At 33.2% G+C, this 278,576-nt stretch overlaps 7 protein-coding genes across 8 annotated transcripts; 2 read left to right on the top strand and 5 right to left on the bottom strand.

The window, feature by feature from the left end:
- Window positions 1-37,559: 37,559 nt before the first annotated feature.
- LOC148603511 (uncharacterized) lies at window positions 37,560-114,441 on the bottom strand. Its single transcript, XM_088551442.1, has 63 exons — window positions 114,205-114,441; window positions 113,747-113,885; window positions 112,707-113,026; window positions 112,248-112,386; window positions 111,208-111,527; window positions 110,750-110,888; window positions 109,711-110,030; window positions 109,250-109,388; window positions 108,208-108,527; window positions 107,750-107,888; window positions 107,265-107,363; window positions 106,735-107,103; window positions 102,913-103,011; window positions 102,379-102,747; window positions 99,708-99,806; window positions 99,175-99,543; window positions 96,508-96,606; window positions 95,973-96,341; window positions 93,227-93,325; window positions 92,692-93,060; window positions 89,947-90,045; window positions 89,412-89,780; window positions 86,676-86,774; window positions 86,142-86,510; window positions 85,153-85,623; window positions 82,358-82,456; window positions 81,823-82,191; window positions 81,070-81,168; window positions 80,543-80,911; window positions 76,393-76,503; window positions 62,657-62,976; window positions 62,195-62,333; window positions 61,030-61,349; window positions 60,566-60,704; window positions 59,404-59,723; window positions 58,941-59,079; window positions 57,910-58,229; window positions 57,445-57,583; window positions 56,414-56,733; window positions 55,951-56,089; window positions 54,920-55,239; window positions 54,456-54,594; window positions 53,294-53,613; window positions 52,825-52,963; window positions 50,601-50,708; window positions 50,003-50,131; window positions 49,559-49,733; window positions 48,360-48,409; window positions 47,896-48,060; window positions 46,673-46,843; window positions 46,004-46,253; window positions 45,181-45,227; window positions 44,322-44,397; window positions 43,084-43,242; window positions 42,557-42,606; window positions 41,921-42,088; window positions 41,492-41,650; window positions 40,894-41,055; window positions 40,425-40,627; window positions 39,568-39,675; window positions 39,089-39,149; window positions 38,225-38,542; window positions 37,560-37,676 (listed from the first exon to the last, which is right to left on the bottom strand). Exons 1-63 carry the CDS (start codon window positions 114,439-114,441, stop codon window positions 37,663-37,665), a joined length of 12,792 nt encoding a protein of 4,263 aa, XP_088407568.1. The 3' UTR covers window positions 37,560-37,662.
- Window positions 63,803-70,208, bottom strand: LOC148603514 (uncharacterized). Its single transcript, XM_088553250.1, has 10 exons — window positions 70,200-70,208; window positions 69,947-70,085; window positions 68,916-69,235; window positions 68,452-68,590; window positions 67,419-67,738; window positions 66,956-67,094; window positions 65,925-66,244; window positions 65,456-65,594; window positions 64,289-64,608; window positions 63,803-63,958 (listed from the first exon to the last, which is right to left on the bottom strand). The coding sequence occupies exons 1-10, from the start codon at window positions 70,206-70,208 to the stop codon at window positions 63,803-63,805; spliced, it is 2,001 nt and encodes a 666-aa protein (XP_088409376.1).
- On the bottom strand, window positions 70,285-71,574 carry LOC148603513 (uncharacterized). The gene is made up of 2 exons (XM_088553134.1): window positions 71,442-71,574; window positions 70,285-70,730 (listed from the first exon to the last, which is right to left on the bottom strand). The coding sequence occupies exons 1-2, from the start codon at window positions 71,482-71,484 to the stop codon at window positions 70,300-70,302; spliced, it is 474 nt and encodes a 157-aa protein (XP_088409260.1). The 5' UTR covers window positions 71,485-71,574; the 3' UTR covers window positions 70,285-70,299.
- On the bottom strand, window positions 71,795-74,579 carry LOC148603512 (uncharacterized). Its single transcript, XM_088553249.1, has 4 exons — window positions 74,564-74,579; window positions 73,402-73,721; window positions 72,937-73,075; window positions 71,795-72,225 (listed from the first exon to the last, which is right to left on the bottom strand). Exons 1-4 carry the CDS (start codon window positions 74,577-74,579, stop codon window positions 71,795-71,797), a joined length of 906 nt encoding a protein of 301 aa, XP_088409375.1.
- A 937-nt stretch (window positions 114,442-115,378) lies between the features above and the next one.
- Window positions 115,379-212,082, bottom strand: LOC148603510 (uncharacterized). Its single transcript, XM_088551441.1, has 90 exons — window positions 212,078-212,082; window positions 210,109-210,167; window positions 207,786-208,063; window positions 205,674-205,821; window positions 204,519-204,554; window positions 203,308-203,406; window positions 202,486-202,748; window positions 202,117-202,255; window positions 201,688-201,831; window positions 200,901-200,999; window positions 168,446-168,708; window positions 168,077-168,215; window positions 167,649-167,747; window positions 167,095-167,193; window positions 166,119-166,381; window positions 165,751-165,889; window positions 165,319-165,417; window positions 164,647-164,909; window positions 164,278-164,416; window positions 163,850-163,948; window positions 163,296-163,394; window positions 162,321-162,583; window positions 161,953-162,091; window positions 161,522-161,620; window positions 160,850-161,112; window positions 160,481-160,619; window positions 160,052-160,150; window positions 159,265-159,527; window positions 158,896-159,034; window positions 158,467-158,565; window positions 157,680-157,942; window positions 157,312-157,450; window positions 156,883-156,981; window positions 156,096-156,358; window positions 155,728-155,866; window positions 155,299-155,397; window positions 154,512-154,774; window positions 154,144-154,282; window positions 153,715-153,813; window positions 152,931-153,193; window positions 152,562-152,700; window positions 152,133-152,231; window positions 151,346-151,608; window positions 150,978-151,116; window positions 150,549-150,647; window positions 149,762-150,024; window positions 149,394-149,532; window positions 148,965-149,063; window positions 148,178-148,440; window positions 147,810-147,948; window positions 147,382-147,480; window positions 146,598-146,860; window positions 146,229-146,367; window positions 145,800-145,898; window positions 145,211-145,309; window positions 144,525-144,829; window positions 143,382-143,517; window positions 140,782-140,883; window positions 139,152-139,486; window positions 138,641-138,776; window positions 137,055-137,392; window positions 136,545-136,680; window positions 134,952-135,289; window positions 134,166-134,301; window positions 133,539-133,891; window positions 133,124-133,259; window positions 132,396-132,485; window positions 131,838-132,190; window positions 131,081-131,216; window positions 130,285-130,643; window positions 129,404-129,542; window positions 128,932-129,009; window positions 127,695-128,014; window positions 127,236-127,374; window positions 126,196-126,515; window positions 125,738-125,876; window positions 124,697-125,016; window positions 124,239-124,377; window positions 123,197-123,516; window positions 122,739-122,877; window positions 121,697-122,016; window positions 121,239-121,377; window positions 120,199-120,518; window positions 119,741-119,879; window positions 118,701-119,020; window positions 118,243-118,381; window positions 117,202-117,521; window positions 116,744-116,882; window positions 115,699-116,022; window positions 115,379-115,383 (listed from the first exon to the last, which is right to left on the bottom strand). The coding sequence occupies exons 1-90, from the start codon at window positions 212,080-212,082 to the stop codon at window positions 115,379-115,381; spliced, it is 16,188 nt and encodes a 5,395-aa protein (XP_088407567.1).
- Window positions 212,083-219,694: 7,612 nt separating this feature from the next.
- Window positions 219,695-252,737, top strand: LOC148603509 (ubiquitin carboxyl-terminal hydrolase 40-like). Of its 2 annotated transcripts, XM_088553910.1 has the most exons (31): window positions 219,695-219,967; window positions 222,126-222,193; window positions 222,598-222,711; window positions 223,753-223,878; window positions 226,573-226,611; window positions 227,420-227,566; window positions 228,930-229,016; window positions 231,278-231,334; window positions 233,052-233,171; window positions 233,478-233,612; window positions 234,798-234,866; window positions 235,143-235,282; window positions 235,772-235,932; window positions 236,242-236,323; window positions 237,244-237,412; window positions 237,753-237,837; window positions 238,212-238,285; window positions 238,469-238,658; window positions 239,244-239,349; window positions 240,571-240,646; window positions 240,996-241,046; window positions 242,902-243,010; window positions 243,201-243,413; window positions 243,974-244,113; window positions 245,857-245,968; window positions 246,339-246,576; window positions 247,516-247,581; window positions 248,099-248,318; window positions 249,115-249,201; window positions 249,923-250,023; window positions 251,238-252,737. In XM_088553910.1, the coding sequence occupies exons 1-31, from the start codon at window positions 219,781-219,783 to the stop codon at window positions 251,332-251,334; spliced, it is 3,666 nt and encodes a 1,221-aa protein (XP_088410036.1). In that variant the 5' UTR covers window positions 219,695-219,780; the 3' UTR covers window positions 251,335-252,737. The 2 variants fall into 2 exon arrangements, with proteins under 2 accessions (XP_088410036.1, XP_088410038.1); XM_088553912.1 differs by lacking the exons at window positions 219,695-219,967; window positions 222,126-222,193 and adding an exon at window positions 223,270-223,356 and having other exon boundaries at window positions 222,604-222,711; window positions 251,238-251,475.
- Window positions 252,738-258,860: 6,123 nt separating this feature from the next.
- On the top strand, window positions 258,861-272,572 carry LOC148603508 (ras-related protein M-Ras-like). Its single transcript, XM_088553913.1, has 5 exons — window positions 258,861-259,361; window positions 267,634-267,787; window positions 269,644-269,743; window positions 270,821-270,897; window positions 271,656-272,572. The coding sequence occupies exons 1-5, from the start codon at window positions 259,184-259,186 to the stop codon at window positions 271,726-271,728; spliced, it is 582 nt and encodes a 193-aa protein (XP_088410039.1). The 5' UTR covers window positions 258,861-259,183; the 3' UTR covers window positions 271,729-272,572.
- Window positions 272,573-278,576: the final 6,004 nt, after the last annotated feature.

Below are 278,576 nucleotides of genomic sequence, written 5' to 3'. Positions count from 1 at the left end.
AATGAGGAAAAACTCACTTTCATTACTGCGGTTAAGGACATATAAGCATTTCTCTATGGCAACATGGAAAATGCATTTTTGAGTACTTTTTTTGCTTTAGGTGCCCTTAACTTGCCATGTTTTATTGTGAAAACACTGTATTTACAAATTTAAAGCCAAAGATATCACCTTTTGCGAAAATTTAAAGATTTAGGGTTTTTGACATGTGATCAAGAAAAAGGGGGAGGCATGTCAGACATAAATTTTTAAAAATAGACCAATTTTTCGGAAAATGACTATTTTTAAAGGCTATCTCTTTATAAATATTGTTAAAAAACAAGTTGTGATTGATTTTTTTTATTTGAAAAGTCAGAAAAAGTTCTTTGCAAATATTTAATGCATTTAAGTATGGTAGAATATTGTCACTTTTTTGCTCGCGCAACTTGGTTACCCTATATTTAAAAATCAAATATTTAAAAAAGTGCTTGTCACATTTCACTGAAACTTTGCAAATGCATTCAGTATGTGTATAAGAAGATACTTGTATAGTTATATATTTTTTCTAAGACAGAAAATGACTCTTTAGGTTACAGACCACTAATTCAAACAATGAGCATTTGGAACGTACGCAAAAATAGTCCTACGCAGAAATTACCCCTGTTCCTCATAGTGCTGTGAAAAAAGTTCTCATCTCATTTAAAAATTTTCAACAGTTTCTGAAAGGAAAAACATTTCTGTACATTTCATAGGTGCATTTTGCTTCTTGTGATGTGAAGCCTAATCTCCATAATGATTTCTAAATATACCCCTATCTTGTGAAAACACTGGGATTTCCCATGCTATTTATAGACACTTCACTTCCGGTGACCAGTACTGCACTGCAAGTCTGCTAACCCCACATGCCATTCTGAGGATTGTGAGCTGACATATGTAGAATCATGCTGATATATAGTCCTCTGCAGGTTAAAGTTAAGGTAAAGTCCAGAGAAGCCATTGAATATTGTGAAATTAGCATAGAAGCCTATGGGAAGTGGAATTAGTGGTTTTTAGCCTTAAGCTGAGGCCATGGAAAAATGATAAGTTTCTTGGAATAGCTTTAAACTACTTGAAGATCTTGTAAACTTTGCTATGAGAGGAAAACACTACAAAAATCCTTCAAAATATGCAATTTTTTAAGTTATAGGTCCAAATTATGGGAAATTGGTCTTTTTGGCTGAATTTTATGTCCTATCTTGTGAAAAGTGTAGAAAACTTAGTAAAAATACCAAATATTTAACTTTGAGGGCTATATTTACTTAAATATGGTGGTAATCAGCACTTGAAATCAAGTTTTGTGTAAATTTGAGCAAAAATTTGATTAGAAATGAGGAAAAACTCACTTTCATTACTGCGGTTAAGGACATATAAGCATTTCCCTATGGCAACATGGAAAATGCATTTTTGAGTACTTTTTTTGCTTTAGGTGCCCTTAACTTGCCATGTTTTATTGTGAAAACACTGTATTTACAAATTTAAAGCCAAAGATATCACCTTTTGCGAAAATTTAAAGATTTAGGGTTTTTGACATGTGATCAAGAAAAAGGGGGAGGCATGTCAGACATAAATTTTTAAAAATAGACCAATTTTTCAGAAAATGACTATTTTTAAAGGCTATCTCTTTATAAATATTGTTAAAAAACAAGTTGTGATTGATTTTTTTTATTTGAAAAGTCAGAAAAAGTTCTTTGCAAATATTTAATGCATTTAAGTATGGTAGAATATTGTCACTTTTTTGCTCGCGCAGCTTGGTTACCCTATATTTAAAAATCAAATATTTAAAAAAGTGCTTGTCACATTTCACTGAAACTTTGCAAATGCATTCAGTATGTGTATAAGAAGATACTTGTATAGTTATATATTTTTTCTAAGACAGAAAATGACTCTTTAGGTTACAGACCACCAATTCAAACAATGAGCATTTGGAACGTACGCAAAAATAGTCCTACGCAGAAATTACCCCTGTTCCTCATAGTGCTGTGAAAAAAGTTCTCATCTCATTTAAAAAATTTCAACAGTTTCTGAAAGGAAAAACATTTCTGTACATTTCATAGGTGCATTTTGCTTCTTGTGATGTGAAGCCTAATCTCCATAATGATTTCTAAATATACCCCTATCTTGTGAAAACACTGGGATTTCCCATGCTATTTATAGACACTTCACTTCCGGTGACCAGTACTGCACTGCAAGTCTGCTAACCCCACATGCCATTCTGAGGATTGTGAGCTGACATATGTAGAATCATGCTGATATATAGTCCTCTGCAGGTTAAAGTTAAGGTAAAGTCCAGAGAAGCCATTGAATATTGTGAAATTAGCATAGAAGCCTATGGGAAGTGGAATTAGTGGTTTTTAGCCTTAATATGCTAATGTCTGAACCATACTTAACTAATAATAGTTCGTATTACAACCGTGGAATGCACTTTTTGAGTTCTTCAGCAAAGTGTATGTCCGAACTACACGATTTTTAGATGGGAGATAAAAAATGCGGGGAGTGAAACGGAAATTTTTTAGTGTACTGTCTGCCACTACTTTCTAAAAGATAAATTGGTATCAAGTTGTTCCTAAAATTAGAAGAGGATGTTACACACGAGGTAGAGGGAGGTGATCCAGGATTTGTCCAACGATATACTATACATATAAGATATTTGCAAGAAATCAACCAGGATATCGATCGACTCGATCTCTACATGGGTACGTCACATTATTTTTCAAAAATTGACAAGCGATCTTAATTACTCGATTGTGCAGGGAGTCAAAGCAGTACTAACCGTTAGATCGTGAAATAGGCCTTTCTAAACAGGTTCAGAATAGGCGGATTCAATGGGAGAGGAGACGACTGTGGGCTCCAATAAACTAAAAAAAAGTTAGGCGTCTTAGGCCAGTTGGAATTTCTGGATCCGCCACTGCTCAGTAGGTACCTCGATTCTAGCCCTCATCAGAATAAAGCTTTTATTTCAAGTCATCACACTGTTTTTTTTTCTAGTCTAGTAACTGGATTTGTTTATTGGGTAAATAACACGAAATTCACGTTTATATTTTAGAATTACCTGTACAAGGGACTTAATTAATCATAGTTGCATCTGAACATTATGGTCTCAGTATCGTATTAATTTTCCCATAGACTTCTATAGTGAAGTGCATATTTTTAGGATTTTTTAAAAAATATGTAAATTGATTCAATAAAACTTTCACGTAGCATTTCTAAGGACATGTGAAAAAATAATTTCCCGCAAAGAAAATAGGGTGAGTCCACGAAGATTGGACAGAAAAGTAGTCTTGAACTATAAATAGCCATTTTCCCTACTTTCACTTTCGTTTTGCACTCACCAAACCAACCTTTTCAGTGGAACATTTTTATGATATTATGTTAGATTTTCTTTTAAAAAAGTTCTTCATCTTACAGTGTGATGTTTGCTCTATTTTTTAAGTCATTGTTCATGTCTTTTGACAAAACATTAGTTTGTAGAGAGGCAAAAAGAAAATGCACTATATTTTTATGGCATCCATGTTTTGCCGTACACCCGCTCAGGGATATGCAATACGATACTGGTACCTTATCGGGGCATGTCAGTGGAACTATATTCCCGCGGCGGAGTGAAATATATTTGCAAGTGCTCACAGATTTTACAACTATATAGGCTATGGCGACTTCTAGATCCATCTATCTAGATCAATTCCGATCTTCGATCTAATTAATAAAATTCAAAAGAAAAAAAAACTATTTTTACCCCAGAAATTTTGATTATAATGCCTTTATTTGCTTCCCACCCGCTCCTTGAATGTTATGACTATGTAAAACATTGGCCAATTGAACATACAATTTGTCATCTTAAAAATATACTTCTATATAAATACGTAAGTAATAATAATAATAAAAATATATAACTGAAAGATAAATATATAGATCTATAAATGAGAAATAAAGAATAGTTGAAAAAAAAAACAAATTAAAGGGTATTCTTAAATTATCGATATTCTCTTAGAATTATAAATGACAAATGAGTACCAGTCGTGACAACCGTGGTAACACCAGTAGGTCCAGTGGTTACACCAGTAGGTCCGATAGTTACACCAGTAGGTCCAGTGGTTACACCAGTAGGTCCAGTGGTAACACCAGTGGGTCCGGTAGTTACACCAGTAGGTCCAGTTGTTACACCAGTAGGTCCGGTAGTTACACCAGTAGGTCCAGTGGTTACACCAGTAGGTCCGGTAGTTACACCAGTAGGTCCAGTGGTTACACCAGTAGGTCCGGTAGTTACACCAGTAGGTCCAGTGGTTACACCAGTAGGTCCAGTTGTAACACCAGTGGGTCTAGTGGTAACACCAGTACGTCCAGTGGTAACACCAGTGGGTCCGGTAGTTACACCAGTAGGTCCAGTGGTTACACCAGTAGGTCCGGTAGTTACACCAGTAGGTCCAGTGGTTACACCTGTAGGTCCGGTAGTTACACCAGTAGATCCAGTAGTTACACCTGTAGGTCCGGTAGTTCCACCAGTAGGTCCAGTGGTTACACCAGTAGGTCCAGTGGTAACACCAGTGGGTCTGGTAGTTACACCAGTAGGTCCCGTGGTTACACCAGTAGGTCCGGTAGTTACACCAGTTGGTCCGGTGGTTACACCAGTTGGTCCGGTAGTCACACCAGTAGGTGCAGTGGTTACACCAGTAGGTCCAGTGGTAACACCAGTACGTCCAGTGGTAACACCAGTAGGTCCGGTAGTTACACCAGTAGGTCCAGTGGTAACACCAGTGGGTCCGGTAGTTACACCAGTAGGTCCAGTGGTTACACCAGTAGGTCCGGTAGTTACACCAGTTGGTCCGGTGGTTACACCAGTTGGTCCGGTAGTCACACCAGTAGGTGCAGTGGTTACACCAGTAGGTCCAGTGGTAACACCAGTACGTCCAGTGGTAACACCAGTAGGTCCGGTAGTTACACCAGTAGGTCCAGTGGTAATACCAGTGGGTCCGGTAGTTACACCAGTAGGTCCAGTGGTTACACCAGTAGGTCCGGTAGTTACACCAGTTGGTCCGGTTGTAACACCAGAAGGTCCAGTGGTTACACTAGTAGGTCCGGTAGTTACACCAGTTGGTCCAGTGGTTACACTAGTAGGTCCGGTAGTTACACCAGTTGGTCCGGTTGTTACACCAGTAGGTCCGGTAGTTACACCAGTTCGACCAGTGGTCATACCTGTTGATGTAGTAGCCACACTTGTAGGTACAGTGGTCGCACCTGTTACTTCAGTTGTTACACCTGTCATCTGAGTGCTAACTCCTGTTATTTCAGTGGTAACACTAGTTGGTACTGTAGTTACACCAGTAACCGAAGTTACGACACTCGTTGGACCTATGCGAAGAAAAATTATTTTTCAATAACCTTTTTTTTCGTTTTTCGTTGTTGTTGAAAGTTCGTTCCTGTTTCTAGAACAAGTGAAAAAAATGTGCTTTAAAGACTTTTTTCATTTCATGTAGTCACTACAACGTGAAGGACGTCGAGACAATGATTAATGGAAAACATGTATGATTAATATAAACGAATATATGTTCGTGTATGTATACATAATGGCCGTTCATTTTATAATGAAAGTGGATACACATGCAAGTCAAGATTTGACAACTGAAGAGGTTCAAAATAGACACAAAGTACACGCAAATAGAGACAAGAACAACGAGTGATATACAGGAACGGAATGTAAACCCTAATTAAACTATAAAATGATAATGCTAGGATAATTAATTGGAAGAAGTCAATAACCAAAGTGTCTATGACAAGTGCGGCAAGTAGTGTACGATCGAGTTAAATCATCAGGTGCTATTGGCACGAGTTATTTTCTTTTTTGTTATTCACAATTAGCGATTGATTATCTTATTTATACGTTAGATTTTCTCAATGATATATTGTTATTTCAAGATAAAGTTTAAATTTTGAGATCGACCGAAGCCACAAACATACCAGCGAAACATGCGTGTAGTTCTAGCTCTACAAAGTATGGCGAATTCGGATCATTCTTTGTAAGAAGAGTGATGATGACCCTGTCTGCAAATGTGTCGGATGGAAAGGTCACTGTATCATCTCCATTGTATACCTATTCACAAATTAATAATCAATCTTTTGAAGTTGAATGAATATGTTTGACCAGTTAAAATTACTTTGACTCAAAACAATTTATGAGAAATAATCATATTATAGTTATCATGTACACGTGTTTCAGTGAGTAATCTTTCAACAGCAGCATTAGAATCAAGTACGTTCTAAGTCAAAAAATTAATTTTATACGAGAAGAAAAGTTGATATTAGAATACACACCGGAAAAAAGTTATAGTGTATCCAAGACCGCGTAACCAGCTATAGGATCCCAACTTGCTAGCAAGGTAATTAAAGGGCTCATGAAGAAATTCCCAAGATACACACGAAAATTAATACATGTATGTCTTGTCTTTGATTGTGATTGTATCAAGATTATGTAGAATGTATAATAAATAAAGGAGTAATTAATCAATCCAACGGGTTTTAGATTATCTTTATGGAGCTTCATATACCTGACATCGTAATAATAATATTGAAGTATGAACTGAACAAACAATCTACGATTGTAACAGTTTGATATGCACGCTGCTTTAACTTTTACTATTTTTTAAAAATGAACTTACACCCCCAATCTGTGTTGGACTGACGTCACCAATATCTTCTACACTTATAACAAATGTATCCACATTACTGGTATCAGAGTTTGGAGCAATTTTTAGTGAGCCAAGTTCCGGTCTAGAATCTAACGTTATAGTTATGATTGGGTTAGAGTTGTCAGTATCGGGTATAACAAGAGTCTCACCACCTGGTCGAATGTTTTCGACGTCGGTATTGGTCGGTTGATTGACTTCGACACTCCCTGTTGGAATCAGTGCTGGGTCCGACATACCTTCTTCAGATTCACATGGCTGTATGGTAGTTACTGTCAAGTATAAAAAGATAATGAAAGGCAATTATTTGTTGAAAGCATGCAGAACTGGACACATCAGAATCATACATGTCTAAAATCCCTGTGACATCAATGACAGAGCTTCAAATCTCTTTTAAAGTATTTAAATTGAAAGCTGTTTCAAAAACAATCTTATAAAAAACTCCACGACAAACAGGAAGTTGATGGGCGACTGTGCCGGAAAGCATTCAAACGATGCAATCATTATATATATATATATATAAAACGGTCTGAAAAATTCCCAACGATGGTCGCTCCCTCCGCGGTACTCGAACTCATACCGCTGTGACATCTATGGCAACACCGCCTGCACAAAGTCCAGTGCCCTAGATCACCCGGCCAGCTAACACAAACAAACAAACAAAAACAAAAAAAACTGAAAAAAAGACGACACATTCTACTTTCTGTTACTGCAGTACCTGCGGTGGCTGATGTTGAAAGTGACACACTGCTGGTTTGGGTTAGTCCAGTCGTCACGATGGTAGAACCTATTGTCCCTGTACTTCCTTGAGGTGTAAGTAAAGTTACCGAAGGAGGCTGTGTTACTCCAGCTTGAGTGATTTCACTGGGAGGAACGGGAGTTGATCCAGTAGTAAACCCAGTTGCAGTTGTTGTACTAGGTCCAGTTACTTCAATAGTAGGACCAGATCCCGTCGTAGGGGTTCCAGTTGCTGCAGTAGAGGTTCCTGTTCCTTCTGTTGTACTTGGCCCAGTTCCTGCTGTAGGAGTTCCAGTTCCTACCGATGTCTGTCCACTTCCTCTTGTAATTTCGATAGTTCCTGTAATGGTAGCACCTGTACCTGTTGGAGTAGGACCAGTACCAGTTGTTGTAGCTCCAGTTGCTGCTGTTATGACACCTGTCCCATGAGTTGAAGCTGAAGTTGGCCCTGTCGTTGCGGATGTAAGTGATGGACCAGGAGGTGTAGGTGGTAGTGATGGCGTTGTTTGTCCACTTACTGTTGTTGATGCTTATAGAAATGTATGCAATGAGAGTATAAAAACTGAATACAACCATAAATAACCATGTGAATCTATTGTAGATTTTGTCATTAGAAAAAAATAAATAAGTTTTCAAAACTGATATCAAATATTTGTTTCTATGTGTTCTTTTTATTTAAATGGAATGGAATGAAAATAAATATTCAATTCAATGTTAAACAAAACAAATATTCTTAACTACATTTGTACAGAATAAACTAAGACAGAACACACGTTCTCATAAATTATTGCAACTGTACAGTTCAATAGAAAATATCTCACCGGCTGTTTGGGTAACTATTGAAGAAGTTGTGCCAGTAGGTGTTGCCCCAACTTCAGGTGTTGTTGACGGGATCGATACAGTTGTTTCAGTACCAGATATTCCAGTTGTTCCTGCTGACACAGTGGATACTCCAGTAGAAACGACCGTCGATATTGTGGATACACCTGTGATGCCTGTAGTCCCAGATGTAACTCCAGTGCTTGCAGTTGCAGTGGTGAATGTAATTTTTGGTGGAGGTGTACCACCAGCACCTCCTTTCGTTGTTGTGGATCCCGTTTGGACTGTAGAAATTCCAGTAGCTACTGTTGTAAGCCCCGTCCCCTCTGTAGTAGCGCCAGTTCCTGTTGTTGTGACACTAGGTCCTACTGATGTAGTAGGTCCAGTTACTACGGTAGAGGAACCCACAGAAGGGGTAGCTGTTCCGATTGTTGTACTTGGTCCAGTTGCTGCAGTAGTAGGACCAGTCCCAGCTGTAGATGTTCCAGTTCCTAACGTAGTACTTGGTCCAGTAGGTGCAGTAGTTTGTCCAGTTCCGGCTGTGGGTGTTCCAGTTCCTACTGTTGTACTTGGTCCAGTAGCCGCAGTAGTAGGACCAGTTACTGCTGTGGGTGTTCCAGTTCCTACCGTTGTACTTGGTCCAGTAGTTGCTGTAGCAGTTGGCCCAGTTGCGGCTGTAGGTGTTCCAGTTCCTACTGTTGTACTTGGTCCAGTAGCTGTAGTAGTTGGTCCAGTTCCGGCTGTGGGTGTTCCAGTTCCTGCTGTAGTACTTGGTCCAGTTGCTGCTGTAGTCGGTCCAGTTCCTGCTGTAGGAGTTCCAGTTCCTACTGATGTCTGTACAGTTCCGGTTGTAGTTTCGATAGTTCCTGCAGTGGTAGCACCTGTACCTGTTGGAGTAGGACCAGTACCAGTTGTTGTAGCTCCAGTTGCTGCTGTTGTGACACCTATCCCAGTAGTTGAAGCTGAAGTTGGCCCTGTCGTTGCGGATGTAAGAGATGGACCAGGAGGTGTAGGTGGAAGTGATGGTGTTGTTTGTCCACTTACTGTAGGTGATGCTTAAATTAAGAAATGTATGAAATGAGAGTATGAAAACTGAGTAGAAACATAAATAGCCATATGAATATATTGTAGATTTTGTTATTAGAAAAAAATAAATAGGTTTCCAAAACTGATATCAAATATTTGTTTCTATGTGTTCTTTTTATTTAAATGGAATGGAATGAAAATAAATATTCAATTCAATGTTAAACAAAACAAATATTCTTAACTACATTTGTACAGAATAAACTAAGACAGAACACACGTTCTCATAAATTATTGCAACTGTACAGTTCAATAGAAAATATCTCACCGGCTGTTTGGGTAACTATTGAAGCTGTTGTGCCAGTAGGTGTTGCTCCAACTTCAGGTGTTGTTGACGGGATCGATACAGTTGTTTCAGTACCAGATATTCCAGTTGTTCCTGCTGACACAGTGGATACTCCAGTAGAAACGACCGTCGATATTGTGGATACACCTGTGATGCCTGTAGTCCCAGATGTAACTCCAGTGCTTGCAGTTACAGTGGTGAATGTAATTTTTGGTGGAGGTGTACCACCAGCACCTCCTTTCGTTGTTGTGGATCTCGTTTGGACGGTAGTAATTCCAGTAGCTACTGTTGTAAGCCCCGTCCCCTCTGTAGTAGCGCCAGTTCCTGTTGTTGTGACACTAGGTCCTACTGATGTAGTAGGTCCAGTTACTACGGTAGAGGAACCCACAGAAGGGGTAGCTGTTCCGATTGTTGTACTTGGTCCAGTTGCTGCAGTAGTAGGACCAGTTACTGCTGTGGGTGTTCCAGTTCCTACTGTTGAACTTGGTCCAGTAGGTGCAGTAGTTTGTCCAGTTCCGGCTGTGGGTGTTCCAGTTCCTACTGTTGTACTTGGTCCAGTAGCTGTAGTAGTTGGTCCAGTTCCGGCTGTGGGTGTTCCAGTTCCTACTGTTGTGCTTGGTCCAGTTCCAGCTGTAGATGTTCCAGTTCCTACGGTTGTACTTGGTCCAGTTGCCGGAGTCCCTAATGTAGGTGTTCCAGTCTCTACTGTTGTGCTTGGTCCAGTCCCAGCTGTAGATGTTCCAGTTTCTAACGTAGTACTTGGTCCAGTAGGTGCAGTAGTTGGTCCAGTTCCGGCTGTGGGTGTTCCAGTTCCTAATGTTGTGCTTGGTCCAGTTCCAGCTGTAGATGTTCCAGTTCCTACTGCTGTAGTACTTGGTCCAGTTGCTGCAGTAGTAGGACCAGTTACTGCTGTGGGTGTTCCAGTTCCTACTGTTGAACTTGGTCCTGTAGCTGCAGTAGTTTGTCCAGTTCCGGCTGTGGGTGTTCCAGTCCCTAATGTTGTGCCTGGTCCAGTTCCAGCTGTAGATGTTCCAGTTCCTACCGTGGTACTCGGTCTAGTTGCTGCGGTTGTTGGGCCAGTCCCAGTTGTAGGTGTTCCAGTTACTACTGTTGTACTTGGTCCAGTAGCTGCAGTAGTAGGACCAGTTACTGCTGTGGGTGTTCCAGTTCCTACCGTTGTACTTGGTCCAGTTGCTGTAGCAGTTGGCCCAGTTCCGGCTGTAAGTGTTCCAGTTCCGACTGTTGTACTTGGTCCAGTAGCTGTAGTAGTTGGTCCAGTTCCGGCTGTGGGTGTTCCAGTTCCTGCTGTAGTACTTGGTCCAGTTGCTGCAGTAGTAGGACCAGTTACTGCTGTGGGTGTTCCAGTTCCTACTGTTGAAATTGGTCCAGATGCTGCAGTAGTAGGACCAGTTACTGCTGTGGGTGTTCCAGTTCCTACTGTTGAACTTGGTCCAGTCCCAGCTGTAGGTGTTCCAGTTCCTACTGTTGTACCTGGTCCAGTCCCAGCTGTAGTAGTTGGTCCAGTTCCGGCTGTGGGTGTTCCAGTTCCTGCTGTAGTACTTGGTCCAGTTGCTGCTGTAGTCGGTCCAGTTCCTGCTGTAGGAGTTCCAGTTCCTACTGATGTCTGTACAGTTCCGGTTGTAGTTTCGATAGTTCCTGCAGTGGTAGCACCTGTACCTGTTGGAGTAGGACCAGTACCAACAGTTGTAGCTCCAGTTGCTGCTGTTGTGACACCTATCCCAGTAGTTGAAGCTGAAGTTGGCCCTGTCGTTGCGGATGTAAGAGATGGACCAGGAGGTGTAGGTGGAAGTGATGGTGTTGTTTGTCCACTTACTGTAGGTGATGCTTAAATTAAGAAATGTATGAAATGAGAGTATGAAAACTGAGTAAAAACATAAATAGCCATATGAATATATTGTAGATTTTGTTATTAGAAAAAATAAATAGGTTTCCAAAACTGATATCAAATATTTGTTTCTATGTGTTCTTTTTATTTAAATGGAATGGAATGAAAATAAATATTCAATTCAATGTTAAACAAAACAAATATTCTTAACTACATTTGTACAGAATAAACTAAGACAGAACACACGTTCTCATAAATTATTGCAACTGTACAGTTCAATAGAAAATATCTCACCGGCTGTTTGGGTAACTATTGAAGCTGTTGTGCCAGTAGGTGTTGCTCCAACTTCAGGTGTTGTTGACGGGATCGATACAGTTGTTTCAGTACCAGATATTCCAGTTGTTCCTGCTGACACAGTGGATACTCCAGTAGAAACGACCGTCGATATTGTGGATACACCTGTGATGCCTGTAGTCCCAGATGTAACTCCAGTGCTTGCAGTTGCAGTGGTGAATGTAATTTTTGGTGGAGGTGTACCACCAGCACCTCCTTTCGTTGTTGTGGATCCCGTTTGGACGGTAGTAATTCCAGTAGCTACTGTTGTAAGCCCCGTCCCCTCTGTAGTAGCGCCAGTTCCTGTTGTTGTGACACTAGGTCCTACTGATGTAGTAGGTCCAGTTACTACGGTAGAGGAACCCACAGAAGGGGTAGCTGTTCCGATTGTTGTACTTGGTCCAGTTGCTGCAGTGATAGGACCAGTTACTGCTGTGGGTGTTCCAGTTCCTACTGTTGAACTTGGTCCAGTAGGTGCAGTAGTTTGTCCAGTTCCGGCTGTGGGTGTTCCAGTTCCTACTGTTGTACTTGGTCCAGTAGCTGTAGTAGTTGGTCCAGTTCCGGCTGTGGGTGTTCCAGTTCCTACTGTTGTGCTTGGTCCAGTTCCAGCTGTAGATGTTCCAGTTCCTACGGTTGTACTTGGTCCAGTTGCCGCAGTCCCTGCTGTAGGTGTTCCAGTCTCTACTGTTGTACTTGGTCCAGTCCCAGCTGTAGATGTTCCAGTTTCTAACGTAGTACTTGGTCCAGTAGGTGCAGTAGTTGGTCCAGTTCCGGCTGTGGGTGTTCCAGTTCCTAATGTTGTGCTTGGTCCAGTTCCAGCTGTAGATGTTCCAGTTCCTACTGCTGTAGTACTTGGTCCAGTTGCTGCGGTAGTAGGACCAGTTACTGTTGTGGGTGTTCCAGTTCCTACTGTTGAACTTGGTCCTGTAGCTGCAGTACTTTGTCCAGTTCCAGCTGTGGGTGTTCCAGTCCCTAATGTTGTGCTTGGTCCAGTTCCAGCTGTAGATGTTCCCGTTCCTACCGTGGTACTCGGTCTAGTTGCTGCGGTTGTTGGGCCAGTCCCAGTTGTAGGTGTTCCAGTTACTACTGTTGTACTTGGTCCAGTAGCTGCAGTAGTAGGACCAGTTACTGCTGTGGGTGTTCCAGTTCCTACCGTTGTACTTGGTCCAGTTGCTGTAGTAGTTGGCCCAGTTCCGGCTGTAGGTGTTCCAGTTCCTACTGTTGTACTTGGTCCAGTAGCTGTAGTAGTTGGTCCAGTTCCGGCTGTGGGTGTTCCAGTTCCTGCTGTAGTACTTGGTCCAGTTGCTGCAGTAGTAGGGCCAGTTACTGATGTAGGTGTTCCAGTTCCTACTGTTGAACTTGGTCCAGTAGCTGCAGTAGCCGCGGTTGTTGGACCAGTCCCAGTTGTAGGTGTTCCAGTTACTACTGTTGTACTTGGTCCAGTAGCTGCAGTAGTAGGACCAGTTACTGCTGTGGGTGTTCCAGTTCCTACCGTTGTACTTGGTCCAGTTGTTGTAGCAGTTGGCCCAGTTCCGGCTGTAGGTGTTCCAGTACCTGCTGTAGTAATTGGTCCAGTTGCAGCAGTAGTAGGACCAGTTATTGCCGTGGGTGTTCCAGTTCCTACTGTTGTACTTGGTCCAGTTGCCGCAGTAGTAGGACCAGTTACTGCTGTAGGTGTTCCAGTTCCTACCGTTGTACTTGGTCCAGTTGCTGTAGCAGTTCCAGCTGTAGATGTTCCAGTTGCGACTGCTGTAGTACTTGGTCCAGTTGCTGCAGTAGTAGGACCAGTTCCAGCTGTAGATGTTCCAGTTCCTACCGTGGGACTTGATCCTGTTGCCGTGGTTGTTGGGCCAGTCCCAGTTGTAGGTGTTCCAGTTACAACTGTTGTACTTTGTCCAGTAGGTGCAGTAGTTGGTCCAGTTCCGGCTGTGGGTGTTCCAATTCCTACCGTTGTACTTGATCCAGTTGCCGTAGCAGTTGGCCCAGTTCCGGCTGTAGGTGTCCCAGTTCCTACTGTTGTACTTGGTCCAGTCCCAGCTGTAGGTGTTCCAGTTACTACTGTTGTACTTGGTCCAGTAACTGCAGTAGTAGGACCAGTTACTGCTGTGGGTGTTCCAGTTCCTACCGTTGTACTTTGTCCAGTTGCTGTAGCAGTTGGCCCAGTTGCGGCTGTAGGTGTTCCAGTTCCTACTGTTGTACTTGGTCCAGTAGCTGTAGTAGTTGGTCCAGTTCCGGCTGTGGGTGTTCCAGTTCCTACCGTTGTACTTGGTCCAGTTGCTGTAGTAGTTGGCCCAGTTCCGGCTGTAGGTGTTCCAGTTCCTACTGTTGTACTTGGCCCAGTAGCTGTAGTAGTTGGTCCAGTTCCGGCTGTGGGTGTTCCAGTTCCTGCTGTAGTACTTGGTCCAGTTGCTGCAGTAGTAGGGCCAGTTACTGCTGTAGGTGTTCCAGTTCCTACTGTTGAAATTGGTCCAGTTGCTGCAGTAGTAGGACCAGTTATTGCTGTGGGTGTTCCAGTTCCTACTGTTGAACTTGGTCCAGTCCCAGCTGTAGGTGTTCCAGTTCCTACTGTTGTACTTGGTCCAGTCCCAGCTGTAGATGCTCCAGTTCCTAACGTAGTACTTTGTCCAGTTGCCGCAGTAGTAGGACCAGTTACTGCTGTGGGCGTTCCAGTTCCTACTGTTGAACTGTGTCCTGTAGCTGCAGTAGTTTGTCCAGTTCCGGCTGTGGGTGTTCCAGTTCCTACTGTTGTGCTTGGTCCAGTTCCAGCTGTAGATGTTCCAGCTCCTATCGTGGTACTTGGTCTAGTTGCCGCGGTTGTTGGGCCAGTCCCAGTTGTAGGTGTTCCAGTTACTACTGTTGTACTTGGTCCAGTAGCTGCAGTAGTAGGACCAGTTACTGCTGTGGGTGTTCCAGTTCCTACCGTTGTACTTGGTCCAGTTGCTGTTGCAGTTGGCCCAGTTCCGGCTGTAGGTGTTCCAGTTCCTGCTGTAGTACTTAGTCCAGTTGCTGCAGTAGTAGGACCAGTTACTGCTGTAGGTGTTCCAGTTCCTACTGTTGAACTTGGTCCAGTCCCAGCTGTAGGTGTTCCAGTTCCTACTGTTGTACTTGGTCCAGTCGCAGCTGTAGGAGTTCCAGTTCCTACTGTTGTACTTGGTCCAGTAGGTGCAGTAGTTGGTCCAGTTCCGGCTGTGGGTGTTCCAGTTCCTAATGTTGTGCTTGGTCCAGTTCCAGCTGTAGAAGTTCCAGTTCCGACTGCTGTAGTACTTTGTCCAGTTGCTGCAGTAGTAGGACCAGTTACTTCTGTGGGTGTTCCAGTTCCTACTGTTGAACTTGGTCCTGTAGCTGCAGTAGTTTGTCCAGTTCCGGCTGTGGGTGTTCCAGTCCCTAATGTTGTGCTTGGTCCAGTTCCAGCTGTAGATGTTCCAGTTCCTACCGTGGTACTTGGTCCAGTTGCTGCGGTTGTTGGGCCAGTCCCAGTTGTAGGTGTTCCAGTTACTACTGTTGTACTTGGTCCAGTAGCTGCAGTACTTTGTCCAGTTCCGACTGTGGGTGTTCCAGTCCCTACTGTTGTACCTGGTCCAGTAGCCGCAGTAGTAGGACCAGTTACTGTTGTGGGTGTTCCAGTTCCTACCGTTGTACTTGGTCCAGTTGCTGTAGCAGTTGGCCCAGTTGCGGCTGTAGGTGTTCCAGTTCCTACTGTTGTACTTGGTCCAGTAGCTGTAGTAGTTGGTCCAGTTCCGGCTGTGGGTGTTCCAGTTCCTACTGTTGTACTTGGTCCAGTAGCTGTAGCAGTTGGTCCAGTTCTGACTGTGGGTGTTCCAGTTCCTGCTGTTGTACTTGGCCCAGTTCCGCCTGTAGGTGTTCCAGTTCCTACTGTTGTACTTGGTCCAGTCCCAGCTGTAGGTGTTCCAGTTCCTACTGTTGTACTTGGTCCAGTAGCTGTAGTAGTTGGTCCAGTTCCGGCTGTGGGTGTTCCAGTTCCTGCTGTAGTACTTGGTCCAGTTGCTGCAGTAGTAGGGCCAGTTACTGCTGTAGGTGTTCCAGTTCCTACTGTTGAACTTGGTCCAATCCCAGCTGTAGGTGTTCCAGTCCCTACTGTTGAACTTGGTCCAGTAGCTGCAGTAGCCGCGGTTGTTGGACCAGTCCCAGTTGTAGGTTGTTCAGTTACTACTGTTGTACTTGGTCCAGTAGCTGCGGTAGTAGGACCAGTTACTGCTGTGGGTGTTCCAGTTCCTACCGTTGTACTTGGTCCAGTTGCTGTAGCAGTTGGCCCAGTTCCGGCTGTAGGTGTTCCAGTACCTGCTGTAGTAATTGGTCCAGTTGCTGCAGTAGTAGGACCAGTTATTGCCGTGGGTGTTCCAGTTCCTACTGTTGTACTTGGTCCAGTTGCCGCAGTAGTAGGACCAGTTACTGCTGTGGGTGTTCCAGTTCCTACCGTTGTACTTGGTCCAGTTGCTGTAGCAGTTGGCCCAGTTGCGGCTGTAGGTGTTCCAGTTCCTACTGTTGTACTTGGTCCAGTAGCTGTAGTAGTTGGTCCAGTTCCGGCTGTGGGTGTTCCAGTTCCTACCGTTGTACTTGGTCCAGTTGCTGTAGTAGTTGGCCCAGTTCCGGCTGTAGGTGTTCCAGTTCCTACTGTTGTACTTGGCCCAGTAGCTGTAGTAGTTGGTCCAGTTCCGGCTGTGGGTGTTCCAGTTCCTGCTGTAGTACTTGGTCCAGTTGCTGCAGTAGTAGGGCCAGTTACTGCTGTAGGTGTTCCAGTTCCTACTGTTGAAATTGGTCCAGTTGCTGCAGTAGTAGGACCAGTTATTGCCGTGGGTGTTCCAGTTCCTACTGTTGTACTTGGTCCAGTTGCCGCAGTAGTAGGACCAGTTACTGCTGTGGGTGTTCCAGTTCCTACCGTTGTACTTGGTCCAGTTGCTGTAGCAGTTGGCCCAGTTCCGGCTGTAGGCGTTCCAGTACCTGCTGTAGTAATTGGTCCAGTTGCTGCAGTAGTAGGACCAGTTATTGCCGTGGGTGTTCCAGTTCCTACTGTTGTACTTGGTCCAGTTGCTGCAGTAGTAGGACCAGTTACTGCTGTGGGTGTTCCAGTTCCTACTGTTGGACTTGGTCCAGTAGCTGTAGTAGTTTGTCCAGTTCTGGCTGTGGGTGTTCCAGTTCCTAATGTTGTGCTTGGTCCAGTTCCAGCTGTAGATGTTCCAGTTGCGACTGCTGTAGTACTTGGTCCAGTTGCTGCAGTAGTAGGACCAGTTCTGGCTGTGGGTGTTCCAGTTCCTAATGTTGTGCTTGGTCCAGTTCCAGCTGTAGATGTTCCAGTTCCTACCGTGGTACTTGATCCTGTTGCCGTGGTTGTTGGGCCAGTCCCAGTTGTAGGTGTTCCAGTTACAACTGTTGTACTTGGTCCAGTAGGTGCAGTAGTTGGTCCAGTTCCGGCTGTGGGTGTTCCAGTTCCTACCGTTGTACTTGGCCCAGTTGCCGTAGCAGTTGGCCCAGTTGCGGCTGTAGGTGTCCCAGTTCCTACTGTTGTACTTGGTCCAGTCCCAGCTGTAGGTGTTCCAGTTACTACTGTTGAACTTGGTCCAGTAACTGCAGTAGTAGGACCAGTTACTGCTGTGGGTGTTCCAGTTCCTACCGTTGTACTTGGTCCAGTTGCTGTAGCAGTTGGCCCAGTTCCGGCTGTAGGTGTTCCAGTTCCTACTGTTGTACTTGGTCCAGTAGCTGTAGTAGTTGGTCCAGTTCCGGCTGTGGGTGTTCCAGTTCCTGCTGTAGTACTTGGTCCAGTTGCCGCAGTAGTAGGACCAGTTACTGCTGTAGGTGTTCCAGTTCCTACCGTTGTACTTGGTCCAGTTGCTGTAGCAGTTGGCCCAGTTCCGGCTGTAGGTGTTCCAGTTCCTACTGTTGTACTTGGTCCAGTAGCTGTAGTAGTTGGTCCAGTTCCGGCTGTGGGTGTTCCAGTTCCTGCTGTAGTACTTGGTCCAGTTGCTGCAGTAGTAGGGCCAGTTACTGCTGTAGGTGTTCCAGTTCCTACTGTTGAAATTGGTCCAGTTGCTGCAGTAGTAGGACCAGTTATTGCTGTGGGTGTTCCAGTTCCTACTGTTGAACTTGGTCCAGTCCCAGCTGTAGGTGTTCCAGTTCCTAATGTTGTACTTGGTCCAGTCCCAGCTGTAGATGCTCCAGTTCCTAACGTAGTACTTGGTCCAGTTGCCGTAGTAGTAGGACCAGTCACTGCTGTGGGCGTTCCAGTTCCTACTGTTGAACTTGGTCCTGTAGCTGCAGTACTTTGTCCAGTTCCGGCTGTGGGTGTTCCAGTTCCTACTGTTGTGCTTAGTCCAGTTCCAGTTGTAGATGTTCCAGCTCCTATCGTGGTACTTGGTCCAGTTGCCGCGGTTGTTGGGCCAGTCCCAGTTGTAGGTGTTCCAGTTACTACTGTTGTACTTGTTCCAGTAGCTGCAGTAGTAGGACCAGTTACTGCTGTGGGTGTTCCAGTTCCTACTGTTGTACTTGGTCCAGTAGCTGTAGTAGTTGGTCCAGTTCCGGCTGTGGGTGTTCCAGTTCCTGCTGTAGTACTTGGTCCAGTTGCTGCAGTAGTAGGACCAGTTACTGCTGTGGGTGTTCCAGTTCCTACTGTTGTACTTGGTCCAGTAGCTGTAGTAGTTGGTCCAGTTCCGGCTGTGGGTGTTCCAGTTCCTAATGTTGTGCTTGGTCCAGTTCCAGCTGTAGATGTTCCAGTTGCGACTGCTGTAGTACTTGGTCCAGTTGCTGCAGTAGTAGGACCAGTTCTGGCTGTGGGTGTTCCAGTTCCTAATGTTGTGCTTGGTCCAGTTCCAGCTGTAGATGTTCCAGTTCCTACCGTGGTACTTGATCCTGTTGCCGTGGTTGTTGGGCCAGTCCCAGTTGTAGGTGTTCCAGTTACAACTGTTGTACTTGGTCCAGTAGGTGCAGTAGTTGGTCCAGTTCCGGCTGTGGGTGTTCCAGTTCCTACCGTTGTACTTGGCCCAGTTGCCGTAGCAGTTGGCCCAGTTGCGGCTGTAGGTGTCCCAGTTCCTACTGTTGTACTTGGTCCAGTCCCAGCTGTAGGTGTTCCAGTTACTACTGTTGAACTTGGTCCAGTAACTGCAGTAGTAGGACCAGTTACTGCTGTGGGTGTTCCAGTTCCTACCGTTGTACTTGGTCCAGTTGCTGTAGCAGTTGGCCCAGTTCCGGCTGTAGGTGTTCCAGTTCCTACTGTTGTACTTGGTCCAGTAGCTGTAGTAGTTGGTCCAGTTCCGGCTGTGGGTGTTCCAGTTCCTGCTGTAGTACTTGGTCCAGTTGCCGCAGTAGTAGGACCAGTTACTGCTGTAGGTGTTCCAGTTCCTACCGTTGTACTTGGTCCAGTTGCTGTAGCAGTTGGCCCAGTTCCGGCTGTAGGTGTTCCAGTTCCTACTGTTGTACTTGGTCCAGTAGCTGTAGTAGTTGGTCCAGTTCCGGCTGTGGGTGTTCCAGTTCCTGCTGTAGTACTTGGTCCAGTTGCTGCAGTAGTAGGGCCAGTTACTGCTGTAGGTGTTCCAGTTCCTACTGTTGAAATTGGTCCAGTTGCTGCAGTAGTAGGACCAGTTATTGCTGTGGGTGTTCCAGTTCCTACTGTTGAACTTGGTCCAGTCCCAGCTGTAGGTGTTCCAGTTCCTACTGTTGTACTTGGTCCAGTCCCAGCTGTAGATGCTCCAGTTCCTAACGTAGTACTTGGTCCAGTTGCCGCAGTAGTAGGACCAGTTACTGCTGTGGGCGTTCCAGTTCCTACTGTTGAACTTGGTCCTGTAGCTGCAGTACTTTGTCCAGTTCCGGCTGTGGGTGTTCCAGTTCCTACTGTTGTGCTTGGTCCAGTTCCAGCTGTAGATGTTCCAGCTCCTATCGTGGTACTTTGTCCAGTTGCCGCGGTTGTTGGGCCAGTCCCAGTTGTAGGTGTTCCAGTTACTACTGTTGTACTTGTTCCAGTAGCTGCAGTAGTAGGACCAGTTACTGCTGTGGGTGTTCCAGTTCCTACTGTTGTACTTGGTCCAGTAGCTGTAGTAGTTGGTCCAGTTCCGGCTGTGGGTGTTCCAGTTCCTGCTGTAGTACTTGGTCCAGTTGCTGCAGTAGTAGGACCAGTTACTACTGTAGGTGTTCCAGTTCCTACTGTTGAAATTGGTCCAGTTGCTGCAGTAGTAGGACCAGTTACTGCTGTGGGTGTTCCAGTTACTACTGTTGAACTTGGTCCAGTCGCTGCTGAAGGTGTTCCAGTTCCTACCGTGGTACTCGGTCCAGTTGCCGCGGTTATTGGGCCAGTCCCAGTTGTAGGTGTTCCAGTTACTACTGTTGTACTTGGTCCAGTAGCTGCAGTACTTTGTCCAGTTCCGGGTGTTGGTGTTCCAGTTCCTAATGTTGTACTTGGTCCAGTTGCCGCAGTGGTAGGACCAGTCCCTGCTGTAGGCGTTCCAGTTCCTACGGTTGTACTTGGTCCAGTTGCCGCAGTCCCAGCTGTAGATGTTCCAGTTCCTAACGTAGTACTTGGTCTAGTTACCGCGGTTGTTGGACCAGTCCCAGCTGTAGGTGTTCCAGTTCCTACTGTTGTACTTTGTCCAGTCCCAGCTGTAGGTGTTCCAGTTCCTACTGTTATACTTGGTCCAGTAGCTGCAGTAGTAGGACCAGTTACTGCTGTGGGTGTTCCAGTTCCTACGGTTGTAGTTGGTCCAGTTGCCGCAGTCCCTGCTGTAGGAGTTCCAGTTCCTACTGATGTCTGTACAGTTTCGGTTGTACTTTCGATAGTTCCTGCAGTGGTAGCACCTGTACCTGTGGGGGCAGGACCAGTACCAGCAGTTGTAGCTCCAGTTGCTGCTGTTGTGACACCTATCCCAGTAGTTGAAGCTGAAGTTGGCCCTGTCGTTGCGGATGTAAGAGATGGACCAGGAGATGTGGGTGGAAGTGATGGCGTTGTTTGTCCACTTACTGTAGTTGATGCTTAAATTTAGAAATGTATGAAATGAGAGTATGAAAACTGAATAAAAACATAAATAGCCATATAAATATATGGTAGATTTTGTCATCAGAAAAAAACTAAATAGGTTTCCAAAACTGATATCAAATATTTGTTTCTATGTGTTCTTTTTTTTTAAATGGAATGTAATGAAAATAAATATTCAATTCAATGTTAAACAAATCAAATATTCTTAACTACATTTGTACAGAATAAACTAAGACAGAACACACATTCTCATAAATTATTGTAACTGTACAGTTCAATAGAAAATATCTCACCGGCTATTGAAGCTGTTGTGCCAGTAGGTGTTGCCCCAACTTCAGGTGTTGTTGACGGGATCGATACAGTTGTTTCAGTACCAGATATTCCAGTTGTTCCTGCTGACACAGTGGATACTCCAGTAGAAACGACCGTCGATATTGTGGATACACCTGTGATGCCTGTAGTCCCAGATGTAACTCCAGTGCTTGCAGTTGCAGTGGTGAATGTAATTTTTGGTGGAGGTGTACCACCAGCACCTCCTTTCGTTGTTGTAGATCCCGTTTGAACTGTAGTAATTCCAGTAGCTACTGTTGTAAGCCCCGTCCGTCCTGTAGTAGCACCAGTTCCTGTTGTTGTGAGACTAGGTCCTACTGATGTGGTAGGTCCAGTTACTACGGTAGAGGAACCAGTTCCCACTGAAGGGGTAGCTGTTCCGATTGTTGAACTTGGTCCAGTAGCTGCAGTAGTTGGTCCAGTTCCGGCTGTGGATGTTCCAATTCCTACTGTTGTACTTGGTCCAGTTGCTGCAGTAGTAGGACCAGTTACTGCTGTAGGAGTTCCAGTTCCTACTGTTGTCCTTTGTCCAGTTGTAGTTTTGATAGTTCCTGCAGTGGTAGCACCTGTACCTGTTGGAGTAGGACCAGTACCAGCAGTTGTAGCTCCAGTTGCTGCTGTTGTGACACCTATCCCAGTAGTTGAAGCTGAAGTTGGCCCTGTCGTTGCTGATGTAAGAGATGGACCAGGAGGTGTAGGTGGAAGTGATGGTGTTGTTTGACCACTTACTGTAGTTGATGCTTAAATTTAGAAATGTACGCAACTAGAGTATAAAAATTGAATAAAACCATAAATAACTATATGAATCTCTGGTAGGTTTTGTCATCAGAAAACAATAAATAGGTTTTTAAAACTGATATCAAATTAATGAAATGGAATGAAAATAAAATTTCAATTCAATGTTAAACGAAATTTTATTCTTTTCTACATTTGTACAAAATAAACTAAGACAGAACACACATTCTCATAAATTATTGTAACTGCACTGTTTAAGAGAACATATCTCACCGGCTGTTTGGGTAACTATTGAAGCTGATGTGCCAGTAGGTGTTGCCCCAACTTCAGGTGTTGTTGACGGGATCGATACAGTTGTTTCAGTACCAGATATTCCAGTTGTTCCTGTTGATACAGTCGATACTGCGGATACAACAGAAAACATGGGAGAAAAATGATCATTTTAGTTTTTCGTATCAGTCATCACCATAATAACAGCTTTGTTAGGAATGTCGTTGTTTTTCTTTTAATTTAACCCGGATATGGTATAATATTAACCCTGTTGATACGGTCGATACTGTGGACACACCAAAAAACATTGGCAAAATATTTGTTTTTCGTATCAGTTATCACCATGATATTAGCTTAGTTTGGAATGTCGTTTAACCCGGATATTGTATATTATTATATAGATAGCAGTGATTTACAAAATGTTCCCAGTATAATTTTGTTTTCGATAATTCACACTGAATTAAATTCGGTAATTTCACTCTAGCGATTTCTCCCGCCAAAACGTCACAGAGGGAACAGATCAATCCGCCGTTCACAAAATTTTAAATTAATGTTGAAAATAACAATGAATAATACAAGAAATCTATATAATAAATAAGGATCATCAATTGGTTATCGTGAATAACCAAAATATGCCCACTCGCGTGCCAAGAACGCATTAAGATTTAACTCGTGCGCGGTTCCGCTCACTCGTTAAATCTAGGCGTTCTTCCGCACTCGTGATCATATTTTGGTTATTCACTCTTTCCAATTAATTATCCTATTAATATTTACTCAGTGGTTGTTTCTAGAACAACATAACAATATAGGACCCTAATCCTACCGGAGCACCTGATCCATGACGGAGGTTTTAGTTAGTTAGTTAGTTTTCTTTATCGTGGTGTCTACTTTGCTCATTTCTTTAGTTTTTCTCTATATTCTTTTAAATAATGACATTTGCATGATTTCTTAATCTCATATTTGTTCCCGGATTTTGAATATTTAAACAATGGTCTTGTTTCGTTAAGGAACATTAATTTCTTGTTTTCTTTCTATGAATTTAAATCGGAAGCGACATTTTTAAAATTCAAAATGATCCCATTGCTTTATAATATGTGCTTTTCACTGTAAAATAAAATTAGATAGATGATATGATGAATAGTCGAACTTACACTTTGAAACATTACTTTGAAATGTAAGACAAGTCATTGAAATATTTCTTTACCAAGGATCAATTGATTTTGAGAAAGAAGTCTGAATGTCTAGTAAATTTATACATAGAACACCTGACGTACAATATCTCTGGAAAACCAGAACACGTACGACGTGATAGTATAAGTGACATGTATTTGAAATGTATATGATATGAGATCTGTACATGGTGCATGTATGCACAGGAGCGTGGCACCTGGTACAACAGGTAGGATGGTGGGGTTCCAATAATTTCCGTTTTTACGGCAAAATTTAAAAAAATGTGGTATTTAGCGACTGCCCCCTGAACCCACTAGCAAGGCGTCATTCTCGCCGTACCAAATCAGATTGGAAAGCAATTATTTTAATTATTTTAAATCATTTTTATGCATATATTGTAAATTTGCAAGTTTTGATAGTTAATATGTCAGTAATTATTGTTTTTTTATGAAAAGTTAAATAAAATTATATATCAATAAGCCTTCATTGTCATTGTTCGTCTTGTTTATTGTTCGTCTTGTTTATTGTTTGTTGAGCTTTATTTTTTTGTCTATTATATTTTAGACGAAAACTTTCTAGTCGCATCTCTTTTTTCCCTTGTATATTAACGAGAAAATATGTTAGCAAGTTAAAAAAAAAGGATTATCCCCCTGGCTTTACCTGAACTTGAAATCTTCAATAAAATAAATTTAGCGGTTTATAAACAGTGGCACGTACAGGAAATTTTTGGACCGATGAACGGCTGGATTAAAAAAATACTTTGTGTTTCCTGTTTTGTCTTCTTTTTTTTATTTTCAGGGGTAAAAAAAAGATGATTTTTATTTCAAATATACACATTTATATACACCTCTTTACCTAGGTAGCAGTAATAATTAAATTAACCCACCTGGTTTCTCACAAATCACTAGATCAATATCATCAACTGTCATTGGAGTTCCTGGAAGAAGTGATTCGAATCGAATCTTCACCTTACTTGCATCAACATTATCTAGGTCGATTGTTGTATCAGGATTTAGCGTATGCTAATATGAAATATTAAAAAAAGGAAATGTATTGATGTATTATTTGGCACATATTTCAGCATACTTCAACGATTGTAAGAATTAATACACAGCAAAAATGTGCCTTGTTAAAACACTTGTTGTATAATAGTTCGAACAATAACTACCATATAAATAATTTACTTTTACAAACCTTTTGAAACTTCTTATCTATAAAACTTTCGTTACCTATTGGATAGTGGTAATGGAATATATAACGATGATTCAATTTTTCCTATACACCAAAGTATGTTTGAAATCAACTCACGGTTGATGGGTTTCCATCTTCATCGTAAACGGTGACGATTATAGTTTTAATGTTATCTCCCTTAACAGTGATGCTATCAACTTCCGCTGGTGAGTCAGGTATAAACTCTAAAGTATCGTCAGGATTTACGGGCAAGGATTTACCATCGTTGGGTGTCTTGATTCTATCTTCATCAATAGGTGATCCATTCTTTTTCACATCAACCACTACTTGAATTGAGTCCATTATGTCAACTTCCTCACAAACAACTGCAGTTGTAACTGTAGGCGGTGTTTGTGCCCCGGTTGTTTGAGTAGTTGAAGGTTGCGCAACTGACGTTTTAACTGATGAGGTTTGTGTAGCGACAGTTGTGGCTGAAAAAAAGTATATTAATGAGTTAGTACTTTTTTCACGAGATTAGTATAAACAATGACATATTAGGAATACAGTGCAGTTGTAACTGTAGGCGGTGTTCGTGTGGCGCTTGTTTGAATTGATGTGGGTTGAGTAACTGACGTCGTTACCGGTGGCAGTTGTATTGCGGTTGTTTTGACTGTAAAATAATGTGCTTAGATAATAATTTGATCTTTAATGTTTTAAAAATATCACGGCTTAATAAAATTATTAAGAAATAAATGCAATAATGCAACAACGCGTGCTTGATCTGATGTTGACCAAATAATGCCAAACCATTAAAACTATTAAAAATATTGCAATGTAAGATGAAGTATTTTATTTCTGTAAGAGTAGCACACATGTAAGGCATTTCATTTCATTCACATTTGCAGATTAAGAACTGTTCAGTAGCATATGGAAAGTTCATATTTATTAGATACTCAATTCTTATCATCAAAGTTCAACCATAGGGACTTGAGGTCATGGGTTAGATCCATAAAATGCGAAAAAAATTACTAAAATGTTATTTAAACTAGTTTTATATTTTACTTTCCATGACCATACATTAAAAAACTACAAAAGAAACAGACCGCCATCTTGAATTTTACCACCTACTTCTATTTGAATACTAAATATTAGAGTCGAACCCTTCGCTATATGCCCTTTTTTATCTTAAAAGGCACAGGAATGTTCACAATTACTGTCTCTGGTCTCTTCACAGCGGTATTTTTATAATTCTTGTACGAAATGGAAAGTTTTCGTCAATTGCGTCGAAAGCAAAGTAAGGGTTGGCGTCGTTGCTTTTGAAGAAAAGTCACGAGATATTTGGAATTTATCACCAAAAGTAACAGAAGACACTGAAACTATTTCCTAAATTAAAATATGCCTCGGCGATTGTCATAAATATCTGAACTTAAACTTGGGGAGCAGGTCAATATAACATGTTCCCCTACAACCTGTAATATATCTATGTCGTTTGTCTTATCTGCTAAGATTTTCTTGCACATCCTTGGCCTATATTCAGTATGTTATTGTTATCAAACAACGTGCAAGGTTCATTCTTGAAGGGTAAATAAAACTTGAATCTCTCGCGACTTATATCCAAATGCAACGAAGCTGTCCCTTGCACGATGCAGGAAAACGACGGAATCGTCAGTTACATTCCTTTCGACGAAACTGATGAAAACTTTCCACTTCGTACAAGAACTATAGAAAATACCGCTGTGAGAAGATCAAAGACAGTAATTGTGAACGAGACAGAATTCATTCCTGTATTGTTATAGATTAAAATAAGCCATGTACCGAGAGTTTTAGTATTCAAAGAGAAGTGAGTAGTGAAATCCAAGATGGCGGCCTGTTTCCTTTGTTGTTTTTTAGTGTATGGTCATGGATAGTAAAATGTAAAAAATTGAAGTAAAATTTTTGCCCTATTAATGTATCTAACCAACGACCTCAAGTCCCTGTGAGTTCAACTTATTGATAGTCTTCGTTCTTAAATTGAGTATGTGATATCAACAAAAATACAGGAAAGACATACCAAAATATAAAAAAGTTTGTTAAAAAAATGGAAAACGACAAGCGATCAAACATGGTGATTATGAAAGCTGCCTGGTAGAAATGATTTGGTTCTATATATTTAACATCATATAACTAACCAACGACGCAACCAAGGACATCAAATCTTAAAGCAATTGGTATATCTTGGTCAAGTGGAATGATCTGTATACTGTTGATTTGATTTGGTGATGGTAGACTGACACTTTTTATCGAGTTTTCGTCTGTGCTTCCTGTGAAAATCTGTAAAACAAAACAGTATCAAACAGTAGATAAAATATTGGTAGCTACAGGAGCCCAAACATAATGAAATATAGTTCATTAAATCTTCGAAAAAAAGTCTTATAAAATCATTTTTCGAAATATTGCATTTTTTTTTATCTGTGTTTGGTTTTCTGTAGTGCATACGAACTCTGAGAAATATTTTCAGAATTGTATCAAGACAGACAGAAGAAATTTTCATTAGGCTGAATGCAACTATGATTTTAAATATCTAAATATAATTTGCCTATTTGAATGTTTAAACAGCTGTTCGAATATTGTGCTCAGGCTACATAATAAAGCTAGGTCACTTCAAGCAATTTGAATATCTATAGGTGTCATTACAGCATTATAGAGGTTGTTTTCTGATGTTCAATCAACATCTTTAGATAGTTAAATGAGTTGATGTTACATGACTTAGTAAATTACTTGAATATTCAAATAGCTCTTACAATACTAGGGTATACAAAAATGATAGCAATATATAAAAGTGAAATTACATAAAGCCTAATTGGAAAGTTCTTTTATTTATGGAGATAAAATTATGAAATTTTCCCCACAGTTTATATGTACTGTAGAAATGGATCTGCAGTAGAAAAGTTAAAATATTTTGAAAATCTTTTTTTAAGAATTTTTTTTCGAAGATTTATAAAACTCAAACGTACTATACTGCTGATGAATTATTGTGCAATGTTACTTAATACTCCATATTATTGATTATATAGGTGATTAAGCGATGCGTGAAAACATCGTTCATAATTGTTTTGCTTTTGTAAATAACAAGTGATTCACCTTCAGTTGTAAATTTCACAAAAAAAGTTTTAAGTGTAAATTAATTGTAATTAATGACGACATTATAGATGACAGCATTGTGATGTCATTATTGTCGATCATTTGTGTACTTAGTAATACCTTTTTTTTTGTGAAATTGACTCCATGGATAGCTTCCTTATGATGTTACGGAGATGTTTTTAGCAAATAGTTATGTTTTTCTATTTTTTGTTTTTCAAGTAACAATAATAATAAAAAAATTAAATAAATAAAATAATAACAGACGTGCTTTGTTTTTTTTTTTTTTGTCAATTTTTGTTTTGTTGGTGTTGTTTGTTTGTTGTTTTTGTTTTTTTTTGTTATGGATTATTTAAAATTCTTAAAATAACTTTTAGTTATTAACTACAAAAATCGAATTCCTTTAAGAAAAAGCTATCGTAAATTGGTGTGTTATGGGTTATGGTAACAGTCTTAATGAAAACATTTATACAATGATATAATAGCATGCTATTCGCAAATCAATTTCTTGTACTAAATATATATCTTTTATCAATTCATATTGAGAAATAACATTATATTCTCACTAGATAAAGCTTTAAATGATCATTTGACTGATCATAAAGTCAACTTGAATTTAAGATGCGGATGTAAACAGAAGTCTTTATAATTTAATCTTTTGTACAAATTTATGTTGAATTATTTTGGAGCAAATTAGCGTTCTCTTCGTTTGTCGATTTAAATCGTTTATTACATGTCAGTACTTTGGTAGAATTATAAAAAGAACATTAACGGGCACTGCTAGTCGTATTGTGATTTTGCGGATATATTGCAATTTCTCACCGGAAACAAGCTAATCATAAGGTGTAAAAGAACAAATATCGACCAAAATAAATTCAAATTAACATTAACATAATTTACCATTGCATTTCCTTCCCCATCCGCAATCGTTTCCCATGTATTATGAATATTTTGTACTCGGACTTTGAACTGCTTCATGAAGCTTCCACTTCCACCCTGGATCAAAATGGCACTGACAATTGCAGTATCGGGAAAAACAACAGTTACGAACGGGTATGGATCTATTGTGTTGGGTGTCCAGGCATTCCCATTTATCATTGAATCGCCAGATGTCGGACCAGCACTGCTAAACAACACTTGATCGTCGGTGACATATCCTCCACTTCGAAGCTCGTTCCTACAGAACTCTGTAAAACAAAATGGTTTGTAGTTGTATATAGTGTATAAAATGAATTTTATAAATAATAGGCCAACGAGAATTTCCTGAGAATAGTACGATAGTGCCTTTTGCACATTTTTTTCTCTTCTAAGATATATTCCAAAACAGAAAAAAATAATTATGTTTATTTTTTGTCTTTTTTTAATTTTAAGTAAAAAATCAAATGGGGATTCTATTTGCATTAAATGGAATATGAATGATTTATCACAGAATTACGTATAAATGACGTGTGAAGCAATATGAATGTTTTATAAAACACAATAACAAATATCATAGTCACAGAATTAGTATCTGATTAAACTAACCTGTCGTAGTGGTCTCGATTGCAGTTGTCGTTAAACCTGTTTAATGAAAAAACCTGATTTAGACAAAAGTACAATCCAAGAAATACCATGAGAATATTGAGTGAAACACTGTATTTTATTTATGAGTGTTGAAAACAAATGATGCGATGCCATGATGCCATGATGCTCTGTGTAATGTTTAATTAATGTGAGGCTCTGGAAGCATCATAATACCGCAAACATCTGTTCCAATAACCCATGATACCATAAGTGAGATCCTGGAATTTTAATTAAGTTAAAAAACAAACAACACTTGATAAGTAGTTAAACTCCCTAAATAAGGAACATTCATACTTACGCTATCCTTTGTTGCATGAAAATAGTCTAAAACAAAGTCTAATAAAATACTTACTACATTCCGGAGATTGGGCGACGGACCCCGTTATCGAGTTATCCAAAAAAGGTCTTGCAAACATGTTTTTAGTTACACTCGTCTTGAGTACTCCTTTGTGAGCTGCAAGATTTTACACTGACTATATGAAAACATTCTGAAAAATCGTATGCACATTAGAAAGAATATTATTACCTGATCAACTTACTGATAGTGTTGTATCCCGCTTGTTGTTAATCTGAAAAGCTGCAAACATGAATATATATTACAAAACTTACCCTCCTTGCAGCAGAAAAAAGGCAAAAAATAAGTTAAAAGAATTGTTAATCTATTTGTTGTAAGAGATGTATATTAATGAAAATTCTGCATACTCAGAAATCACTTACCTAAATACTTACCTTATCGAATAAAGATATGCATTTCCCCCGTTTTTTCTGTTTGACATACATTCTTTATTAGATGACATTCTTCTTCTATATCTCTGGTCTCTTTTTCATCCTTCTTTTCATTTGCTTTTTCCTCTAACAAACATAACAAACTTGATGAAACATTCTAACTGTATATTCTTCATTGCAAACTCAAGATTTTACACGTGTTACACTGTCAAATTTGTTTACATTTGTCACACTGTGTTGAATTTAAAATAAGGAGAAACGAGTCAAATGCACTTAATTGTTGGCTAAAACAATAGAAAAACAAACACTTTGTTTCATCAAACCATTTTTTTCAAGAAATATACCAAAGTAATTTAAGATTATTCTACCAAAGAATAATACTGTATTAATGGCTGAAAAAAAAAAAAAAAAAAAAAAACGTTTGTTCTTGTTATTTGCCACGTTGAAATAATACAGGTGATCTTAGGTATTTTAGGTAAAATATTTCTTGAACTGTTAAACACAATGATAAGTAGTATATTTGGTTGAACATATTGCATTTGATTTGTAAATGTAATAACAAAGTACAAAGACATTTTAAGTAGGACGATCGTTTTCATGCGTTATATAAAAAAATCTCTCAATATCGAAACTTAGGTACATGTATTTAAAGAATACTTTTTTGATAATTTTTTCTGCGCTGGCGGCATAAGGCGTAAATTACTATCTTTGATAGTCGGGGTTTTAGGCAGCTCAATACTAAAGGAAATTTGCGACAAAATGTAAATTTGAAGTTGACAAATGTTGCAGGCGAAATCGCTTAAAATAACTGACTCAATTATTCGAAACTCTTTAATTTATTAAATCATCTAATGACGTTACAGTGAGTATTATATGCTAATTTGGAACGACTGGACGCTTTGGTATAATATTCATTAAATCAATGTTTCAACAGGCACGAGTGATATAAAACTACAACCGATAGCTTCAAATGTTTTCTTACATCTAAAACTCGTTCATTGGAAGTTGTATGTATTTAACCAAATTTATGAATAAGGTAATAATTAATGAATAGTCTGAATACATTTGTGCAATAAATTATCTATTTTACTTACTTTTAAGTTTATATGATTTCAATAGAATATGTTCCTTAATTTTAGGACAAACAAAAGCCCATACCAGAACATAGATAAATTCTAATAATTTTTTCGGAGTAGTAAACACTATTTTATTATTATTTTTCTATAAATTTTAATATTATTATTATGCTTTGACCATTTCAACGCTATAGGTGTATAAATTGATCTTTTCCAATGAAAAAAGTGAATATTAAACGAACATACCTTTCTCGTAAGCTTTCTAACATTTTGGCTATCTATGATTTTTCATACTTGCATAAATGTTATATACTAAATAGGCATATTGATTCAGAGACCGTCCTTGAAAGAAAGTGACAAAACGATTGGATACGAAGTCAGATATCGAAAGATATGCTGAAGTTTTCCATCCAGCTGTTGTCACGTCTCGAGAGAAGGGAGGATGCTGATACTGTCTTTTAAACAAACAAAATGCAAATCATTTATGGTTATGCGTGCTTAAGACAATACACAGATAACGCAATGTACTGTCAAGATGTTTACGAAATAATCTAGTCGGTAATTTTATATGAAAATATATCACTTGTATGATTTCAACTTTGTATTGTTCTGACTGATGAAGTATATCGAACAATTTATGTTTGAACGACAAAATTAAACAAACAAAAGCACACGTTTTACTCATCACCTTCAAATTTCTATTGAGAGTCTTATGCTGAAGTCTCGAATTTGGTTAATTTCCATAACCACAACAGTTTTACATATGAACACGAACATTAAATTACAGAATTAAAACACTAGCAGCACAAACACTTTAGTCCTGCATATACGAGCCTATCATGCTAATTGCATGACACCAGTCTTATTGCTTATTCAAGAGACTTCTCAGATATTATATCGTTTTTTTATGTTGGTGGAAATATAAAATAGCGGTTGATCAGAAACATCAGTACACATATAGTTTTTTTTTTTTATCTATTGTAGTTTTTGAAAATGATAAACCTGATATAAATGTATTATCGGTACATCCGGTCCATGATCCAAATTCTTAGTAGAGTCCTGGTAACTCATTTATTTTTGTTTCGCTATACATATTATTGGTACGACATGTTCTTTGTTTTGTGTGTGTGTTTTCTCTTTTCTCTGTCTAGACTTTAAACTTTGAATGTATTTTTTTAAATTACCGCTCGGACCTGGTTCCCTTGATTACTCTTGTTTATGATAGTGATTTTGGGTACCAGCATTTCTCCTTCTTTTCACAGTAAATCAATACATTTTAGTGACATTGATGCTGGGGTAAAACAAAGTAAGTTCAACTTGGTTTGCTTTTAGTTTGTTTTATATTTTAGCTTGTTTGTAGTTTTGTCTTTAATTGTAACTCTTTTTTATGTTCCTTGTACTTTTATATTTTGGCGTAGACTCGCATAGTGTATATTCTGTACCTTTTGTTTGAATGCTTTTCTATACGTATTTCATTCTTTTATTCTTTGTACCTTTAAAGTTTTTTTTATATACATTTGGTGATTTTGAGTTTATATTTTTCCATGGTCTCTATTTATTATGAATAAGTTTGTAACATTATTTTTAGATAAAGCAAAACAAATCATGTTTGGTAACTTTAATCACTATCTGAATTGGAATTGTACCTTATTACACATGTTGCATAATTTATATGATTCGGTTCAAAATATGAAATCATACATTTTAAAATCGTGACTTACAAGGTCGTGATTTCGTTTGCTATTGACATTGTCATTGTAAAAACCAGAGGTAATTTATATAAATGTTTTTTTATTTTTTTTTATTTTAATTTTTTCTTCCTCGATGTACACATATAAATCAAGCAGGGAAGCTGTTTTTTATTTAGATGAAATTTAATTTGATGTGTATTCTAATTCAAATCTTTCAAATATTTTGAGCCACTATTGCAGGATGTGTTTATAAATATTTCACATTTTCTTTCAAAAATATTTGAATCAAAAGTAGATTATATTTTCTCGTGTGTAATGTAAGAGACATTGAAGAAATTGGTATAGATCACAAAACCAGTCTTAGTTTTTCATTTGGGGTTGCACTTTTGAGATAAAATCTATGTGGATTGTACATGAAATGAGCACTTTGCAAGAGTTATCGTTCTTCATTTGCTTTGATTTTAGTAGGAGTTTATAGTGTAGTTTTCTCAAAAGTAGAGTTCTGAATACAGAAAGGACTATTGTCACTTAAAAATATAGCATATGCAGACCAAAAAAGAGTATCGTCTGATACATGGGTTTTTCTACACCATGAATCACCTTACCATAGACGGTGTCTGAATTTTATATGGACTGGTACTTAATATCTGTGTAATTGGTAAGTATATTGTGACATTATCTGATACTTTTATTCTTATTTCAGGATATTTAAGCATAACGATAAATAAATATTACAAAAACATTCACAAATGTTATGCAGTGAATGATATTTTGTATTGAGCAATTACCCGTTAAAACAACCTTTCACAAGACAAAATTATGTGACGCTACGGATATGATAAATTGTATATATATTGGCAAAGCATCGAATTAGAAATACAATGCATATACAAGATACTAGATCAAAATCTAGATACATGGCCAAAACAGGACAATTTAACGACCTGCATTTACACTGTATTTAACGAAATAAAATACAAATTTATATAAATGAAAGACTGCCTTGCTCTGCTAACTGCACGTGTCACATTGCAAGTGAATAAAATCAGAATAGAATCTTAACTACAGCAATGCAGATCACCCGACATTTTGTTTTAGGTGGGGGCAACAAATATATCACGCCGAAAGCTACGGAGCAACCCCAGATGCGATTCTCACCTTGGAAATATCAGTTAAGTAAACAATTATCTATGATGTAAACAATTTTGAAATGGCAAAATATCCACCAAAATCGAAAAATTCAATGTCGAATATAAAAAAGTCACTTAGAAAATAAATATTTTGGTCAATTTGATCATTTCATATTCCTAATTTTGCGTCCGCTAGTACTAGCCCCTCCAAAAAGGGGTAAGAATGTCGTCCTCTGTTGGCGGCCTCCGTCATATTTCCAGTGAGCTCCCCGAAACAAGTCACATAGTGGTCCTACGAAAAACAATTCACACATAGCTGATATCATTCAATTCAACACAGTGTCATAATTTAAATAGGGTGAATAATTCATAAATGACGGAGAATTATCTAAATTAGACTAATAAGCAAAGAAATTAAGAAAATAGATAACTTTCATAAATACCAATTAAATATATTTAAACGGCAGAACATTTGATCTTAAACTTAATATAATATAACATGGCAATAAATCATGTCAAGAATGTATTTGAAATTTTCAAATGATATGAAAAATGCCTCTTTGTATTTTTAACACTCTCATATAAAGGCACTGTGATTAAAACTGTAATTAAGAAAATTACGATTTGACTCATATGACCTAGCTCCTTTGACTGGACTTGTTCCAATGTAGTATATAAAAGGAGCTCCACCACTCCAGGTGTGAAAAACAACTCGGCCCTTGTAAAACCGGACCATCAAAAATGACAACTCTGTCAATCAATACAAAAAGGCATCTGGAAGGGGAAAAATGTGCTTCAAGTGCAGAATACAAAAAGCTTAGATTTTAAAAGAACATCTTGGACCAAAAATAATGTAATGTTATGCGACTAATGACGACGGACCACTTCGAACCATGTCAATTTAGTTTATATTATGTTTTCTGTATTTTTATGTTTTAATGCTAGTGTTTCAGTGTAAACTCGTAGCTTACAATGTAAATAATGAGTAACGCCCAAATTTGGTTGCTGCGGCTAGTAAAAGTTTGGTAGGTTGTCAATCAGGAAAGACGTGGAATCTTGGTGAATATATCTTGCTCATTTATGAGATAGCATCTCCATATCGGTTGAACAAATTATGGTAATTGCTTCGACCACAGTTACTGTAAATGTATACTCCATAGGTTTGATATGTTGTTATATTGCCATTCCAGGGGAAGTTAACTATTAAGAAGTCAAAATCATCACGAATGTAATATAGTTTCGATAACAAACGTCCAGTACCATCTATGTACAAGTCAAGGTCTAGGTATGAGGCAGAAGGGGTATATTAGTGTTAAGTCCACTTGGGTATAACCCTTGAAATTAGCATTATTCAGATATAATATATCATCTATATAACGACAACTGAAATTAATTGACTGGCCTATCCCCTACTCTTTTTTCTATGGTAGTCCATGTAAAGATTTGGCTTAATACGAATGTAGAAACAGAGTGGCACATTATTGTTTCCATATTTATTCCACTTGGCAACTTGAACACATGTCCCAAAATTGGACAAAAATGTTATTGCAGAATAACGGTAATTTTTTTTACAAATCACTAGTGAGCAGTTTCTCTATCTTATACTATATAAGCATATCTTCTAGTTTCCTGGCATCAATTTCACAAAAAGTTGTAAGTGTAAAGTTGATCGTAAGTAACGACGTCATAAAGTAATTCAGCATTGTGACGTCATGATTTACGATCAATTTCACACTTACGACTTTTTGCCGCCTGGTTTGTGTTTAGTGAATTAAATTACGTATAACTCACATTTATTTGTGAAGTGGTCGTGTGTTGTACAAGGTAGAAATATAAAAAAAGTGTATACTGTTACAAAAGGTAAGGCTTCAGGAAGAAAGACACTGCTGTATGCTGTTGAATCCACATCTGATTAATGCCACTTATAGAGTAGATCAAATGAAAGTATGTAAATTTGGGATACATCATCTATATTACGGAAACTAAAATTGGTGAACTGAGCTACTCGTGCCTTTTTTTAGCAGTAGGCCATGTATAAATCTGGCTTCTCCGGTGGTGTAAAATCTCTTTCGTCTGATTTGTTTTGGACTTGACTTGATTATGTATCGGATTAGTGTTAGGTAATTTTGTTTTAACCTTTATCCATATGAACGAAGGAACTGATCGGCCGAGGGTATTTACATGTGTTTTCTTGTATATCTGTCATATCTCTAGATAAATTATTTAGATAATACTTTTTAGTATCACCATAACATGTACAAGTCCACTGATTTAGAGCATTAAAATTAACCATGACGACAAACTAATTCAATTTTTCTCGAATAATATTGGGACATTTCTTTAAAACGTCATGTAAGTACCACTCCACATAAAAGTCAGACACTGCCAATGGTAAAGAGAATCAAGGTGTAGAAAAACCAACCAAACAAACTATGCTTCTTCAGTATACATGTGCTATACTATCACATAACGATTATCATCTTTGCATTTAGATCTGCACTTTTTTTCAAAAGAAAATCATACATTCATCTCACACTAAAACCTAATCAAACCAAATCAAGAACGATAACTCTTGCAAAGTGCCAATTTTTTGTACAATTTATATATATATTATCTCAAAAGCGTAACAACCAAATGAAAAACTAAGACTGGTTATTTGAACTTACTGAACAAGAGATAAAAATTAAATTCGGTGGGTTTTTGACATGCAAGAATCACGTTTTGTCTGATATTTAGAAAGAGTACTTCTTAAATAAGATTAAAGATATTATTTAGATATCATACCTTAGTATGATGCAGCCCCGTTTTTGTTCTTAATTTTCCGTGTTTGATTATTTGAGCGACTGAATATAATTCAAGAATCCACGTAATATTCATGAATACAAAAGATCGTCAAATACTTTTAATTGCTACGATCGCAGAAGTTCTTGTAGTGACCTACTTCATTTTTTCCCTAGTAAATGGCATCAAGGTTTCATATTTTAAGATCGAACGCTTATTTTTTATAAGTTTTGTTTTGTAAAAAGAGGATGAATAAATGTCTGTCATCTTGTTTTTAGATACATCATTGCATCGATTATATAAAAAAAGTATGCTCTGAACATGTCGGGACCACTACAATGTCACGTCTAACGCAAAGATGATATTTTTCAAGCATTCAAACAATTTAGATATATGCAGGTTAAATAACACTGCTTCCTGCTTCTTATGTTTTTCTATGAGATAAATATCGTATTGTGCAATGTTTGTTTTCTAAAAAAATTAAAGGTAAAAAACATATACATGTTTAATATACCCGTTGCCATCTGCGTGACAAAAGGAAGGAAGTACGGACGGAAGGAAAGGGCAGACATGGTTTTTTGGAAGACTAGAATTTCCTTTCAATCTTTCAAAGAGTTTTTTTATGAAAGCAGAAATACGTGTAATTATGTGTATGTGGATATCTTCATGTTTCTGGAGTTTTTATCTATCTTCTGCAAGTACAACCATTTCAATTTGTTTTAGTTATACAACTGTTTACTAAATGTGATACTGAAAAAACCAATTACGACTGCTTTTGCTTTTAAAGTTATTCTTGCAATGAATTTCCATATCTTGTTTAAATTTTTGATTCCTCATTACTTGCCATTGATCTATATCGTTTAATTAAAGCTTTCATTGTTATTTTCTCTTTACAGTTTATTATTTGTGATTTTATTTATGTGTTTTTAATTGACAAAGTTTTCCGGTGGTCCTTTAGTTACGTTAACTAGCCATATACTAATCTTTTACAAAAAAAAAGAATCGGAAGGTTAATATAAAGTAACACAGATATGAATGAATCTAATTTACTATTTTTTAAAATCAAAATATAACAGAATACTAAATATTCGGTAAGTCCATTTCTCTATCATTATGGTGCTCCCATTATTGTTTCTTAAGGTTGGCTACCTAAAAAAAAAGTTTTAATTAGAAAATAAGAATGGCAACAGACAAGTATAGATAATAATTTACTCTACTAGTAAAGGTACCTACAGCTAATAGTAAGATTCAATTATAAAACTTTAAGAAAAATGTAACAAACAGTAATGATAGTACAATATCATCCATACAGTCTTAAAATATTTGATGTGTTGCAATGGTTTTGGATTTTCTTTACTACATTGTTATTTATCAATCTCTAAAGACTTTTTTCAAAAGAAAAACAATGATATAAATCCAGTTGTGGACCATTTTAAGTATTTATTACAACCGTGAGACCGTTCTTAATGTCATTATTTAGGAATTTCGAATTCAACCAAAATCCATAGACGGTTTCATTTTTATTTATAGTTTTACTGGAATATATCCTGTAGATATTTAAATAAGTGTCAATTTTTCATCGTGAATTGGGTACTTAACATCGTACATATACAATACATTCAAACATCTTGGATTTGAATTTACGCTCGCTCGACCTATTCACAAAAAATGCAGAATATAAAGTTCTTTGTATGTACCTGTTTTAATGCAAGCATCACATTTGCAAGAGTTTGCTTTGAGAACTGGTAACATGGCTGTATTTCCAAGGGAGTTTTTGTTAGGACCAATGCACTCTATTTCAACTGGTTGGTAACTGCCAATTTCACCAGCGCAACACTTGCAATCTTTTTTCACTCCATCACTATTACCACCAGACAACATCAATGTTGGCATGTTAGAACTGGTACCACAACCACCAGCACAGAAGGTTATCAGATATGGCACTTTAGATTTACAGATGGTATCTCCTGAACGCATTTCAAGAACTTTAGTGGTGTTGTGTTCCTTGCAAGTTGCTGAAACGATATAATTCAACAATTCAGCTACACATTAATATAAACGATTAATATAAAATAAATTTATTAAGAAAATTGAGTTAATCAACCCATTTTAGGACATAACAGTATATTAGTTTCATATTTCGATAAAAGTTTCATACTATTTTTACTACAACCAATGTAAGAAATATAAAAATATAATCATTAACGATATATAGTGACAAAACAAAGCGTATTTACCTACCTTTGCATGAACTACCTTTTTTTTTAATTTAGTGTCTTAATCAGAGGCCCTCAACAGGGTGGAAACATATGTTATTTTTATACTGTTTTTGTGTATATGATTTTATAGATTTCCGTTCACCGAATCAAGAGAGTCTTGTTGTTCTTTTATTTTTCTAAATTTCTATACTTATTATCTACTCTGGTTGTTTAGTGTTTTTTTTTAATTACTTTCACTCGCATTGTTATTGTTTTCACTTCACTATTACCTATAGAATTAAATAACTCAATTATTTTTACAGCATGAAAAAAGTAAACAAAAAAAATATTAACATAACTTACTTTCCTCTGGGAGACATTTTCTGCAGCAAGAGTCACTTCCATCAAATTTCAGTACTTCACCCTACAAAGAAGTTTTATAATGTCAGTGTTTAGGCCTTCAGAAAAATGTCAGGTTAAGCAGTGGAAATTAAAAAAAAAAGGAAGAAAAAAGAACAGTATAAAATCAAGCCACTTCTATTATAGTAATAACAATTAAGCCAAACATTGACGGATTACCAGTTTAATTTGTATATTTCTGTATAAATGTAACCCTCTTTTAAAAATAAAATACGTATAGGTTATGGAAATGCATTCAAAAGGGTTCACTAAGAAATCAATAACTTGATAGATGAATGGTGGGCATGACAGGTGGTATACCTAAACATCTAGACAAGGTCTAGTACTAGAAATTAACTAGTGCTATGCTAATATTCAGTACTATGTATTATCTTATATATGATTCAGTTTTCGGTTAAAACATGCATATTAATATAACTTACTGGCATACATTCAGCTGGTTCTGTACATTGCAAGGTACATATTACTTTACCATTTACACACTCACATTTCTCACATTTGTTATCTGGGTTGTCAAAGATTTGTCCAGGCTGAAATATATTTATTTATTGCATTAAACTTCATGCATCATATTTGCAGTTGAACTGCCAATTTTTTCATTTGTTTAATATCTTGCTCCTTGAATTATGACTTATTTCTTTGTTATTAATACATTAATACAAATATTTCAATCTAGAATTATGTAACATACATAAAACATAGATATAGAAGAGAACATGTGATGTTCAACCAAATCTCAAATTGAAATGTGTAATATATTTTCATTAAAACGTTACACCCAAAGGAAATTCATGAGTTTAAAAATCATGGAACTTATGCAGTTTGACAGACCAGCCATGAATAAAAATACCTTCACAGTTACCAAATGTAAAAAAAAACTATTTTTATATTTTAAAGCAAGGGATTGCTGTCTTCGGTAAAGTAAAACAATCCTGAGACCCAGTACCCTTAAATATAAGGGCATCATCAAACATAAACACAGAGCTCTTGTTGTCCTATTATAAAGGGACATAAAATTACAAAATAATGTGAGGACAGGTAACTACGGGGCAACTTGAAAACAGGGTACAAAAGTATTTAACACAAAGACTATACGTGTTACATGATTTTCGATCATTTCACTGTTTCCTCACATATCTAATAGTAAAACATATGCAACGATGAGTAGGGATTCAACGATAAAACCATAAATCAAGTACATATTTTAACTTTCAAAGGCAAACTATATTCACCATAACAAATCATTCCAAGAATATAACAAATAATTAATAGGGCATACCATGTACTCAACACCCAAATATTCACATATGGCACATGTTTCGAATGATACACATTTCATGTCATCGTTTCTGAAGAAACCCTTGGAGCATATACAACCCTCATGTTTGCAGTCTGTTTGAACGTCAACACCACCAGTGAGAGCAGCACAAGTCGTTTCTTGGCAAACTGAGTTAACCCATTCTTCATGTTCACCAGTACATACTGAAATTGGAAATACAGTTATAACGTTATATAGGTGTAATAGCACATGATATGAAATGAAGGAGTCCCATGTTGTACTACTATAAGACCATTTGCTACAATACTAACATTTAATGGGAAAAGTGATTCAGTGAAAACGTTTGAGAGAATGATAGTAGTACTAGGCAGCAATTTAGCAGAACAGAAAATAACGATTAATACAGAAAAAGACTTTGAAATTAAAGATGTATCTTGCCTGGGCAAAGCAAAATAAATTAAATATTCACCACATGGGCCTAGCTGACATTCTTCAATTCTAGTTCTTGTTTTTTCACATTCTTCACCACCACTCATCAGTGTACCAATGACAACTCTTTCGCCCACACCACAGTTACTGGCTGTCTTGTTTTGACAAACAGTGTTCTCTGGGTATTTGTAAACACATTCACCTAAAACATAGTTTTTTGAAATAGTCATCACATTCTACAGCTTGTGGATACAATAATTGCCGTTGAAATTTACCTCTCTTTCATGTAATACATTCAAAATGGAATGCAAACTAATATTAACTGAAAGATTTATAACTATTTATATCTAATAAATGCAAGATTTATTGAGATAACGTTTAACATTGACTATAGATTAATACTATAGTCAACAATTTACTTCAGTTGGAGTTTTCCAGGTGTGCTATTTTACTAACTATTGTCAATATGTTACCATACAATTAACGGTCAAACCGCTTTTTATTGCTTTACTCCTATTGAAAACTTGTATATTATAAAAGTTTTTTTTGAAAAAAATCATTTCTGTATTATGACAAACCACTTACGCATACATTTATCTTATAAAAAGTAGCTAAATAAACCAAATCACTGAACTCACAAGTCTCATTTTTACACGGTTCTTTCTCTACTAATGGTATTCCTGGACAGGTTGATATGTTGTATGGAGTAACAAAATCTCTTGTTCTGATTTTTTCATCACCCTGTGTACAACTGGTAGGACATTCAGACCAGTCAGTCCATTCTGTTGTTGTACAACCTGCAATATGAAAATGGTACATAGGTTTTACGGTTCACAATGTTTAAAAAAAACAACATACTTGTTGATGTAAAGATACAATCCTTAACATTATACCTGTTCTATGCCATAATTTTTGATATAAAATTCTCACCGGTCTAAATTAGTGTTTGACAGTCAGAAAAAGAAGTATCATATAGTAAAAACATTGTACGAAGTAAGGAAACTACAATCAACTGTAAAAGGGTTCTAAAACTTAGACGCAAAAGATCAGAAAACCTTAAAACTTACAAAGTACATCCATATTACAAGGTTCATATTCCTGGTTATCTCCTTTACAAGTCAGACCGTCACACATCGGTAATGGATCTTTACATTGCCTTGTTCTTGTTCTCTGACCTCCTTGACAAGACGATGTACATGTTGACCACTCTTCCCAATCTGTCCAGCCACCATCAACTAAAAAACAAATTTGTTTTAGCAGTTGGTTTCAATTAACTGGTTTGTGCTATTTATTTCTGGATGAAAAAAATATGCACAATCCTATTAAATAAGATGTCTTCATATTTATTGGGTGCAAATATACACTATTTCAGCATCTACCAAATGACAGTGGTAGACAACTTTAAAATTGACAAAGGAAAGGTATGAGATTACATAGCAAATTACCCTATTATAAGCTGGACAAGGAGATTGTATGACCAGGTAGACTTCTTGAATATTCATAATCAAATTTGACTTTTCATGCTAACTTGGCCATCGTAAGCAATTCAACTTTATTTAATACTTTTCCAATATAGTGCCTATTTATTATTTGATTTTTTTTCCGAATCTGATCTCATCTGCAATATTTATCAAATAAAAATAAATAAAAAAACCTTCCCAATCTTATTGAGAATTTGAAGCTCTAATTTTTAAAAGGCTTACCATTTGCCTCAGTGTCCTTAGTACAGAATGGCCCTGATTCATAACAGATGCTGAAAAAGAAAGTTTTTAATAAATCAAATTATAAAATACTTTCTTTTCAAAGCTAAATGAAGAATTGTGTTTATCATTGTCTGAATTGTTTTTTCATTCACAGCGACCCAATTCATTTGAGTTTAATTCACGTTTACTTTTCATTTATTAACACCCTTAATTTAAAAAAAATACCTCCAGATTAAGTAACAAAATGAATAGCAATTAAGATGTTAAGAATGTGTTAACATAGATTTTTCTAGAAATGTAGCCTTAGTCAAGGCGCATCTGTTGCTCATTTCGAAGACATTTTATACTTTGATCAAAACTTTATAAGATCAATTAAAAGAAAAATATCAGAAATCCTCCATTTTATGATATTTTAGATATGCTACCAGATGTTCAATGTGTTGTTTTGAGGCCGACTTGCTCTTATAGGTTTTTCCCCTGTTGATTTTAAAAGAGATGAAGGAAAATTAGAATAAGGATATACTCACCATTTTACACAGCCTTCTTCTTTGATAGAAATGATCGCACCAACATCATAAGTTTTACCGTCTACTTTACATACTTTGCAGTTAGAAGTATCTTTTGGTTCACATGGTTGAGTTTCTTTTCCTTCACCACAGAAAGTAGGATCACCTGTCTCCAATGACCTTTAAAAAGTAAAAGAAATAAGTACATGTATACAGGACAATGCTCACTTCTCTCTCTACAATAAATTGATTTTTTTATTATATTGCAACTTTCGTTGTAACGTGGAAGTCCATAAGAAATATTAGGATGTCATTTCCATTATTGACTGTCTCGAATTTGTACGCATGGACAGTCTATTTTATTATTGACCTTGAATTGTGTTTGTATTGTATACAGAAGTTATTGACAGTTGCACGATAACCGCCTTGTTTTGGAACAGTTGCATAATAACAGAGATAACCGTATTGTATTTTGAATATTTTTGTCGTTGATCTAGATTGACGGTGGCAAATATATGTTTATCCTTGATTGAGGTCCCCAAATTTTCAACTTTCAATACAGCTATCGTTTGAGTATACAATAAGATAAACTTCCTGACAGTGTTTTCTACATCTGAATTAAAAACCTATACATAAATTATCATCATGTAATGCCTTAAGAATCAGATGTGTGTATATGTGTGCAATTGACGAAGTAACATATGGAAAATCAAAATTAATTGAAGCATACTGTTTATATGCGACAATCATGATTTTGAATAATTTTGATTAGCCTGAACTATAACTATAACATTATCAACATCTCAACTAAGTCTTTTGTCTACTAGCTAATACATAATTGTTAAAAGATTAAAATTACATACAAATTTCTGGAAAAAAGTAAATTTCGAAAATTAATTATCCATTTATATCAAATAATTATAAGATCTAAAAGATCTAAAAAAAAAGAACTTGGTTGGACATACACTGCAAAAAATAAAAACCAGTAAAACATCACCAAGCAAGTTCTGGAATGGAACCCACAGGGACACCAAAAAGGCAGAGCCTACAAATATATGACTGAAAGGACTCACGAATGAGCTTAATTAAATTGATAAGACCTGAAAAAAACGCAATGGACAGGGAAGGATGGAATAAACTGTAGTCTCCATGTCCCCTATGCGTTAAAGTTGAATAAACGTGTCATCATATCAAGTATTACAAATAAGGAACTATAAAATTATTATCACAATGATAATTTACAAAAAAAATGAACAAACCTGTATCTATTCTGTACTCCAGTTTCACATTCCTCACTACATTCTCCCCAGTTAGACCATTCTTTCCATTCACAACCTGTAATGATAAAATATGTAATAACTTAGTGTTTTAAGTACCACTCTGTGTAGTAATCAGGCAATGGGTGGCACATCATATTTCTCAATTTAATGTTTTTTGCCTGAAATATATTCAGTACATCTAGAAAACAACTGAAAAGCTTTTTAAATTGATCCTGAAGCATCTCTGACGTAGATATTTTTTGACTGCTTATATAAGGAAAGAAATTTTACAAACACTTTGATGGTTATTTCTGGTGGTTATCAGGTATAATTAATTGGTTAATGCAATAAAACCTCTGCATTTTTTCTTTGATGTGCCATACCTTATATACATTTTGAACAATTCTGAGATGGAATAGTACTTAATAGCTGACAAAGAGCAGTCTGTTATTATATGTTTGTTTTAAAGAACAATAACAACGCAGTGCTTTACATTTATATGACAAAATCTGAATCGAAAACTCATTGACTGCTCCAAAATGGCTACTTAATGGGAAACTAGGAAAATGTATTTTCTCCGTTTTAGCTATCTGAATACTTAATGACACTAATAAATACAAATATTTTATGTCAAGTTACAGGTTACATGAATGATTTCCACAGAAGACTGATTTAGTTTTTTTTTCCAAAGTACCCATTTAAATAAAAGAAAAAAAATTCTTTTGGAAGGTTAAGAATACAATGATACAGTATCAAATGTTCTCTTAATAAACAAAACGGGTCTATAAATTAAAAAATAACATTTTTGCCATCCATACAATAAAGAACTAAAGCTGTCTGTCTTGACATGAACACTTACACTCTGGGTTTATCTTGCACTCAACTTGGCCTCTTGGTCCGCAAGTACTGAAATAAAGAAATAGTAGAATGGTTAAATACAAGAAAACAGGAAAACTTCAAACCAAAATTAGAGCATCCTTAAGGAGGTTGACCTAGGGTAAGCGACATAAGTCATGAATCAGTGATATGTTTGTATTATATTCAATTTTACCAAAGCCTCTCAAGCTTTTGTTTAAAGCAGAATAAAATGAATCCAAGTTAATTAGATGCTTACATAAGATTGATGTAAAATGCTGAATACAAATGTTCTGATGATTTTTAAGAGTTGTGTCCCTTCACCTAGTTCTACCTCCTTAAACTCCCAACAATTGCATTCGATCCATTAAAAAACTCTTTCAGCACTAAAATGTATTACATTTACGACTTTTGACAGATAAAACTTCAAGTGATAATGCGTTTCCAATACGAATTATTATGTTTTTTTTTACCATTCACGACCAACAAAATAAATAATTGCTTTAAGGATATACAAATTATGGGTTAGCGAGATCTTATAGGCAACTGCATAAGGTTATAATAATCCTGGAGTTAAGAACTGTATTCATAATGCATAAATGCATTATTCTTCCCAGTATCTAGAGTTTCACTAGTAAACATTTGTGTACATAAACAGACAACCAACTCTTTATCAGGAATCTACCTAAATGCAAGTATAGTTGACAGTGTGTATTCTAGAAGATCACAGCCGCAAAGTTGACACAAAAACTCCTGAATAATAAATTTCCTTGACCGGCATAATTATATTATAATTAATATAATGCAAAAGATAAAATTTGAATTACCATTCCTCACAAGCAGTTTTGCCAGGAAAGGTCATGCCAACATTGACTGGTTTATTCTGGAAATTGAAACAGGTACATGTGTTGGGATCGACACACTCATTTGTTGTTTCATCTAAAACCATTCCTTCTTTACATCCACATCTAGGTTTGAAATCTTCTTCCTCTATACAACGGTCAGGATATTGTAACAGATAGCAGGTCAGGTTACATCTAGGCTCAACAATCAGGATCCTTTCTGGATCATTGCAAACTGAAAAAAAATCAGACATTGATATAAATTAAATCTAAATTTGCTTTTTATCAAAAAAAGATGTCTTACGATTTAGCGACTGAATCTAAATTATGTCGTCATATTAAAGATTTATTTTATACTTCTTTGTGTGATATGAAAAACCTAACATTCCTGCCATTGGAAACTGGGGAAATCTTACACACTAAAAAGCAATATTTTCAATTTATCAAAGAAGACGATGCTGACTTTTGTGAACACTAAAATGTTACGTAAGGGTTTTTAAGATGTCCTATCCCTGCATTTTCTGTTCGTGTTTGATTATTTTTCTCTTTCAAAATCAATAGTACACCCACTTATATCAACCTGCTCACAGCAACGTTGTCGTAATAATATATTCAAGAATATTTTGTATTCTGAACAAAAATTAAATAACATACTATCACATGTAAAAGTTTCATTTCTGTTTGAACATGGTTCTTCTTCTCGATCAATTACTGATCCTGGGCAAGTTCTTTCGCGGAATTTGACACCTTCTACACACTGTGGTCCCATATTCATTGAGCTACATTCTGACCAATCATCCCAAGGTCCACAGACTCCAATAGTTGCTATCAAAGAAATATGATGCCATAAATGAATAAGTCGTATTGAAAAATCAGGCATTATTGTGAATGTTTTGTAAATTAAATGCTATTGATGTTAAGAGAAAAAAACTATTTTAAGCAAAAATAATCTACTTTTGAGTTTTATTCTTATCTGGTACCCTACTGGGTAAATAAAGATATCAAACATTCCGTAATTTTGATAAGGTTATTGAATATGATTTCAACTTTTAAAATTACTGAGAATAATAACACGTTAAAATTTCATCATGTCAGTTAGCAATTGCTTTTTGTTCCAACAATTATACATGTATTACAACTAAGTTTACAGTTAGTAAAATGTCCTTTTATCATGTCTTAAATGCATCACTTGCAAATTAAAAGTTACAATCAATATCATTCAAGTACAGTGCAACTCATCTATGGCAAAAATATATGTGATGGAATTTCCCAGGGTATCTACGAGAGAGTAATCAAGGGAACCAATGTTATAACGGTAATCAAGAGAATGTAATCCAGATACAATGACCAGACATATACATCAAAAAACACAAAGTAATTAAAGTCATACATACAAAGTAACAAAAGCAAACGAGCAACTCGGACTCCACTAAAAACTGGAAGCATGGACCAGGTGCACCGGTAGGGTAAGCGTCTTCTGCTTTTCTAGAAACACCCACCGAGTTGCACATAAAAAGTGTTTGAACTTACATTGCAACCTTTCAATTGGGGTTGACCCACCAAATGTCATACAATAAAAGGGATTATATGGCTTGAGTAAATGTTTATTAAGTGCTGAATTATGTCTGTCAGCATTTGAAGGTTATGAAGAATAATTTAAAATATGCCTGGTCAGGTTCTGAATAATTTTTGGAGCACCTTTCATGACTTCTTATTTCGTTTTGACTCATATGAGACACTATCAGGTTTACTAGTTATTAGGGTTTAACTATACTTAGCGTGCATCATTCCAAAAGTTTAGAAAATATCTTCAAGTGTAACAATTGCAAGCTTTTTACAATTAAGTGCTCTCATATTCATTAAAATAAAAATCTTACTTGGAGTAGGACATGGTTCGATATTACAATCCTCCTTTTCCTGTAATTTATCTTGGCATTTGTCTGGGGGTTTGAATGAAATCTCGGATCTTGATCTTGTTCTAGATCCAACGTCACACTCTTTTGAGCATGGGGTCCACTCAGTCCATGGAGTATATATGCATTCTAATTGAAAATAGGGTCACATAAAATTAGAAAAAAAACAGTGACAGCAATTGAATGAATTTTCATTTAAATTAAAAATAACACAAAATTCTTTAGAGATTGTGTTTCACAAAAGATATTACTAAAATTGAAATGTTCAATGATTTTGTTGTTAGTATGATGAGCTTGAAATATATGTATATAAATTATATATGACGCTTTAAAAATGACATGTTAAAAGATCGAAAATAAATTTGCGTTTCAATTCAAAACTTTAGTACATTACTCTTTCTTAATTAAATTTTAGAAAAAATGTTTACCAGCACACTCTCCTACTTCACAATTCATTATACCAGTAGCTTCACAAGTGCTAAAAATAAAATAAAACGCAAGTTACTACAGAAAATCAAAGAAAAAATGCTCAGGATATAAATGTTATACAAAATAGCAAAATCTTTCAAAGATCACGAAAAGGTCTTCGACAAGTGGAAAACAAACAAGCTTGAAAAAAAAACCGAAAACAAAAGTAATAAAGTCTACATTAACAGACCGACGACAGTATTCTTATTTTTATGACTATTAAGTGCAAAAAAAAAGATAAAACAGAAACGGAGAGCACAACACTAAGAATAAAAGTAAAAAAAAAACATAAAAGAACTTAAAGTGAAAAAGTAGTTCATGTTGATGAATACATTTGAATATCGAAGTTTCCTTTTAAGGTAAACCACTTTGACTTTTTTCTTATTTCGTGTCGGTTTCTTAATCATTCTGCAAAATTATTACTTAATGTCATAATTTATTAATAATAATGTTCATAATCTAATTTATTTGAACAAAGAAGTAAGAGCAAATATATTCAGAATTATGACTTTATCAGATATGTCATAGAAATTACCATTGCAAGAATGACTTCCTTCAAATAAACAAATCATTCCGAGAAAACTCACAGTAAAAACATAGAAAATACTCAACCGATCAATTTTATTTTTTTTAATAAATGCGTTTTGTTTTCAGTGAGATGAATTAGAAATATATTGGTTGACAGCAAATTATGTTTTGACTTTAATATTATTTTGAGAAACAAAGGTCGCCAAACATTGATTAGGAATAGATGTGGCTAATTCCGGTGAACTCTAAAAACAATTAAAAGAACGTTATAAACAATTTAAAGAATTTTCATGAAATTATGAAAAAAAATTATGACATCGTTTTCATATTAGTTGTGAATAAAAAGGAGTCACTACCTTCATTTACCATTATTCACAGAATACTGTAATGTTACGGAATGAAGTTAAAAAAATGAATCAGTAGTCAGATTTAAGTTAAGCTGATAACTATCAAGTTATTCAAACATTCCAAACTCACAAAAATCACAAAAGATTACATGTGAATTTGTTCATTTCACAAAATCTGCCAAAATTAGCAACTGAAATTTATATGCGTTTTAAAATATCTCTTTCATTTCAATATAAAGTTTATAGGTCAATGACCTTTATTTGAAAATTATCATTTTACTTACCAATTACTACATCCGACAATAACAATCTTATCTCTAGGAATCATATCCCCAAGGAAAACCTTTTCATCTTCACTTGTTAAACCATCTTTGCCATCCTTTTCTATATATCCAATGAAGTTGAATTGCTCAAAACCAAAGTTATTTTTGAACTGTTCTTGGTTGAAAGTACAGAATGCTGTAAAATATTAAAACAAACAAACGTATTAAACGATTACTTATGTCGCTTTCTGAAAATATTTTCCTTTAAAGGTGTATATCAAAAGAGATGACAATATAAATAATTTTAACATAAAAATAAAAAGATACAAAAAAGCACTTCCTCGAAATTAGTTTAAAAGACTAGTTTCTATAGAAAAACATACAAATTGAAGATAATGAAAAAAAAAGTAATCACAACACAATCCTAGTGACTGAAGAAAGAAGAAATTTGCCATATAACTTCACCTGCTGTTGTTGCTTCAGTGGTTGGTGAAGTTTGAACTGGAGTTGTTCCAGGAGTTGTTGTAGTTTCAATTGGAGCTGTTGCTTTAGTGGTTGTTTGTTTTAGGGTTGGCTCTGTTACAGGTGTTTCCCCTTAAAACAAAGAATATCAATATTAAGCTTTTTTTAGTACTGGACTGAGTATCTCTGTTTTAAGAATACAATTACAAACTATTGTTGAAATGTAATCTTGTTATAGTCTTACTTATTAAACAGCATTGTGCTTTAAACTCTATTGTATTTGTGTTGTGATTAGACCTCTCGGTTAAAAACTAACAATTGCATGAAATATCTTTTTAAGATTTAGCATTTGAAGTTTATTACGTGATTTTTATACTTAAGAAGATCATGTGCACAATCAAATTATTTCGATTCGATCCAAAAAATTAAAAGTAGGTCTAATTGACATGGATATCATAACTAAAAATAAACCCAGTTGTCACAACTGCAGTTAAAATAATCAAAAACAGTTCTTTGTTCTTCAAAATGCAAAGTTAAAATCGTCCCATCAATAAACGACTAGTTTAAAAGCTTATTTTAAAGATATTAATTCAATACATACTACTAGTGGATGTTTTTTCAGGTGATGGCGTTGTCAATTTAGGACCTGCTTCAGTAGTTACAGCAGCCTGCGAAGTTTCAGTGGGCAAGGTTGTTGTGCCTGTTGTACCTAATAAATTATAAAATAAGATTGCTTTGAAGCTAAGAACAAAATTTCAACTAAAACAGCTTTTTGTTAATGGTGCAATCCTGTGACAAAGACAAGGTAGGGAAAACATATACAAACAATAAAGCACATGAAATAACCATACAATGTACAAAACGAAGAAGTAAATGAGCAACTTGGCCTTCACTAAAAACTGAGACCATGGACCAGGTGCACAGGTAGGGTAGTCATTAATAAGTCATCAATACCATAGCGAGATTAAAATTTTCCAGTACAGAAAAATGTGCAAGAAATATATTTTTTGTTTGGGGTCAATTATAAAAGTACTAAATTCAAAGACATTAATATATTGCATTTTATAGTCATTGAAAAAAAAAGAATAACTTTAAGACTCAACAGTTTGTTTCGAGTAATCAATGGAACCAAGATTCTAGCGGTAATCAAAAGAATGTAATCCAGGGACAAAGACCACAGATGGTAAACAGACTTACACAACAAAGAACATAAAGTAACTAAAATCATACATACAAAGTAACAAAAGCAAACGTGCAACTCGTACTCCACTTAAAAAATGGGAGCATGGACCAGGTGCACCGGTAGGGAAAGCGTTCTCTTCTTTTATAGAAACACCCGTCGAGTTGCTCATGAAAAGTCCAGTCAGGGGTAGACGAAATCAGTTTTCATTGCGCAGATGGATACACCGTAACGATCAACGAGTTCATGATGACGACCATAAAACCTCTGTAACATAACCTTGTTTCAGAAGCCTATTTGTTAGAATTCTAGTGCTATACAAAAAGTCTGCGTAGTTTCGACAAGCTCTGGCATAAAGTATGAGTTGTGATATGAACACTCCATACGCAGGTACAGAAGGGATGTTGCCACAGATGAAAGGAAAGTAAACAATTCTGAATAAAATGTCATCATGTTTGTCGTAAAGTGTGGTCAATAGTTTTCCTATTACCACCGATTTCTAATTGTAGGCCAGGATTTGAGGCCGACTTTATAGTGTCTGTAGTATCCTTTATTACAAGTTCTTTGGGGTTAGATGCGATGTATCAAATCTCCGAAATTAAGATTGTTTAAAGATAATACGTCATCTTTCTAGATACACCCGCCAAGTTGCTCGAAAAATTTAGTTTATACAGTTGCTGTATTGACAAAGGGTTCAAAATGCAAACACCAACTGAAAATGAAGAGAGACAAATGAAAATCTGATATATAAAAAATGATGCATTACCAAACGAACTTCGCAGAAATAGTGATGTTAATTTAAATTTCTAAGTATATCTTATTAATGAAAGACAAATTGTTCCGGAAAACCACTGTCACCTCACTTACCTACACGTAAATCTCTCAAGACAAAATATCAATGTAGTAAACTGAAACTTAGCGAAATTTTCAAAAAACGTAGGGGTAATTTCTAAGCCATATGAGCCAATAACAATGTCAATAAAATAATACGTCATCTTTAAATGTTTCAACATAGAATAATTTTGCAATACCATTTGCAACATATCTATTATATAAATGACAAGGAAAACATATGTTAACAATACATTAATACACTCTGAATTAGCAAACAAATGATTAACAATACTTTTTAACAGTATTATTATAACAGTAAGCAAAACGGAGTATCCAATTTTCTTTTGTAAGAGGAGGATGTTGCGTATACAAAATCATCTCCCTCTGCCTTTAAGTCGCAAAACATGATAGACAGATCGACTCATGATACCAAATTGAAATAGCGAGAACAAAAGACATCTCTTGGAACAAATTTCTAGAACAATTTAGTAACAAGTTTAAAAAAAATTTAAAAAAAACTCAGACAAAAAGATACAAAAAAATATAAGCTATACAAAAGAAACAAAATATGGAAAAAAAACTATATCTAATCACAAACATTACCAGATCCTAATTTCCCATAAGAAATGTCTAGTCCTAACCCAAACATTTCTCTCAATATACCACAGATCCAAATGTTTATCCATTAGAGGATATTTCACATACAAATTACTCAATTATCATGTTTGCATCACAATTATATCACACAAGAACCAGAATTAAAGATCTGACATGTTCTAAATATATCTTAAAATCTAATCACAACACTTACCAGGTTTAACACAAACTTCAGCAGAAATGGATCCTACTTCCATATCTTCATTTGGATCTGTTGGTACAAATGTGAAAGTGATACTTCCAGCTACCTTATTTGGAACATTTACAATTTCCTCTGGTGAAATGGTCTCATCCTACAAATCAAAAACATTTAATATTTTAAATTCAATTATTAAGAATGAAAGTTCTTGTTTATTTTGAAAATCGCCAATCCTGCTTCGGACAGTTGATGCATGTAAAATCTAAACACTTTCCATTGGAAATGTGAATCTTTTTTCGATGGCAAAAAATAAAAAGTCCAACACTGTAACAAAACAAAGAAACTAATCTTATAAATGTATGTGCATTTTAAGTTATACCGAAGATTGGTTATAATGCATGAAATAAAGAAATGAAAAAAAAAATGAAATTAAAAAGATAATTAATTTCGAGAGTATTAATACATTTATTGATATTTTACTTACAAGAACTGTTGTTCCATCTTCGTCCTTCAGGACAACGTTTACTTCCTTTACATTGGTTGTTTCCAGTACTTCAATTTTATCAACTTCTTCTTGTGTTTCCATAACAATGGACAAAGTGTCAGTCTTAGATACAGTTAACTTCTTATCATCACCAGGCTGTAATTTGTTCTTATCATCTTCAGTCAATGGATTACCATTCTTTGTCACCTCTTTAATGTTTTCTGATAATGGTCCCATGTTGTCAACCTCCTCACATGTTTCAGGGGTTGAAACTGGTGGAGTCGATGTAGTTGGTGGAACAGTTGTAGAGGCAGTTGTAACTGTTAGGGAAAAATGAGTAAAGCAATCTGATCTTTTTCGATTTAAAATAAAAACTCAAAATAATATACAAAACATATTCAGCTTATATACAGTATCAGTTAAAATAAAAACGAAATTTACAAGTCATCTGCTCAAATTATTGTTTTACTTCTCTTTTTTGAATGTGTGTGTGTTTATTTCCATATGAAACAATTAAATACAATTAGGTTGTTTTGTAGTCCGATATTTCAGGAGATACTGATTTGGGAAAAAAGACATCTGTGAAATTGTATAAATTTTCCGTTTCAACAATACCCATACGGTTTGTCCCCTTTCAAAATTAAAATTAACAAATAGATTTTCTCAACTCCGAATACAAGTAAAATTTAGATTATAATATAATATCAACCAATACGCTTCATTACTGAATCCAAAACTTTACACTTCTCGTTTTGATTAAGTTAGATATAAATTAGAATTTACACGAATCTTTACAAAATCAATTTACAAATTCAAATCTTTCCTGATCCTCATTTCCATTATGAAATGCCTAGTCCTAATCCAAACATTTCTCTCAATATACCACCATCCAAATGTTTATCCATTAGAGGACATTTCACATATAAATTACTCAATTATCATGTTTGCATCACAATTATATCACACAAGAACCAGAATTATTGAGTCCTAATCTAACAATTTCTTTCAATATACCACAGATCCATATGTTTATCCATTAGAGGACATTTCATATACAAATTACTCAATTATCATGCTTGCGTCACAATTATATCACACAAGAACCAGAATTAAAGATCTGACATGTTCTAAATATATCTTAAAATCTAATCACAACACTTACCAGGTTTAACACAAACTTCAGCAGAAATGGATCCTACTTCCATATCTTCATTTGGATCTGTTGGTACAAATGTGAAAGTGATACTTCCAGCTACCTTATTTGGAACATTTACAATTTCCTCTGGTGAAATGGTCTCATCCTACAAATCAAAAAACATTTAATATTTTAAATTCAATTATTAAGAATGAAAGTTCTTATTTATTTTGAAAATCGCCAATCCTGCTTCGGACAGTTAATGCATGTAAAATCTAAACACTTTCCATTGGAAATGTGAATCTTTTTTCGATGAGAAAAAATAAAAAGTCCAACACTGTAACAAAACAAAGAAACTAATCTTATAAATGTATGTGCATTTTAAGTTGTACCGAAGATTGGTTGTAATGCATGAAATAAAGAAATGAAAAAAAAATGAAATTAAAAAGATAATTAATTTCGAGAGTATTAATACATTTATTGATACTTACAAGAACTGTTGTTCCATCTTCGTCCTTCAGGACAACGTTTACTTCCTTTACATTGGTTGTTTCTAGTACTTCAATTTTATCAACTTCTTCTTGTGTTTCCATAACAATGGACAAAGTGTCAGTCTTAGATACAGTTAACTTCTTATCATCACCAGGCTGTAATTTGTTCTTATCATCTTCAGTCAATGGATTACCATTCTTTGTCACCTCTTTAATGTTTTCTGATAATGGTCCCATGTTGTCAACCTCCTCACAAGTTTCAGGGGTTGAAACTGGTGGAGTCGATGTAGTTGGTGGAACAGTTGTAGAGGCAGTTGTAACTGTTAGGGAAAAATGAGTAAAGCAATCTGATCTTTTTCGATTTAAAATAAAAACTCAAAATAATATACAAAACATATTCAGCTTATATATAATATCAGTTAAAATAAAAACGAAATTTACAAGTCATCTGCTCAAATTATTGTTTTACTTCTCTTGTTTGAATGTGTGTGTGTGTGTTTCCGTATGAAACAATTAAATACAATTAGGTTGTTTTGTAGTCCGATATTTCAGGAGAAACTGATTTGGGAAAAAAGACATCTGTGAAATGGTATAAATTTTCCGTTTCAACAATACCCATACGGCTTGTCCCCTTTCAAAATTAAAATTCACAAATAGATTTTCTCAACTCCGAATACAAGTAAAATTTAGATTATAATATAATATCAACCAATACGCTTCATTACTGAATCCAAAACTTTACACTTCTCGTTTTGATTAAGTTAGATATAAATTAGAATTTACACGAATCTTTAAAAAATCAATTTACAAATTCAAATCTTTCCTGATCCTAATTTCCATTATGAAATGCCTAGTCCTAATCCAAACATTTCTCTCAATATACCACAGATCCAAATGTTTATCCATTAGAGGACATTTCATATACAAATTACTCAATTATCATGCTTTTATCACAATTATATCACACAAGAACCAGAATTAAAGATCTGACATGTTCTAAATATATCTTAAAATCTAATCACAACACTTACCAGGTTTAACACAAACTTCAGCAGAAATGGATCCTACTTCCATATCTTCATTTGGATCTGTTGGTACAAATGTGAAAGTGATACTTCCAGCTACCTTATTTGGAACATTTACAATTTCCTCTGGTGAAATGGTCTCATCCTACAAATCAAAAACATTTAATATTTTAAATTCAATTATTAAGAATGAAAGTTCTTGTTTATTTTGAAAATCGCCAATCCTGCTTCGGACAGTTGATGCATGTAAAATCTAAACACTTTCCATTGGAAATGTGAATCTTTTTTCGATGGCAAAAAATAAAAAGTCCAACACTGTAACAAAACAAAGAAACTAATCTTATAAATGTATGTGCATTTTAAGTTGTACCGAAGATTGGTTGTAATGCATGAAATAAAGAAATGAAAAAAAAATGAAATTAAAAAGATAATTAATTTCGAGAGTATTAATACATTTATTGATACTTACAAGAACTGTTGTTCCATCTTCGTCCTTCAGGACAACGTTTACTTCCTTTACATTGGTTGTTTCTAGTACTTCAATTTTATCAACTTCTTCTTGTGTTTCCATAACAATGGACAAAGTGTCAGTCTTAGATACAGTTAACTTCTTATCATCACCAGGCTGTAATTTGTTCTTATCATCTTCAGTCAATGGATTACCATTCTTTGTCACCTCTTTAATGTTTTCTGATAATGGTCCCATGTTGTCAACCTCCTCACAAGTTTCAGGGGTTGAAACTGGTGGAGTCGATGTAGTTGGTGGAACAGTTGTAGAGGCAGTTGTAACTGTTAGGGAAAAATGAGTAAAGCAATCTGATCTTTTTCGATTTAAAATAAAAACTCAAAATAATATACAAAACATATTCAGCTTATATATAATATCAGTTAAAATAAAAACGAAATTTACAAGTCATCTGCTCAAATTATTGTTTTACTTCTCTTTTTTGAATGTGTGTGTGTGTGTTTCCGTATGAAACAATTAAATACAATTAGGTTGTTTTGTAGTCCGATATTTCAGGAGAAACTGATTTGGGAAAAAAGACATCTGTGAAATGGTATAAATTTTCCGTTTCAACAATACCCATACGGCTTGTCCCCTTTCAAAATTAAAATTCACAAATAGATTTTCTCAACTCCGAATACAAGTAAAATTTAGATTATAATATAATATCAACCAATACGCTTCATTACTGAATCCAAAACTTTACACTTCTCGTTTTGATTAAGTTAGATATAAATTAGAATTTACACGAATCTTTACAAAATCAATTTACAAATTCAAATCTTTCCTGATCCTCATTTCCATTATGAAATGCCTAGTCCTAATCCAAACATTTCTCTCAATATACCACAGATCCAAATGTTTATCCATTAGAGGACATTTCATATACAAATTACTCAATTATCATGCTTTTATCACAATTATATCACACAAGAACCAGAATTAAAGATCTGACATGTTCTAAATATATCTTAAAATCTAATCACAACACTTACCAGGTTTAACACAAACTTCAGCAGAAATGGATCCTACTTCCATATCTTCATTTGGATCTGTTGGTACAAATGTGAAAGTGATACTTCCAGCTACCTTATTTGGAACATTTACAATTTCCTCTGGTGAAATGGTCTCATCCTACAAATCAAAAACATTTAATATTTTAAATTCAATTATAACGAATGAAAGTTCTTATTTATTTTGAAAATCGCCAATCCTGCTTCGGACAGTTGATGCATGTAAAATCTAAACACTTTCCATTGGAAATGTGAATCTTTTTTCGATGAGAAAAAATAAAAAGTCCAACACTGTAACAAAACAAAGAAACTAATCTTATAAATGTATGTGCATTTTAAGTTATACCGAAGATTGGTTGTAATGCATGAAATAAAGAAATGAAAAAAAAAAATGAAATTAAAAAGATAATTAATTTCGAGAGTATTAATACATTTATTGATACTTACAAGAACTGTTGTTCCATCTTCGTCCTTCAGGACAACGTTTACTTCCTTTACATTGGTTGTTTCTAGTACTTCAATTTTATCAACTTCTTCTTGTGTTTCCATAACAATGGACAAAGTGTCAGTCTTAGATACAGTTAACTTCTTATCATCACCAGGCTGTAATTTGTTCTTATCATCTTCAGTCAATGGATTACCATTCTTTGTCACCTCTTTAATGTTTTCTGATAATGGTCCCATGTTGTCAACCTCCTCACAAGTTTCAGGGGTTGAAACTGGTGGAGTCGATGTAGTTGGTGGAACAGTTGTAGAGGCAGTTGTAACTGTTAGGGAAAAATGAGTAAAGCAATCTGATCTTTTTCGATTTAAAATAAAAACTCAAAATAATATACAAAACATATTCAGCTTATATATAATATCAGTTAAAATAAAAACGAAATTTACAAGTCATCTGCTCAAATTATTGTTTTACTTCTCTTTTTTGAATGTGTGTGTGTGTGTTTCCATATAAAACAATTAAATACAATTAGGTTGTTTTGTAGTCCGATATTTCAGGAGATACTGATTTGGGAAAAAAGACATCTGTGAAATGGTATAAATTTTCCGTTTCAACAATACCCATACGGCTTGTCCCCTTTCAAAATTAAAATTCACAAATAGATTTTCTCAACTCCGAATACAAGTAAAATTTAGATTATAATATAATATCAACCAATACGCTTCATTACTGAATCCAAAACTTTACACTTCTCGTTTTGATTAAGTTAGATATAAATTAGAATTTACACGAATCTTTACAAAATCAATTTACAAATTCAAATCTTTCCTGATCCTCATTTCCATTATGAAATGCCTAGTCCTAATCCAAACATTTCTCTCAATATACCACAGATCCAAATGTTTATCCATTAGAGGACATTTCATATACAAATTACTCAATTATCATGCTTTTATCACAATTATATCACACAAGAACCAGAATTAAAGATCTGACATGTTCTAAATATATCTTAAAATCTAATCACAACACTTACCAGGTTTAACACAAACTTCAGCAGAAATGGATCCTACTTCCATATCTTCATTTGGATCTGTTGGTACAAATGTGAAAGTGATACTTCCAGCAACCTTATTTGGAACATTTACAATTTCCTCTGGTGAAATGGTCTCATCCTACAAATCAAAAACATTTAATATTTTAAATTCAATTATTAAGAATGAAAGTTCTTATTTATTTTGAAAATCGCCAATCCGGCTTCGGACAGTTAATGCATGTAAAATCTAAACACTTTCCATTGGAAATGTGAATCTTTTTTCGATGAGAAAAAATAAAAAGTCCAACACTGTAACAAAACAAAGAAACTAATCTTATAAATGTATGTGCATTTTAAGTTATACCGAAGATTGGTTGTAATGCATGAAATAAAGAAATGAAAAAAAAATGAAATTAAAAAGATAATTAATTTCGAGAGTATTAATACATTTATTGATACTTACAAGAACTGTTGTTCCATCTTCGTCCTTCAGGACAACGTTTACTTCCTTTACATTGGTTGTTTCTAGTACTTCAATTTTATCAACTTCTTCTTGTGTTTCCATAACAATGGACAAAGTGTCAGTCTTAGATACAGTTAACTTCTTATCATCACCAGGCTGTAATTTGTTCTTATCATCTTCAGTCAATGGATTACCATTCTTTGTCACCTCTTTAATGTTTTCTGATAATGGTCCCATGTTGTCAACCTCCTCACAAGTTTCAGGGGTTGAAACTGGTGGAGTCGATGTAGTTGGTGGAACAGTTGTAGAGGCAGTTGTAACTGTTAGGGAAAAATGAGTAAAGCAATCTGATCTTTTTCGATTTAAAATAAAAACTCAAAATAATATACAAAACATATTCAGCTTATATATAATATCAGTTAAAATAAAAACGAAATTTACAAGTCATCTGCTCAAATTATTGTTTTACTTCTCTTTTTTGAATGTGTGTGTGTGTGTTTCCGTATGAAACAATTAAATACAATTAGGTTGTTTTGTAGTCTGATATTTCAGGAGAAACTGATTTGGGAAAAAAGACATCTGTGAAATTGTATAAATTTTCCGTTTCAACAATACCCATACGGCTTGTCCCCTTTCAAAATTAAAATTAACAAATAGATTTTCTCAACTCCGAATACAAGTAAAATTTAGATTATAATATAATATCAACCAATACGCTTCATTACTGAATCCAAAACTTTACACTTCTCGTTTTGATTAAGTTAGATATAAATTAGAATTTACACGAATCTTTACAAAATCAATTTACAAATTCAAATCTTTCCTGATCCTCATTTCCATTATGAAATGCCTAGTCCTAATCCAAACATTTCTCTCAATATACCACCATCCAAATGTTTATCCATTAGAGGACATTTCACATATACATTACTCAATTATCATGTTTGCATCACAATTATATCACACAAGAACCAGAATTATTGAGTCCTAATCTAACAATTTCTTTCAATATACCACAGATCCATATGTTTATCCATTAGAGGACATTTCATATACAAATTACTCAATTAGTATGCTTGCGTCACAATTATATCACACAAGAACCAGAATTAAAGATCTGACATGTTCTAAATATATCTTAAAATCTAATCACAACACTTACCAGGTTTAACACAAACTTCAGCAGAAATGGATCCTACTTCCATATCTTCATTTGGATCTGTTGGTACAAATGTGAAAGTGATACTTCCAGCTACCTTATTTGGAACATTTACAATTTCCTCTGGTGAAATGGTCTCATCCTACAAATCAAAAACATTTAATATTTTAAATTCAATTATTAAGAATGAAAGTTCTTGATTATTTTGAAAATCGCCAATCCTGCTTCGGACAGTTGATGCATGTAAAATCTAAACACTTTCCATTGGAAATGTGAACCTTTTTTCGTTTACAAAGATAAAAAGTCCAACACTGTAACAAAACAAAGAAACTAATCTTATAAATGTATGTGCATTTTAAGTTATACCGAAGATTGGTTATAATGCATGAAATAAAGAAATGAAAAAAAAAATTGAAATTAAAAAGATAATTAATTTTGAGAGTATTAATACATTTATTGATACTTACAAGAACTGTTGTTCCATCTTCGTCCTTCAGGACAACGTTTACTTCCTTTACATTGGTTGTTTCTAGTACTTCAATTTTATCAACTTCTTCTTGTGTTTCCATAACAATGGACAAAGTGTCAGTCTTAGATACAGTTAACTTCTTATCATCACCAGGCTGTAATTTGTTCTTATCATTTTCAGTCAATGGATTACCATTCTTTGTCACCTCTTTAATGTTTTCTGATAATGGTCCCATGTTGTCAACCTCCTCACAAGTTTCAGGGGTTGAAACTGGTGGAGTCGATGTAGTTGGTGGAACAGTTGTAGAGGCAGTTGTAACTGTTAGGGAAAAATGAGTAAAGCAATCTGATCTTTTTCGATTTAAAATAAAAACTCAAAATAATATACAAAACATATTCAGCTTATATATAATATCAGTTAAAATAAAAACGAAATTTACAAGTCATCTGCTCAAATTATTGTTTTACTTCTCTTTTTTAAATGTGTGTGTGTGTGTGTTTCCATATGAAACAATTAAATACAATTAGGTTGTTTTGTAGTCCGATATTTCAGGAGAAACTGATTTGGGAAAAAAGACATCTGTGAAATGATATAAATTTTCCGTTTCAACAATACCCATACGGCTTGTCCCCTTTCAAAATTAAAATTCACAAATAGATTTTCTCAACTCCGAATACAAGTAAAATTTAGATTATAATATAATATCAACCAATACGCTTCATTACTGAATCCAAAACTTTACACTTCTCGTTTTGATTAAGTTAGATATAAACTAGAATTTACACGAATCTTAAAAAAATCAATTTACAAATCCAAATCTTTCCTGATCCTCATTTCCATTATGAAATGCCTAGTCCTAATCCAAACATTTCTCTCAATATACCACAGATCCAAATGTGTATCCATTAGAGGACATTTCACATACAAATTACTCAATTATCATGTTTGCATCACAATTGTATCACACAAAAACCAGAATTATTGAGTCCTAATCTAACAATTTCTTTCAATATACCACAGATCCAAATGTTTATCCATTAGAGGACATTTCATATACAAATTACTCAATTATCATGCTTGTATCACAATTATATCACACAAGAACCAGAATTAAAGATCTGACATGTTCTAAATATATCTTAAAATCTAATCACAACACTTACCAGGTTTAACACAAACTTCAGTAGAAATGGATCCTACTTCCATATCTTCATTTGGATCTGTTGGTACAAATGTGAAAGTGATACTTCCAGCTACCTTATTTGGAACATTTACAATTTCCTCTGGTGAAATGGTCTCATCCTACAAATCAAAAACATTTAATATTTTAAATTCAATTATTAAGAATGAAAGTTCTTGATTATTTTGAAAATCGCCAATCCTGCTTTGGACAGTTGTTGCATGTAAAATCTAAACACTTTCTATTGGAAATGTGAATCTTTTTTCGATGAGAAAAAATAAAAAGTCCAACACTGTAACAAAACAAAGAAACTAATCTTATAAATGTATGTGCATTTTAAGTTATACCGAAGATTGGTTATAATGCATGAAATAAAGAAATGAAAAAAAATGAAATTAAAAAGATAATTAATTTCGAGAGTATTAATACATTTATTGACACTTACAAGAACTGTTGTTCCATCTTCGTCCTTCAGGACAACGTTTACTTCCTTTACATTGGTTGTTTCTAGTACTTCAATTTTATCAACTTCTTCTTGTGTTTCCATAACAATGGACAAAGTGTCAGTCTTAGATACAGTTAACTTCTTATCATCACCAGGCTGTAATTTGTTCTTATCATCTTCAGTCAATGGATTACCATTCTTTGTCACCTCTTTAATGTTTTCTGATAATGGTCCCATGTTGTCAACCTCCTCACAAGTTTCAGGGGTTGAAACTGGTGGAGTCGATGTAGTTGGTGGAACAGTTGTAGAGGCAGTTGTAACTGTTAGGGAAAAATGAGTAAAGCAATCTGATCTTTTTCGATTTAAAATAAAAACTCAAAATAATATACAAAACATATTCAGCTTATATATAATATCAGTTAAAATAAAAACGAAATTTACAAGTCATCTGCTCAAATTATTGTTTTACTTCTCTTTTTTGAATGTGTGTGTGTTTGTTTCCATATGAAACAATTAAATACAATTAGGTTGTTTTGTAGTCCGATATTTCAGGAGATACTGATTTGGGAAAAAAGACATCTGTGAAATGGTATAAATTTTCCGTTTCAACAATACCCATACGGTTTGTCCCCTTTGAAAATTAAAATTCACAAATAGATTTTCTCAACTCCGAATACAAGTAAAATTTAGATTATAATATAATATCAACCAATACGCTTCATTACTGAATCCAAAACGTTACACTTCTCGTTTTGATTAAGTTAGATATAAATTAGAATTTACACGAATCTTTAAAAAATCAATTTACAAATTCAAATCTTTCCTGATCCTCATTTCCATTATGAAATGCCTAGTCCTAATCCAAACATTTCTCTCAATATACCACAGATCCAAATGTTTATCCATTAGAGGACATTTCACATATAAATTACTCAATTATCATGTTTGCATCACAATTATATCACACAAGAACCAGAATTATTGAGTCCTAATCTAACAATTTCTCTCAATATACCACAGATCCATATGTGTATCCATTAGAGGATATTTCATATACAAATTACTCAATTATCATGCTTGCGTCACAATTATATCACACAAGAACCAGAATTAAAGATCTGACATGTTCTAAATATATCTTAAAATCTAATCACAACACTTACCAGGTTTAACACAAACTTCAGCAGAAATGGATCCTACTTCCATATCTTCATTTGGATCTGTTGGTACAAATGTGAAAGTGATACTTCCAGCTACCTTATTTGGAACATTTACAATTTCCTCTGGTGAAATGGTCTCATCCTACAAATCAAAAACATTTAATATTTTAAATTCAATTATTAAGAATGAAAGTTCTTGTTTATTTTGAAAATCGCCAATCCTGCTTCGGACAGTTGATGCATGTAAAATCTAAACACTTTCCATTGGAAATGTGAATCTTTTTTCGATGGCAAAAAATAAAAAGTCCAACACTGTAACAAAACAAAGAAACTAATCTTATAAATGTATGTGCATTTTAAGTTATACCGAAGATTGGTTATAATGCATGAAATAAAGAAATGAAAAAAAAAATGAAATTAAAAAGATAATTAATTTCGAGAGTATTAATACATTTATTGATATTTTACTTACAAGAACTGTTGTTCCATCTTCGTCCTTCAGGACAACGTTTACTTCCTTTACATTGGTTGTTTCTAGTACTTCAATTTTATCAACTTCTTCTTGTGTTTCCATAACAATGGACAAAGTGTCAGTCTTAGATACAGTTAACTTCTTATCATCACCAGGCTGTAATTTGTTCTTATCATCTTCAGTCAATGGATTACCATTCTTTGTCACCTCTTTAATGTTTTCTGATAATGGTCCCATGTTGTCAACCTCCTCACAAGTTTCAGGGGTTGAAATTGGTGGAGTCGATGTAGTTGGTGGAACACTTGTAGAGGCAGTTGTAACTTTTAGGGAAAAATGAGTAAAGCAATCTGATCTTTTTCGATTTAAAATAAAAACTCAAAATAATATACAAAACATATTCAGCTTATATATAGTATCAGTTAAAATAAAAACAAAATTTACAAGTCATCTGCTCAAATTATTGTTTTACTTCTCTTTTTTGAATGTGTGTGTATGTGTGTGTTTCCATATGAAACAATTAAATACAATTAGGTTGTTTTGTAGTCCGATATTTCAGAAGATACCGATTTGGGAAAAAAGACATCTGTGAAATGGTATAAATTTTCCGTTTCAACAATACCCATACGGTTTGTCCCCTTTGAAAATTAAAATTTACAAATAGATTTTCTCAACTCCGAATACAAGTAAAATTTAGATTATAATATAATATCAACCAATACGCTTCATTACTGAATCCAAAACTTTACACTTCTCGTTTTGATTAAGTTAGATATAAATCAGAATTTACACGAATCTTTAAAAAATCAATTTACAAATTCAAATCTTTCCTGATCCTCATTTCCATTATGAAATGCCTAGTCCTAATCCAAACATTTCTCTCAATATACCACAGATCCAAACGTTTATCCATTAGAGGACATTTCACATATAAATTACTCAATTATCATGTTTGCATCACAATTATATCACACAAGAACCAGAATTATTGAGTCCTAATCTAACAATTTCTCTCAATATACCACAGATCCATATGTTTATCCATTAGAGGATATTTCATATACAAATTACTCAATTATCATGCTTTCGTCACAATTATATCACACAAGAACCAGAATTAAAGATCTGACATGTTCTAAATATATCTTAAAATCTAATCACAACACTTACCAGGTTTAACACAAACTTCAGCAGAAATGGATCCTACTTCCATATCTTCATTTGGATCTGTTGGTACAAATGTGAAAGTGATACTTCCAGCTACCTTATTTGGAACATTTACAATTTCCTCTGGTGAAATGGTCTCATCCTACAAATCAAAAACATTTAATATTTTAAATTCAATTATTAAGAATGAAAGTTCTTGTTTATTTTGAAAATCGCCAATCCTGCTTCGGACAGTTGATGCATGTAAAATCTAAACACTTTCCATTGGAAATGTGAATCTTTTTTCGATGGCAAAAAATAAAAAGTCCAACACTGTCACAAAACAAAGAAACTAATCTTATAAATGTATGTGCATTTTAAGTTATACCGAAGATTGGTTATAATGCATGAAATAAAGAAATGAAAAAAAAAATGAAATTAAAAAGATAATTAATTTCGAGAGTATTAATACATTTATTGATATTTTACTTACAAGAACTGTTGTTCCATCTTCGTCCTTCAGGACAACGTTTACTTCCTTTACATTGGTTGTTTCTAGTACTTCAATTTTATCAACTTCTTCTTGTGTTTCCATAACAATGGACAAAGTGTCAGTCTTAGATACAGTTAACTTCTTATCATCACCAGGCTGTAATTTGTTCTTATCATCTTCAGTCAATGGATTACCATTCTTTGTCACCTCTTTAATGTTTTCTGATAATGGTCCCATGTTGTCAACCTCCTCACAAGTTTCAGGGGTTGAAACTGGTGGAGTCGATGTAGTTGGTGGAACACTTGTAGAGGCAGTTGTAACTTTTAGGGAAAAATGAGTAAAGCAATCTGATCTTTTTCGATTTAAAATAAAAACTCAAAATAATATACAAAACATATTCAGCTTATATATAGTATCAGTTAAAATAAAAACAAAATTTACAAGTCATCTGCTCAAATTATTGTTTTACTTCTCTTTTTTGAATGTGTGTGTGTTTGTTTCCATATGAAACAATTAAATACAATTAGGTTGTTTTGTAGTCCGATATTTCAGAAGATACCGATTTGGGAAAAAAGACATCTGTGAAATGGTATAAATTTTCCGTTTCAACAATACCCATACGGTTTGTCCCCTTTGAAAATTAAAATTCACAAATAGATTTTCTCAACTCCGAATACAAGTAAAATTTAGATTATAATATAATATCAACCAATACGCTTCATTACTGAATCCAAAACTTTACACTTCTCGTTTTGATTAAGTTAGATATAAACTAGAATTTACACGAATCTTTACAAAATCAATTTACAAATTCAAATCTTTCCTGATCCTCATTTCCATTATGAAATGCCTAGTCCTAATCCAAACATTTCTCTCAATATACCACAGATCCAAATGTTTATCCATTAGAGGACATTTCATATACAAATTACTCAATTATCATGCTTGCATCACAATTATATCATACAAGAACCAGAATTGAAGATCTGACATGTTCTAAATATATCTTAAAATCTAATCACAACACTTACCAGGTTTAACACAAACTTCAGCAGAAATGGATCCTACTTCCATATCTTCATTTGGATCTGTTGGTACAAATGTGAAAGTGATACTTCCAGCAACCTTATTTGGAACATTTACAATTTCCTCTGGTGAAATGGTCTCATCCTACAAATCAAAAACATTTAATATTTTAAATTCAATTATTAAGAATGAAAGTTCTTGATTATTTTGAAAATCGCCAATCCTGCTTTGGACAGTTGATGAATGTAAAATCTAAACACTTTCCATTGGAAATGTGAATCTTTTTTCGATGAGAAAAAATAAAAAGTCCAACACTGTAACAAAACAAAGAAACTAATCTTATAAATGTATGTGCATTTTAAGTTATACCGAAGATTGGTTATAATGCATGAAATAAAGAAATGAAAAAAAAATGAAATTAAAAAGATAATTAATTTCGAGAGTATTAATACATTTATTGATACTTACAAGAACTGTTGTTCCATCTTCGTCCTTCAGGACAACGTTTACTTCCTTTACATTGGTTGTTTCTAGTACTTCAATTTTATCAACTTCTTCTTGTGTTTCCATAACAATGGACAAAGTGTCAGTCTTAGATACAGTTAACTTCTTATCATCACCAGGCTGTAATTTGTTCTTATCATCTTCAGTCAGTGGATTACCATTCTTCGTCACCTCTTTAATGTTTTCTGATAATGGTCCCATGTTGTCAACCTCCTCACAAGTTTCAGGGGTTGAAACTGATGGAGTCGATGTAGTTGGTGGAACACTTGTAGAGGCAGTTGTAACTGTTAGGGAAAAATGAGTAAAGCAATCTGATCTTTTTCGATTTAAAATAAAAACTCAAAATAATATACAAAACATATTCAGCTTATATATAGTATCAGTTAAAATAAAAACGAAATTTACAAGTCATCTGCTCAAATTATTGTTTTACTTCTCTTTTTTGAATGTGTGTGTGGGTGTGTTTCCATATGAAACAATTAAATACAATTAGGTTGTTTTGTAGTCCGATATTTCAGGAGATATTGATTTGGGAAAAAAGACATCTGTGAAATGGTATAAATTTTCCGTTTCAACAATACCCATACGGCTTGTCCCCTTTCAAAATTAAAATTCACAAATAGATTTTCTCAACTCCGAATACAAGTAAAATTTAGATTATAATATAATATCAACCAATACGCTTCATTACTGAATCCAAAACTTTACACTTCTCGTTTTGATTAAGTTAGATATAAACTAGAATTTACACGAATCTTTAAAAAATCAATTTACAAATTCAAATCTTTCCTGATCCTCATTTCCATTATGAAATGCCTAGTCCTAATCCAAACATTTCTCTCAATATACCACAGATCCAAATGTTTATCCATTAGAGGACATTTCATATACAAATTACTCAATTATCATGCTTGCATCACAATTATATCATACAAGAACCAGAATTGAAGATCTGACATGTTCTAAATATATCTTAAAATCTAATCACAACACTTACCAGGTTTAACACAAACTTCAGCAGAAATGGATCCTACTTCCATATCTTCATTTGGATCTGTTGGTACAAATGTGAAAGTGATACTTCCAGCAACCTTATTTGGAACATTTACAATTTCCTCTGGTGAAATGGTCTCATCCTACAAATCAAAAACATTTAATATTTTAAATTCAATTATTAAGAATGAAAGTTCTTGATTATTTTGAAAATCGCCAATCCTGCTTTGGACAGTTGATGAATGTAAAATCTAAACACTTTCCATTGGAAATGTGAATCTTTTTTCGATGAGAAAAAATAAAAAGTCCAACACTGTAACAAAACAAAGAAACTAATCTTATAAATGTATGTGCATTTTAAGTTATACCGAAGATTGGTTATAATGCATGAAATAAAGAAATGAAAAAAAAAATGAAATTAAAAAGATAATTAATTTCGAGAGTATTAATACATTTATTGATACTTACAAGAACTGTTGTTCCATCTTCGTCCTTCAGGACAACGTTTACTTCCTTTACATTGGTTGTTTCTAGTACTTCAATTTTATCAACTTCTTCTTGTGTTTCCATAACAATGGACAAAGTGTCAGTCTTAGATACAGTTAACTTCTTATCATCACCAGGCTGTAATTTGTTCTTATCATCTTCAGTCAGTGGATTACCATTCTTCGTCACCTCTTTAATGTTTTCTGATAATGGTCCCATGTTGTCAACCTCCTCACAAGTTTCAGGGGTTGAAACTGGTGGAGTCGATGTAGTTGGTGGAACACTTGTAGAGGCAGTTGTAACTGTTAGGGAAAAATGAGTAAAGCAATCTGATCTTTTTCGATTTAAAATAAAAACTCAAAATAATATACAAAACATATTCAGCTTATATATAGTATCAGTTAAAATAAAAACGAAATTTACAAGTCATCTGCTCAAATTATTGTTTTACTTCTCTTTTTTGAATGTGTGTGTGTTTGTTTCCATATGAAACAATTAAATACAATTAGGTTGTTTTGTAGTCCGATATTTCAGGAGATACTGATTTGGGAAAAAAGACATCTGTGAAATGGTATAAATTTTCCGTTTCAACAATACCCATACGGCTTGTCCCCTTTCAAAATTAAAATTCACAAATAGATTTTCTCAACTCCGAATACAAGTAAAATTTAGATTATAATATAATATCAACCAATACGCTTCATTACTGAATCCAAAACTTTACACTTCTCGTTTTGATTAAGTTAGATATAAACTAGAATTTACACGAATCTTTAAAAAATCAATTTACAAATTCAAATCTTTCCTGATCCTCATTTCCATTATGAAATGCCTAGTCCTAATCCAAACATTTCTCTCAATATACCACAGATCCAAATGTTTATCCATTAGAGGACATTTCATATACAAATTACTCAATTATCATGCTTGCATCACAATTATATCACACAAGAACCAGAATTAAAGATCTGACATGTTCTAAATATATCTTAAAATCTAATCACAACACTTACCAGGTTTAACACAAACTTCAGCAGAAATGGATCCTACTTCCATATCTTCATTTGGATCTGTTGGTACAAATGTGAAAGTGATACTTCCAGCTACCTTATTTGGAACATTTACAATTTCCTCTGGTGAAATGGTCTCATCCTACAAATCAAAAACATTTAATATTTTAAATTCAATTATTAAAAATGAAAGTTCTTGTTTATTTCGAAAATCGCCAATCCTGCTTCGGACAGTTGATGCATGTAAAATCTAAACACTTTCCATTGCAAATGTGAATCTTTTTTCGATGACAAAAAATAAAAAGTCCAACACTGTAACAAAACAAAGAAACTAATCTTATAAATGTATGTGCATTTTAAGTTATACCGAAGATTGGTTGTAATGCATCAAATAAAGAAATGAAAAAAAAAATGAAATTAAAAAGATAATTAATTTCGAGAGTATTAATACATTTATTGATACTTACAAGAACTGTTGTTCCATCTTCGTCCTTCAGGACAACGTTTACTTCCTTTACATTGGTTGTTTCTAGTACTTCAATTTTATCAACTTCTTCTTGTGTTTCCATAACAATGGACAAAGTGTCAGTCTTAGATACAGTTAACTTCTTATCATCACCAGGCTGTAATTTGTTCTTATCATCTTCAGTCAATGGATTACCATTCTTTGTCACCTCTTTAATGTTTTCTGATAATGGTCCCATGTTGTCAACCTCCTCACAAGTTTCAGGGGTTGAAACTGGTGGAGTCGATGTAGTTGGTGGAACACTTGTAGAGGCAGTTGTAACTGTTAGGGAAAAATGAGTAAAGCAATCTGATCTTTTTCGATTTAAAATAAAAACTCAAAATAATATACAAAACATATTCAGCTTATATATAGTATCAGTTAAAATAAAAACGAAATTTACAAGTCATCTGCTCAAATTATTGTTTTACTTCTCTTTTTTGAATGTGTGTGTGTTTGTTTCCATATGAAACAATTAAATACAATTAGGTTGTTTTGTAGTCCGATATTTCAGGAGATACTGATTTGGGAAAAAAGACATATGTGAAATGGTATAAATTTTCCGTTTCAACAATACCCATACGGCTTGTCCCCTTTCAAAATTAAAATTCACAAATAGATTTTCTCAACTCCGAATACAAGTAAAATTTAGATTATAATATAATATCAACCAATACGCTTCATTACTGAATCCAAAACTTTACACTTCTCGTTTTGATTAAGTTAGATATAAACTAGAATTTACACGAATCTTTAAAAAATCAATTTACAAATTCAAATCTTTCCTGATCCTCATTTCCATTATGAAATGCCTAGTCCTAATCCAAACATTTCTCTCAATATACCACAGATCCAAATGTTTATCCATTAGAGGACATTTCATATACAAATTACTCAATTATCATGCTTGCATCACAATTATATCACACAAGAACCAGAATTAAAGATCTGACATGTTCTAAATATATCTTAAAATCTAATCACAACACTTACCAGGTTTAACACAAACTTCAGCAGAAATGGATCCTACTTCCATATCTTCATTTGGATCTGTTGGTACAAATGTGAAAGTGATACTTCCAGCTACCTTATTTGGAACATTTACAATTTCCTCTGGTGAAATGGTCTCATCCTACAAATCAAAAACATTTAATATTTTAAATTCAATTATTAAGAATGAAAGTTCTTGTTTATTTCGAAAATCGCCAATCCTGCTTCGAACAGTTGATGCACGTAAAATCTAAACACTTTCCATTGGAAATGTGAATCTTTTTTCGATGACAAAAAATAAAAAGTCCAACACTGTAACAAAACAAAGAAACTAATCTTATAAATGTATGTGCATTTTAAGTTATACCGAAGATTGGTTGTAATGCATCAAATAAAGAAATGAAAAAAAAAATGAAATTAAAAAGATAATTAATTTCGAGAGTATTAATACATTTATTGATACTTACAAGAACTGTTGTTCCATCTTCGTCCTTCAGGACAACGTTTACTTCCTTTACATTGGTTGTTTCTAGTACTTCAATTTTATCAACTTCTTCTTGTGTTTCCATAACAATGGACAAAGTGTCAGTCTTAGATACAGTTAACTTCTTATCATCACCAGGCTGTAATTTGTTCTTATCATCTTCAGTCAATGGATTACCATTCTTTGTCACCTCTTTAATGTTTTCTGATAATGGTCCCATGTTGTCAACCTCCTCACATGTTTCAGGGGTTGAAACTGGTGGAGTCGATGTAGTTGGTGGAACAGTTGTAGAGGCAGTTGTAACTGTTAGGGAAAAATGAGTAAAGCAATCTGATCTTTTTCGATTTAAAATAAAAACTCAAAATAATATACAAAACATATTCAGCTTATATATAGTATCAGTTAAAATAAAAACGAAATTTACAAGTCATCTGCTCAAATTATTGTTTTACTTCTCTTTTTTGAATGTGTGTGTGTTTGTTTCCATATGAAACAATTAAATACAATTAGGTTGTTTTGTAGTCCGATATTTCAGGAGATACTGATTTGGGAAAAAAGACATCTGTGAAATGGTATAAATTTTCCGTTTCAACAATACCCATACGGCTTGTCCCCTTTCAAAATTAAAATTCACAAATAGATTTTCTCAACTCCGAATACAAGTAAAATTTAGATTATAATATAATATCAACCAATACGCTTCATTACTGAATCCAAAACTTTACACTTCTCGTTTTGATTAAGTTAGATATAAACTAGAATTTACACGAATCTTTAAAAAATCAATTTACAAATTCAAATCTTTCCTGATCCTCATTTCCATTATGAAATGCCTAGTCCTAATCCAAACATTTCTCTCAATATACCACAAATCCAAATGTTTATCCATTAGAGGACATTTCATATACAAATTACTCAATTATCATGCTTGCATCACAATTATATCACACAAGAACCAGAATTGAAGATCTGACATGTTCTAAATATATCTTAAAATCTAATCACAACACTTACCAGGTTTAACACAAACTTCAGCAGAAATGGATCCTACTTCCATATCTTCATTTGGATCTGTTGGTACAAATGTGAAAGTGATACTTCCAGCTACCTTATTTGGAACATTTACAATTTCCTCTGGTGAAATGGTCTCATCCTACAAATCAAAAACATTTAATATTTTAAATTCAATTATTAAGAATGAAAGTTCTTGTTTATTTCGAAAATCGCCAATCCTGCGTCGGACAGTTGATGCACGTAAAATCTAAACATTTTCCATTGCAAATGTGAATCTTTTTTCGATGAGAAAAAATTAAAAGTCCAACACTGTAACAAAACAAAGAAACTAATCTTATAAATGTATGTGCATTTTAAGTTATACCGAAGATTGGTTGTAATGCATCAAATAAAGAAATGAAAAAAAAAAATGAAATTAAAAAGATAATTAATTTCGAGAGTATTAACACATTTATTGATACTTACAAGAACTGTTGTTCCATCTTCGTCCTTCAGGACAACGTTTACTTCCTTTACATTGGTTGTTTCTAGTACTTCAATTTTATCAACTTCTTCTTGTGTTTCCATAACAATGGACAAAGTGTCAGTCTTAGATACAGTTAACTTCTTATCATCACCAGGCTGTAATTTGTTCTTATCATCTTCAGTCAGTGGATTACCATTCTTCGTCACTTCTTTAATGTTTTCTGATAATGGTCCCATGTTGTCAACCTCCTCACAAGTTTCAGGGGTTGAAACTGGTGGAGTCGATGTAGTTGGTGGAACAGTTGTAGAGGCAGTTGTAACTGTTAGGGAAAAATGAGTAAAGCAATCTGATCTTTTTCGATTTAAAATAAAAACTCAAAATAATATACAAAACATATTCAGCTTATATATAATATCAGCTCAAAATAGAAAATATACAAGTCATCTGTGTGTATTTCCATATGAAAGATTTAAATACAATAAGGTTGTTTTGTAGTCCGATACTTCGGGAGATACTGAATTTGGAAAAATAGATTATAATATATCATCAACCAAAACGATTCATTATTGAATCCAAAACTTTACACTTCTCACTTTGATTCAGTTAAATATAAGTTAAAATGTAAACGAATCTGAAAAAAAAAAAAATCAATTGAGAAATTTAAATTGTCCCGTATTGTCAACCTCCTCACAAACTTTGGGAAGTAGAACTGTCATAGAAAATAATATAGTTGAAACAATTGATAAAAACATTTTCTATATTTTTAGAAAATAATTAATATTATTTTATTGGTGTGGAAACATTCGGAAGCTAACAGGCAACTTCTGATTGTCATCTGGTTCCCTGGTCAATATAATAAGCGACCCTAGAATCGCTAAAAATATAGACTCAGGTCACCAGCGACGGATATGCATAACATATCAGTAAATTGCCGCTTCTGAAATAAAGTAAAAACCAAAATGGAATTATTATATCTACTTATTTGAAAGAAATATTTAAACTTTGTTTACTTTAAAAAAAAAAAGTAAAAAAAATAAATAAAATAACGTCATATACATTCCTCAGCCAATCAAAAGAGAGAAGATGTCACTAGTGACCCGGGGTTATATTTGAGAGAAACTTGTGGGACAAAAATATTACTCAGGCTGCCAGGTTACTTACTGTTTGTGTTTAACATACTATAAGGGAAACAGTGCCTATGTGAAGTGTTGACATTTTTGTATTCATTGACTGAATTTTCATTTTCTACACGAAAGCAAAGACGAACAAGAGAAAAGGTAATAGGACCAAACTTTGGAATTTTCTGGGTCATCAATTAATTATTCATGTATGTTTGGACTTCCTGCACAGATGCAATAATATGGTTATGTTTGTTGTTTAAATTTTTTGGCACTGAAACAACATAGGCCGTGAGGACGCTTACCTTACCGGTGCACCTGGCCCATGCTCCCAGTTTTAGTCGAGTCCGAGTTGCTCATTTAAGTATGTTACTTTGTATGTATGATTTTAGTTACTTGATGTTCTTTGTTGAGTATGTCTGTTTTCCATGTCTAGTCTTTGTGACTGGATTACATTCATTTGATTTCTGCTAGAATCTTGGTTCCCTTGATTACTTTTTCCATATGTTTGTAACAGTTGTTTAACACAACATTAAACCGGCGTCGGAAAAACTTTGAGAATTTTACCAATACATATAAACTAAACAGTCGACATCTTTTTCCACGGATCAAAAATCTCAACATCAATCCCATGCAAAATACCTTAAGGAACATTCATACCAAATGTGGTTCCAATAGGTCGTGTAACTCAAATTTGATGATTAGATTAAAATGAAATTTGACCACAGATATATCTCACCATGTTGAACACTTTATCCATGTCAGTACTTGGCAAAACATAACTGTTTTTAAGATATAAGCGAAAAACTACTGTCTGACCCTTATGTTCTATTTTAGTAATAGCGGCAAAAATTTATATTCGACGGATCAAAAATCACTACATCAGTTCTATGCAGAATACCCCAAAGGAACAAGTTTGGTTCTGTTTGGTTAAGTGGTGTCAGAGAAGGAAAATTTTGAAAAACTGTACACAACAATGATGACATGACGGACGCCAATTGATGGCAATATCTCACATGGCCTTTGATCAGGCGAGCTTAAAGTAAAACAAAAATTAAAACTTAAAAACTTGTTGAATTATCATTTTTTCTGATTATATAAATAACAGATTTTGTTTTATCTTTAAACTTTGAAAAATAAAACTGTTTAACACATCTTGAAAGTAATATAAAACGAGCGTTGGAAACAAAACACTTTGTGAATATGAAAATTTCTTGTTCATTCAAAGACGTTAAAATGTTTAACCGCAACGCATTGAATTTTTGTTTATCTTATAGATAGTAAAAATGTAGTGAATTACTGATGTTAATTCTACTTCAATTATTGTTTTACCTGAATCATCAGTAAATTAATGCCTCACAAGTCAACGATTTCCATGTGACTAGCAGATTCTTCCAATGATTGTGAATTACAAGTGCAAATTAATGTTCCAGCAAGTCATTGAATATGTTTCACCTTACTAGAATGAAGTTAATAACTCACTAAGTGTTTTTCGTTTCAAGAAAATAACAACAAATCAGTCTAAATTTTCATGCGCAATTTGTTTTTTTAGAATACCTGGTAAAATGAATTTAAATATTTTGGTAGACAAAAGTTTATGCCTTTAATTTCTCATTTTAAATGAAATATGATGTAAGGATGTAGACCTGGGATAAGGGACACAACTCTTCAAATCAGTGTTATGTTTTGTATCATATACAATTTCATCAAAGCCTTTCAAGCTTTCCTTTGAAACAGAATGAAATCAGTCCAGGTTACTTTGATGCTTACATGAGATTGGTATAAAATAGTGAATACAAACGTTCCACTGATTTGTAAGAGTTGTATCCTTTACCATAGGTCTACTACCTTAACTGCACATATCAAACTGACCAGTAGTTGTTTCAGTAGATTGGACTTGTGATGTTGTCAATTGAGGTCCTTGGTTAGTGGTTGGTGCTGCTTGAGATGTTTCAGATGGACCTGTTGTAGTACCAGATGTTGCTATGGAATGAAGATTAATACTGTATATTTTCATGTACTAAATATCATTTCCCTTATCCATGTCTTTTGCATAAATTCGTAAATGATTGCCTAGGTTTGAAGTACACAAGTCAAAATGCAGCACACGTTACATTGTCTTAAAATTGGTCATATAAAATCTAGAAAATGAGGTTTTTGTAAAACGTGTGATAAAACCACTGAACACTTATTTTATGACTGCATAAACTGAGAAATTACACATCGATTTGTATGATACCTTACAGAATAAGACTTGACAAAAAAGAATGTATTAATTATTACTATGCAATTTTATAAATTGATCAGAAATATTATACCTATTATAGCAAAAATATGTCAAAAATATAAATTATAAATGTACACAACATAACTGGCTTGAAAGAAAAAAAATAAATACCATAGAAGTATACATAGGCTCTGACTTCTCAGTTTTACATTATTGAGAAAGTTCTGATACATTTCTTTTCATGTTTTTAGATAATAGTGAAAGAGAAAACTGTGTTTTTCTTTGTATATATATTTATACAAATAGGAAATTGCTGAATGAAAGAGGGGAGATTTGTTTAATCTATTTTAGTTATATCATATTGCTTTTGAATAAATCGGTGAGTGCATGATTATGATATATATACTGTATCTGTATTGATTTTGGTCATATACTAACTTGACACATACATAGTCAAGATGTGTTCTTCAATCCTATCCTACAATAAAACCCCAGCACATCCTGGTTAGGTGATGATGTAAGGAGTTTGTAAAATTCTAACTTTTCATAAACAAAAAATACATAAATAAATAAATAAAAAGGTTGGATATAAAACAAATGTATGGTCTTTAGTTTACTTCAACTAAATATCCTATTTAAAGACTGAAACACGGAATGATAAACTGATTCAGGAACTTTGTTATCCAAATTCTTAGAATCCCCTTTCTCTATCAATATATTTAAAACAGCTGTTGGTTTGTTCCTTTTTTTACCATGAAAGATATTGTTTTTGAAAGGAATGAAACACTGTGGATGGCATATCATTTTTTCAACAGAACAATCAGAATTTCAAGAGCAAGGGTATTGCTGTAAATATTCTATTGAATAAGATTTTCATTTATGCAGTACAACCTCAGTTCATTGGAGCAGTGATACCTGATTTAGTTTGACTGGAATCGTTGTGAATGGTCTAATATCAAATCTTTTGATAAAGTGTCATAATTTAATTACATACCTGATAAAGTATTAGTGGGACTGGAAGAGGGTCAAGAATGGATTAGTTAACTGATAAAGTATCTTGTAAGTATGGAAAGAATAATCAAGGGAACTAAGGTTCTAGCAGAAATCAAAAAAGTGTAACCCATGGACAAAGACTAAACATGGAAAACAGACATACGCAACAAAGAAACTAAAATTATATTGATGGCGACCATACAACTTTTGTAGAGATGACTAACTGTAAGGGTCCTAGCGCGATACAAAAAAGTCTGCGTAGTTTCGGCAAGCTCTGGCATAACGTATGAGTTGTGATATGAAAGAGGATTGTGAACCTGATAAAGTACCTTGTTGGGCTTTAACATACCCGATAAAGTAAATTGTGTGGCATTAATATACCCGATAAAGTAAATTGTGTGGCATTAATATACCCGATAAAGTAAATTGTGAGGCTGGACGAGTGTTATGAATGGATTATATACCTGAAAAAGTACTTTGTGGGAAGGAAAGATGGTTTTGAAGCAGGTAAAGTACATTGTGGGGCCTAAAGAGGATTGTGAATTGATTACAGATAAAAATCTTTTGGGACAGGAAGGGTGTTGTGAATGGATTATATACCCGATAAAGTACCCTGTGGTGATAGAAGAGGGTCATGAATGGATAATACACCTGATAAAGTACATTTGGGGATGAAAGAGGGTCAACAATTGATTATAAACCTGATAAAGGACTTTGCGGGTATGGAAGAGTGTTATGAATGGATTTTGTACATGAAGAGGGCTGTGAACCTGATAAAATACCTAGTAGGGCTAGAAGAGGTTTGGGAATTGATTATATACCAGATAAAGTACATTGTGGGGATGGAAGAGTGTTATGAATGGATTATATAACTGATAAAGTACTTTGCAGGTATGGAAAAGGGTTGTGACCTGATAAAATACCTAGTAGGGCCAGAAGAGGGTTGTGAATTTATTATATACCAGATAAAGTACCTTGTGGGGCTGAATGAATGGATTATATACCTAATAAAAGTACTCTGTGGGGATGGGAAAGGGATGTGAACCTGATAAAGTACATTGTGAGTCTGGAAGAGGTTTATGAATCTGCTAAAGTACATTGTGAGGCTTAAAAAGTGTCATGGATAGATTCCATACCTGATAGGCATTTTGCGGATATGGAAAAGGGTTGTTAACCTGATAAAGTACCTTGTTTGGCTCGAAGAGTGTTGTGAATCGCTTATATACCAAATAAAGTTCATTGTGAGGCAAAAAGAGAATTGTGAATCTGGTAAAGAAAAGGGTTATGTACCTGATAAAATACCTTGTTTTGAACACTAACCTTTTGAACGTAGATGTTTAAAAGGTCGAGTTGAAAATAATAATCGAAATCATACCAAGCCATATTTTCCTCTATCTTTTCCAGACAATTATTTTGTTGATGAAAATTCATGTTCAACAATAAAACATCTTATTACTAAGAATTCAGTCAATAAAATATTGAAATCAATACAAATCGAGTACACATATTTCATGCATTATTTTTGATGAATGTACTTCCGCATTGTATGTACAAACAGGTCTAAATTGGTGTTGTTTTACTGGTTTTATACCCAATGTATATTGGTGTGTGGTTAGTTGAACAATGGTTCCTATTACTGCCTGATAACATGTTCTGCCAGATGTATTTCTTGAAAAGTTGTGCTTGTACAGTCTGGCTGATATCTGTTCAAGAGGAGGAACCCTTCGTAGTGTGTGTGCAACCATGGTTACTGATGTGACCTCACAGTCTATTGTTGAAGATTTTGAACCTGATATGGCATCACTGGTTGTTGTACCATATGTGGAGCCATATATACATGTAGTTGATGCAGCAGGGTTTCTAGATGCAGCCGCTTGAATGCCTTGTGAGGCTTGATAAAGAAGTAGTTACATTGAATGTGGAATGCAATTTTACATTAAAATCGGTTTAAGAAATCCAACAGGTTCCCACGGTTGCATCTTTGCTTCCTGTTCTAGAATTTGTGTTACAAAAGTCGTTACTGTGCCTGTTGTTCAAGACGTGGTACTTGATCTTGTAACTGCGCATGTTTTTTTCTAGAAGTAGTGCTTGATTTTGCACATATAGTTGTTGTCCCAGAACGTTCTAACTGATGTGGTCTGACCGGCTGTTGTTCAAGTAGTGGAGCCTGATGTTGTACTTGTGCTTTTTGTTCCAGAATTTTTACATGATATAGCTTATTCCAAAAAGTCTACCAATGAGGCCTGACTGGCTGTCGAATATGATGCAGTTTTTTTAAACAAAGAAATGATTTTATTGTCTATCTGCTTGAATTCCTTGTGGGGCGTGTCGAATGGTTAGATATATTGAATGTGGAATGCAATTTTACTGTCGTCAGTTTAAGGATTCATACAAGTACTCATAAAGTGATACCAAATGGCTAAATATTAATGCATCTTATAATTCCGGTATGGTGTAGATATATATATGAATAGAACACCGAATTGCAAAAAATAATATTTTAACGCTCAAAATGCAAGGAATGACAGTTTATCAAAATTGCCATCACTATATGAATAGTTCCATCTCATCATTGTGGTTAAAAAACATGCAAATTAATTTCACAACACTTTATGGTCATTTGTTACCATCCATAAAATACAATTATGAGCAATTATCATTTCCTTGAAACCCCATGTTGATTGCATGCACATTTTGATCTCAACTCAGCCAGTGGTGTAGAAGAGGTAACAGATAAGAGTGAATATTTTCTAGAACTCACTTATAAAAAATCCACATATTTCATTAACTGAAATGACTAACCTGTTGTAGACTGACTGGCTGTTGTACCCACTGTAGAACCCTTGGTAGTTGGTGGAGCAGTAGTTCCGGATGTAGCCTTACTACCTGTAGTGCCAGATGTAGTGCCTTGTGTAGTTGATGGAGCAGTTGTGCTTGAAGTCGTCTGACTGGGTGTTGTTCCAGAAGTAGTACCCTTACTGGTTTGTGCACCCGTGGTACCTGATGTTGTACCTGTGCTTGTTGTTCCAGAAGTAATGCCTGAGGTTGTCTGTTCAACTGTTGTCCTAGATGTGGAACTTGCAGAGGTTTGTGCAGCAGTAGTGCCTGAAGTTGAACCTGCTGTTGTCGTACTGGCTGTTTTACCTCCTGTAGTTGTTAAAGCAGTTGTGCCTAATATGGAATAATTGAAAAGAAACAGAAATGTAAAATAGAACAAAAAATGGAATATATGAAGATATTCAATACATTTTCCCCTTTCTATTCTTATGCCTTATCCCGAGCCTTCTACAAAGATGCATCGTTATTTTCAAATGAAATCTAAAACTTACCAGTAGTTGTTTTTTCTTCTGTTGTAAGTTGAGGTCCTTGTTCCGTAGTTGGTGCTGCCTGAGATGTTTCAGATGGACCAGTTGTAGTTCCAGTTGTGCCTAAGGAATACAATGAACAAAACACAAATTAAATGTATAACAGGAAACTTCAATTTACTTTCGTTTTGCTTTCACATGAGATAATGCATATGCTGGAAATGTCCGAAATGATTTCTTAGGAGGATTAAGAAGCTTCCTTTTCAAAACTTATTATCTAATGACAAGGTGGTTCATTTGATGATTTGCAAAATATTTTTAATTTCTCACTTGGGTTTAACATATAGCGAAGATAGGTGTGGTAATTATATCAAAGAGACAATAACCTCATCGGGATGAAATTGTCAATTGTCAATAAAATTGTACCTACACAACAAAGAATATAAAGTAACTAAACTCATACATATGAACTATCAAAATCAAATGAGCAAAAATGCAAATTTGTATAAACAATATAATTATATACCCAAAATGCAAGACATGAAAGTTCTTATGAAAAGTTACCTAACTATCACACAACGTAACAATTGTCCTCTCTTATGTCAAGTAAAAATACAATAATTGTGGTTTTAAAATCATCCAACGTAATTAAATATTGTTACATCATCACAAGTAACAGCCAATTGCCACACCTTTGTGATCAAAAAATAAATAAGCTACAAATATTTCTTAAAATTCTATTTTATTACTTGTTTGACTTATACTGAAATAACTAACCTGTTGTCGACTGACTGGCTGTTGTACCCACTGTAGATCCTTTGGAAGTTGGTGGAGAAGTAGTTCCGGATGTAGCCTTACTGCCTGTTGTGCCAGATGTAGTTCCTTGTGTACTTGGTGGAGCAGTTGTGCCTGAAGTCGTCTGACTGAGTGTTGTTCCAGAAGTGGTACCCTTACTGGTTTGTGCACCCGTGGTACCCGATGTTGCACCTGTGCTCATTGTTCCAGAAGTAATGCCTGAGGTTGTCTGTTCAACTGTTGTCCTAGATGTGGAACCTGCAGTGGTTTGTGTAGCAGTAGTGCCTGAAGTTGTACCTGCTGTTGTCGTACTGGCTGTTTTACCTCCTGTAGTTGTCAAAGCAGTTGTGCCTAATATGGTATAATTAAAAGGATACAGAAATGTAAAAGAGAATTAAAAAAAGGATAATATGAAGATGTTCAATACAGTTTCCCCTTTCTACTCTCATGCCTTATCCCGGATGTTCTACAGAGATGAACAAGATATTTTTATTTTTAAATGAAAGCTAGAACTTACCAGTTGTTGTTTTTTCTTCTGTTGTAAGTTGAGGTCCTTGTTCCGTAGTTGGTGCTGCCTGAGATGTTTCAGATGGACCAGTTGTTGTTCCAGTTGTGCCTAAGGAATACAATGAATCAAAAACAAATCAAATGTATAAAAGGAAACTTCAATTTACTTTCGTTTTGTTTTCACATGAGATAATGCATATGATGGAAATATCCGAAATGATTTCTGGGGAGAATTAGGAAGGTTCCCTTTCAAAACTTAATATCTAATGATAAGATGGTGGATTTGATGGTTTACAAAACATATTTAATTGACCACTTGATTTTAACATATAACGTGAATAGATATAGGTATCGTGTAAATATCAAAGAGACAACAACACCATTGGGATAAAATTGTCATCAGTGTGCTAAAATATAAGAAAAAATTGTAACTAAAAAAGGATTTAAAACGTAAATATTTAGACTGGGCCCTTGCTGAGGTTATTCGTTGAATAATCAATACATTACCGCATATTTTAAAATGAAACAAGTCCACTGCCAAAATGATTCAATCAAAAAACAGCAGCTTTATATTTGTCTTCCATTAATGTGGTTGAAATCAATAAAGGGACAATGAAGATTGTATCCGGTCCTAATATACTTTTTTTTTAATTCTCAAAACATTCTTATAATTCCTTTCAAGAGGCCCTAAAGACCCTGCATTTTTATGACAATATCATGTGATTAAGCAGAACAAAAATCAAATCATTAAATAGACCACCTTCTATCATCTTTGTCTAACCCAATAAAAATGTTCTCTCTGTCTTATTGTTTTAAACGATATTAAGCTAAACGTTGTGAATGTTTAAATCTTTTTATCTTTTAAAACTCAATAACTCATACAACTGCAACCTAGAAAAAATTGTGCAGGCCTCCTATTCAAAATAATTTCATCAACTGAATATAAAGCTTACTTCTATCAATGCGCTATGGATATAAACTTGATCAACTTAAATTCTACACTGTCCCTTTAAAGCCTTAAATTGCAATAAATCTATCAGGGTTTGTCATTTAATTCAACTTTCAAACAATCAATTCCCTGATAAGATTGATTTAAAAGATCACACAGCAGAAGTGTTTTGTTCTGACTGTAGTATCCAATGTAGAAACTTTAGTGGTTGATGGAGAGAGGGTTCAGATGAAGCTTTGGAAGTTGGTGGAGCAGTAGTTCCAGATGTAGCTTTAGTGCCTCCTCTGCCAGATGTAGTGGCTTGTGTATTTGGTGGATCAGTTGTGCCTATGTAGTCTGACTGACTGTCGTTCCAGAAGTAGGTACCTTAGTTTTTGCACCCGTGGTACCTGATGTGGTACCAGTGCTTTCTGTTCCAAGAGTTGTACCTTTGCTTACTGTTCCAGAGGTTATACTTGTGCTCGTTGTTCCAGATGTTAAACGTGTGCTTGTTATTCCAATAGTGGTACCTTAAGTAGCAGTCTTTGTAAGAATCATGCAAAAGCTGATAAATGAGTTACACCCCAACAATAACTACATATTTTTATTTTGTAATCAAGTTGTTTTATGGGTCTATACTATGAAATGTGTAATTATTCATTCAAATATACCTCCTTTCAACAGATAATCAACATTTAAAATCAAATAGATCCTATAGTATCTGAGTGTCATTTACAGAGTTATCTCTCTTAATTTTGACATCAGCAGTGCATTCAATATAATTTTTAGCTCCTAAGAACATCGGGTACATGAAAAACTGAATGTTAATTTGTTTTTACTACGGCATTGCAAACAAAATATCAAAAATGAAAATGTGTATCACATTTTGCATGATTCTTAGCTGGAGTGTTACTTAAGTTGTTGAAGTGCAGGTTAATCCGTAGTGGTACCAAATAATCTTACTGTGCTTGTTATTCCGTTAGCGGCACCTAATGTTGTTACTGTGCTTCTTATTCCGGTAGTGGGACCTGATGTTGTTACTGTGCTTGTTATTCCATTAGTGGCACCTGATCTTGTTATTGTACTTGTTATTCCGGTAGTGGCACCTGATGTTGTCACTGTGCTTGTTGTTAGAGTAGTGGCACATGATGTTGTTCTTGTGCTTGTTATACCAGTGGTAGCACCTAATGTTGCTCCTGTGCTAGTTATTCAAGAAGTGACACCTGATGTTGTCCCCGCATATTATTCCAGTTGTGATACCTGATGTTGTTACTGTGCATGTTTTTTTAGTTGTGGCACCTCAAATTATTACTTTGCTTGTTATTCCAGAAGTTTCTTTGAATGTGGTATGACTGGCTGTTTTACCCTATGCAGTTTTTACAATAAAAGTATTTCTTAATGTAGTTAATTTAATGTCATGTGAGGCTTTATGAAAGGGAATTATATTGAATATGGAGTACATATTTACTTTCAAATTTGAAATAGAATTCATAGTTGTATCAAGAAAGTGATTTAAAACAATTACTTCATTAAATCCAATTCGGCAACTGTGTTACTGCCGTACTGAAGAGAAAGTTAAATCGCACATGCCAATTGAAAATAAATTATCTCACACTCTAAAAGCAAGTATTGGAAGCAGTTTTCTAAAGGAATTGCCATGACTATCACATCACATGACAAGAATCCCCCTTCATCTCGAATGAAATATAATCAATGTGGTTTTTAAAACATTCAACACAATAAAACACTGTCATATCTTCACAATTAACAGTCGATTGGTACATTTTTGTATTCTAAAAATAAATATGCTTCAAAACATATATTAGAATTCTACTATTAAATAAACTGCATTTCTTATAGTGAAAAAAAAAACAAACCTGTCGTCGACTGACTGGATGTTGTACTTGATGTAGATCCTTGGGAAGTGGGTGGAGCAGTAGTTCCAGACGTAGCCTTACTGCCTGTAGTGCCTTGTGTAGTTGGTGGAGCAGTTGTGCCTGGAGTAGTCTGACTAACTGTCGTTCCAGTAGTGGTAGGCTTACTTGTTAATGCACCTGTGGTACTTGATGTTGTACCTGTGCTTGCTGTTCTAGAAGTGGTACCTTGGCTAGCTGTTCCAGAAGTTGAGCCAGCGCTTGTTATTCTAGTGGTGGTACCCGATGTTGTACCTGTGTTTGTAATTCCAGTAGTGGAAGCTGTGAAAGCTGATGTCGTTCCACGGCTTGTTATTCTAGTAGTGGTACCTGATGTTGTCCCTGTGCTTGTTATTCCAGATGTTGTACCTGTAGTGGTTTGACTGGCTGATGTTCCAGATGTTCTACCTGATGTGGTCTGAATGGTTGTTGTACCTGATGCAGGTTTTACAATACAATGATAGTATTATGTAACTTCTTTGGTGCCTTGTTTGGCTTGATAAATGAGTAAAATGATGAATGTGGTGTGCAATTTTACTGATAAATCAATTAAAAAATGCGTACAAGCGCTTCCAGCGTGATATTAGAGAGCAAACTATTTTTCAAACTGATAATGTCTTAAAGTGTTTCATAAGCGTTTTGTAGACAAAAATGACAAAAAGCAAATTTGAATGAAACAATATAATCATATATTCCAAATGCAAGATATGACAGTTTTTCTGAAAAGTTACCTACCCATCACATCACATACCGGTAACAATTGTCCTCTCTTATGTAAAGGGAAAATAAAACCATTGTGGCTTTAAAATCATCCAACGGACAAAATATTGTTATAACATCACAAGTAACAGCCAATTGCTACAGTTTTGTATTCTAAGAAATAAATAAGATAGACATATTTCTTAAAATTCTACTATTTTATTACGTTTTTGACTTATACTGAAATAACTAACCTGTTGTCGACTGACTGACTGTTGTACCCACGGTAGATCCCTTGGAAGTTGGTGGAGCAGTAGTTCCAGATGTAGCCTTACTGCCTGTTGTGCCAGATGTAGTGCCTTGTGTACTTGGTGGAGCAGTTGTGCCTGAAGTCGTCTGACTGGGTGTTGTTCCAGAAGTGGTACCCTTACTGGTTTGTGCACCGGTGGTACCCGATGTTGCACCTGTGCTCGTTGTTCCAGAAGTAATGCCTGAGGTTGTCTGTTCAACTGTTGTCCTAGATGTGGAACCTGCAGTGGTTGGTGTAGCAGTAGTGCCTGAAGTTGTACCTGCTGTTGTCGTACTGGTTGTTTTACCTCCTGTAGTTGTCAAAGCAGTTGTCCCTAATATGGTATAATTAAAAGGATACAGAAATGTAAAAGAGAATTAAAAAAGGATAATATGAAGATGTTCAATACAGTTTCCCCTTTCTACTCTCATGCCTTATCCCGGATGTTCTACAGAGATGAACAAGACATTTTTATTTTTAAATGAAAGCTAGAACTTACCAGTTGTTGTTTTTTCTTCTGTTGTAAGTTGAGGTCCTTGTTCCGTAGTTGGTGCTGCCTGAGATGTTTCAGATGGACCCGTTGTAGTTCCAGTTGTGCCTAAGGAGTAAAATGAATCAAAAACAAATTAAATGTATAGAAGGAAACTTCAATTTACTTTCGTTTGTTTTCACATGAGATAATGCATATGATGGAAATGTCCGAAATGATTTCTGAGGAGGATTAAGAAGGTTCCTTATCAAAACTTAATGTATAATGACAAGATGGTGGATTTGATGGTTTACAAAACATATTTAATTGATCACTTGAGTTTAACATATAACGTGAATAGATACAGGTATCGTGTAAATATCAAAGAGACAACAACACCATTGGGATGAAATTGTCATCAGTGTGCTAAAATATAAGAAAAAATTGTAATTAAAAAAGGATTTAAAACGTAAATACTTTGATTGGGCCCTTGATGAGGTTATTCGTTGAATAATCAATACATTACCGCATATTTTAAAATGAAACAAGTCCACTGCCAAAATGATTCACTCAAAAAAAGCAGCTTTATATTTGTCTTCCATTAATGTGGTTGAAATCAATAAAGGGACAATGAAGATTGTACCGGTGCTAATATAGTTGTTTTAATTGTCAAAACATTCTTTTAAGAGGACCTTAAGTCCTTGCATTTTTTATGACAATATCATGTGATTAAGCAGAACAAAAATCAAATAATTAAATAGACCCCCTTCCATCATCTTTGTCTAACCCAATAAAAATGTGCTCTCTGTCTTATTGTTTTAAACGATATTAAGCTAAACGTTGTGAATGTTTAAATCTTTTTATCTTTTAAAACTCAATAACTCATACAACTGCAACCTAAAAAAATATGTGTAGGCCTCCTATTCAGAATAATTTCATTAACTGAATATAAAGCTTACTTCTATCAATGCACTATGGATATAAATTGATCAACTTAAATTCTACACTGTCCCTTTAAAGCCTTAAATTGCAATAAATCTATCAGGGTTTGTCATTTAATTCAACTTTCAAACAATCAATTCTCTGATAAGATTGATTTAAAAGATCACACAGCAGAAGTGTTTTGTTCTGACTGTTGTATCCAATGTAGAAACTTTAGTGGTTGATGGAGAGAGGGTTCAGATGAAGCTTTGGAAGTTGGTGGAGCAGTAGTTCCAGATGTAGCGTTAGTGCCTCCTATGCCAGATGTAGTGGCTTGTGCATTTGGTGGATCAGTTTTGCCTATGTAGCCTGACTGACTGTCGTTCCAGAAGTAGGTACCTTAGTAGTTTTTGCACCCGTGGTACCTGATGTGGTACCAGTGCTTTCTGTTCCAAAAGTTGTACCTTTGCTTACTGTTCCAGAGGTTAAACTTGTGCTCGTTGTTCCAGATGTTAAACGTGTGCTTGTTATTCCAATAGTGGTACCTTAAGTAGCAGTCTTTGTAAGAATCATGCAAAATCTGATAAATGAGTTACACCCCAACAATAACTACATATTTTTATTTTGTAATCAAGTTGTTTTATGGGTCTATACTATGAAATGTGTAATTATTCATTCAAATATACCTCCTTTCAACAGATAATCAACATTTAAAATCAAATAGATCCTATAGTATCTGAGTGTCATTTACAGAGTTATCTCCCTTAATTTTGACATCAACAGTGCATTCAATATAATTTTTTGCTCCTAAGAACATCGGGTACATGAAAAACTGATTGTTAATTTTTGTTTACTACGGCAATGCAAACAAAATATCAAAAATGAAAATGTGTATCACATCTTGCATGATTCTTAGCTGGAGTGTTACTTAAGTTGTTGAAGTGCAGGTTAATCCAGTAGTGGTACCAAATAATCTTACTGTGCTTGTTATTCCGTTAGCGGCACCTAATGTTGTTACTGTGCTTCTTATTCCGGTAGTGGGACCTGTTGTTGTGACTGTGCTTGTTATTCCGGTAGTGGGACCTGATGTTGTTACTGTGCTTGTTATTCCATTAGTGGCACCTGATCTTGTTATTGTACTTGTTATTCCGGTAGTGGCACTTGATGTTGTCACTGTGCTTGTTGTTAGAGTAGTGGCACATGATGTTGTTCTTGTGCTTGTTATACCAGTGGTGGCACCTAATGTTGCTCCTGTGCTAGTTATTCAAGAAGTAACACCTGATGTTGTCCCCGCATATTATTCCAGTTGTGATACCTGATGTTGTTACTGTGCATGTTTTTCCAGTTGCGGCACCTCAAATTATTACTTTGCTTGTTATTCCAGAAGTTTCTTTGAATGTGGTATGACTGGCTGTTTTACCCTATGCAGTTTTTACAATAAAAGTATTTCTTAATGTCGTTACTTTAATGTCATGTGAGGCATTATGAAAGGGAATTATATTGAATATGGAGTACATTTTTACTTTCAAATTTAAAATAGAATTCATAGATGTATCAAGAAAGTGATTTAAAACAATTATTTCATTAAATCCAATTCGGCAACCTTGTTACTGCGGTACTGAAGAAAAAATTAAATCGCATACCGGTAACAATTGTCCTCTCTTATGTAAAGGGAAAATAAAACCATTGTGGCTTTAAAATCATCCAACGGACAAAATATTGTTATAACATCACAAGTAACAGCCAATTGATACAGTTTTGTATTCTAAGAAATAAATAAGATACAAATATTTCTTAAAATTCTACTATTTTATTACGTTTTTGACTTATACTGAAATAACTAACCTGTTGTCGACTGACTGACTGTTGTACCCACGGTAGATCCCTTGGAAGTTGGTGGAGCAGTAGTTCCAGATGTAGCCTTACTGCCTGTTGTGCCAGATGTAGTGCCTTGTGTACTTGGTGGAGCAGTTGTGCCTGAAGTCGTCTGTTTGAGTGTTGTTCCAGAAGTGGTACCCTTACTGGTTTGTGCACCAGTGGTACCCGATGTTGCACCTGTGCTCGTTGTTCCAGAAGTAATGCCTGAGGTTGTCTGTTCAACTGTTGTCCTAGATGTGGAACCTGCAGTGGTTGGTGTAGCAGTAGTGCCTGAAGTTGTACCTGCTGTTGTCGTACTGGCTGTTTTACCTCCTGTAGTTGTCAAAGCAGTTGTGCCTAATATGGTATAATTGAAAAGAAACAGAAATGTAAAAGAGAATTAAAAAATGGATAATATGAAGATGTTCAATACAGTTTCCCCTTTCTACTCTCATGCCTTATCCCGGATGTTCTACAGAGATGAACAAGACATTTTTATTTTTAAATGAAAGCTAGGACTTACCAGTTGTTGTTTTTTCTTCTGTTGTAAGTTGAGGTCCTTGTTCCGTAGTTGGTGCTGCCTGAGATGTTTCAGATGGACCCGTTGTAGTTCCAGTTGTGCCTAAGGAGTAAAATGAATCAAAAACAAATTAAATGTATAGAAGGAAACTTCAATTTACTTTCGTTTGTTTTCACATGAGATAATGCATATGATGGAAATGTCCGAAATGATTTCTGAGGAGGATTAAGAAGGTTCCTTATCAAAACTTAATATCTAATGACCAGATGGTGGATTTGGTGGTTTACAAAACATATTTAATTGATCACTTGAGTTTAACATATAACGTGAATAGATACAGGTATCGTGTAAATATCAAAGAGACAACAACACCATCGGGATGAAATTGTCATCAGTGTGCTAAAATATAAGAAAAAATTGTAATTAAAAAAGGATTTAAAATGTAAATATTTTGATTGGGCCCTTGATGAGGTTATTCGTTGAATAATCAATACATTACCGCATATTTTAAAATGAAACAAGTCCACTGCCAAAATGATTCACTCAAAAAAAGCAGCTTTATATTTGTCTTCCATTAATGTGGTTGAAATCAATAAAGGGACAATGAAGATTGTACCGGTGCTAATATAGTTGTTTTAATTGTCAAAACATTCTTATAATTCCTTTTAAGAGGCCCTTAAGTCCCTGCATTTTTTATGACAATATCATGTGATTAAGCAGAACAAAAATCAAATAATTAAATATACCCCCTTCTATCATCTTTGTCTAACCCAATAAAAATGTGCTCTCTGTCTTATTGTTTTAAACGATATTAAGCTAAACGTTGTGAATGTTTAAATCTTTTTATCTTTTAAAACTCAATAACTCATACAACTGCAACCTAAAAAAATATGTGTAGGCCTCCTATTCAGAATAATTTCATTAACTGAATATAAAGCTTACTTCTATCAATGTACTATGGATATAAATTGATCAACTTAAATTCTACACTGTCCCTTTAAAGCCTTAAATTGCAATAAATCTATCAGGGTTTGTCATTTAATTCAACTTTCAAACAATCAATTCTCTGATAAGATTGATTTAAAAGATCACACAGCAGAAGTGTTTTGTTCTGACTGTTGTATCCAATGTAGAAACTTTAGTGGTTGATGGAGAGAGGGTTCAGATGAAGCTTTGGAAGTTGGTGGAGCAGTAGTTCCAGATGTAGCTTTAGTGCCTCCTATGCCAGATGTAGTGGCTTGTGCATTTGGTGGATCAGTTTTGCCTATGTAGCCTGACTGACTGTCGTTCCAGAAGTAGGTACCTTAGTAGTTTTTGCACCCGTGGTACCTGATGTGGTACCAGTGCTTTCTGTTCCAAAAGTTGTACCTTTGCTTACTGTTCCAGAGGTTAAACTTGTGCTCGTTGTTCCAGATGTTAAACGTGTGCTTGTTATTCCAATAGTGGTACTTTAAGTAGCAGTCTTTGTAAGAATCATGCAAAATCTGATAAATGAGTTACACCCCAACAATAACTACATATTTTTATTTTGTAATCAAGTTGTTTTATGGGTCTATACTATGAAATGTGTAATTATTCATTCAAATATACCTCCTTTCAGGAGATAATCAACATTTAAAATCAAATAGATCCTATAGTATCTGAGTGTCATTTACAGAGTTATCTCCCTTAATTTTGACATCAACAGTGCATTCAATAGAATTTTTTGCTCCTAAGAACATCGGGTACATGAAAAACTGATTGTTAATTTTTGTTTACTACGGCAATGCAAACAAAATATCAAAAATGAAAATGTGTATCACATCTTGCATGATTCTTAGCTGGAGTGTTACTTAAGTTGTTGAAGTGCAGGTTAATCCAGTAGTGGTACCAAATAATCTTACTGTGCTTCTTATTCCGTTAGCGGCACCTAATGTTGTTACTGTGCTTCTTATTCCGGTAGTGGGACCTGTTGTTGTGACTGTGCTTGTTATTCCGGTAGTGGGACCTGATGTTGTTACTGTGCTTGTTATTCCATTAGTGGCACCTGATCTTGTTATTGTACTTGTTATTCCGGTAGTGGCACTTGATGTTGTCACTGTGCTTGTTGTTAGAGTAGTGGCACATGATGTTGTTCCTGTGCTTGTTATACCAGTGGTGGCACCTAATGTTGCTCCTGTGCTAGTTATTCAAGAAGTAACACCTGATGTTGTCCCCGCATATTATTCCAGTTGTGATACCTGATGTTGTTACTGTGCATGTTTTTCCAGTTGCGGCACCTCAAATTATTACTTTGCTTGTTATTCCAGAAGTTTCTTTGAATGTGGTATGACTGGCTGTTTTACCTTATGCAGTTTTTACAATAAAAGTATTTCTTAATGTCGTTACTTTAATGTCATGTGAGGCTTTATGAAAGGGAATTATATTGAATATGGAGTACATTTTTACTTTCAAATTTAAAATAGAATTCATAGATTATCAAGAAAGTGATTTAAAACAATTATTTCATTAAATCCAATTCGGCAACCTTGTTACTGCGGTACTGAAGAAAAAATTAAATCGCATACCGGTAACAATTGTCCCCTCTTATGTAAAGGGAAAATAAAACCATTGTGGCTTTAAAATCATCCAACGGACAAAATATTGTTATAACATCACAAGTAACAGCCAATTGATACAGTTTTGTATTCTAAGAAATAAATAAGATACAAATATTTCTTAAAATTCTACTATTTTATTACGTTTTTGACTTATACTGAAATAACTAACCTGTTGTCGACTGACTGACTGTTGTACCCACGGTAGATCCCTTGGAAGTTGGTGGAGCAGTAGTTCCAGATGTAGCCTTACTGCCTGTTGTGCCAGATGTAGTGCCTTGTGTACTTGGTGGAGCAGTTGTGCCTGAAGTCGTCTGTTTGAGTGTTGTTCCAGAAGTGGTACCCTTACTGGTTTGTGCACCAGTGGTACCCGATGTTGCACCTGTGCTCGTTGTTCCAGAAGTAATGCCTGAGGTTGTCTGTTCAACTGTTGTCCTAGATGTGGAACCTGCAGTGGTTGGTGTAGCAGTAGTGCCTGAAGTTGTACCTGCTGTTGTCGTACTGGCTGTTTTACCTGCTGTAGTTGTCAAAGCAGTTGTCCCTAATATGGTATAATTGAAAAGAAACAGAAATGTAAAAGAGAATTAAAAAATGGATAATATGAAGATGTTCAATACAGTTTCCCCTTTCTACTCTCATGCCTTATCCCGGATGTTCTACAGAGATGAACAAGACATTTTTATTTTTAAATGAAAGCTAGGACTTACCAGTTGTTGTTTTTTCTTCTGTTGTAAGTTGAGGTCCTTGTTCCGTAGTTGGTGCTGCCTGAGATGTTTCAGATGGACCCGTTGTAGTTCCAGTTGTGCCTAAGGAGTAAAATGAATCAAAAACAAATTAAATGTATAGAAGGAAACTTCAATTTACTTTCGTTTGTTTTCACATGAGATAATGCATATGATGGAAATGTCCGAAATGATTTCTGAGGAGGATTAAGAAGGTTCCTGATCAAAACTTAATATCTAATGACCAGATGGTGGATTTGATGGTTTACAAAACATATTTAATTGATCACTTGAGTTTAACATATAACGTGAATAGATACAGGTATCGTGTAAATATCAAAGAGACAACAACACCATCGGGATGAAATTGTCATCAGTGTGCTAAAATATAAGAAAAAAATGTAATTAAAAAAGGATTTAAAACGTAAATATTTTGATTGGGCCCTTGATGAGGTTATTCGTTGAATAATCAATACATTACCGCATATTTTAAAATGAAACAAGTCCACTGCCAAAATGATTCACTCAAAAAAAAGCAGCTTTATATTTGTCTTCCATTAATGTGGTTGAAATCAATAAAGGGACAATGAAGATTGTACCGGTGCTAATATAGTTGTTTTAATTGTCAAAACATTCTTATAATTCCTTTTAAGAGGCCCTTAAGTACCTGCATTTTTATGACAATATCATGTGATTAAGCAGAACAAAAATCAAATAATTAAATATACCCCCTTCTAGCATCTTTGTCTAACCCAATAAAAATGTGCTCTCTGTCTTATTGTTTTAAACGATATTAAGCTAAACGTTGTGAATGTTTAAATCTTTTTATCTTTTAAAACTCAATAACTCATACAACTGCAACCTAAAAAAATATGTGTAGGCCTCCTATTCAGAATAATTTCATTAACTGAATATAAAGCTTACTTCTATCAATGTACTATGGATATAAATTGATCAACTTAAATTCTACACTGTCCCTTTAAAGCCTTAAATTGCAATAAATCTATCAGGGTTTGTCATTTAATTCAACTTTCAAACAATCAATTCTCTGATAAGATTGATTTAAAAGATCACACAGCAGAAGTGTTTTGTTCTGACTGTTGTATCCAATGTAGAAACTTTAGTGGTTGATGGAGAGAGGGTTCAGATGAAGCTTTGGAAGTTGGTGGAGCAGTAGTTCCAGATGTAGCTTTAGTGCCTCCTATGCCAGATGTAGTGGCTTGTGCATTTGGTGGATCAGTTTTGCCTATGTAGCCTGACTGACTGTCGTTCCAGAAGTAGGTACCTTAGTAGTTTTTGCACCCGTGGTACCTGATGTGGTACCAGTGCTTTCTGTTCCAAAAGTTGTACCTTTGCTTACTGTTCCAGAGGTTAAACTTGTGCTCGTTGTTCCAGATGTTAAACGTGTGCTTGTTATTCCAATAGTGGTACTTTAAGTAGCAGTCTTTGTAAGAATCATGCAAAATCTGATAAATGAGTTACACCCCAACAATAACTACATATTTTTATTTTGTAATCAAGTTGTTTTATGGGTCTATACTATGAAATGTGTAATTATTCATTCAAATATACCTCCTTTCAGGAGATAATCAACATTTAAAATCAAATAGATCCTATAGTATCTGAGTGTCATTTACAGAGTTATCTCCCTTAATTTTGACATCAACAGTGCATTCAATATAATTTTTTGCTCCTAAGAACATCGGGTACATGAAAAACTGAATGTCAATTTTTGTTTACTACGGCAATGCAAACAAAATATCAAAAATGAAAATGTGTATCACATCTTGCATGATTCTTAGCTGGAGTGTTACTTAAGTTGTTGAAGTGCAGGTTAATCCAGTAGTGGTACCAAATAATCTTACTGTGCTTGTTATTCCGTTAGCGGCACCTAATGTTGTTACTGTGCTTCTTATTCCGGTAGTGGGACCTGTTGTTGTGACTGTGCTTGTTATTCCGGTAGTGGGACCTGATGTTGTTACTGTGCTTGTTATTCCATTAGTGGCACCTGATCTTGTTATTGTACTTGTTATTCCGGTAGTGGCACTTGATGTTGTCACTGTGCTTGTTGTTAGAGTAGTGGCACATGATGTTGTTCCTGTGCTTGTTATACCAGTGGTGGCACCTAATGTTGCTCCTGTGCTAGTTATTCAAGAAGTAACACCTGATGTTGTCCCCGCATATTATTCCAGTTGTGATACCTGATGTTGTTACTGTGCATGTTTTTCCAGTTGCGGCACCTCAAATTATTACTTTGCTTGTTATTCCAGAAGTTTCTTTGAATGTGGTATGACTGGCTGTTTTACCTTATGCAGTTTTTACAATAAAAGTATTTCTTAATGTCGTTACTTTAATGTCATGTGAGGCAATATGAAAGGGAATTATATTGAATATGGAGTACATTTTTACTTTCAAATTTAAAATAGAATTCATAGATGTATCAAGAAAGTGATTTAAAACAATTATTTCATTAAATCCAATTCGGCAACCTTGTTACTGCGGTACTGAAGAAAAAATTAAATCGCATACCGGTAACAATTGTCCTCTCTTATGTAAAGGGAAAATAAAACCATTGTGGCTTTAAAATCATCCAACGGACAAAATATTGTTATAACATCACAAGTAACAGCCAATTGATACAGTTTTGTATTCTAAGAAATAAATAAGATACAAATATTTCTTAAAATTCTACTATTTTATTACGTTTTTGACTTATACTGAAATAACTAACCTGTTGTCGACTGACTGACTGTTGTACCCACGGTAGATCCCTTGGAAGTTGGTGGAGCAGTAGTTCCAGATGTAGCCTTACTGCCTGTTGTGCCAGATGTAGTGCCTTGTGTACTTGGTGGAGCAGTTGTGCCTGAAGTCGTCTGTTTGAGTGTTGTTCCAGAAGTGGTACCCTTACTGGTTTGTGCACCAGTGGTACCCGATGTTGCACCTGTGCTCGTTGTTCCAGAAGTAATGCCTGAGGTTGTCTGTTCAACTGTTGTCCTAGATGTGGAACCTGCAGTGGTTGGTGTAGCAGTAGTGCCTGAAGTTGTACCTGCTGTTGTCGTACTGGCTGTTTTACCTGCTGTAGTTGTCAAAGCAGTTGTCCCTAATATGGTATAATTGAAAAGAAACAGAAATGTAAAAGAGAATTAAAAAATGGATAATATGAAGATGTTCAATACAGTTTCCCCTTTCTACTCTCATGCCTTATCCCGGATGTTCTACAGAGATGAACAAGACATTTTTATTTTTAAATGAAAGCTAGGACTTACCAGTTGTTGTTTTTTCTTCTGTTGTAAGTTGAGGTCCTTGTTCCGTAGTTGGTGCTGCCTGAGATGTTTCAGATGGACCCGTTGTAGTTCCAGTTGTGCCTAAGGAGTAAAATGAATCAAAAACAAATTAAATGTATAGAAGGAAACTTCAATTTACTTTCGTTTGTTTTCACATGAGATAATGCATATGATGGAAATGTCCGAAATGATTTCTGAGGAGGATTAAGAAGGTTCCTGATCAAAACTTAATATCTAATGACCAGATGGTGGATTTGATGGTTTACAAAACATATTTAATTGATCACTTGAGTTTAACATATAACGTGAATAGATACAGGTATCGTGTAAATATCAAAGAGACAACAACACCATCGGGATGAAATTGTCATCAGTGTGCTAAAATATAAGAAAAAATTGTAATTAAAAAAGGATTTAAAATGTAAATATTTTGATTGGGCCCTTGATGAGGTTATTCGTTGAATAATCAATACATTACCGCATATTTTAAAATGAAACAAGTCCACTGCCAAAATGATTCACTCAAAAAAAGCAGCTTTATATTTGTCTTCCATTAATGTGGTTGAAATCAATAAAGGGACAATGAATATTGTACCGGTGCTAATATAGTTGTTTTAATTGTCAAAACATTCTTATAATTCTTTTTAAGAGGCCCTTAAGTACCTGCATTTTTATGACAATATCATGTGATTAAGCAGAACAAAAATCAAATAATTAAATATACCCCCTTCTAGCATCTTTGTCTAACCCAATAAAAATGTGCTCTCTGTCTTATTGTTTTAAACGATATTAAGCTAAACGTTGTGAATGTTTAAATCTTTTTATCTTTTAAAACTCAATAACTCATACAACTGCAACCTAAAAAAATATGTGTAGGCCTCCTATTCAGAATAATTTCATTAACTGAATATAAAGCTTACTTCTATCAATGTACTATGGATATAAATTGATCAACTTAAATTCTACACTGTCCCTTTAAAGCCTTAAATTGCAATAAATCTATCAGGGTTTGTCATTTAATTCAACTTTCAAACAATCAATTCTCTGATAAGATTGATTTAAAAGATCACACAGCAGAAGTGTTTTGTTCTGACTGTTGTATCCAATGTAGAAACTTTAGTGGTTGATGGAGAGAGGGTTCAGATGAAGCTTTGGAAGTTGGTGGAGCAGTAGTTCCAGATGTAGCTTTAGTGCCTCCTATGCCAGATGTAGTGGCTTGTGCATTTGGTGGATCAGTTTTGCCTATGTAGCCTGACTGACTGTCGTTCCAGAAGTAGGTACCTTAGTAGTTTTTGCACCCGTGGTACCTGATGTGGTACCAGTGCTTTCTGTTCCAAAAGTTGTACCTTTGCTTACTGTTCCAGAGGTTAAACTTGTGCTCGTTGTTCCAGATGTTAAACGTGTGCTTGTTATTCCAATAGTGGTACTTTAAGTAGCAGTCTTTGTAAGAATCATGCAAAATCTGATAAATGAGTTACACCCCAACAATAACTACATATTTTTATTTTGTAATCAAGTTGTTTTATGGGTCTATACTATGAAATGTGTAATTATTCATTCAAATATACCTCCTTTCAGGAGATAATCAACATTTAAAATCAAATAGATCCTATAGTATCTGAGTGTCATTTACAGAGTTATCTCCCTTAATTTTGACATCAACAGTGCATTCAATATAATTTTTAGCTCCTAAGAACATCGGGTACATGAAAAACTGAATGTTAATTTTTGTTTACTACGGCAATGCAAACAAAATATCAAAAATGAAAATGTGTATCACATTTTGCATGATTCTTAGCTGGAGTGTTACTTAAGTTGTTGAAGTGCAGGTTAATCCAGTATTGGTACCAAATAATCTTACTGTGCTTCTTATTCCGGTAGTGGGACCTGATGTTGTTACTGTGCTTGTTATTCCATTAGTGGCACCTGATCTTGTTATTGTACTTGTTATTCCATTAGTGGCACCTGATTTTGTCACTGTGCTTGTTGTTAGAGTAGTGGCACATGATGTTGCTCCTGTGCTTGTTATACCAGTGGTGGCACCTAATGTTGCTCCTGTGCTAGTTATTCAAGAAGTGACACCTGATGTTGTCCCCGCATATTATTCCAGTTGTGATACCTGATGTTGTTACTGTGCATGTTTTTCCAGTTGCGGCACCTCAAATTATTACTTTGCTTGTTATTCCAGAAGTTTCTTTGAATGTGGTATGACTGGCTGTTTTACCTTATGCAGTTTTTACAATAAAAGTATTTCTTAATGTAGTTACTTTAATGTCATGTGAGGCTTTATGAAAGGGAATTATATTGAATATGGAGTACATTTTTACTTTCAAATTTGAAATAGAATTCATAGATGTATCAAGAAAGTGATTTAAAACAATTATTTCATTAAATTAAATTCGGCAACCTTGTTACTGCGGTACTGAAGAAAAAATTAAATCGCACACCGGTAACAATTGTCCTCTCTTATGTAAAGGGAGAATAAAACCATTGTGGCTTTAAAATCATCCAAAGGACTAAATATTGTTAAAACATCACAAGTAACAGCCAATTGCTACAGTTTTGTATTCTAAGAAATAAATAAGATACAAATATTTCTTAAAATTCTACTATTTTATTACGTTTTTGACTTATACTGAAATAACTAACCTGTTGTCGACTGACTGACTGTTGTACCCACGGTAGATCCCTTGGAAGTTGGTGGAGCAGTAGTTCCAGATGTAGCCTTACTGCCTGTTGTGCCAGATGTAGTGCCTTGTGTACTTGGTGGAGCAGTTGTGCCTGAAGTCGTCTGTTTGAGTGTTGTTCCAGAAGTGGTACCCTTACTGGTTTGTGCACCAGTGGTACCCGATGTTGCACCTGTGCTCGTTGTTCCAGAAGTAATGCCTGAGGTTGTCTGTTCAACTGTTGTCCTAGATGTGGAACCTGCAGTGGTTGGTGTAGCAGTAGTGCCTGAAGTTGTACCTGCTGTTGTCGTACTGGCTGTTTTACCTGCTGTAGTTGTCAAAGCAGTTGTGCCTAATATGGTATAATTAAAAAGAAACAGAAATGTAAAAGAGAATAAAAATATGGATAATATGAAGACGTTTAATACAGTTTCCACTTTCTACTCTCATGCCTTATCCCGGATGTTCTACAGAGATGAACAAGATATTTTTTTTTAAATGAAAGCTAGAACTTACCAGTTGTTGTTTTTTCTTCTGTTGTAAGTTGAGGTCCTTGTTCCGTAGTTGGTGCTGCCTGAGATGTTTCAGATGGACCCGTTGTAGTTCCAGTTGTGCCTAAGGAGTAAAATGAATCAAAAACAAATTAAATGTATAAAAGGAAACTTCAATTTACTTTTGTTTTGTTTTCACATGAGATAATGCATATGATGGAAATGTCCGAAATGATTTCTTAGGAGGATTAAGAAGCTTCCTTTTCAAAACTTCATATCTAATGACAAGATGGTGCATTTGATGGTTTACAAAACATATTTAATTGATCATTTGATTTTAACATATAACGTGAATAGATATAGGTATCGTGTAAATATCAAAGAGATAACAACACCGTTGGGATAAAATTGTCATCAGTGTGCTAAAATATAAACAAAAAAATGTAATTAAAAAAGGATTTAAAACGTAAATATTTAGATTGGGCCCTTGATGAGTTTATTCGTTGAATAATCAATACATTACCGCATATTTTGAAATGAAACAAGTCCACTGCCAAAATGATTTACTCAAAAAAAGCAGCTTTATATTTGTCTTCCATTAATGTGGTTGAAATCAATAAAGGGACAATGAAGATTGTACCGGTCCTAATATAGTTTTTTTAATTGTCAAAACATTCTTATAATTCCTTTTAAGAGGCCCTTAAGTCCCTGCATTTTTTATGACAATATCATGTGATTAAGCAGAACAAAAATCAAATCATTAAATAGACCCCCTTCTAGCATCTTTGTCTAACCCAATAAAAATGTGCTCTCTGTCTTATTGTTTTAAACGATATTAAGCTAAACGTTGTGAATGTTTAAATCTTTTTATCTTTTAAAACTCAATAACTCATACAACTGCAACCTAAAAAAATATGTGTAGGCCTCCTATTCAGAATAATTTCATTAACTGAATATAAAGCTTACTTCTATCAATGTACTATGGATATAAATTGATCAACTTAAATTCTACACTGTCCCTTTAAAGCCTTAAATTGCAATAAATCTATCAGGGTTTGTCATTTAATTCAACTTTCAAACAATCAATTCTCTGATAAGATTGATTTAAAAGATCACACAGCAGAAGTGTTTTGTTCTGACTGTTGTATCCAATGTAGAAACTTTAGTGGTTGATGGAGAGAGGGTTCAGATGAAGCTTTGGAAGTTGGTGGAGCAGTAGTTCCAGATGTAGCTTTAGTGCCTCCTATGCCAGATGTAGTGGCTTGTGCATTTGGTGGATCAGTTTTGCCTATGTAGCCTGACTGACTGTCGTTCCAGAAGTAGGTACCTTAGTAGTTTTTGCACCCGTGGTACCTGATGTGGTACCAGTGCTTTCTGTTCCAAAAGTTGTACCTTTGCTTACTGTTCCAGAGGTTAAACTTGTGCTCGTTGTTCCAGATGTTAAACGTGTGCTTGTTATTCCAATAGTGGTACTTTAAGTAGCAGTCTTTGTAAGAATCATGCAAAATCTGATAAATGAGTTACACCCCAACAATAACTACATATTTTTATTTTGTAATCAAGTTGTTTTATGGGTCTATACTATGAAATGTGTAATTATTCATTCAAATATACCTCCTTTTCAGGAGATAATCAACATTTAAAATCAAATAGATCCTATAGTATCTGAGTGTCATTTACAGAGTTATCTCCCTTAATTTTGACATCAACAGTGCATTCAATATAATTTTTAGCTCCTAAGAACATCGGGTACATGAAAAACTGAATGTTAATTTTTGTTTACTACGGCAATGCAAACAAAATATCAAAAATGAAAATGTGTATCACATTTTGCATGATTCTTAGCTGGAGTGTTACTTAAGTTGTTGAAGTGCAGGTTAATCCAGTAGTGCCACCAAATAATCTTACTGTACTTCTTATTCCGGTAGTGGGACCTGATGTTGTTACAGTGCTTGTTATTCCATTAGTGGCACCTGATCTTGTTATTGTACTTGTTATTCCATTAGTGGCACCTGATTTTGTCACTGTGCTTGTTGTTAGAATAGTGGCACATGATGTTGTTCCTGTACTTGTTATACCAGTGGTGGCACCTAATGTTGCTCCTGTGCTAGTTATTCAAGAAGTGACACCTGATGTTGTCCCCGCATATTATTCCAGTTGTGATACCTGATGTTGTTACTGTGCATGTTTTTCCAGTTGCGGCACCTCAAATTATTACTTTGCTTGTTATTCCAAAAGTTTCTTTGAATGTGGTATGACTGGCTGTTTTACCTTATGCAGTTTTTACAATAAAAGTATTTCTTAATGTAGTTACTTTAATGTCATGTGAGGCTTTATGAAAGGGAATTATATTGAATATGGAGTACATTTTTACTTTCAAATTTGAAATAGAATTCATAGATGTATCAAGAAAGTGATTTAAAACAATTATTTCATTAAATCAAATTCGGCAACCTTGTTACTGCCGTACTGAAGAAAAAATTAAATCGCACACCGGTAACAATTGTCCTCTCTTATGTAAAGGGAGAATAAAACCATTGTGGCTTTAAAATCATCCAACGGACAAAATATTGTTATAACATCACAAGTAACAGCCAATTGCTACAGTTTTGTATTCTAAGAAATAAATAAGATACACATATTTCTTAAAATTCTACTATTTTATTACGTTTTTGACTTATACTGAAATAACTAACCTGTTGTCGACTGACTGACTGTTGTACCCACGGTAGATCCCTTGGAAGTTGGTGGAGCAGTAGTTCCAGATGTAGCCTTACTGCCTGTTGTGCCAGATGTAGTGCCTTGTGTACTTGGTGGAGCAGTTGTGCCTGAAGTCGTCTGTTTGAGTGTTGTTCCAGAAGTGGTACCCTTACTGGTTTGTGCACCAGTGGTACCCGATGTTGCACCTGTGCTCGTTGTTCCAGAAGTAATGCCTGAGGTTGTCTGTTCAACTGTTGTCCTAGATGTGGAACCTGCAGTGGTTGGTGTAGCAGTAGTGCCTGAAGTTGTACCTGCTGTTGTCGTACTGGCTGTTTTACCTCCTGTAGTTGTCAAAGCAGTTGTGCCTAATATGGTATAATTAAAAAGAAACAGAAATGTAAAAGAGAATAAAAATATGGATAATATGAAGACGTTTAATACAGTTTCCCCTTTCTACTCTCATGCCTTATCCCGGATGTTCTACAGAGATGAACAAGATATTTTTTTTTTAAATGAAAGCTAGAACTTACCAGTTGTTGTTTTTTCTTCTGTTGTAAGTTGAGGTCCTTGTTCCGTAGTTGGTGCTGCCTGAGATGTTTCAGATGGACCCGTTGTAGTTCCAGTTGTGCCTAAGGAGTAAAATGAATCAAAAACAAATTAAATGTATAAAAGGAAACTTCAATTTACTTTTGTTTTGTTTTCACATGAGATAATGCATATGATGGAAATGTCCGAAATGATTTCTTAGGAGGATTAAGAAGCTTCCTTTTCAAAACTTAATATCTAATGACAAGATGGTGCATTTGATGGTTTACAAAACATATTTAATTGATCATTTGATTTTAACATATAACGTGAATAGATACAGGTATCGTGTAAATATCAAAGAGACAACAACACCGTTGGGATAAAATTGTCATCAGTGTGCTAAAATATAAACAAAAAAATGTAATTAAAAAAGGATTTAAAACGTAAATATTTAGATTGGGCCCTTGATGAGTTTATTCGTTGAATAATCAATACATTACCGCATATTTTGAAATGAAACAAGTCCACTGCCAAAATGATTTACTCAAAAAAAGCAGCTTTATATTTGTCTTCCATTAATGTGGTTGAAATCAATAAAGGGACAATGAAGATTGTACCGGTCCTAATATAGTTTTTTTAATTGTCAAAACATTCTTATAATTCCTTTTAAGAGGCCCTTAAGTCCCTGCATTTTTTATGACAATATCATGTGATTAAGCAGAACAAAAATCAAATCATTAAATAGACCCCCTTCTAGCATCTTTGTCTAACCCAATAAAAATGTGCTCTCTGTCTTATTGTTTTAAACGATATTAAGCTAAACGTTGTGAATGTTTAAATCTTTTTATCTTTTAAAACTCAATAACTCATACAAATGCAACCTAAACAATATGTGTAGGCCTCCTATTCAGAATAATTTCATCAATTGAATATAAAGCTTACTTCTATCAATGCACTGTGGATATAAATTGATCAACTTAAATTCTACACTGTCCCTTTAAAGCCTTAAATTGCAATAAATCTATCAGGGTTTGTCATTTAATTCAACTTTCAAACAATCAATTCTCTGATAAGATTGATTTAAAAGATCACACAGCGGGAGTGTTTTGTTCTGACTGTAGTATCCAATGTAGAAACTTTAGTGGTTGATGGAGAGAGGGTTCAGATGAAGCTTTGGAAGTTGGTGGAGCAGTAGTTCCAGATGTAGCTTTAGTGCCTCCTATGCCAGATGTAGTGGCTTGTGCATTTGGTGGATCAGTTTTGCCTATGTAGCCTGACTGACTGTCGTTCCAGAAGTAGGTACCTTAGTAGTTTTTGCACCCGTGGTACCTGATGTGGTACCAGTGCTTTCTGTTCCAAAAGTTGTACCTTTGCTTACTGTTCCAGAGGTTAAACTTGTGCTCGTTGTTCCAGATGTTAAACGTGTGCTTGTTATTCCAATAGTGGTACCTTAAGTAGCAGTCTTTGTAAGAATCATGCAAAATCTGATAAATGAGTTACACCCCAATAATAACTACATATTTTTATTTTGTAATCAAGTTGTTTTATGGGTCTATACTATGAAATGTGTAATTATTTATTCAAATATACCTCCTTTCAGGAGATAATCAACATTTAAAATCAAATAGATCCTATAGTATCTGAGTGTCATTTACAGAGTTATCTCCCTTAATTTTGACATCAACAGTGCATTCAATATAATTTTTAGCTCCTAAGAACATCGGGTACATGAAAAACTGAATGTTAATTTGTGTTTACTACGGCAATGCAAACAAAATATCAAAAATGAAAATGTGTATCACATTTTGCATGATTCTTAGCTGGAGTGTTACTTAAGTTGTTGAAGTGCAGGTTAATCCAGTAGTGGTACCAAATAATCTTACTGTGCTTGTTATTCCGTTAGCGGCACCTAATGTTGTTACTGTGCTTCTTATTCCGGTAGTGAGACCTGTTGTTGTGACTGTGCTTGTTATTCCGGTAGTGGGACCTGATGTTGTTACTGTGCTTGTTATTCCATTAGTGGCACCTGATCTTGTTATTGTACTTGTTATTCCGGTAGTGGCACTTGATGTTGTCACTGTGCTTGCTGTTAGAGTAGTGGCACATGATGTTGTTTCTGTGCTTGTTATACCAGTGGTGGCACCTAATGTTGCTCCTGTGCTAGTTATTCAAGAAGTAACACCTGATGTTGTCCCCGCATATTATTCCAGTTGTGATACCTGATGTTGTTACTGTGCATGTTTTTCCAGTTGCGGCACCTCAAATTATTACTTTGCTTGTTATTCCAGAAGTTTCTTTGAATGTGGTATGACTGGCTGTTTTACCTTATGCAGTTTTTACAATAAAAGTATTTCTTAATGTAGTTACTTTAATGTCATGTGAGGCTTTATGAAAGGGAATTATATTGAATATGGAGTACATTTTTACTTTCAAATTTGAAATAGAATTCATAGTTGTATCAAGAAAGTGATTTAAAACAATTATTTCATTAAATCCAATTCGGCAACTGTGTTACTGCCGTACTGAAGAGAAAATTAAATCGCACATGCCAATTGAAAATAAATTATCTCACACTCTAAAAGCAAGTATTGGAAGCAGTTTTCTAAAGGAATTGCCATGACTATCACATCACATGACAAGAATCCCCCTTCATCTCGAATGAAATATAATCAATGTGGTTTTTAAAACATTCAACACAATAAAACACTGTCATATCTTCACAATTAACAGTCGATTGGTACATTTTTGTATTATAAAAATAAATATGCTTCAAAACATATATTAGAATTCTACTATTAAATAAACTGCATTTCATATAGTGAAAAAAAAACAAAGCTGTCGTCGACTGACTGGATGTTGTACTTGATGTAGATCCTTGAGAAGTAGGTGGAGCAGTAGTTCCAGACCTGGCCTTACTGCCTGTAGTGCCTTGTGTAGTTGGTGGAGCAGTTGTGCCTGGAGTAGTCTGACTAACTGTCGTTCCAGTAGTGGTAGGTTTACTTGTTAATGCACCTGTGGTACTTGATGTTGTACCTGTGCTTGCTGTTCTAGAAGTGGTACCTTGGCTTGCTGTTCCAGAAGTTGAGCCAGCGCTTGTTATTCTAGTGGTGGTACCCGATGTTGTACCTGTGTTTGTAATTCCAGTAGTGGAAGCTGTGGAAGCTGATGTCGTTCCACGGCTTGTTATTCCAGTAGTGGTACCTGATGTTGTGTCTGTGCTTGTTATTCCAGATGTTGTACCTGTTGTGGTTTGACTGGCTAATGTTCCAGAAGTTCTACCTGATGTGGTCTGACTGGTTGTTGTACCTGATGCAGGTTTTACAATACAATGATAGTATTATGTAGCTTCTTTGATGCCTTGTTTGGCTTGATAAATGAGTAAAATGATGAATGTGGTGTGCAATTTTACTGATAAATCAATTAAAAAATGCGTACAAGCACTTCCAGCGTGATATTAGAGAGCAAAATATTTTTCAAACTGACAATGTCTTAAAGTGTTTCATAAGCGTTTTGTAGACAAAAATGACAAAAAGCAAATTTGAATGAAACAATATAATCATATATTCCAAATGCAAGATATGACAGTTTTTCTGAAAAGTTACCTACCCATCACATCACATACCGGTAACAATTGTCCTCTCTTATGTAAAGGGAAAATAAAACCATTGTGGCTTTAAAATCATCCAACGGACAAAATATTGTTCTAACATCACAAGTAACAGCCAATTGCTACAGTTTTGTATTCTAAGAAATAAATAAGATACAAATATTTCTTAAAATTCTACTATTTTATTACGTTTTTGACTTATACTGAAATAACTAACCTGTTGTCGACTGACTGACTGTTGTACCCACGGTAGATCCCTTGGAAGTTGGTGGAGCAGTAGTTCCAGATGTAGCCTTACTGCCTGTTGTGCCAGATGTAGTGCCTTGTGTACTTGGTGGGGTAGTTGTGCCTGAAGTCGTCTGACTGAGTGTTGTTCTAGAAGTGGTACCCTTACTGGTTTGTGCACCGGTGGTACCCGATGTTGTACTTTTGCTCGTTGTTCCAGAAGTACTGCCTGAGGTTGTCTGTTCGACAGTTGTCCTAGATGTGGAACCTGCAGTGGTTGGTGTAGCAGTAGTGCCTGAAGTTGTACCTGCTGTTGTCGTACTGACTGTTTTACCTCCAGTAGTTGTTGAAGCAGTTGAGCCTAATATAGTATAATTGAAAAGAAACAGGAATGTAAAAGAGAATAAAAAAATTGAATACATTTCAATATTGAATGCATTTTCCCCTTTCTACTCTCATGCCTTATCCCGGACGTTCTATACAGATGAACATCTTTATTTTTAAATGGAAGCTAGAACTCACCAGTAGTTGTTTTTCCTTCTGTTGTAAGTTGAGGTCCTTGTTCCGTAGTTGGTGCTGCCTGAGATGTTTCAGATGGACCAGTTGTAGTTCCAGTTGTTACTAAGTAATTGATTAGATACAATATATATAGCAAAACACAAGTATAGTTAACGTTTACACATGTATGTATTCATTTCTTAATCCAAAACTTTATACAACTCTTTTAAGTAAGTTAAAAAAATAAATGTAAGACGAAATTAAGCACATCCTTATCTGAATCATCTTACCAGTTCAACCCTTCCTTGATTCTCATTTCCGAAAAGAAATGCTCAGTCCTAATCTAAAATCCCTCCAAACATACCACAAATCCTAATATTTGTCCATTCTCAAGGTTATTTTACAAACTACTCAATTATCGTGCTTGCATCACATTTTTATTACACAAGAATAAAATTAAAGAGGTTGAATATATTAAATATATATTTAATTCTGATCACAAAACTTACCTGGTTTAACACAAACTTCAGCAGAAATGGATCCTACTTCCATATCTTCATTTGGGTCTGTGGGTACAAATGTGAAAGTGATACTTCCGGCTACCTTATTTGGAACATTTACAATTTCCTCTGGTGAAATCGTCTCATCCTACAAGGCAAAAACAATTAATATCTTAAATTCAATTATTAAGGATGAAAGCTCTTGTTTATTTTGAAAATCGCCAATGCTGCTTGGGACAGTTAATGCATGTTACATCTAAACATTTTCCATTGGAAATGTGAACCTTTGTCTCCCACAAAAGATAAAAAGTCCAACACGGTAACAAAGAAACTAATATTATAAAAGTGTGTGCATTTTGCAATTATACTGAAGATTGGTTATAATGCATGAAATAAAGAAATGAAAAAAAAATGAAATTAAAAACATAATTAATTTCGAGAGTATTAATACATTTATTGATACTTACAAGAACTGTTGTTCCATCTTCGTCCTTCAGGATAACGTTTACTTCCTTTACATTGGTTGTTTCTAGTACTTCAATTTTATCAATTTCTTCTTGTGTTTCCATAACAATCGACAAAGTGTCACTCTCAGATACTGTTAATTTCTTATCATCACCAGGCTGTAATTTGTTCTTATCATCTTCACTCAATGGATTACCATTCTTTGTCACCTCTTTAATGTTTTCTGATAATGGTCCCATGTTGTCAACCTCCTCACAAGTTTCAGGGGTTGAAACTGGTGGAGTCGATGTAGTTGGTGGAACAGTTGTAGTGGCAGTTGTAACTGTTAGGGAAAAATGACTTAATCAATCTGATCTATTTCGATTTAAAATTAATAAAGATTCCAATTAACAAACAAAACATAACCTACTGATATATAATATCAGCTAAAAACAAAAAAATATACAAGTCATCTGCTCAACTAATGTGTTTAATTCTCTTTTTTGACGTTGTGTGTGTTTCTGTGTTTCCATATGAAACAATTAAATACAATAAGGTTGTTCGTAGTCCAATATTTCGGGAGATACTGAATTAAGGGAAGGAAAGCATCAGTGAAATGGTGTAAATTTTCCGTTTCAACAATAGTCATATGGCTGATTCCCTTTGAAAATTAAAATTTCACAAATAGTTTTTTTCTCAACTCCAAATATAAGTAAGATTTAGATGATAATATAATATCATTATCAACCAAAACATTTCATCACTTATAACAAAACTTTACACTTCTTGTTTTGATTAAGTTAAATATAAGTTAGAATTTAAACGAATCTTAAAAAATCAATTTACAAATTCAAATCTTTCTTGATCCTCATTTCCCATAAAAATGCCTAGTCCTAATCTAACATTTCTCTCAATATACCACAGATCCAAATGTTTATCAATTCAAGGACATTTCACACAAATTACTCTATTATCATGTTTGCTCGACAATCATATCACACAAGAACTAGAATTAAAGATCTTACGTGTTCTAAATATATCTTTAAATCTAATCACAACATTTACCTGGTTTAACACAAACTTCAGCAGAAATGGATCCTACTTCCATATCTTCATTTGGGTCTGTTGGTACAAATGTGAAAGTGATACTTCCAGCTACCTTATTTGGAACATTTACAATTTCCTCTGGTGAAATGGTCTCATCCTACAAGGCAAAAAGATTTAATATTTTAAATTCGATTACTAAGAATGAAAGCTCTTGTTTATTTTGAAAATCGTCATTGCTGCTTGGGACAGTTAATGCATGTTACATCTTAACATTTTCCATTGGAAATGTGAACCTTTTTTTACGACAAAAGATAAAATGTCCAACACGGTAACATAGAAACTAATATTATAAAAGTGTGTGCATTTTGCAATTATACTGAAGATTGGTTATAATGCATGAAATAAAGAAATGAAAAAAAAAAAATGAAATTAAAAACATAATTAATTTCGAGAGTATGAATACATTTATTGATACTTACAAGAACTGTTGTTCCATCTTCGTCCTTCAGGATAACGTTTACTTCCTTTACATTGGTTGTTTCTAGTACTTCAATTTTATCAACTTCTTCTTGTGTTTCCATAACAATCGACAAAATGTCAGTCTTAGATACAGTTAACTTCTTATCATCACCAGGCTGTAATTTGTTCTTATCATCTTCACTCAATGGATTACCATTCTTTGTCACCTCTTTAATGTTTTCTGATAATGGTCCCATGTTGTCAACCTCCTCACAAGTTTCAGGGGTTGAAACTGGTGGAGTCGATGTAGTTGGTGGAACAGCTGTAGTGGCAGTTGTAACTGTTAGGGAAAAATGACTTAATCAATCTGATCTATTTCGATTTAAAATTAATAAAGATTCCAATTAACAAACAAAACATAACCTACTGATATATAATATCAGCTAAAAACAAAAAAATATACAAGTCATCTGCTCAACTAATGTGTTTAATTCTCTTTTGTGACGTTGTGTGTGTTTCTGTGTTTCCATATGAAACAATTAAATACAATAAGGTTGTTCGTAGTCCAATATTTCGGGAGATACTGAATTAAGGGAAGGAAAGCATCAGTGAAATTGTGTAAATTTTCCGTTTCAACAATAGTCATATGGCTGATTCCCTTTGAAAATTAAAATTTCACAAATAGTTTTTTTCTCAACTCCAAAAATAAGTAAGATTTAGATGATAATATAATATTATCAACCAAAACATTTCATCACTTATAACAAAACTTTACACTTCTTGTTTTGATTAAGTTAAATATAAGTTAGAATTTAAACGAATCTTAAAAAATCAATTTACAAATTCAAATCTTTCTTGATCCTCATTTCCCATAAAAATGCCTAGTCCTAATCTAACATTTCTCTCAATATACCACAGATCCAAATGTTTATCAATTCAAGGACATTTCACACAAATTACTCTATTATCATGTTTGCTCGATAATTATATCACACAAGAACCAGAATTAAAGATCTTACGTGTTCTAAATATATCTTTAAATCTAATCACAACATTTACCTGGTTTAACACAAACTTCAGCAGAAATGGATCCTACTTCCATATCTTCATTTGGGTCTGTTGGTACAAATGTGAAAGTGATACTTCCAGCTACCTTATTTGGAACATTTACAATTTCCTCTGGTGAAATGGTCTCATCCTACAAGGCAAAAAGATTTAATATTTTAAATTCCATTATTAAGAATGAAAGCTCTTGTTTATTTTGAAAATCGCCAATGCTGCTTGGGACAGTTAATGCATGTTACATCTAAACATTTTCCATTGGAAATGTGAACCTTTTTTTACGACAAAAGATAAAAAGTCCAACACGGTAACATAGAAACTAATATCATAAAAGTGTGTGCATTTTGCAATTATACTGAAGATTGGTTATAATGCATGAAATAAAGAAATGAAAAAAAAATGAAATTAAAAACATAATTAATTTCGAGAGTATGAATACATTTATTGATACTTACAAGAACTGTTGTTCCATCTTCGTCCTTCAGGATAACGTTTACTTCCTTTACATTGGTTGTTTCTAGTACTTCAATTTTATCAACTTCTTCTTGTGTTTCCATAACAATCGACAAAGTGTCAGTCTTAGATACAGTTAACTTCTTATCATCACCAGGCTGTAATTTGTTCTTATCATCTTCACTCAATGGATTACCATTCTTTGTCACCTCTTTAATGTTTTCTGATAATGGTCCCATGTTGTCAACCTCCTCACAAGTTTCAGGGGTTGAAGCTGGTGGAGTCGATGTAGTTGGTGGAACAGTTGTAGTGGCAGTTGTAACTGTTAGGGAAAAATGACTTAATCAATCTGATCTATTTCGATTTAAAATTAATAAAGATTCCAATTAACAAACAAAACATAACCTACTGATATATAATATCAGCTAAAAACAAAAAAATATACAAGTCATCTGCTCAACTAATGTGTTTAATTCTCTTTTTTTGACGTTGTGTGTGTTTCTGTGTTTCCATATGAAACAATTAAATACAATAAGGTTGTTCGTAGTCCAATATTTCGGGAGATACTGAATTAAGGGAAGGAAAGCATCAGTGAAATTGTGTAAATTTTCCGTTTCAACAATAGTCATATGGCTGATTCCCTTTGAAAATTAAAATTTCACAAATAGTTTTTTTCTCAACTCCAAAAATAAGTAAGATTTAGATGATAATATAATATTATCAACCAAAACATTTCATCACTTATAACAAAACTTTACACTTCTTGTTTTGATTAAGTTAAATATAAGTTAGAATTTAAACGAATCTTAAAAAATCAATTTACAAATTCAAATCTTTCTTGATCCTCATTTCCCATAAAAATGCCTAGTCCTAATCTAACATTTCTCTCAATATACCACAGATCCAAATGTTTATCAATTCAAGGACATTTCACACAAATTACTCTATTATTATGTTTGCTCGATAATTATATCACACAAGAACCAGAATTAAAGATCTTACGTGTTCTAAATATATCTTTAAATCTAATCACAACATTTACCTGGTTTAACACAAACTTCAGCAGAAATGGATCCTACTTCCATATCTTCATTTGGGTCTGTTGGTACAAATGTGAAAGTGATACTTCCAGCTACCTTATTTGGAACATTTACAATTTCCTCTGGTGAAATGGTCTCATCCTACAAGGCAAAAAGATTTAATATTTTAAATTCCATTATTAAGAATGAAAGCTCTTGTTTATTTTGAAAATCGCCAATGCTGCTTGGGACAGTTAATGCATGTTACATCTAAACATTTTCCATTGGAAATGTGAACCTTTTTTTACGACAAAAGATAAAAAGTCCAACACGGTAACATAGAAACTAATATCATAAAAGTGTGTGCATTTTGCAATTATACTGAAGATTGGTTATAATGCATGAAATAAAGAAATGAAAAAAAAAATGAAATTAAAAACATAATTAATTTCGAGAGTATGAATACATTTATTGATACTTACAAGAACTGTTGTTCCATCTTCGTCCTTCAGGATAACGTTTACTTCCTTTACATTGGTTGTTTCTAGTACTTCAATTTTATCAACTTCTTCTTGTGTTTCCATAACAATCGACAAAGTGTCAGTCTTAGATACAGTTAACTTCTTATCATCACCAGGCTGTAATTTGTTCTTATCATCTTCACTCAATGGATTACCATTCTTTGTCACCTCTTTAATGTTTTCTGATAATGGTCCCATGTTGTCAACCTCCTCACAAGTTTCAGGGGTTGAAGCTGGTGGAGTCGATGTAGTTGGTGGAACAGTTGTAGTGGCAGTTGTAACTGTTAGGGAAAAATGACTTAATCAATCTGATCTATTTCGATTTAAAATTAATAAAGATTCCAATTAACAAACAAAACATAACCTACTGATATATAATATCAGCTAAAAACAAAAAAATATACAAGTCATCTGCTCAACTAATGTGTTTAATTCTCTTTTTTTGACGTTGTGTGTGTTTCTGTGTTTCCATATGAAACAATTAAATACAATAAGGTTGTTCGTAGTCCAATATTTCGGGAGATACTGAATTAAGGGAAGGAAAGCATCAGTGAAATTGTGTAAATTTTCCGTTTCAACAATAGTCATATGGCTGATTCCCTTTGAAAATTAAAATTTCACAAATAGTTTTTTCCTCAACTCCAAAAATAAGTAAGATTTAGATGATAATATAATATTATCAACCAAAACATTTCATCACTTATAACAAAACTTTACACTTCTTGTTTTGATTAAGTTAAATATAAGTTAGAATTTAAACGAATCTTAAAAAAACAATTTACAAATTCAAATCTTTCTTGATCCTCATTTCCCATAAAAATGCCTAGTCCTAATCTAACATTTCTCTCAATATACCACAGATCCAAATGTTTATCAATTCAAGGACATTTCACACAAATTACTCTATTATCATGTTTGCTCGATAATTATATCACACAAGAACCAGAATTAAAGATCTTACGTGTTCTAAATATATCTTTAAATCTAATCACAACATTTACCTGGTTTAACACAAACTTCAGCAGAAATGGATCCTACTTCCATATCTTCATTTGGGTCTGTTGGTACAAATGTGAAAGTGATACTTCCAGCTACCTTATTTGGAACATTTACAATTTCCTCTGGTGAAATGGTCTCATCCTACAAGGCAAAAAGATTTAATATTTTAAATTCGATTATTAAGAATGAAAGCTCTTGTTTATTTTGAAAATCGCCAATGCTGCTTGGGACAGTTAATGCATGTTACATCTAAACATTTTCCATTGGAAATGTGAACCTTTTTTTACGACAAAAGATAAAAAGTCCAACACGGTAACATAGAAACTAATATCATAAAAGTGTGTGCATTTTGCAATTATACTGAAGATTGGTTATAATGCATGAAATAAAGAAATGAAAAAAAAATGAAATTAAAAACATAATTAATTTCGAGAGTATGAATACATTTATTGATACTTACAAGAACTGTTGTTCCATCTTCGTCCTTCAGAATAACGTTTACTTCCTTTACATTGGTTGTTTCTAGTACTTCAATTTTATCAACTTCTTCTTGTGTTTCCATAACAATCGACAAAGTGTCAGTCTTAGATACAGTTAACTTCTTATCATCACCAGGCTGTAATTTGTTCTTATCATCTTCACTCAATGGATTACCATTCTTTGTCACCTCTTTAATGTTTTCTGATAATGGTCCCATGTTGTCAACCTCCTCACAAGTTTCAGGGGTTGAAGCAGGTGGAGTCGATGTAGTTGGTGGAACAGTTGTAGTGGCAGTTGTAACTGTTAGGGAAAAATGACTTAATCAATCTGATCTATTTCGATTTAAAATTAATAAAGATTCCAATTAACAAACAAAACATAACCTACTGATATATAATATCAGCTAAAAACAAAAAAATATACAAGTCATCTGCTCAACTAATGTGTTTAATTCTCTTTTTTTGACGTTGTGTGTGTTTCTGTGTTTCCATATGAAACAATTAAATACAATAAGGTTGTTCGTAGTCCAATATTTCGGGAGATACTGAATTAAGGGAAGGAAAGCATCAGTGAAATTGTGTAAATTTTCCGTTTCAACAATAGTCATATGGCTGATTCCCTTTGAAAATTAAAATTTCACAAATAGTTTTTTTCTCAACTCCAAAAATAAGTAAGATTTAGATGATAATATAATATTATCAACCAAAACATTTCATCACTTATAACAAAACTTTACACTTCTTGTTTTGATTAAGTTAAATATAAGTTAGAATTTAAACGAATCTTAAAAAATCAATTTACAAATTCAAATCTTTCTTGATCCTCATTTCCCATAAAAATGCCTAGTCCTAATCTAACATTTCTCTCAATATACCACAGATCCAAATGTTTATCAATTCAAGGACATTTCACACAAATTACTCTATTATCATGTTTGCTCGACAATTATATCACACAAGAACCAGAATTAAAGATCTTACGTGTTCTAAATATATCTTTAAATCTAATCACAACATTTACCTGGTTTAACACAAACTTCAGCAGAAATGGATCCTACTTCCATATCTTCATTTGGGTCTGTTGGTACAAATGTGAAAGTGATACTTCCAGCTACCTTATTTGGAACATTTACAATTTCCTCTGGTGAAATGGTCTCATCCTACAAGGCAAAAAGATTTAATATTTTAAATTCGATTATTAAGAATGAAAGCTCTTGTTTATTTTGAAAATCGCCAATGCTGCTTGGGACAGTTAATGCATGTTACATCTAAACATTTTCCATTGGAAATGTGAACCTTTTTTTACGACAAAAGATAAAAAGTCCAACACGGTAACATAGAAACTAATATCATAAAAGTGTGTGCATTTTGCAATTATACTGAAGATTGGTTATAATGCATGAAATAAAGAAATGAAAAAAAAATGAAATTAAAAACATAATTAATTTCGAGAGTATGAATACATTTATTGATACTTACAAGAACTGTTGTTCCATCTTCGTCCTTCAGGATAACGTTTACTTCCTTTACATTGGTTGTTTCTAGTACTTCAATTTTATCAACTTCTTCTTGTGTTTCCATAACAATCGACAAAGTGTCAGTCTTAGATACAGTTAACTTCTTATCATCACCAGGCTGTAATTTGTTCTTATCATCTTCACTCAATGGATTACCATTCTTTGTCACCTCTTTAATGTTTTCTGATAATGGTCCCATGTTGTCAACCTCCTCACAAGTTTCAGGGGTTGAAGCTGGTGGAGTCGATGTAGTTGGTGGAACAGTTGTAGTGGCAGTTGTAACTGTTAGGGAAAAATGACTTAATCAATCTGATCTATTTCGATTTAAAATTAATAAAGATTCCAATTAACAAACAAAACATAACCTACTGATATATAATATCAGCTAAAAACAAAAAAATATACAAGTCATCTGCTCAACTAATGTGTTTAATTCTCTTTTTTTGACGTTGTGTGTGTTTCTGTGTTTCCATATGAAACAATTAAATACAATAAGGTTGTTCGTAGTCCAATATTTCGGGAGATACTGAATTAAGGGAAGGAAAGCATCAGTGAAATTGTGTAAATTTTCCGTTTCAACAATAGTCATATGGCTGATTCCCTTTGAAAATTAAAATTTCACAAATAGTTTTTTTCTCAACTCCAAAAATAAGTAAGATTTAGATGATGATATAATATTATCAACCAAAACATTTCATCACTTATAACAAAACTTTACACTTCTTGTTTTGATTAAGTTAAATATAAGTTAGAATTTAAACGAATCTTAAAAAAATCAATTTACAAATTCAAATCTTTCTTGATCCTCATTTCCCATAAAAATGCCTAGTCCTAATCTAACATTTCTCTCAATATACCACAGATCCAAATGTTTATCAATTCAAGGACATTTCACACAAATTACTCTATTATCATGTTTGCTCGACTATTACATCACACAAGAACCAGAATTAAAGATCTTACGTGTTCTAAATATATCTTTAAATCTAATCACAACATTTACCTGGTTTAACACAAACTTCAGCAGAAATGGATCCTACTTCCATATCTTCATTTGGGTCTGTTGGTACAAATGTGAAAGTGATACTTCCAGCTACCTTATTTGGAACATTTACAATTTCCTCTGGTGAAATGGTCTCATCCTACAAGGCAAAAAGATTTAATATTTTAAATTCGATTATTAAGAATGAAAGCTCTTGTTTATTTTGAAAATCGCCAATGCTGCTTGGGACAGTTAATGCATGTTACATCTAAACATTTTCCATTGGAAATGTGAACCTTTTTTTACGACAAAAGATAAAAAGTCCAACACGGTAACATAGAAACTAATATCATAAAAGTGTGTGCATTTTGCAATTATACTGAAGATTGGTTATAATGCATGAAATAAAGAAATGAAAAAAAAATGAAATTAAAAACATAATTAATTTCGAGAGTATGAATACATTTATTGATACTTACAAGAACTGTTGTTCCATCTTCGTCCTTCAGGATAACGTTTACTTCCTTTACATTGGTTGTTTCTAGTACTTCAATTTTATCAACTTCTTCTTGTGTTTCCATAACAATCGACAAAGTGTCAGTCTTAGATACAGTTAACTTCTTATCATCACCAGGCTGTAATTTGTTCTTATCATCTTCACTCAATGGATTACCATTCTTTGTCACCTCTTTAATGTTTTCTGATAATGGTCCCATGTTGTCAACCTCCTCACAAGTTTCAGGGGTTGAAGCTGGTGGAGTCGATGTAGTTGGTGGAACAGTTGTAGTGGCAGTTGTAACTGTTAGGGAAAAATGACTTAATCAATCTGATCTATTTCGATTTAAAATTAATAAAGATTCCAATTAACAAACAAAACATAACCTACTGATATATAATATCAGCTAAAAACAAAAAAATATACAAGTCATCTGCTCAACTAATGTGTTTAATTCTCTTTTTTTGACGTTGTGTGTGTTTCTGTGTTTCCATATGAAACAATTAAATACAATAAGGTTGTTTGTAGTCCAATATTTCGGGAGATACTGAATTAAGGGAAGGAAAGCATCAGTGAAATTGTGTAAATTTTCCGTTTCAACAATAGTCATATGGCTGATTCCCTTTGAAAATTAAAATTTCACAAATAGTTTTTTTCTCAACTCCAAAAATAAGTAAGATTTAGATGATGATATAATATTATCAACCAAAACATTTCATCACTTATAACAAAACTTTACACTTCTTGTTTTGATTAAGTTAAATATAAGTTAGAATTTAAACGAATCTTAAAAAAATCAATTTACAAATTCAAATCTTTCTTGATCCTCATTTCCCATAAAAATGCCTAGTCCTAATCTAACATTTCTCTCAATATACCACAGATCCAAATGTTTATCAATTCAAGGACATTTCACACAAATTACTCTATTATCATGTTTGCTCGACTATTACATCACACAAGAACCAGAATTAAAGATCTTACGTGTTCTAAATATATCTTTAAATCTAATCACAACATTTACCTGGTTTAACACAAACTTCAGCAGAAATGGATCCTACTTCCATATCTTCATTTGGGTCTGTTGGTACAAATGTGAAAGTGATACTTCCAGCTACCTTATTTGGAACATTTACAATTTCCTCTGGTGAAATGGTCTCATCCTACAAGGCAAAAAGATTTAATATTTTAAATTCGATTATTAAGAATGAAAGCTCTTGTTTATTTTGAAAATCGCCAATGCTGCTTGGGACAGTTAATGCATGTTACATCTAAACATTTTCCATTGGAAATGTGAACCTTTTTTTACGACAAAAGATAAAAAGTCCAACACGGTAACATAGAAACTAATATCATAAAAGTGTGTGCATTTTGCAATTATACTGAAGATTGGTTATAATGCATGAAATAAAGAAATGAAAAAAAAATGAAATTAAAAACATAATTAATTTCGAGAGTATGAATACATTTATTGATACTTACAAGAACTGTTGTTCCATCATCGTCCTTCAGGATAACGTTTACTTCCTTTACATTGGTTGTTTCTAGTACTTCAATTTTATCAACTTCTTCTTGTGTTTCCATAACAATCGACAAAGTGTCAGTCTTAGATACAGTTAACTTCTTATCATCACCAGGCTGTAATTTGTTCTTATCATCTTCACTCAATGGATTACCATTCTTTGTCACCTCTTTAATGTTTTCTGATAATGGTCCCATGTTGTCAACCTCCTCACAAGTTTCAGGGGTTGAAACTGGTGGAGTCGATGTAGTTGGTGGAACAGTTGTAGTGGCAGTTGTAACTGTTAGGGAAAAATGACTTAATCAATCTGATCTATTTCGATTTAAAATTAATAAAGATTCCAATTAACAAACAAAACATAACCTACTGATATATAATATCAGCTAAAAACAAAAAAATATACAAGTCATCTGCTCAACTAATGTGTTTAATTCTCTTTTTTTGACGTTGTGTGTGTTTCTGTGTTTCCATATGAAACAATTAAATACAATAAGGTTGTTTGTAGTCCAATATTTCGGGAGATACTGAATTAAGGGAAGGAAAGCATCAGTGAAATTGTGTAAATTTTCCGTTTCAACAATAGTCATATGGCTGATTCCCTTTGAAAATTAAAATTTCACAAATAGTTTTTTTCTCAACTCCAAAAATAAGTAAGATTTAGATGATAATATAATATTATCAACCAAAACATTTCATCACTTATAACAAAACTTTACACTTCTTGTTTTGATTAAGTTAAATATAAGTTAGAATTTAAACGAATCTTAAAAAATCAATTTACAAATTCAAATCTTTCTTGATCCTCATTTCCCATAAAAATGCCTAGTCCTAATCTAACATTTCTCTCAATATACCACAGATCCAAATGTTTATCAATTCAAGGACATTTCACACAAATTACTCTATTATCATGTTTGCTCGACAATTATATCACACAAGAACCAGAATTAAAGATCTTACGTGTTCTAAATATATCTTTAAATCTAATCACAACATTTACCTGGTTTAACACAAACTTCAGCAGAAATGGATCCTACTTCCATATCTTCATTTGGGTCTGTTGGTACAAATGTGAAAGTGATACTTCCAGCTACCTTATTTGGAACATTTACAATTTCCTCTGGTGAAATGGTCTCATCCTACAAGGCAAAAAGATTTAATATTTTAAATTCGATTATTAAGAATGAAAGCTCTTGTTTATTTTGAAAATCGCCAATGCTGCTTGGGACAGTTAATGCATGTTACATCTAAACATTTTCCATTGGAAATGTGAACCTTTTTTTACGACAAAAGATAAAAAGTCCAACACGGTAACATAGAAACTAATATCATAAAAGTGTGTGCATTTTGCAATTATACTGAAGATTGGTTATAATGCATGAAATAAAGAAATGAAAAAAAAATGAAATTAAAAACATAATTAATTTCGAGAGTATGAATACATTTATTGATACTTACAAGAACTGTTGTTCCATCTTCGTCCTTCAGGATAACGTTTACTTCCTTTACATTGGTTGTTTCTAGTACTTCAATTTTATCAACTTCTTCTTGTGTTTCCATAACAATCGACAAAGTGTCAGTCTTAGATACAGTTAACTTCTTATCATCACCAGGCTGTAATTTGTTCTTATCATCTTCACTCAATGGATTACCATTCTTTGTCACCTCTTTAATGTTTTCTGATAATGGTCCCATGTTGTCAACCTCCTCACAAGTTTCAGGGGTTGAAGCTGGTGGAGTCGATGTAGTTGGTGGAACAGTTGTAGTGGCAGTTGTAACTGTTAGGGAAAAATGACTTAATCAATCTGATCTATTTCGATTTAAAATTAATAAAGATTCCAATTAACAAACAAAACATAACCTACTGATATATAATATCAGCTAAAAACAAAAAAATATACAAGTCATCTGCTCAACTAATGTGTTTAATTCTCTTTTTTTGACGTTGTGTGTGTTTCTGTGTTTCCATATGAAACAATTAAATACAATAAGGTTGTTCGTAGTCCAATATTTCGGGAGATACTGAATTAAGGGAAGGAAAGCATCAGTGAAATTGTGTAAATTTTCCGTTTCAACAATAGTCATATGGCTGATTCCCTTTGAAAATTAAAATTTCACAAATAGTTTTTTTCTCAACTCCAAAAATAAGTAAGATTTAGATGATAATATAATATTATCAACCAAAACATTTCATCACTTATAACAAAACTTTACATTTCTTGTTTTGATTAAGTTAAATATAAGTTAGAATTTAAACGAATCTTAAAAAATCAATTTACAAATTCAAATCTTTCTTGATCCTCATTTCCCATAAAAATGCCTAGTCCTAATCTAACATTTCTCTCAATATACCACAGATCCAAATGTTTATCAATTCAAGGACATTTCACACAAATTACTCTATTATCATGTTTGCTCGATAATTATATCACACAAGAACCAGAATTAAAGATCTTACGTGTTCTAAATATATCTTTAAATCTAATCACAACATTTACCTGGTTTAACACAAACTTCAGCAGAAATGGATCCTACTTCCATATCTTCATTTGGGTCTGTTGGTACAAATGTGAAAGTGATACTTCCAGCTACCTTATTTGGAACATTTACAATTTCCTCTGGTGAAATGGTCTCATCCTACAAGGCAAAAAGATTTAATATTTTAAATTCCATTATTAAGAATGAAAGCTCTTGTTTATTTTGAAAATCGCCAATGCTGCTTGGGACAGTTAATGCATGTTACATCTAAACATTTTCCATTGGAAATGTGAACCTTTTTTTACGACAAAAGATAAAAAGTCCAACACGGTAACATAGAAACTAATATCATAAAAGTGTGTGCATTTTGCAATTATACTGAAGATTGGTTATAATGCATGAAATAAAGAAATGAAAAAAAAATGAAATTAAAAACATAATTAATTTCGAGAGTATGAATACATTTATTGATACTTACAAGAACTGTTGTTCCATCTTCGTCCTTCAGGATAACGTTTACTTCCTTTACATTGGTTGTTTCTAGTACTTCAATTTTATCAACTTCTTCTTGTGTTTCCATAACAATCGACAAAGTGTCAGTCTTAGATACAGTTAACTTCTTATCATCACCAGGCTGTAATTTGTTCTTATCATCTTCACTCAATGGATTACCATTCTTTGTCACCTCTTTAATGTTTTCTGATAATGGTCCCATGTTGTCAACCTCCTCACAAGTTTCAGGGGTTGAAGCTGGTGGAGTCGATGTAGTTGGTGGAACAGTTGTAGTGGCAGTTGTAACTGTTAGGGAAAAATGACTTAATCAATCTGATCTATTTCGATTTAAAATTAATAAAGATTCCAATTAACAAACAAAACATAACCTACTGATATATAATATCAGCTAAAAACAAAAAAATATACAAGTCATCTGCTCAACTAATGTGTTTAATTCTCTTTTTTTGACGTTGTGTGTGTTTCTGTGTTTCCATATGAAACAATTAAATACAATAAGGTTGTTTGTAGTCCAATATTTCGGGAGATACTGAATTAAGGGAAGGAAAGCATCAGTGAAATTGTGTAAATTTTCCGTTTCAACAATAGTCATATGGCTGATTCCCTTTGAAAATTAAAATTTCACAAATAGTTTTTTTTCTCAACTCCAAAAATAAGTAAGATTTAGATGATAATATAATATTATCAACCAAAACATTTCATCACTTATAACAAAACTTTACACTTCTTGTTTTGATTAAGTTAAATATAAATTAGAATTTAAACGAATCTTAAAAAAATCAATTTACAAATTCAAATCTTTCTTGATCCTCATTTCCCATAAAAATGCCTAGTCCTAATCTAACATTTCTCTCAATATACCACAGATCCAAATGTTTATCAATTCAAGGACATTTCACACAAATTACTCTATTATCATGTTTGCTCGACTATTACATCACACAAGAACCAGAATTAAAGATCTTACGTGTTCTAAATATATCTTTAAATCTAATCACAACATTTACCTGGTTTAACACAAACTTCAGCAGAAATGGATCCTACTTCCATATCTTCATTTGGGTCTGTTGGTACAAATGTGAAAGTGATACTTCCAGCTACCTTATTTGGAACATTTACAATTTCCTCTGGTGAAATGGTCTCATCCTACAAGGCAAAAAGATTTAATATTTTAAATTCCATTATTAAGAATGAAAGCTCTTGTTTATTTTGAAAATCGCCAATGCTGCTTGGGACAGTTAATGCATGTTACATCTAAACATTTTCCATTGGAAATGTGAACCTTTTTTTACGACAAAAGATAAAAAGTCCAACACGGTAACATAGAAACTAATATCATAAAAGTGTGTGCATTTTGCAATTATACTGAAGATTGGTTATAATGCATGAAATAAAGAAATGAAAAAAAAATGAAATTAAAAACATAATTAATTTCGAGAGTATGAATACATTTATTGATACTTACAAGAACTGTTGTTCCATCTTCGTCCTTCAGGATAACGTTTACTTCCTTTACATTGGTTGTTTCTAGTACTTCAATTTTATCAACTTCTTCTTGTGTTTCCATAACAATCGACAAAGTGTCAGTCTTAGATACAGTTAACTTCTTATCATCACCAGGCTGTAATTTGTTCTTATCATCTTCACTCAATGGATTACCATTCTTTGTCACCTCTTTAATGTTTTCTGATAATGGTCCCATGTTGTCAACCTCCTCACAAGTTTCAGGGGTTGAAGCTGGTGGAGTCGATGTAGTTGGTGGAACAGTTGTAGTGGCAGTTGTAACTGTTAGGGAAAAATGACTTAATCAATCTGATCTATTTCGATTTAAAATTAATAAAGATTCCAATTAACAAACAAAACATAACCTACTGATATATAATATCAGCTAAAAACAAAAAAATATACAAGTCATCTGCTCAACTAATGTGTTTAATTCTCTTTTTTTGACGTTGTGTGTGTTTCTGTGTTTCCATATGAAACAATTAAATACAATAAGGTTGTTTGTAGTCCAATATTTCGGGAGATACTGAATTAAGGGAAGGAAAGCATCAGTGAAATTGTGTAAATTTTCCGTTTCAACAATAGTCATATGGCTGATTCCCTTTGAAAATTAAAATTTCACAAATAGTTTTTTTTCTCAACTCCAAAAATAAGTAAGATTTAGATGATAATATAATATTATCAACCAAAACATTTCATCACTTATAACAAAACTTTACACTTCTTGTTTTGATTAAGTTAAATATAAGTTAGAATTTAAACGAATCTTAAAAAAATCAATTTACAAATTCAAATCTTTCTTGATCCTCATTTCCCATAAAAATGCCTAGTCCTAATCTAACATTTCTCTCAATATACCACAGATCCAAATGTTTATCAATTCAAGGACATTTCACACAAATTACTCTATTATCATGTTTGCTCGACTATTACATCACACAAGAACCAGAATTAAAGATCTTACGTGTTCTAAATATATCTTTAAATCTAATCACAACATTTACCTGGTTTAACACAAACTTCAGCAGAAATGGATCCTACTTCCATATCTTCATTTGGGTCTGTTGGTACAAATGTGAAAGTGATACTTCCAGCTACCTTATTTGGAACATTTACAATTTCCTCTGGTGAAATGGTCTCATCCTACAAGGCAAAAAGATTTAATATTTTAAATTCCATTATTAAGAATGAAAGCTCTTGTTTATTTTGAAAATCGCCAATGCTGCTTGGGACAGTTAATGCATGTTACATCTAAACATTTTCCATTGGAAATGTGAACCTTTTTTTACGACAAAAGATAAAAAGTCCAACACGGTAACATAGAAACTAATATCATAAAAGTGTGTGCATTTTGCAATTATACTGAAGATTGGTTATAATGCATGAAATAAAGAAATGAAAAAAAAATGAAATTAAAAACATAATTAATTTCGAGAGTATGAATACATTTATTGATACTTACAAGAACTGTTGTTCCATCTTCGTCCTTCAGGATAACGTTTACTTCCTTTACATTGGTTGTTTCTAGTACTTCAATTTTATCAACTTCTTCTTGTGTTTCCATAACAATCGACAAAGTGTCAGTCTTAGATACAGTTAACTTCTTATCATCACCAGGCTGTAATTTGTTCTTATCATCTTCACTCAATGGATTACCATTCTTTGTCACCTCTTTAATGTTTTCTGATAATGGTCCCATGTTGTCAACCTCCTCACAAGTTTCAGGGGTTGAAACTGGTGGAGTCGATGTAGTTGGTGGAACAGTTGTAGTGGCAGTTGTAACTGTTAGGGAAAAATGACTTAATCAATCTGATCTATTTCGATTTAAAATTAATAAAGATTCCAATTAACAAACAAAACATAACCTACTGATATATAATATCAGCTAAAAACAAAAAAATATACAAGTCATCTGCTCAACTAATGTGTTTAATTCTCTTTTTTTGACGTTGTGTGTGTTTCTGTGCTTCCATATGAAACAATTAAATACAATAAGGTTGTTTGTAGTCCAATATTTCGGGAGATACTGAATTAAGGGAAGGAAAGCATCAGTGAAATTGTGTAAATTTTCCGTTTCAACAATAGTCATATGGCTGATTCCCTTTGAAAATTAAAATTTCACAAATAGTTTTTTTTCTCAACTCCAAAAATAAGTAAGATTTAGATGATAATATAATATTATCAACCAAAACATTTCATCACTTATAACAAAACTTTACACTTCTTGTTTTGATTAAGTTAAATATAAGTTAGAATTTAAACGAATCTTAAAAAATCAATTTACAAATTCAAATCTTTCTTGATCCTCATTTCCCATAAAAATGCCTAGTCCTAATCTAACATTTCTCTCAATATACCACAGATCCAAATGTTTATCAATTCAAGGACATTTCACACAAATTACTCTATTATCATGTTTGCTCGACAATTATATCACACAAGAACCAGAATTAAAGATCTTACGTGTTCTAAATATATCTTTAAATCTAATCACAACATTTACCTGGTTTAACACAAACTTCAGCAGAAATGGATCCTACTTCCATATCTTCATTTGGGTCTGTTGGTACAAATGTGAAAGTGATACTTCCAGCTACCTTATTTGGAACATTTACAATTTCCTCTGGTGAAATGGTCTCATCCTACAAGGCAAAAAGATTTAATATTTTAAATTCCATTATTAAGAATGAAAGCTCTTGTTTATTTTGAAAATCGCCAATGCTGCTTGGGACAGTTAATGCATGTTACATCTAAACATTTTCCATTGGAAATGTGAACCTTTTTTTACGACAAAAGATAAAAAGTCCAACACGGTAACATAGAAACTAATATCATAAAAGTGTGTGCATTTTGCAATTATACTGAAGATTGGTTATAATGCATGAAATAAAGAAATGAAAAAAAAATGAAATTAAAAACATAATTAATTTCGAGAGTATGAATACATTTATTGATACTTACAAGAACTGTTGTTCCATCTTCGTCCTTCAGGATAACGTTTACTTCCTTTACATTGGTTGTTTCTAGTACTTCAATTTTATCAACTTCTTCTTGTGTTTCCATAACAATCGACAAAGTGTCAGTCTTAGATACAGTTAACTTCTTATCATCACCAGGCTGTAATTTGTTCTTATCATCTTCACTCAATGGATTACCATTCTTTGTCACCTCTTTAATGTTTTCTGATAATGGTCCCATGTTGTCAACCTCCTCACAAGTTTCAGGGGTTGAAGCTGGTGGAGTCGATGTAGTTGGTGGAACAGTTGTAGTGGCAGTTGTAACTGTTAGGGAAAAATGACTTAATCAATCTGATCTATTTCGATTTAAAATTAATAAAGATTCCAATTAACAAACAAAACATAACCTACTGATATATAATATCAGCTAAAAACAAAAAAATATACAAGTCATCTGCTCAACTAATGTGTTTAATTCTCTTTTTTTGACGTTGTGTGTGTTTCTGTGTTTCCATATGAAACAATTAAATACAATAAGGTTGTTTGTAGTCCAATATTTCGGGAGATACTGAATTAAGGGAAGGAAAGCATCAGTGAAATGGTGTAAATTTTCCGTTTCAACAATAGTCATATGGCTGATTCCCTTTGAAAATTAAAATTTCACAAATAGTTTTTTTCTCAACTCCAAAAATAAGTAAGATTTAGATGATAATATAATATTATCAACCAAAACATTTCATCACTTATAACAAAACTTTACACTTCTTGTTTTGATTAAGTTAAATATAAGTTAGAATTTAAACGAATCTTAAAAAATCAATTTACAAATTCAAATCTTTCTTGATCCTCATTTCCCATAAAAATGCCTAGTCCTAATCTAACATTTCTCTCAATATACCACAGATCCAAATGTTTATCAATTCAAGGACATTTCACACAAATTACTCTATTATCATGTTTGCTCGACAATTATATCACACAAGAACCAGAATTAAAGATCTTACGTGTTCTAAATATATCTTTAAATCTAATCACAACATTTACCTGGTTTAACACAAACTTCAGCAGAAACGGATCCTACTTCCATATCTTCATTTGGGTCTGTTGGTACAAATGTGAAAGTGATACTTCCAGCTACCTTATTTGGAACATTTACAATTTCCTCTGGTGAAATGGTCTCATCCTACAAGGCAAAAAGATTTAATATTTTAAATTCGATTATTAAGAATGAAAGCTCTTGTTTATTTTGAAAATCGCCAATGCTGCTTGGGACAGTTAATGCATGTTACATCTAAACATTTTCCATTGGACATGTGAACCTTTTTTTACGACAAAAGATAAAAAGTCCAACACGGTAACATAGAAACTAATATCATAAAAGTGTGTGCATTTTGCAATTATACTGAAGATTGGTTATAATGCATGAAATAAAGAAATGAAAAAAAAAATGAAATTAAAAACATAATTAATTTCGAGAGTATGAATACATTTATTGATACTTACAAGAACTGTTGTTCCATCTTCGTCCTTCAGGATAACGTTTACTTCCTTTACATTGGTTGTTTCTAGTACTTCAATTTTATCAATTTCTTCTTGTGTTTCCATAACAATCGACAAAGTGTCAGTCTTAGATACAGTTAACTTCTTATCATCACCAGGCTGTAATTTGTTCTTATCATCTTCACTCAATGGATTACCATTCTTTGTCACCTCTTTAATGTTTTCTGATAATGGTCCCATGTTGTCAACCTCCTCACAAGTTTCAGGGGTTGAAACTGGTGGAGTCGATGTAGTTGGCGGAACAGTTGTAGTGGCAGTTGAAACTAAGCAAAAATTTGTAAAACAATTTGATAATTTGGATTAACAGAGAAAACAAGTATTCATTTACTTCTGTTTCTTTTCTGAATTGGTTGAACAGTTGTAGAAGAAGTTGAAACTCTTAGGAAAAATAAAAATTAAATACAAATACAAAATATATTCAATCCTTAATACGCAATCATTGATCTCTTGTTTAAACCATGTACTGTGTAAATAAAATGCAAAAAGCATTCCTGTCAAATTAGAATTGTTTTGGTGAAGATTTTGCAAGCGGCAAAATAATGTTATACGATCATATTCAAACAGCTGTGCAAAAGTTCATTGTCATCTTCTATCAATGATTTTAATCCTATATATTTGAAATTATTATATTTTATATTATATTTTATGATAAAGACTATTTTGCATAAACATATTTTCGTAGGCTTCTCATTTGACTGCATATGAAAACCTAAAATAGTGCAGGGTTGTAATATCAGCATTGGAAGCACACCTGATAATGCTAGTTAATCAATTTTGAAACCCTTGGAACTTTCATGTTTAACTATTCACCGGAATTATCTGTGAGATATCAATGTAATTTCAAGAACTGCATACATGTACTACATGCTATCTTTTTAGCACTCAGCAATGCATTGAATTTTATCATCAGTCAGGATAGTGGTAACTTAATGGACAATGAAGATTTTGTTGTTTTTTTCATCTTATCACTTTAATATTGTTGCTGCATGCATTTATTATATAACGACTGTAAGTGTGTTTTCTTTATGATATACATTTTTGATCTTCAGTTTGGATAAGGCTTACCAGGATAGTGTTTTGGTCATGTGAATTGGAAACCCTGAAATGACAATTTTAAGATCAAAGTAATGTAAAGAAAATATAGTTTCTGACTATGCATTGTATCAGGAAGCTTACATACCACTAGTTGATGTAAATGCAGGTCCTGATTCAGTTGTTGGGGCTGCTTGAGAAGTTTCAGGTTGGGCTGTCGTTGTAACTAAAATATACATTTATAAATTGCACACATTCTAAAAATGTTCAAAAGCATTTTTGATATATTTCAAATCTGATCAACTTGAAGTATATAAATTTAAAATCTTACCAGATAAACTAGATATTAACAGGAAGTGATACGTAAAAAAAACCTTTAGTCCTTGAAAATGAAGAACAATTACAGTATCATGTTGTAGATATCATTAAAGCAAAAAATAATATGAAAAAGCAAGGAACAAGGGGAAAATTGGCATTGACTTAATTCAGACAGAAATCACCTCTAACAAATTGTATCCTTTTGGGAAAAAAATTCATTTTTCTTATATCTATGAAGAATGTCATTAGCACAATTGAATTGGGGCACATTCATATACCATACACAGTATCTTGTTACTTACTAGGTTTAACACATGCAGAAACTGATAGCTTGTTCACTAATATGTCTTTTGATTTGTCTACAGCAATAAAAGTAATGGTCAGCTCTTCAACTTTTACCCCATTAAGATTAACAGGTTTTGAAGGTTCATTTACTTTGATCTGTAAAATGCATAAACAAATCGAGTATAACTCCCCAATCATAAAATTTGCACAGTGAAATCTGCCTACTCAAAACCTGAATGAACAATACACCAGTGTAAACAAGACAGACAACATCTTAATTCCTTGATGTATGTTTCTATCATTTTTGAAAGAGTAATCAAGGGAACTAATGTTATAGCGGTAATCAACAAAATGTAATCCGGTGACAAAGACCAGACATGGAAAACAGACATACACAACAAAGAACATAAAGTAACTAAAATCATACATACAAAGTATCAAAAGCAAATGAGCAACTCGGACTCCACTAAAAACTAGGAGCATAGACCAGGTGCACCGGTAGGGTAAGCGTCCTCTGCTTTTCTAGAAACACCGGCCGAGTTGCTCATAAAAAGTCAAGAAAATGCACAAAGCATACAGTCTTAACTGAACAAACCTGTCAGACACAAAGTGATATGGTTCATTGTCTTTGGTAAACCTAGCAAGCATGTTTCAAAAAAGAAACACAAAAAGTACAAACTATAATATGGTACACACATAACGCTGAATGGTTGATTAAATGTAAAGTTACACAAATTAGTTAACATTTCATGCATTTAAAGAATATATCATACCCTCTGCTTTGTACAACAGGACAACTGCTTTAAATAAATCATTCAGCAGATGTAATTTGGGAAATTTTCATTTTTTAAACACAAACATTTATTACAATAAGTAAAAAGAATATATGTCAACATACTGTTTTAACTTCTGGTGTATTTTCCTCTTTGTAGCTAATTGTCATTCGGGCAAGATTGTCTGCCAATACTTCCATTAGGAAGACTTCAGTTGGTTTATTAGGTTTAAATACAATATTCATAAAATCGAGTATATGGGCTTCTTTCTCATCGTCATCCTTTAATGCATCCTTTACAACATCAGGCAATACAGAGGTTGCTCCTAAGAAAAGAGGAACTTTGCCATATTCATCTTCATTCATTATATTAGCCTGTGCACAAGGCTCTGTAGTTGTTCCTTGAGTTGTTGACGTAGATGATGTTGTCCCACTAGTAGTTTCACTTGTTATACTACTGGTTGTCGTCTTTACCGTTGTGGTTGCTGGAAGATGTTGTTAACAAGTGTAAAAATAATGTTTTGAATACATCAAAGGACATGAACAATCACAGTGGCAAAAAAGGAAAACTAGACAAACATATAAAAAATCATCTAAGTCCCTTGAAGCTTTCTTGAATAATCAAACAACATGTTGACCGAAAAACGACAACGCAATGCAAAACCATCAAGATAAAAAAGACATGTTATTTAGTTAATCATAAGTGTAAAAGTATTTTTTCAGAATTATTTCAACATAATTTCACTTTATAAATTCACATTTATTTATTTTGGCACTTTCAATTTTTCTAAAAAAAAAAAAAAAAAAGGAATATTATACTTTTGTGCATTTAATTTAGGTTTAATGAACAAGTGGAAATAATGTTTCACTTGACATCATGAAAACAAGGAATATGTAAAGATTTTGAAAAATGTTGCTTTACCTGGTTTCACACATACTATAACTGAAACCTTGTCTACTGATACTTCTACTTCAGCGCTGACAGGAACAAGAGATATTTTCAGGGACTGAACACTGACAAAGTTCAAATCAATTTTTTCAGATGGTTTGCCAGAAACCTAAAAAACAACATTTAAACATCAAAACAAAGTACCAAACTGAAAAGATCTCGGCAACAGACAAAAGGAATAGTCAAAGACTAAATGTGAACCAAGATTCTAGCAGAAATTTAGTCAAGGCACAACCGGAAAGTTAGAAAAAACCACAATGACTGACTTTGTATAGGAGTTTCAGATGAAAATGGTGGGTTTTCCTAGGATGTTTACATTCCCACTTCCATTACGAATAATTGAGTATGGTATATTGTACTACAAACAGATAGCAGAAAATTGCCAGCAAATGAATTTGCTTATATTAGTTATCTAAAGAGAATATCATAAGTTATGGTGTTATTATGAAATCCATAAATTATATTTTATTTGTCAGAAACAGAATATTTCTCATTAAATCGGGATATCAGATATAACCCTTTGTTAGGCAGTGTATGAGACATATTTGTTTTACTTAGTCAAAAAGCCTTTCGCTCAGGCAAAAATGGTTCATTAAGACGTCTGAATAAAGGCCACTAACTCTGGCCTACTTTATATACAACAGTTTAGGGAAAGTAAACATTACAAATATGGACAAAAGGACATTTTTTACACTTTGTATGCAGGGAAGGAAAACAGTAAATAACTTACAGTAATTTCTTTACCACTGTCATCTGTGTAAATAACATTTATAGCTGAAACATTTGCTGCAACAATCAAAACATTATCTACTTCTGTTGCCGAGTCTGGAACAAATGTTAAGTCCAGTATGCCTTTTGGAAGAGTTAGACTGCTAAAATCTTCCTGTCTCAACACATTCAAATATTTTTCATCTAGTTTAAGAGGTCCCATATGCAGGTTAACCTCACCAAACTTTTGCGAATCCATAATATCAACCTTGGAACATTTTTCTGTTGTTGTACTACCAGGTGTTGCTGTAGCGGATACAGTGGTAACTTGTGTAGTTTGACTAGCAGTTGTTTTGGTAATTCCAACAGTTGTTGCTACAAGATAAGGTAGAAAAAAGATTGCTCTAAATACCTTGACATCACATTTCATTTCCTTGAAATACTTTTAAGATATCACTATAATGGACTATTTTTTCTGCCAATCAAGGACAAAAGAGACATTTAAGTAAATATAAAATTTCAGGAAAAAGATACACTCAATCGTTTATACTTCCAATCAGTAAAACAAATATCGTCTTACATTTTTCTGTAGTAATAACAGGTGTCCCTGTGGTAGGAACAGTTGTAGCTGATACTCCAGTAGTTGTAGTAGTTGCTATACTACTGGTTGCTACAATGACCAAACATAAGTTTAATCAAACATTTTGGTTTAATAATATGTTTTTATTAAATACTTGGTTTTCTTTTTTTAATACTTTTTTTCCTAAGTAAAACAGAGAAATAACGTGAAAGGCTTGTCAGATTCGACTCTGATATGTTTGTTTTGACAAATGTTTAGTATTTTAGTAGCTGAATATTGATTTTGTTTTACGAGGGATTTTAATCATATAGGGATTGTTTCATATTTCTAGGGTTAAACTTAATTGCTATTAAAAAAACAAAAGGTAAATATTTAAGTCCTGAAGTGATTAATGTATAAAGTGTGTTTTGAAAACAAAAACAGGTTTGGAAAATTTACCGTTTTAAGGAGGTAGACCTAGGTAAGGGACATAACTCTTGGAATCAGTGATTTGTTTATAGTATATTCAATTTCACCAAAACCTATCAAGCTTTCATTTGAAACAGAATAAATAAATCCAACTTACGTTGATGCTTAAGCGTGATTGGTGTTAAATGCTGAATACAAAGGTTCCAATGATTTTGAAGAGTTGTGTCCCTTACCCTAGGTCTACCTCTTTAATCAATAGAAAAGAACTTCTGAAAATTTTCTAATACCAACACAAGATTGTTGACCTTTTTAATCCATACCTGGTTTTTTACAGACTACCACAGACACCTGATTTAAAGACACTTTTTCCTCTGGATTTTCACGTACAATAAATATTGTCAATGACTTCACTGTAACAAAATTCATATCTATTCTTTCAGAAACCTCTCCTGAAATCTAGAAAATACAAAGCTATAAAATTTCATTTCAAATTACACTCGTTGTATAATTCAAGTAAAAAGATCATGTAAACATCATTTAAGGTTTCCGTTTTAACATTTCATTGGATAAGGGAAAAAAATCTTGTTTTGGCAAAATGTAATAAGAAAGATAGTGTTACTTCTTTCAACGTTTTTGTTTGTTTTTAATTAATAGTCTATGACAAATCAAACTGTTAGAGGACAAAAATCTTGGACATAAAAATGAAGTACTTCAATGCACAGTTACATATCTTACTTTCTTCTCATTTCCAGTTTCATCTGTATAAATCACATTCAAATCTGCAATGTTTGTGCCTTCAACTAATACAGTATCCACTTCTGTCAATGATTGTGGCTCAAATGTTATTTCATTTTGACCTGGCTGAAGGGTAAATAATTTTGTGTCTTTGTCCTTCAAGTATGCTAAAATGTTATCACCAAGAGGAGAAGTTCCAAGCTTCAAATTCACATTACCATATTCTTCAGGGTCCATGATTTCTACCTTGGCACATCTCTCTGTGGTAGAATAACCAGGAGAAACTGTAGTTGATAGAGATGTTGCAACAGACGTTTGAGCAGTGCTTACTACTGTAGTTAGTGCAGTCGTTGCTGTAATGAAGCATACATTCAAATCTTATGGAAAGTTTGTATCAGTTTTCTTCACTAAATTTAGTTTTATATATTTTTTTGTTAGTTAATCATTGAGTAAATTGGGCATCCTAACACAATGAGATTGTACTTCCAAATATCTGAGAAAAATAGATTTCCTTTTTAAGAGCATATGTAGTTTATCACACCTGTTCTTCTACAACCAAATAATTCAACTTCGACCATATGAAAAACTTAAAGATTAAAATCTATATTGTAAACACACAGTTCTTACTTGGTTTTTCGCAAACAACAACTGATATCTGGTCTAGTTTCACATTTAGGTTTGGATCTTTACGATCAAGTGATACTGTTAGTGACTTCACACTAACAAAGTTCAATTCAATTGGCTTAAATGGTTCTCCTGATACCTGAAATCAAAGGGAGAGTTCTACCACAAAATGTCAATCATCAATAAATTAATTTGAGATAAATACTGTAATCAGATTGGTTAAAATAATTTTGTTATGTCTCAATGGATAACAAAATATTGACATGTCCCTATTCAGTTAAATTTAGAGCTACTTTTCCCATGTTTAAAAATAAAAATATGTTTTCAAATTAATTTATAAGAATTGGCAATGATAAAAATTTTGCCTTTTGAAAAATAACAAATTTTCCGTATGCATATTTTGTTTAATTCACTTCGCGCAATGAACAATATGCACATGGAAAATTTATATTATTTTTCAATAGACAAAATTTTTATCATTGCCAATTTCTAAATATTGCAGAAATCGTACCACAGATATATTATAAAAGTAAATATTTGGTAAAAAAAAAGTTGCTCCACTGGGTTTAACTAGCTTACATGTAAAATAAATAATATTAAACAAATTGGATCTAGCCGAAATAAATACAGAAAAAATAGTACTAGACTAAACAAGGACAACCCCTATGATGAAAGCGGTCTAAATGACTTGTTGTGAAACATTTGTACTGCTTTATTTAAAATTATTAAAATTTCAATAAGAAGAGGTTAAAGTCAATCATAAAAGCTAAATTTATGGAAAAGTCTTACTGTGTTCTGTTTTCCATTTTCATCTGTGTACACTACTTTAACAGATTCAACATTTGTCGCATCAACAGCGACACTATACACTTCCGTTAACGACTCAGGAGTAAAAGTAAAGTCATCCTGTCCAGGTTGAAGTTCTAAGACGCGCAAGTCCTTGTCCTTCAGTGTTGATAAGAAATTATCTTGAAGCTGTATATTTCCAAGTTTTAGATTAACATTTCCATATTCTGCAGGATCCATGACCTCTACTTTGGTACATTTCTCTGTTGTAGATCCAGTTGGAGAAACCGTTGTAGGTTTGGTTAATGGTGTAGTTGCTGTAGTAGTTTGAGCACTTGTTGCTGTAATAAATATAGTGTAAGCTTAGAGACCTGTCTATGAAACACTTTAGGTGTAAAAATTATCTATCGCGTGACATATGGAATGTCTTTCAAAATTTATATAACACATACATTATAAAATATCTTAGAATAGAGGACTCAACAGATACTCTGAAGTCAGCCTCATTTCTTGACATAGTCTAAGATATCAATGGAAAATGAAAAAAACTATAAGTATACGACAAACTCGATGACTTCTCATTTCGTATCGTCGACTTTCTTTTTATCTGTGGCAACATTCCTTTAGCACCTGAGTAAGAAATTTCTATATCATAACTCATACATTATTCTCGAGCTTGACAAATCTGCGTGGACTTCTTAACCACACTAGATTTATTACAATAATGCTACTTGAATAGAGTTCTTTTCATATTAACCTTTAAATTGTTGCTCCATTGATTTCCAGAAATATATTCAGAGATATATAACAATGAAAATTAAAAAATGAATATTGCCCAACGAAACAAAAATGACTTTGCAACGTTGAAAATAAAGTTCTCAATATTGTTTTTTTTAATCTTGCGCATATTCGGTTGACTTAATAAACTGTTAGCACAGGGATATGTCTCGCCTTCAAATGTTGATAATTATCTCGGAGGCACATGCAATAAACATATATGAAAGTGTTAAGTAGTCATGCAAATGTACCTATACGTTAAATACCATATTGACCTAACACAAATTATTCAAGTTAAACTAGTGTACTTAGAAAACTTAACATTACATCCTTAAAAAGAAAGTATGTGACAAAACACTGTAATTGCGGCGCATAAACATGACATAGATATATGGAACAGCATTGTAAGGATGGTGATGCAACAGTATACCTTATATGATCGACCTAGCATCGATTGTTTATGTTAAACTCACTTTATCAGTTTTAATCAGATAAAAATGTTAACAAAATTTTAAGTCGATAAAATGCACCATGACAAATGGGATATGCATAAAATTTTAATTAATTTAATGATGTTGTGATGCTTATTCAACTGTTAACCAGTGGTTCAAAATAAAAATGACCTCATCAGAAAATGTTAAATCAATATTATACGTCCGTGCTGACGCCAAGCCGACGCGGAAAATCAAAACTTAGGTTCAATTTCGTGACTTTTGTCGCAGGCATCCAATTGAACTTGCGGCATTTAAAAGGTCCTACAGGTAAAGTATATTGTAATCAGAAAGTATTAAAGTATTGTCAAAGCTACAAATGTCTTACTTGTTTTTTTACAAACAACAACTGATATCTGATCTAGTTTCACATTTAGGTTTGGATCTTTACGATCAAGTGATACTGTTAGTGACTTCACACTAACAAAGTTCAATTCAATTTGCTCAAATGGTTCTCCTGATACCTGAAATCAAAAGAAGTGTACAAGCATTTTTCAACAAATATTTATTTCAAAATAACAATCATCAATACTGTAGAAATCGCACCTCAGACATATCACAAAAATAAATATATTTGACCAAACAAAAAGTTGCACAACAGGATGTAGCTAGCTTACACGTAAAATGAAAAATATCGAAAAAAATGGACCTAGTCGAATTATCACTGAAAAATAGTATGACTAAACGAGGACAACCTCTACGATGAAAGCAGTCTAAATAACTTGTCATAGTGAAACTAATATTTTTACTCCTTTATTTAAAAAATTCTAATCCTTTTAATTTCAATAAGGAGAGATTAAAGTCAATCATAAAAGCTAAATTTATGGAATGGTCTTACTGTGTTCTGTTTTCCATTTTCATCTGTGTACACCACTTTAACAGATTCAACATTTGTCGCATCAACAGCGACACTATACACTTCCGTTAACGACTCAGGAGTAAACGTAAAGTCATCCTGTCCAGGTTGAAGTTCTAAGACGCGCAAGTCCTTGTCCTTCAGTGTTGATAAGAAATTATCTTGAAGCTGTATATTTCCAAGTTTTAGATTAACATTTCCATATTCTGCAGGATCCATGACCTCTACTTTGGTACATTTCTCTGTTGTAGATCCAGTTGGAGAAACCGTTGTAGGGTTGGTTAATGGTGTAGTTGCTGTAGTAGTTTGAGCACTTGTTGCTGTAATAAATATATTGTAAGCTTAGAGATCTGTTAATGAAACACTTTAGGTGTAAAAATTATCTATCGCGTGACATACGGAATGTCTTTCAAAATTTATATAACACATACATTCTAAAATACCTTGGAATAGAGGACTCAACAGATACTCTGAAGTCAGCCTCATTTCTTGACATACTCTAAGATATCAATGGAAAATGAAAAAAATATAAGTATACGACAAACTCGATGACTTCTCATTTCGTATCGTCGACTTTCTTTTTATCTGTGGCAACATTCCTTTATCACCTGAGTAAGAAATTTCAACATCATAACTCGTACATTATTCTCGAGCTTGACAAATCTGCGTGGAATTTTTAACCACATTAGATTGCTTACAATGCTACTTGAATAGAGTTCTTTTCATATTAACCTTTAAATTGTTGCTCCATTGATTTCCAGAAATATATTCAGAGATATATAACAATGAAAATTAAAAAATGAATGTTGCCCAACGAAACAAAAATGACTTTGCGATGTTGAATATAAAGTTCTCAATATTGTTTTTTTTTTAATCTTGCGCATATTCGGTTGACTTAATAAACTGTTAGCACAGGGATATGTCTCGCCTTCAAATGTTGATAATGACCTCGGAGGTACATGCAATAAACATATATGAAAGTGTTAAGTAGTCATGCAAATGTACCTATACGTTAAATACCATATTGACCTAACACAAATTATTCAAGTTAATCTAGTGTACTTAGAAAACCTAACATTACATCCTTAAAAAGAAAGTATGTGACAAAACACTGTAATTGCGGCGCATAAACATGACATAGATATATGGAACTGCATTGTAGGGATGGTGATGCAACAGTATACCTTATATGATCGACCTAGCATCGATTGTTTATGTTAAACTCACCTTATCAGTTTTAATCAGATAAAAATGTTAACAAAATTTTAAGTCGATAAAATGCACCATGACAAAGGGGGTATGCATAAAATTTTAATTAATTTAATGATGTTGTGATGCTTATTCAACTGTTAACCAGTGGTTCAAAATAAAAATGACCTCATCAGAAAATGTTAAATCAATATTGTACATCAGTGCTGACGCCAAGCCGACGCGGAAAATCAAAACCTTATGTTCAATTTCGTGACTTTTGTCGCAGGCATCCTATTGAACTTGCAGTAATTAAAAAGGTCCTACAGGTAAAGTATATTGTAATCAGAAAAGTATTGTCAAAGCTACAAATGTCTTACTTGGTTTTTTACAAACAACAACTGATATCTGATCTAGTTTCACATTTAGGTTTGGATCTTTACGATCTAGTGATACTGTTAGTGACTTCACACTAACAAAGTTCAATTCAATTTGCTCAAATGGTTCTCCTGATACCTGAAATCAAAGAAGTGTACAAGCATTTTTCAACAAATATTTACTTCAAAATAACAATCATCAATACTGTAGAAATCGTACCTTAGACATATCACAAAAATAAATATATTTGACCAAACAAAAAGTTGCTCAACTGGATGTAGCTAGCTTACACGTAAAATATAAAATATCGAAAAAATTGGACCTAGTCGAATTATCACTGAAAAATAGTATGACTAAACGAGGACAACCTCTATGATGAAAGCAGTCTAAATAACTTGTCATCGTGAAACTAATATTTTTACTCCATTATTTAAAAAAAATTCTAATCCTTTTAATTTCAATAAGGAGAGATTAAGGTCAATCATAAAAGCTAAATTTATGGAATGGTCTTACTGTGTTCTGTTTTCCATTTTCATCTGTGTACACCACTTTAACAGATTCAACATTTGTCGCATCAACAGCGACACTATACACTTCCGTTAACGACTCAGGAGTAAACGTAAAGTCATCCTGTCCAGGTTGAAGTTCTAAGACGCGCAAGTCCTTGTCCTTCAGCGTTGATAAGAAATTATCTTGAAGCTGTATATTTCCAAGTTTTAGATTAACATTTCCATATTCTGCAGGATCCATGACCTCTACTTTGGCACATTTCTCTGTTGTAGATCCAGTTGGAGGAACGGTAATAGGGTTGGTTGACGATGTAATTTCTGTAATTTCAACAGTGGTTGCTGCAATGAAAATAATGTAAGTGCATGCATTAATAGAAAAATTAAAGATTAAAATAATTTTTTCAATATCCCTCTTTTTCGGAGCACATAGTGGTAAACCAATTAAGTGGTTTGTCATTCGGAAACAATTTTTTTTAAATATAATTATCGAAATAATTTGGTTTAAGAAAATAGGGATCCTAGAAGTCGGGATCGCTCAGCAGGTTCCATTTTCGCCTTTCAAAGGCAAATACTCTGACGAGGAGTCATCTGACCACCTGGATCCCGGAAAGTTTTGTAAGTAAACGGGATGGTCACATTTATGTTTTCGAATGTCCCTTATAATCTTTAGATATAAGTAGAAATAGGCGAATTTCCCTATGCGGTTTCAAAATTGGAAAAGCAGCCATGTACTCTTGACTTTATAGTCGACACAATTTTTAAAGTATAATTAAGAACTTTGGTAATAATCCACAGAATGGTTTAAAAGTGGAAGAATTTTAAAAAAAAGTTAACACGACCAACGAAGACAGACGCTAAGTGATGACAACAGCTCACAAGAGCTAAAAAGAACAGGTAGGATGATTAATTTTTTTTTTTCAATTTTTTTTGTAATGACGTTGTCTTTTTTTTGTAGGCAAAACAATTAAACACCCACAACAAACCTGCAATGAAATGTTTTGACTTGTTTTGACTAATACTTTTGTTGTTATGGACATAACAAACGTTCGGATTTTTAAACGTTTAATTGTAAAGTTGATAAAAATTTAAAGACTGACCTCCGGTAAAAATGATTAAGGAATATAGAAAGGTCTGAAAAATTCCCAACGATGTTAGAACTGTCAAATTTGCAATACAAATTTGTGGTCGTTCCCTCCGCGGGACTCGAACTCGTACCGCTGTGACATCTATGGCAACACCGCCTGCATAAAGTCCAGCGCCCTTGACCACTCGGCCAGCTAGGCTATATACATATATAGCTTTCTCTGGCCGGGTCATTCCTCCTCGTAGGTAGGATTAATCTAGGGCTGTAACTTAGTACACGATGTATGGTAGTACGGGACAGTTCATTTAGATGTTATTATGTAGGATAGAGGATCAAATTAATGATGCATATCGCAACAAATCAATATTATACAAACGTCTCAGAATGTGACCACTCTATTCGCTACACTGTTCCATCGAATCAAATTGATACAGATATGTAAACGTATAGAAAGGTCTGAAAAATTCAACATCAACAAAGAGAAAAACATTAACAGAATTAATTTAAAACATTAGAGTCACATAGCATGGTCATCAAATCTAATACACACTTGGTATCTGTGTAGTTGTTTCTACGGTTGTTACTTCTTCAGTTGATGTAGAACCTGGTTGAGTGGTTGAAATTGGTTTGGTTGTTTCAGTTAGACTTGTAACTGTGAAATAAAAAACGGCTTTTAGAGTTTTTGACTTATTTGGAGATATTTCTTTTTGAATAAAGTTTTAAAAAAAGTTTTTTTTTCATAACATAAATTACTCCCTATTTTAATACAAACCTTCTACAAAAAATGTTGGTTATTTTCTGGCTTTAGGCTTAATGATACTTTACTCATGCTTAAGCTAATGTGCAAATAAGTGCCTAAAATGGCTAAGTACAAGTAAAAACTACTCATACAATCTCGCATTTCTCGTTTCCTTTCTTACTAACCGCTGCACACAGGCCTTTCGAAATTCTCGTACATAATACAAATCAAACGTGGTTTTACCATCGGATAACGTCGCGTAAAATCATTTGCATTTCCCCGACTTTGCATGATTCTTGCATTTCTGAGAGAGCTGGCAGCAGCTTGCAGCTTCTAGGGTGACCGGAACGTCAGAATCTGTTCGGAGCATGACAAAGCAAAAGCACCGTAAATGTCAGCTATGTGGGATTTTGCCATTTGCTCCCTTCATCTCATTTGCAAAAAAAAACTTTTTAATAATCGTCTACAAGTTTTCTTCCAAAAAAGATATTTTTTTTTATTAAATTCCATATTCGACATTCTGAAATGTTTACTTATACACGTGCAACTTCTGTGGGATTTTTCAATGTTTTTAGGTATATTTATATGTAAATTTCATTCAACTAATCACCGTATGACTTGTATTCAATTTTTTATCGACAGTGAAACATTGTGTAATAAAAACATAAACTTTGGGATAATCTTAAATTTTGTTTAACAATATTACTAAAAACATAAACGAATATGTATGACACAAAGTCCCTTTTTTCCAAAGCCCCACCCTCTGTGGATCTTGTGTTCTATACACTGATCAGGATTTACATTGGGTTAAAATCCTTGAGACAGTGGTTAGATAATCTGAAATGCTGACTTCCAGAAAGTAAAGGGCTTTTATTCGCTCCTGTGTCTGTTCTAACGAATGTGAAAAAGTTGTTTGCATTTACTAACGTAGTGCTGGTTTAAGACAAGACTGACAAGCAAATATATCAATCTTGCGGTGCATGCTATAAACATTTTTTTGTTTTGTTTTGTTTTTATTTTTATGTTTGTTTTGTTTTTGGTTTTGGTTTTCTGTTTGGTTTTCGTTATTAATCGGCAATCCAATATCTATTCAGTTGATAGATACCTTTATACTTTATAAACACACAGAGTATATACACTATATGTTACCAAAATGCACCTAACATAAAAACTAATCGTTATGGAGAGTTTCTGGTAAAACTGTCAAAAACGTGAAAAACATACAGACTACCCCCTTCGTTTAGGGGTTTAATTAAGACAGAGTTTTATATAAAACAATATCTTCATGACACTGAATAGTTAATGTAGTTTAATTATCCATAATTTAAATGAACCCACTTCTTTAGCCTTCATAACAACGGATAGTTCAGATGGTTGAAAATGACGCTACTACGGGGGAGGACAAAACTTTTATTACAGCATAAATGCAAATTTAACCTTATGAGTTATGAAAATCATTATAAAGCCAAAGCAACTGCTACGTCTTTTGATGGTTACAATTTTTCAAGCTTATTCATGACTTAAATTAAATTTAATGAGACATACGGGTCATCAGATATTCATAAATAATACTGTTAAAAACGGTCTTAATAGCATTCAATTCAAAAACATTCGGTGTACGACTTCTAAAATTAAGACTCCGGAAGAGGCCAAGTTTAAACGGATTTGATTTTTCAGTTTTTTTTATAATTTAGTTTGCGCAATTTTCATTGTACATTGCACCCACATTATTTAATGTTACTAAAAATTCACCAAAGCCCGAAGGAAATCTTCCAAATATTGTGATGCAACCAAGGTAACAAGCTAAAATGAATTACATTTAACTATGTTCCCTACTCAAAAAGTAATCCTCTTTGATCGATTTCTGAGAAAATCAATCCAATCCAAGCTTTTACTCAGCAATCATCAAAAGTTTGAAGTGAATTGTTAAAATAAATGCGGGTGGTACAGGTAAATACTAGTGTTAAAGTAAGTCCCCTCTCATAAACAGTTTGATCCCTTGATAATTGCTGTGAAGATCAATTTTCTACATCTACAGCCTTTCGAAATTTGTAATATCTATATAAGGAACATTTGTTTCTACAGCAACTAACTATTCACTAAAGAAAAGAAGAAAAAAAATTTACGTGCTTTTCAAGGCATGAAAGCGGATAAATAGGTGAGTCATTAACATTATAGCCCTGAAATTTGTTTCGAGGTGAATAATATAGATAATGCACAAAGACAGTTGTATTTCAGAAAGCTATTAGAGTATTTTCCTTGCTTGTATCTGGCTCTTATATCTTCAGAAAACTTTTCGAGTAACGTTCCTTACTTAAGACAGGCTCTTAAATCTTCAGAAAGCCTTAAGAGTAAAGTACCTTACTGGAAGCAGGATCTTAAATCTTCAGAAAATTTTAAGAAAAAAGTACCTTGCTTGAAGCACGCTCTCAAATCAACATCTAGCTGGTAGTTACTGTCAGGATTTTCTTTGCTTAGAATTTGAACGACTAACTTTTTGGCAAAGGTATTTTCATCAAATACCAGAGCTTCCTTTCCGCTAAACACCTGTAAAAATCATGAAATTACTTAATAACATACTTTTTCCTGCAATCAATATGCCAGAGTTTAACCAGTTGTTCTAATATTGTTCACCATGAAGATCATAATTTATTTTAGGCAAACAGGCAAAACATTTATTTGTTATTCATGTCAAAAAGTATGTTGTTAATTTACATTGATAATAAAGTTTGCAAGTAGCTGGTATATACTTAATTAACAAACAATATTTGAATGATAAAAAATAAAAAAAATATTAATTTAGAAAAAAAAAATGACTGAATTTTAAGTTATACTCAAATAACTGTACTTTTCATTGAATGACTATATCATGCAGAGGTTACTGATGATGTATAACTGAATTTTAAGTTATACTCAAATAACTGTACTTTTCATTGAATGACTATATCATGCAGAGGTTACTGATGAATACATCAAAGTATCTACATTCATCATTCAGTGATGTTGTAATCTGTTTAAATAACTGCACACTGCAGAAATCAGTAATAAATCAATGATCATAAGAACAGAAAATACAAATTTTTACAAACTGCTGTTACTATTTGACTGTTTAAGTAATACTCCAGAGTAAAACATGCAAAATGGAATATATGATCGGACAGCTAATATATATGCTTTTTTTTAAAGTTTTGTTTAAAAAGTTAACAGAAATTAAGACGTAGCTTATCATATAACCTGCGTTCTTAGGAGATAGAGTTTATATAAAATGTAATTTCGAATTCAAAATTAAGGGAGATCATTCTGTAAATGACACTAAAGTACAAGAGAAACTGTTGGCTTTTCAATGTGGATTATATACTCAGAGCAGACTGATCGGAATGAATAATTATACATTTCATCATATGGACCTATAAAGCAACTTGATAACAAAAATAAAAATATGTAGCCTTTTTAGGGTATGTCACATATTACAGTATTTGCATGATTCGTACAAAGACTACTACTTAATCAGTTTAAGCGACGATCAATACTGAATTGGAAATATTAATACAAACCTTTCCATTCTCATATTCTTCAACGTTCCCATTCTCCTTCACCAAGCTAATTTTAAAAGTTCCAACATTGTTACTATCTTGATTACGAAATCCAATTGAACCAAGTTGGATTACTCCTCCAAGACCTATTTTTATTTCCACAGTGTCATCTTTTACCACAAGTGGCTCATTACTAGGTCTTAAAGCATCAGCACTTGTAATGCCTGTTACTTCAATTTCTGGTGTCAGAGCTGGATTCTGCATACCTTCTTCAGATAGACATGGATTAGACACAGTAGTTTCTGGTACACTACTGGTAGTTTGAACTAAAATTGAAAACAAACGATATTAACTGAAATGCAAATAATATTTTTTACGTCTCGTTTTAAAGCTTTTTGTATTGGTCAAAATAATCATTAACTGCCCAAGATACAAAAGCACAAGCTTCAAGCATGCTTCCTTCATGTTAAACTAGATTGTGTTAAACAAATAATGTTCAATATCAACAATCTCTTTTTAATTGTAGGAACAATGCTTTCCTTCCAAAGCACGTAATGAATTCTTCGACCTGATCTTCCAAAAAATGATGTATATCCTTATGCTTTCTAAAAACTTGTAAAATTCTACTTGTTGCATTTACAGTTATCAGTAACAATTTAGGCACTTTCCTAAAATGGTATTCAAAATACCCATTTTATCAAACACACCTGTAGTTGTTCCTCCCGGAGTTGTGATTTCAGGTCCTGGTTTCGAAGTAGGTGCTGCCTGAGAGGTTTCAGTTGGCACAGTAGTAACACCAGCAGTCACTAGTGAAAGAAGTAAAATACAAGACAAATGAGAAAATGTATAAAATTGTTAAGCATACGTGATAAAAAGGTGATAATAGTGAATTTGTATTATAAATGCCATGTCCAATCTTAAAGGAAACCCAATCCCAGAACTCCATATTTAATTTTCATATTAACCAAAGTGAATTGATGGCATCATCTTTGACAGTCCTCTAACGTGATAAAAATTTGTGAACCATCATGCTAGTATTTCTTAGGTGTCTTTGTTATAATCAAAAGACAGAACCTAGAGAAAATAAACAAATCTCACCAGGTTTTTTTCCTTCTTTCTCATACATGTGTAGCTCTTCAAAACATTAATTCTTAGGCCCCATCCTTCATAAAATGATGTAGCTCCTAATGTTGTTCTTGAAATTGAATAATTCTAGTTATTGAACTAACGGTAATCAGTAACACTTCAGGCACCCTCTAGAAATGATATTCATAATACCCATTTTATCAAACATACCTGTAGTTGTTCCTCCCGTAGTTGTAATTTCGGGAGTTGGTTTCGTAGTTGGTACTGGCTGAGAGGTTTCAGTTGGCACAGTAGTAACACCAGTTGTCACTAATGAAAAAAGCGAATATACAAGACAAGTAAGAAAATGTTGGAACTCTGTAAAATTGTTAGGCATACATGATTAAAAGGTGACAGCAGTGTTATTCTATTAACGCTAAGTGGAATCTTAAAGCAGCCCAGTTCTTTCATCCCCATTCCTTTTTGACATTACACAAAATGAATTGATGGCATCTTTAAGGATGCTTCAAGTAAACAAATATCAGTGAATCATCGTGCCAGTATGTCTTCGGTGTTGTAATTATAATCAAACTCATATGTTTCAACAAAGAAATTTAATAACCAAACGACAGAACCTAGAGTAAATGAGACAAAACTTACCAGGTTTTTCGCAAATTTCTAAAGTTATTTTGTCTACATCAGCTGGTTTTCCGGGTTCTTTTGGTTTGACTTGAACTGTCACCTTGCTGGCAACAATGTTCTTCAAGTCAAGGGTCTCACCAGGTTTAACAGGTGTGTCCTAAAATGAAAATAATAAACATATTTATATCATCATATTACCATGTTTATCAAATCATCATAAAACAGTCATTGCCTCATCATTTATGGAAAACTATAGAAGGTTAAACAGATTTTGTTAACATTTATCAACTGGACCAAACAACTCTTTCTGTAGACAATATTCTGTAACCATATTAAGTACAATTGTTCCTTAAATATCCTGTTAAAAGTAATCTGTGATATCACTACCTCAATGTCTGTGGGATTTCCATCCTCATCATAAACAGTGACAAGAACTTCATCAATGTTATCTCCATTTACGTTGATGCTGTCAACTTCTGAAGGACTGCTTGGTTCCAATGTCAAAACATCGTTTTCATCAAGTGGTAAGTTCTTGTCATCGTCTTCCTTGATGTCATCAGTACCAACATCTTCGTCATTCTTTTTCACACTTAAATCAACACTTATTGAATCCATAATGTCAACCTTTTCACATTCTTCCGTAGTTGTACCTTAAGGTAAATTAAAGATTCTCTTAATATTTTTGGAGGGCATGGTCAAATCTATGTTCTTGTATTCATCAGTCATTGTTAATTACAATGATAACCGTTCGAAAAAATATACAATGAGATCCAGTTATAAAATGTGATTAAAAATAATTTACATATACAAATAATGTGGAAAGCTGAGAAGTTAATTTCTCTGCATATGTAAACTGTACAAATCTTTTTTTATTATTCTTTTAACAAATAATAAGAAATTCCACCAATTTTCATCAAGCTATGTTCAGTGTAAGCAAACGTTTCTCATCAATGTATGCTGCAGATACATGTAACAATTCCTTCTTTCTCATACATGTGTAGCTCAAGCTCTTCAAAACATTAATTCTTAGGCCCCATCCTTCATAAAATGATAAAGCTCCTAATGTTGTTCTTGAAATTGAATAATTCTAGTTATTGAACTAACGGTAATCAGTAACACTTCAGGCACCCTCTAGAAATGATATTCATAATACCCATTTTATCAAACATACCTGTAGTTGTTCCTCCCGTAGTTGTAATTTCGGGAGTTGGTTTCGTAGTTGGTACTGGCTGAGAGGTTTCAGTTGGCACAGTAGTAACACCAGTTGTCACTAGTGAAAAAAGCGAATATACAAGACAAGTAAGAAAATGTTGGAACTCTGTAAAATTGTTAGGCATGCATGATTAAAAGGTGACAGCAGTGTTATTCTATTAACGCTAAGTGGAATCTTAAAGCAGCCCAGTTCTTTCATCCCCATTCCTTTTTGACATTACACAAAATGAATTGATGGCATCTTTAAGGATGCTTCAAGTAAAAAATATCAGTGAATCATCGTGCCAGTATGTCTTCGGTGTCGTAATTATAATCAAACTCATATGTTTCAACAAAGAAATTTAATAACCAAACGACAGAACCTAGAGTAAATGAGACAAAACTTACCAGGTTTTTCGCAAATTTCTAAAGTTATTTTGTCCACATCAGCTGGTTTTCCGGGTTCTTTTGGTTTGACTTGAACTGTCACCTTGCTGGCAACAATGTTCTTCAAGTCAAGGGTCTCACCAGGTTTAACAGGTGTGTCCTAAAATGAAACAAATAAACATATTTATATCAGCATATTACCATGTTTATCAAATCATCATAAAACAGTCATTGCCCCATCATTTATGGAAAACTATAGAAGGTTAAAAAGATTTTGTTAACATTTATCAACTGGACCAAACAACTCTTTCTGTAGACAATATTCTGTAACCATATTAAGTACAATTGTTCCTTAAATATCCTGTAAAAGTAATATGTGATATCACTACCTCAATGTCTGTGGGATTTCCATCCTCATCATAAACAGTGACAAGAACTTCATCAATGTTATCTCCATTTACGTTGATGCTGTCAACTTCTGAAGGACTGCTTGGTTCCAATGTCAAAACATCGTTTTCATCAAGAGGTAAGTTCTTGTCATCGTCTTCCTTGATGTCATCAGGACCAACATCTTCGTCATTCTTTTTCACACTTAAATCAACACTTATTGAATCCATAATGTCAACCTTTTCACATTCTGCCGTAGTTGTACCTTAAGGTAAATTAAAGATTCTCTTAATGTTTTTCGGGGGCATGGTCAAATCTATGTTCTTGTATTCATCAGTAATTGTTCATTACAATGATAACCGTTCGAAAAAATATACAATGAGATCCAGTTATAACAGGTGATTAAAAATAATTTACATATACAAATAATGTGGAAAGCTGAGAAGTTAATTTCTCTGCATATGTAAACTGTACAAATCTTTTTTGTATTATTATTCTTTCAACAAATATAAGAAATTCCACCAATTTTCATCAAATTATGTTCAGTTTAAGCAAACGTTTCTCATCAATGTATGCTGCAGATACATGTAACAATTCCTTCTTTCTCATACATGTGTAGCTCAAGCTCTTCAAAACATTAATTCTTAGGCCCCATCCTTCATAAAATGATAAAGCTCTTAATGTTGTTCTTGAAATTGAATAATTCTAGTTATTGAACTAACGGTAATCAGTAACACTTCATGCACCCTCTAGAAATGATATTCACAATACCCATTTTATCAAACATACCTGTAGTTGTTCCTCCCGTAGTTGTAATTTCGGGAGTTGGTTTCGTAGTTGGTACTGGCTGAGAGGTTTCAGTTGGCACAGTAGTAACACCAGTTGTCACTAGTGAAAAAAGCGAATATACAAGACAAGTAAGAAAATGTTGGAACTCTGTAAAATTGTAAGGCATGCATGATTAAAAGGTGACAGCAGTGTTATTCTATTAACGCTAAGTGGAATCTTAAAGCAGCCCAGTTCTTTCATCCCCATTCCTTTTTGACATTACACAAAATGAATTGATGGCATCTTTAAGGATGCTTCAAGTAAAAAAATATCAGTGAATCATCGTGCCAGTATGTCTTCGGTGTCGTAATTATAATCAAACTCATATGTTTCAACAAAGAAATTTAATAACCAAACGACAGAACCTAGAGTAAATGAGACAAAACTTACCAGGTTTTTCGCAAATTTCTAAAGTTATTTTGTCCACATCAGCTGGTTTTCCGGGTTCTTTTGGTTTGACTTGAACTGTCACCTTGCTGGCAACAATGTTCTTCAAGTCAAGGGTCTCACCAGGTTTAACAGGTGTGTCCTAAAATGAAACAAATAAACATATTTATATCATCATATTACCATGTTTATCAAATCATCATAAAACAGTCATTGCCCCATCATTTATGGAAAACTATAGAAGGTTAAAAAGATTTTGTTAACATTTATCAACTGGACCAAACAACTCTTTCTGTAGACAATATTCTGTAACCATATTAAGTACAATTGTTCCTTAAATATCCTGTAAAAGTAATATGTGATATCACTACCTCAATGTCTGTGGGATTTCCATCCTCATCATAAACAGTGACAAGAACTTCATCAATGTTATCTCCATTTACGTTGATGCTGTCAACTTCTGAAGGACTGCTTGGTTCCAATGTCAAAACATCGTTTTCATCAAGAGGTAAGTTCTTGTCATCGTCTTCCTTGATGTCATCAGGACCAACATCTTCGTCATTCTTTTTCACACTTAAATCAACACTTATTGAATCCATAATGTCAACCTTTTCACATTCTGCCGTAGTTGTACCTTAAGGTAAATTAAAGATTCTCTTAATGTTTTTTGGGGGCATGGTCAAATCTATGTTCTTGTATTCATCAGTAATTGTTCATTACAATGATAACCGTTCGAAAAAATATACAATGAGATCCAGTTATAACAGGTGATTAAAAATAATTTACATATACAAATAATGTGGAAAGCTGAGAAGTTAATTTCTCTGCATATGTAAACTGTACAAATCTTTTTTGTATTATTATTCTTTCAACAAATATAAGAAATTCCACCAATTTTCATCAAATTATGTTCAGTTTAAGCAAACGTTTCTCATCAATGTATGCTGCAGATACATGTAACAATTCCTTCTTTCTCATACATGTGTAGCTCAAGCTCTTCAAAACATTAATTCTTAGGCCCCATCCTTCATAAAATGATAAAGCTCTTAATGTTGTTCTTGAAATTGAATAATTCTAGTTATTGAACTAACGGTAATCAGTAACACTTCAGGCACCCTCTAGAAATGATATTCACAATACTAATTTTATCAAACATACCTGTAGTTGTTCCTCCCGTAGTTGTAATTTCGGGAGTTGGTTTGGTAGTTGGTACTGGCTGAGAGGTTTCAGTTGGCACAGTAGTAACACCAGTTGTCACTAGTGAAAAAAGCGAATATACAAGACAAGTAAGAAAATGTTGGAACTCTGTAAAATTGTAAGGCATGCATGATTAAAAGGTGACAGCAGTGTTATTCTATTAACGCTAAGTGGAATCTTAAAGCAGCCCAGTTCTTTCATCCCCATTCCTTTTTGACATTACACAAAATGAATTGATGGCATCTTTAAGGATGCTTCAAGTAAAAAAATATCAGTGAATCATCGTGCCAGTATGTCTTCGGTGTCGTAATTATAATCAAACTCATATGTTTCAACAAAGAAATTTAATAACCAAACGACAGAACCTAGAGTAAATGAGACAAAACTTACCAGGTTTTTCGCAAATTTCTAAAGTTATTTTGTCCACATCAGCTGGTTTTCCGGGTTCTTTTGGTTTGACTTGAACTGTCACCTTGCTGGCAACAATGTTCTTCAAGTCAAGGGTCTCACCAGGTTTAACAGGTGTGTCCTAAAATGAAACAAATAAACATATTTATATCATCATATTACCATGTTTATCAAATCATCATAAAACAGTCATTGCCCCATCATTTATGGAAAACTATAGAAGGTTAAAAAGATTTTGTTAACATTTATCAACTGGACCAAACAACTCTTTCTGTAGACAATATTCTGTAACCATATTAAGTACAATTGTTCCTTAAATATCCTGTAAAAGTAATATGTGATATCACTACCTCAATGTCTGTGGGATTTCCATCCTCATCATAAACAGTGACAAGAACTTCATCAATGTTATCTCCATTTACGTTGATGCTGTCAACTTCTGAAGGACTGCTTGGTTCCAATGTCAAAACATCGTTTTCATCAAGAGGTAAGTTCTTGTCATCGTCTTCCTTGATGTCATCAGGACCAACATCTTCGTCATTCTTTTTCACACTTAAATCAACACTTATTGAATCCATAATGTCAACCTTTTCACATTCTTCCGTAGTTGTACCTTAAGGTAAATTAAAGATTCTCTTAATGTTTTTTGGGGGCATGGTCAAATCTATGTTCTTGTATTCATCAGTAATTGTTCATTACAATGATAACCGTTCGAAAAAATATACAATGAGATCCAGTTATAACATGTGATTAAAAATAATTTACATATACAAATAATGTGGAAAGCTGAGAAGTTAATTTCTCTGCATATGTAAACTGTACAAATCTTTTTTGTATTATTATTCTTTCAACAAATATAAGAAATTCCACCAATTTTCATCAAATTATGTTCAGTTTAAGCAAACGTTTCTCATCAATGTATGCTGCAGATACATGTAACAATTCCTTCTTTCTCATACATGTGTAGCTCAAGCTCTTCAAAACATTAATTCTTAGGCCCCATCCTTCATAAAATGATAAAGCTCCTAATGTTGTTCTTGAAATTGAATAATTCTAGTTATTGAACTAACGGTAATCAGTAACACTTCAGGCACCCTCTAGAAATGATATTCACAATACCCATTTTATCAAACATACCTGTAGTTGTTCCTCCCGTAGTTGTAATTTCGGGAGTTGGTTTCGTAGTTGGTACTGGCTGAGAGGTTTCAGTTGGCACAGTAGTAACACCAGTTGTCACTAGTGAAAAAAGCGAATATACAAGACAAGTAAGAAAATGTTGGAACTCTGTAAAATTGTAAGGCATGCATGATTAAAAGGTGACAGCAGTGTTATTCTATTAACGCTAAGTGGAATCTTAAAGCAGCCCAGTTCTTTCATCCCCATTCCTTTCTGACATTACACAAAATGAATTGATGGCATCTTTAAGGATGCTTCAAGTAAAAAAATATCAGTGAATCATCGTGCCAGTATGTCTTCGGTGTCGTAATTATAATCAAACTCATATGTTTCAACAAAGAAATTTAATAACCAAACGACAGAACCTAGAGTAAATGAGACAAAACTTACCAGGTTTTTCGCAAATTTCTAAAGTTATTTTGTCCACATCAGCTGGTTTTCCGGGTTCTTTTGGTTTGACTTGAACTGTCACCTTGCTGGCAACAATGTTCTTCAAGTCAAGGGTCTCACCAGGTTTAACAGGTGTGTCCTAAAATGAAACAAATAAACATATTTATATCATCATATTACCATGTTTATCAAATCATCATAAAACAGTCATTGCCCCATCATTTATGGAAAACTATAGAAGGTTAAAAAGATTTTGTTAACATTTATCAACTGGACCAAACAACTCTTTCTGTAGACAATATTCAGTAACCATATTAAGTACAATTGTTCCTTAAATATCCTGTTAAAAGTAATCTGTGATATCACTACCTCAATGTCTGTGGGATTTCCATCCTCATCATAAACAGTGACAAGAACTTCATCAATGTTATCTCCATTTACGTTGATGCTGTCAACTTCTGAAGGACTGCTTGGTTCCAATGTCAAAACATCGTTTTCATCAAGTGGTAAGTTCTTGTCATCGTCTTCCTTGATGTCATCAGTACCAACATCTTCGTCATTCTTTTTCACACTTAAATCAACACTTATTGAATCCATAATGTCAACCTTTTCACATTCTTCCGTAGTTGTACCTTAAGGTAAATTAAAGATTCTCTTAATATTTTTGGAGGGCATGGTCAAATCTATGTTCTTGTATTCATCAGTCATTGTTAATTACAATGATAACCGTTCGAAAAAATATACAATGAGATCCAGTTATAAAATGTGATTAAAGATAATTTACATATACAAATAATGTGGAAAGCTGAGAAGTTAATTTCTCTGCATATGTAAACTGTACAAATCTTTTTTTATTATTCTTTTAACAAATAATAAGAAATTCCACCAATTTTCATCAAGTTATGTTCAGTTTAAGCAAACGTTTCTCATCAATGTATGCTGCAGATACATGTAACAATTCCTTCTTTCTCATACATGTGTAGCTCAAGCTCTTCAAAACATTAATTCTTAGGCCCCATCCTTCATAAAATGATAAAGCTCCTAATGTTGTTCTTGAAATTGAATAATTCTAGTTATTGAACTAACGGTAATCAGTAACACTTCAGGCACCCTCTAGAAATGATATTCACAATACCCATTTTATCAAACATACCTGTAGTTGTTCCTCCCGTAGTTGTAATTTCGGGAGTTGGTTTCGTAGTTGGTACTGGCTGAGAGGTTTCAGTTGGCACAGTAGTAACACCAGTTGTCACTAGTGAAAAAAGCGAATATACAAGACAAGTAAGAAAATGTTGGAACTCTGTAAAATTGTAAGGCATGCATGATTAAAAGGTGACAGCAGTGTTATTCTATTAACGCTAAGTGGAATCTTAAAGCAGCCCAGTTCTTTCATCCCCATTCCTTTTTGACATTACACAAAATGAATTGATGGCATCTTTAAGGATGCTTCAAGTAAAAAAATATCAGTGAATCATCGTGCCAGTATGTCTTCGGTGTCGTAATTATAATCAAACTCATATGTTTCAACAAAGAAATTTAATAACCAAACGACAGAACCTAGAGTAAATGAGACAAAACTTACCAGGTTTTTCGCAAATTTCTAAAGTTATTTTGTCCACATCAGCTGGTTTTCCGGGTTCTTTTGGTTTGACTTGAACTGTCACCTTGCTGGCAACAATGTTCTTCAAGTCAAGGGTCTCACCAGGTTTAACAGGTGTGTCCTAAAATGAAACAAATAAACATATTTATATCATCATATTACCATGTTTATCAAATCATCATAAAACAGTCATTGCCCCATCATTTATGGAAAACTATAGAAGGTTAAAAAGATTTTGTTAACATTTATCAACTGGACCAAACAACTCTTTCTGTAGACAATATTCTGTAACCATATTAAGTACAATTGTTCCTTAAATATCCTGTAAAAGTAATATGTGATATCACTACCTCAATGTCTGTGGGATTTCCATCCTCATCATAAACAGTGACAAGAACTTCATCAATGTTATCTCCATTTACGTTGATGCTGTCAACTTCTGAAGGACTGCTTGGTTCCAATGTCAAAACATCGTTTTCATCAAGAGGTAAGTTCTTGTCATCGTCTTCCTTGATGTCATCAGGACCAACATCTTCGTCATTCTTTTTCACACTTAAATCAACACTTATTGAATCCATAATGTCAACCTTTTCACATTCTGCCGTAGTTGTACCTTAAGGTAAATTAAAGATTCTCTTAATGTTTTTCGGGGGCATGGTCAAATCTATGTTCTTGTATTCATCAGTAATTGTTCATTACAATGATAACCGTTCGAAAAAATATACAATGAGATCCAGTTATAACATGTGATTAAAAATAATTTACATATACAAATAATGTGGAAAGCTGAGAAGTTAATTTCTCTGCATATGTAAACTGTACAAATCTTTTTTGTATTATTATTCTTTCAACAAATATAAGAAATTCCACCAATTTTCATCAAATTATGTTCAGTTTAAGCAAACGTTTCTCATCAATGTATGCTGCAGATACATGTAACAATTCCTTCTTTCTCATACATGTGTAGCTCAAGCTCTTCAAAACATTAATTCTTAGGCCCCATCCTTCATAAAATGATAAAGCTCCTAATGTTGTTCTTGAAATTGAATAATTCTAGTTATTGAACTAACGGTAATCAGTAACACTTCAGGCACCCTCTAGAAATGATATTCACAATACCCATTTTATCAAACATACCTGTAGTTGTTCCTCCCGTAGTTGTAATTTCGGGAGTTGGTTTCGTAGTTGGTACTGGCTGAGAGGTTTCAGTTGGCACAGTAGTAACACCAGTTGTCACTAGTGAAAAAAGCGAATATACAAGACAAGTAAGAAAATGTTGGAACTCTGTAAAATTGTAAGGCATGCATGATTAAAAGGTGACAGCAGTGTTATTCTATTAACGCTAAGTGGAATCTTAAAGCAGCCCAGTTCTTTCATCCCCATTCCTTTTTGACATTACACAAAATGAATTGATGGCATCTTTAAGGATGCTTCAAGTAAAAAAATATCAGTGAATCATCGTGCCAGTATGTCTTCGGTGTCGTAATTATAATCAAACTCATATGTTTCAACAAAGAAATTTAATAACCAAACGACAGAACCTAGAGTAAATGAGACAAAACTTACCAGGTTTTTCGCAAATTTCTAAAGTTATTTTGTCCACATCAGCTGGTTTTCCGGGTTCTTTTGGTTTGACTTGAACTGTCACCTTGCTGGCAACAATGTTCTTCAAGTCAAGGGTCTCACCAGGTTTAACAGGTGTGTCCTAAAATGAAACAAATAAACATATTTATATCATCATATTACCATGTTTATCAAATCATCATAAAACAGTCATTGCCCCATCATTTATGGAAAACTATAGAAGGTTAAAAAGATTTTGTTAACATTTATCAACTGGACCAAACAACTCTTTCTGTAGACAATATTCTGTAACCATATTAAGTACAATTGTTCCTTAAATATCCTGTAAAAGTAATATGTGATATCACTACCTCAATGTCTGTGGGATTTCCATCCTCATCATAAACAGTGACAAGAACTTCATCAATGTTATCTCCATTTACGTTGATGCTGTCAACTTCTGAAGGACTGCTTGGTTCCAATGTCAAAACATCGTTTTCATCAAGAGGTAAGTTCTTGTCATCGTCTTCCTTGATGTCATCAGGACCAACATCTTCGTCATTCTTTTTCACACTTAAATCAACACTTATTGAATCCATAATGTCAACCTTTTCACATTCTGCCGTAGTTGTACCTTAAGGTAAATTAAAGATTCTCTTAATGTTTTTTGGGGGCATGGTCAAATATATGTTCTTGTATTCATCAGTAATTGTTCATTACAATGATAACCGTTCGAAAAAATATACAATGAGATCCAGTTATAACAGGTGATTAAAAATAATTTACATATACAAATAATGTGGAAAGCTGAGAAGTTAATTTCTCTGCATATGTAAACTGTACAAATCTTTTTTGTATTATTATTCTTTCAACAAATATAAGAAATTCCACCAATTTTCATCAAATTATGTTCAGTTTAAGCAAACGTTTCTCATCAATGTATGCTGCAGATACATGTAACAATTCCTTCTTTCTCATACATGTGTAGCTCAAGCTCTTCAAAACATTAATTCTTAGGCCCCATCCTTCATAAAATGATAAAGCTCCTAATGTTGTTCTTGAAATTGAATAATTCTAGTTATTGAACTAACGGTAATCAGTAACACTTCAGGCACCCTCTAGAAATGATATTCACAATACTAATTTTATCAAACATACCTGTAGTTGTTCCTCCCGTAGTTGTAATTTCGGGAGTTGGTTTCGTAGTTGGTACTGGCTGAGAGGTTTCAGTTGGCACAGTAGTAACACCAGTTGTCACTAGTGAAAAAAGCGAATATACAAGACAAGTAAGAAAATGTTGGAACTCTGTAAAATTGTAAGGCATGCATGATTAAAAGGTGACAGCAGTGTTATTCTATTAACGCTTAGTGGAATCTTAAAGCAGCCCAGTTCTTTCATCCCCATTCCTTTTTGACATTACACAAAATGAATTGATGGCATCTTTAAGGATGCTTCAAGTAAAAAAATATCAGTGAATCATCGTGCCAGTATGTCTTCGGTGTCGTAATTATAATCAAACTCATATGTTTCAACAAAGAAATTTAATAACCAAACGACAGAACCTAGAGTAAATGAGACAAAACTTACCAGGTTTTTCGCAAATTTCTAAAGTTATTTTGTCCACATCAGCTGGTTTTCCGGGTTCTTTTGGTTTGACTTGAACTGTCACCTTGCTGGCAACAATGTTCTTCAAGTCAAGGGTCTCACCAGGTTTAACAGGTGTGTCCTAAAATGAAACAAATAAACATATTTATATCATCATATTACCATGTTTATCAAATCATCATAAAACAGTCATTGCCCCATCATTTATGGAAAACTATAGAAGGTTAAAAAGATTTTGTTAACATTTATCAACTGGACCAAACAACTCTTTCTGTAGACAATATTCTGTAACCATATTAAGTACAATTGTTCCTTAAATATCCTGTAAAAGTAATATGTGATATCACTACCTCAATGTCTGTGGGATTTCCATCCTCATCATAAACAGTGACAAGAACTTCATCAATGTTATCTCCATTTACGTTGATGCTGTCAACTTCTGAAGGACTGCTTGGTTCCAATGTCAAAACATCGTTTTCATCAAGAGGTAAGTTCTTGTCATCGTCTTCCTTGATGTCATCAGGACCAACATCTTCGTCATTCTTTTTCACACTTAAATCAACACTTATTGAATCCATAATGTCAACCTTTTCACATTCTGCCGTAGTTGTACCTTAAGGTAAATTAAAGATTCTCTTAATGTTTTTTGGGGGCATGGTCAAATCTATGTTCTTGTATTCATCAGTAATTGTTCATTACAATGATAACCGTTCGAAAAAATATACAATGAGATCCAGTTATAACATGTGATTAAAAATAATTTACATATACAAATAATGTGGAAAGCTGAGAAGTTAATTTCTCTGCATATGTAAACTGTACAAATCTTTTTTGTATTATTATTCTTTCAACAAATATAAGAAATTCCACCAATTTTCATCAAATTATGTTCAGTTTAAGCAAACGTTTCTCATCAATGTATGCTGCAGATACATGTAACAATTCCTTCTTTCTCATACATGTGTAGCTCAAGCTCTTCAAAACATTAATTCTTAGGCCCCATCCTTCATAAAATGATAAAGCTCCTAATGTTGTTCTTGAAATTGAATAATTCTAGTTATTGAACGTACGGTAATCAGTAACACTTCAGGCACCCTCTAGAAATGATATTCACAATACCCATTTTATCAAACATACCTGTAGTTGTTCCTCCCGTAGTTGTAATTTCGGGAGTTGGTTTCGTAGTTGGTACTGGCTGAGAGGTTTCAGTTGGCACAGTAGTAACACCAGTTGTCACTAGTGAAAAAAGCGAATATACAAGACAAGTAAGAAAATGTTGGAACTCTGTAAAATTGTAAGGCATGCATGATTAAAAGGTGACAGCAGTGTTATTCTATTAACGCTAAGTGGAATCTTAAAGCAGCCCAGTTCTTTCATCCCCATTCCTTTTTGACATTACACAAAATGAATTGATGGCATCTTTAAGGATGCTTCAAGTAAAAAAATATCAGTGAATCATCGTGCCAGTATGTCTTCGGTGTCGTAATTATAATCAAACTCATATGTTTCAACAAAGAAATTTAATAACCAAACGACAGAACCTAGAGTAAATGAGACAAAACTTACCAGGTTTTTCGCAAATTTCTAAAGTTATTTTGTCCACATCAGCTGGTTTTCCGGGTTCTTTTGGTTTGACTTGAACTGTCACCTTGCTGGCAACAATGTTCTTCAAGTCAAGGGTCTCACCAGGTTTAACAGGTGTGTCCTAAAATGAAACAAATAAACATATTTATATCATCATATTACCATGTTTATCAAATCATCATAAAACAGTCATTGCCCCATCATTTATGGAAAACTATAGAAGGTTAAAAAGATTTTGTTAACATTTATCAACTGGACCAAACAACTCTTTCTGTAGACAATATTCAGTAACCATATTAAGTACAATTGTTCCTTAAATATCCTGTTAAAAGTAATCTGTGATATCACTACCTCAATGTCTGTGGGATTTCCATCCTCATCATAAACAGTGACAAGAACTTCATCAATGTTATCTCCATTTACGTTGATGCTGTCAACTTCTGAAGGACTGCTTGGTTCCAATGTCAAAACATCGTTTTCATCAAGTGGTAAGTTCTTGTCATCGTCTTCCTTGATGTCATCAGGACCAACATCTTCGTCATTCTTTTTCACACTTAAATCAACACTTATTGAATCCATAATGTCAACCTTTTCACATTCTGCCGTAGTTGTACCTTAAGGTAAATTAAAGATTCTCTTAATGTTTTTTGGGGGCATGGTCAAATCTATGTTCTTGTATTCATCAGTAATTGTTCATTACAATGATAACCGTTTGAAAAAATATACAATGAGATCCAGTTATAACATGTGATTAAAAATAATTTACATATACAAATAATGTGGAAAGCTGAGAAGTTAATTTCTCTGCATATGTAAACTGTACAAATCTTTTTTGTATTATTATTCTTTCAACAAATATAAGAAATTCCACCAATTTTCATCACATTATGTTCAGTGTAAGCAAACGTTTCTCATCAATGTATGCTGCAGATACATGTAACAATTCCTTCTTTCTCATACATGTGTAGCTCAAGCTCTTCAAAACATTAATTCTTAGGCCCCATCCTTCATAAAATGATAAAGCTCCTAATGTTGTTCTTGAAATTGAATAATTCTAGTTATTGAACGTACGGTAATCAGTAACACTTCAGGCACCCTCTAGAAATGATATTCACAATACCCATTTTATCAAACATACCTGTAGTTGTTCCTCCCGTAGTTGTAATTTCGGGAGTTGGTTTCGTAGTTGGTACTGGCTGAGAGGTTTCAGTTGGCACAGTAGTAACACCAGTTGTCACTAGTGAAAAAAGCGAGTATACAAGACAAGTAAGAAAATGTTGGAACTCTGTAAAATTGCTAGGCATGTATGATTAAAAGGTGACAGCAGTGTTATTCTATTAACGCTAAGTGGAATCTTAAAGCAGCCCAGTTCTTTCATCCCCATTCCTTTTTGACATTACACAAAATGAATTGATGGCATCTTTAAGGATGCTTCAAGTAAACAAATATCAGTGAATCATCGTGCCAATATGTTTTCGGTGTCGTAATTATAATCAAACTCGTATGTTTCAACAAAGAAATTTAATAACCAAACGACAGAACCTAGAGTAAATGAGACAAAACTTACCAGGTTTTTCGCAAATTTCTAAAGTTATTTTGTCTACATCAGCTGGTTTTCCTGGTTCTTTTGGTTTGACTTGAACTGTCACCTTGCTGGCAACAATGTTCTTCAAGTCAAGGGTCTCACCAGGTTTAACAGGTTTGTCCTAAAATGAAACAAATAAACATATTTATATCATCATATTACCATGTTTATCAAATCATCATAAAACAGTCATTGCCCCATCATTTATGGAAAACTATAGAAGGTTAAACAGATTTTGTTAACATTTATCAACTGGACCAAACAACTCTTTCTGTAGACAATATTCAGTAACCATATTCAGTACAATTGTTCCTTAAATATCCTGTTAAAAGTAATCTGTGATATCACTACCTCAATGTCTGTGGGATTTCCATCCTCATCATAAACAGTGACAAGAACTTCATCAATGTTATCTCCATTTACGTTGATGCTGTCAACTTCTGAAGGACTGCTTGGTTCCAATGTCAAAACATCGTTTTCATCAAGAGGTAAGTTCTTGTCATCGTCTTCCTTGATGTCATCAGTACCAACATCTTCGTCATTCTTTTTCACACTTAAATCAACACTTATTGAATCCATAATGTCAACCTTTTCACATTCTTCCGTAGTTGTACCTTAAAGTATTTTCAAGATTGAGAATTTAATTAGTGATATTCTTAATATTTTTTGTCGAAGTTGGTCAAATCTTTGTTCATGTGTTTATCAGTAATTGTTCATTCAAATAATAACCGTTTGAAAAAATATACAACGAAATGCAGTTATAGAATGTGATAAATAATATACATGTACAAACAATATGGAAAGATGAGAGAGGATTTTTCAGCATATGTAAGCTGCACAAAATTTTATCATATATGAAAAAATATAAGAAATTCTTGAAAAATTAATATTTAGGCCCGATCTTTCAAAAAATGATGTAGCTCCTTTGATGCCCAAGAACTAGGATAATTCTATTTATTTAACTAACGGTAATCAGGCACCTTCCCGAAATGGTATTCAGAACACTCCTTTTATAAAACACACCTGTTGTTGTTCCTCCTGGAGTTGTAATTTCAGGTCCAGGCTTCGAAGTTGGTGCTGCCTGAGAAGTTTCAGATGGCACAGTAGTAACACCAGTTGTCACTAGTGAAAAAAGGAAATTTTTTAGACAAATTAGAAAATGCTGCAACTGTGTAAAATTGTTAGGAATACATGATTAAAAGATTCCAATACTTTTCCTGTACTATAAAGGCCAAATGGAAAGTAAACGCTTATTCAGTTCCTTAACTCCATTGTAAATGTAATATTTAAAGAAAAGAGTCGATGGCATATTTGATGCTACTTCAATTTGAAAAAATTTTGTCAAACATAATACCAGTATTTCTTAAGTGTTTAAATTATAGTCAAAATCTTTTCTTTCAGCAAAGATTTCTATTAGTATAAGACGGCCCTTTATGTAATGAGACAAAACTCACCAGGTTTTTCGCAAATTTCTAGAGTCACTTGGTCTACATCAGCTGGTTTTCCAGGTTCTTTTGGAGTGACTTGAACTGTTACCTTGCTGGCAACAATGTTTTTCAAGTCCAGCGTCTCATCAGGTTTAACAGGTGTGTCCTAAAATGACAGAAATATTCATATTAGCACATAACCATGTTTTTCAAATCATCCTAAAACATTTATTACTCAATATTTCAATCAGATTAAAATATCTAGGCAGTGGGTGTATTAACATTATTATAAACCGACACAATTGCCTCATTAAGTGTATAAAGTTATATAATATATTGTATCAGTACAAACATTTCTTAAAAAACCTGTCTAACGAAATTTGTGATCTCACTACCTCAATGTCTGTAGGGTTTCCATCTTCATTATAAACAGTGACAATGACGTCTTCAATGTTATCTCCATTTACGTTGATGCTATCAACTTCTGATGGACTACTTGGTTCCAATGTCAAAACATCGTTTTCATTAAGAGGTAAGTTCTTGTCATCTTCATTCTTGATGTCATCAGTACCAACATCTTCGTCATTCTTTTTCACACTTAAATCAACACTTATGGAATCCATAATGTCAACCTTTTCACATTCTTCTGTAGTTGTACCTTAAGGTATATTAAAGAGTAATCAAGGGAATCAAGGTTATAGCGGTAATCAAAAGAATGTAATCCGGGTATAAAGACCAGACATGGTACACAAAAATACACAAAAAAAGAACATAAAGTAACTAATCTCATACATACAAAGTAACAAAAGCAAATGGGCAACTCGGACTCCAGTAAAAAATGGGAGCATGGACCAGGTGGACCGGATTAAACAATGAATTTTTCATCCTCTAAATACTTTCTGGGGCATGGTCAAACCTATCTTCGTGTATTCATCAGTAATTCTTCATTACACTGATAATCGTTTTAAAAAAAACATAGAATGAGATTCAGTTACAAAATGTGATTAAAATAATTTATATGTACAAATAATATGGAAAGATGAGAACTTAATTTCTCTGCATGTGTAAACTGAACAAATTATTACTATTTTTTTTAACAATCATCAGAAATTCCACTTATTTCAGTCAATTCTTTTAAGGGTGTGCAAACGTTTCTCATCAATGTATGCTGTAGATACATGTAACGATCACTTTCTTTCCATACATGTGTAGCCCAAGCACTTCACAACATTAATTTTTAGGCCCGATCGCTCAAAAATGATGTAGCATATTTTGCTGCTCAAGGACTAGTATAATTCTTTGTATTGAACTAACGGTAATCAGGCACCTTCCCGAAATGGTATTCAGAACACTCCTTTTATAAAACACACCTGTTGTTGTTCCTCCTGGAGTTGTAATTTCAGGTCCGGGCTTCGAAGTTGGTGCTGCCTGAGAAGTTTCAGATGGCATAGTGGTAACACCAGTTGTCACTAGTGATAAAAGTAAATTTTTCTGACAAATGATCAATGCTGCAACTGTGTAAAAATACACGATTAAAAGATACCAATACTTTCCTTGTATTATAAGGGCCAAATGGAATCTAAAAGGTTACCCAGTTCCTTAACTCAATCGAAAAGTTAATTTTTAAAAATAAAGTTGATGGCATTTTTGATGATGCTTCAACTTGAAAACGTTTTGTTTAAACATAATGCCAGTATGTCTTAAATGTTTCAATTATAATCAAAATCTTTCGTTTCTTTTTCATACATGTGTAGCTGAAGCTTTTCAAAACATTAATTCTTAGGTCCCACCCTTCATAAAATGATGTAGCTCCTAATGTTGGTCTTGAAATTGAATAATTCTAGTTATTGAACTAACGGTAATCACTAATACTTTAGGCTCCCTCCAGAAATGATATTCACAATACCCATTTTATCAAACATACCTGTAGTTTTTACTTCCGTAGTTGTAATTTCGGGAGTTGGTTTGGTAGTTGGTACTGGCTGAGAGGTTTCAGTTGGCACAGTAGTAACACCAGTTGTCACTAGTGAAAAAAGCGAATATACAAAACAAAAGAGAAAATGTTGGAACTGGTAAAATTGTTAGGCATGCATGATTAAAAGCTGACAGTAGTGTTATTCTATTAACGCTAAGTGGAATCTTAAAGCAGCCCAGTTATTTCATCCCCATTCCTTTTTGACATTACACAAAATGAATTGATGGTATCTTTAAGGATGCTTCAAGTAGAAAAATATCAGTGAATCATCGTGCCAATATGTTTTCGGTGTCGTAATTATAATCAAACTCGTATGTTTCAACAAAGAAATTTAATAACCAAACGACAGAACCTAGAGTAAATGAGACAAAACTTACCAGGTTTTTCGCAAATTTCTAAAGTTATTTTGTCTACATCAGCTGGTTTTCCTGGTTCTTTTGGTTTGACTTGAACTGTCACCTTGCTGGCAACAATGTTCTTCAAGTCAAGGGTCTCACCAGGTTTAACAGGTGTGTCCTAAAATGAAACAAATAAACATATTTATATCATCATATTACCATGTTTATCAAATCATCATAAAACAGTCATTGCCCCATCATTTATGGAAAACTATAGAAGGTTAAACAGATTTTGTTAACATTTATCAACTGGACCAAACAACTCTTTCTGTAGACAATATTCAGTAACCATATTAAGTACAATTGTTCCTTAAATATCCTGTTAAAAGTAATCTGTGATATCACTACCTCAATGTCTGTGGGATTTCCATCCTCATCATAAACAGTGACAAGAACTTCATCAATGTTATCTCCATTTACGTTGATGCTGTCAACTTCTGAAGGACTGCTTGGTTCCAATGTCAAAACATCGTTTTCATCAAGAGGTAAGTTCTTGTCATCGTCTTCCTTGATGTCATCAGTACCAACATCTTCGTCATTCTTTTTCACACTTAAATCAACACTTATTGAATCCATAATGTCAACCTTTTCACATTCTTCCGTAGTTGTACCTTAAAGTATTTTCAAGATTGAGAATTTAATTAGTGATATTCTTAATATTTTTTGTCGAAGTTGGTCAAATCTTTGTTCATGTGTTTATCAGTAATTGTTCATTCAAATAATAACCGTTTGAAAAAATATACAACGAAATGCAGTTATAGAATGTGATAAATAATATACATGTACAAACAATATGGAAAGATGAGAGAGGATTTTTCAGCATATGTAAGCTGCACAAAATTTTATCATATATGAAAAAATATAAGAAATTCTTGAAAAATTAATATTTAGGCCCGATCTTTCAAAAAATGATGTAGCTCCTTTGATGCCCAAGAACTAGGATAATTCTATTTATTTAACTAACGGTAATCAGGCACCTTCCCGAAATGGTATTCCGAATACCCCTTTTATCAAACACACCTGTTGTTGTTCCTCCTGGAGTTGTAATTTCAGGTCCGGGCTTCGAAGTTGGTGCTGCCTGAGAAGTTTCAGATGGCACAGTAGTAACACCAGTTGTCACTAGTGAAAAAAAGGAAATTTTTGAGACAAATTAGAAAATGCTGCAACTGTGTAAAATTGTTAGGAATACATGATTAAAAGATTCCAATACTTTTCCTGTACTATAAAGGCCAAATGGAAAGTAAACGCTTATTCAGTTCCTTAACTCCATTGTAAATGTAATATTTAAAGAAAAGAGTTGATGGCATATTTGATGCTGCTTCAATTTGAAAAAATTTTGTCAAACATAATACCAGTATTTCTTAAGTGTTTAAATTATAGTCAAAATCTTTTCTTTCAGCAAAGATTTCTATTAGTATAAGACGGCCCTTTATGTAATGAGACAAAACTCACCAGGTTTTTCGCAAATTTCTAGAGTCACTTGGTCTACATCAGCTGGTTTTCCAGGTTCTTTTGGAGTGACTTGAACTGTTACCTTGCTGGCAACAATGTTTTTCAAGTCCAGCGTCTCATCAGGTTTAACAGGTGTGTCCTAAAATGACAGAAATATTCATATTAGCACATAACCATGTTTTTCAAATCATCCTAAAACATTTATTACTCAATATTTCAATCAGATTAAAATATCTAGGCAGTGGGTGTATTAACATTATTATAAACCGACACAATTGCCTCATTAAGTGTATAAAGTTATATAATATATTGTATCAGTACAAACATTTCTTAAAAAACCTGTCTAACGAAATTTGTGATCTCACTACCTCAATGTCTGTAGGGTTTCCATCTTCATTATAAACAGTGACAATGACGTCTTCAATGTTATCTCCATTTACGTTGATGCTATCAACTTCTGATGGACTACTTGGTTCCAATGTCAAAACATCGTTTTCATTAAGAGGTAAGTTCTTGTCATCTTCATTCTTGATGTCATCAGTACCAACATCTTCGTCATTCTTTTTCACACTTAAATCAACACTTATGGAATCCATAATGTCAACCTTTTCACATTCTTCTGTAGTTGTACCTTAAGGTATATTAAAGAGTAATCTAGGGAATCAAGGTTATAGCGGTAATCAAAAGAATGTAATCCGGGTATAAAGACCAGACATGGTACACAAAAATACACAAAAAAAGAACATAAAGTAACTAATCTCATACATACAAAGTAACAAAAGCAAATGGGCAACTCGGACTCCAGTAAAAAATGGGAGCATGGACCAGGTGGACCGGATTAAACAATGAATTTTTCATCCTCTAAATACTTTCTGGGGCATGGTCAAACCTATCTTCGTGTATTCATCAGTAATTCTTCATTACACTGATAACCGTTTTAAAAAAAAACATAGAATGAGATTCAGTTACAAAATGTGATTAAAATAATTTATATGTACAAATAATATGGAAAGATGAGAACTTAATTTCTCTGCATGTGTAAACTGTACAAATTATTACTATTTTTTTTAACAATCATCAGAAATTCCACTTATTTCAGTCAATTCTTTTCAGGGTGTGCAAACGTTTCTCATCAATGTATGCTGTAGATACATGTAACGATCACTTTCTTTCCATACATGTGTAGCCCAAGCACTTCACAACATTAATTTTTAGGCCCGATCGCTCAAAAATGATGTAGCATATTTTGCTGCTCAAGGACTAGTATAATTCTTTGTATTGAACTAACGGTAATCAGGCACCTTCCCGAAATGGTATTCAGAACACTCCTTTTATAAAACACACCTGTTGTTGTTCCTCCTGGAGTTGTAATTTCAGGTCCGGGCTTCGAAGTTGGTGCTGCCTGAGAAGTTTCAGATGGCATAGTGGTAACACCAGTTGTCACTAGTGATAAAAGTAAATTTTTCTGACAAATGATCAATGCTGCAACTGTGTAAAAATACACGATTAAAAGATACCAATACTTTCCTTGTATTATAAGGGCCAAATGGAATCTAAAAGGTTACCCAGTTCCTTAACACAATCGAAAAGTTAATTTTTAAAAATAAAGTTGATGGCATTTTTGATGATGCTTCAACTTGAAAACGTTTTGTTTAAACATAATGCCAGTATGTCTTAAATGTTTCAATTATAATCAAAATCTTTCGTTTCTTTTTCATACATGTGTAGCTGAAGCTTTTCAAAACATTAATTCTTAGGTCCCACCCTTCATAAAATGATGTAGCTCCTAATGTTGGTCTTGAAATTGAATAATTCTAGTTATTGAACTAACGGTAATCACTAATACTTTAGGCTCCCTCCAGAAATGATATTCACAATACCCATTTTATCAAACATACCTGTAGTTTTTACTTCCGTAGTTGTAATTTCGGGAGTTGGTTTGGTAGTTGGTACTGGCTGAGAGGTTTCAGTTGGCACAGTAGTAACACCAGTTGTCACTAGTGAAAAAAGCGAATATACAAAACAAAAGAGAAAATGTTGGAACTGGTAAAATTGTTAGGCATGCATCATTAAAAGCTGACAGTAGTGTTATTCTATTAACGCTAAGTGGAATCTTAAAGCAGCCCAGTTCTTTCATCCCCATTCCTTTTTGACATTACACAAAATGAATTGATGGTATCTTTAAGGATGCTTCAAGTAGAAAAATATCAGTGAATCATCGTGCCAGTATGTCTGCGGTGTCGTAATTGTAATTAAACTCATATGTTTCAACAAAGAAATTTAATAACCAAACTATAGAACCTAGAGTAAATGAAACAAGACTTACCAGGTTTTTCGCAAATTTCTAAAGTTATTTTGTCTACATCAGCTGGTTTTCCAGGTTCTTTTGGTTTGACTTGAACTGTCACCTTGCTGGCAACAATGTTCTTCAAGTCAAGGGTCTCACCAGGTTTAACAGGTGTGTCCTAAAATGAAAATAATAAACATATTTATATCATCATATTACCATGTTTATCAAATCATCATAAAACAGTCATTGCCTCATCATTTATGGAAAACTATAGAAGGTTAAACAGATTTTGTTAACATTTATCAACTGGACCAAACAACTCTTTCTGTAGACAATATTCAGTAACCATATTAAGTACAATTGTTCCTTAAATATCCTGTTAAAAGTAATCTGTGATATCACTACCTCAATGTCTGTGGGATTTCCATCCTCATCATAAACAGTGACAAGAACTTCATCAATGTTATCTCCATTTACGTTGATGCTGTCAACTTCTGAAGGACTGCTTGGTTCCAATGTCAAAACATCGTTTTCATCAAGAGGTAAGTTCTTGTCATCGTCTTCCTTGATGTCATCAGTACCAACATCTTCGTCATTCTTTTTCACACTTAAATCAACACTGATTGAATCCATAATGTCAACCTTTTCACATTCTTCCGTACTTGTACCTTAAGGTAAATTAAAGATTCTCTTACTATTTTTGGGGGGCATGGTCAAATCTATGTTCTTGTATTCATCAGTAATTGTTCATTACAATGATAACCGTTTGAAAAAAAACATACAATGAGATTCCAGTTACAAAATGTGATTAAAAATAATTTACATATACAAATAATGTGGAAAGCTGAGAAGATAATTTCTCTGCATATGTAAACTGTACAAATCTTTTTTTTATTATTCTTTTAACAAATATAAGAAATTCCACCAATTTTCATCAAATTATGTTCAGTGTAAGCAAACGTTTCTCATCAATGTATGCTGCAGATACATGTAACAATTCCTTCTTTTTCATACATGTGTAGCTCAAGCTCTTCAAAACATTAATTCCTAGGTCCCATCCTTCATAAAATGACGTAGCTCCTAATATTGTTCTTGAAATTGAATAATTCTAGTTATTAAACTAACGGTAATCAGTAACACTTCAGCCACCCTCCAGAAATGATATTAACAATACCCATTTGATCAAAGATACCTGCAGTTGTTCCTCTCGTAGTTGTAATTTCGGGAGTTGGCTTCGTAGTTGGTACTGGCTGAGAGGTTTCAGTTGGCACAGTAGTAACACCAGTTGTCACTAGTGAAAGAAGCAAATATACAAGACAAGTGAGGAAATGTTGGAACTGGTAAAATTGTTAGGCATGCATCATTAAAAGCTGACAGTAGTGTTATTCTATTAACGCTTAGTGGAATCTTAAAGCAGCCCAGTTCTTTCATCCCCATTCCTTTTTGACATTACACAAAATGAATTGATGGCATCTTTAAGGATGCTTCAAGTAGAAAAATATCAGTGAATCATCGTGCCAGTATGTCTTCGGTGTCGTAATTATAATCAAACTCATGTGTTTCAACAAAGAAATTTAATAACCAAACGACAGAACCTAGAGTAAATGAGACAAAACTTACCAGGTTTTTCGCAAATTTCTAAAGTTATTTTGTCTACATCAGCTGGTTTTCCGGGTTCTTTTGGTTTGACTTGAACTGTCACCTTGCTGGCAACAATGTTCTTCAAGTCAAGGGTCTCACCAGGTTTAACAGGTGTGTCCTAAAATGAAAATAATAAACATATTTATATCATCATATTACCATGTTTATCAAATCATCATAAAACAGTCATTGCCTCATCATTTATGGAAAACTATAGAAGATTAAACAGATTTTGTTAACATTTATCAACTGGACCAAACAACTCTTTCTGTAGACAATATTCTGTAACCGTATTAAGTACAATTGTTCCTTAAATATCCTGTTAAAAGTAATCTGTGATATCACTACCTCAATGTCTGTGGGATTTCCATCCTCATCATAAACAGTGACAAGAACTTCATCAATGTTATCTCCATTTACGTTGATGCTGTCAACTTCTGAAGGACTGCTTGGTTCCAATGTCAAAACATCGTTTTCATCAAGAGGTAAGTTCTTGTCATCGTCTTCCTTGATGTCATCAGTACCAACATCTTCGTCATTCTTTTTCACACTTAAATCAACACTTATGGAATCCATAATGTCAACCTTTTCACATTCTTCCGTAGTTGTACCTTAAGGTAAATTAAAGATTCTCTTAATATTTTTTGGGGGGAATGGTCAAATCTATGTTCCTGTATTCATCAGTAATTGTTCATTACAATGATAACCGTTCGAAAAAATATACAATGAGATCCAGTTATAAAATATGATTAAAAATAATTTACATATACAAATAATGCGGAAAGCTGAGAAATTAATTTCTCTGCATATGTAAACTGTACAAATCTTTTTTTTTTATTATTCTTTTAACAAATATAAGAAATTCCACCAATTTTCATCAAATTATCTTCAGTGTAAGCAAACGTTTCTCATCAATGTATGCTGCAGATACATATAACAATTCCTTCTTTTTCATACATGTGTAGCTGAAGCTCTTCAAAATATTAATTCCTAGGTCCCATCCTTCATAAAATGACGTAGCTCCTAATATTGTTCTTGAAATGGAATAATTCTAGTTATTAAACTAACGGTAATCAGTAACACTTCAGCCACCCTCCAGAAATGATATTAACAATACCCATTTGATCAAAGATACCTGCAGTTGTTCCTCTCGTAGTTGTAATTTCGGGAGTTGGCTTCGTAGTTGGTACTGGCTGAGAGGTTTCAGTTGGCACAGTAGTAACACCAGTTGTCACTAGTGAAAGAAGCAAACATATAAGACAAGTGAGGAAATGTTGGAACTGGTAAAATTGTTAGGCATGCATGATTAAAAGCTGACAGTAGTGTTATTCTATTAACGCTAAGTGGAATCTTAAAGCAGCCCAGTTCTTTCATCCCCATTCCTTTTTGACATTACACAAAATGAATTGATGGCATCTTTAAGGATGCTTCAAGTAGAAAAATATCAGTGAATCATCGTGCCAGTATGTCTTCGGTGTCGTAATTATAATCAAACTCATGTGTTTCAACAAAGAAATTTAATAACCAAACGCCCAGAACCTAGAGTAAATGAGACAAAACTTACCAGGTTTTTCGCAAATTTCTAAAGTTATTTTGTCTACATCAGCTGGTTTTCCAGGTTCTTTTGGTTTGACTTGAACTGTCACCTTGCTGGTAACAATGTTCTTCAAGTCAAGGGTCTCACCAGGTTTAACAGGTGTGTCCTAAAATGAAAATAATAAACATATTTATATTATCATATTACCATGTTTATCAAATCATCATAAAACAGTCATTGCCTCATCATTTATGGAAAACTATAGAAGGTTAAACAGATTTTGCTAACATTTATCAACTGGACCAAACAACTCTTTCTGTAGACAATATTCAGTAACCATATTAAGTACAATTGTTCCTTAAATATCCTGTTAAAAGTAATCTGTGATATCACTACCTCAATGTCTGTGGGATTTCCATCCTCATCATAAACAGTGACAAGAACTTCATCAATGTTATCTCCATTTACGTTGATGCTGTCAACTTCTGAAGGACTGCTTGGTTCCAATGTCAAAACATCGTTTTCATCAAGAGGTAAGTTCTTGTCATCGTCTTCCTTGATGTCATCAGTACCAACATCTTCGTCATTCTTTTTCACACTTAAATCAACACTTATGGAATCCATAATGTCAACCTTTTCACATTCTTCCGTAGTTGTACCTTAAGGTAAATTAAAGATTCTCTTAATATTTTTTGGGGGGAATGGTCAAATCTATGTTCCTGTATTCATCAGTAATTGTTCATTACAATGATAACCGTTCGAAAAAATATACAATGAGATCCAGTTATAAAATATGATTAAAAATAATTTACATATACAAATAATGCGGAAAGCTGAGAAATTAATTTCTCTGCATATGTAAACTGTACAAATCTTTTTTTTTTATTATTCTTTTAACAAATATAAGAAATTCCACCAATTTTCATCAAATTATCTTCAGTGTAAGCAAACGTTTCTCATCAATGTATGCTGCAGATACATATAACAATTCCTTCTTTTTCATACATGTGTAGCTGAAGCTCTTCAAAATATTAATTCCTAGGTCCCATCCTTCATAAAATGACGTAGCTCCTAATATTGTTCTTGAAATGGAATAATTCTAGTTATTAAACTAACGGTAATCAGTAACACTTCAGCCACCCTCCAGAAATGATATTAACAATACCCATTTGATCAAAGATACCTGCAGTTGTTCCTCTCGTAGTTGTAATTTCGGGAGTTGGCTTCGTAGTTGGTACTGGCTGAGAGGTTTCAGTTGGCACAGTAGTAACACCAGTTGTCACTAGTGAAAGAAGCAAACATATAAGACAAGTGAGGAAATGTTGGAACTGGTAAAATTGTTAGGCATGCATGATTAAAAGCTGACAGTAGTGTTATTCTATTAACGCTAAGTGGAATCTTAAAGCAGCCCAGTTCTTTCATCCCCATTCCTTTTTGACATTACACAAAATGAATTGATGGCATCTTTAAGGATGCTTCAAGTAGAAAAATATCAGTGAATCATCGTGCCAGTATGTCTTCGGTGTCGTAATTATAATCAAACTCATGTGTTTCAACAAAGAAATTTAATAACCAAACGCCCAGAACCTAGAGTAAATGAGACAAAACTTACCAGGTTTTTCGCAAATTTCTAAAGTTATTTTGTCTACATCAGCTGGTTTTCCAGGTTCTTTTGGTTTGACTTGAACTGTCACCTTGCTGGTAACAATGTTCTTCAAGTCAAGGGTCTCACCAGGTTTAACAGGTGTGTCCTAAAATGAAAATAATAAACATATTTATATTATCATATTACCATGTTTATCAAATCATCATAAAACAGTCATTGCCTCATCATTTATGGAAAACTATAGAAGGTTAAACAGATTTTGCTAACATTTATCAACTGGACCAAACAACTCTTTCTGTAGACAATATTCAGTAACCATATTAAGTACAATTGTTCCTTAAATATCCTGTTAAAAGTAATCTGTGATATCACTACCTCAATGTCTGTGGGATTTCCATCCTCATCATAAACAGTGACAAGAACTTCATCAATGTTATCTCCATTTACGTTGATGCTGTCAACTTCTGAAGGACTGCTTGGTTCCAATGTCAAAACATCGTTTTCATCAAGAGGTAAGTTCTTGTCATCGTCTTCCTTGATGTCATCAGTACCAACATCTTCGTCATTCTTTTTCACACTTAAATCAACACTTATGGAATCCATAATGTCAACCTTTTCACATTCTTCCGTAGTTGTACCTTAAGGTAAATTAAAGATTCTCTTAATATTTTTTGGGGGGCATGGTCAAATCTATGTTCTTGTATTCATCAGTAATTGTTCATTACAATGATAACCGTTTGAAAAAATATACAATGAGATCCAGTTATAAAATGTGATTAAAAATATTTTACATATACAAATAATGCGGAAAGCTGAGAAGTTAATTTCTCTGCATATGTAAACTGTACAAATCTTTTTTTATTATTCTTTAAACAAATATAAGAAATTCCACCAATTTTCATCAAATTATGTTCAATGTAAGCAAACGTTTCTCATCAATGTATGCTGCAGATACATGTAACAATTCCTTCTTTTTCATACATGTGTAGCTCAAGCTCTTCAAAACATTAATTCCTAGGTCCCATCCTTCATAAAATGACGTAGCTCCTAATATTGTTCTTGAAATTGAATAATTCTAGTTATTAAACTAACGGTAATCAGTAACACTTCAGCCACCCTCCAGAAATGATATTAACAATACCCATTTGATCAAAGATACCTGCAGTTGTTCCTCTCGTAGTTGTAATTTCGGGAGTTGGCTTCGTAGTTGGTACTGGCTGAGAGGTTTCAGTTGGCACAGTAGTAACACCAGTTGTCACTAGTGAAAGAAGCAAATATACAAGACAAGTGAGAAAATGTTGGAACTGGTAAAATTGTTAGGCATGCATGATTAAAAGCTGACAGTAGTGTTATTCTATTAACGCTTAGTGGAATCTTAAAGCAGCCCAGTTCTTTCATCCCCATTCCTTTTTGACATTACACAAAATGAATTGATGGCATCTTTAAGGATGCTTCAAGTAGAAAAATATCAGTGAATCATCGTGCCAGTATGTCTTCGGTGTCGTAATTATAATCAAACTCATGTGTTTCAACAAAGAAATTTAATAACCAAACGACAGAACCTAGAGTAAATGAGACAAAACTTACCAGGTTTTTCGCAAATTTCTAAAGTTATTTTGTCTACATCAGCTGGTTTTCCGGGTTCTTTTGGTTTGACTTGAACTGTCACCTTGCTGGCAACAATGTTCTTCAAGTCAAGGGTCTCACCAGGTTTAACAGGTGTGTCCTAAAATGAAAATAATAAACATATTTATATCATCATATTACCATGTTTATCAAATCATCATAAAACAGTCATTGCCTCATCATTTATGGAAAACTATAGAAGGTTAAACAGATTTTGTTAACATTTATCAACTGGACCAAACAACTCTTTCTGTAGACAATATTCTGTAACCGTATTAAGTACAATTGTTCCTTAAATATCCTGTTAAAAGTAATCTGTGATATCACTACCTCAATGTCTGTGGGATTTCCATCCTCATCATAAACAGTGACAAGAACTTCATCAATGTTATCTCCATTTACGTTGATGCTGTCAACTTCTGAAGGACTGCTTGGTTCCAATGTCAAAACATCGTTTTCATCAAGAGGTAAGTTCTTGTCATCGTCTTCCTTGATGTCATCAGTACCAACATCTTCGTCATTCTTTTTCACACTTAAATCAACACTTATGGAATCCATAATGTCAACCTTTTCACATTCTTCCGTAGTTGTACCTTAAGGTAAATTAAAGATTCTCTTAATATCTTTTTTTTAGGGGGGGGGGGCGCATGGTCAAATCTATGTTCTTGTATTCATCAGTAATTGTTCATTACAATGATAACCGTTCGAAAAAATATACAATGAGATCCAGTTATAAAATATGATTAAAAATAATTTACATATACAAATAATGCGGAAAGCTGAGAAGTTAATTTCTCTGCATATGTAAACTGTACAAATCTTTTTTTTTTTTATTCTTTTAACAAATATAAGAAATTCCACCAATTTTCATCAAATTATCTTCAGTGTAAGCAAACGTTTCTCATCAATGTATGCTGCAGATACATATAACAATTCCTTCTTTTTCATACATGTGTAGCTGAAGCTCTTCAAAATATTAATTCCTAGGTCCCATCCTTCATAAAATGACGTAGCTCCTAATATTGTTCTTGAAATGGAATAATTCTAGTTATTAAACTAACGGTAATCAGTAACACTTCAGCCACCCTCCAGAAATGATATTAACAATACCCATTTGATCAAAGATACCTGCAGTTGTTCCTCTCGTAGTTGTAATTTCGGGAGTTGGCTTCGTAGTTGGTACTGGCTGAGAGGTTTCAGTTGGCACAGTAGTAACACCAGTTGTCACTAGTGAAAGAAGCAAACATATAAGACAAGTGAGGAAATGTTGGAACTGGTAAAATTGTTAGGCATGCATGATTAAAAGCTGACAGTAGTGTTATTCTATTAACGCTAAGTGGAATCTTAAAGCAGCCCAGTTATTTCATCCCCATTCCTTTTTGACATTACACAAAATGAATTGATGGCATCTTTAAGGATGCTTCAAGTAGAAAAATATCAGTGAATCATCGTGCCAGTATGTCTTCGGTGTCGTAATTATAATCAAACTCATGTGTTTCAACAAAGAAATTTAATAACCAAACGCCCAGAACCTAGAGTAAATGAGACAAAACTTACCAGGTTTTTCGCAAATTTCTAAAGTTATTTTGTCTACATCAGCTGGTTTTCCAGGTTCTTTTGGTTTGACTTGAACTGTCACCTTGCTGGTAACAATGTTCTTCAAGTCAAGGGTCTCACCAGGTTTAACAGGTGTGTCCTAAAATGAAAATAATAAACATATTTATATTATCATATTACCATGTTTATCAAATCATCATAAAACAGTCATTGCCTCATCATTTATGGAAAACTATAGAAGGTTAAACAGATTTTGCTAACATTTATCAACTGGACCAAACAACTCTTTCTGTAGACAATATTCAGTAACCATATTAAGTACAATTGTTCCTTAAATATCCTGTTAAAAGTAATCTGTGATATCACTACCTCAATGTCTGTGGGATTTCCATCCTCATCATAAACAGTGACAAGAACTTCATCAATGTTATCTCCATTTACGTTGATGCTGTCAACTTCTGAAGGACTGCTTGGTTCCAATGTCAAAACATCGTTTTCATCAAGAGGTAAGTTCTTGTCATCGTCTTCCTTGATGTCATCAGTACCAACATCTTCGTCATTCTTTTTCACACTTAAATCAACACTTATGGAATCCATAATGTCAACCTTTTCACATTCTTCCGTAGTTGTACCTTAAGGTAAATTAAAGATTCTCTTAATATTTTTTGGGGGGCATGGTCAAATCTATGTTCTTGTATTCATCAGTAATTGTTCATTACAATGATAACCGTTTGAAAAAATATACAATGAGATCCAGTTATAAAATGTGATTAAAAATATTTTACATATACAAATAATGCGGAAAGCTGAGAAGTTAATTTCTCTGCATATGTAAACTGTACAAATCTTTTTTTATTATTCTTTAAACAAATATAAGAAATTCCACCAATTTTCATCAAATTATGTTCAATGTAAGCAAACGTTTCTCATCAATGTATGCTGCAGATACATGTAACAATTCCTTCTTTTTCATACATGTGTAGCTCAAGCTCTTCAAAACATTAATTCCTAGGTCCCATCCTTCATAAAATGACGTAGCTCCTAATATTGTTCTTGAAATTGAATAATTCTAGTTATTAAACTAACGGTAATCAGTAACACTTCAGCCACCCTCCAGAAATGATATTAACAATACCCATTTTATCAAAGATACCTGCAGTTGTTCCTCTCGTAGTTGTAATTTCGGGAGTTGGCTTCGTAGTTGGTACTGGCTGAGAGGTTTCAGTTGGCACAGTAGTAACACCAGTTGTCACTAGTGAAAGAAGCAAATATACAAGACAAGTGAGAAAATGTTGGAACTGGTAAAATTGTTAGGCATGCATGATTAAAAGCTGACAGTAGTGTTATTCTATTAACGCTTAGTGGAATCTTAAAGCAGCCCAGTTCTTTCATCCCCATTCCTTTTTGACATTACACAAAATGAATTGATGGCATCTTTAAGGATGCTTCAAGTAGAAAAATATCAGTGAATCATCGTGCCAGTATGTCTTCGGTGTCGTAATTATAATCAAACTCATGTGTTTCAACAAAGAAATTTAATAACCAAACGACAGAACCTAGAGTAAATGAGACAAAACTTACCAGGTTTTTCGCAAATTTCTAAAGTTATTTTGTCTACATCAGCTGGTTTTCCGGGTTCTTTTGGTTTGACTTGAACTGTCACCTTGCTGGCAACAATGTTCTTCAAGTCAAGGGTCTCACCAGGTTTAACAGGTGTGTCCTAAAATGAAAATAATAAACATATTTATATCATCATATTACCATGTTTATCAAATCATCATAAAACAGTCATTGCCTCATCATTTATGGAAAACTATAGAAGGTTAAACAGATTTTGTTAACATTTATCAACTGGACCAAACAACTCTTTCTGTAGACAATATTCTGTAACCGTATTAAGTACAATTGTTCCTTAAATATCCTGTTAAAAGTAATCTGTGATATCACTACCTCAATGTCTGTGGGATTTCCATCCTCATCATAAACAGTGACAAGAACTTCATCAATGTTATCTCCATTTACGTTGATGCTGTCAACTTCTGAAGGACTGCTTGGTTCCAATGTCAAAACATCGTTTTCATCAAGAGGTAAGTTCTTGTCATCGTCTTCCTTGATGTCATCAGTACCAACATCTTCGTCATTCTTTTTCACACTTAAATCAACACTTATGGAATCCATAATGTCAACCTTTTCACATTCTTCCGTAGTTGTACCTTAAGGTAAATTAAAGATTCTCTTAATATTTTTTGGGGGGCATGGTCAAATCTATGTTCTTGTATTCATCAGTAATTGTTCATTACAATGATAACCGTTTGAAAAAATATACAATGAGATCCAGTTATAAAATGTGATTAAAAATAATTTACATATACAAATAATGCGGAAGTTGAGAAATTAATTTCTCTGCATATGTAAACTGTACAAATCTTTTTCTTATTATTCTTTTAACAAATATAAGAAATTCCACCAATTTTCATCAAATTATGTTCAGTGTAAGCAAACGTTTCTCATCAATGTATGCTGCAGATACATGTAACAATTCCTTTTTTTTCATACATGTGTAGCTCAAGCTCTTCAAAACATTAATTCCTAGGTCCCATCCTTCATAAAATGACGTAGCTCCTAATATTGTTCTTGAAATTGAATAATTCTAGTTATTAAACTAACGGTAATCAGTAACACTTCAGCCACCCTCCAGAAATGATATTAACAATACCCATTTGATCAAAGATACCTGCAGTTGTTCCTCTCGTAGTTGTAATTTCGGGAGTTGGCTTCGTAGTTGGTACTGGCTGAGAGGTTTCAGTTGGCACAGTAGTAACACCAGTTGTCACTAGTGAAAGAAGCAAATATAAAAGACAAGTGAGAAAATGTTGGAACTGGTAAAATTGTTAGGCATGCATGATTAAAAGCTGACAGTAGTGTTATTCTATTAACGCTCAGTGGAATCTTAAAGCAGCCCAGTTCTTTCATCCCCATTCCTTTTTGACATTACACACAATGAATTGATGGCATCTTTAAGGATGCTTCAAGTAGAAAAATATCAGTGAATCATCGTGCCAGTATGTCTTCGGTGTCGTAATTGTAATCAAACTCATGTGTTTCAACAAAGAAATTTAATAACCAAACGACAGAACCTAGAGTAAATGAGACAAAACTTACCAGGTTTTTCGCAAATTTCTAAAGTTATTTTCCCTACATCAGCTGGTTTTCCAGGTTCTTTTGGTTTGACTTGAACTGTCACCTTGCTGGCAACAATGTTCTTCAAGTCAAGGGTCTCACCAGGTTTAACAGGTGTGTCCTAAAATGAAAATAATAAACATATTTATATCATCATATTACCATGTTTATCAAATCATCATAAAACAGTCATTGCCTCATCATTTATGGAAAACTATAGAAGGTTAAACAGATTTTGTTAACATTTATCAACTGGACCAAACAACTCTTTCTGTAGACAATATTCAGTAACCATATTAAGTACAATTTTTCCTTAAATATCCTGTTAAAAGTAATCTGTGATATCACTACCTCAATGTCTGTGGGATTTCCATCCTCATCATAAACAGTGACAAGAACTTCATCAATGTTATCTCCATTTACGTTGATGCTGTCAACTTCTGAAGGACTGCTTGGTTCCAATGTCAAAACATCGTTTTCATCAAGAGGTAAGTTCTTGTCATCGTCTTCCTTGATGTCATCAGTACCAACATCTTCGTCATTCTTTTTCACACTTAAATCAACACTTATGGAATCCATAATGTCAACCTTTTCACATTCTTCCGTAGTTGTACCTTAAGGTAAATTAAAGATTCTCTTAATATTTTTTGGGGGGCATGGTCAAATCTATGTTCTTGTATTCATCAGTAATTGTTCATTACAATGATAACCGTTTGAAAAAATATACAATGAGATCCAGTTATAAAATGTGATTAAAAATAATTTACATATACAAATAATGCGGAAGTTGAGAAATTAATTTCTCTGCATATGTAAACTGTACAAATCTTTTTTTTTATTATTCTTTTAACAAATATAAGAAATTCCACCAATTTTCATCAAATTATGTTCAGTGTAAGCAAACGTTTCTCATCAATGTATGCTGCAGATACATGTAACAATTCCTTTTTTTTCATACATGTGTAGCTCAAGCTCTTCAAAACATTAATTCCTAGGTCCCATCCTTCATAAAATGACATAGCTCCTAATATTGTTCTTGAAATTGAATAATTCTAGTTATTAAACTAACGGTAATCAGTAACACTTCAGCCACCCTCCAGAAATGATATTAACAATACCCATTTGATCAAAGATACCTGCAGTTGTTCCTCTCGTAGTTGTAATTTCGGGAGTTGGCTTCGTAGTTGGTACTGGCTGAGAGGTTTCAGTTGGCACAGTAGTAACACCAGTTGTCACTAGTGAAAGAAGCAAATATACAAGACAAGTGAGAAAATGTTGGAACTGGTAAAATTGTTAGGCATGCATGATTAAAAGCTGACAGTAGTGTTTTTCTATTAACGCTTAGTGGAATCTTAAAGCAGCCCAGTTCTTTCATCCCCATTCCTTTTTGACATTACACAAAATGAATTGATGGCATCTTTAAGGATGCTTCAAGTAGAAAAATATCAGTGAATCATCGTGCCAGTATGTCTTCGGTGTCGTAATTATAATCAAACTCATGTGTTTCAACAAAGAAATTTAATAACCAAACGACAGAACCTAGAGTAAATGAGACAAAACTTACCAGGTTTTTCGCAAATTTCTAAAGTTATTTTGTCTACATCAGCTGGTTTTCCAGGTTCTTTTGGTTTGACTTGAACTGTCACCTTGCTGGCAACAATGTTTTTCAAGTCAAGGGTCTCACCAGGTTTAACAGGTGTGTCCTAAAATGAAAATAATAAACATATTTATATCATCATATTACCATGTTTATCAAATCATCATAAAACAGTCATTGCCTCATCATTTATGGAAAACTATAGAAGGTTAAACAGATTTTGTTAACATTTATCAACTGGACCAAACAACTCTTTCTGTAGACAATATTCAGTAACCATATTAAGTACAATTGTTCCTTAAATATCCTGTTAAAAGTAATCTGTGATATCACTACCTCAATGTCTGTGGGATTTCCATCCTCATCATAAACAGTGACAAGAACTTCATCAATGTTATCTCCATTTACGTTGATGCTGTCAACTTCTGAAGGACTGCTTGGTTCCAATGTCAAAACATCGTTTTCATCAAGAGGTAAGTTCTTGTCATCGTCTTCCTTGATGTCATCAGTACCAACATCTTCGTCATTCTTTTTCACACTTAAATCAACACTTATGGAATCCATAATGTCAACCTTTTCACATTCTTCCGTAGTTGTACCTTAAGGTAAATTAAAGATTCTCTTAATATTTTTTGGGGGGCATGGTCAAATCTATGTTCTTGTATTCATCAGTAATTGTTCATTACAATGATAACCGTTTGAAAAAATATACAATGAGATCCAGTTATAAAATGTGATTAAAAATAATTTACATATACAAATAATGCGGAAGTTGAGAAATTAATTTCTCTGCATATGTAAACTGTACAAATCTTTTTTTTTATTATTCTTTTAACAAATATAAGAAATTCCACCAATTTTCATCAAATTATCTTCAGTGTAAGCAAACGTTTCTCATCAATGTATGCTGCAGATACATGTAACAATTCCTTTTTTTTCATACATGTGTAGCTCAAGCTCTTCAAAACATTAATTCCTAGGTCCCATCCTTCATAAAATGACATAGCTCCTAATATTGTTCTTGAAATTGAATAATTCTAGTTATTAAACTAACGGTAATCAGTAACACTTCAGCCACCCTCCAGAAATGATATTAACAATACCCATTTGATCAAAGATACCTGCAGTTGTTCCTCTCGTAGTTGTAATTTCGGGAGTTGGCTTCGTAGTTGGTACTGGCTGAGAGGTTTCAGTTGGCACAGTAGTAACACCAGTTGTCACTAGTGAAAGAAGCAAATATACAAGACAAGTGAGAAAATGTTGGAACTGGTAAAATTGTTAGGCATGCATGATTAAAAGCTGACAGTAGTGTTTTTCTATTAACGCTTAGTGGAATCTTAAAGCAGCCCAGTTCTTTCATCCCCATTCCTTTTTGACATTACACAAAATGAATTGATGGCATCTTTAAGGATGCTTCAAGTAGAAAAATATCAGTGAATCATCGTGCCAGTATGTCTTCGGTGTCGTAATTATAATCAAACTCATGTGTTTCAACAAAGAAATTTAATAACCAAACGACAGAACCTAGAGTAAATGAGACAAAACTTACCAGGTTTTTCGCAAATTTCTAAAGTTATTTTGTCTACATCAGCTGGTTTTCCAGGTTCTTTTGGTTTGACTTGAACTGTCACCTTGCTGGCAACAATGTTTTTCAAGTCAAGGGTCTCACCAGGTTTAACAGGTGTGTCCTAAAATGAAAATAATAAACATATTTATATCATCATATTACCATGTTTATCAAATCATCATAAAACAGTCATTGCCTCATCATTTATGGAAAACTATAGAAGGTTAAACAGATTTTGTTAACATTTATCAACTGGACCAAACAACTCTTTCTGTAGACAATATTCAGTAACCATATTAAGTACAATTGTTCCTTAAATATCCTGTTAAAAGTAATCTGTGATATCACTACCTCAATGTCTGTGGGATTTCCATCCTCATCATAAACAGTGACAAGAACTTCATCAATGTTATCTCCATTTACGTTGATGCTGTCAACTTCTGAAGGACTGCTTGGTTCCAATGTCAAAACATCGTTTTCATCAAGAGGTAAGTTCTTGTCATCGTCTTCCTTGATGTCATCAGTACCAACATCTTCGTCATTCTTTTTCACACTTAAATCAACACTTATGGAATCCATAATGTCAACCTTTTCACATTCTTCCGTAGTTGTACCTTAAGGTAAATTAAAGATTCTCTTAATATTTTTTGGGGGGCATGGTCAAATCTATGTTCTTGTATTCATCAGTAATTGTTCATTACAATGATAACCGTTTGAAAAAATATACAATGAGATCCAGTTATAAAATGTGATTAAAAATAATTTACATATACAAATAATGCGGAAGTTGAGAAATTAATTTCTCTGCATATGTAAACTGTACAAATCTTTTTTTTATTATTCTTTTAACAAATATAAGAAATTCCACCAATTTTCATCAAATTATGTTCAGTGTAAGCAAACGTTTCTCATCAATGTATGCTGCAGATACATGTAACAATTCCTTTTTTTTCATACATGTGTAGCTCAAGCTCTTCAAAACATTAATTCCTAGGTCCCATCCTTCATAAAATGACATAGCTCCTAATATTGTTCTTGAAATTGAATAATTCTAGTTATTAAACTAACGGTAATCAGTAACACTTCAGCCACCCTCCAGAAATGATATTAACAATACCCATTTTATCAAAGATACCTGCAGTTGTTCTTCTCGTTGTTGTAATTTCGGGAGTTGGCTTCGTAGTTGGTACTGGCTGAGAGGTTTCAGTTGGCACAGTAGTAACACCAGTTGTCACTAGTGAAAGAAGCAAATATACAAGACAAGTGAGAAAATGTTGGAACTGGTAAAATTGTTAGGCATGCATGATTAAAAGCTGACAGTAGTGTTTTTCTATTAACGCTTAGTGGAATCTTAAAGCAGCCCAGTTCTTTCATCCCCATTCCTTTTTGACATTACACAAAATGAATTGATGGCATCTTTAAGGATGCTTCAAGTAGAAAAATATCAGTGAATCATCGTGCCAGTATGTCTTCGGTGTCGTAATTATAATCAAACTCATGTGTTTCAACAAAGAAATTTAATAACCAAACGACAGAACCTAGAGTAAATGAGACAAAACTTACCAGGTTTTTCGCAAATTTCTAAAGTTATTTTGTCTACATCAGCTGGTTTTCCAGGTTCTTTTGGTTTGACTTGAACTGTCACCTTGCTGGCAACAATGTTTTTCAAGTCAAGGGTCTCACCAGGTTTAACAGGTGTGTCCTAAAATGAAAATAATAAACATATTTATATCATCATATTACCATGTTTATCAAATCATCATAAAACAGTCATTGCCTCATCATTTATGGAAAACTATAGAAGGTTAAACAGATTTTGTTAACATTTATCAACTGGACCAAACAACTCTTTCTGTAGACAATATTCAGTAACCATATTAAGTACAATTGTTCCTTAAATATCCTGTTAAAAGTAATCTGTGATATCACTACCTCAATGTCTGTGGGATTTCCATCCTCATCATAAACAGTGACAAGAACTTCATCAATGTTATCTCCATTTACGTTGATGCTGTCAACTTCTGAAGGACTGCTTGGTTCCAATGTCAAAACATCGTTTTCATCAAGAGGTAAGTTCTTGTCATCGTCTTCCTTGATGTCATCAGTACCAACATCTTCGTCATTCTTTTTCACACTTAAATCAACACTTATGGAATCCATAATGTCAACCTTTTCACATTCTTCCGTAGTTGTACCTTAAGGTAAATTAAAGATTCTCTTAATATTTTTTGGGGGGCATGGTCAAATCTATGTTCTTGTATTCATCAGTAATTGTTCATTACAATGATAACCGTTTGAAAAAATATACAATGAGATCCAGTTATAAAATGTGATTAAAAATATTTTACATATACAAATAATGCGGAAAGCTGAGAAGTTAATTTCTCTGCATATGTAAACTGTACAAATCTTTTTTTATTATTCTTTTAACAAATATAAGAAATTCCACCAATTTTCATCAAATTATGTTCAGTGTAAGCAAACGTTTCTCATCAATGTATGCTGCAGATACATGTAACAATTCCTTCTTTTTCATACATGTGTAGCTCAAGCTCTTCAAAACATTAATTCCTAGGTCCCATCCTTCATAAAATGACATAGCTCCTAATATTGTTCTTGAAATTGAATAATTCTAGTTATTAAACTAACGGTAATCAGTAACACTTCAGCCACCCTCCAGAAATGATATTAACAATACCCATTTGATCAAAGATACCTGCAGTTGTTCCTCTCGTAGTTGTAATTTCGGGAGTTGGCTTCGTAGTTGGTACTGGCTGAGAGGTTTCAGTTGGCACAGTAGTAACACCAGTTGTCACTAGTGAAAGAAGCAAATATACAAGACAAGTGAGAAAATGTTGGAACTGGTAAAATTGTTAGGCATGCATGATTAAAAGCTGACAGTAGTGTTATTCTATTAACGCTTAGTGGAATCTTAAAGCAGCCCAGTTCTTTCATCCCCATTCCTTTTTGACATTACACAAAATGAATTGATGGCATCTTTAAGGATGCTTCAAGTAGAAAAATATCAGTGAATCATCGTGCCAGTATGTCTTCGGTGTCGAAATTGTAATCAAACTCATGTGTTTCAACAAAGAAATTTAATAACCAAACGACAGAACCTAGAGTAAATGAGACAAAACTTACCAGGTTTTTCGCAAATTTCTAAAGTTATTTTGTCTACATCAGCTGGTTTTCCGGGTTCTTTTGGTTTGACTTGAACTGTCACCTTGCTGGCAACAATGTTCTTCAAGTCAAGGGTCTCACCAGGTTTAACAGGTGTGTCCTAAAATGAAAATAATAAACATATTTATATCATCATATTACCATGTTTATCAAATCATCATAAAACAGTCATTGCCTCATCATTTATGGAAAACTATAGAAGGTTAAACAGATTTTGTTAACATTTATCAACTGGACCAAACAACTCTTTCTGTAGACAATATTCAGTAACCATATTAAGTACAATTGTTCCTTAAATATCCTGTTAAAAGTAATCTGTGATATCACTACCTCAATGTCTGTGGGATTTCCATCCTCATCATAAACAGTGACAAGAACTTCATCAATGTTATCTCCATTTACGTTGATGCTGTCAACTTCTGAAGGACTGCTTGGTTCCAATGTCAAAACATCGTTTTCATCAAGAGGTAAGTTCTTGTCATCGTCTTCCTTGATGTCATCAGTACCAACATCTTCGTCATTCTTTTTCACACTTAAATCAACACTTATGGAATCCATAATGTCAACCTTTTCACATTCTTCCGTAGTTGTACCTTAAGGTAAATTAAAGATTCTCTTAATATTTTTTTGGGGGCATGGTCAAATCTATGTTCTTGTATTCATCAGTAATTGTTCATTACAATGATAACCGTTTGAAAAAATATACAATGAGATCCAGTTATAAAATGTGATTAAAAATAATTTACATATACAAATAATGCGGAAGTTGAGAAATTAATTTCTCTGCATATGTAAACTGTACAAATCTTTTTTTTATTATTCTTTTAACAAATATAAGAAATTCCACCAATTTTCATCAAATTATGTTCAGTGTAAGCAAACGTTTCTCATCAATGTATGCTGCAGATACATGTAACAATTCCTTTTTTTTCATACATGTGTAGCTCAAGCTCTTCAAAACATTAATTCCTAGGTCCCATCCTTCATAAAATGACATAGCTCCTAATATTGTTCTTGAAATTGAATAATTCTAGTTATTAAACTAACGGTAATCAGTAACACTTCAGCCACCCTCCAGAAATGATATTAACAATACCCATTTTATCAAAGATACCTGCAGTTGTTCTTCTCGTTGTTGTAATTTCGGGAGTTGGCTTCGTAGTTGGTACTGGCTGAGAGGTTTCAGTTGGCACAGTAGTAACACCAGTTGTCACTAGTGAAAGAAGCAAATATACAAGACAAGTGAGAAAATGTTGGAACTGGTAAAATTGTTAGGCATGCATGATTAAAAGCTGACAGTAGTGTTTTTCTATTAACGCTTAGTGGAATCTTAAAGCAGCCCAGTTCTTTCATCCCCATTCCTTTTTGACATTACACAAAATGAATTGATGGCATCTTTAAGGATGCTTCAAGTAGAAAAATATCAGTGAATCATCGTGCCAGTATGTCTTCGGTGTCGTAATTATAATCAAACTCATGTGTTTCAACAAAGAAATTTAATAACCAAACGACAGAACCTAGAGTAAATGAGACAAAACTTACCAGGTTTTTCGCAAATTTCTAAAGTTATTTTGTCTACATCAGCTGGTTTTCCAGGTTCTTTTGGTTTGACTTGAACTGTCACCTTGCTGGCAACAATGTTTTTCAAGTCAAGGGTCTCACCAGGTTTAACAGGTGTGTCCTAAAATGAAAATAATAAACATATTTATATCATCATATTACCATGTTTATCAAATCATCATAAAACAGTCATTGCCTCATCATTTATGGAAAACTATAGAAGGTTAAACAGATTTTGTTAACATTTATCAACTGGACCAAACAACTCTTTCTGTAGACAATATTCAGTAACCATATTAAGTACAATTGTTCCTTAAATATCCTGTTAAAAGTAATCTGTGATATCACTACCTCAATGTCTGTGGGATTTCCATCCTCATCATAAACAGTGACAAGAACTTCATCAATGTTATCTCCATTTACGTTGATGCTGTCAACTTCTGAAGGACTGCTTGGTTCCAATGTCAAAACATCGTTTTCATCAAGAGGTAAGTTCTTGTCATCGTCTTCCTTGATGTCATCAGTACCAACATCTTCGTCATTCTTTTTCACACTTAAATCAACACTTATGGAATCCATAATGTCAACCTTTTCACATTCTTCCGTAGTTGTACCTTAAGGTAAATTAAAGATTCTCTTAATATTTTTTGGGGGGCATGGTCAAATCTATGTTCTTGTATTCATCAGTAATTGTTCATTACAATGATAACCGTTTGAAAAAATATACAATGAGATCCAGTTATAAAATGTGATTAAAAATATTTTACATATACAAATAATGCGGAAAGCTGAGAAGTTAATTTCTCTGCATATGTAAACTGTACAAATCTTTTTTTATTATTCTTTAAACAAATATAAGAAATTCCACCAATTTTCATCAAATTATGTTCAATGTAAGCAAACGTTTCTCATCAATGTATGCTGCAGATACATGTAACAATTCCTTCTTTTTCATACATGTGTAGCTCAAGCTCTTCAAAACATTAATTCCTAGGTCCCATCCTTCATAAAATGACGTAGCTCCTAATATTGTTCTTGAAATTGAATAATTCTAGTTATTAAACTAACGGTAATCAGTAACACTTCAGCCACCCTCCAGAAATGATATTAACAATACCCATTTTATCAAAGATACCTGCAGTTGTTCCTCTCGTTGTTGTAATTTCGGGGGTTGGCTTCGTAGTTGGTACTGGCTGAGAGGTTTCAGTTGGCACAGTAGTAACACCAGTTGTCACTAGTGAAAGAAGCAAATATACAAGACAAGTGAGAAAATGTTGGAACTGGTAAAATTGTTAGGCATGCATGATTAAAAGCTGACAGTAGTGTTTTTCTATTAATGCTAAGTGGAATCTTAAAGCAGCCCAGTTCTTTCATCCCCATTCCTTTTTGACATTACACAAAATGAATTGATGGCATCTTTAAGGATGCTTCAAGTAGAAAAATATCAGTGAATCATCGTGCCAGTATGTCTTCGGTGTCGTAATTATAATCAAACTCATGTGTTTCAACAAAGAAATTTAATAACCAAACGACAGAACCTAGAGTAAATGAGACAAAACTTACCAGGTTTTTCGCAAATTTCTAAAGTTATTTTGTCTACATCAGCTGGTTTTCCGGGTTCTTTTGGTTTGACTTGAACTGTCACCTTGCTGGCAACAATGTTCTTCAAGTCAAGGGTCTCACCAGGTTTAACAGGTGTGTCCTAAAATGAAAATAATAAACATATTTATATCATCATATTACCATGTTTATCAAATCATCATAAAACAGTCATTGCCTCACCATTTATGGAAAACTATAGAAGGTTAAACAGATTTTGTTAACATTTATCAACTGGACCAAACAACTCTTTCTGTAGACAATATTCAGTAACCATATTAAGTACAATTGTTCCTTAAATATCCTGTTAAAAGTAATCTGTGATATCACTACCTCAATGTCTGTGGGATTTCCATCCTCATCATAAACAGTGACAAGAACTTCATCAATGTTATCTCCATTTACGTTGATGCTGTCAACTTCTGAAGGACTGCTTGTTTCCAATGTCAAAACATCGTTTTCATCAAGAGGTAAGTTCTTGTCATCGTCTTCCTTGATGTCATCAGTACCAACATATTCGTCATTCTTTTTCACACTTAAATCAACACTTATGGAATCCATAATGTCAACCTTTTCACATTCTTCCGTAGTTGTACCTTAAGGTAAATTAAAGATTCTCTTAATATTTTTTGGGGGGCATGGTCAAATCTATGTTCTTGTATTCATCAGTAATTGTTCATTACAATGATAACCGTTTGAAAAAATATACAATGAGATCCAGTTATAAAATGTGATTAAAAATATTTTACATATACAAATAATGCGGAAAGCTGAGAAGTTAATTTCTCTGCATATGTAAACTGTACAAATCTTTTTTTATTATTCTTTTAACAAATATAAGAAATTCCACCAATTTTCATCAAATTATGTTCAGTGTAAGCAAACGTTTCTCATCAATGTATGCTGCAGATACATGTAACAATTCCTTCTTTTTCATACATGTGTAGCTCAAGCTCTTCAAAACATTAATTCCTAGGTCCCATCCTTCATAAAATGACATAGCTCCTAATATTGTTCTTGAAATTGAATAATTCTAGTTATTAAACTAACGGTAATCAGTAACACTTCAGCCACCCTCCAGAAATGATATTAACAATACCCATTTGATCAAAGATACCTGCAGTTGTTCCTCTCGTAGTTGTAATTTCGGGAGTTGGCTTCGTAGTTGGTACTGGCTGAGAGGTTTCAGTTGGCACAGTAGTAACACCAGTTGTCACTAGTGAAAGAAGCAAATATACAAGACAAGTGAGAAAATTTTGGAACTGGTAAAATTGTTAGGCATGCATGATTAAAAGCTGACAGTAGTGTTATTCTATTAACGCTTAGTGGAATCTTAAAGCAGCCCAGTTCTTTCATCCCCATTCCTTTTTGACATTACACAAAATGAATTGATGGCATCTTTAAGGATGCTTCAAGTAGAAAAATATCAGTGAATCATCGTGCCAGTATGTCTTCGGTGTCGAAATTGTAATCAAACTCATGTGTTTCAACAAAGAAATTTAATAACCAAACGACAGAACCTAGAGTAAATGAGACAAAACTTACTAGGTTTTTCGCAAATTTCTAAAGTTATTTTGTCTACATCAGCTGGTTTTCCGGGTTCTTTTGGTTTGACTTGAACTGTCACCTTGCTGGCAACAATGTTCTTCAAGTCAAGGGTCTCACCAGGTTTAACAGGTGTGTCCTAAAATGAAAATAATAAACATATTTATATCATCATATTACCATGTTTATCAAATCATCATAAAACAGTCATTGCCTCATCATTTATGGAAAACTATAGAAGGTTAAACAGATTTTGTTAACATTTATCAACTGGACCAAACAACTCTTTCTGTAGACAATATTCAGTAACCATATTAAGTACAATTTTTCCTTAAATATCCTGTTAAAAGTAATCTGTGATATCACTACCTCAATGTCTGTGGGATTTCCATCCTCATCATAAACAGTGACAAGAACTTCATCAATGTTATCTCCATTTACGTTGATGCTGTCAACTTCTGAAGGACTGCTTGGTTCCAATGTCAAAACATCGTTTTCATCAAGAGGTAAGTTCTTGTCATCGTCTTCCTTGATGTCATCAGTACCAACATCTTCGTCATTCTTTTTCACACTTAAATCAACACTTATGGAATCCATAATGTCAACCTTTTCACATTCTTCCGTAGTTGTACCTTAAGGTAAATTAAAGATTCTCTTAATATTTTTTGGGGGGCATGGTCAAATCTATGTTCTTGTATTCATCAGTAATTGTTCATTACAATGATAACCGTTTGAAAAAATATACAATGAGATCCAGTTATAAAATGTGATTAAAAATAATTTACATATACAAATAATGCGGAAGTTGAGAAATTAATTTCTCTGCATATGTAAACTGTACAAATCTTTTTTTTATTATTCTTTTAACAAATATAAGAAATTCCACCAATTTTCATCAAATTATGTTCAGTGTAAGCAAACGTTTCTCATCAATGTATGCTGCAGATAAATGTAACAATTCCTTTTTTTTCATACATGTGTAGCTCAAGCTCTTCAAAACATTAATTCCTAGGTCCCATCCTTCATAAAATGACATAGCTCCTAATATTGTTCTTGAAATTGAATAATTCTAGTTATTAAACTAACGGTAATCAGTAACACTTCAGCCACCCTCCAGAAATGATATTAACAATACCCATTTGATCAAAGATACCTGCAGTTGTTCCTCTCGTAGTTGTAATTTCGGGAGTTGGCTTCGTAGTTGGTACTGGCTGAGAGGTTTCAGTTGGCACAGTAGTAACACCAGTTGTCACTAGTGAAAGAAGCAAATATACAAGACAAGTGAGAAAATGTTGGAACTGGTAAAATTGTTAGGCATGCATGATTAAAAGCTGACAGTAGTGTTTTTCTATTAACGCTTAGTGGAATCTTAAAGCAGCCCAGTTCTTTCATCCCCATTCCTTTTTGACATTACACAAAATGAATTGATGGCATCTTTAAGGATGCTTCAAGTAGAAAAATATCAGTGAATCATCGTGCCAGTATGTCTTCGGTGTCGTAATTATAATCAAACTCATGTGTTTCAACAAAGAAATTTAATAACCAAACGACAGAACCTAGAGTAAATGAGACAAAACTTACCAGGTTTTTCGCAAATTTCTAAAGTTATTTTGTCGACATCAGCTGGTTTTCCAGGTTCCTTTGGTTTGACTTGAACTGTCACCTTGCTGGCAACAATGTTTTTCAAGTCAAGGGTCTCACCAGGTTTAACAGGTGTGTCCTAAAATGAAAATAATAAACATATTTATATCATCATATTACCATGTTTATCAAATCATCATAAAACAGTCATTGCCTCATCATTTATGGAAAACTATAGAAGGTTAAACAGATTTTGTTAACATTTGTCAACTGGACCAAACAACTCTTTCTGTAGACAATATTCAGTAACCATATTAAGTACAATTGTTCCTTAAATATCCTGTTAAAAGTAATCTGTGATATCACTACCTCAATGTCTGTGGGATTTCCATCCTCATCATAAACAGTGACAAGAACTTCATCAATGTTATCTCCATTTACGTTGATGCTGTCAACTTCTGAAGGACTGCTTGGTTCCAATGTCAAAACATCGTTTTCATCAAGAGGTAAGTTCTTGTCATCGTCTTCCTTGATGTCATCAGTACCAACATCTTCGTCATTCTTTTTCACACTTAAATCAACACTTATGGAATCCATAATGTCAACCTTTTCACATTCTTCCGTAGTTGTACCTTAAGGTAAATTAAAGATTCTCTTAATATTTTTTGGGGGGCATGGTCAAATCTATGTTCTTGTATTCATCAGTAATTGTTCATTACAATGATAACCGTTTGAAAAAATATACAATGAGATCCAGTTATAAAATGTGATTAAAAATAATTTACATATACAAATAATGCGGAAGTTGAGAAATTAATTTCTCTGCATATGTAAACTGTACAAATCTTTTTTTTATTATTCTTTTAACAAATATAAGAAATTCCACCAATTTTCATCAAATTATGTTCAGTGTAAGCAAACGTTTCTCATCAATGTATGCTGCAGATACATGTAACAATTCCTTTTTTTCATACATGTGTAGCTCAAGCTCTTCAAAACATTAATTCCTAGGTCCCATCCTTCATAAAATGACATAGCTCCTAATATTGTTCTTGAAATTGAATAATTCTAGTTATTAAACTAACGGTAATCAGTAACACTTCAGCCACCCTCCAGAAATGATATTAACAATACCCATTTGATCAAAGATACCTGCAGTTGTTCCTCTCGTAGTTGTAATTTCGGGAGTTGGCTTCGTAGTTGGTACTGGCTGAGAGGTTTCAGTTGGCACAGTAGTAACACCAGTTGTCACTAGTGAAAGAAGCAAATATACAAGACAAGTGAGAAAATGTTGGAACTGGTAAAATCGTTAGGCATGCATGATTAAAAGCTGACAGTAGTGTTATTCTATTAACGCTAAGTGGAATCTTAAAGCAGCCCAGTTCTTTCATCCCCATTCCTTTTTGACATTACACAAGATGAATTGATGGCATCTTTAAGGATGCTTCAAGTAGAAAAATATCAGTGAATCATCGTGCCAGTATGTCTTCGGTGTCGTAATTATAATCAAACTCATGTGTTTCAACAAAGAAATTTAATAACCAAACGACAGAACCTAGAGTAAATGAGACAAAACTTACCAGGTTTTTCGCAAATTTCTAAAGTTATTTTGTCGACATCAGCTGGTTTTCCGGGTTCTTTTGGTTTGACTTGAACTGTCACCTTACTGGCAACAATGTTTTTCAAGTCAAGGGTCTCACCAGGTTTAACAGGTGTGTCCTAAAATGAAAATAATAAACATATTTATATCATCATATTACCATGTTTATCAAATCATCATAAAACAGTCATTGCCTCATCATTTATGGAAAACTATAGAAGGTTAAACAGATTTTGTTAACATTTATCAACTGGACCAAACAACTCTTTCTGTAGACAATATTCAGTAACCATATTAAGTACAATTGTTCCTTAAATATCCTGTTAAAAGTAATCTGTGATATCACTACCTCAATGTCTGTGGGATTTCCATCCTCATCATAAACAGTGACAAGAACTTCATCAATGTTATCTCCATTTACGTTGATGCTGTCAACTTCTGAAGGACTGCTTGGTTCCAATGTCAAAACATCGTTTTCATCAAGAGGTAAGTTCTTGTCATCGTCTTCCTTGATGTCATCAGTACCAACATCTTCGTCATTCTTTTTCACACTTAAATCAACACTTATGGAATCCATAATGTCAACCTTTTCACATTCTTCCGTAGTTGTACCTTAAGGTAAATTAAAGATTCTCTTAATACTTTTTTGGGGGCATGGTCAAATCTATGTTCTTGTATTCATCAGTAATTGTTCATTACAATGATAACCGTTTGAAAAAATATACAATGAGATCCAGTTATAAAATGTGATTAAAAATAATTTACATATACAAATAATGCGGAAGTTGAGAAATTAATTTCTCTGCATATGTAAACTGTACAAATCTTTTTTTTATTATTCTTTTAACAAATATAAGAAATTCCACCAATTTTCATCAAATTATGTTCAGTGTAAGCAAACGTTTCTCATCAATGTATGCTGCAGATACATGTAACAATTCCTTTTTTTTCATACATGTGTAGCTCAAGCTCTTCAAAACATTAATTCCTAGGTCCCATCCTTCATAAAATGACATAGCTCCTAATATTGTTCTTGAAATTGAATAATTCTAGTTATTAAACTAACGGTAATCAGTAACACTTCAGCCACCCTCCAGAAATGATATTAACAATACCCATTTGATCAAAGATACCTGCAGTTGTTCCTCTCGTAGTTGTAATTTCGGGAGTTGGCTTCGTAGTTGGTACTGGCTGAGAGGTTTCAGTTGGCACAGTAGTAACACCAGTTGTCACTAGTGAAAGAAGCAAATATACAAGACAAGTGAGAAAATGTTGGAACTGGTAAAATTGTTAGGCATGCATGATTAAAAGCTGACAGTAGTGTTTTTCTATTAACGCTTAGTGGAATCTTAAAGCAGCCCAGTTCTTTCATCCCCATTCCTTTTTGACATTACACAAAATGAATTGATGGCATCTTTAAGGATGCTTCAAGTAGAAAAATATCAGTGAATCATCGTGCCAGTATGTCTTCGGTGTCGTAATTATAATCAAACTCATGTGTTTCAACAAAGAAATTTAATAACCAAACGACAGAACCTAGAGTAAATGAGACAAAACTTACCAGGTTTTTCGCAAATTTCTAAAGTTATTTTGTCTACATCAGCTGGTTTTCCAGGTTCTTTTGGTTTGACTTGAACTGTCACCTTGCTGGCAACAATGTTTTTCAAGTCAAGGGTCTCACCAGGTTTAACAGGTGTGTCCTAAAATGAAAATAATAAACATATTTATATCATCATATTACCATGTTTATCAAATCATCATAAAACAGTCATTGCCTCATCATTTATGGAAAACTATAGAAGGTTAAACAGATTTTGTTAACATTTATCAACTGGACCAAACAACTCTTTCTGTAGACAATATTCAGTAACCATATTAAGTACAATTGTTCCTTAAATATCCTGTTAAAAGTAATCTGTGATATCACTACCTCAATGTCTGTGGGATTTCCATCCTCATCATAAACAGTGACAAGAACTTCATCAATGTTATCTCCATTTACGTTGATGCTGTCAACTTCTGAAGGACTGCTTGGTTCCAATGTCAAAACATCGTTTTCATCAAGAGGTAAGTTCTTGTCATCGTCTTCCTTGATGTCATCAGTACCAACATCTTCGTCATTCTTTTTCACACTTAAATCAACACTTATGGAATCCATAATGTCAACCTTTTCACATTCTTCCGTAGTTGTACCTTAAGGTAAATTAAAGATTCTCTTAATATTTTTTGGGGGGCATGGTCAAATCTATGTTCTTGTATTCATCAGTAATTGTTCATTACAATGATAACCGTTTGAAAAAATATACAATGAGATCCAGTTATAAAATGTGATTAAAAATAATTTACATATACAAATAATGCGGAAGTTGAGAAATTAATTTCTCTGCATATGTAAACTGTACAAATCTTTTTTTTATTATTCTTTTAACAAATATAAGAAATTCCACCAATTTTCATCAAATTATGTTCAGTGTAAGCAAACGTTTCTCATCAATGTATGCTGCAGATACATGTAACAATTCCTTTTTTTTCATACATGTGTAGCTCAAGCTCTTCAAAACATTAATTCCTAGGTCCCATCCTTCATAAAATGACATAGCTCCTAATATTGTTCTTGAAATTGAATAATTCTAGTTATTAAACTAACGGTAATCAGTAACACTTCAGCCACCCTCCAGAAATGATATTAACAATACCCATTTTATCAAAGATACCTGCAGTTGTTCCTCTCGTAGTTGTAATTTCGGGAGTTGGCTTCGTAGTTGGTACTGGCTGAGAGGTTTCAGTTGGCACAGTAGTAACACCAGTTGTCACTAGTGAAAGAAGCAAATATACAAGACAAGTGAGAAAATGTTGGAACTGGTAAAATCGTTAGGCATGCATGATTAAAAGCTGACAGTAGTGTTATTCTATTAACGCTAAGTGGAATTTTAAAGCAGCCCAGTTCTTTCATCCCCATTCCTTTTTGACATTACACAAAATGAATTGATGGCATCTTTAAGGATGCTTCAAGTAGAAAAATATCAGTGAATCATCGTGCCAGTATGTCTTCGGTGTCGTAATTATAATCAAACTCATGTGTTTCAACAAAGAAATTTAATAACCAAACGACAGAACCTAGAGTAAATGAGACAAAACTTACCAGGTTTTTCGCAAATTTCTAAAGTTATTTTGTCGACATCAGCTGGTTTTCCGGGTTCTTTTGGTTTGACTTGAACTGTCACCTTACTGGCAACAATGTTTTTCAAGTCAAGGGTCTCACCAGGTTTAACAGGTGTGTCCTAAAATGAAAATAATAAACATATTTATATCATCATATTACCATGTTTATCAAATCATCATAAAACAGTCATTGCCTCATCATTTATGGAAAACTATAGAAGGTTAAACAGATTTTGTTAACATTTATCAACTGGACCAAACAACTCTTTCTGTAGACAATATTCTGTAACCGTATTAAGTACAATTGTTCCTTAAATATCCTGTTAAAAGTAATCTGTGATATCACTACCTCAATGTCTGTGGGATTTCCATCCTCATCATAAACAGTGACAAGAACTTCATCAATGTTATCTCCATTTACGTTGATGCTGTCAACTTCTGAAGGACTGCTTGGTTCCAATGTCAAAACATCGTTTTCATCAAGAGGTAAGTTCTTGTCATCGTCTTCCTTGATGTCATCAGTACCAACATCTTCGTCATTCTTTTTCACACTTAAATCAACACTTATGGAATCCATAATGTCAACCTTTTCACATTCTTCCGTAGTTGTACCTTAAGGTAAATTAAAGATTCTCTTAACATTTTTTTTTTTTTTTTTGGGGGGGGGGGGACATGGTCAAATCTATGTTCTTGTATTCATCAGTAATTGTTAATTACAATGATAACCTTTTGAAAAAATATACAATGAGATCCAGTTATAAAATGTGATTAAAAATAATTGACATATACAAATAATGCGGAAAGATGAGAAGATAATTTCTCTGCATATGTAAACTGTACAAATCTTTTTTTATTATTCTTTTAACAAATATAAGAAATTCCACCAATTTTCATCAAATTATGTTCAGTGTAAGCAAACGTTTCTCATCAATGTATGCTGCAGATACATGTAACAATTCCTTCTTTTTCATACATGTGTAGCTCAAGCTCTTCAAAACATTAATTCCTAGGTCCCATCCTTCATAAAATGACATAGCTCCTAATATTGTTCTTGAAATTGAATAATTCTAGTTATTAAACTAACGGTAATCAGTAACACTTCAGCCACCCTCCAGAAATGATATTAACAATACCCATTTTATCAAAGATACCTGCAGTTGTTCCTCTCGTAGTTGTAATTTCGGGAGTTGGCTTCGTAGTTGGTACTGGCTGAGAGGTTTCAGTTGGCACAGTAGTAACACCAGTTGTCACTAGTGAAAGAAGCAAATATACAAGACAAGTGAGAAAATGTTGGAACTGGTAAAATCGTTAGGCATGCATGATTAAAAGCTGACAGTAGTGTTATTCTATTAACGCTAAGTGGAATCTTAAAGCAGCCCAGTTCTTTCATCCCCATTCCTTTTTGACATTACACAAAATGAATTGATGGCATCTTTAAGGATGCTTCAAGTAGAAAAATATCAGTGAATCATCGTGCCAGTATGTCTTCGGTGTCGTAATTATAATCAAACTCATGTGTTTCAACAAAGAAATTTAATAACCAAACGACAGAACCTAGAGTAAATGAGACAAAACTTACCAGGTTTTTCGCAAATTTCTAAAGTTATTTTGTCGACATCAGCTGGTTTTCCGGGTTCTTTTGGTTTGACTTGAACTGTCACCTTACTGGCAACAATGTTTTTCAAGTCAAGGGTCTCACCAGGTTTAACAGGTGTGTCCTAAAATGAAAATAATAAACATATTTATATCATCATATTACCATGTTTATCAAATCATCATAAAACAGTCATTGCCTCATCATTTATGGAAAACTATAGAAGGTTAAACAGATTTTGTTAACATTTATCAACTGGACCAAACAACTCTTTCTGTAGACAATATTCTGTAACCGTATTAAGTACAATTGTTCCTTAAATATCCTGTTAAAAGTAATCTGTGATATCACTACCTCAATGTCTGTGGGATTTCCATCCTCATCATAAACAGTGACAAGAACTTCATCAATGTTATCTCCATTTACGTTGATGCTGTCAACTTCTGAAGGACTGCTTGGTTCCAATGTCAAAACATCGTTTTCATCAAGAGGTAAGTTCTTGTCATCGTCTTCCTTGATGTCATCAGTACCAACATCTTCGTCATTCTTTTTCACACTTAAATCAACACTTATGGAATCCATAATGTCAACCTTTTCACATTCTTCCGTAGTTGTACCTTAAGGTAAATTAAAGATTCTCTTAACATTTTTTTTTTTTTTTTTGGGGGGGGGGGACATGGTCAAATCTATGTTCTTGTATTCATCAGTAATTGTTAATTACAATGATAACCTTTTGAAAAAATATACAATGAGATCCAGTTATAAAATGTGATTAAAAATAATTGACATATACAAATAATGCGGAAAGATGAGAAGATAATTTCTCTGCATATGTAAACTGTACAAATCTTTTTTTATTATTCTTTTAACAAATATAAGAAATTCCACCAATTTTCATCAAATTATGTTCAGTGTAAGCAAACGTTTCTCATCAATGTATGCTGCAGATACATGTAACAATTCCTTCTTTTTCATACATGTGTAGCTCAAGCTCTTCAAAACATTAATTCTTAGGTCCCATCCTTCATAAAATGACGTAGCTCCTAATATTGTTCTTGAAATTGAATAATTCTAGTTATTAAACTAACGGTAATCAGTAACACTTCAGCCACCCCCCAGAAATGATATTAACAATACCCATTTTATCAAAGATACCTGCAGTTGTTCCTCTCGTAGTTGTAATTTCGGGAGTTGGTTTCGTAGTTGGTACTGACTGAGAGGTTTCAGTTGGCACAGTAGTAACACCAGTTGTCACTAGTGAAAGAAGCAAATATACAAGACAAGTGAGAAAATGTTGGAACTGGTAAAATTGTTAGGCATGCATGATTAAAAGCTGACAGTAGTGGTATTCTATTAACGCTAAGTGGAATCTTAAAGCAGCCCAGTTCTTTCATCCCCATTCCTTTTTACATTACACAAAATGAATTGATGGCATCTTTAAGGATGCTTCAAGTAGAAAAATATCAGTGAATCATCGTGCCAGTATGTCTTCGGTGTCGTAATTATAATCAAACTCATGTGTTTCAACAAAGAAATTTAATAACCAAACGACAGAACCTAGAGTAAATGAGACAAAACTTACCAGGTTTTTCGCAAATTTCTAAAGTTATTTTGTCTACATCAGCTGGTTTTCCGGGTTCTTTTGGTTTGACTTGAACTGTCACCTTGCTGGCAACAATGTTCTTCAAGTCAAGGGTCTCACCAGGTTTAACAGGTGTGTCCTAAAATGAAAATAATAAACATATTTATATCATCATATTACCATGTTTATCAAATCATCATAAAACAGTCATTGCCTCATCATTTATGGAAAACTATAGAAGGTTAAACAGATTTTGTTAACATTTATCAACTGGACCAAACAACTCTTTCTGTAGACAATATTCTGTAACCGTATTAAGTACAATTGTTCCTTAAATATCCTGTTAAAAGTAATCTGTGATATCACTACCTCAATGTCTGTGGGATTTCCATCCTCATCATAAACAGTGACAAGAACTTCATCAATGTTATCTCCATTTACGTTGATGCTATCAACTTCTGAAGGACTGCTTGGTTCCAGTGTCAAAACATCGTTTTCATCAAGAGGTAAGTTCTTGTCATCGTCTTCCTTGATGTCATCAGTACCAACATCTTCGTCATTCTTTTTCACACTTAAATCAACACTTATGGAATCCATAATGTCAACCTTTTCACATTCTTCCGTAGTTGTACCTTAAGGTAAATTAAAAATTCTCTTAAAAGTTTTGGAGGGCATGGTCAAATCTATGTTTTTGTATTTATCAGTAATTGTTAATTACAATGATAACCGTTTGAAAAAATATACAATGAGATCAAGTTATAAAATGTGATTAAAAATAATTGACATATACAAATAATGTGGAAAGCTGAGAAGTTAATTTCTCTGCATATGTAAACTGTACAAATCTTTTTTTTTTATTATTCTTTTAACAAATATAAGAAATTCCACCAATTTTCATCAAATTATGTTCAGTGGAAGAAAATGTGTCTCATCAATGTATGCTGCAGATACATGTAACAATCCCTTTTTTTCGATACATGTGTAGCCCAAGCACTTCAAAACATTAATTTTTAGGCCCGAACGTTCAAAACTGATGTAGCTCCTTTTCCTACTCAAGGACTAGTACAATTCTGTTTATTGAATTAACGGTAATCAGGCACCTTTCCGAAATGGTATTCAGAAAACCACTTTTATCAAACACACCTGTTGTTGTTCCTCCTGGAGTCGTAATTTCAGGTCCGGGCTTCGAAGTTGGTGCTGCCTGAGAAGTTTCAGATGGCACAGTAGTAACACCAGTTGTCACTAGTGAAAAAAGTAAATTTTTCTGACAAATGATAAAATGCTGCAACTGTGTAAAATTGTGAAGAATATATGATTAAAATATCCCAACACTTTTCCTGTATTATAAAGGCCAAATGGAATCTAAAAGGTTACCCACTTCCTTAACTCCATTGAAAATTTAATATTTAAAAATAAAGTTGATGGATCTTGGATGGTGCTTCAACTTGAAAACGTTTTGTTAAAACATAATACCAGTATGTCTTAAGTGTTTCAATTATAATCAAAATATTTTGTTTCAACAAAGATTTAAATTAGCATAAGACAGCCCTGAAGGTAATGAGACAAAACTCACAAATGTGGAAAGCCGACAAGTTAATTTCTCTGCATATGTAAACTGTACAAATCTATTTCATTATTATTTTAACAAATATAAGAAATTCCACCAATTTTCATCAAATTATGTTCACTGTAAGAAAATCTTTCTCATCAATGTATGCTGCAGATCCATGTACCTATTCCTTCTTTTTTATACATGTGTAGCTCAAGCTCTTCAAAACATTAATTCTTAGGCCCCATCCTTCATAAAATGATGTAGCTCCTAATGCTTTTCTTCAAATTGAATAATTCTATTATTGAACTAACGGTAATCAGTAACACTTCAGCCACCCTCCAGAAATGATATTAACAATACCCATTTTATCAAACATACCTGTAGTTGTTCCTCCCGTAGTTGTAATTTCGGGAGTTGGTTTCGTAGTTGGTAGTGGCGGAGAGGTTTCAGTTGGCACAGTAGTAACACCAGTTGTCACTAGTGAAAGAAGCAAATATACAAGACAAGTGAGAAATGTTGGAACTGTTTAAAATTGTTAGGCATGCATGATTAAAAGCTGACAGTAGTGTTATTCTATTAACGCTAAGTGGAATCCTAAAGCAACCCTGTTCTTTCATCCCCATTCCTTTTTTGACATTACACAAAATGAATTGATGGCATCATTAAGGATGCTTCAAGTAGAAGAATTTCACTGAATTATCGTGCCAGTATGTCTTCGGTGTCGTAACTATAATCAAACTCATATGTTTCAACAAAGAAATTTTATAACCAAAAGACAGAACCTAGAGGAAATGAGACAAAACTTACCAGGTTTTTCGCAAATTTCTAAAGTTATTTTGTCTACATCAGCTGGTTTTCCGGGTTCTTTTGGTTTGACTTGAACTGTCACCTTGCTGGCAACAATGTTCTTCAAGTCAAGGGTCTCACCAGGTTTAACAGGTGTGTCCTAAAATGAAAATAATAAACATATTTATATCATCATATTACCATGTTTATCAAATCATCATAAAACAGTCATTGCCCCATCATTTATGGAAAACTATAGAAGGTTAAACAGATTTTGTTAACATTTATCAACTGGACCAAACAACTCTTTCTGTAGACAATATTCTGTAACCATATTAAGTACAATTGTTCCTTAAATATCCTGTTAAAAGTAATCCGTGATATCACTACCTCAATGTCTGTGGGATTTCCATCCTCATCATAAACAGTGACAAGAACTTCATCAATGTTATCTCCATTTACGTTGATGCTGTCAACTTCTGAAGGACTGCTTGGTTCCAATGTCAAACCATCATTTTCATCAAGAGGTAAGTTCTTGTCATCGTCTTCCTTGATGTCATCAGTACCAACATCTTCGTCATTCTTTTTCACACTTAAATCAACACTTATGGAATCCATAATGTCAACCTTTTCACATTCTTCCGTAGTTGTACCTTAAGATAAATGAAAGATTGATATTGAATTAACTATCTTCATGATATTGTTTTGGATTGGTCAAATTTGTGTTCGTGTATCCATCAGTTATTTATCGCTACACTGATAACCGTTTGAAAGCATACATTGAGATGCAGCAATAGAATGTGATTAAAAATGAAATACATGTACAAATATTATATAAAAATGAGAAGTTAATTTCTGTACATATGTAAACAGTACAATTTTTGTTTTGTTTTTTTGTTTGTTTCTTTTGGTTTTTTTTTACATAAAACATTTTTAATAAATATAAATAATCCACCAATTTTCTTCAAATTATGTTGATTTTAAGCAAATGTTTCTAATCAATGCATAGACACATTAAACGATCCCCTTTTCATTTCTTCTTACATTTGTAGCTTAAGCTTCTCAAAACATTAACTCTTAGGACCCATCCCATCCTTCAAAAAATGTAGCTCCCTTTGCTGCTCAAGAATTTGTATAATTCTTTTTTTTAACTAAAGGTAATCAGGCAAATTCCTGAAATGGCATTCAGAATACTCATTTTATCAAACACACCTGTAGTTGTTCCTCCTGGAGTTGTAATTTCAGGTCCTGGTTTCGAAGTTGGTGCTGCCTGAGAAGTTTCAGATGGCACAGTAGTAACACCAGTTGTCACTTTTGAAAAAAGCAAAGATAAGTGAGAAAAAAAGTAGGAACCTTGTAAATTGCAAAGCATACATCGTTGAAATGTTATAATTCTGCTTTTGCATTATAAATGCAAAGTGATCTTAACGCAACCGAGTTCCTCAACTCTATTGTCAATTTCATTTTTCACAAGTAGAACACGTATTTTCTTTTGTGGAAAGTATAAAGACTGCTGCACAAAATATTTGACCTTTGTGTGACCTTCATTAAATCAATGAAACACGTCTATTTCCGTATTCAATTATCTTTAAAATATCTGCCTTAAACATCAAAAACTGGATTTTTAAAGGATACAACTCTAAAATTAACACTATTTATAATAATGTCTTAGCTATTCCATTAAAACTGAGTATAAGGAAAAATGCGTATCCAGTTTAATAGACCTTGCATTGATACTTCAAATATTTGGAAAATTGGTAATAGATAGATTCTACTGTTTTTTCGTTGTCAGAGATTTTAGATGGGCTTCCTTTTTAGGTGATATTTGATACTTTGAAGTTGCATTATTTCATAAATAATTCTATCATGTCTAGCTGATTTACTTATATGCACTTATTTATTATTCATATTTGCGCTATACAAGCCACTTTACAGTTTATATTATTGGCTTATAATTGTAGTTGCATTAACTGATATAAAGATTACCTTGTAATTGTTCATAATTGTACCCTTTCAAAGCAAATTATATCATGTATACTTCATGTACGGTTCATATGTGTACTATTTCATAGTAAATTCTGACATTTTTACATTGAAATTATTGTATTGTGTCTTAGCAAAGTCCACCATATTTACATTTTACAGTGGCGGATCCAGATCCAGAGTCTTAGGTAAGGGGGCCCCAAAGTCAAATTTCTTGACAGGATCAACTGGCAAGAATCACGAAGTGATCCGTATTGGCTAGTGGGATGGGGCATGTCCTCCCCAAGAAAATGTTTAGATATTGAACCTCAAATCCTGCATTCTGAAGGTATATTGAACAATTTGTCAACAATTTATAAAAAATTTTGAGGGGGGGGGGGGCGAGCCCCTGGATCCGCCATTGTTGTAAATACATTGTAACATTCATAGGTGTCACAAACCTGTCGTTACTGTGGTAAGTTGAGTTACATCTGGCACTGAAAAATGGATATTATGTTATGAAATGAATAATAATTCATTTATTGAAGTTTTCATGAGTTAAAGAACAACTAAAAGATCTGGAAAAATGTTAAAGACCAATGATTCGTATATAAACCATCCTTTACTTTGATTGCAGGGTATAAACAGAAATAATGTTATGAATAAGCACATGTGATAATAAGTAAAAAAACATTTGAAAACTTTTGACACCACCAAACCAAAAAGTGAATACATTTCTCCCTTGAAATTTAGTTAAAATTAAAAACCACACTAAACCACACACTTTTTAAAAGTTCAATTATATCCATTAAAATGTATTTTGAAACTTGTACACCTGGATAAATTGGAATTCGAGGCAGAGGTTTGGTCTTATCAGGTTTCAATGTACAAGGAATTGGTTGATATTATGATTTTCTTATTTTTGCACTAATACACAAGTTGACGTCATAACAAAAAATGGCTTTGTTACGTCATAACTTACGATCAATTTTACACTTACAACCTTTTGTAAAATTGACGCCAGTCAAATACGAAACTTCATTCCATTTAGATATGACCAACATGTTCAGTGAAACTGCTAAAAATCACTGAATAGAAACCATGGTATACCATACATTATATGAATTCCCTCTATGTCAGTTTTAATGCATTGTGTACCTTCCAGGTTTTTAAGTAACACTTTGTAAAAAAATAATAGTATATTTTAGGGCAACATTTTGGAAAAATAAAGATAATTTTAAGAAATTTTAAGGACTTTTTGACAAATAACAAGGTCTTATTTCTACGTATCAATTTGACAGAAACACAATGTGTTAGCGCATACACAGAAGCGAATCAAGGAATTCAGGATGGCGAAAATATTTCGGTGATTTTTTTTCCCCCAAAAATCAAATTCATACCAAGTTGTGTTTTAGGGTAAGGAGCGTGCGCTAGGTTCACCTGTATGAAACGATAGACCGTTGAAATTGTGAAAAAATAGGATTTTCACCAAAAATGATGGCCCTTAGTAAGGAAAATAGGGGCTGCTGGCAAAAAAAATAAGAGAATTAGGAAAACAAGGGCCCGCTTGAAACAAAACACCTACTATAATACAGAAAACATTTCATTCAACTCACTTAAACAGCCGATAAGTTCGATTCCCAATACAGCATTAATAGGTTTCTTGTTGGTGTCTAGCGGTTGCACTTTAATACCAAATGCCATCTTTGGGTTAGGGAATGTAATTACTTTATTACTTGTTGAGTCGATATTGCCTTCATAAACCTTAGAAAATGTAAAATAATTATATAAGTCACTTACTGAAATGAAAGAAACAAGTAAACAAATATATGCGCACATACAGGTACAAATAAATATGTAGCGAATAGAGTTGATCATTTCCCAGACGTATATAAAGATCTAGAACATTTCCAACATTGTAAGAACTGTCAAAATAGCAAAGAATTTTTTGTCGTTCCCGCTGCGGGACTCGAACTCTATCGCAACACCGCCTGCACTAAGTCCAGCGCCCTAGACCACTCGGCCACCTAGGCTATATAATATAGCTTCCGCTGGCCGAGTCATTCCTCCCAGTAGGAATAATCTAGGGTTGTAACTTAGTACACAATGTATAGTAGTACAGGACAGGCCACATAGGTGTGCTATGTAGGATAGAGGATCAAGTTTTGGATACATGTCACAACAAATCCTTATTATGAATACATGTACGTCTCAGAATGTGACGATTCTATTCGGTACACTGCTCTATATGATTATATTGCTACAGGGAAGATAAATTAAACATAGAAGGGCCTGAAAAATTCCCAATAATGTTACAGCTGTCAAATCTGCAAAGCATTTTTTTTAAACATCTAAAAAAAGAACATCAAAGAGGGCAAATGACTTCAACAAGGGTCAAAATTTTCTCGAAAATTTCTCCATGGCTAGATTGCATCATGCTGAATACTTTCATCAGAATTTACAGAAATGACTGTTGTTTGACCCGTACTATCGCTTTTTAGTAATGGCAGGCATGTTTGTCAACGGATCAAAAATCTTCGTATAAGTTCTGCACACAATAGTGTAAGAAACATGTTTACAAAGTTTGGTAAGAATATGTTTTATAGTTTCAGAGTAGGTTTTAGAAAAAAAAACGTTAAAATGAGCAATGTATTTCATGTAGTCTTCACCATGGATAGATTTCATCTTGCTGAACACCTATATCAAATATCTGAATTTGTCTATACCTAATGATTTTAGAGATATTTAAATATATATATATATTCCAATCCTTTTTGTCTCTCTTTAGTAAACGCAGCCAAGTTTATCGAATGGGTCAAATATCACAACATCGGATGTTGGTAGGACACTCTAAGAAATATCTACATCAAGTTTGGTTAAATTGGTACAGGAGTTTCTGAGGAGAAAATTATTAGAATTAATACCAATAAAAAAACGTGAAAAATTACTTTTTCAGAGGAAATAACTCCATAAACGGCTATCCTTTCTATCTAAATTTAGACTTATGATAGGTCTTGTCCTCTTTGTGATGAAGCAATTGAATTTTAAATTAACGGCTATAGTTTTCATGTAAATAACCAAAACTTGCAACCACCAAAACAAACAAAAACAAACAAAAATGGTGAAAATCGCATGAAATAGGTACTGTCTCTTAAAGATGTCTTTATCTTTTCAACTTGAAATTTTCAGGGAAGATAGATTTCATCGAATTGAACAGACGGAGAAGCCCATGGTATAATTTAGTAACAGCACTAATGTCTTACAAAGGAATTAATAATCCCCACATCAGCTTTAGACAGAACACCTTAAGAAACATTCATACTTAATTTGGTTCCAATTGTTCCTGTAGTTTCAGTAGAGAAGGTTTTTGAAATATTGTGAAAACGGAATCACCGAACAACTTCAACGGAATGGAGCTTTTTAAGTACGTGTTTCTTCTGCAGTAATTCTTATACTTTAAGAGATATATGGTGAAACTTTCCACCAGGGTCAGCCATGTTTTATGCTTAATCGGCAATATTTAAAATTAATACCTAAAGAATGCAGGTACTTATGTTGTTTCAGAGGAGAATACTCAAGAAAAAATTAACAATGATGACGCTAACTACAGAAGACAACGGATGAAAGTGTAGGCAATAGCTTTAATGGACCAACATAAGTACCTGCATATTACATATAACATACATATTTTATATTAACTTCTAAAATTGCAGTTTTAATTAACTTACCTCTGTAGGAGTCCAACTTCCCAAATAAGACAGGGTTGATACACCAATGAGAGGGGCAAAGGAATCCTCGCCATCTTTATTTACACCTCCTTTAACCTCTATCCTTCTTAAGTAGCTACCACTATTAAACTTGACTAGTATGAATGGATTATCATCATCATTTTTAGGTTCCCATGGCTGGTCAAGGCCACCATTGACACTGTTATCCACAGTAGTGGAAAAGGTCACATCTGCCTTGATTGATCCATCACTAACTCCCAGTATATCTGCACAAACCTCTGCAAATGAAATTTCAAAACATGCTATATTGTTCCACAAAATACAAAATAATTCCCATATAATTATATATTATATTCTTCATGGTAAATATATATCCTTATTATTGGAGTTGTAATTGGCAAAATCTGACAGAAATAAAAATACATTTTTTTAAACTTGTTACAATAAATGAGATTAGAAAAATTAATGGAAGGGCGTATGATGGCCTAAACTACGCAGACTTTTTGTATCACGCTAGAACTCTAACAAATGGGCTTCTGTAACAGGGTTATGTTGCGACAAGATTGAAATCATCAATACAGAAGTTTTATGGTCGTCATCATGAACTCGTGGATCGTTATGGTTTATCCATCTGCACCATGAAAACTGATTTATTCAACGGGTCATAGTTTTCCTTTCCTCGTTTGTCTACTCCGGACTTGACTTTTTATGAGCAGCTCGGCGGGTGTTTCTAGAAAAGCAGAGGACGCTTACCCTACCGGTGCACCTGGTCCATGCTCCAAGTTTTTAGTGGAGTCCGAGTTGCTCATTTGCTTTTGTTACTTTGTATGTATGATTTTAGTTACTTTATGTTCTTTGTTGTGTATGTCTGTTTTCCATGTCTGGTCTTTGTCCCTGGATTACATTCTTTTGATTACCGCTATAACCTTGGTTCCCTTGATTACTTTCTCACTTTGCCAACAAAACCTTTTTTGCAGTTCATGCATGAATAACATAGAAACCTAAGTGCAAAATGGAGCCAAAATGTGTATATTGGAAAAAAACAATTGATTTTATATCATATTTCTTCGCAGGGGATATGGGCCACATGCGTCAACAACTTAAATAATTCCAACCATAGAAGTATATCAAAACAATTGTTATAAAAGAAATGGTTTGTTGAAGCATGTCGCCTATATGTCCAGATCGAAAAACGACCTGCAAACCTCATAATTTTGTAAGTTTCATAGAAACGATACTTGGTAACGTCATCAATTTAACACAAAAATGTAGCAAAACTTCGTATTTTTTTATCCGCTTTAATTAACTTTTTAAATACAAAAATGTATCGATAAATATTTTAGTTGGATAGCTCAACTTTTCAGTAAATAACAGAGCTGGAAACTGGTACGGACGAATTTACCCCCCTGGGCATAAAGTGCTGATTAACAGAAACATGATTTTCTTCATGTAAAATTTCATAAAAATCCATTGAGTGGTTAATAGGGGTTTGTACTCGTGATGTTTAACATGTAAAACTATTCAGTTAGACTAACTCCAATTGATAAAATAAGATATAAATAGTTTTCTTTGATACACATCTACATATAATGCCTAAACTTTCCATAAATGTTCATTAAAATCCAGTTCCTCTTGCAAGGTTTCAGCTCATGTTGCTTCGTTTTTGTCAGAATTTCGGACTTCTCTGGTTTTATCTATTTCATAGCATCAATATTTTTTGCACAGTGGCCCCCACTTTTCTTTTCATTAAACACACCTTAAAATGTTATTTGAGAAGTTTTTTTTTTATCAAATTCTTGTTATTTCTATAGGTTTTTTTAAAAAATAAAAAATCCTACTAAGTCAAAACCTATGTGAAATTCAGAGAAATCCTTTTCCTGCCAAAATTTCAATTGGTGATCTGAAAAACGAGTAAACTGACTCATCATTTTGACCTATTCATGTTGTCTAAGCATGAAAACCCTTCAAAATCCTTGTTATTTTTTTCAAAACAGAGCAGCAAATATTCTTAACTTCATTTCCTTTGCAGACAAGGCATTCACGTGCATCCGCCTATGGTGCTGAACCTCCTGATAAAATTACATTGAGCAGTTAAGGGGGGTTATGCGGATAGATATAGTCACAGACAGGGTGATGCATATATAAACTGTACTTCCTTTCCTTACTTCTTTGCAGGAGTAATAAGACTGTACGATTTGTCTTTGATTTACCGGACCATGGTTCTTACCTGGAATTGGGGGTCCGGACCATGGTTCTTACCTGGAATTGGGGGTCCGGACCATGGTTCTTACCTGGAATTGGCGGTTCGGACCATGGTTCTTACCTGGAATTGGGGGTTCTGTAGGACTTGCAATTATGTATTCTGCAAAATTAAAGAAAAACCTATGAAAAGCAACACTGATTATAATGATATTAACAATGTGCACTCATAAAGTCCGTCTTGCAAACTGTGTGTCTTTGCTGCTCATGTACGAATTTCGAGGCGTTATCTACAGTACCTTGCTAGTCGATGATAGCTGTTTAATGAACAGTATATAAGGCACAGTTTTGTGTGCAAATCAAAAAATACTTCAATATTTTCATTTGTATATAGAAATTACTATTTGTTTGTTTATTACAAAAGTAAAATACTGTGCGATGTATTCTTTTACTACATTTCATATTTCATAGTTTTCATTTAATAAACAATGTGTGATCGTTTGATGTCGACAGTTAATGTTCAGTATAAGAAAAATGTTTACTGTGGTGGAAAATTATTATGATTGTCGGAATTTACCCGACCACATTAAATGTATGCCAATATATTTATTTTATAAAATCAAGATGAAGAGTAACTCTGTGAGTGGGAAATTCTTAAATTTTCTAAAGCTAAATATAATAGAACATGGGCCTCGGTCAATATCTCTTTTTAGGTGTTCCTTAAAATATGATATCGCATGCACTTAATAAACTGTATAGCATTTCCACGTAAACTATATAAAATCACTTTCAAGAACGATCCAGTAATATTCACATGCTCATTTTATCCAACACAATATATTCACCAATATGAATGCTATTTAAGGAATGACTGTAAAGGTCTATGAAGAAATAATCTCAATTACGTGGTGCACACTAAATAACCGACGTAGCAGATTATCTTAAAGTGTGCATCATGGTCATTGAGGTTCAAATAGACCGAAAAAATATACGAGTCATTCCTTATAATTTAATTTAGATAAAAAATTCAACGAGTAAATCTTTAAAAAGTTTGATGACGTCACAGTTGTTTCAAAATTAGAACCTTGAGATAATAAACGAAATTTTTGATCCAATCAGAAACCGTGTTACTTTTGAAATTAAATTATAATACTATAGTGTTATTTATAAACTGCACCTTCAGCAAGTAGGTACAAAACAAGATATTTCACTTATTTCAGCTATACCAAAAAGTAACCACAGATGCAGAAAGAATTTGTTTAAACTTTAATTGGTGGCGAGGAAAAAAAGTATTTTTTTTCTGTAGTGATGCACTTAAGTTTGATATCACTGTAAATAAAAAAAAGTAACTCTGCCAAGAATTTTGGTCTAAATGTAAGAATAAAGAAAAAGAAATACATTACCAGTACAGACAATGGTTTTAGCATTGGATCGAGAAAAAATGGACAGATAAAAAAAAAGTGAAAACAAGGTTTTTCTTTGAGGAACAAGAAAAGAGGAGGAGTACTGATTGGTAGCAAGAAAAAAAATCACAACTAAGAGCACGTGAAATGACTGTCCCTGTTTTTAGTACTCTTGAAAAGTCCCAGAACTTGGAAAAGTAAAATCTCAAATAAATGAAAAGAATAGGAGTTTTCTTCCATGACGACAAACATTGTACCAAAAGTGACAAAGTCCAAGATTAAGAAAAACTTTTGGAAGTACATGTATTTATATAAATATGATGACAATAATTTTAGAATAAACAATGTACATGATAATTGAACTAACTTGTTGTGGATGAAGCTGAGGTGGTTTCTGGAGTGGTTCCCTCGGTGGTTTCTGTAGTGGTTCCTTCGGTGGTACCCGGAGATGTTGTTCCTATCAACGATAATTCCAAATTAAGTGTTCTTTTTAAATGTTTCCAAATGTTTTCAGTATCAAAATAAAAAGAAGTTACTTTGATGCAAAAAGAATAAATGAAGTTCAGTCATACCATGTTTAATATGAGATATGCCGATTTATTACGTTAAGTTTAGTTGTGAGGCTCTGGTCGGTATATCCCAGTAATAAACATGATAACTTCACTTCAAATTTGACCTTCTAGTACTTACCTCATTCTGACTGTATAAACTACAAACAAAATAAGAATATAACATATTGTGATGCCAACACTGTCACCCAAACAAAACTATTTTCAACTTTGAGAAACACTTCTATCAAAATTCTACTTACCTTACCAACCCACCTGTTTTCCTGGCTGCATAGAAACATTAATAATATGACAAACATTTCCAAAAAGAAAAGCAGTGACGCAAAAAATGTAATGCTATACTTGCCTTTTATGTTGAACAACATGAAATACATTACGTGATTGTGCAAATTTTAGCATCTGTATATTTCATAACTGTATTCTGAAAAATAAAATAAAAAAACGATTTAATAACTTGATAACCATGTGCCTTTTTCCAAGTTGGCAAATTGAAATTACTTGATATATGGGAGCTAAATTCCATTTGAAGGACTTTGTGGAACTAAAAGTTTGAAAAATTTCATATCACTGCAATGAAATTTACAAAGGACTTAAGACTACTTTGTACAGATGGACTGGTTACATGTATTCATCTTTAACCAATGCATTCTCATTGTGTGTAGATTCTGAACATGTACAAATGCATAATGTATAGACAGAGGCGGATCCAGATACTTTGAAAAGGAGGGGTGCCAGCCGGGGTTCCCCAGAAATAGGGGTGCTAGGACATTATTTGCCATTTTTTGTCAATTCCACACATGAAAATGACAAATTTTCCATTAAAAAGAAAGTGCCAACCCCCTGCACCCCCCTCTGTATCAACCACTGGTATAGATGTAGATATAGTTACATACCTTCTCTCATGGACAGATAACTTCACCAAGTAGGATGTGTTTCCCTAAGCTCAGTGTCATTTTAGGAATCTGTCACCTGTGATTGTTCCGTATCTCTTGACCTTTTCTGCTCACACCAATTCTTATGGTGGTCCATAACACAAGAACTTCAACCTGCCAATAATAACAATAGCCGATTTGAAGGGGTCACTAAATTTTCGAACTTTGTTGATTTTATCTTGGTTCCATTAAATAAGAGTTCTTAGTAGCAATAATTAGTTTTTTTTACTCAAAGATACCTAAGATCGGGAAATTATAAGTTTTGACAGAAGCAGGGAAACTGGGAAAACCCTATATGACTATTTCACTCAAGGATACTATCTCTATTTAAAAAGACCATTACTTGATATCTGCACCATTGGATTTTCTCCGATTTTTTTTTTAATGGAATGTTAAAAAAGTGAGATTTTTGGCAGCGTTATCTGCCCTTGAAATGTTCATTTTCAGTATATTTCAATGAAATTAAAAATCAATTTACCATAATGATATGGAAAATCTTGTCTTTTTTCCTTTATTCTGATGGTACAAATAGCCGAATTAAACTTTCAAAATGGTGGGTATTTTCATATCATGTTTCAGCCATTGCCTGTTTCGTACAGAGACCGACACTTAAAACATCCGGGCAAGCTACAGCGAGAGACGGATTTCATAAAGTTACTCCAACACTAAATTAAAGTCTGTCATTGTTACTGCATAGTATATCATCTTTGGATATTTTTAGAAACACACAATACTTTTGAGAATTTCTTGTAGGTTTTAGTATTTAGTACACTTTAGGGCTTTGAATTTTCTTTATACAGACAGTGTTTTCTTTATTTTAGTTTATTGTTTATTTTGATATAATTTGAATCTATTTTTTGATAAACTTTTATCAATTTCTTTAATTGGTTTTAAAAACATTTTCAATTTAAATTGAAAGTCCTCTTTCTAAAATTTAATTTTCATTTGAACTTTCCTATCTTAATGTAAACCACATGTTGTGTCCGACTAACTTGTAAATGTATGTTAGCTGCAGAAGATTCTATTACCACTACCTTTTTCATGACTTATCTTTCGGCTTCAATTTAAGTTTATTTTCCAAATTGTTAATTAAAATGTCGACTTTCTTCCTGAATGTCAGTTTTTGTGCTTTATTTATGATAAACAACTACATAAGCCTCAGCTTGGTGAGATGTTAATTAGATGTCAGTAAAGGGCAAATTATGGGGTACAAGTACTAACAGTGCAACGACCCTCAACGCTTTAATACTTATACTTAAGTCTTAAACCGCGACATTTTTTTTAATTGTTGAAACTATCTAATTTACTAAATAGAAAATCAGAAGTGCACCAAATAGCATGATCCGAAATATGTGAAGAAGTCAATGAATCGTAGAATTTTTGCCATACTACGTCTTCACGGAATTATTGGACTATACTAATTTATGTAAGAGTAATCAAGGGAATCAAGGTTATAGCGGTAATCAAAAGAATGTTATCCAGGGACAAAGACCAGACATGGAAAACAGACATACACACCTAAGAACATAAAGTAACTAAAATCATACATACAAAGTAACAAAAGCAAATGAGCAACTAGGACTCCACTAAAAACTGGGAGCATGGACCAGGCGCACTTATATGGTAAGCGTCCTCTGCTTTTCTAGAAACACCCGCCGAGTTGCTCATATAAAGTCATTTCCGGGGTAGACAAACGAGGAAAGGAAAGCTATGACCCGTTCAATAAATCAGTTTTCATGTAACAATTGTATCTTACATGTACGCGTATATACTATGACCATATGTTGTAAAATGCTTGAAAATATCAAATTACTTTGAAAAAGTTGTTCACATTGATATCAAAACTCTGATATTAGGAATGTTTCAAAACTTTACAACTGAAGTATAATTATACATATCTTCGGAAAAAAAACACTTTTCCTAAAAAATTATATTGGCTTCTGGTTTCTGGACCCGACAAAATAGCTATATGTCCACTGCAGCATGTAAAGACTATCAGTAACTACTCAGCTGATTTGTTCTCTGTTCGGGTCTCAGAAAAAATCGAGCGAGTGGTTATAAATTATTTTTTTTATCACGAAAATCCGTTGTTAAAACCGTACAGGCGTAAAAGGTAAATAAAACAAATTTTAAAAAAGGAAAGAAAAGATTAGAATTTGTCGGTTATTTTTCACTTTTGCATACGCGTTGTAATTAAAAAAAGTACAATAAAAGATAAAAATGTCTGAACATGGTGTGAACATGGAACGAAAAATCAAAAAATAGTTACACAGCTACCCCGTAATCTCTCGAATAGTTTAAAAGAAAACAAAAAACATAATAATAACTCTTTCAAGCTTTTTCTTTCTTACTTTTAATATTATATCATAATCACAAGAATAAACACCTTGTATTTTTTTCTTCTAAAAAGTCCTTGTTTTGCTTGTTTAAAATAATTTATAAAACGAAAGTTTAGAAACCTTACAGCTTTGTTTCTAAGATTATAGAAAATCATCATAAAATTCAACTTACATTCAAAGCAAATGTAAAAACGCATATCCATCAATCATTTGTACAGAACTGAAATAATTGAGCGAAATTTGGGCAAGGTTCCTTTATATACCATTCTAAAATTTATTCGATAAACGCATGCGCATATAGCATTTTTAATTATTTCGTCTTCTTTTCATTGCTATATGAAAAGAAATACATTTACGTCTTGTGCATTGTCAGCAAACATCTGACCGAATGTAAGATTTTTTATAACATTTTTACTGAATAGTTAAATTTCTATAGATATCGACCAGATAGAAATTACTTTTCCAGTTATTTGGCCATCGAAAGAAAACTCATTTTGATCTCTGCAGTTACTTTCATTGAATATTGGGCGTTTTGAATTTAAGAATAAAGAAACAAAATGGTAATCATTTCTCCCGAACATCTGCTACCGTCGGTAATATGTTTGCTTTCTTAGAATCTAATACCCCTATATGACATGCAGGAAAAGGAGGGACGGTCGATTCGATTGCACAATATATTTATTTAATCATCAAGGTTATGGCGTATATGCATACATTTGGCATTTGAAATAATGTGCATGAAATCCAAGTAACATTGATTTTGAATAATGGCAGCTCGTTTTACATTTACAGAAAATAAAGATTACTTTATATGTATGCAGAGATCAAATAACCTTGTGAGCAAACTTACGTATGTTGCTAAATATGTTACATTAGCTGTTCATTAGTAGCTACATTAATTAGCAGGGGCGGATAAAGGATTTTAGATTGGGTGGGGGGCGGGGGGCACAGTTAAAACTTTTTTTTAGGTTAAACTCTTGAAATATTTCTCTAGAGTGGGTGCCATGTAGATATCTTTTGTGGTAAAATTAGCGTGAAATCAAAGTTTCATCCTTAAACCGCCTAAATCTACTTCTGACAACACATGCTTTGCAAATTTTAGGGGGGACCGCACGCCCGCCACGCCCCCCCCCCCCCGCCTGAATCCGCCCCTGATTAGTAGTTCAATAATTAATTATTCTGCCATGTACTCTCAATGATGACTCTCATGACTACCGATTTTCTTTCAATTTTTCCGAAACTTAATTAATTACATGCAGAGATATTAAACTAACATCGGAACCGAATGTACGTGTAATATTTTTAGCAAAGTATTTGAATTCACGAAAGTATCTAAAATGTAACATTCACAATAACTTATTCGCTCATTAGATTGTTATGGTCATGAGAGATATCGTCATCACTTGACATTTTTTTAAATTCTTTTTTCTCTTGTAAATGACCATAAATTTAAGATGCCTAAAGTCACAATGTTCAGATAACTATTCAATATAGGAGATTCAGCATTTATTGCTTGATTTTTTCTTCGACAGTACCATGTCCTATTTCCATAATTATAAAATGTTACCATTATACATGGCCAATTGAAAACTGTTTTATCAAATAGGCATTTTATTGTTTCCTTTCCTTCAGTATTACGAATCGTTAAACCAAATTTGGAATCAACAAACAGAACAACCAAAGCAACGATGCAGTATAAAACAAAATTTCATAGTTGCATCTGTCAATGTAGTAATCTCCTACTGAAATACATTATTTGAGCTTCAGTTAATATTTATTTAGTCATTGTTATTATTTGGACTCTTGTCCGTCTTAATTTCGTTGTCTATTTTTGCATATTTTTTCGATCTATTTATTTAGACGAACTGTTCTTTGACTGTAAATTTAATACATGTATTGGCATTTGACTCTGATTAGCACTTTAGTCCCTATATGTCTAGTCGTTGATTAATATTAAGAGCTACATAGCTGTTCCATTATTGAAGAAACTGAAATTTGTTTGGTTATATTAGATGTCAGAAGGCGCACAACATTAATTACATGTAATATGATTAAGTATTTTTAAGAATCAGGCAAAATGGGAAAATCAGAAACATGCACGTCAAAAACCCACCGATCTAACGTGATATCACTCAAGGATGCTTTCTCTGTTTCAAATGACAATTATTTGGTCTCTGCATCACTGGCTTTGCTCAGAAATTTTGCAATATATAGAATGTCAGAAAATGAGGTTTTTGATGGAGTTTCCTTCCATTGAAATGTTCATTTCAGTGCATTTCAATGAAATTATAACTCAATGCACCAACATGATATGGAAAGTACAAAACAATGTATTGTCTTTTGTCCTTGATTCTGATGATACAAATTACACTATCAAAATGATGTTTTTTTATACCATGTTTCACCTACTGCCTGATTCTTACAGAGACTGACACTTAAGTTCTAGACGATTTGTGGTTGCTGTATAATTGTCAATGAAATAATTAACTGTTTTGAGGAAAAGCTTAAAAATAAATCATTTTTTATAATTTACATGCAGAACTGTTCATCAGTGTATAACATGAGACAGATCACAGAAATAAAAAGGCAAATCCTGATTAACAACTGAGAGCCTACTTTGATAGTTATTTATTGATATCTAATAACAAGTTCAAGATCAACTGCGTTCATACAATTTGTATTGTCCCAGTTTGGTGATTTTTTTCGTCGACAGTTAATTTGTACTATTTCGGATAATTTCCACTATTTACATATATTATCTACATTATTTACATCCTGGAACTGTGTAAAATAAATGATATCAGCCGACTGGTGAATCGCTGTTTTGTTTTTGTGGGACATCTTTTTGACCCTGCTTTGACACTGTGTCGGGTATAGTTGCATTAATGTAGCCAGATTCTTACAAAATTTTGCTCACTTTGATGATACGGGTACTGCTATGTGAGAGGAACTTGTGTACCCTTCTGGAGCACCTGATATCGCTCCCGTCTCCCTTTTTATGGGTGTTCGATCTTATTACCCGTGGTTTAGTTTTTTGTGTGATGTCTTGTTTTACTGACCATCTTACAGATAGTTGTATTTTGTTCTCTTGGCTACATTGACTATATAGATCGATTCGTGTTCTGGTCGTATACTTAAATTTAGACTTATTGATGCTGCGGTACAGCAGTTATTAAGTAAGCTATTTCCACCTCATTCATTTGTGTGTTAACCGAACTCTGAATTTGCCATAGTTTAAACATGCTTTATTACTAAATTTACAGGTAATTGTATTGGACATAAATTTTACAAGTTACAAGGGTCCTTTACACATAATTACTCACAAGTATTTTGTGATTATACGTCAGCAATAAAACATAATATACAATGTAAACAATTAACTGTGACAAAACTGAATCAAGTACAGTATACATATTATCATATATGATGAACTTGCCATTTCAATATATGTGACAATAGTTACCTGAACTAAAAAAAAAGTATAAAAGAAAAAAAACAAGGGTGAGAATAAAATTGCTTGTTGTGATCATCCTCTGTCAATAGATCTGCGTTCAAGGCACAACACCTATTTCGAAATTTTGTGTGTAGAATGTTATATATTCTCCAACCTGCGAAATAATAAGAAGGAGAATTATTATATATTTCAAACAGGTTTGCTTATATGAATCCAGAAACGGTTGGAAGATTGTATTTGTTTGATTCCAAATTGTTCCAAAGCCTCACTGCGGAAGAGAACAAAAAGAGTAGGAATATAACTATAATATCGTTGATGGTTGCCGATAGTCAGAATCAGATGCTTTTTCAATCTACATATGCTGTACTTTCACATAATGATAATCATTTCAATATTCAGACCTGCACTTTTTAGAAAATCACATATTCATCATACACTAAAATCAACCAAATCAAACCAAATCAAGAACCATAACTCTTGCAAATTCCCATTTTCATGTACAATCTATGTGATTTTCACCTCAAGAGCGCAGTGAAAATCTAAGACTAGTTATGTAAATGATAAATGTTTTTGGACAATGAATAAACTTATTTCGGTGGGTTTTGACATACATGAATCACACTGTCTGATTTTTAGAAAGATTGCTATACTTAAGAATACATATGTTCTTCCATGTAAAAGTGTATTATGAAAGTAGGATAAAACGTCGCCACAGAGGCTTTCGATGTGTTGATTTGAAAGCTTGGGTCTGACGTGTAATCATGCCAATTTTACCTGGTTCCTTCAAAATATATTCAGCATCTGAAAGATTTTCCTTCTCCTGCCGAATCTGACGATCAACAGTATTCTATAGTTATAGCAACATCTAAGAAAAAAAGATTATTTAAACACTTTTCAACATTTTTGGCCTGTTAACGATGTTTGAAAAACTTTTTGGAATTTTGCATCAAAATCCGCAAATTTTACAGGGTTGCTCCCGTCAAAGTTATAGTTTTATGTTAGTTTGAACTATTTCCGGTAAATTTTCACAACTTTCAGAAAATCGTTTTAGAGTGAAACCACAATGCAAATTGTGTGACAGCAGCAGTTGCTTTTCAATATGTTAGATGGACTTTTTTCAGAAGATGACTGTGTGTCTACAAGACACATAGAACCATCTAAATTCAGCATACATTCTCCCCCAAGACCACGATATCAGTGTGGCCTGGCTGGCATCAGTAACCAAGGAGCCACATGCTATTTAAATTCACTTTTGCAGACGTTACTTCTTACTCCCGAATTTCGAGGTAACTTTTCTGAATTTGTAAACAATTATGTTATAAGTGATATGAGACAGGCGAAACCTGAAATGCTCTCGAAGGAACAAATTCATACCACTTAAAGGCACTTTTCATTTTGGCATTCCTGTTACATTTGTATATTATTTTAATTCCCTTCCAACACAATTTCAATCATCCTGAAATATGATTTGAATTGAATTGTCCATTATACACTAACCAAGTTGTTCTGGTCCAAAATGTCTGTGGGTCAAATTGTAGTTCATTCATAAAGAATTATAGATAAGACTGATACCGGCATTTTGGTAAAGGCAGTGGCTGCTCGTCCACACATCTGGTATGAGTCAATAACACATGGAATCATGACAGAAATGGTTCATTTACATTAGTAATATGGAAATTTCAAGAAATTCTGTTTATACAAATATATACAAAGTGAAAATGATACAAATACAATTTAAATTGTAACTGATGTAACAAATAACGATTAAAATTCATTCAGAATTAATACAAAGTACACATTTAACAAACTTGAGAGATTATTTTAAAGAAAGTTTGCACATCGAGAAGGATTGTTTTGGCACATGATTCAGTCTGCACATTTTAAATCGTAATGCTGCCATTCCAGACAGCAGATGTGAAACATATCCATTCACACAGTTGCTTCTTTGTTACAGGTGTTTTTTGACACATGGGTTATATATAATTTGGGTCAAGATTGAATGTTTTTTTAAACATCCGGTAAAGACAATGCATCGACTTTGGCACCAGTCATCATAACTTCTGTGACACACCAACATAAAACCGTCCATTTTCAAGCACAGGGACTTGCTTCCACTATCAAATACATGTATGCTGAAAAACTAGCATACATATGTATAATATAAACAGAAAAATGTTCAGTTTATTAATTGTGAACACAGTTTGTGATGACATAAATAGTCGTACATTTGGGGATAAATTCAACAATATTTCTGTAAGGAATCGGGCGTTTCTGTCACAATTCTGTATGTTTTTTATGCAAACTTGATGTGTGGACGATTAGCCTAAAGAGCCGCTGCCTTTGGTAAAAATTTGGGAACAATCGTACTGTTGGCAATTTTGGACTTCCCTATCTTGGAAAAAGCTGTGATTTGATTTGTGTATAATCATCGAAGCTAGTGAATGTTTTCCATGACTTGCTTTGTTCTCAATCTTATTTACAGTAATCCCTAACAGTATTTGAAAATAGAGCTGCCATAATGCTATTTTTATTGATGGCTCGAACTGGATATTGATACTTTTTCTGGACATAAATACAGTGAACCAAGTTAATAAGTACAACCACTTAAGCTTGCTTCAGGAATATATAAAAGTTTTTATTTATGCAAACTTGCAGTCAGAACAGCTAGTACAATGAACATTTTACTTTTCTTGAAATACTGCTCTAGTTGTAATGCTTATAGCCTTTTGCACCAGTGTAGTATGATGAGTTTTCAAATCCCTGTATGACTAGTCATTTTCACATATGGGGAAGAAAATGTTTTCATTTCCTAATAGACTGATTGATTCATAAGTTATACATTTACTTTTAATTTGTATCGACTAATGATATGATATTCTAGTAACTAGTTATGCATCTTGTATGTAAACAAGACTTTATGAAATATGCATTGTCCCCAACCTCATTTAAATGAGATTCTGTTACTGTTTTCAGTAAGTGTAAACCTTATGTACTTTATCAGTATTTTTTGTTGTGGGGGGGGGGCTAGAATTTCCATAACTTCAAACAAATAGTTTTATTTGTAATTTTCTAAGGTTTCATCCTATAATTTATTTTTTTTGTTTGATAATCAAACAGAGTTAGAAAGAGTAGCCTGCCTACCAGCCCACCAGCCTGAGACTGGCTATTTTTTGGCAGGGCTGGCTAATTTTAGGAAAAATCTTTATAGCCATATAGTTAATATATTGAAAAATTGTATTCAGAACTGGCTTTTGAGTGAGTTTCCTACCCTGAATCAAAATGACGGTATCTATGAAAACATCAACACATACATGTAATATGGATATAGCATGGTTTTATTTAATCAACCAAAGGGTCCATATGCAGAAACTTCATTTTAACACCGAGGAGTTTTTACAACATACAGTATGGTATTCTTTTAAACTGTGTGCTGTTCTGTTTCAGAATCACTCTTTGCTTTGGGAAAACAAGATCTTGGCCGTTTAGAAAATAAGGATAGACCAGGGGAAAAGGTAATTGTTACATACTTTTGCATTAGGATAGACTGTAAAACTCAGATTGTTACGCAGGATTAAATGTTGAACTCGGAATGTTACACATGAAAGTGACATGATAGAATGTAAAACTTAGATTGGGTGATTGGGAGTTTGATCTTAGATTTGGAGGAGTTTTAACAACATTTATTCATTGTGGAAATGTAACTGATGTAAACATTTCAGTTTTTAGTGTTTTTCCACCTTTACATTATTTGCTTATATCTGTAATTGCCTGTCAGCAAAAATACTCCATCTTCAGTCTAGGTAACTTATGAGTTGTCTGAAAAGAACCCATATCAAAATGAAAACTGTATAAAACAATATGGCTGTCCCTGCTAAAATTAGGGCATAGAATAGAATCTATATTCAATCTGTTTTAGGTTCGCATTATACCACTACAACTTCAGAGACTGTTTGCTAGATTGTTGCTTAGCAACCAACAGAGTATTTCAACCACTGAGTTAACAGACAGCTTTGGGTGGAACAATAATGAGGTCTGTTCAGGTTAATTATACAGGTTAGAAGGGATATTAGAGAAGCAGTTTGCATGAAACAAATGCCTGTGAGGCCCTTCTTAAAACAACTTGCTAGGGGTATTCACCCTCAGGTGCAGGAGGTTGTTTTTTCAATCCCTGGCCAAGTCATTAGGAATTCAAAATTGGTAATCATTAGAGCTTATTTTTGCTGTTAACCTACACCGAATCCAAGTACAGTTTTCTTATCTGATCTTATCTTACTTTACCACCAGGCATGCAGGAGATACAGAAATGTTTATTTGACTTGGAGTCAGAATTGTGTATCTGAGTGGGTTGGTTTACCCTAGTGTGGGCTAGCACATTAAGAATCAGGCTGTTGTGTTGATCTAATACAGAGCAGGGTCTGTTTGATTAGATTAGGGGGTTTGTCTATAAATACAAAGTAGGGTCTGTTTGATTGATCAATAATGTTATCATCTTGAAATATATGAAATATCGCCATTGAATGTTAATTTACAATCAATTAATCAATACAATCTAGGATATTGGTATGTTAATTCTTTTTTCTTCTTAAAGCATAAAAAGGACATTTTCATGAAATAAATGAGAGTAAAAAAAAAGAAGGATTTTCTTGTGAATGAAGAAAATATATTTTTTGAGAAGGTAGGTTGTTTGGTGAGATGGTTGATTAAAAACAAACAAATTTTTTTTCACAGATAGTCTAAACTATCATATTTCCATCATGTGATTATCTGCAGTATAAGATTGGAAAGGAAGTAACAAACCTGAAGTTTGCTAGTAAAGCAAATATGTGAGGGTTTAAATTGTTATGAGATAACATGGTAAAAAATTGTTATCATCACACTAAAAAATAGTACACATATAAGAACACAAAAATGAGAACTGTTTAGCCTTCATCATAGAGTGCTTTTCTCCCTAAGCAGTAAGCTTTCTTCTTTACAGGCCTAACCTGACATTCTTACATTAATTGGATAAGAGAACTTCAGATTTAATGTTAAAATTAATTTTGTATTTTGATTTATTCAATCTTACTTGTAGGAACTACAGCAGCACGATGTACAGGAATTAAACAGGATTTTATTCAGTGCTATTGAAGCTTCTCTGGTAGGAACACCTGGTAAAGATCTCATCAACAGGTTATATCATGGTACTGTGGTCAACCAGGTAAAACAACATTGTTGTATATAGACTAGCATTAATACTCAACATCGCGAGGTTAACGATAGACGTTCGGTTGAACTGGAATAGGTATCAGACAGGCAGCAGAATTAGGTCAAGGAAGAGAATTCATTGTGAAAGTAGCCTTTAGATTGATTTAAAATTGTAATATGCAATTATTCCAAGATAAAATTAAAAAAAAAAGAATTATTAACAGTGTCTAGATCCGGTATGCTGAATTAGTTTTGTAAAAATGGAAAACGGTTTACCTATCCTATTTTGTCCCTATCAGCCATCTTCACTTTTTCAGTGCTTGAACAAACATAAGAAAAGTATATAAGTGTGATGCTCGGTTGTTGGCTGTGCGTAACTCATTTGATTTTATTTATATTAGTCCTTGTGACGTGTATACTCTCTCCTGAAGAGTGCCATGTTGGTTATACAGCGATCATCATGCAATCATCTGAGTGTTCAATCATTAGTCCGTCTGTTCTCACACATTTGGTTTCTAAAGTCATGCAGATGATGATTCACCACCTATTTGATATTTAACCTTTAACCTTAAGATGTATTTCATAAACCCGTTAAATCAATTTACAATTCCTGTTTGTTTCCCATGAAATGCTGTCCATCATAAGATACTTTTTACTAGTTACTATAAAATGCTGTACAAATCTTTCAATACTTTTTTTAAATGGATTGTTATGGTGTATCCATCTGCACCATAAAAACTGATTTATTCAACAGGTCATAGTTTTCCTTTCCTCGTTTGCCTACCCTGGCATTGACTTTTTATGAGCAACTCGGTGTGTGTTTCTAGAAAAGCAGAAGACACTTACCCTACAGGTGCACTTGGTCCATGCTCCCAGTTTTTAGTGGAGTCTGAGTCAATCATTTGCTTTTGTTACTTTGTATGTATCATTTTACTTACTTTATGTGCTTTGTTGTGTATGTCTGTTTTCCACGTCTGGTCTTTGTCCCTGGATTACATTCTTTTGATTACCGCTATAACCTTGGTTCCCTTGATTAATCTTTCACAGTAATTTTTTCACAATTCAATTAAAATTTAGTTATCAATATCGTTTAACCCATCTTTCACAGACACTTTCATATTTAAAACATTAGCCATAATTCGATGAGGAATTTTCAGTCATGATATTCATTTACAAAACATTTGCATATACAGTGAAACTTACATCTAAACCAAACTCCAATTGAACTGAGAGATTTATTTAGTTAAGATGTTTGTTTACACAGGTTTATAAAATATTGAGACTGATATGAAGGGACCTCAGATGTCTGGTTTTCATGGGTTACCGGTTTATCCAGGGTTCGGTTAACTGTATCACATTTTGTCACATTTGCATGATTCTAAGATGGATCTTTAAAAATATTAAAATCTTGTCAAACCTGAAAACTATGTTGTAGTCTATATAATACACACATGTCATTTTTAATTATGGTGTATGTATTGCATTTATCCTTGGGAAGTAAATTTTCGCTAGGGAATTTCGCTAGTTGCACATTGTATCTGTGATTTTTTTTTAAGTTGTCATATCCCTTTAATGATTTATAAAATACATTTTATTGGAATGAAACCTGTCTATGCAGAACCTGTTTTGGACTTCCAAGATTTGCTCCTTTTATACACTTGTTTGGTTTACCAAGGTTTAAAGTATATATATATATTGATGTAAAAGAACTTTAAAATATGTCTGGTTTAAACAAGTTTTAGGATTATTCAGAGTCTGGTTTTGACAGGTTTTGGGATTATTCAGAGTCTGGTTTAAACAGGTTTTGGGATTATTCAGTCTGGTTTTGACTGGTTTTGGGATTATTCAGAGCCTGGTTTAGACAGGTTTTGGGATTATTCAGAGTCTAGTTTAAATAGGTTTGGGATTATTCAGATTTTTGTTTGGATAGATTCGGGGATTATTCAGAGTCTGGTTTAAACAGGTTTTGGGATTATTCAGTCTGGTTTTGAACGGTTTTGGGATTATTCAGAGTCTGGTTTAAACAGGTTTGGGATTATTCAGAGTTTTGTTTGGATAGATTCGGGGATTATTCAGAATTTGGTTTGGACAGGTTTTGGGATTATTCATAGTTTTGTTTGGATAGATTTGGGGATTATTTGGAGTCTGGTTTAGACAGGTTTAGGGATTGTTCAGAATCTGATTTAAACAGGTTTGGGATTATTCAGAGGTTGGTTTGGACAAGTTCTGGGATTATTCAGGGTCTGGTTTAGACAGGTTTTGGGATTTATCAGAGTCTGGTTTAAACATGTTTGGGATTATTCAGAATCTGGTTTAAACAGGTTTCTCTGTCTATCATTTTAAGTAACAATTACCAAGTAAGTTATCTCAAGAAATTACAAATATTGCAGTAGCTTACACTTGAAATAAATATATCTTAGGGAGCACTTCTATTCCATGATAACATATGTGTGTCTTCTAAGGCTATCATCTTCATGTACATGTATAAACTAGTGCATTTTATTTTAAACTTACTTATTTATTTAGACTTCTTGTCTTATTGGACTATACTTTTAGATCAGTTTGGTCATACATAGTTTAATAATTTAAGTACTACATCATTGAATATTTCATTCATCACAAGGGTTCAATTGTTTCTTCACATACTGACAATGAATAACATTTTTTATAATTACAAGAAAATTATACTCTTTTTTTTCATTTGTAGATAATTTGCTATGAGTGTGGCCAAATCAGTGAAAGAGAGGTAAATTGTAGAAACCAAATTGTTAAGCCATATGATTTAGTATTGATAATAGATTATTATTATTATTATTATTATTATTACATTAATGATATTGATAATAATAATATTTTTCAAGACGTACTTGAGGTTTCAACTAAAGAAAAACAAATTGTATAATGCAAAATGGATGATTTATAGAATATATTGGGGAAGCTGTAACACATTTAGCCAATTATGAATGGCTATCCAGACAATATGTTTAAAAATAAAGTTTCAGTTATTAATAGATATTCTCTATCAACCCCAAAATGTCAATTGAAGGTCAAATACCTTGGTTTTTAGAAATTATATTAATACTTCATAAGTAATACAGTCATACATAATATTCATCTGGTAGTACCTACAAAAGAAAGAAAAAAATCAAGGGAACCAAGATTCTAGTGGAAATTAAAAGAATATAAGTCCAGGGACAAAGACCAAATATGGAAACCAGACAAACATAACTAAGAAAATAAAGTAACTAAAATCACATCAGTGGATCACATCAGTAATTCTCTAAAAAAGATTATAGCTTCTGTGTAAATACAAGAATGTACAAAGTCATTTTCTCGATCTTTTATATGGAAATAAGCTAATTTAATTTCTAACACATTCCAGTCCAAATAAAGATTTTATCCTTTTAAATCAAAACTTTATTTGAATTGCAGACTCTGGACCAATCAGTGTCAGTGGTGTCACAGAACCAAATAAGTTTACACAAAATAATCTATGTTACCCAAAGAATACTAACCAATCAAGTTCATATTAATTAATATTGTGTTAATTGCAGGAGGATTTCCTAGATCTGACAGTAACTGTAGCTGGTAACAATTGTTTAGATCAGGGATTGTATAGTAGTTTCATAGACATGGAAAGTCTGGATGGAAAAAATCAGTACAAGTGTGACAGATGTAAGAAACTTGTCAATGCAAAAAAGGTATGTGTTGATTGGTACAAAAGTTCTTCAACTCATTGATTAGATCATTCTTAGTTCCCTTCTTGGTTCTTCGACCATTTTTCATGAAACCAATGAAGGAGGAAGGCATTTCTTTCTACTTTTAGTTGCCCCCCCCTCCCCAAAAAAAAAAAAAAAAAAGATAGAAAAAGAACTTATATAGTGAAGGTTTTTATTTTGTACATCAACCAGAAAAATGATGAGGGAGGTGCTTCCCATATGGCAAAAAAAAATTGGCAGTTGGACGGTCTTGTAAGAGATTATGGTCTTAATTCTATTTCTTGAAATATTTTTAAGTCCTCATTATAAATATATTGTTAAGCATGTGGTTCTTCAGAAAGGAAAAGTATGTCATTTTGTAATGTAGGAACCAATTTTTTTTGTTTCGTTTTTAGAAATATGCTGTGAGAGTTTGAAGTTCTCATTTGATGATAAAAACATTCTTCAATGAAAAGCTAAGTCTGAAAGTATAGAAAAAATCCATAATGAAACATGGTCTAATGGGAGATAATGATCGTTATGGTGTATCCATCAGCACCATGAAAACTGATTTATTCAATGGGTCATAGTTTTCCTTTCCTCGTTTGTCTACCCCGGACTTGACTTTTTATGAGCAACTTGGCGGGTGTTTCTAGAAAAGCAGAGGACGCTTATCCTACCGGTGCACCTGGTACATGCTCCCAGTTTTTAGTGGAGTCCGAGTCGCTCATTTACTTTTGTTACTTTGTATGTATGATTTTAGTTACTTTATGTTCTTTGTTGTGTGTGTCTGTTTTCCATGTCTGGTCTTTGTCCCTGGATTACATTCTTTTGATTACCGCTATAACCTTGGTTCCATTGATTACTCTTTGATTACCGCTATAACCTTGGTTCCATTGATTACCGCTATAACCTTGGTTCCATTGATTTCTCTTTGATTACCGCTATAACCTTGGTTCCATTGATTACTCTTTGATTACCGCTATAACCTTGGTTCCCTTGATTACTCTTTTATACTTATAATAGTTTTGAGCTCCAACATGTGACCTTAGTAATATCTCATTTCTGATTAAAGCAGTTATGTTGATGTAAGAATTAATAGCTAAAACCTTATTATTCTTATCACAAATGGACTGCTTGGGAAAAGTTACAAGTATGCTTAAGCATGTTCTTCACCTTGAAATACATATATAATGCATCATCATTTCTTGCCTTTTGATACATATTGTAAGTTCTTATGAATATAAATTATAGAATTAAATGGTTAATGTTTTGTAACATTTGAAAGAGAGGCTATTTTTCAGTAAGACAAACACATATACAGTTACCAATGTATTTTTTTTTGTATTTCTGATTATTTTTTTAGGGAGCTAAAATAAGGAGCCTTCCAGAAATATTAACCATATCTCTTCTTAGGTTCAGTTTTGATTTGCAGAAGTTAGAGAGATATAAGGTAAGTATTATTTTTATATGATAAAAAAATGTGGTGTTCTTTTGGACATTACATGTCCAGTTAATTATTTGAGTATGTGTAAAAAAAAGTTTTTGAAATTGTACCACAAGGTGCCATACCAAAAAAGGACGGCTTTTTACTGATATTGGTGGTTGTGTGAAGAAGGGCCCAGACCCAGAAAAGGACTAGAAACAAACATTTTCATGATGTTTGGACCAAGGGTCCGGAAATTTTGACAGCCCATGCTGGACATTTTATCAAGTCTTTTTACATGCTCAGATCGAAAGTAAACATTGTATGTAGTTATTTTTAAGATAAATATTGGAAAGTGTGTTATTTCATCACATACTCTGTCTTTTACAAAATATCAGAGCGAGTGAACGAGTTTGGTTTTGGCCACATGTGGACATTCCAACATGTAAACAAAACATTGTATCTCTCTGACTTTTTCATCACATAGGCAAACAGCCAAAAATTCCGATTGATGAAAAAAACGTTGATTATTTATAAAAGAAAATCACCAACACTATTTTGTCCATTGATTTGAATGGTCTGTTGACTTCTGTGTTAAAATAAAACGATTCAATCGACGAATTAATAATTACAAACTACATGTACGACTGATTCGAAGTTTCAGTTCCACGTGCTTTTGTTACCTCTGAAAGATCGACATGAAAATAGTGGACTTGTCAATCTTTTTTCTTAATTAATAAATGTATGAAGATTCTCCGAGTTACTTCAATTAATTTGTATAGGCAATGGGGCTGCATGTGTACCGTTAATTCAATTATGCAATCAACTAATCAGTTACTGGTAAATCACAGTCACAGATGGCTGCACATCGGCTAAAACTGACACACACCTGTCAATTAATTTTCAATAAACAATTAGGAGACTGGTAGAGTGGATGTTTATACACTAAATTGTCGTCGGTCATTTGCAAAATTAGTCAGTCAATTACCGGCATTTTTTACCATTTCCGGATCCATGGTTTGGACAATAACTTAACTATAAGTGAATGAATCACTTTGAAGTTGTACCACAAGGAGCCATACTACTACTGGAAGGCTGGTATTGGTTTTAATGGTTTTGACTTGAACCTCTGAGGCCAGAAATAAGCATTTTCATGATGTCCAGACAAAAAACTTTAATATAGATAGTTCTACAGTTAATTCTACTTAATTGCATAACAGTAAATTGCAAACAATGTCTTAGGACAATATCAAGTTCCATTCATGTATAAGATTTCGCTTATTTGATTTGATTTTGACAGGCATTTTGTTTTTTATTATTTTGGGGTTATGTCACTTTGACTGTTAGGAATTCAGGTCAAAAAGGGGCCAGAAAAAATCATTTTTATAATGTTGGGATAGTAAGTTGACTATAGTGTAGAATGGATCTTAATAAAATAGTACAAGGTGTGATACTACAAAGATAATTGTGGGATTGCCCATTTGGCTGTTGGGGTGTGACATACTATTAAAGAATTAGTGGCAAAACGGGGGCCAAAAAAAGCATTTTCATTGTCTTTAGAGAAAAACTGGACTAAAGATAAATTGATTGCTTTGAAATTGTACAACAAAGTGTCATTCCCTTGGTTAAATTGATTGATATATTGGGGTTTAACGTCTAATATTTCAGTTATATCCAGGTGATGTACATGAAATTGATGATCATATGAATATAAAACCCCCAAAGGAAGCATGTGATTAATTTGAAGGTTTTGGCTGGAACCATTTATGTAAATATGGCCACTTTGATTCTTGTCAAACTCTTATCTTGTGTCAAATATTTAATCACAATGAAAATTCAGAGCAGTATCGAGCTTGAATGATTTGCTCATACTTGCCTGTACAATTCTAGGTTTGATTTCTGTGGTTGTATCAATCTTCAACCAGTGAAGCGTTTTATTCATATTTTTTTTCTAGAATAGTTCAAGATTTCACTGAATATTAAACTGTTAAACTAAACTCATTTCATAATGAACAATTTTTTTAGGGACACTTAATTCAGTTGAATCTTACACAATCTGTTGACAAAGTTACTTCTCATCCTACAGTAATTGTACAATTCAATAAAATATGACAATTTTGATTTTCACATTTATTTTTTATTTTCCCAGAATTCCACTTGTTTAATCTTCAGGTATTTCTACTTTTTCTCAAATTTCACTATATTAGTGAACTCATAAAAACAGAAGTTTTCAGATAAACAATAGGTTTATGTTGAACATTACACAACTGTAATATTTCTGTTTTAAGGAAACAGGAAAGTTAGTTTTTCCACATCTACTAGATATGGGACCATACTGTGAACAGGTAAGAATATAAGCTTACAACTTCAAAGTTTGTTGTTTAACAAAACCTTGGAAGGTCTTGTTTCATGTTAGTTTGTTTATTATCAAGATGTTTATTTATTTCATAAAATATGAATGGTTTATCATTTTAGTAGTTGGCATCATGAATTTTCACAGTATCTGATTTTTACACTTTCTGGTTGAAACTTGCAAGTATTGAAAGGTTGTAATGATAATATCCTAACTGGATTGATTGTTAGTTTTAAATACAATATTTTACATAATTTCAGGCTCCTAAATCTACTGAATATGAGTTCTTATCTGTAGTTTCTTCATTGATTTCAAATTCCTGAATCCACTGAGTATGAGTTCTTATCTATAGTTTCTACATTAATTTTAGACACCTGAATCCACTGAGTATGAGTTCTTATCTGTAGTTTCTACATTAATTTTAGCTCCTGAATCCACTGAGTATGAGTTCTTATCTGTAGTTTCTACATTAATTTTAGACCCCTGAATCCACTGAGTATGAGTTCTTATCTGTAGTTTCTACATTAATTTTAGACCCCTGAATCCACTGAGTATGAGTTCTTATCTGTAGTTTCTTCATTGATTTCAAATTCCTGAATCCACTGAGTATGAGTTCTTATCTGTAGTTTCTACATTAATTTTAGACCCCTGAATCCACTGAGTATGAGTTCTTATCTGTAGTTTCTACATTAATTTTAGCTCCTGAATCCACAGAGTATGAGTTCTTATCTGTAGTTTCTACATTAATTTAAGACCCCTGAATCCACTGAGTATGAGTTCTTATCTGTAGTTTCTACATTAATTTTAGGCTCCTGAATCCACTGAGTATGAGTTCTTATCTGTAGTTTCTACATTAATTTCAGGCTCCTGAATCCACTGAGTATGAGTTGTTCCCTGTAGTTTCTTCATTGATTTCAGGCTCCTGAATCAACTGAGGACATGGAGTATGAGTTACTCTCTGTAGTTTTTACATTAATTTTAGGCTCCTGAATCCAGTGAGTATGACTTCTTCTCTGTATTTTCTACATTAATTTTAGGCTCCTGAGTCCACTGAGTATGAGTTGTTCTCTGTAGTTTTTACATTAATTTCAGATTCCTGAACCACTAATTTCGAGTTGTTCTCTGTAGTTATACATTGATTGCAGGCTCCTGAATCCACTGAGTATGAATTGTTTTCTGTAGTTTTTTCATTGATTTCAGGCTCCTGAATCCACTGAGTATGAGTTGTTCCCTGTAGTTTCCTCATTGATTTTAGGCTCCTGAATCAACTGAGGACATGGGGTATGAGTTACTCTCTGTGGTTTTTACATTAATTTTAGGCTCCTGAATCCAGTGAGTATGACTTCTTCTCGGTAGTTTTTACATTAATTTTAGTAGTGAGTCCAGTGAGTATGAGTTGTTCTCTCTAGTTTATACATTAATTTCAGATTCCTGAACCACTAAGTTCGAGTTGTTCTCTGTAGTTATACATTGATTTCAGGCTCCTGAATCAACTGAGGACATGGAGTATGAGTTACTCTCTGTGGTTTTTACATTAATTTTAGGCTCCTGAATCCAGTGAGTATGACTTCTTCTCTGTAGTTTGTACATTAATTTTAGGCTCCTGAGTCCAGTGAGTATGAGTTGTTCTCTGTAGTTTTTACATTAATCTTTAGATTCCTGAATCCACTAAGTTTGAGTTGTTCTCTGTAGTTATACATTGATTTCAGGCTCCTGAATCCACTGAGTATGAGTTGTTTTCTGTAGTTATACATAAAGGTGGAGCTTATGGTGGACATTACCATGCTTTTATTAGAGATGTTGACTCTCTGGGAAACTGGACACATCCTGTAAGTAAAGACAAACCAAGCTGAAAAATTTCTTGATATTAAAACACTCCACGAAAAATAGTTCATTTTCATATTTCATAAAATACTCTGAAAAGTTCATTACACTATTCCTTCTTAAGGGTACACATTTTTGTGGTACAATCCAATATCATGTTAAGTTTCCCAACAAGAAGTTTAATTCATTTGAAACCAATAGAATGAATTAAAAATGCATCTATTTAACACATTTTAACAAACCAGGAAAATAAATAACCATTAGAATGAAGTATTTATACAGTCACAGTACTATCTTGTTGTAAATGATAGGATGAGGAACCAATTCAGCTACCCACTGACCCCAGGACTGGAGAAGTAGACTATATAGAAGTAGATTCACCGGTAGAGTTAATACAGGCTATTCTTGTCAGAAATACTGTTCTTAACATTGACAAACTCTGTGCAGTGAGTATTTTGTTAAGGCCAAGAAAAAAAATGTCTGTTTAAGGTTACTTTGTATGATAAAATAGGGTAAGTTGGTAAAATTATTTTATATAGATTTTTTTTCTTTGATAGTTCTCAAGTAAACAATGATAGTTCTGTAGCATTTTGTAAAATGTGCTCAGGTAAGCAGAAAAAATAGGGTAGCTAGGGTAATCATAAACGGACATATTTTTGTCTTGGCCTTATGCTTTACTTTGATGACAATATATTTATTTTTAAGTCTTGATCATTGGCCATTAGTAGTGTACTCTTACTTAACTTTTATGTTCCAGTAGATTAGATTTTACAAAGCAGTTCTGCTAAAAATAATTGAAATAATAAAACTATATCTGTTGGTGAGAAAAAGAATCGAACACCACAAGGAATGCAAGACTTGGAAATTTCAGACACCGTCAGATTTCTTCTGTCATTATTGAAACCTGAAAGTGTCTGAAATTTCTTAGTCTTGCATTTCTGTCGGTGTTTGTTATCTTTTTCTCATTTTATAATTAATTTTGTGATTAGTATGCCAATTCAGTAAGCTTAGCTTGTCGAAATTCTTTTGTATTGGTATTTGTATGACATCATGAAATGTTTTATTTTGACAGAAGGAAGGTAAAAAATAGAAATGCCTTTGTATTATAGTGAGAAAAGTAAAACTCACATAGCTAAAAAATAGGAACACTGTTGTCTTAAAAATGAGAGAAGGAAATTTCACATGGCTAAAATAAAGAATATACATGTTCCAGAAGTGAACATGATATATACCTTGAGCATATATTATGTTCATTGTGATAGTTAGGCCTTTCAAGGTAAATGTCTTGGTTCTCAGGGCATCTTTGTAAAAACCAATGAGGGAGAGTGACATTTCTTTTTATCTTCTTATTCCTCTTCATCAGGGTGCTTTTTTTCATTGTTCAAAGACAGAAAAAAAGAAGAGAGGGGTAGGTTATACCACATACAAAGAAATCCTGTTGATATATTTTTTTATGTTTCTTTCCATCCATCATTCCTCTTTTTGTCATTGCAACTGCTGTCAAATTACTGAACATAATCTTATTTTGGTAATGAGACTTTGGAGGGACTGAGGAGCAAGAAACTGAATTTGAATGGCCTTATTAACCAGATTGATTGCAACTTAAAAAATCCTTCTTTCTTCTTTTTCAGGAGATCAATAAACAAACAGGTGTATCATGGAACAAAAGATTTAGGAAGACTCATGGTTCTATAGTTAAGGTTGGTAGACAATTAGGAGAAAATATTGTATTTGAAGATTTGGAAGTGCCTGTCAATGATTTGACAGTCATAAATTTGAGTTGGTGGTACAGTTCATTCATTCAACTTCTGTCCTCATATGCAAAGTTGCACTAACACAGCATACTCGAAAAAAATCTGTTTCGACCAATCAGTAATTGCATGAGCCAAAGCATTTGCCATAATAAGTCAGTGTGATGTCTGACATTCTGTCAAGTCTCTATATAATTTTATCATGTATTTAAATTAATTTTCCAGTTTTTAGAGAGGAATAATGATGTTTTCACCTTTGATCCAGCCAGCAACCAGGTAACACTAGGGAGTTCTGCAAGCCAATCAAATAAAATTCAGGAAACAGTAGCAGCTCCCAATTCTTCAAATCAAACTAAAAATAAAAGGTATTATTTGAATACATATTACATATCTTTTTTTAGAAAATTCAATCATATATCCGTATATACTTAATGAAAGTATACAGAAAAGTACAAGTCCTTCTCTGTTGTGCCAACTAGACAAAGTAGTTCTACTCAGCCAAAAGTGCTACATGTGATAATCATATTATCTTGTTTTATTTGTATAAAAATCATTGGAAAATTTACATATGATTGTCATATGATTATCATGTGTAAATATTGGCTTGCTAACATATGATTATCATATGCTTGTGAAAAATATATGTTTATCAAATGATAATAGTGATATTCATGCTATACATGGATATTTTAAATTGATATGAATGTTAATCGTATGTTACTTTTTGTGTGTGGCACTTTTGACTGTGTATTGTTTAAATTTTTCAATTTCATAAAAGACTTTCATTTTATGAGAAGTACATTGACTACATGCCTGATTTGAAATGAACCTAATGTTTTTTTTTCTTTGAACAGACCAGTATCACCAAACCCACTTAAGGGACATGCATGGTTTAACTTTGATGATTCAAGGGTTAGTCCTATTAGAGTTAATGAGATAGAAAAACAGTTCCAAGGGAAAGAGAGTGCTTATATGTTATTCTATAGGAAGAGGACGTTATCTGCTGTGGAAGAAGGTACATTATATGAAAAAAGAAATGAAAGATTCAGTAGAAAGTTTTCGATTCTGAAAGGTGTTCTTGTAAACTGAAATGCCTACCTACAGGCTGTTAGTTCTGTCAGCTAGCGCAATAAAAAATGTCTTAGCATGTCAGACTAACACAAAGCAGAGTTCTGGTTTGATTGGCCAAATGTTCTCATTCTGAAATGCATAAAATATCTTACATAGGGCATTAAACCACAATCAATCAATTCATAGCTTCTATTAACCTTGCCTTTAGTGTACCAATTCAAATATATTTGTCCTATTTTGTGGTTATTATCAGCTGCCGGTAATCCTGCCTATAAAGTACCAGACAGTCTAGTCACTGAAATTATAATAGAAAATGATGAACTACAGAGAAAAAGGTAAGTGTAATTACATCAGATGATCAAGACTTTGTGGTGGCTGTCTTGTTCATTTTATTGAGTTGGGTTTAAGGGGATGCATACCTGTTAAAACCTTAAGAGCAGTTGGTGTGAGAGATTTTTTCCCATTGACACCATCTTATGTGGGAGAATTCACATAAAAGCAAACTTTTGATTTAAAAATCTAATTGTTTAGTATTTTTTTAAGAAAATATATTGATTTAATCAAAAATCTCCCACAAATCCTACATTTTTATGTAAGAGATTCCAGTTTTCTTATTGATTTTGTGGGAGTATCCCACTATTGCGGGAGGTTTGAGTGGTATGGAGTTGGGGGTGGGGGGAGTGAATTATGTTACTATCAAAGAAAAAAATATTTATACAGTTTATATCGACTCTTAGTTGCCATTAAGCACTTGTCATTTAGTGTAAGTTAGTCTTGATGATTTGTTGATGCAGTTGTTGTCTTGTTGGCATGGTAACTATGCTTATGCAAAATTGCTTCTATCAGAAAGTTACTCTGTATTTTGATAATGAGTAACCATATAGCACGAGTGGATGTTTAATTGTATATCAGCTATTCATACTTGGTATGTGCAGATTTATTATTGAGTTGCCAATATTCATTTTTTATTTCCTCATCTTAAGGCATCTTAATGAATATCTATTTTGGTCTAAAGTCAGATTTTGTAAGTTTAATAATTAAAATTTTTTATGTTTTATGGTTTATGTTTTGTAAATTGTATGGAAATGATAATTTTACATTGATTTTCCAGATGTTTCATATACACTCAGACCATACAGGTGTTTATCAAAAATACAATATTGTCTCTAGGCATACAGCTAAAATTTCAATTTGATCTGGAGTGGAACATAGATAAATACTTATGAAAAGTATTTTTATTTCCATTTAAATTCAGAGAAGAATTTGAGGTAGAGATGAACAGAGTTGCCATACAGATCCACTTTAGTCAGTCCTATCAGTACTTCTCTGGGGCCTTACAACCAATGTTAGATCAATGTGGGTGGATGGAGCTAAATATAGACAGGAGAAAAACCATTGCTGATTTAAAAATAGCTGTTCAAGAGGTGAGTCCAATCCTTTTACAGCTGAAAATCAATATCTTCTTAGAAAAAAAATTTTGAAATGTGGTCTGAGAGATAAATTCATCTTTCATTAACTGTTCTGAAAAGAATATGCTTAAAATGAGAGCATATGTCATCATGAAGTATATTACTTTAATAAACATATAGTGGAAAAATTTCATCCTGCATAAATGTTATTAATAATATTCAGTGTTGAAGAGTCAATTCTTGAAATAAGATCTGTATAAAAATAAAAACAGTCAACATATAATATCCACATGATTTTTATCAACAGCATAATAGAATAATATATCATTTTAAGTTTATATGTCATGAATTGTAGTTAGGAGAAATAGTGCCTGAAGTTTTTGTACTACAGAGGATGAGAGAGCTACCAGCTGGATTCCATTTGTATGATTTTGTCTCAGGTACATTAATAATATGTTTACTGGAAGTAAATTATTCTATTGTTATTGATTTACTTGCAACGTTGATGATTTTTTATTAAAAATCCTCGAAACTGATATTTTGTTTATGTAAAAAAATATGAATATGAGTTTGTATTTAAAATATAGAGATTTTATTAACATAGCTAAAGGCTTTTCCAGTAAAATTTCCCTTAGAGGGCTGGAACACCACAATTCGTAAGGCATACAACCAAGAGAATTAATTTTGTTTTTGCAATACATTAAATTGTGTAAAATATCAGAATAACCCTAACCAAGGTTTTAATATTTAAGTGGCATTCCACCCCTCGGGGGATATTTTACTGGAAAAGTAAAATACGTGTTTTTAATTTCAGGGGATGATACCAAACAAATAAGAGATTTATGTATAGACAATGGAACCATGTTGTTTGTGTGGAATGGCTGCCAGGTAAGTTTTAATTTTCATGTTGATGAATACGATAAATGAATACAATAGATATGGTATATTTTTGTTTCATATGACAGAAATTAGAATTGTAAATTTCCCATAATATGGAATGAGAAGAGGTATACTAAATTGAATTGTGATTAATATGTCTAATAATTAAACCCCTATTTTGTATATTTCAAGGTTAATGGTGACACTGTACATTTTGGTAGAGATAAAGAACCAATCCTACTGAATATCTCCTATGGTATTGATGGAAGATGTGTTAGAGGCTTTGCTAAATGTTTGACCTTGGAAGAATTTAAGGTCATGGTCAGTGAACAGACCGGTATTAGTGTGAAAAATCTTAGACTTAAACGAATGGTAGGTCAAGGTGAGTAATACTAAGCTCTTGTTTTTGGGAGATAAAAAAAATGTACTGTAAAATTCATAATTAAGGAAGATAACTCTGTAATTAAAACTAAAATACAATAGAAACTGTTGGATTTTCAATGTGGATTAAGAGCAGACAGATTAAAATAAATGATTATATATTTTATCATATAGACCTAAAAAGCAACTTAATAACAAAATAAAAATATGTAGCCTTTTTTGGGGTGTATCACATATTACAGAATTTGCTTTTACAAAGACTACTACTTAAATATACAAATATAAACAAAATCTAATATAAGCCCTCATTGAAGAACTTGGATTTGGTCCATTATAGTGAGAAATAATTTTTTTTATCTGAGTGGATCATTGCAGAAAGAGTGAAACCATGATGAAATTCTGTAACAATTGGGCTATATCTATCAGATTCAAAAGGGATGATTGTAAATAACTTATTTCAATGAAATAGTGCAGTTTGCATTGAATTTATGGACATTAAAAGAAAAACTGGTATCATTTCACTTGAATTGCCTATTTCAGTAATTTAGAAATAATCAAGGTTAATTGTATTGTCATTTCCCTTCAGATACAAACCCTAAGCTTGTGGATTTCACTAATGACCTTCTAGATACAACATTAGAAGCACTGAAGCTGAAGGATGGGGATGAAGTTCTTGTAGAAAACAAACAAGAGTAAGATATATTGAACGTCTTCATTGCTGGAATGTTTTAATGGATTACAAGGTTTATTTACCTTATAACATAGGAATTAGGGGCTGAAAAGGGTTCTTCAACTTAGTGTGAATGACTTATTTCTTGTGTCTGACTGCAAACTGCTTTATTTCTGGTCAGATTCTTGACTAATATTGCCAAATGAATTAAGAGCTGTATCAAGTTTAAGGAAATATGTACTTATTTGTTCCATATATTCAGGGTTCTACCTCTAATGTCATGCCAAGCTGCACCCTGTTTTTAGTGATTTTAAGAAAAGGAATGTCTTCAGTTTTTTTGTTTTTGTTTTTTTTTATGAAATTTGAAGTACAATGCAATCAAAAATCTTTTCTATCTTAAGCACAAGAATATACCGCTAGCCTAAATGAGTTTGATTATAGGATTGTACAGCTATTTTCAGTTGTTCATGTAATGTATGAAAGGATCTCGGAGCTCCCAAACTCAATGGCCGTTCATGTAATGTTTGGGAGTGGAGAATTCCGTTCATCTGTTCAATCCTTATAATTCTATCCGACTGTCAAAGTTACCCTCTGAGCGCCTCAGTCAGTTGTATTGATACACTGTGATTTTACGCTTCAATACACACACATTCCTTTGCACACGTATTGGAGCATGGACGAATATTTACACATAATCAACTGCACAATGACAGTGAAGGTGGCATGGATGAAGTGATAGTTGGCATTGAAAAATATTAGATTTAAACAATTCAACAAAAATATAATTATCAAGGATATACAAGGAAGAAGGAAAATTATAAAGGGTTCAGTCAGACTCAGTTATAAGTTTCTTTCCCCGAGATGAAAATTAATCTCTCTAAACAAACTTGACCGGTAAAATCATTGTGCATGTAATAAACTATTCTTACGGCTATATTATGCCATTCAGTTCGTTGCCACACTCTTCCAAACTACACGGCCGCCATATTGGTTTCAAGTTGACTGGCGTTCATGTCATGGCAACGATGCTCTTGGCCAATCAAAAACATGAAGAATGAAGAATCTCATGATTAGAATTATTATTAGATATAAGGCATATTCCTATATTTGAATTACCAAATATCAGTTGATTAAACGAAATAAAATCATAAATGGTTGAATTTATTTCCTGTTAAACACTGTTTTGAACACAAGAACTCTTGACTGTATAACTTTACTTTATATTTTTTTATTATTACTTCAGAGCAACAAGTTCTTGTAAAGTTTTACAGAACAAATTGACAACATTCCCTGTGTATATAGAGAATAGATGTACAGAGGTAAGATTTATAGGTTCTTACATTAATTCTGAAATTATCCATTTGATTTCTAACAAGCTTTCTGATTGGTTGTTCCTCTCTGAGCAAACCAGATTATTTTGGTACTGTGACATGACTCATTAAAATGATTCACAGTCAGCATTTCAAATAATCCTGGGTAAAATAAAGATTTGATTATAAATCAGTTTTTGGGTGAATGTTACAGGTAAAATGACTGAAGTCAATAATGAAAGCATGCAGTGTAATAATATCTGAATATTCATTGTTTTCTGTCTGATTTGAATGATTGATGTTATGTACATTATGTCATATTCTGTTAAGTGACATATCTAAATGTATTTTATTACAGATTTTAAGTGATGAAAATAGAAGAATTAGATTGGATGTGAAATCGGAAATGGTATGTATAATGAATCCAGTCTTCACGGAACTCCTTTTGAGAGGACTTTAAAAAGTGTTGGTTTAAGCAGGTTGTACTGTTTATTCAGGGTTCAATTTAGAAAGGTTTTCAGATTATTGAGGGTTCAGTTCAGACAGGTTTTACTGTCTATGCAGGGTTTAGTTTAGACTGGTTGTACTGTTTATTCAGGGTTCAGTTTAGACAGGTTTTGTTTTATTTATAGCACTAAATTTGGTTTTGTTTAAAAAGTACAAAAAGTAAATTAAAGTAGATTTGTTAAGGAGTCTTACATCATGAGTAAAATTTATTAAAAAGATGACTGAATAATGACAATGACACAATGACCTTTGGAACAGTTCATGTGGGAGATTCATTCCCACTGACACAGTCTCACATAGGAGGTTTTTACATCGAAGCAAATTTTTAAATGTATAAATTAAATTATTTAGTATTTTTTCACAGAAAATATACTGTAAATTTTGATATTTTGGTTGTACTTTTATTTTGGTTTATTTGCTGCTCCTGTAAAAGTGCAAAATTAAACATACCAAAATAAATCATATGTGAGTATTTAGATTGCCGATATATATATATATATATATATATATATATATATATATATGTGTATTATCATTGTTGAGTGAACAATAAACAATGAAGAAACAAATGCTTACCTAAAGTGACCCTGTTAACCTTATTAAAAAATAATGTAAATGTATTATTATCATTAATTTTATCCAGAAAAACTGAAGAATTAATCTGCCACTGGTAGCATTCGAATCAATCTGCCACTGGTAGCATTCGAATCAATCTGCCACTGGTAGCATTTGAATTAATCTGCCACTGGTAGCATTAGAATTAATCTGCCACTGGTAGCATTCGAATCAATCTGCCACTGGTAGCATTCGAATCAGTCTGCCACTGGTAGCATTAGAATCACTCTGCCACTGGTAGCATTTGAATCAATCTGCCACTGGTAGCATTCGAATTAATCTGCCACTGGTAGCATTCAAATCAGTCTGCCACTGGTAGCATTAGAATCAATCTGCCACTGGTAGCATTCGAATCAATCTGCCACTGGTAGCATTTGAATTAATCTGCCACTGGTAGCATTAGAATCAATCTGCCACTGGTAGCATTCGAATCAGTCTGCCACTGGTAGCATTAGAATCACTCTGCCACTGGTAGCATTCGAATCAGTCCGCCACTGGTAGCATTTGAATCAATCTGCCACTGGTAGCATTCGAATCAGTATGTCACTGGTAGCATTAGAATCAATCTGCCACTGGTAGCATTCGAATAGAATCAGTTTGCCACTGGTAGCATTCAAATTAATCTGCCACTGGTAGCATTAGAATCACTCTGCCACTGGTAGCATTCGAATCAGTCCGCCACTGGTAGCATTTGAATCAATCTGCCACTGGTAGCATTCGAATCAGTATGTCACTGGTAGCATTAGAATCACTCTGCCACTGGTAGCATTAGAATCACTCTGCCACTGGTAGCATTAGAATTAGATGGATTGTTTTTACTCTGATGGAAAAGGCCAAAATAAAACACACCAAATTTAAACATGTCAGGAAACCACCAAAATAACCAGACACCATTATATTACAGTAAATTGTTCAGTTACCTCCTGCAAAATCTTAATTTTAGGTGGAAGTACAAAAATTTTTATTGATTATATGGGAGTCTCCCCATACAGGTATGCAGTGTATTTTTAATAAAGAAGAGTGTGTGGTATTTGGTAAATAATACGTTTTAAATATTCAGTTTGATGTTTACTCCATCTTAATTCTGAAGCAAATTTCATTTTATCGTGAAAATTATACTAGGATTTTGTTTTTGATTGTAGTTGGTTGGTGAAATCAAGACAATGGCAATATCTAAGTTCTGTGTTCATAACTTGATTGATGGAGGTAGACTACGTATTGACCATGAGACTTTGGGTCTTAGGTCACCATGTAAGTTTAACTTAATACTTAGCAGTATATCTTTCTTTTAGAATCAGTCTGCCACTGGTAGCATAAGAATCAGTAGATGTTATCAAAGCATTATAAGTTTTGTTGTATTTTTATAATGTTTCTGAAATTTGTATCCATTTCTGACTGATTCCTACAAAGATTCATAGCTGGTATTGTACATTTATTTCAGTATATGAAAGTCATACAATTAATGAAGCTAATATATCAAAGGGAAGTAATCTAGTACTTGAACCAGGCCCTGCACCTAGCACTAATCAGATAACCTTGACCTTTACCCCTGGTGACCCAAGTGGTAACCTCTCAGATATAGAGGTCACATTGGACAAAATGAACACTGTGGATCAATGTTTACAATGTATGATTTTAAAGGCTGGGTTTTCTGGTGAGTATATATATAGACTCTGTTTCAAAGTTCATTTTGTAACCTGTTTTATTCCTTCTAACCGAAAATCTTCTGAATTACCATCATATCAGTGCTAGTTCGCTTTTAACGTTGTAAATTAAATATTATTAATGTTTAAGCTTTGGCGATGTACTAATTTTCCTGTTTTTTTTGGTGAAGAGAAGAGCGAAAAAAATTGTACCCCAGAAATTGATTTTTAAATTCTTTCTTAAACTCTGAAAATTGACACTGCGAATATGTTCACTTGACAGAATTTGCCAAAATTAGCAACTGTGAGATTAAAATGTTTACTGTACCTGTTTAAACTGCTTTAATCTTTTAGACAGGTACAGAGCTTGGTTAACATGGTGAATACTTGTGTTTGCAAAATTTCCTGCCTAAGTTTTCCTACACCATTGTGAAATTATTTGAATACTTTTTTAAATGGTATAATATAACTTCTGGTAATTGAAATTAGCTGCCATTTCATGCTTTTAGAAATAAGTATAAGGAGGGTATCAGTGTCACTTGTACAGGTCACATTTGATATTTTATTTAAGACGATGATTGGCATCTTCAGAAGACTAATTGGTGTGGGGAAGCAGCTGAAGTCTTAGACAACCTTGACCTAACCTTAGAAATGAGTTTAGTCAACCATGGCGATCATTTACTGCTGGTCAGAGGAAAACTTCCACCTAAGGTAGAAGATCAAAATAAATTTTGAAACAGTTAAAAAAAAAATAAAGTTTGGGGATATAGAAGAAGAAGAAGATGAAGATGATTTTATTTCCAAATTAAAGGGCCCCATATAAGGCATGGTTGACAGTACAAAAAACCATGATTTATACAAAATACACATAACTTTATCCAGCAGACGAACATTATGCATGTATGAATCACTTTTACCAGCTATATAAAGGTTTGGCATTATAAGTTGAAGTGCATGAAGCAAGACCGCATTTGTCAAATGCTTGTACAGAAAATTGACAGATCCAGGGGTGGGATGGTTTTAAAGCTTTTGTTGTTGGGGAAAATGAGTAAATGATTGCCTGGAACCCCCTTTTTTTAGCTCACCTGCCTGTAGGCCATGTGAGCTATTGCCATCATGTGTCCGTCATCGTCATCGTTAACAATTTCTTCAAACATCTTTTCCTCTGAAACTACTGAAAAGATTTGCATGAAACTTATGATGACTGTTCCTTAGAGTATCCTGCACAAAATGACTTTTGACTTTGGATTTTTGGTTGGTTAAAAAACATGGCCGCTGTTACTAAAAATAGATCATAGGGGTCAGATAGTAGATTTTTGCATATATCTTCAAAACTTAGGTTTAGCCAAATTCTGACATGAGTTAAAGTATTCAGCATGATGAGATCTATCTGTGGTTAAATTTTGGTGAAAATCTGTTGACCCATGTTGTAGTTATTGCCCTTTTTGGTCATTTTTGCTGTTTTTGATGTTATTACTTTCAAAAATCTTCTCAAAGACTACCAAACAGAATTCAATGAAAGTTGTAATTTTTTGTTTTTTAGAGTATCCTTAACAATATGACCACTTGGATATTTGATTGGTTAAAAAACATGGCCCCTATTACTAAAAATAGAACATAGGGGTCAGACAGCAGATTTTTGCATATATCTCCAAAACCATTCGGTTTGGTCAATATCTTTCAATTGCTGAAATATCCTTACTATAAGGCCTACAAAAGTATCTAAGGGATCAAAGTTGTCAGAAGACTCCATATAAGAGTTGTTGCACTTGAAAGGCAAAAAAAAACTATTATAGATAGAATAAAACTTTCAGTTTGATGAAATGATCCTCATGATAAATCCTAATAAAGTCTTCATGGAGTCAAAATTGTCAGAGAGAACTTGTTAGAGTTATTGCCCTTGAAAGGCAAAAATTTAACAAGGTGAGCGATTCAGGCTCCAGGGAGCCTCTTGTCATGAAAATCTCTGGATTTGCCCTTTGTAGTGGATAAATAGTTATTTTTTTTTAATCTAGGTCTTCATCCTATCTTCTTAAAGTGAGTAAATATCTTCTGGTGCTTCTATTTCCTCCAAGTGACAATACTATGATTACACAAAATGCACTTAGTCCACTTCTGAAAGCAGTCGATACAATGAAATGAAAGTGGAAGAGTAAACAAGGGAACTAAAGTTGTAGTGGAAAATAAAAGAAGGCAATCCAGGGACAAAAAGTAGACAGGAAGAACATGAAAAAAAACCTAAAATGACCAAAATAATGCATTCAAAGAAACAAAAATAAATGAGCAACTCAGACTCCACTAAAAACTCTGAGCATGGAGGTTAGTAAACCATTTTTGTCTTATTCAGTGTTAAAGTTTACTGATGTCCTTTTTGGATAGAATTTGTTTAGGAACTTCAAACTATTGAACATCTAATAGAGTGTATAATGTCAATGATGTGTCTGTGTATTACAGGGTTTTGTGAGGATACCTATTATTTTGTACCCATCACCAAGGCAACCATTCTCAGATTCTAACAATACTTCAGGAGGTGGAGTTTTTGGTTGGTTTACAAGCCAGTTTACAGGTTAGTATACAATTAAGTGATGTGAATTATCTGCATATTTTTTTCTTTCCCCTTTTACAAATCCAGAATTCAATGTTACAGTTCTTTATTTTTCTGTATGTTTTTCATTTTGCCAATTTCCACATTACTGTTATTTGTTTTATCTCATCCCTGACTTGCTGTGTTTATTATTTTTATTTAATTGTATTTTATGAAAACCGATAGTACAAACTGTGTTAACTTCATAAATAGAGACATTTAACTTGTGATTCTTTCAAGTAAAGATAAGAAAAATTGTTATGAATATCTATATTGTTAGCTTTCCTTTATTTGTTATATGCACTTTTTTTCTGAAAGTTATCTAGTTGAAATATATGTGTTGGCTCTTCAGGTCTCTTAAATATAGGAAATAAACCTAAAGAAACCAGTTCAGTCTCAGAGGAACCAGTTTACCTTGGAGAAATAGAAGTTGCCTTGGTGATGACATTGGAGGAGTTTAAGTTCCAGATATTAACCTTACCAGCATTTTCAGGTGTATCTTTACCAACCTCAGGGTTTTTACGAGTCAGAATGGTGGACCCCTCAGGATGTCTGTCTACTGTACTGAAGGGACCCTCCCAAACTTTACAGTAGGTTTTGTAGAGCCTGTGTATTTAGCCCCTTATCCCATTGATTAAGTGTAACAACTCAACAGACATTTATTTCATGATGTTATCAAATACATCTTTTTATGAAGAGAACATTTGAATTTGTATAATAAGGACATATGTTCTTCCAACAATGGATAAATATGTCTTTCTTGCTGCCTGCTGATAATGGACACATACTGGTATGTCTTTCTCATGGCTTTATCATTACAACTGATCAAGTGCTTAAGTTCCAATTATTGTAACAATTTGTCTCTCTCTCTGATTTTCTGGCCTTAACCATTGAGTGCACTTTGAAGACTAGACAAAACAGAAAGAGGAGTAATACTAGTTAACTAATACAAAATATACAATTAAAATTTAAAAAAATGATTAATTGAATATATTGAAACCTCTCTATTCCAAACTTGGAATAATCCAAAAACCAGTCTCAGCCAGACTTTACAAAATCCATTTATATCAGTTTAAATGTATTTTGAACCTTGTCAAAACAAACACCTGTCTAAATAAACCAACTTTAAAGTCTAAAAGGATTGTGGCTTAGACAGGTTTCATTGTACTTTTAGCCTATAAGTATCATATTAAAAACTTTACAAATATAACTAGATAAAAGAAAAGGGACATCGTCGTGAGATAATGTGATTGTCTGAAGCAAATTTTGGAGTAAAATATCACCATCCCATGAATTGTAAAAATACTGATTTTCTAGATGTACTTATTTATGCTATTTTTACCATGGACAGATAAGTACAAAAAAATAGAACCTTGGAAATATATTTTTAAAAACTATGAAATGCATCTACAAAAAAAAAACACAAGATAATTGATACCCTCAAATAAGTTTGTTTGACAGAACCTGTAAAAATTAGCAACTGAAAAAATTCAATATATTTACAATATAAACTACTTCTATATTTCTAGGAAGCTGAAACTGAAGTCGTGTAATAAACTTGCAGTACAGATACTTGATGAGGAGGAAAATTTAAAGTGAGTATCAGCATTTTAATTTCATCAATGAATGCCATTATCTTATTGCTAAATTTTGTCAAAACTTTGCATGAAATTAACAAAATTTCCAGAAAAAAGTTCAAACCTAGGAACCCTTCCCCTTGACCACTAAAGAGTAAGGACATTTTGTCTTCTTTTTTCTGCATTAGTCATGTTCGTTCATGAGTCTCTGATTTTCTTCTTAGTCACAAATCAGCACAATAATAAACAACATCTGTCCTCAAATTTCAGATTATGGTCCTGTTTTCAGTGAAAAGGGAACCCCTCTTGAGAAAGAAATGAAATTTTATAATCGGCTTCAGCATGATGGGTTGTTCTTATGTGAATTTGTCTCAGTCATGCATCAGCTGTCTGTAATCATGTTTTTTTTGATTTGTAGAATAGCAGAGTTATCCATGTCCTCTTTGTTATTATCTATAGTTTTATTGCTGTATCTTTTTTGTGTGATTGAGTTGAACCATTTACATATTTTATAAATCATAACTAATTGTTACAGTGTGAACCAGATAGTTCTGTGTATAAAACAGAGGATCCCTACCACCAAAGAGTATCTCCCTCCAGTGGAGGTGATATGGGACACATCACAGGGACCTTCAGTACAGAGTCTTCAAAAACTGATATCAGAAAGATTGTTTATACCGCTGGAACATCTAGGGATGGCCAAACATTTCCCTAAACGATTTGAATGGATGGTTATTAGAGAAAACTATAATAAGGTATATTTATCTTCCTATTTTATATGATTGCTGAAAAAATATGGTTGTACCCATTTCATGTCCAGACGATAGCATGGATAACTTGACAGTAAATGAATTTATATCTTTGAAATTATACCACAAGGTTCCATACACCCAAAAGAAGGATCGGCTTAATATTGGAGGTTGTGATTAGTACCATTCATGAAGGGTCAAAAGGGGTCACTTTTATCATGTGTCAAATATTAAATCACAATGAAAATTCAGACCTGTATCAAGCTTGAATGGTACATTTATGTTGTACCAAGCTGCTTCCTGCCAAACATTTCACTTCGGGGGTTGACATATCATTTTTTGCTGGTTTATCTGTCTGTCTATCTGTTTTACTCAAGATTTGTGCTCCCTTAATCTTCCAACTTGTTTATCAGATTGTAATAGAGGTATTTAGTATATTTTTCTGTTGTTTTCGTACTGAATTGTCCTTCAACTTAAAGATTAATGACGTCACAATTTAAAATTACATTGTTTTATTGACATCAAAAGGTTATTCAAATATGGGGTCATTCAGAGCAAAATGACAAGTGTGAATTCATGTTATTAATCTGTACAGTGTTTTTAAGAGCTAGATACATTTTGATTTTTTTTTTTATAAATTCAATTTGTTTGGTTACTGAAGGAAACATGTTTTTGGAAGAAAGAAAACAAAACTGTGAACTACTGCACATATACTACTAATTAGTGGCATTGATATGGAGGTCATATCAGTTCTACGGTGTAATTGCTTTACTGCATGCTATTTGATTTTTTTTGTTTCCAGAGTGGAAAAGGAAAGAAGAAAGGTCAGAAAACTAACCTGAGACATGGCCCATACAATCTTCAGGATGGAGATATAATTGGAATTAAGGTACATACATGTATATACATATATGTTCTGAACATGAATTATTGTCATGCATTAGTGTGTACAGTCTTTATATTTTTAGGATAAAGATGGTCTTCCTTTTATTAAAATGTTACAATCACCAAATGTACCATCCTAGATGGACAATTGACAAGAAGATTTGTAAACTATCTATCAGAAAAATTCATGTGGCACATTTCAGCCAAAATTAAACAACATCCATAGTTCATAGAATTAAGTATTACAAAAAATATATTGAAAAGAGCCTTGACTATTGACTTTGAAATTTAGCAAACATGGAATTTCTTTCATGCTATAATGCTTGTACAGCACAGTGCCATATTTTGCTTGCAGTGACATATAGTGGTCATAGTGTTCTTTCTTCCATCTTTCCATTTGTCCTTGCCAATTTTCCTGAGCTGTTTTCATTTTGTGTCTTTCTTTGCCTTGTATGATGTGTTTTATAACAAGAATAGGTATGGTGTACCAGTATAATATATCAAAGAGACAACAACCCCACCGGTATGAAAATGTCGGTCAAGGCCATCCATTGGTCTTCAATGAATGACAAGGAAATTCTCATACCACAGGGCAGGCTGCAATATGCTTTGAAAAACTTCTTGTAGACTATTTCTCTATTAGAAAAAATGGCTAGTGATGTAGAAAAATCAGATACATGAAAAAATGTCTCAATATCATAATCTTATTTTTTTTACTTTCATAGAATTTAGAATTAGAAGTGGAAAGGAAAGATGATTACAGTACAGAGGAGGATGAAATAGGAAAACAGGAATTACAAAGACAGACAGAAATAAAGAAGAAGGAGTAAGTTGGTATACATGTGTAGTTTTAGTTCGATGAAAGATTTTTTTTCCATGGGATCCAGTAGCTTAATCTAAAAGTGAGAACTGCTTGTCTTGGAAACAGTGAGATCTACTCTCTGACAAGTAGTGTATTTACAAGTTTTAGAGTAAAATCTTGTCTTTAGAGACATTTTACAGGTTGGTTTTCACAGGGTTTTTCTTGATCATTCCCTTTATCAGTACACTAATGAAAAAGAGGTCTTTTGAACATGTCTGTAATGTTGTGGCTATAGTTTGTTTATAGGAACTGCTGTCTGTTTTTCTATGTATGTTTGCTTTGCTTAACATAATATGATGAATTTTACTGATACTTTTCAATTTATTGTGTTCTATTTATTTTTCACATTTAGAGATAAAATAATCTTGGTCAAATTGCTAAAATGGGAGACTGCTTCTTTCCTATTATAGAGAACTTTTGAGTTATGTGAATTGGTTTTGAATTGAAAATTGAGTTATGTAAATGGGTTTTGAACAGAAAATTTTAACTTTTGAGAGATGCAAGTGGGTTTTGAAAAGAAAGTTTAAACCTTTGAATTATGTTGATGGGTTTTGAAACAATTTTGTCTTACTAGTGTTCATGTCTGTAAGGATGCTTTGTAGAAGATATCAAAAATTGAGGAGTGAAATCTAACCAGGATAGAGATGTTAATTTATCACATGTCACTAGTATTTTTATTATCTTAATCAATGTCCATGGTCAGTATGTGGTCTATTGAAAGCATGGTATATGATGTTTTCTTTTAGAGGTGTATAGTTTTTGTTACTTAAGTGTTTTTTTTTTTTGGTGTTGAAACAAATCCAACAAATATTTTGATTTCAACTACCTAACACCAAATACTGAATACAGCATTTAAAAATATGAAAGCAAGCTATAATGGAAAACATATCTGATGTATTATTAGGTTTGTAATGCTTGTTCAAGTTTCATTTTCCTTCTAGAATTACTGATGTGGAACGTAGTGAAACCCAGAAACCAATCTGCATTTTTCTGTTTACTTCTCGAAACACAGCTTTACAATGTAAAATCTTCTAATTATTATTTTCCATCACACTTCTATCATGTAGAAACAGATATTTGTCATATTAGGACCCATTCTTGTGAAACCACAGAGTGACGAGACTTGCATACCATTTCATAGTAATAAAAACGTTAAGTACATGTATGTTATATTGTAGGAGAGAAGAAAGGAAAAAGTACCAAGATGCATTGGACATCCCTAACTCAAGACGGCCGGAAGTGGCTTTGTCAATAAAAGTAGAGGACTTTAGATAGCATTGTTGAGCAGAATAGCTATATTGATGGCATTTGAATCGTGATCAGGTTGAACATGTTTTAAATTTGACAATTCTCACTAGTAGTAATAAATAAGCATAACAAATTTTGATAAAACTTGATTCTGTGAAACATCACGGATAGTAAAGAAGACTTACTGGTTTGTAATTACATTATTTATCATACCCCTTGCAAACAAAGTTTGTAATTACATTATTTATCATACCCCTTGCAAACAAAGTTTGTAATTATAACCTTATCATCAAGACAAATTCATTAGCTATAACTTATTCTTTTGTATTTCGTCAAATAGTTGCATTCATGTTGTTTTTAGTTACATGTAGAATAGAATACTTGAACCCTAAGTAAAAACCTCTGTTAGCACTTTAACAACTTTATCAATACCTTTGAGGGAAATGTCATATATCACTAATTAACGTATTTTAACAACACCATAGAGTATTTGCTAAATGGCTATTGTGTTGATCATCCCACAGGGTGCATTTTTTTTTGGGGGGGGGGGTATTGCATTTGGAGGTCCAGAGGAGAGAGAGGGTGGAGGTTGAAACCCCACCCTTCTTTTGATAGAAATTTTTATTATTTTTATGCAAATTTTCAAGAGAGCAAATGATAGCTTGGAAACCCCTTTGTTCATGAATTTCTTCTGCTTCTGAATTGCATCCTATCAGAATAAAAATAATTTCTACAAACCATGGGATATTGTTATTTCGACATGCGTAGCATTAGAAGAATTCTTATTTTGTCCTGATATTTTTTTTATGGCTGTTCAATTTAAATACCATACATAAGATGTATCATAATTATCTGATATATCAAAGAAACCATTTGTATTGATTTTATGGAACCTGAAAATCGATTCCAATGACCACAATGCCTTACTTACTTACAAACTGACTCTTTCTGGGTATGATATTTAACCACATATTTATGAGATACACTCATTCTGTTCTGGCACCACTTGCCTGGCTGCCACAGTTCAGCACGCTAATCATTACACCACTGGTCATTCCCAATAAAGGTTGATTTGTTAACATAGCAAATCAGTGGCTGTTCCACAGACAACGCAGGAAAATGAGATGCACAGCGCTAGATACATGTTATACATGAAATTCACAGGGAAAATAATGGTGTGTGATATTTATAAGTCCCACATATGACATAACTTTCCAGCTTATGCAGTTTTGATCGTTAACTTTATGTCCATGAAACAATGATCATGTTGCATGTTTTGTACTCCATATGTCTTATTATGTTTTATAGTTACTTTTTGTATATAATATACTGTAGAAGAACAGCCTAAATCTGTGATAAGATGTAAAATACCATATGAAAGTCAATTTATTTTGGTTGTTAAATTTTTGGAATAAAATTTATGACTATTGTTTCTGTATTTTATCTCCTATGGTTGTGATTGCTATTATCACATATTTAGAATTTATTGTCATTATACCTGTCACCTGCAAATTGCAAGGTATATAGTGATGAAGTGTCTGTCCATCCATTCTGTTCTATAAAATACATCCAGGTGAGAGATTCGGATCATAGGAGCCTCTAGTTGCCAATTGATATAGAACCTTTGAACCTCATTAATAGATGATACATCTCTAGTTTTAGCACAACATTATTACATTACACATGTAAAATGACAATATGTACACAGCCCATTTGGCTAAAACAGCTCATTTATCATTTAAAGGGTGTGTGAAATTTCTCTGTTCATTGAGGGCCTATATGCTGGCTTTGTCTATTTTTTTTTCTGTTTTTACCAAAGGGGGAAGCAGGTCTAGTAGTGGCTCAGCTGTCTTTCCATTCGTCATGCTTGGAGTTCCTACATTATATAACCTATAACACAAAAAGTATTACATCTATCATTCAAAGTTTGCAGCACTCCCATCATGGAGAAAATTGACAAATGTTTTTTATATTTTAACTGTTTCCACTGTCTTCATATGCATTACACAGGAAAAATTGCAACATATGTTTTCATATGTTTTAAAGCATATGGAAGCATATGTTTAGGACTGGTAGTTAAATATATCTATTTTTGCCCATGAAAACTCATGAACTGCATGTTTTACTCCAGTTCAAACGAAAACATATGCCTTTAATGATTGAAATCATCTGGGAAACATTTATTGACTTTTAATCTTTTTTAATGACAGAGTATCATATATTTGTATTTTAATTGAAAACATGTTTTTCGTGGTGGTCCTAAACATGAAAAACACATATAAAACATGTTTTTCATATGTTTCAGAATCATATGAGAAAGATATGTTGCAATTTTTCCTGTGTAATTTTGAAAAGAATTGATGAAGTATAAACTTTTTGAAACCTCTGCATCTTGGTTATACAATTGTTTGATTGCCTATATCTGCAGGTTGGTCAGTCTTGTCCTATTGACAATTCTTCTAAGGTTATTGTCAAAATATTAAAATCATTAAGACTGGGCTATTTAACTTTATTCAAATACCTCCTGTGAAAATTTGATTACATTTTAAGTTAAGCAGGTGGCCAAATGAATACAGGAAAATATGTTCTTGATATCTTGTGGTTAAAACAATGACAACTAAAATAAAACGACACTACAATGTACTGGTTTTCCACTCCTTGTCTGGTTTGCATATTGTGAAACTTTTCAAGGACTGTGATGAAGAATTTAATTGTCTCAGGCAAGTTTATTAGATGTAAAAAGGACCAACAACGTACCGGTAGACTGGTTTGGATAAAGTTATGGTCCAAAAATTCCATTTTTATAGTTTTTATTCTAGATGCACAAATTTAATATACTATTTGCATTTGGTATGGACCAGTTTATCATTGAAAGAGTTGGGGCCTGGATTTTTAATGCTTGACAAAAAAATTTCAGGTCTTCAAAAAGTTTCTTAAAATCACCCATTCAATTATAACAGAATATTTTTAAATACTCGCATCCTGTTATTCCTGTTGTCCAGATATTTTTTTATATATTGAATTGTTATCTTGATTGTAGTAATATCTACCACATTTGTATATCAGTTAGATTTGATATTTTTGCCTTTGAACTATTTTTTGTTGTTGAAAATTTCAGTCATCCACAACTTTATGTGGTAATTGATTTGAGATATTAACTTGTCGGTTAAATCAAGATGAGAGTTACCCACTTAGATTGTATATCAGTCAGAGTTTTACTGAGTTATAGCTCTTTATCTTTTTGGTTTTGTTTGTTACATTAGTATGAATTGAATATTTATCGTCTTCATGTTTTTTATCATTCATCATGCAGTCAACTAAGTCACTTCATTCCGTCTTTCATAAACAGTAATCTGACTTTTCTTTGGCAAGTCTTCATTGTTACAGAATCTATGTGGTGACTTTCTTATATGTTTAAAAAATGTCTTTGCAAAATTGTAACCAGGAACTAGAAACTTAAGTTCAAAGTACCATATTTTAGTGGTAATTTGATATTTCACAGATGTACAATCTTTTAACATCACCTCATTAAATCTTTTGCTTAATTTAGTTCCTTTTGATAATTGAATTTGAGATAATAAGCGAGTCATAAGTATTACATATAAATTTTTGAAAAAATTTGAATACCATATTGAAGTACAGAGATCATTACAAAGTTGACAAATGTTTCTACTGAGGACCACACAAAACCCAGATCATTAGGAAACTATTTAAATCAAAATTAAATCCTTTAACTTTAATATAAGCATCATTATTAAATTGTCAACAATTGCTTTAATCTGCTACTCCAACCATTTAATCTTACTAAGTAAATCAGTTATTTTAATACCTGTAAATTCCATGGAATTAAAGGTGTAATTGACTTTGAAGTTTTTCTTTGATGTGATGAGTAATAGGTATGATTTACAGGTATGTGGTGCATGTTAAAGCTTCTCTCTCTAATTCCTCACAGGTCAGATGTAAGTTGTTATTTTAATTTCCACGTTTTGTTTCCTTTACTTTTTTCGTATGTTTTTAATTTTTATTGAAACTTTATCATATTTCATTTTTATCGGACTTCTCATTGGTAATTTATCCTAGGTCAATTACTAGGTTTTTTAAATTGGAATCAATATTCATTTTTTTTTTATTCTATATCTTTATTTTCTTGTACATCCAGTGATTATTTGTACAAAAAAAGTCATTTCTTTGGATTCTTGGATTTTTATAAAATCTATTTTGTTCTTGAGATACTTGAATCCCTCATTGTCTTACCCCATGAACAAAAATGTTTCACGTAAAATTGTGTGCATTCATCAATATATTATCCCTTCACCCTTTCAGATAAAATTAGAGCTGTCACTTGATTATTTTTTGAGTTTAAGAAAAGATATTCTAGCATTTGTTTTTTATGGAAAAGAAGGAAATGAAAACAAGCAGATATTGAATTCAACATTTCAAGAATTCTAGATTGAGCCATTGGTAAAAAAGACAAAACAATTTTTTAGAAACTTGTTATGTAGGTATTAATATAATCAAATCTGCACCTAGTCTCCCCCTTCCAATTAAATGTTTTTTCTGCAGATTGTATCTAACTCTGAACTAGTTGGGAACTGTTGCACAGTTTTGTTTTATTAAAAAAATCAAAAATAAAAAGCACAAAGTACATACACTATGAGTTGTAGGTATAATGTACATATAATTATATACCTGTATAGTCAAGTTAGCACCTGAGATACATCTTTGTATGTGTTAAATAGTTTACACAACTGAACAGTATTAAGTAAATTAAGCTTTTTAAACTTTTTTTGATCATGTTCAGTCAAAAAATCTCAAGAATGTTCACTTACCTTTTGTGTATTTAAATCACATAAAAATCATAGAACATTTAAAGATATAAAATCAATTTGTATTTATCTGACTCTGCTAATTTTTAAGACCTGAGAACTCGGCATGAATCATTATTTGTTTTTAAAAGTAGAACACAAAAACCAACAATGGAAAAAAGATTGCTGTATGTTTTATTTTCTGAATTCAAATATAACCCTTCATTATTACAAGGGTATTAAGTTTATGGAAATTTCACATTATGTTTTAAGATTCTTGATTTGGCTGAACTTACACAAGATATTTGCTATTACTTTGCTTAGAAAAAATTTAACAAAGTGCATCTGCTGTATCCCATAGAAATGGGGTATATATCTGTCATGTAATTGCTATTTCATATTTGTATAAAGTAAAAATATTTGTTTTAACAAACACAAAAAACATACAAGTACATGCAAAACAAAGATGTCTATACATGAAAGTTTTTACAGTAAATAAAAACTTATGAAAGAAATTTACTAAAAATTGAAAAATAGGTGGCATAATACAGTATATTGTATGTACTTATTTCATATCATTTAGCTACTTTGCCCATTCTGGCAAAATAGCTTATATAACGTTATTTGGCTATTTTGCCATCAACATTTAACAAAAATTCAAGAACATACAAAACTTTAAAAATTTACACATGAATTAAAGTATATTCTAATCATTAGAAATTAAAAGATTTTCTGTCGTAAAAAATGGTTAAATGCGTTGAAATTTTCCATAAAAATTCTAAAATTTTACACATAAAGTAAAATAGAAATTCCAATATTTAAAAATTGACACAGATTTCTTTACATAAAAATATAAGTTTTTAATAAGTTGAAATTAAGATTGAAAGATTGATTGTTGGGGCTATATCTAGGCGATGAATATAAAATGGATGATAAAATGAACATGAATTGATGATGATGAAACGAAAAAGGGATGGGACAAAGAAAATGCACATAAAGTATTTAGAGATCGACATAACGTAAAGATGAAACGACCTCACGATATAAGAAAACCACTGCGCGTAAAGGTAAATCCACATTACGTAAATATATGTTGACATAACGCAATCATAAAACGACAGAACGTAAAGACAAAATTACAGAACGTAAAGACGAAATGGCAGAACGTAAACACAAAACGACGTAATGTAAAGATGTTCCTACATAACGTAAATACAAAATGACCACATATAATTATAAAACCACAGCAAGTAATATAAAATTGACAACACGTAAACAAATGAGTATCTCATCAGACAGTTTATGCGTTCCATAAGTTGATACAGAACCAGTATATTGCGCTTTGGGCATTTGCTTAATACATGTAGGTGAACAAGAAAAATGCTGCCCGCATTCCAAGCGTGAACTGCACTTTATGCTAATTTCTATATTATCTGCATATTTTCGTCCCAAGTTTAATATACATATTCATATTATTTATATAGGATGATCTGATTTTTGACTAAAAATGTTATACTTCTTTTAAAATTATATAAAGAAATTGAAATGTACTCAAAATACCTTATATATTTTGGTTCTGTATCAATATATATATAAAATATATTATAATACAGCCTAGCTGGCCGAGTGTTCTAGGGCGCTGGACTTTGTGCAGGCGGTGTTGCCATAGATGTTACAGCGGTACGAGTTCGAGTCCCGCATAGGGAACGACCAAAAATTTGCATCGCAAATTTGACAGTTCTAATATCGTTGGGATTTTTTCAGACCTATATATATATATAGGAGAGTTCGCCAATATCATTAGTGATGTCATATTATAATAATTTGCATATCATTAAGCGTCAAATTGTTTGACAAATGAATAAACAATGGAAAAGTTCATGATTAGAATCCCAATTTTCAAAACTTTATTATTTTATATCCAATTTTGGTTCTGTGAAATGTTTCATTTAGATAAAATAATTCATATTTTGTAAGTAAATTTACAAATCTTTTAGCTGAAAAATAAATTTGTAATAATATAAATACAGGTAAGTAATGACATCGCGAAGAACTCTCCTATATAGAGTCAGCAAGAAGCTTGTCTATACAATTTTAAAATATACAATATAGTATCAGCATATCGTCATTAATCAATATTTTAACGGGGTCCGGCAAATAGCCACTGCCTGAAGTAAACACATATGTGTCATTCAATTCTGCAATTTAATATACACTTGATTTTATTTCAGAATTGTATTTGTTTTTAATGATCTAAGAACTTATTTCTTTTGTTCTCAGACAACCCCTCCTCTCTTTTGTAGATTACCCATTGTCATTGCCATATCTGTAAATGAATACCTCATAGTTTTTCTCTGTTGATAAACAATGTTAAAAGGGCCCAATTAAAAGGTTACAGGAATTGCCTCTCTCTTGTCGGAGAACCAAGGAATAAATTTGAATTGTCTTTTCTTTTAAACTTATTTGGAACGGGGTTTAATATTATGGAATAACATTTTTTCTACAATATAATGTTATTGTGTTATAATCCAAGTATCTTGGAGGTGCACACTATGTCCTCTGCGATCAGCAATAATGTAAAAATTTCACATGAGTACACATCTTGCATGAAAAATAAAAGTAAACAAACAAACGTGGTGGGGGTAATTTAAAATTCCCTAAATAACTGCCAATCAAAAATGGGAAAGTACGCGTTCTTTAAATAACTAACCAATCAGCATTGAGATAAATATAATCAGTTCAACTTCTGCGGCCATTTTCCTTCCATAAATCACATGTTAAGCCAAGCGCAGGGTAAAGTGCGTTAAAATTTGGCAACGCAGGGACGCGTGTCAACAAACTGTTGATGGAAGATTAGATAACAACCATTATATCTTACAGATTCATGTGAACAAGTGTGAAATTTCCGGTGTCGGATTGGAAAAGTGGTTTTAGGGTGCCGATTTTGGTATCGTTACCAACGACGCATTCCAGCATCAGCAGCTGATTTTTTTCCGTTGGAACAAAATAGTTGGATTTTTCATTACTCAGGAAATGTGATTTAATTGTATTTGTAATTTTTCTAAGTAACTATGTCGAAACACGAGCTTATGTCGTACAAAATTGTTGTGGTTGGGGATGGAGGTGTTGGAAAATCTGCTCTCACAATCCAGTTTTTCCAGAAAATGTTTGTAGAGGATTACGACCCTACCATCGAAGATTCCTATATTCAACACTCTGAGATAGACGGGAAAATGTGTATCCTTGATGGTAAGATATGGAGACTCATTATGGAGGAGCATTGATTAGTTGACTAGTACTCAGTCGTTATATCATTTTTCCCTATAAGTATAACCCAAAATTACGGTGTATGCTGTACAGACTGTACATGTACATCATGTTAATGCCCTACTTCAGTGTTAGCTTTGAATGATTTTTTTCAAAGACCTGCAGTGGAAGGATTGGTGATACTGATAGGCATGCAATGCAGTATGATGAGGATGAATATCCTATGTGCAGGGATTACTATAATATAGTCTTTTTCATTACTGTACAACTACATGTACGTACAGTTACTTCAAGTGAAAAAAAGAAATTATTTCCTTTTTTTTTTTTTTTTTTTTATTATTTTCCAAGTTGCTACATGCAGTCTACCCTGTTCAGAGTTAATTATATACCAAGTTTTATTAATACTCTCTGACAGAAATTACACTGTAACAAGAGGCAAACTTGTCTTACTACTGAGGTTATTGTACAACATATTGTATCTAACAAAATGTACATGCACCTGTACAATGCTAACCAAACCCTGCTATATGAACAGTTTGAAAGTGTGACACACCTTTTAACTGATGCCTTGCAAAATTACATAATTTTACTACTTTTATTATCAGGAAGATAAACACCCTTAAAACGTTTAACTCACTATGTTGTTATGCTCATTATACATGCATTACGCAAGTATTTTCCTTTAAACTAAGCAGGTACATTGTATACTTTACAGTTTTAAAAGTTATCTTCAATCACAAGATCTGCCCAATATACACTTTTACTGTTTTATTTCATATCAGTAGTGGGTGATTGAACCAATATGATAATTCAATAGTTTTTGCATTGAATGCGTTTCTTAAGGATCATCATTACTTTTACTTTTCGACAAATATGTGTGTATGACCCCAATTTCACCACAAATCTCAGATGTTAGCTTATTTTTGCAAACTGCAGAATTGAAAAAGTAACCCTGTAAAAATCTGGCTAGTTTTTTATATAATTTTACATAAACTTAATGTAATGTTTTCTTAACTAGGGAATGCTGTGTCTTAAAAAATATTTAGATACACAGGTTTGTCTGTGGTGAAATCGGGGCCATATTTATTGAACTTAAATGCATAAAGAAATTTTATTGAATTTAATTTTTTTAACCCCAAATCATTTCCTTTATACTTCTTGCATGTGTATATGGTACAATGTACATGTAAGATTAAATGCACATTTAGTACCAGGTAGAGCCTTATTTAAACCCAGTCTTTTGAAAAAAGAAATTGACAGTAACAGATAGAATATCAGTGACATACAGGCCTATGATAGAGATATTTAAAGCTATCCTTTGGACATTAAAACCTTTTGTGTACATTGACTAGTCTTTGTAAATAATGATATCAAACTGTTTGGCTATAATTGGACAATAAAGGTGTCACCTGGGTTCTGGTTATAAATCTTCACTTGTATATACATTTTTGTACAAATGTATTTAAATACAATTCTTTGTAATGGTCTGGTGTTGGTCAAAATATAAATGGTTATTACCTACATTGCTTGGTTTTCCTTCTTCACTGCACCATGAAATACATGTTTGTGTATTTGTGTAATTCTTAAGTGTCAGTGTTGGCTTCAAAAGTTTTCAAGAAAATAAAATGTGGTCCATTCAGTTTTTGATTAAATTGATGTACACTTGTTCATGGTACATTTTACATGTACATTTTGTACTTGTACTTACTAGTCATTAATGATTTAATGAAAAATGTGGTTTTAAATATAAGTACAGCTTAATGTTGGTCAATCGTGAATTTCTATGTACATACTTTTTAAACGGAGCTGTACATACATCAGAATGCCATAAACCACAAATTTGTGGGGGTTCTAATGGATGAAGTCCAATTATATAGAAACTGCTAAAACTTTATTGAAAGGATTGTCAAATTGTATTATGATATACATTTACATTGTATCTGATAAATGAGAGACCATAAGGGCAGAAATACAATTACTACAATTATAATTTGAATGTACATGTACAGTAATACACTGCTGTGGACCCAACATTAATGTACAATGTACTATACAGTACATTTATATTTATCAGAACTTTTAAACCTTGACCCCATGTTGGAGATAATGATGTAAATGTCCATGTACTTGAAGTAAGAAAACAGTAGATGATTGTTGAAAAACTTCTCTTTGTAAATTTAAAAAATAGGATTCTGGAATACTACATTTACATGTATTTAGTATTTTTATATGAAACTGAGTCTGAAGTTGTGTATGAGAAGGAATTTAGTTAAGTGTAAATTGGGTATTCACATTGAGTGTTTTTTTTTAGATTTAAAGAAAAAGGGCATGCAATGTTCATATAATGTTAACTGACTTATTTTTCATTAACATGTACATGTACATTAATTTATTCAGAATTGTTTCAATACATGTAGTATAGTGATGGATTCAAAATCAATGCATGCAATAACTTCAAAATGATTTGAAAATTGACACTGTACTAAAATTTTGGTGTTAGGCTTACATGTACATGTAAATGCAAAGAAAAATGAAAATATTTTGCCACAAGTTCACTCCTTTTACATTATTCGAAGGAGAAGGTGGGTTATATAAATTCATTTACATGCATGATGTACATGTATGTAATTTTTTAATTTAGTAAACTTGTATAATGTACATAAATGAAGTCATCTCCTGACATGAAATAGCAGGATTGAAAAAAAAATTAAATTCACCTCAGGAGGTAAAAATTCCATGTACATGTGTAAAACACCTTTGAGTTGAAAAATATCAATGATAATCATGTATTACACATTCGGAAAGCTGTTATTCACAGAATTGGACATGATTTAAGTAATTAACCACCCATGTAATTTGACGCGTCATGTAAACTTGCCTGTGGACTTAAACTATCATTTAAATCTCCATGTTATTTTGTCATTCTATCATTTCTATCATGTAGGTCTGGTCATTAAGTGGTCATGATCATAAATTTGTGTAAAATAATCAAATTATAAAAATGCTATTGTAAATGAAAATCTTGAATGTACATTTGATAATTATTTTTTAAGCATGATCAAAAATGTTGTTTCAATACTTGAACTTGTACTTTAAAATTAAGTGAGTTAATTTGACATGTGTCATATTTATGTGTATCATGTGTATGCCAAATTATTCTAACAATACAAAAAATTTTCATTATGTTGTTGTACCTGTTTTCAGTATTTTTTTTCCTTATGACTTATGTGAAATGGAAGTAACTTTCCAAAAGAAAAGAACAAACTCTTCATAATACACTGTACAAATGTACTGTACATGTGTTTTAAAAGACTGTCCTTGTAGAAACCAAACTGATCTTACATGTATTACACAGTGGCATTTTGTCCACTATTTTTTTTTAATTATTAAATGTAATGTTTAACTCCTTATGATGTTCTAGAGAACAAAGATTTTTCTGTTGCAAAAATGGATGATTCAGAATATATGTTCAAAGTTTCCTAACAACTCAACTAAATTAAGAACTGAACAAAGAGTTATTTCCCTTTAGTGCTTTCTGTGTTTTTTTGTTGTTGTTGTTCTTCATTTCAATAAATTACAAACAAATATTACCAGTAATTTATATTCATGAGAAACAAAATTTGGCATGTACAATGTACCACCCACTGCCTGGGTCTTCTTTTGACACACTCCTACTCAACTCCCATCTACAGGTATTCTTTCTTTTGTAAATAAAAATATAATAAACAGATAGAAATTATGCATGTAATTTTTGAGTAATTGAATTTTTTCATCTAAGATCAAAATTAAGAATTACTAAGAAAGGAAATGCATAGTGTAAATTCTGAAGACATATGATCACTACTGTTTACAGTTAAAAAGGAAGCTCATGTACTTGAATATCAAAACTAATATGACCCAATATTTGTACAAGGTTTTACATTGACTTCAGTGCTATTCAATACCAAAGCTTAGATATCTCAGTATGACATTTCATAAGGGTATTTAAAATTTAACTTCGAATAGATTTAATTTTCCATTTCCTGTTAGGAAGAAAAATGATAAACTTGTCAAAAAAAGTAATTCTATTCAAAGTGAAAAAGAATATTAATATCTTGTTGCTGTATGAACACATTATAATCTGAGTATAATGAATTGGAAGGGAGTGACACTGAATTTGTATAGAATTGAGGCCAAACATAATTCTATGTTTGTTATATGTACCCATATAGTACTTAGATCTCTGAAGATAAAAACAATTTTATGGACCTTCTATAATTTCTTAAACATACTTAGTATTACTTGGTTTTGCCCCTTTGCATTTGTTTGAGCAAACAAATATTCTTACACTATATTTATGACTGCTAGAGATTTAAAGCTAAGGGAAAATGTGTTTTAGTTAGCCAGTGAATATTTTTGAAAAGGTGCCTTTTTTATGAGTAGAAAAGGAAATAGAAAACAAATATATATATATATATAAAAGGCCTACCGGTAAATATAATGGGTTAGGTAGATGAATGTTAGTCTTTTGAATGTTGATCTATTTTAGAAAATCATAATCTGAAAAATACATCTTAAATATTTTATTTGGACAATGTACAGGTAGTTAAATACTATTGTGAATTCATGTTGCTGTGTTATTCTAAGATTACCATATCCTTTATAATGATGACAGTATATATATCAAGTTTACCTATATTTTTGTGAGTGGGCTATGGAAGAAGGTCTGAGATGAGTTAAAATGTACATCCTGACTAAAGTTCCAAAATAAGTGATGAAAGGTCCAAGAACACACAGCCTAATTATTGCTTTGTTAATAGTTATGACATATATGTACATTAAAAAGCTAATACTATAGCATGTATAAATGTATTTGGGGATTCTAGTTAGGATTTGTGGTTCATGAAGTGTTAACTGTCCCTATTTTTATAATTGTTACATGTATATTACATAACTTTGTTAAGAATTAAAAACAACTCTCTAAGAGAAAACCATTTTCATATTTTTATACATGTACATGTATTTTAAACAGTTTCTTACATCAACTTAGAACTGATTAAGGTATGTTTCTCTTAGATTATCAAATGATAAGAGATTTATATTGTATATTTTTTATTTAAGGAGGTAGACCTAGGGTAAGGGACATAACTCATGAGATTGGTAATATGTTTGTATTATATTCCTTTTCACCAAAGCCTCTCATGCTTTTGTTTGAAGCAGAATAAAATGAATTAGGCGCTTACATAAGATTATTGTAAAATGCTGAATACAAAAGTTCCAATGATTTTTAAGAGTTGTGTCCCTTACCCTAGGTCTACCTCCTTAAAAAAAAACCTTGAAACTTTTTTCTTTGTCTTAATTAAACCTTTTCATGTGATGTAAGTGCTTCTAAGATGTAAGTATTCCAGTTAACTGGGTCATGTAAAAAGTTGTCATTGTCTAGCATGACATTCTTAGCTAACGTTGACAAAAAGACATTGTTACGGTTTATTAAGGAAGGGAAGTGAATGTTGAATGTAGGATCGGTGTCATATTCAATGATCCATTGACATCCATTTCCTTATGTAGAAAACATTAATATTCATTATATGGTACTAAAAGGGTATCTTAAAGAAAATATTTCTACATTTAGTTATTGGATAAAAGAAAAAAAACTAAAAATGAATTTGGTTTGTGGTCACACAGAACTTCAAAGACAAACATTTGATGAAAAACGTAGTCTTTGTGGTATAAGATTCACGTTGGTTTTGATACTTAGTAGGTTATTGTGTATTCTACTTAAGATGAATACTGGTATACATATACATTTAATTCTGTGATCAAAATGTATCTGTCTTAGAGTTAAACAATGGAAAAAAATAAATAAATAAAGCATGTCCAAAATGTTATGAAAATAAACCAAAAAAAATTAAGACCAAATATGATTTGTGCCATATGTTCTTTTCAATGAGAAGAGTTTTATGCTGTAAGTAAAGCTTATTTTATTTTAAGAAGGTCAGTTATTCCAATCTAATTATATTATTTTTTTTTCCTAATGTATTTAAACCTTTACCCCTCAGGGCACAAACCAGTGTTGGGGACAATATAGTGTACAGATTTAGACCAAAAAGAATTTTAAATCTGTTTTGCATCTATACAGGTAGAAAGCCTTTAGGAATGATAAGATTTATTAATCATACAACTGATCTCAATCAATTAAACTAATGAATCAGACTTAAAAGTATTGTTTCACTCTAAACAGAAATCTCTTTTTCTTGCTCATTACTTAAATTACTTAATTGGTGTTATTTCATCATTATTGTCATGTTTTTGTGACAAAGTGATGTAACATGATGCATTTAAACATCTTTTGTTAAATAACCAAGCATTTTTGACATGAAAGTTATTTGTATACAAGGTGTTAGAAAGTATTAAGCTATATCACCTTTCTTATGCTTTTATCACTCTTTAGCCTGCAGGCAGTATATGAAAAAAATATTTAAGATGTCATGTAAATAATTTACAACTTACAAGTAAAGTAAATATACATTTATATCAGTGTTTAGATCTAAATAATACCATTTATTGATTACATGCTGAGTATCATTATATGATACTACATGTACCTGTTCAAATGAAAAGGTTCTATTTTGATCTCAGTACTTAGAAGTTCACGTAAAAACAAAAGGGTGTTCAACTAGGACATGTAGGACAAGAATTATATTCAAATATAGATACATGTACATGTATTAGGGCGTACTCAGTTTATCTCGCATTGCAAGGGCAAAGAACAAAGACATCATATTGGACTTTTTACATAAAAGAAATGACCTTTTTCTAGAAATTGCAATGAACTTCTTATACAGTAGCAGGGGAGATTGAACCCAAATATCTGTAGTTTTATATATAGCATTGACAAAAGCCATCACCTTAATTGTTGCATTTACTTGTATCAATACTGCGTGCACTGTTCAATAATGACCTAAATCATCCCTTTTTATTCTGCTACTAGTCATTCTAATTAGCAAATACAGGATGCCTAATAAATTTAGCTGTATTTGTAGTGTAGCATAAAATATCTTCTCCTGTTTACTTTTTTTTTCATTTTGAGCAACACCTAAAGCAGAAAACAGGTAACCAGTATTGAGGGTACATCCATCCATGGCATAAAATGATTGATCATTTTTTCCCCTGTATATATTTCAGAGGTTTTTACTATGAAATACAGTTTCAGGATAAAAACAATACACTGTATGTGAACATTTTCAGAAAATATAAAATTCATTTGTACAACTGTACTTTCTGTGAAACTATTAAGTCCGAAATACTCAGGACTTCAACCTAGGCATTCTGACTGTTTCTTAAGCTAGTACATGTAGTAATAAATTTGATATTTTCTGACAATAGATACAAATGTAGATAAGACAGGTGGGCAGGTCACAATTTTGAAGTATAGAGTTTTTAAGTTTCCAAATCATGGCAAATGTCTCAAAAACAAACCATATTAAAATTACTGATTTCTTTTTACATTTTTACAATAATTTTTTCACATTTGGCCATGAACTATTGTGCTTAGAACAAGGTATTATTTGAATTTTGAATTATTTTGGAATTTAGAAAATAATAAAAAAAAAAATGATTTGTAAAACTAATGCTTACTTGCCAGCATGCTAAGGGGTAAGATTAGCTGGAGTCAAGGAAAACTTACCAGACCCACCATAGTCATGACAACATAACTAACCCCGTTTGTTGGGGTAAGTTTTATAAATAATTGTTTCACTTATTTTCTTCAATCCAAAATAATTCGAAATTCAAATAATAGCTTGTTTTAGGTAGATATTTTAATTTAAACTGCCTATAGACTGGACAAATCATTATAACATGTATAAAATGGTATTCATTTTCTGTACATACATGTAACATATTACAACAATAACATAATCCTTTGGTTGGTTTATATAACAACCTATCTCAACATTGACTTTTAGCACACCAAACTCAAGGAGGTAGACCTAGTGTAAGGGACACAACTCTTACAAATCATTGGAACGTTTGTATTCAGCATTTCACATCAAACTTGTGTAAGCATAGAAGTAACTTGGACTGATTTCATTCTGTTTCAAATGAAAGCTTGATAGGTTTTGGTGAAATTGAATATGATACGAACATATCACCGATTTCAAGAGTTATGTCCCTTACCCTAAGGCTTTCTCCTTAATACATGATATCATTTTAATGTTAATGGACACATTATTTTATAAGTAATAGTACTAAAAAGATTGTATGATTCTTACAGTATTGGACACAGCTGGTCAAGAAGAATTCAGTGCCATGAGAGAACAGTATATGAGGAAAGGAGATGGTTTTCTGTTAGTCTACTCTGTGATTGACCGACAGAGTTACGAGAATGTTCCTAATTTCCATACACAGATCCTTAGAGTTAAAGACAGGTTGGTACATGTATTGGTACAATAATATACTTTCTTTTCAGGATCATGTTAGGTGTTTTTAAAATAGGCACTCTTAATGTTTTGATCAAGCTGTTAAGGTATGCTGCCAGTAATCTACATTTGTTAAGTTTAAAAAAACTGAAAGCACTCATTTGGCCAAACATGGAGGCACTTGTTTTCAGTACATACATGTACATATCATCTGTATGGCCCATTACATGATGTTTCAAATTGATGACATAAGATGTGAAAGATGTTTGGTTATACAAATGTAAATACTGGTACATGTATTTTCTTTTGTTTTTTTTTTTCTTAGAAAGTAAGGGAGACTTCTCAATTCCTATTTTCTTTGGTTGTAACTTGCAGGCTTGTAGAAATCCATAAATATTGTCTGTCAAAATGCAGCAAAGAACCAGATTTGTCTGGAGTGAAAGAAAAAAAACCAAAATAATAACTTCCCTTGGGTTTGATATTGAGAAGCTTCATATTTGAGTGGAAAACCTGTCATCAGCTGTACAAAAGCTGAATTAAGCTGTTTGCTTTCCAAATGTTTCAAAAACCTATATTTTGTACTCTATGAGAAGTATGACTATATGTTGTTATTCTCCAAAATGTTGCCAAGAATGTTTACATTGTATTTAGGAAGTCAATCAAGGTTTACATCTAATCAAAAGTTTTGAAAACTTCTCTGAGGAATAGTCTTCTATAAATAGTCTTGGCAAATAGACATCCTCTTTCTCATGGTACAAGTAATTGGTTTTATCTATTAACTCAATCATTTTCTCATAATGTTTTTATAACCGATTATTTTCAGTAAGTAATTTCAGGTGTGATGACCTGTTGTAATTCAGGATGAATAGGTCTAGTTACCTACCAATACCTTGTTAGCAAGTTTATTGCTTTCACTCTTTTATCTATTAAGAATAAAGAAGTATTTTCATTTAAATTCTAAATGTGTTCTATCAGTCTTTGAAAAAAATTAGTTTTTTTTTGTAGTTAAGTCTTTAATGATTTGGCTAAAATTGATAAAACTTATTTTTTAATCTAAAAGTTGCTGTAAACTTGTGTGATGTTGTATGCAGAAAAAGAACTGTTATCAAAACCATTAAAAAATATACCCTGCAATCAAGGTTTTTGGAGGGTAAAGAGGTCAAGTGTCTGTTAATATGTATAATATGTTTATGTAAATTTCACATGTGTAGATTTTTGCGAAGATGTGTTAATATAATAAATCCTATACTTCCTTCAACTTCGCTACTAATCAACTTCAATTTTAATTTTAATTTTTCTGCACCTTAAAGTCAATATTTTTCTCCACTGTGAATCCAACATGTCTTCTTAAAACTGAGTTTGCTTCACTTCATTTCCTTACAACTAATTTTTCTGTATTTATCTGAAATGTTTATAGACTGTCAGAATCATCAAACTTCTCTTTGTATGTAGAGAAAAGAAGAAAACTCCACTCGCTTCACCTCAACCACATAATATTAATTAAAGTCCATGTTCTGATGATGATTTAGTGTGACATCAACAGTATACACATTTTTGTCTCTGGTCGTTACAAGGAAGGGGACATAGAAATATCGGTGTCCACACTTGTGGACGCGTCTCCATGGAAACTGCTGAACAAATTTTGTTCATATTTTGTAAGAATGTTAGTCACCATTTGTAGTTATCATATTTTGCCACAATTTTGATTCTACAAATTTTTGACACTTGAGCTATTTTGCGGTGGCAGGGGACATATGGCTACGAGTTGCATGTTTAAGTTGGCTGTATCTTTCCACAACTTACACTGGTGAATTTCTACATTTCTAAACATGTGCTAACTATATAGTATTGTTTTGTTATTTTAGGGATGATTACCCTATGATTCTATGTGCCAACAAAGTTGACTTAGTCAGTCTGAGAAAAGTGTCAGAGGATGCAGGCCGAGACATGGCATCACATCTAAGGGTGGGTTAATAATACAATATGTTGGGTGAAATGCTTTTAAGATAATATATATAAATATCACATTACATTCCTAACTTCAACCCATCCAAGACTCAAAAGGGTAGTCAGGAATATGAGAAAACAACCTTATTTAGTTATTCCTAACTTGAGAAATCTACATTAGTTTAGAATAAACCTCTGAATTTTAGAATTAAGCTTTGTCATTAAATGTTAATTTAAGTTTTTGAAAGTCAGAAAACACATTGTGAAAGGGTCAGAGCTCAATTCTAAAGGAACTTATAAGTCATTAACCTGGATTTTTATAATGATATTTTAGTCAGCTCTAGATAAAATGTATTGATCCAAACTTCAAAATTTGAACATGGAATCCATTATTTTTCTTAGGTAGGAAGGGAGGTAACTCAAACTTATATCTGTTAATAACAAACTGCTGAAGGGAAATTCTTCAAAATTAAAAAAATTCACTGCCACCCATCGTCAATTTCATACACAGAATGGTTCTTAAATGAAACTGACATTACACTTCAAAATAGAATTCTGCATAATTATATAACCATAAGTTGTGTACTACAAATTGAAACTACACAGAGATAACTTAATTACAGTGAATAAAATAGTTAACTTAAGGAAATAGAGTCTCTGTTTTTTTGGTAAATTGCCATGATTACCATTACTTTATTGGTAAAGTCAAGAAAAAAAATAAATGCATGTTTAAGGTTACATTGGATGAAAAAAAAACATGGTTGGTAGGACTAGACGACTGATGAGGATAGTTAAACTTTCTATCAGATGTAATTTTAAATACCTATGGAATAATTATATGTTCAATTGAAATTGTTGTGTTAATTTTCCATTTAACAAATTAAGACATTTTATTAGGTGATGGTTATTTTATCAAGAAAAGACCTACTCAATCACCCAAAGTTAAATTTTTTACTTGCTGTACGGGGAATGGTTTAGTACTGAAACAAGATCCAATAAGATCACTGACTGCTAATAAAAAGTGTTCATAAAAATGTTTACATCATGTAATTTGATACAGCATTTATTTATTATTCATTGTTGTATTTTCTGTAGATTCCCTACCTTGAAACTAGTGCTAAAGATAATATCAATGTGGATTTAGCTTTCCAAGAGCTAGTTAGAGTTATAAGGTAAGATGGAAGTATTTACTGTCTACTATTAAAGTTTGAGATATAAGGTAAAATGGAGATATATACTGACTACTATTATCAATGTGTGATAGTGTGATAAATCTTTGCTTTAGCATAATAATTACAATGACACCTGTTAAAACTTATCCTGTATATAAACTGTTATTATAAACCGAACAGTTTTAAGGTAATTTTAACCTGGGGAAAGTGAACACCTGTCCAAACAAATTCTACAGTATTAATGAGGTTTGCTTTAGGCAGGATTCACTGTATTCATCTTCATTAGAATATAATTGAAACCCCTAACTGTTTAAAATTTTTGTAAAGTTAAATGCTTTGAATAATTGACAACCTTTTCCAAATTAATGCCATATTTTCCACTTTGCTCGAGCTTCTAAGAGGTGTCTGGCAGATTTAAATTAAATGCTCAAGAGTTTAAATAGAATTGTTGGTTGTCTCCCTTGTAAAAACCACCTCTGTTCCACTAGGATGGTTGGTATATAGTTACCTCATGTCCGTTTAATAGGTCCAATTTTCAACAAATGGAGAACCACTCAATTGATTCTATACAACTCAATGCTTCCAATAAGTAAAGGTTGTTTTCGACTATGTTATATCTAGCTTTCACGATTCTCTACAAATATGAATGGGATGGCAATATCCCAGATAAATCTATGATTCCTAATGTCCTCTTCCTGCTTTACAAACTTAGATATTTTTAGGCTTTATGATAAAAGGTGTTTCTGTTCTTTTCATAGACAACAGCCTCCAGAATTTAAGAAAGAAAGACGAAGACTTGGGAAGAAAAAAAGGAAATGTACAATTCTGTGATCTTCTTTGTTGTGTTAAAATTATCATTGTTATCGTATCTCCTTTTGTTGTTATTGTGTTCCGTCATGTCAAACATTCAGGCGCTACCAAGTGATTAGGTTAATTCTTATGTTATTGTTATATTTCCAAGTTGCAAATGTTACTGGTAATGTTAAGTAGGTTACTGTTAAATTCTATGTGCATTTATTTTGTTGATGTAAGAAATATTGAAGGAAATTTAATAACTAATTCAAGGGATATAACTCCTTCTAAAAGATCGTAATAATATTTTTCTAGTTAGGCATTGTACCTCCTCAGAAAATAATTTTGATAGTGTTAACTTCAAAATTCAACACTGTGAAAGTACTTTTACTTGTGGATAACGGAAAAACACAAGTTACGGATTCTTGAATTTGTGGTTTTGAGGTTTTCAGTAAACACATCAAAGGAAATGTCCTTTTCGTTGGTAACGTAAATTCACGGTTTGACCTTACCACGAAAATTGGTACCCCATCAATAGTACTTTTACAGTAAGCTTTAGCATGTCCAAAATGGGTTTGTTGTTTACCTTATTTCATTATTGTTAACAAGGTATGATATCCATGTAATATTTGGTATATATTTATATGACTTTTTTTGCATTAATTTTTTTTTTCAATTCATTGATGAGATATCATTCAACTTTGTTTACTGTAAATGTATTGTGTTACCTTGGAAACCATTTACTGATTTTGTATTTGTTTGTATTTGCACATTTTTCAGATTTGTAGCATTGACTGAAAAAAAAGTTTTTTTTATCATATCTGTTATAAGTGAACGGATGGTTATTTTAGTGGATTAAAATTTCTATGAAATTGTGCTTCAATGGCGGTTTTTATTATCTATATGAATTTTCTATAACTATCCTTGTTTTTCAACATGTTTTATTTTCTAATTTTATACAACTGTCAAAAAAATGTTATAGTTAATACATTCGTTGATTTCATAAAAAAAATAAATCTTCTGGTTTTTCAATATGGGAAATCTAAACTGTATTTAGATTTTTGATTTTGGTATCCTTTTAAGTATTAATGATCCAAAATTAACCTTTGTTTGAATTCATGGGAATGAAAAATCTCTGAAGTTCTTTGATGTGCTGAAACTAACAATGTAGTTAAATTTTGTATATTGAACCATGTAGTTTTCCACTTGGAAATTTTTGTTTCATTCTTTGTCAGAAATCTATGCCGTCACATATATCACTAATTACGACTTTCACCAATGCCATTAACATCGAATCTGGTGGAAGCTGGTTTACAGTTCATACTAAGCAAATAAAAGATATCAGATTTAAATGTTATAAGAATAGTAATAGTTATTGGAAATATGTCCAAACTTGAAAATACATGAATTGTGTATATAACATATGTATCATTTAAAAATTCCTGGCAATAATCGAATCAAGTTTCTGTTCCCTTGGTTTCCATTTTATGCCTGTTGACTATGGTATTTTAATAACTTCTGGAAAGCAAAGACAGCATTCTGGCATGTTTGAATGTAGTGCCATTCTTGACCAAACTGTTCATATCATGCCACAAATCGTAGAACATTTTATTTGGATTTTTTTCTCTCAAAAAGTTGCCAAAATCAAAATACTACAAAAATTTCCCTCCATGCAGTATTGTTTTTTTTTGTACTGAAAGGTAATTGTCATGTGAATATTATGCTTCTGTTTCTGAAGCAGACTAAGAAAGATGTGTTAACTCTTTTTTTATCACAAAAAGTTTGTATCATCCATACCAGTTAACCCTCCCATATTAGGGTGAGACTCCAACAAAATCAAGGAAAAAATTAGAAAGGTAAGATTTCTGATTTTAGGATAAAATTACTGAATAAAATTACTATATTTCTGTGAAAAAAAAACTCAATTATTTTTTTATACAAAAAAATTGCATTTACAAAAAAATCTCCCATGCTCAATTGGGAGAGAATCTCCCACATGAAATTTCAAGGTTAACAGGTATGGCATCCATGTAATAAAAGATAAATTAGTATTATGTTAGGAGTCTGATTCACAGTTACGCTTTGGCCAAAGATGGCTATTTTGTTTCACAGTACTTTGATAAACCAGTGAATGTGTTAAAGGTTGTATTTTACAAAACACAAAACCAATTTTATTTTTTTGTTTTTCTTTTACATGATGAATAAGAATATTTTTAGTTATGAATTGTTGAGCCTATACTTGAAACCCATTTAACTTTTTCTTATGAGATTTTATTATGAGCTAAAAATAGGCAATACTTAGGACATTATCTGGTTTTTAAAACAAAATAACTACTATTTACTAAAAATATTGACGATCAAAAGAGACCACTTGGATTAGTATGTGAAGAATACAATTGTTTGTTCAAAAAATGAAGAAAAAACTTGAAATTTTGCCTACTTTTAGCTTATTTATATGTTGGTGCATCACTTTTTATAGGGCTTTTATAAAATGTTTGATACGTATATAGTTATTAAACTTGCTCATTATTGTTTAGAAGTACACAAAGTTGTAGAACTGTATGATGTATAATAGTAAGTTATCCTGTTTGTTTATGTCAATGTTTTTTTTAGAATGAATGTAATTTGGTTATTAATTGATTAATTCATGCTTTGAAAATCTGTATCTGATTTCTCCTGTCTTAAATTTTCATATGCCACATTAAGGCAAATTGTACATAAACCTACAAAAAAATAATGACTGTTACTGCAAAAGTACTTTAATTCGTGGATACCAATTTTCCTGGATTAGGGAAGATACACAAGTTTGTGGATTCTTGAATTCATGGTTCTGAGGGTTTCAGTAAACACATCAATGAGAATTTCCTTTTCATTGGGAACCAAATTTCGTCATCTAGCTCACCCAGGAAAGCCACGAAAATTGGTATAATACGAACAATAGTACTTTCACAAGAACCTTCTTTAAATAGGCATCAAACTAATGTGGCAGTAAACTCATTTTTACCATTTAGACTCTATCAATTTTTTTTTTCGGTTAAAAGAACAATTGGATTTACTATAAATGCACTCAGATTTATGTGGTATTCCATTTCTTCCATGACTTAAATTATCCCCTTTACTCGTTAATAAATGTAGAGTTGTCTGCCATTGCCTCTTTCAAGGTCAGGTGTAATGTAAGTTACAGAGATGTTTTTTTTCGCTTTTTAGCAGATTTCTGCTATTTCAAATCAGATTTTACCGTTTTGATTCTTATTGTTTACCCTATATTTACTTCAGATTTGGCCAATTTACACTTCGTTTGTTGACCTCTTAAATCATCCTGGAATATACAAAAATCACATTGTTCTTGGTTAAAATTTTACAGATATATGATCCTACTTAAAGTTTGAAAAGAAAACCATGTAATTAAGATGCTTACAAAATATTCTGACTGTAGTGTATATTTGTTAGATTATATCTTGACAATAACACATGAAATTTAAAAACGATATGACTCAGCTAATGGAAGAGAAGTCTGGATTCTGGAAAATCTGTCTAAACTGAACTGAAAAATTGGAAAACCTGTCAAAATCAGACACGTTCAAAAGTCTCTTTATATCAGTTTAAATGTATTTTGAACCTTGTCTAACCAAACCCCTGTCTAAACCAAACTAATTTTAAAGTCCAAAGGGTGTTTTGTTTAGACAGATTTCAGTATAATCTTATCATTTAAGTTTTTGTTACTTACACATTTGTTTTTATGTTTGAGACAAGAAATACATTCCAGTGAAGGAGCACCTCATGTTGTCATTAAAACCTCATTGTTGTATTATATAAAGATGTAATTTACAAATTTACAATTTTATTTACAATTACTAATTATTTTACAATTTACTGTTGATTTTATTTTAAATTTTATTCATTATTGATTGTATGTGAAGTATAATTTTTGTATGCTTTATCCGTAATCGGTGTAAAAATGTTATTTTAAGTCAATACATTTTTTAGTGCGAGGAACACTCAATGATAGTGTTTGGGCAATATCATTAGTATGTTTGCAGGATCAGTATCTTTAAGACATAAACTCATTTTACTGTGAGTCTGGGAATAGAGTTGGTCTTCCCTTGATTAAATAACAACCACCTGATGAACTTTATCAGTACAACTGACAAAATTTAAATCAAACTCTGTGTAAAATACCCATAAAATGATAAAAAAAATTTCAATCTCTTTGATCAGTTAACTACTCAGACATTTCATCAGGTAATGATCATTCAATCCAGAGGAGACCCAATTACATTACTCACTGTAAATTGAATTTCACATTCATTATGAGGATAAATATATACTGCATTTTTTCCAAATTGCATCCTAATTTTTTTATTTAGTTTAATTACAAAATTATACTCTTTCACATTCAATTCTAGCTGCAGCAATTTTTTTCTTATACTGTAAATTTTATACAAGAAACGTCAATTTTCTTTTTTTTTTCCTTTGCATTGAAAAAAATCTGTCTTGGATCAGAAGCATGCATTTTTTTATAAATTGTATTATTGTTAACTATTTAAAATGTAGATTCGTTCAGCACTTTCAGTGTCAGAAAGGCCTATAGCAAAATGTTTGTTTCAAAATAAAAAATGCACAAGAGTTTTGAGTATGTTTATAAACATTTTTATGAATTCATTTTTTATCTAAGATGTTAAGTCATATTTCTAATCTGTTACTTTAAGGATCTTACATTTAACTTGTGAATGATGCTGATGTACTGTATGGTGGCTGTGAAATTTAGGGAATTTTAGAAAAAAGGATGTGAAGTTTTTTTTATGTTTCTTATTTTGGCAGATGCTTAATGGTGCACAAAGAACTTGTGCTTAGAGTAAATATTTCCCAGAATTTATTTGTTTATTAGACAGACCTGTATAATATCCCAAATTAAGCGTTACCCACTTTACAGTATATTCTATCCAATTAAGGAGGTAGACCTAGGGTAAGGGAAATAACTCTTGAGATCAGTGGTATGATTGTATCGTATTCAATTTCAAATGTTTTCAAGCTTTCCTTTGAAACAGAATGAAATCAATCCAAGTAACTTTGATGCTTACATGGGATTGATGTCAAATACTGAATATAAACATTTCAATGATTTGTAAGAGTTGTGTCCCTTACCCTAGGTCTACCTCCTTAAACTAACTACAAATAATTTCTTGGTTCTCAGATCCTCCTTCATCTCTTTCATGTCTTGTTACCAATATTGCAATCGCTATAGGGTATTTAAATCTCATTTCATGACTCTGTGGTGTCACCAAAATGGGTTCTAATCTGTTATTCAAACGCATGAGAATTTGCTATTTACAGAGTGTTGAGGAACACATTAAAATCAAAACATCTTTTAGGGTATAAATATTGGGAAAAAAAGGCAAATATCTATTCTTACATGATGAAACTGTTTAAGAAAAACAATAAATGGAAAATTTTATATCATAACACAGCCTTTTATAATCCTGGAAGTTAACAAGAAAATGCAGTTAGGTCTATGGATTTCATTAAGTGCTAAATAGCAAATTGAGATCTTAAGATAAAAACAAGACTTACTAACCCTATATAAATTTATTAAAAAAAACAAAAACAAAAACAAAAAAATGCACCTCTAACTATGAATATGCTTTCAACAATGTAAACCACTTTGTGAGTGCAGCAAAAAGTTGCTCAAAATTCCTCTTCCATAAAGAATGAGATGAGAACCAAGAAGTCAAACTTTGAATGGCCTATATATCTTTTATATCTAGTCATAAATGTCTAGTAATGGAGTTAGAGAAGAACACCATCTTATATAAGTAATGTATGTAGTTATTTTGTGTAATTTTACAAGACGTGTCATACTATAAATGTACTTAAAATAATTAGAACCAGATACATAGTAGAGATTTAATGCATGGGAAGTTGGAGGCAAAATTGGTGTACTTTGTACCATATTGCAGAAAATTTTTGCTGTTGACTTTGACCTCTGACCTTGTTCAGCTGAAATAGCTCAAGTTAAGACCATTTTTGTTAAATGAACACATCTATTGAATTAGCAACAATCTCTACTGCCTTATGTAAAGTGCAATTGTATATCATAAACATTTATAAGTTACAGTATGAAATCTTTTTGAATTCGTGTAATGGTCAAATAGTATTGTGCTACAGCCAATAAGGAAGTTAACTTCAGGAAATGAAAATCACCTAATGAACTTCTTAAGGTAACAACAAGACGATTTAAACTTTCTATCAGTTAGCAGGTACATTTTATCTAGGTTTGATAGAAAGTTAATTATCCAGTTAACTACCTATTTAAGTTCATCTGGTGATTGTTATTAAATCAAGGGTATTTCCCTTGAAGTGGACTATATTATTTGCTGTATATCAGATATGCCTGGAAAAAAAATTTTAAAATCTAGTCTATACAGGGGTTTCATTATTTTTTTGCAATGCAGGTACCTTTGGTTTTGTAGGAGGTACCTTTTTTCCATTTTGTAAAATAAAAATGTATGAAATTTTAGAAATTCTGGAGATACCTTTCATTAGTTTAGACGGGCACTGGGGTAAAAGTACCAGGCACTGCCTCTTAATGAAAGGCCAATCTAAGTAGCATACCATTCCATATCAAAGTTGTTAATTCTGACAGACATCACAGTGCTTCTTTAGTGTACTATTGCATGGTCTGAATCAATAAATCAAATGAACCTGGACTTATCCAACATCTGACTTGACAGTACTCCTGTGGTCTCACCAAATACGTACGTCATGTTTGGCATCACAATACATACCATACACCTGTTGTCTCAGAACTAACAATATATTTTACACAATTGTGACTTGCTTGTTTTAAAGCTGTATCATCTGACATAATTTTATTATCCTGACGCAAA

This window comes from Perna viridis, chromosome 11, assembly GCF_037379345.1.
Source record: "Perna viridis isolate PV_CMFRI_1.1 ecotype Kerala chromosome 11, ASM3737934v1, whole genome shotgun sequence".
In the NCBI taxonomy this organism is placed as follows: Eukaryota; Metazoa; Mollusca; class Bivalvia; order Mytilida; family Mytilidae; genus Perna; species Perna viridis.
This window is presented reverse-complemented; position numbering and strand designations above follow the sequence as displayed.

What these genes read in the sequence shown, in the direction of transcription:
- LOC148603513 (XM_088553134.1), bottom strand. Translation starts at nt 71,484, where the DNA reads ATGGAAGTAGGATCCATTTCTGCTGAAGTTTGTGTTAAACCTG. An exon ending in TGAAGTTTGTGTTAAACCTG is followed by an intron (nt 70,731 to 71,441) that starts GTAAGTGTTGTG and finishes TTTCCCTAACAG; the next exon opens with TTACAACTGCCTCTACAAGT.
- LOC148603512 (XM_088553249.1), bottom strand. An exon ending in AAGATGGAACAACAGTTCTT is followed by an intron (nt 73,076 to 73,401) that starts GTAAGTATCAAT and finishes TTTGATTTGTAG; the next exon opens with GATGAGACCATTTCACCAGA. An exon ending in TGAAGTTTGTGTTAAACCTG is followed by an intron (nt 72,226 to 72,936) that starts GTAAGTGTTGTG and finishes TTTCCCTAACAG; the next exon opens with TTACAACTGCCTCTACAACT.
- LOC148603510 (XM_088551441.1), bottom strand. An exon ending in TACGGGAGGAACAACTACAG is followed by an intron (nt 148,441 to 148,964) that starts GTATGTTTGATA and finishes ATTTACCTTAAG; the next exon opens with GTACAACTACGGCAGAATGT. An exon ending in ACAGTGGTAAAGAAATTACT is followed by an intron (nt 131,217 to 131,837) that starts GTAAGTTATTTA and finishes GTTGTTTTTTAG; the next exon opens with GTTTCTGGCAAACCATCTGA.
- LOC148603509 (XM_088553910.1), top strand. Translation starts at nt 219,781, where the DNA reads ATGTTAGATGGACTTTTTTCAGAAGATGACTGTGTGTCTACAAGACAC. An exon ending in GTTATCTGCTGTGGAAGAAG is followed by an intron (nt 235,933 to 236,241) that starts GTACATTATATG and finishes GGTTATTATCAG; the next exon opens with CTGCCGGTAATCCTGCCTAT. An exon ending in GATGAGGAGGAAAATTTAAA is followed by an intron (nt 247,582 to 248,098) that starts GTGAGTATCAGC and finishes TAATTGTTACAG; the next exon opens with TGTGAACCAGATAGTTCTGT.
- LOC148603514 (XM_088553250.1), bottom strand. An exon ending in AAGATGGAACAACAGTTCTT is followed by an intron (nt 67,095 to 67,418) that starts GTAAGTATCAAT and finishes TTTGATTTGTAG; the next exon opens with GATGAGACCATTTCACCAGA. An exon ending in TGAAGTTTGTGTTAAACCTG is followed by an intron (nt 64,609 to 65,455) that starts GTAAGTGTTGTG and finishes TTTCCCTAAAAG; the next exon opens with TTACAACTGCCTCTACAAGT.
- LOC148603511 (XM_088551442.1), bottom strand. Translation starts at nt 114,441, where the DNA reads ATGGGACCATTATCAGAAAACATTAAAGAGGTGACAAAGAATGGTAAT. An exon ending in AAGATGGAACAACAGTTCTT is followed by an intron (nt 56,090 to 56,413) that starts GTAAGTATCAAT and finishes TTTGATTTGTAG; the next exon opens with GATGAGACCATTTCACCAGA. An exon ending in ATGTCAGCTAGGCCCATGTG is followed by an intron (nt 40,628 to 40,893) that starts GTGAATATTTAA and finishes TTCCAATTTCAG; the next exon opens with TATGTACTGGTGAACATGAA.
- LOC148603508 (XM_088553913.1), top strand. Translation starts at nt 259,184, where the DNA reads ATGTCGAAACACGAGCTTATGTCGTACAAAATTGTTGTGGTTGGGGAT. An exon ending in GAAAATGTGTATCCTTGATG is followed by an intron (nt 259,362 to 267,633) that starts GTAAGATATGGA and finishes TGATTCTTACAG; the next exon opens with TATTGGACACAGCTGGTCAA. An exon ending in ACATGGCATCACATCTAAGG is followed by an intron (nt 269,744 to 270,820) that starts GTGGGTTAATAA and finishes TATTTTCTGTAG; the next exon opens with ATTCCCTACCTTGAAACTAG.